Consider the following 262,188-nt stretch of genomic DNA (forward strand, 5'->3'; position numbering starts at 1 on the left):
AAGCAAGCAAACACGTTTTTTAAAAAGTAAAAGGACTTCCCTGGCGGTCCAGTGGTTAAAACCCCTCACTTCCAGTGCAGAGGGCATGGGTTTGATCCCTGATTGGAGAACTAAGACTCCACAAGCCATGCAGCACAGCCAAAAAAAAAAAAAAAAAGGCATACACTTTTCGACTCAGCAAATACACCTCAAAGAATTTACACCACAAATTTCTTTTCCAATTCTGTGACAAAACTGAAAATGAAAGATTGTTCAGTGCAGCAAAATGTGTGATGACTGGAAACACCCTCTATGTCCATTGCAAAAGTCTAAAAGCCACTGTAAAATATATTATGCAACAGTTTTTTTTTAAAATTAGGCTTATCAATCCGTGTCGTTGAATAATATCCAAAAAAAAATGTCAAATGAAAAAGTGCACAGCAGTGGGGTTAGTATCCTCCCATTTGGGCCGAATTACTCGTAAGCGCTCACATTCAAGTGCACAGAGGAGCCCGGTGGGCTGCAGGCCACGGGGTCGCGAAGAGTCGGACACGACTGAGCGACTTCACTTCCACTTTTCACTTTCCTGCTTTGGAGAAGGCAATGGCAACCCACTCCAGTGTTCTTGCCTGGACAATCCCAGGGACGGCAGAGCCTGGTGGGCTGCCGTCTGTGGGGTCGCACAGTCAGACACGACTGAAGCGACTTAGCAGCAGCAGCAGCAGCACAGTATTTCTAGAAGGATACTCAGGAACTGATTCTGAACTATAAATTCCAACTACTAGGGCCTTTCACAATTATAAGACAAACCAATGCCAAAGGTCACAGTGAACCAGATCCTCCTTTCCACACTGTCACCTGTAGACTTGGGGACCACCAAGTTGGCAGCCTTAGGAAGTGTCTGGTGTTCAGGCCCCCTCCAGCCCATGTGCTGCTAGCACCTGAAGCAGAAGTAGTAGGTATCACCTTAGTGTCAGGGACCTCACGTCCATTCTCCATAGCAGAACAAGGGGGCCACATGGCAACAGCAGGGACCAGGGTGTAATGGCTGCAGAAAGAGAGCACCAGTTGGACCAAGGACACTCACTGGCCATACTCACACCCAGAGCAGGATAAGCACTGTCCCTGGGCCTCCTTTCTGTCCAGGCTGGGATCAAAGTCTAAGGGTCCAGGAAAGAAACAGACATCAGATTGGGAGATTGAAAGCAGGAGAACTTTTGTTTACTACTGACTTGATTTTTGGCCTTGAGCAAGATGCTTTCTCTTGGGGGTTGGGGTGGCACCTTTTAAAAATATATTCATGTAAAGATACCATATGGGCTTCCCAGGTGGCACAGTGGTAAAAAAAAATCATCTATCAAACAGGAGACTCAAGAGATGCAGTTTCCATCCCTGGGTGGGGAAGATCCCCCGGAGTAGGAAATGGCAACCCAGTCTAGCATTCATGCCTGGAAAATCCTGTGGACAGAGGAGACTGGTGGGCTCCAGTTCATGGGGTCACAAAGAGTATTGGGCACAAGTGAGCACATGTACATATACACACATACACAAAGATACCATATACACTAATCGATAGATCTCCCTGGCTATCTATCTACAATGAAGGATGGAGTGGGTTCCCTGAATGTTTAGAAGAGATTCACAACTCCTGCTCTCTTTCTGGGCCCAGACAATCCGCCCAACCCTTGGGCCCCCTTCTCTGACACCCCCAGCATCCTATACCAAAGTTCCTGCTCCCTGAGGACTCAGTCTGACTTTCAAAAAAATTAACAGTGTTATTAAAATAAAATTCATGGAGAAGGAAATGGCAATCCACTCCAGTATTCTTGCCCGGAAAAGCCCATGGACAGAGGAGCCTGGGAGGGGAGGGGGGCTGCAGTCTATGGTGTTACATGACTGAGCACGCGCACACATGAGGAGGGTGGAGGGAGATGGGTTGGTAGCAATATACTGGCAAAACTAAAAAAAAATTAATATACCCTACAATTAACCTGTCTGAAGTATATAATTCAGGGGTTTTTAGTATATTCACAGAGTTATGCAATCATCACGATCTAATTTTAGAATATTTTCATACCCCCTAAAAGAAACTCCATAGCTGTCACTTCCTATTGATCCCAAGCCCCCATTCCCTGACAATCCTTTGGCCTCAGCTCTAGGCAATGGATAATTTGCTTTCAGTCTCTCTAGATTTGCCTGTTGTGGACATTTCATGTAAATGTAGTCATACAATATGTGGTCTTTTGTGACCAGTTCTTTTACTTAGCATAACATTCTCAAGGCTCATCCATGTTGTATTGATAGTTTGATCAGATCTTCTTTCCTTTTTATTGTCAAATAATATTCCATTGTATGGATATACTACTCTGTTTATCCATTCATCACCCGAAGGACATTTGGGTTTCCATTTTGGTCTATTATGAGTAACGCTGCTGTGAACATTCATGTACAAGTTTTTGTGTGGACATCTTTTTAAATTCTCTGTGTATATATCTAGGGATAGAATTGCTGGATCATATGGTAACTCTATGTTTAACCATTTGACCGTCAGGCAGTTTTCCAAAGTGACTGCACCATTTTATATTCCCACCAACAAGGCATGAATGTTCCAATTTCTCCACATCTTCATCAACCGTTGTTATTATCTTTTTTATTACAGCCATCCTAGTAGGTGTAAATTCGTGGTTTTGATGTGTATTTCCCTGGTGGAAAATGATGTTGAGGATCTCTTCATGCACTTATGGGGCATCTGTATATCATCTTTGGATAAATGTCTGTTCAAGTCCTTAGCCCACTGTTTTCACTGGATTGACTCTGTTGAGTGGTAAGACTTATGTATTCCAGATACAAGTTCTTTATGATTTGCAAAAATTCCTTTCCATTGGGTGGGTTGTCTTTTTACTTTCTTGATGGTACCCTTTGAAGCACATTTTTAATTTTGAGGATGTCCAAATTGTCTATTCTTTTTCTTATTGCTTGTGCTTTGAGAGGGACTTCCCATGTGGCATTAGTGGTAAAGAACCTGCTTGCCAATGCAGGAGACTTCAGAGACATGGGTTTGATCCCTGGGTCGGGAAGATCCCCAGAGAGCACGGCAACCCACTCCAGTGTTCTTGCCTGGAGAATCCCATGGACAGAGGTTACTGTCCATGGGGTCATAAAGAGTCAGAGACGACTAAAGCCACTTAGTGCCACACACTCAGGCATGTGTTTTGAAAGCCATTATCTAATAACCCATTTTCTAATTCAAGGTCATGAAGATTTATGTCTTTGTTTTCATCTTAGAGTTTTATAAACATTTACAAAGTTTATAACTTAGTTATAAACTTAAAAGTTTAAAATGCATAAAAGTTTTTTTTAAATAAATTTTAAGTTTTTATAGCTAAAAGCTCTTCTGTTCAGATTTTTGATCCACTTTGAGTTAATTTTTGTATATGGTTTGAAGTGAAGGTCCAACTTCATTCTTCTGCATATGGATATCCAACTATCCCAGTTCCATTTGTTGAAAAGACTATTCTTTCTCCATTGAGTTGTCTTGACTTCCTTGTTGAAAGTAAACTGACTATAAATATGAGGGTTTATTTCTAGACTCTCAATTTTATTCCCTGGGTATATATCATTCTTTATGCCAGTATCACACTGTTTTGCTTACTGTAGCTTGGTAGTAAAATTTTAAATCAGGACATGTGAGTCTTCCAACTTGTTTCTCTTTCAAAATTATTTTTGTTTTTCTAGATCCCTTGCATTTCCATATGAATTTTAGGATCAGCTTGTCAACTTTTGCAAAAAAGAAAAGGAAACTGGCTGGGATTCTGATAGGGATTGCACTGCCTCCGTAGATAAATTTGAGGAGTATTGTCATCTTGACAATATCAAATCTTTTGACCCATGAACATTTGGGTGTTTTAAATTTTATTTAGATTTTAATTTCTCTCAACAGTGTTTTATAGTTTAAAAGAGTATAAGTCTTACATTTCTTTTGTTAAATTTATATAGAAGTATTTTTTCCTTTTGTTGCTATTGTAAATGGAATTGTTTTCTTTCTTTTTTGGATTGCTCATTGCTAGTGATGAGAAATACAATAGATTTCTGTACTCTGTTCCTATATTCTGCAACCAAAATATTTTATATTTTGTTCCTATATTTCATGCCACCAAAAAAGAAAAAGAATGAAACAAGTCATGTACTCCAACATGCAATCCTAGGACATGCATTTTTTGTTGTTTAGTCTCTAAGTTGTGTCCCACTCTTTTTCAAGAGTGCTGAGCCGGTTTATTAACTCTAACTTTTTTGTGTATATGAATTCCTAAGGACTTTTTATATACAAAATCATGTCATCTGTAAAATGAGGTTGTTTAGTTCTTCTTTTCCAATCTGGATGCCTTTTATTTATTTCTATTGTGTTTATTTTTACAGTGTTAAACAGACACGATGGGAGCAGACATCCTGGGTCTGTGGAGGGGAAAGCATCCAGTCTATCATCATTTAAGTATGATGTTAGCTGTGACTTTTTCATAGATGCCTTTTGATAATTAGCAAGTTACAGGAATTCCCTCTTATTCCTAGTTTCTTAAGCTTTTTTAAAAATCAAAGTTGTTGGATTTTGTCAAATGTATTTTCTGTGTCTATTGAGATGACCAAAAGGTTTTTGTCCTTTATTCTATTAATAGTCTTTATTATTACTACATTAACTGATTTTCAGATGTTAAACCAACCTTGCATTCTTGCGATAAACCTCACTTGTAGAGTCATTTTTATATATTGCTGGATTTTGTTTGCCAGTAGTTTGTTGAGGACTTTTACATCTATGTTCATAAGAAATAGTGAGCTGAAGTTTTGTTTTCTTGTGATGTCTTTGTCCCCATTATCTGGATAATGCCAGACAGTCTGACTTCTGGCCCTCATTTTTCTTCTGTCCCAACTTCCTTTAATCCCCTGACTCTGCCAGGACTGTTCCAGGTAGTGAATGCATCTTGGGAATGCAAAATCATAGCCCCCGCTGCTAGGGCAATAGGTGACATCACTCCTTATCAGGGATTGCAGTCATCATCCCCTCCCCAGCCAAGTGGCTGGATAAATTAGAATTCCTCACAGGAGAAAACTCTAGCACCAGGACCAAAGCAGGGGTAAGGGAAGGCAGCAGGCTTTGTAGGTGGGGCAGTGATTCTGGATTCAACCACGGAAATTTGGTGACTTGTTCTCAGTTACTTATGCATAACCCACTCTCAGGCCTCCCAAATGATGCTAGTGGTAAAGAACCCGCCTGCTAATGCAGGAGACTGTAAGAGTCTCAGGTTTGATCCCTCGAGGAGAGCATGGCAACCCACTCCAGTATTCTTGCCCAGAGAATCCCAAGGACAGAAGAGCCTGGCAGGCTACAGTTAATAGGGTCTCAAAGAATCAGACACAACTGAAGCAACTTAGCACAGACACAGCCCACTTCAACAAAAATCCCTCTCCCTGGAGCCTGCCTTCCATTCAAGTCCTATCCCAGTTCTGACTAATCTCTTACCTGTTCCTTACACTCAGTAGGCTCCAGCCATGCTGACCTTCTGTTGATTTGTTTCTTCTCCGTCATGGAACCTTTGCACTTGCTCTTTCCTGGGGATGGAACCCATCACCCTAGATTTGCCCATGATGTTTTCTGTTCTTTCACATCTCAGCTCAAATCTTGCTGTTTCTACTGCTGCATAATAAATGACCACAAACTTAACATCTTAAAAACAACATCTATTTCTTATACTATGGTTCTGTAGGTTCAGAAGTCCAGGCTCTGACTGGGCTTCTACTTAGTGTCTCACAAGGCTGAAGTCAAGGTCTTGCCCAATGTGAGCTTTTATCTGGAGGCTCTGGCATAGCATCCACTGCCAGACTCACCTGGGGGTATTAACAGAATTCCGTTCCATTTGGCTGTAGTACTGAGGTCCCTGTTTCTTTGTAGGCTGTCAGCCAGAGGTTTGTTCTCAGTTTCTATAGGCCGTCTATATTCCCTGGCTAGGAGCTCTTCCCTCTTCAGGTCAGCAATGGTGCATTGAGTCCTCCTGCTTCAAATTTCTCTGACTTCTGTCTTCCTCTTCTGTAGATAGCTGGAGAAGCTTCTCAGCTTTTAAGAGCTCATATGATTACATTTGGCCCATATGAATAATTCAGGACAATCTCCCTGTCTCAACTGATTGGTGAACTTAATTACATCTGCAAAGTCCTTTTTGGCACCTAACATTCATAGAGATTAGGGCATGGAATCTTTGGCGGCCATTATTCTCCTTACCACAGTTCACCTTCTAGGCCTCAAAGGTGCACATCTGTCCCACAAGCAAAATGCATTTACTTCCTTCCACGGTCCCTAAAAGTCTCATCCTATGGCAGCATCAAGTCAGAGTAAAAAAAAAAATAAAATAAATCTCATAAATCTCATCAAACCAAAAGTCCCAAATCTCATTATCTAAATTAGATGCAGATGAGACTCTGGGTATAATCCATTCTGGAGCACAATTCCTCCCATCTGTGGACCTATGAATCTAAAAAAAAACAAGTCATGGGAACTCCCACGGCAGTCCAGTGCTTAAGACTCTGTGCTTCCAATGCAGGGGGCTTAGGTTCAATCCCTGATTGGGGAATGAATATCTCACATGTTGTGCCATGCCACCAAAAAAGAAAAAGAATGAAACAAGTCATGTACTCCAACATGCAATCCGGGACACGCATTTTTTGTTGTTTAGTCTCTAAGTTGTGTCCCATTCTTTTTCAACCCCATGCACTGTAGCCTGCCAGGCTCCTGTCCATGAGATTTCCCAGACAAGAGTACTGGAGTGTGCTGCCATTTCCTTCTCCAGGGGATCTTCCTGACCCAGGGATTGAACCTGTGTCTCCTGCACTGGCAGGCAAATTCTTTACCACTGAGCCACCAGAGAAGCCCGGGAATTGCATCAGGTGATAGAAATAGACATTCTGGTTAAAAAAGAGGAGAAATGGAAAGCAAAAAGGAGTGACTGATCTAAAGCAACTTCAAAAACCAGCTGAGCAAATTTCTTTAGCTTTCCAGGCCTAAAAACAATCCTCCATGGTTTTATTCTGCTTTCTGAGCTGTCAGTTCTGCTCTTTGAATTAGTCACCTTCCCTAAGAAGCCATTCCTGACTATCTTTTAGAACAGCCCCTGTAATTTTTTGTCACAACACACTGATTAATTTTTTAATAACACATATCCTGGTTTGGGGATGTCTTGACTGTTTATTTTTACTATTTATTTGTTCATTTTATTTATTTGCCTGAGCCAGGTCTTAGTTGTAGCCCGAGGGACCTTCCTTGCATCATGCGGAATCTTTCTTTGCTGGGGATTAGCTCCAGAGCACATGGGCACAGTAGTTGTGGCTTGCAGGCTTAGTTGCTCTCAAGCACGTAGAATTTTAGTTCCTTGATCAGGGACTGAACTCATGCCCCCTGCCTTGGAATTGCAGACTTAACCACTGGACCACCCAGGAAATCCCACAAAGATGAGTTTTAATGAAACTTTGTGCCTTAAGGGTCTTGTCAGTTGCATCTTTCACTGGTTAAAAATTTGGATCAGGGAATTCCCTGGGACTCTTCACTCACACTGCAGGGAGCACAGGTTCAATCCCTGGTAGGGGAACTAAGATCCTGTATGCTGCACAGCAGAGCCAAAAATGCATTTTTTTTTTTAATCATTTGCCTGGAGTTTCTATATTCTCTTCCATTTCTGCTTAAAAAGTGGCCAATTATTTTCTGAGTCATTTTTCTTATAGAAACTTGTCAGATGCACTCAACAGCAACCAGGGCATGCTACTAATATTCTCTTTCCTCATTTTTTTGCTTAAATCTCTAAACTCAGTTGGACATTATTTGTATTCTTAGTTCTATTTCCAGCTTACAGTTTAAACAAATGCTTCACCATTACATAACACACATCACCATCTTTGCACTTCCAATGCTAGTTTCCTCACCAGCCACTGTCCAGATCCAAAGTTAATGACACACAACTCAGGTTTTTCTTTTTATTGTAGCAACACTTCACTTCTGGGTACTAGTTCTGTAACAGCTGAACTAGACTTATGATAATTTGGTAAAAGCCAACCTCCAAATATCAGTGGCTCCCAGCAGGAGAAGTTTCTCATTTACATTACACCTCATTTTACAGGTGGGCTACAGATCAGCTTCATGTCCTGTTAATTCTGGGTTCCAGGCTGAAGAAGTCTTCATCTGGCAATTGACAGGTTCATGGCAGAGGAAAAAGAGATGGGAAACTGCCAGACTACTCATTGGTGCTTAAAGCTTCTACTTGGAAGTGGTGTCTTAATATCTACTCAGATTCCAAAGCATGTTATATAGCCAAGCCTATTTTAAGTGGGCATGAATGTATAATCCTCCTCACGTGAGGGGCCCAATAGGAAGAACAGCATATATGTGGAACAGCAATATAATCTACTACAGGGCTGTACCAGAAACGTCAATCACTGAGTTCATCCATTCTTCCTTCATACACACTGTGCGGACGCATTTTGTACCTTGTAACATCTCTCATACATCCTGTGTATGCGCTAAGGCACTTCAGTCGTGTTCAACTCTTTGCGACCCTATGAACTGTAGCCCACGAGGTTCCTCTGTCCCTGGGATTCTCCAGGCATACACCTTGGTCAAGGGTAAAATCTTGACTCAAGGTAGACAATTCCCAAGTAGGTCAATGTACCCTGACCTAAACCAATCAGGTCCCTTTTCTTAAGAATCTGAACCATGAAATATTCAGTGGGTGAGGAATAAGTGGAGAAGGCTGCAGCTGAAAGGTTGTGATACAAGATGGATTTGGAAAAGCCACAATTCGCGCAGACCGTGTTCCTTAAAAGTTGGGTTGACAGCACCCGAGCCAGGATTTCAGTGAAAAAATCTTCCCATAGCCCCTCACTCAGGTTGGTTTCCCTCACAGAAGGGGTATACACAAGGGAACTTGTAAAACCTCCAGTGCCTGGGTCCACTTGCCTACTAGGTCTGCTCCAAACCTGCTACTCACCTGTTCAGAAACCTTCCATGGGTCCCCACAGCCCACCGGAAAAATTCAAATTACTGAACCCGCCATCCGAGCCCTTGCTTGGCCGTCTAGCCAACTCTTCTGGGAAGTTCTGGATGGCGTCCTGAGACAAGCAGCCTTTCGGGGGTGGCGCTGTCCAGCACTGCCAAGCAGAAGGCACATGCCCTACGTGGACACCCAGCTGCGTAGACGTGGCAATCTCCGCGTCGGTTTGACAGTCTCTGTCAGATCCCGGTAGGCGCCACGGGTTGCAACTTCAGTTGATTCTGAAGGCAGAAAAGTGAGAGAGTGGATAAAGGCGACCAACAGGACAGGATTCCGCTGAAGAAGCAGGCCGTAGGGGAAGAGATGGAGAGTGGAGAATCATGGAAGCCCAGAGTCCAAATCAGTCTTCTACTGAGGCAGCATCCATCCGGTCTCGCAGTTTCCCCATTGGGTGGACATCTAGAGTGTTTGCACGCTGCTAAAAACGAGGGCTTCTTCCTGCAGGCGTCTAGTTTCTTCTGTACACGGGACACAGGACCTCAAGCAGGACTAACGCGTGGGTACACTCCCGGACTCTCTAGCAGCCGCAAGTTCCGGCTGCTAGGGGCCGGGACCCGGCCACGCCTTCTTGCGTGAGGTCCTGAGCCCCTGCCCTCACGGGTCTCTCCCAGGCCAGCCCCCTTCCGCCTTATTAGGCGTTTGATCACGCCCCTTGCGCTGTGTGATCCAATCGCTTTTCGGTGCGACTGCGGTCTCAGTCTGAGGCCCCGCCTACACCTAATTGCAGTTTAATTCCGGATGCTCACTCCTTCAGGACGCCCTGCGGACCAATCCTGATGCTCTTCAGGAACAACATTTAGGTCCGCTGGCCAATCCGAGCGGTCCGTTTTCCAAGTGTCAGCCCGGCCACCCCCTCAGCCACGCCCCGTACGCTCGGTACCAAGTGTACCCCTCGGACCTGGCGCAGGCCCCGCGCAACCGCTGCTTCCGGGCCACAGGGAGGCGCTGCAGGAGGGCGCCCAGCCTCGGGTGGAGGCGGGGCAGGTCCGATCGCACGCCACTGCGGCCCAATCCCGCCCCCTGGTCCCTCCCCCAGCCCGGTTCCAGGAGCTGGGTCCGAGTCTGCACCAACTTCCACTGGCCCATCCCTTCCTTGGCTCGCGTCGCCCCGGCGCCCACGTGTGTACCCCATACTTGGCGGCCGAAGCAATTGGTGTATACAGCTGGGCAGCCAGGAGCAGCAGCGGCAACCAGTGGGATCGAAGGTGGGATGGAACAAGGCGGCTGGAACCCCGCCCCCAGACCTTGGTCAGGGGTCAGGCCCTCCCCCATTCCTACCAGGCTTCGGAGGCAGGAGCCCTGAAACCAAGTGTCTGGGAACAGGCGCTACATCCAGCTCCAGAAATCAGGCATGGGGCTTGGAACTTTTAGAAATTTCGAGCTGGAGTCTGGAACTCAGGTGAGTCATAGAAACTCGGCTCCTCGGCCTCCTCTACCCGCTTCAGCCACAAGACCCCTGAGAAACAAGGTGTGGGCTGATTCAGAGTGCCTCCCTCTCTAATCTGAACTCTTATATAAAAGGCAATGCCACACCAAGTGGGGAGAAGGAGCAGTGGGCGGGTGACTGGGAGATTGGCATTGACATATATACACTATTGTTTTGGGGTTTTGTTCAGTTGCTCAGTCGGGTCTAACTCTGTATACATACAGCTGATTCACTTTGCTGTACAGTATAACATTGTTAAAGCAACTATAGTCCAATAAAAATTAATTTAAAAAATAAATAAATAGGGACTTCCCTTGGTCCAGTGGTTAAGAATCCGCCTGCCAATGCAGGAAACACGGGTTTGATCCTTGGTCTGGGAAAATCCCACATGCTTCAGGGCAACTAAGCCCTGGGACCCTGGAGCCTGTGCTCCACAAGAGAAGCCCCAGAGAGAAGAAGCCAGTGCACCACAGCTAGAGAGTAGCCCCTGCTCATGGCAACTAGAGAAAGCCTGAGAGCAGCAACAAAGACCCAGCACAGTCAAAAATAAGTAAATTAAATAAATTAATACAAAGACAAGAAAAGGCAATGCTTTTTTCTGAGCACAAGGCCTGGCCTGTTGAACCCTCTGCCTGGCAATCTCTTCACTGATTCTTCCTGTAACTAGCCATTGGACTCCCTGCTTCCCATTGGACTCAAATATGGCCACCTCTGGGACAGGCCCTTCCTTGTCCACTGTATCCAAAGGAACAGACTCAGTTCCTTTTTCAGAGTGCCTCTTCTTCTTGGCCTCAGGAATGCCCATAGATGCCACACACACATCCCTCTGTGTCCCAGCCTAGCCTGGCTCAGCCTCACTGTTTTGGGCTTAGGTCCTCACAATGCTCTTTCCCCAGGGACAGTACTGAGCCACATGTGGGTGTCATCTCTTCCAGGCCCCACCCATTTTCATGGGAGAGTAGAAGGGCGCTGCCAGCCTGGCGTGGTCACCTGAGACAGTCTGATTTGAGTCTGCCTGGGCTGGGTCTGTCCCCCAGGGTGGCGGGGAGGTGAGCAGGCTGGATACCTGAAGGCCCTGGACCAAACTTTTCAAGGACACGCGTGCACAGGGGAATCTCCAAGGTTTGTTTGTTTTTTAATTTCTTACAAAACCACATGTCTCTGCCAAACAGGACACTGCAGGCCTGCCCCCAGGCACTGTGACCCAGGGGGGAGGCACCCATGGATGAGTGGCTGCCAACCCCAGAAGAACTGTCTGCCCCTCTGCACAAGGCACTCACTGTGAGGAAGGGGTCTGGCTGGAGGTTCTGTCCAGCCCACCCCCAGCTGCTGGGAGAGAAGGCAGACCCTGGGTCCCTGGTGCTCTTAGTGTCTGCAAGGGAAGGCGGCAGAAGAGGGTCTGAGAGGAGGAGAAAAGGCTGGGGTCGGGTATGGGGCAGGCCAGGGGGCAGGCCCACGGTATTTCACCAAGAATATGCGGCGCTGTCAAACCAACGTGGAGATGACAATGATGACCACCAGAATGAGGACAGTGATGGACAGACAGATGGCAATAAAGACTTTCTTCTGTGGGAGAGGAAGCGGGGTAGGGGGTGGGTGTCAGGGAAACTCAGGAGTGGAGAGAGGGCCACCCAGGGGGAGGGGTGGCAGGGGAAGGGCGGAGGCTCACCTTGCGCGCCTTCTTCTGGTTCTCCAGGGCCACCTTGACATGTTCCTGCCCACGTTCCACATAGTCTGCTGAGCTCAGAATGTTCTTCTCAATCCGGTTGATCATCTCCCCCTGCTCGGAAGAGGAGGCGGTTCAGGCAGGAAGGAATGACTGGGGGCGGAAGGCCCAGCAGCTCCTCTGCCCACCCCAACCACAGAGGACTCAAGGACACTCCTGGCAGAAAACGGTGCACTAAGGAAGAGGTGGGGACAGGATGCATGTGACAGAAGTCCACACGCCTGGGGATGGCTTCCAGGCTCCCTCCTACCGTATGCTCCCTTCTGTCCTGCACCCTCGCCCCATACAATTTCTACTCGCAGTGCTGGCTGGGAGCGGAGCACCTTGAATGGCTCATATGTTTTCACAGAGGGTGAACTTTTGTCCCCTCGCAAACCTGTCTGAAGTCCCTTGTTCTTTAGGCCTGGCTCCCAGCTGCTGGGAAGCCCTCCCTGTCGCTGCCTCCTCACGGTACCACCAGCCTTCAGATCCTGGACTCCTACAGAGTGAAATCTCTCCCCCAGGACTCCCAGCTGCAAAAGGGCACTGGGGTCAGCTGCTCCCAGATGGACCTGGAAGCTCCCTTTATCATGAGATAAGGGCTAGGGGAAGAATACCACCTCCTACCCCACCCTTGTCTACATTTTAGGAGGCAGGCCCCTCTAGGGGGCAACTGAAGAGTTCTTAGGTGTATAAGAATGGATTCTGTTGCTGGAGGAGGAGCCAGGGTTGGGGCCATATGTGGTGTGGGCTCCAGTTCAAGGGATGGGGTACAAGGTATAAAGCAGTAATTATCTGAGTAGCTACTGAGGAGGATGAAATCTGGGAACACAGCTAAGGATAGAAGTAAGGGCCAGTCTGGAGGGTAACAAAAGCCTTGGTGAAAGAGGCTAAGGGTGGAAGCAGGCTGACAGTCATGACATGCTCTCACATCTGGGGACTGGATCGAACCCAGCCAGCAGCCTCAGGCACCCACCTGCATCTCCACTTCAGTGGCCAAAAAAGTGAAAATCTCATGAAGTTCACGGATACTGCGCTCCAGCTGCTGGATCTCGCTGTGCCGGGCCGAGATCTCATTTAGGGCCTGTCGAGTCACTTGTGTGTCCTTCAGTATCTGCAGAGTGGACAGGAGTGATGGGACAGGTCACAAGGAAATCAGCAGCACGTTTAGAAGTTCCTGTTCAGCTCTGGGGCAGCCCTCGGGCCTAGAACTGGGGCCCAGGCCCTAATAAGGGATGCCAGGCAGGCTAATATGTTCCCTTCTGGGCCTCAGGATTCCCTCCATGAAAAAGGGCCAGGAGGGCTTCCCTGGTGGCTCAGTGGTAAAGAACCCGCCTGCTAATGCATGAGACACCAGTTTGATCCCTGATGGGAGAAGATCCCACCTGCTGCGGAGCAGCTAAGCCCGTGTGCCACAACTACTGAGCCTGTGCTCTAGAGCCCCAGAACCACAATTACTGAGCTCACGGGCTGTAGGGCCTGTGCTCCGCAACAAGAGAAGCCACTGCGAGGAGAAGCCCATGCACCGCAACTGGAGAATAGCCCCCGCTTGCTGCAACTAGAGAAAAGCCTGCACAGCAACGAAGACCCAGCACAGCTAAAAATAAATAAATAAATCATTTTTTTAAAAAGGACTCAGAGAGGATGGGGGGCCCAGCAGAGAGAGGCTGGTGGGGGCCACTCACATTGGACACAAACACCTCGCTCTGCCCGCTGTCCAGCATCTGCTCCAGCTCCTTGTCAGACACCATTCCAGCATTTGCTGTGAAGGAAAAGGCCAGGCTCAGAGCTGGTTGGGTCAGCTGACCCTGTGTGCTGGGCACCACAAAGGGCACCACAACTCACTGATCTTCAGCTGCCTCCGAATCCGCTCCACGTTCTTCTCCCGGTATTCAGACTGCATTAAGTTGCACTTGTTGATGAGCTCCACGAATTGCTGAGACAGGACCCCGTGCTAAGGAGGGAGAAGAGAAGCTGGGGACCCCTGGGAGGATCCCTGCCTGGTCTGGGCCTCAGCAGCCCCTTGTGTACAATGAGCAAAGAGCATGAGCTCAGAGGTGCCTGTGGCCTTGACCTCTTTGAAAGGCTCCCGTGGTCTCTCAAAGTAAAAGCCAAAGCCCTTCCCAGGGCCTACAAGGCCCTATAGGACCCACCCCTTCCCACATACCCTCTCTCATTTTACATCCCCACACTGTCTCCCTCGCTCCTTCCCTCCAACTACAGTGGGCTCCTGACTCCTCCCTGATCAGAACACAGCCCCACGTCAGGCCTCCTCAGTTGCCATTACTTCAGCCCAGAATGCTCAGGCCCCACAGAAGCCTGGAAGTCTTTGTTCCAATGTCACCTTCGGAAGTTTTCTCCAGCTTGTTGGAACCTGCCTTCTCCCGCTGTTCTCAATCCCTCTTCTCTTTTCCCTTAATACTTCTATGTTCTACAATAATTGACTGATTTATTATGGTGACTCTCTCTCCCCACTGGAATGAAATCTCCATGAGGATAGAGAACATTTGTTGACAGCTGTTTCCTAAACAGCTAGAAAAGGTCTGGCATACAGTAGGCCCTCAAAGAATATTAGTGGAATGCTGGCTGAACACCACCCTCCCTGCTTAAACTAAAGGTGTGCCAGGATACCTGGCGGTCAGCTGATTGCCCAGATTTTGCAGGCCCACCTGGGCATTCAGCCTCTCACACAATGACTACCACAAGCCCCTCACCCCTCACCCCCCGGAAATGCCTTCCCTGCTTGTCCATTTTCCTGATGTCTAAAATCTGCTCATTCCTTGGAGTTCCTTTTTTCCAGGACACATCTGCTGTCCTGGGTTCAGCTGCACCCTTTCAAGATGCCCAATTGTAGGGGGGGCAGTTCTTGAGGCACTAACCTACTGTGTTCCCCTCTTTGTTTGGCAAAGTAATAAAGCTACTTTTTCCTTCTCTTCCATTTAAAAAAAAAAAAAAAAAAGCCCCAATTGTTCAATCTTCAATCTGGGGGGTCTTTGCTGAGTTCTGGGCCCACCTACTCTAACTCTGATCTCCAAGAACTCCAAACCATGCCTCTCTGGGCACCCAGAGGATACTGCTCAGACCATTTCAAATCTCCTTATTAAGATAATGATTCTGTGCCCTTCCCCCAACACACACACCAGGGAAGTTCCTCTTCCTGACTTCTTGAATTCTGTCCTTGGGGCAGAGGATGTCCCCATCACATGGGTAGGGAACCACCTAGTCACTTGACTGTACCCTCTTTTTCCCTGGGCAGAGCCATTAACTACCAAGTCCTACCTGAGTAATGTCTTTGTCATCTATGCAAGCTTAACTCCCCATCTTGGCTTCTAGAAAGTATATCTCCTACAGCCAAGCCCAGATCATGTCTGGGGTCTCAGCAACTTCTCACTGAATGGAGGAGAAGAAGGCAAGGTGTTATAATGGATTGGAAGTCAGAAGACCCGGGTTCTTGACCTTGGGGTAAATCCTTTTTTATCTCTGAGCCTCAGTTTCCTCATTTGGAAAATCATCAGGTTGGATTTAATGATCTCTAAGAGCCCTGCCTTCTTACATCTGCCATCTAATGATCTACTGAACACTTGCTGAAATGTCCTACTTCTGGGAATAATGAACCCACCTGGGTTTTTCTCATTCTTGTGTTGACGGAGTTATAATTCTCATCAGCTTCCTCCTTCTGGGGCTCTATGGCTATGGAAAGACACAAAAGTATTGGTAGAGGAAGGGGTTTGACCTCTGGCTTCTGAAATTCATTTGGGGACTGGGACCCAGCCACCCAGCCATACAATAGAGATACAATATCTCCACAGGGCTTTTTTTTTTTTTTTTAAATAAAATTCATCATAAAATGACTACTTCTGAGCCTCTGACAGGCAAAAGTATATTTTTCTTTGCAATAAATACATCAGAGAATTCCCACATGTTTGGAGAAGGTTCCTAACAAAACCCACATCTTCCCGCCCAAAGAATACACACTGGGCAGCAAGAATTGTAGGAGTACAGATGATCCTTGCACAACTGTGTGGGTCCACTTATACCCGAATTTTAAGAAAATAAATGCATACTACAGTACTACACAATCCACGGTTGCATGAATCCACCCTTGCAGAACCTGGGATGTGGAAGGCAGACTATACAGTTATATGTAGATAATGACCTGAAGGTGGGGGTAGCAACGCTAACCTCTGCCTTGGACAAAGATCAAATGGAAATGGTTTCATTATAAATAAGGGAACCTGAGAGGCAGGCATATGCTGTGGAAAGAACTTTGGACTGGAAGCCAGGAGATGGAGATTCTAGACTTTGGCCTGCTGTGTGACCTGGATATATATCACTGGCCTCTCTGGACCACACACTCCCCAGATATACCAGGAGTTTGGCAGGATCAGAGGAAAGTATCTGGCTGAGGTCCTAGGAGCTCACCCTTCAGCTGCCCGCGGATGTCCCTCCCTAGCTGTTTGATCTCGTCGCGCAGGTTCTGCAGGTCCTGCTTCATGCCTAAACAAGAGAAAGCCATGATGCCCAAATAGCAACCTCTACCTCAACAAATCTCCCTGGCCACCACCTGTGTGGAACTACAACCCCCACAAGCCCTCCGGTTGAGCATGCGTTCTGCACCCGGGGTTTCACTCACTCTCCTCGGGAAGGGGCGTGGCCAGGATGGTGACCTGCTGCTTCTCCAACTCTCGGACTTTATTCTCTAGCTTGACGATAGTCTGCCGAATTGTCCGAACCTGGGGACGATGACCGAGAGGGCTGAGGGAGATATGGTGGGGGGGGGGGGGGGTGCTCCAGGCTCCTCTGCTTCTCGGGCCCTCCAGCCCCCTCGTGAATCCTGGCTGAGATTCCAGCCTCTTACCTTCTGGAAGAACTCATCGTCCGGGCTCCCCAGCCGTGCAGTACCCGGGTGTACCACAAGCGCGACTCGCTCCTTGTCTTCATCGTCCGAGCTGTCATCCCCCTGCCAGGGCCGGGGTCACTGGCATCACTTCCTTGCTACTGCTCTCCCTCAGTAGAACTCACGGGCTTCCGGGACTTTCCTTCCTACCCCACAGTCATCCCTCCCGGCCCCGAGGACCAGGAGTCCTGCATTCCGGCAGACGCCATCCCGTCCACCGGCCCCAACCCTGCTGCGCCAAATTCTCACCTGCCTCAGCTCGTGGGTCCTGTCCCGCATGGCGGCCCGAGATCCCTCTCGCCGGCGCCGGAGCCCGGCGGGCCTCAAGATTCTAAGTTTGGAACTCCCGTACCCAACTCACACTCTGACACTCCCCTCCGCCCTCACCCTGCAGACCCCAAACCCTTCCCCAAGAGTCGCTAGAGGCTCTGTCCCTGGCACCATTCACAGTTTCAAAGGGAAGGAGCCGACCTCGGGGACCCCCAAGATTCCACAGGTTGGAATTCCCTTTTCTTCCCCCCCCCCCGCCCTCTCCTGTAGCCTCGGCCCCGCCCCCTCTGGAAAGACTGGAGCATGCGCACCGGATCACGTCTCTTCCCCACCCCAGGGAAAGGCCGAGGTCGGAAGCCGCAGCGCCCCGAACGGAAGCGAAATTGCCAGGACGTGAGAACCCTCCCCCTTTGCCGGAACTATCGCATCTTCCAGCGGAAATCTATTTGCCAAAAGGGGTGGGAATGCGTCATTGGTACGTGATCTGTGAGGCCCGCTCATCTCGTATCACACCATAGTGCAACCCCCCGCGCGCGTCATGTGACCGGCCTGATCTCAGCCTCTCAGACCCAGAACGTGACGCTTCGACTGTCACATGTCTCGGCCTTGTCAGCTTCATCTCTGGAACACCTATCTCCCCACGACGTCCTCGGCACTCCGCGCCCGAGTTACCTCCCTTCAGAACCCCCGCGAGGCGGGGAGGGGGCGCTGACTACCCCCGGAGACAGTGGGTGGTAGGACCCAAGCTGAATCCGGCTTCCTTTCTTTTGGGTCTGCGAGTGTGGGCAGACTGACGACTTAGAATTTGGAGCTGTCAACATCATGAGACCTTGAAATTCAGAAAAGAATAAGATCCAGCGTCAGAGAATTGCAAGGTTTTGTAGGCAGAGCATCTGGGGGTGGGAAGTGACCTCACCCGAGGCGGAACTCTCTTCTCCCGCATACTCCTGGCACAGTTTCTGACAGGTGGGCGGCTGGCTGGCGCCCGGCTTGAACACTGCAGTCCCGCTGCACTCACCACCTTCAAGCAGGGCATTTCAGGGCAGCTCGGGCTAAGAAAACAGTCTGTTACATTGAGCAGCATGTCACTTAGACAACCCCTTCCCCAGACCCCCACCTTGCACTGGGGTCTACCCTCTGGAACCCACAAAAATATTCCATATTATCGTGGCCTGTGAGTTACTAAAGTGAGGGCATGATTGTGGACAGAGGAGCCTGGAGGGTTACAGTCCATGGGGTCACAAAGAGTCGGACACGACTCAGTGACTAACACACACAAACTGTAGCCCACCAGTCTCCTCTGTCCATACAATTTTCCAGGCAAGAATACCAGAGCAGGTTGCCATTTCGTCCTCCAGGGGATCTTCCCAACCCAGGGATCGAACCAGCATCTCTTGTGTCTCCTTCATTGGCAGGCAGATTATTTACCACTGAACCAACTGGAAAACCCAGCACATGTTAGGCCCTCAGTAAATATTTGTTGATAGAGTCTTAGCCTTTTATATAACTGAAGATGAAGCTTATGGGTCCCTAGTTTTCTCTTTTATGCTTCAGGCTGTTGGTAACACTTCCCTAACCCTAACCCTGTAGACATTCATTCATTCAGTGGATATTTATTGTATGGGCCAGACACTGTTGTAGAGCCAGAGACATATCAGGGCAGACAAGAATGCCTTGCCCTTTTGGAACCCACCTTCTATAGAAGGACGCCCCAAAGTCACTCAGTGAGTCTCAGAATAGCTGAGAGGAATATTAGTTTTCCTGGATCCCAGGATGTCAACAGCCCTGGTGTCTCTGCCAGGGATTCCATGCTGCTATTCCTCCAGGGTCTTTCTTCCCCTCTTCATCTCCTGAGCCCCACCGTGCACCAGATCCTTGCCTACTCCTGCCCATCTCTCATGTCTTCACTTGGATCTGACATACCATGTATTTTGCTAATTTGTGTTATCTATTGTCTGTCTCCACCCCTCCTCTCCACCCTACTAGAATGTAAGCTCCAAGAGGACAGGGATTTTCACCTTAATTATTCACTACCATTTCCCCAGCGCCTGCAACACTGCCTGGCACATAGTAGCTGATTAATGAATACTTGTGAAGGAATGAATTTTTTTTTAACCACACCATGCAGCTTGAGCTATCTTAATTCCTCAACCAGGGATGGAACCCAGATCCTTGGCAGTGAAGCACAGAGTCCTGACCACTGGGCTGCCAGAGAATTCCCAATTTCTTTTGTTTTTTTAATTAATGTATTTGACTGCATCGGGTATTAGTTCCAGCACTCGAGATCTTCTCTGTGTCATGGAGGATGTTCTGTTGTGGTGCATGGACTCTAGTTGTAGCGTTTGGGCTCCTCTTCTGGTTCTTTGGAGGGCTCCAGAGTTTGCAGGCTCAGGAGTTGCCCCACGCGGGCTTAGTTGCCCCACAGCATGTGGGTTCTTAAGTCCCCAATCAGGGTTCGAACCTGTGTCCCCTGCATGGCAGGGTGGATTTTTAACCACTCAACCACCATGGAAGTCTGCCCAATTTCTTTTTAATTGACATTTACTTAGCATTTACTGTATGCCAGGCACCAATATTAGTACTTAATAAAAACTTACTCATTTCATCCTTATGTACATTCTGTGAGACTGGTACTGTATTACTGTCCTAATTTTACAGAGAAGGAGGCTAAGACACAGAGGCAGTAAGTAACTTGCCCAAAGTTACACACCAGCAAATATGAGAGCCAGGATTTGGAACAAGAGAGGAAGCTCCAGACTCTATGCTCTTAACCAGTACACTATGATCCAAGAAAAACACCAGCCAGGAGTGGCTCCCTGTGTCCCACCCACCCTTGGGGGACTTGCTGCCACCTATTAATGCTCTACTTTGGATCATCTGGTGGGGAAGTGGGGGCCAACAACAAAATGAGTCTCTTCCCTTCCCGCATCATGAGTCTCTCTTCCACATCTGTTGGGTGGGAACAGACTGCTGGGGAGGTTGTTGGTCCTCCTCTCATTCCCTATGTGCTGTCTTCCCAAGAGCCAAGGGCTTTCCTGGTGGCTCAGACAGTAAAGAATCTGCCTGCAATGCAGGAGACCTGGGTTTGATCCCTGGGTTGGGAATATCCCCTGGAGAAGGATATGGCTACCAGTTCAGTGTTCTTGCTGGGAATATTCCATGGACAGAGGAGCTTGGCAGGCTACAGTCCATGGGGTTGCAAAAAGTTGGACATGACTAAAAGACTAAGCACACATACACACCGAGAACCAAAGATATCCATGCATGGGTCACATAGGGCTTCTGTGCACCCTCAAATGTCTCTGAGGCTGGTTTTGTACCGAAACCCCAAGGGCTACAGAGATGAAGCCCCACCACTCTCTCCTCATGATGTGTCTTGAGCCTGACCTTAATCACGCCCTAGAGCGCCACCTGGGAACCTCTTGCCTCTCATGGCTTTAATCGACATCCATATTTGGCTCCCAAATCCATATCTCTAGCCCCTAATTTTCTCCGAAGCTCTAGACCTCTGAATCCACTTGCCTTCTGGACATCCCCTCCTGGAGTTCCATGAATGTCTTAAACTCACCATGTTCCAAACACCGCACATCGTCTCCGCTGAGAATCTCCTAAATTAACTTCTTGTTCCTCCTGTTTCCTTTCCGTGTGGATGACACCAGGTCACCTGTGCCATAACCTTGGCCTGGAACTTCATTCTGAAGGTGATGCATCACACAGCTGGTTAGGATAACCCCAAGAAAAATGCTAGAAAAAAAAATGGACAAAATTCTTTATAACTCAGAATGAGGAAGGCCTTTCTAACTACAACTCAAAATTTAGAAACTACACTCAATAGTCTATAATTACCTATAAGGAAAGAGAATCTGGAAAAAACAGACATATATATGTATAATTGAATCACTTTGTTGTACAGCTGAAACTAACACAACATTGTAAATCAAACTTCAATTAAAAAACAAAAGTACGTTAGAAAGTGAAAGTTGCTCAATCATGTCCGACTCTTTTTGACCCCATGGACTACACAGTCCATGGAATTCTGCAGGCCAGAATACTGGAGTGGGTAGCCTTTCCCTTCTTCAGGGGATCTTCCCAACCCGGGGGTCGAACCCAGGTCTCCCACATTGCAGGCAGAGTCTTTACCAGCTGAGCCACAATGGATATAAAAAATTCAGAAAATGTAAAATAGAAGATTAATATATTTGTCTACATGAAAAAGTTTTACATGGCAAAAAAATGAAACCACAATCAAAAGACAAATTGGGAAAATAATATTTGCAATTCTTATCACACAAAGGGCTAATCTCCCTACTATTTAAAGAGCTCCATGTAGTGATAAGAAAGACCAACAGTTCAATAAAAAAATAACAGCCAGAGAACATGACAGATCACAAAAAAAGACAATAAAGACTTAAATATGCAGATGTTCATTTTTGCATGTAAGAGAAGTGAAAATTAAGATAACACTGAGATATATTACATTAGCAACATGTTTTTTTTCTTTTTTGGCTGGAATGCCAAAGTTTGTGGGATCCCAGATCCCTAACCAGGAATGGAACCCATGCCCCCTGCAGAGGAAGCACAGAGTCTTAACCACTGGACCGCCAGGGAAGTCTAACAAAATTCATGTTTGGCAACCCAGTCTTTTGGCAAAACTATGGGGAAACAGGGACTTTCACTTGTTGATGGGGCGTGCAAAATGATACAACCTAGACCATATTTTATGTCAAAATTCTGAGTGCATCTACTGTTTCTTTTCTTTAATATTTGTTTATTTGGCTGTGGTGGGTCTTCACTGGGACATGCAAAATCTTTTGTGTCATGTGGGATGTAATTCCCTGACCAAGGATCAAACCTGGGCCCCCTGCATTGGGAGTGCAGAGTGTTAGCCACTGGACCACCAGGGAAGTCCCCATATACTGTTTCTGAATTCTGAATGCATGTATTGTTTCTTCAGATTCTAAGGGCAGCTGGATGGTTTTTCTGCTGGTCTCATCTTAGATTTTTCAAATAGCAACAATCAACTTGTACTTTGGCTGGAGTTAGGTGGCCCATGATGACCTTTCTCACATTTACATGTCTGGGACCTAAGCTCTGATGGTCCAGTTGACCAACACGGCTGAACCACACACTCTCTCTGTGTAGTATTTCAACCTGGGTTTCTTCAGAGTATAGTGGCCTCAGAGTTCCAAGAGGGTGCGAGTAGAAGCTGCAAGGTCTCTTGAGGCCCTGCTCAGAAGTTGCACACTACTGGCACCATATTTTTAAGTTTTAAGTCCATAAGGGCTGCAAAGGGTGAGGAAATGGAATTTTAAGTCACCAGATCTGCATCTGTGTAAAATGACACATACATACATCAATACTATTCATTGGGTATTGTTTGCAATACATCAGAAACTTGTCCATTAGTGGGTATGCAGCCATCAAAAAGAATGAAGGCATTCATTATGTATAAATGTGAAAACGTTTCAAAATATGTTTTTAGTTAAAATGTTAGAATGAATGTATCATGCTACTGTTGTATAAGAGAAAAAGTGTATGTGTGAGTGTGTGTGTGTGTGTGTGTGTGTGTGTGTGTGTGCCCGTAGGTATTTTTCCTGTAACCTCATAAAGAAATCTTGGAATGTTGCATAAACCAAAAAAAGTGGCTCCTATGGGTAGTGAGTACAATTGTTAGAGTAAGAATTTTTACAGTAAAATTTTAATATAATTTAGATTTTTGAACCATGTGAAAGTATCATTTATTTTAAACAATTATATCAAAGAAAGAATGGTAAAGGGGTACCTGTGAGTAATTTTAAGCAAGCTTGGGCTGCTCTAACAAAGTACCATGTACTTGGTGGCTTAAACAATAGATATTTCTCACAGCTGTGGAGGCTGGAAAGTCCACTGTCAAGGTGCCAATAGATTCAGCCCTTGGTAAGGGCTCTCTTCCTGGCTTGTACTCACTGTACTTCACATGGCAGAAACAGAAAGTTCTGCTGTCTCTTCCTTTGCTTATAAGGTCACTAATCCTATCAGAGGCTCCACTCTCATGACCTGATCTAAATCTGCTTACCTCCCAAATGCCTCACCTCCTGCTACCATTACATTAGGAATTAGGGCTTCAACATATGAATTTGGGGAGTGGGGGGACACAGACATCCAGCCCACAATAGAATACCATGATCAAACTTTCATTTTATGGAGATATCCTCTGGTGGCAAGGTGTAAGGCCAGTACACACTACACAAGGTACCCCACGAAAGGGCTAGCAACATGCAGACACCATGTAGTCCATATTTGATTGTTTATTACAACAATTATCTGACAGAAGGATGTAGAGTGTTGTGAGGAAGGGACACCTTTATCTAACTGCACAAGGTGCAGTAAGTGTTGACTTTTGCCCTCCCTGTGTGAAGGTTGATTGGGAGATCAGTTATGAGTCAGGCCCAAAATAGTGATGCCTACACTGAAGCCTGGAGATAGGGATGGAACATGTACTAAAGAGACAGAATCCAGAGGGACTTCCCTGGTGGTCCAGTGGCCAAGACTCCAGGTTCCCAATGCAGCGAAGCTGGGTTTGATTCCTGGTCAGGGAACTAGGTCTCACATGCTGCAACTAGGACCCCAGTGCAGCCAAATACCTAAATAAAAATAAACATTTAAAAAAGAGAGAGACAGAATCCATCAGATTTGAAGGGAAGGTGAGATAGGAGGGTCCTACATCACTCCTGAGCCTCTGGCTCTGGCTGAATGTGGAGGCAAGTCGGAGGGAATAAGAGAAATACCTTAAAATAAACTGCCATTATAAATCATAGCAACAAACTGTTAGGAAATGCAAAAACACCATTTGCAGAAATATATCATGCCTAAAAATGATCTTTTAAAAATATGTTAATGGCCTTGGAATTTCCCTGACGGTCCAGTGGTTTAAAAATTTGCCTTTAACAGAGGAAATGGGTTCGATCCCTGGTCTTGGAGCTCGGAGCCCATATGCCTCGAAGCAAAAACCAAAACATGAAATAGAAGTAATATTGTAACAAATTCAATAAAGACTTTAAAAATGCTCCACATCAAAAAAATCTTTTAAAAAATAATATATTAAGGGCCTTTATGAGAGAAAAATTTTTAACTTTATTTGAAAGACTTTAAAGAAGTCCAAAACTAATGGCTAGATATACCATGTACCAGGATAGGAGGAGACTCAATATTGTAATGCCCAAAATACATCTACAAAGTCAGTACCATGCTCTAGTCTCAACGGCATGACGTTGACTCTGGTTTTGATGGAGAGAAGGGCTAGAAAGAGCCCCCTGGGAGGCATTTACCAGTTGATGAGAAGAATGTTTCAACACTCCACAATTTCTGCCTGGATTGAATCCCTGCTCCTGTCTTGAGTAAGTTACTTAAACTTTTTGCTTCAGTTTCCTTATCTGTAGAAACAATATTAACAGTAACTCCAGATGGTTATCGTGAAGATTAAATGAATTAACACAAATGAAACACTTAAACAGGGACTTTCCTGGTGGTACAGTGGGTAACACTCCACACTTCCAATGCAGGGAGCATGAGTATGATCCTCGGTCAGGGATGCATAGTGCAGCCAAAAGATTTAAAAACAAAACTGCTTAAGCTTAGCTTGACACACCATAAGGACTATGTAAGTGATCAACATTATATTCACTTTCAGATTCAGGATGATTTGAACAGGTAGTGTAAACAGCATGTAGAGGGATGTGGACCAAATTCCAGAGGCCTAATGAGCATAAGGGCTTCCCTGGTGGCTCAGCAGTAAAGAATCCACCTGCAATGCAGGAGGTGCAGGAGATGCAGTTTTGATCCCTGGGTCGGGAAGTTCTCCCAGAATGCAGCATGGCAACCCACTCCAGTATTCTTGCCTGGAGACTCCCATGGACAGAGGAGCCTGCTGGGCTACAGTCCATAGGGTTGCAAAGAGTCAGACACAACTGAAGCGACAGCACACAGGCAATGAGTATAACCTGAGTGCTGGATCTGAAGGGGGAGGAGCAGGGAAGGCCACACACCAGAATAACAGTGCTGTTCCACACCTGCTTGAGTTGAGATCTTTCAAATTTACAAATGGCTTCCATGCTCATTTTCTCAGTAAATCCTCATGCTGTGCCTAAAGGGTGAGGAGTGGAGCCCATTTTACAGATCTGGAAAATAGGGCTTAGAGAAATTAGGTAACCAGCTCCATGTGGACAGGTCGGTGTTTGTTTTGCCCTCCTCTGTGTCTTTAGCCACAGAGCATAGTCCTGGCACGAACAGCAGTGAAAGTGAAAGTCGCTCGGTCGTGTCCAACTCTTTTCGACCCCATGGACAATACAGTCCATGAAATTCTCCAGGCCGGAATACTGGAGTGGGTAGCTCTTCCCTTCTCCAGGGGATCTTCCCAACTCAGGGATTGAATCCAGGTCTCCCACATTGCAGGTGGATTCTTTACTAGCTGCGCCACAAGGAAGCCCAAGAATACTGGAGTGGGTAGCCTATCCTTTCTCCAGCAGGTCTTCCCAATTCAGGAATCAAACTGGGGTCTCCTGCATTGCAGGTGGATTCTTTACCAACCGAGCTATCAGGGAAGCTCTTGGCACAAACAGCAGGGTCTCAATAAATACTGGTTAATGTATGAATAGGTCAAATGGGTATTTCTTCTTCTGTTTCTGAGCAAGCAGGTGCATTATGTCCTATCCCAGGTACCATGGGGAGGCAGAGATTAATCAGATGGAGTCCTTCAATATGAGGTACCCAGAGCCCAATGGGCTGATAAGTCTCTGAGTCTCCCTTGAAGGAGAAGTAACTCTGGGAAGTAACTCAGGCCCATGGCAAAACTAAACCTTTGTTGTATCATACCATTCAGATTTGGGAGATGTTTGTTGTGTAGCATAACCTAGCCTTAACCTTGCTTATCTGATATACCACAGTTCCCCAACTTGACTGAAAATAAGAATTGCCAGAGGTCCGTGCTAAAAACCCAGATCTACTGACTCAGAATTTCCGAGGAAGAGACCTGGTCATCTGTATATGTAACAAGCTGCTCTCCAGCTTCAGGAGTGTCAAGAAAGACTCCTGCAGCTAAACTCGGAAGGAAGAGTAGGAATTAGAACTGGGGATGGGAAAGGGAAGGGTATTCCAAGAGTCAGGAATAACATGAAGAAAGGCATAGAGGTGGGGAGACATGGGTAGTAGTTTGGGACTGGAATCAGGTACATGGGGGATGCTAAGTGGAAAGTAAGGTGAGGAAGTCTGGATTTTATCTCATCAGCAACGGGGAACAGGGGAAGTTTTCAGATCAGGGGGTGACCTGGTGACACTGACGCTCTAGAAAGGCCACTTAGGCAGAGAGGCTGGTGTGTAGTCCAGGCAACCCACTTCCCAGGGGAACTGAGTAGACTTAAGTGATCATGGATATGCTGAGGTCACAATCACTGGCCCGTGACAGAGACTATCCTTGTCATCACATTGTGTGTGCCTGTGTCCATCCATAGAGCCACGGCCGGGTTTGAGTTGTGCATCTTTCATGCATTCACTCCTTTAATCAATATTTAGTTTCTTTTTAAAATTTTTGACTGCATCACACAGCATGTGAGATCTTAGTTCTCCGACCAGGAATCAAACCTGCATTGTAAGTGCAGAGTCTTAACCACTGGACTGCCAAGAAAGTCCCTGGTGGGTTTTTTTCTTCATTTAATGAATATTTATTGAGCACCTACTATGTGCCAGGTACCATAGTGTCATTAGAGAACCAGCAATGGACAAAACAAGCAAAAATCCCTGTCTTGAAGACCTAAATAGGTATTTTTCCAACAAGGATACATAAATAGCCAACAGATAGATGAAAACGTGCTTAATGCTGCTAATCATCAGGGAAAATGCAAATCAAAACATGAGAAATCATCTCACACCACTCAGAATGGTATCATCAAAAAAAAAAAAAAAAAACACAAATGACAGCTGTTGGTGAGGATGTGGAGAAAAGGGAATCCTCTTACACCACTGATAGGAATGTAAATTGTTTCAGCCACTAAGGAAAACATTATGGAGGTTTCTCAAAAAACTAAAAATAGAACTACCTTCAGTTCAGTTCAGTTCAGTCACTCAGTCATGTCCGACTCTTTGCGACCTCGTGAATCGCAGCACCCCAGGCCTCCCTGTCCATCACCAACCCCTGGAGTTCACTCACACCATGTCCATCGAGTCAGTGATGCCATCCAGCCATCTCATCCTCTGTCGTCCCCTTCTCCTCCTGCCCCCAATCCCTCCAGCATCAGAGTCTTTTTCCAATGAGTCAACTCTTCGCATGAGGTGGCCAAAGTACTGGAGTTTCAGCTTTAGCATCATTCCTTCCAAAGAAATCCCAGGGCTGATCTCCTTCAGAATGGACTGGTTGGATCTCCTTGCAGTCCAGGGGATTCTCAAGAGTGTTCTTCAACACCACAGTTCAAAAGCATCAATTCTTTGGCGCTCAGCCTTCTTCACAGTCCAACTCTCACATCCATACATGACCACTGGAAAAACCATAGCCTTGACTAGACGGACTTTTGTTGGCAAAGTAATGTCTCTGCTTTTCAATACGTGATCTAGGTTGGTCGTAACTTTCCTTCCAAGGAGTAAGCATCTTTTAATTTCATGGCTGCAGTCACCATCTGCAGTGATTTTGGAGCCCCCAAAAATAAAGTCTGACAGTGTTTCCACTGTTTCCCCATCTATTTCCCATGAAGTGATGGGACCAGATCCCATGATCTTTGTTTTCTGAATGTTGAGCTTTAAGCCAACTTTTTCACTCTCCACTTTCACTTTCATCAAGAGGCTTTTTAGTTCCTCTTCACTTTCTGCTATAAGGCTGGTGTCATCTGCATATCTGAGGTTATTGATATTTTCCCCAGAAATCTTGATTCCAGCTTGTGCTTCTTCCAGCCCAGAGTTTCTCATGATGTACTTTGCGTATAAGTTAAATAAGATGACCCAGCAATTCCACTCCCTGGAATATAGCTAAAAAAAAAAAAAGAAAAACTAATTCAAAAAGATATATGCTCCCCAATGTTAATAGCAGCATTTTTACAGTTATAGTTATATCACAGTTACAGTTATATAGAAGCAACCTTAGTGCACTTCAACAAATGAACAAATAAAGGTGTGGTGTACACACACACACACACACACACACACACACACACACAGACAATGGAATACTACTCAGCCATAAAAAAGAAAAAATTTGTCATCTGCAACAATATGGATGGACTTGGAGGGTATGAGGCTAAGTAAAATAAGTCAGACAAAGAAAGATAAATACTGTAAGATATCACTTATATGTAGAACCCAGAAAATACCACAAACTAGTGAATATAACAAAAAAGAAACAGAGAACAAACTAGTGGTTAACAGTGGGGAGAGGGTAAGAGAGAAGCAATATAGGGGAAGAGGATTAAAAGATACAAACGCTTATGCATAAAATGACTAAACTATGAGCATATATTATATACCATAGGGAATATAGCCAATGTTTTATAATAATAAAGGAATATAACCTTTAAAAATTGTGAAACACTATAGTTTACACCTATGTTATACTGTATATCAATTATATTTCAATTTTTTAAAATCCTTGCCCATGGAACTTATTCCCATTGTCTTTATGCTGGGATAACGGTATGAGGGAACATGCTATTCATTCTTCTCTCCATTCAGATTTTTAGTGAACCTGTATCTTGTGCCTCACCTCGTATTGACTGCTGGGGAGAAGCAGAGATGAGTCAGGCCCAGGCTAGTCTAAGGTGGAAGCAGACTCGGCCCACACCTCGTGAGGATGTCTGCCTGGATGGCTGGGAGAGGCTGGAACTAGACCTTGAAGGATGAGAAGTCTGACTGTCAATGAAGGGACAAAACAGCAAAGCTGGCCAGGGAAGCCACACAGCCAAAGACTCCAAGGTGTCTGGGGTCCTTGGTGTCATTAAGGCCAGGGGTCCATGCAGCAGGGAAAGAAGAAGTAAGAGAGATGAGATTGTGGGGATGGGGACCAAATGAGAGAGCAGCTATTGAGTGTAATCCGGGAAGCTGTCGGGGTGGGGGGGGCGGGCATTGACTTGGTTGATGCTGGGGATTGATATTATCTCATTTATTAGGGGAGCACTAACATCTGAGGTGGAGAAGGCAATGGCACCCCACTCCAGGACTCTTGCCTAGAAAATCCCATGGATGGAGGAGCCTGGTGGGCTACAGTCCATGGAGTCACTAAGAGTCAGACACGACTGAGTGACTTCACTTTCACTTTTCATTTTCATGCATTGGAGAAGGAAATGGCAATCCACTCCAGTGTTCTTGCCTCAAGAATCCCAGGGACGGGGGAGCCTGGTGGGCTGCTGTCTATGGGATCACACAGAGTTGGACACGACTGAAGCGACTTAGCAGCTGCAGCAGCATCTGAGGATGTGAAGGGAAAGGGTTGCAGGTGGGAAGAGCAGAAAGAAGGGCGTTCTTTTTTTTTGGTCATGTTGCATGGGTTTACACTTCCCTGGTGGCTCAGCTGGTAAAGAATTCACCTGCAATGTGGGAGACCTGGATCCGATTCCTGGGTCGGGAAGATCCCCTGGAGAAGGGAAAGGCTACCCCCTCCAGTATTCTGGCCGGGAGAATTCCATGGACTGCATAGTCCATGGAATCGCAAAGAGTTGGGCACGACTGAATGACTTTCATGTTCACCTTGCATAATTTACGTTATCTTAGTTCCCCAACGAGGGATTGAACCCTGGTCCCTGGCAGTGAAAGTGCTGAGTCCTAACTACTGGACCACCAGGCAAGTCCCCAAGAGGAGGCTGCTCTGATGGTCTGGATAAAAACCAGTGAGTGCCTAGACTGACAAGGGTGGTGGGGATGGACGGAACCCAGGCGACAGCTCTGGATTTGACAGTGGAGGGAGGGGCTGGAATCTTGTGGTTTTACAGGAATGGGCTTTGTCATCAAAAGGTGCAGGCAAGGACTTCCTTGGTGGTCCAGCGGTTTAAACTCTGCACTTCCAAATCAGGGGGTGGGGGTCCAATCCCTGGTTGGAGAGCTAAGATTCCGCATGCGGCACGTAGGCAGAAAATAAAATTTAAAAATAAAAAAGTTGCAGACAAGAGCCCCAGCCCTGCCCTTTGCTGTTATTTAAGCATTTCAAGCCTGCTTCCTGATGTGGACACTTGGGATAATGGCAGTACCTTGGGAGAATTATGGGGGCTCCTCAGTGGAGCACCAGGGACTTGGCAGATGCTTGGAACATGGCAGCATTCTTTGGATGTGGGAGGGAGCCAAGAAGAGCTTTCTATCTGCTTTGAGGGGCTGAATGGACAGAGATGCCCTCTTTGATGGTGAGCACAGGAAGAAGCTCATTGGGAGAAGAGGCTCACAGTCTTGGTGGTCAGGGCCAAAGCCCTGGCCTCACTCACAATAGTTATGGATTCCCACATCTGAGATTGCAGTTTTGGTTTCTGTTCTTGGTGCTCACTCAGTGCTCAAGCACATAGTAGGTGCTGCCCTGAGGACCTGGCATGCAGATATAGAGTGGATATTGTAGTCATGTCAGTGTGGCTGAACCTGGGGAGGTGGGGGGTAAAGAAAGAAGAGACCCTGGGAGGAGGCCCAGGGAATCCTGCTGCGGAGGGGAGGCAGAAGAAGCTGGGGGTCTGGATGGAGGTTGGGAAACAACCTCCAGAGTTTGGAGGGGAAGGCGTGGAAGGCAAGAGGCAGGTGGGAGCCAAGGAAGGCAGGGTGTCAAGCAGAGAGGGGTCCTTGGGGTCATGCATCACTGAAAGATCACGGAGGATAAGGCCTGGTGAGCAATTGATGGATCTGGCATAGAGGAGGTCACTGGGGACCTTTGAAAAAGCTAGTTTGAGACCTTTTGGTGGCCAAGGCCCCATTGCAGGGATAGAGAAGTTGACGTGATGTTAAGCTGTGAAGATGGAGAGAGGAAAGGTGGCCATGAATGAACAGGACTGGGTTCTTGGACCCTTGAGGTTACCAGAAATCCCCTCCCAACAAGGACCAATTTTGTTTTGACAGAGCCACCTAAAGATAGGCCAGGTATCCGGAGGTGGTGAGCTCCCTGTCCCTGGAAGTAGACAAGCAAAGCTCTGAGACCCACGCTGTCAGGGACTCTCACACTTAAGAGTGGGGAAGGTCATGCAAAAAAAGAAAAACAAGCCCCATGTCCTTCTCAGCTAGGCTTGGCTGATTCCTTGCATCACAAAAGCCACCTAGAGGGTCACTTTCGCTATTTCTAGTGTCCAGAAAGCTCCCTGCAGGGACACACACACAGAGGTGGTCCTGCCCAGACTCACAGGGATATTCCCAAACATAAAATATAAAATCTATCTGCATCTTTTGGTGTAAAGGGATCCACAGTACCGCTCCCCAGGCTGTTCCCTTAACTCATTCCCTGACCCCTTCTTTCTGCCATTCTAACCGCCACCCCCACCCTACAGCAGCATCTCTGCGCCTCCAGCCGCATCTCCTGCCTCTCCGCATCTCTCCCTCCTTCTGTGGCTCTGCCCTTCCCCACCCCCCTCTAGGCCTCTCCCATCTCCCTCCCTCCTGGGTCCCCCTCCCCGGACTACAACCCCCAGGCGCCCCCAGCCCCCGGCGCTGCGCATGCCCCCTGCTCCCCGCCCCCTCCTGGTTCCCCCCTCCCTCCCTTCCTCCTTACCTCCCTCCGCCCCCCTCCCCCGCGCTCCAGCTCTCCCGCATCCCTCCATCCGAGCCTGTGCCGCAGCCGCATCGCCACCGCAGCTCCGGCAGAGCCGAGCCCGGCCCAGGCCCCTGACCCTGCCCGGCCCTCAGCCCGCCGCCCCCGACTCCGCCCCCGCCCGCGGGCCCCAGCCAGTGGCCCCGGTGCCCCCCCCCCCCCGGCGCCCCCAGACTCCGGGCCTCCCGAACCGAGGCAGGAGGCAGGGAGCAGAAGCAGAGACAGGAGAACGAGAAGGAGGAGGAGGAGGAGCCGTCGCAGGATGAAGGATCGGACTCAGGAGCTGCGGAGTGTGAGCCTGGGGGTGGGGAGAATGGGGGGGCGGGACCCCAATATTGGGGGACTCCTGGGGGTGGAGTGGGGGAGGTGCTGGGACGTGGAGGCAAATGATGAGGCGGGAGGTTGGTGGCAGGGGCGCCCCAAGATGTGAAGGCACCTGCTGTCTCCAATGAACCTGCATTTTAGGGCCAGTGGCTAGAAGGGGTTGAGGCCATTAAGACACGCTGGGGGCAGGAGAGGTCTCAGGGACCCTGGACACCCCACGTCCCCAGGCGGGCCCTGGGGTCTCATCTGAGGATGGGAGAGAGTGAGTGTGGGGAGAGAACTGGAGGGTGCTGTCATCTGCTGGGCCGATTTGCTGAATGAGAGGATGTGGGCAGTTCCTGGGCCAGGCTGAGCCTAGCGGGACCCAGATTTGGGGGCGGCCGGGGGAAAGGACACAGGTTGGGACTGAGATGCTAACTGAGCAGTGAATGAAATGTGTGTTTGTGTTGCTCTTCGTGGGGAGGGGGCACCTCTCAGAGATGAGGAGGGAAGGGGTGGCCTCAGGAGATGGCCAGAGGCCAGGGCCGGACAGAGAGTGATCCCAGAGGTGGGAGAAGGGGCTGCAGGGGAGACCGGAAGGAGGTTCCGTGCACAGGGCCCTGGAACTGGGTTGTGTGCCATGGACTGTGCCCCACTGGGGGGAACTGGGGCATCCTGAACGGTCAGGGGTGAGCTGGCATGGGCCCCCGGTCTGCAGGCCTGAAGAGGCCTGGCTCCAGGGGTCCGGCCAGGCAGTGAGTTGGATTTGGGTGACAGGGGAGGAGGGTGGCACGGTGTCTGCAGTGAGAGCTGCCCTTTGGAAGAGGCTGGGGAATGGGGGCTTGATAAGAGTGGTTTCTGGGACTGGGAGGAGGGTAGGGGCATTGGAGAAATGACCTGGGGCCCAAGGAGGCAGAGCTGACAGCCTGCGGTGTGCTCAGGGCCCAAGGGTTATGCTAATAAAGTACTAGACCCAACTGATGTAGCCTGATGCACTTGACTAGGAGCCTATTGGCTGTTCCCCCTGGGTTATTATCCCATTTGACAGATGAGGAGATCGAGGTTTGTGATGGGTAGGAATTTGCCCAAGGTCACCAAGCAAGTGGATGGGAAGATCAGACAGGAATCTGGGTTTCCCGTCTGCCAAGTTGACATGTGTCTCTGCTTTTTTAGCCTTTGAAAGAGAAGTCTCAACACTGGGGATAAAAAGCTCTGTCTTCGGAGGGCCCCCTGGGTTTGGGGATGGGGAACCAGGTTACAGGAAGACAAAAGGAAGGAGCTTGGAGGCAAGTGACTGTTGCCTCTAGGAGAAATGGGTTGACAGGTGTGATGGAAGCAGAAACTGGTGGTTGAGAGAGGGAATTTTGAAGGTTGGGTTTTTTTTGTTTGTTTGTTTGTTTGTTTTTCAATTAAACTTTGAGTTATACACTCAGGCATCAGGAAAAGGGGAGTGATAAAAATAACCAACATTCATATGCCAGACACTGTTCTAAGTGTTGTATACATATTAACTCATTTTGATCCTTGTAGCAACCCTAGAAATTGGTGCTAGCATTATCCCATTTTACAGATGAGGAAACTGAGGCCCAAGGAGGTTAGGTAACTTGACCAAAGTCACACAGCTATTTAAAGGCAGGCTGGCTCCAGCACTGATGCTCTTAATCCCCTTCTCTCCCCGTTTTCATCCAAAGCAGGTTGCCATCCATAATCTCATTAGACCCTCACCTGGTAAGGTAGGCAGACTGAGAGACTGCTTCATTTTATGGTGAAAAAGACCCGAGGCCTAGAGTGGTGAAAACTTGCCCAAGGTCACACCACTAGCAAGTGAGGAGTCTGGATTTGAACCCAGCTCTGCTGTTGCCAAGACTGTGCCATGGCTCCCAAACCCAGCGAGATGGAAAGCAGGTGGGGGTGAGGTGACAGCGGAATCATGGTGTGATTAGAGAGGGGGAGGGAAGAGGCAAAGCAGGATACAGTGAAGGCAGCGCTGAGAGTCTTCATCTGAGTGGGTCAGGGACCCCCTGCCCCAAGGGGAGGCATCCAGTTTGCTGGGGCTGCTGGGGGCAGCCGGTGGTGGAGGTGGAACGGGGGTGGAAGGGTGAAGGGGGCTGACTGAATGCTGATGGCTCTGGTTAGTCATGGCTCCAGGAAACTGGAGATTCGGGAGGGCATATGTGGGGTGGGAAAAAGCTTCCAGATGCAAGGAGTGTGGAGGTCTCCCCACCAGAATTGAGAATGAGGAGGCTGGAAGCCTAGAGAAACCAGGCAGGGTGTGGGAGACCTGGGAAAGGGGCCTCTGAGAGGCTTGAGAGGGATCAGAAAGTCAGTGATAAGAGGGGAGGTCAGCCTGGAGGGTCCTTATTGTCTTTTTCCAATAGCACTTTAAGAGGTCCCAAGGGGTTTATCACATAGCACTCAAGGGCACAGGTTTGGGAGTCAGACTGTATGGGTTCAAATCCTAGCTTTGCTACTCCTGTGTGACCTTGGGTAAGTTGCTTAACCTCTCTGGTCCTCACTTCCTTCATGAATGAATTGGGAGTAGCAATGGGACCTGCTTCGGAAGGCTATCCTGAGGATTGAAATTATGCCAGAGGCTCCTAGAAGGAGGCTTGGGCTCAGCATTGCTCCACGAGTGTATGTTATTCCATAGCTGACTTGTTTATTTCTCTTGAGTCTCCCGTCAGCCCCCTGGGATGGGCAAGACATGGCCCCTAATTTATTTTGGAGTACATCAAGGGCCAGAGCAGTAACCTGACTTGCCCAAGGTCATACAGCTGTCAGTGGCAGAGCCAGGGTTGAACTAGGGTTTTCTGTTTCCACATCACCAGGCACCTTTGGTTGGCACTGGGAGGTGCTGGGCTGGAGTGGAGGCTGCAGGAGGGAGTCAGTTGACTGCATGGGTGTCCCAGGGTCCAAGGAGTGGGTCCAGGGATGGGCTGAAAAGGAGAGGAAGAGAGCAAGTGAGGTGGAGAGAAGGGTTACAGAGAGAAGCCACAGGGGATGTGTTGTGGGCAGAGCCTGCGGAGGCAGTTCTGGAGTGGGAAGGCAGAGGTGGGGGTGGTTGGGGAGACTGGGAAATGGGGGAGGGGAGCCTGCAGTGAGGAATTTGAGGGCCCTCAGGGGTGGGATAGGCACAGTAGATGCTTTAGAAGTGCAGACCTGATGCAGCAGAAGTAAAGAGTGGCCCCACAGTCTCCATCAGGGACCAGGAGAACCCTGGGTGATGGGTTGATAGCCTCCAGCAGCACGGGGCTTGTTTCTGCCATTCAGACACACAAGCTCCCCCCGCTTGAGGGCCTTTGCACCTGCTGGTCCTTCTGTGTGAATGCTGTTCCTTCTGCCTGAACACTGTTCCCTCTGCGTTGAATTCAGTGTCCTCCAGGTTGCGGTGCAGTTAACTCCCTGGGCCTTAGCTCGGATGTCAAACCTCCCCCACGGCCATTTCTATCACACCTCCCGCTTTATCTCCTTCCTGCTATGTACTGGAGTCCAGTCTGAAATTGTCTTGCTCCTTTTGCACGGTCTGTCTCCCTCCCCTGGAATGTCAGCTCCCTGGAGGCAGGCCCCCTTCCTGGCTGGTTCTCCACAGCACCCAGGAGAGAAGTGGACACTGATCAGACACATTTGTTAGATAAATGATGACTCTGTGGGGCAGAGGGAGCATGAAGAAGGAATTGGTGGGGAAGGCAGAGGAGAAAGGTAGGGGTGGGAAGACTGGACTAGATGCTGGGATCAAGCAGAGGCCGGGGTCAGGGAGACAGATGGACCGAAGCAGGGGGTGCAGTGGAGAGAGGCTGGTGCCTCTAGATCAAAGGATGCATGTGCCCCTGAGAAGCAGGTGTGAGCACGTGTGCGTTGTGTGTGTGTGGGCATGCATACGTGTTTACCCAAACACATACCCACTCTATGACTTCTTTTATTTTTTTTGGCTGCATCATGTGGCATGCAGGAATCTTAGTTCCCCAACCAGGGATTGAACCCGTGACCCCTGTAGTAGAAGCTCAGAGTCTTAACCACTGGACTGCCAGGGAAGGCCCACTCTATGACTTTTCTATCACCCAGTTCCAGTTTCTTTCCACCTCTGGTTTAGTCACCCTCATGTCTGTCTCTGTGCTGGACTCGCTGGCTCACACTGCCCCACTCCCTCTGTCCACGCATCTGTGTTGTCGCCACGCCACTGACACACCCCTGAGGGCCCCAGGTGTCTCTGGTCAGGAAGGACTGAACCCAGAGGCTTGGATCTGATGTCCCTTGTCTCCAGGACAGTTCCAGAATGTGCCAAGGGCTTCCACACTCTCCCATTTCATCCTCCTGAGCGCTTGAGGAGTTGGCAGGCAGTAAAGAGCAGACCTCCGGGGCTCCAATCCAGGCCCCACCCTGTCGGCTCCCCATCAGCTGTATGATCTTAGGCAAATTACTTAATCTCTCTGTGCTTCATTGGTCAAATGGGAATAAAAAGAGTATCTACTTCATGGAGTGGCTGTAAGGATTAAATTCATTCAGGCAAAGCACTTGTAACTGAGCCCAGCCGCTCGTTATTGACACCTATGTGTCTGATGTATATAATTCTCATCTTTATTTCGCACATGAGGAAACTGAGGCTTCAGTTGTCCCTAAGGTGGATAAGGGCGTGTGTGATCATCTTTTCCGAGGTATTCTTATTTGCCTGGAGCCTGTTTTCTTTTAGGCTGGTTAGCTTCTTTCAGAAATGTAGGCTGTGCTCATGATGAAGTATGCACACCTCAGAGCGAGGAGGGCCCACCCATTTCACAGATAAGCCAGGGCCCAGGGAGGGGCCGCGAATTGCCTCAAGTCACCCAGCAAGTTGAATGGAGGCTAGAACCCCTGGCTTCCTGTCTGGGCTCTTCCTGCAGCTTGGCACCTCTTCCTGGTTTTCTGTCCCAGCCACGGGAGTTCAGCAGTGCTGAGGACACAGCAGAGACAACTCTTTAGGGGCCGGGAAGAAACAGAGGGACAGGAGGGAAAGAGCCTGAGATTAAGTACCAGACAATTCAGGGGCTAAATTCACTTCAGTTCACCTTTGACCTTATTTGCTGTGAAGTCTTAGGCAGGGTCAGGCAACCTCTCTGAGCCTGTTTCCTCATCTGTAACAGGGGAAAGGCAGTGGGTACCAACCAACCCTCCCTGAGCAGTAATTATTTCTGGCAGCATCTGGCATTTTCTTCCTGCCTGGTGGTCTCATTGCCTCCTCCAGCCCACCATTTAGGGAGGACTCAGGCTTCCCCAGTGGCTCAAACGGTAAAGAATCTGCCTGTAGTGCAGGAGACCTGAGTTCGATCCCTGGTAAAGAATCTGCCTGTAGTGCAGGAGACCTGAGTTCGATCCCTGGGGTGGGAAGATCCCCTGGAGAAGGGAATGGCAACCCACTCCAGTATTCTTGCCTGGAGAATTCCATGGACAGAGGAGCCTGACGGGCTACAGTCCATGGGGTCGCAAAGAGTTGGACACGACCGAGTGACTAGCACTTTTACTTTCTTGACTTTATTGCCGTTCAGCAAATGCAGAGAATGAAGCTCAGAGGGAAGAAGGTGTGTGGCCCTCCAGCTGCTGACCTGGGCAAGCGTGTTCGCCTCTCTGTGACTCAGTTTCCCCACCTATAAAAAGGGGGCTACTGTGAGAACGAAATGGATAAATAAAGGCAGGGTGCTTAAAACAGCATTTAGCACATCATCAAATGCTGTGTAAATATTTGCCATAACTGGGCTTCCCTGGTGGTTCAGATGGTAAAGAATATGCCTGAAATGCAGGAGACTTGGGTTCCATCCTTGGGTCGGGAAAAATCCCTGGAGAAGGGAATGGCTCCCCATTCCAGTATTCTTGCCTGGAGAATCCCATGGACAGAGGAGTCTGGCGGGCTACAGTCCATGGGGTTGCGAAGAGTCAGGCACGACTGAGCGACTAACACTTTCATGAGCTTTCGCTGACCAATGGTCAACTGAAGAATTTCAGTGAAGATTAAATGAGATAACAAGAATGCAAGACCAAGGCCAAAGGCGCTCTCAGGTGCTAATATTTTGCTAGGCTTGCAGGACGCAGAGCTTTGCCCAGATTGGGCCTTGTCAGGAGGGGACCTGAGAAGGGAACCCTCTGGTGGTGGAGTGGCCGGTAGGAGGCAGCGTGGCCTTGAGCCACAGAAGAGGGTCTGGGAGGAGGCATGTCTTAGATTATGCCTCTGGTTTCCCAGCCCTTCAGCCTGGGTGCCCTTGAGCAAGTCCATTTCCTCTTCCCCCTCTGCCCTCCTGTTCCCTCATCTGTGAAATGGGGACAGCTTTTTCGAGGGCTGTGGTGGTAAGGATCAGATGAGATTATAGATGGAGAAGTGTCTGGAAACTGGAGAGGAGTTTAGCTCTCAGTTGCCTGTAATTAGTGCACCAACTAAGTCATCCTTGGGGCCTGTACCTTTCCTTCTCTCTCAAGGGCAAGTAAACAGGCAGCCAAGGATGCCCCGGGGCAGAATCAAGGACCTGGCCCTGGGGACCACAGGAGAGAGGGAGAGAGATGAGACTTGAGGGAGTCTAAAGTCAGTGTTGGGCTTCCCTGGTGGGGAACTAAGACGCACAGAAAGTCAGCATGGGAGGGGAAAAAGAACAGGAAAGTTTCCAGACACCTGGGCCAGCGAGAGGCCTCATGACTTGTGGGCAGCCAGGCTGCGGGCCAAGTGCTTGAAGGCAGAGAAGGAACATGCCTTCGTGGGGCAGCTGGCTTTTTGAGGCTAGCACCTCATGGGAGGCCGGTGAGTCCTCAAAGATGAGCCAAGCAGCCCAGAGCCTCTTGGGGCCAAGGTCTGCGGGTGTGGTTCCGGGTCAGCTGGAGGCTTGAAGAGCCAGAAGTCCCCTCAGGGTCCCCAAGCCCCACCGGGTACCACCCCTCCTTCTGGGGGCAGCTGTGGGCCAAGACGAGGAGCCCCCCTTTCCCGGGAGATATTTGGAGATGAAATGGAAGTACTGAGCCCATTCTCTGACATGGCATGGGGAGGATCCCTGGGGACCATCTGAGCCAGGCTTCGGTGGAAAGCTGGGGTGCCTTTGAGAGGGTCTAGCTGGACATCTCCATTGATCTCTTCCTTGTGCTGTCCGGGCTCTCTGATTCCAAGTTAACCGGCTGTCTAGATCGCATCTAACTCCCATCTGGCTCTGTCTAGGTTCGATCTCAGCTGTCTGCGATCTGTCTGCATGAGTCTGGTTGGGTCTGAGCTGTCTGGTTTCTGTTGGGTCCTGTCTGCGGTCTGCTGGGACCCTGTCGAGGTTCTGGGCGAGCTCTTCTCTTTCAATCTCATCTGGCAACATCCCCTGCTAGACACTTTTGGCTCCTGTCTTGATTTCATTCAGGCTCTGGTCGTGAGATTCTGTCTGAGTCTTGGCTCGTTGTTTTTTTTTTTTTTTCTGGAAATCAGGGTGAACTCTGTTTAAATTTCCGTGGAGGCTGATTAGGGCTCCAGATGTAATTAAGTTTAATGGGCTCAGCTTTGGCCCTCAGACTTCTGTCCCGAGCAGGGTCTTGAGTCGGGAGTGTGGAACACTGGGGAGCCCTCCCTGCCCCCCTTTCCTTCTTCCTAGATCTGAGCGAGCATGCGAACCTGAGGCTCAGAGAGGCTGAGAGCACAGCCCCAGGGGGCCCTCCCCAGTGTCCCAGGGGGCGTGGGGGTGGTGAGCTCTGCACGTCTGTGTGTCCACATGTTCAGAAGGCAGCTCTGCTGTGGGCCCGTGTGCGGGTGAGCGTCAGCACGTCAGTGCAGCTCTGTGTGGGTGTCAGGGGGCCTATTTCTGTGTGCCTTTGTATCAGCCCTTCTGTCTATGTCACTGGCCTGTCTGGTGGCCGCGGTGGCGGTGTGGGAGGGCGAATCCCTTTGTGTCTCTGCGCCCTGGGGGTGGAGGGCTGAGCAGCTGCAGGTTGCAACTGGGAAATCCAAGCAAGGGAGAGTAGGTGGGTGTGAAGTTGGAAGAGGCTGGATGAAAGCAAGTGACTGCACGGAGGAAAGTCGGGGAGGGGTGAGAGTGGGTGGGAGGAGGAAGGTCGGGGTGCTCTCTGTGTCTCACATCCAGCCCTCCCCGGGCCTGACTGTGCTTGCTTAACTTGATGCCCGCCGCTGGCAGTAAAGTGACCTTGCACAGGGGACGTGGCCGGTCACGTTGGAGGCTGGAGGGGAAGAGAAGGGAACACAGTGAAGCCTGGCGGAAGTGGCTGGGGGCATGGTGGCGGGGGTCAGCTCCCTGGACTCCACGTCAGACCCCTTCTTGCAGCCCAGAGCCAGTTACTGCCAGGCTGACATTTGGCCAGTTTTTACAATATGGAAATGCTTCCACACTGGTTGGATAAAGCATCTGTCCAGAGCACCACCCGCCTCCAGGGTGACAGCGCTCCCAGGACCACTTCTACCCTGTAGGGTGCCTTTGGCTAATTCCCTCCAAGGTGTCCTTTGGGCTGTCAGCCACCCGGCCTCCGGGACCCTGTGCCAGAGGACACTCAGTATTTGTTATGACTTCTGGGCGCCCTTCATGTGACCCTTCCCAGGACCTCCACTCTGAGCCTAGAGCTCGGAGCAACAGGACTGCTCACAGACCCTGCCTTTTTTTGCCTCCCAGGCGAAAGACAGCGATGATGAGGAAGAAGTGGTCCATGTGGACCGAGACCACTTCATGGATGAGTTCTTTGAACAGGTAACAGAATCTGACCCCCAGCCCACAACTGCCTTCTTCCTGGCCCCCCGCACCCCCATCCCTCTCTCTATTCCTCCATCCCCTTGGCCTTTTACCAACCCCTCTGGGTCTGGCCCATTTCCCTGAACCCTGACTGAGCACTACCCCCGAATCCCTTTGTCTGGCCCGACGACTTGGCTGGGTATAGCCAATTTGCTGCCCCAGGTGGAAGAGATCCGGGGCTGCATTGAGAAGCTGTCAGAGGATGTGGAACAAGTGAAAAAACAGCACAGTGCCATCCTGGCCGCCCCCAACCCGGATGAGAGTGAGTGCTACTGCTGGGTGGTTGGGAGCTGGGGCAGAAGGAGGCTGGGGTCCCACCCAAACGTCTCACCCATCCCTCTCGTCCCCTCGCCTCCCCCTCAGAGACCAAACAGGAGCTGGAGGACCTCACTACAGACATCAAGAAGACGGCCAACAAGGTTCGATCCAAGTTGAAAGGTGAGAAATGCCATCCCCTGACCAAGGAGGGAAACAAGCCTGCCTTCCATTGGACTAAACCATGACAAATGTCCACAAACTTCCAGGAGTCAAATTCCTAAACAGTGAGAAGGCATAAAATCTCCGATTTTCCAATTTGCTCCAGATGCCACAGAGAAAGATACAGACAGGACAGGGAAATGAGAGAGAGGAGGGTTTCTGTCCAAATTGCATCCGAGCTCTCCATCGGCAAGAAGGTCTGCTGAGAAAATATAATCTTCCAGGTGGCTTTCGTTTCACAGAGGCCTCATTTCTCCCGAACAGGTGCCGGACATAGCGCTCAGCACCCAGTAGGTGGGCTCAGCAAATGCTTCTGAATTGGTATCCTTAGCTCAGGACAGATTGGACTGTGTGGCTGACACCAGGGGGCTGGCAAGCTTGCAGGAGGGACTTGCCAAATGCTCATGTATTCACTCTAATTTAAGGACTTGGGTGCTGGTAATAACCACCTTCCCCCAAAGCATTGTGGGTTGGGAACCTCCTTATCTGTTGGTGCCAGGGGAATTCAGCAGCATTACCATGATGTTAATTTGTGTGCTCCTGGTAATTCAGCATCAGAAAACACTTGCCAAGCACTCCTCTGTCTGAGGCATGTTGCTGGGCTCTGGGGGGAAAGGAGTCATGTCAGATGTCTGGCCCTGAGTACAATGACCTTGGTCCAGGGAGATGAGGACAGGGACTCATGCTTTCCCGGATTCAACAGGAGGTCATATGTGAGCCTCTAGTGCTGATCTGTAAGCCCTGTGCACTTAGGAGAGTGTTCTGGAAAGCAGAATGATCCAAACTGGGAGCTCACTGATTGCAAATCCAGAGAGAGGGAGCCCACTTCCATCATTAACTCATTCTGGACAGGTACCCTACCCTCAGCTTCCTCATCAGTACAGTAAGAACTACTGAAGCAATTTCAAAGCTAGGGGGGTGGAGTTTGTTCATTTTTCTTTCTTTTTTTGGGGGGTAGCAAAATCTTTTTTTCCTAAGTGAAATCTCACCCCAAATTCCATTATATACAACACATAAATGTCAGACTGTTCTGGCTGACCTGGGGTTGGGAGTCCCAGAGCCATATGCACCTGGCTTCCCATCACTCCCAGCAACAGCCCCGTCTGAGGTTCCTTCTCAGAAGCAGGGATCCATGGAACACAGTTTAAAAATCTCTGTACTCAGCGATTTCGTTGAGCCTATGGAACTCTGACATTAACATGCTGTATAAGACCTTGACACGGGTTCAGTGTCTGGATTGGGAAGATCCCCTGGAGAAGGCAGTGGCAGCCCACTCCAGTATTCTTGCCTGGAAAATCTCATGGACAGAGGAGCCAGGCAGGCTACAGTCCATAGGGTCGCAAAGAGTTGAACATGACTGAAGCGACCTAGCACACATGAGACCACGAGGAGGGCTATATGGTTTAGGACTTCAGAAACAGCCAAGAAATAAGCTAGGAAAAGTGGCAATGCCTTAGAGAAGCTGACCTTTCAGAGCTCCAGAAAAAGAGTCTTCTCCATCTTTCTCCAGCTGTGTGGTACCATGACGTCTGGCTTTGTCTGTGACCTCAGATGGGTTGTTTTTTCCATATCAATCTCAGTTTCTAGTCTGAAATCTGGACTGCTATCACCGAACTCCCAGGATTGCTGGAAGAAGTCATTGAGACCTTTTTAAAGGATCCTTTCCTCTGGGATTTGACCCCAGCCCCAAGTTGACAATAGGGTCCCAGTCTAGGGCCAGTGATTCCAACATCCTTGGGTGTGTGTTTCTGGACTTTTCCCGTAGCAGCTGGAACAGAGATGTCACGCGTTCACTGGCCCGCCATGGCTGGCAGGGGAGCGTTGGGGCGCTATCCAGCCTCATACCTCCAGCACTGCCAGGAACAGTGAAGCTATGTTCTTAGGAATGGCCTGGAGGCTTTTCCCCTTTTGAGACGGCCTGTGTTTCATTCAGGCTGCATTTCCGGAGCCCAGCCGATTTTACTCACAAGCTCCTTTATAGAAAATCTGAATAAGTGTGGGGAGTGTATGATCTAGAAGCAGCAACCCCAGTTAATCTGTGTGCTTTTCCAGAACATCCTTTAGCAGTGGGGATTCCTGGGACAGTGATCATTTTCTAAGGCAGTGTGTGTGCGTGTGCTCAGTCATGTCCATCTCTTCCATCATATCCAACTCTTTGTGACCCTATGGACTGTAGCCCACCAGGCTCCTCTGTCCATGGAATTCTCCAGGCAAGAATACTGGAGTGGGTTGCCACGCCCTCATCCAGGGGATCTTCCTGACCCAGGGATCGAACCCACATCTCTTATGTCTCCTACACCTATAGGTGGGTTCTTTACCACTACTGCCACCTGGGAAGGAGGAGAGCTATTTTCTCTGTTGGAACATCCATCTGCTTACCCCGGGATTTTCCCAGGAAAGGGCAGCCACTAGAACCTGACCTGCCTGAAACTCCTTGTAGTCCACCAGTAAAGTCCCATGATGGGTTCCTGACCCTTTGCTGAGGTTGCAAAAAGTAGAGAGTACCCTCCACTCCCATTCATACAGAGGATGTCGACTGGGAGGCTGGGCAGGAGTTACAGACTTTCAAAGACCCAGTCTCTCCATCAGAACAAATAGCCCCCCTCTGTTTGGTGACCAACTGATGCTCAGTCTCCCCTCCTACTTGCCTTCCAGGCCCCCTCAAATGTTGGTCCCTTTATCCGCCGGCCTCCTGCCTCACCACCCTGCAGTCTTTACTGCCTGCCCTTGCTTGGGTGTGACATCTGTTCACAGGCCTGCGGCCTGCCTCAGGATGTCTACCCCTTCATATGTCCCAAGCCTCCGCCCCACACGCCCCGGGTCTCCCGCCCGCCCGCCCGCCCGCCACTGCGTCTTCTTTCCCACAGCCATCGAGCAAAGCATTGAACAGGAGGAGGGACTGAATCGTTCCTCTGCGGACCTGCGCATCCGCAAGACCCAGGTAGGAGGCAGCGGCCAGGCACGGTCAGGGTCAGGGCCAGGACCAAAGCAGAAGGGACCTGGCAGGGGAGGAGTCCAGGCTGGAGCCCTGCCTATTGGGGTTGGGCAGCCCAGAGCAGGCACAGGAATGGGGCGTGGCCGAGGAGGAGACTTGGGGGCGGCGGGGGCGGGGCTACGGCGGAGGGCCCTTGCCTGTCCGCTTTGGTCGGTTTGGGTGTAGGATGTAGGTACTGGGGCTAAGGAACTGCGCTCTTGTGAGGGGTTGGGATCGTGGCACGAGCTGAAGAAAGGGCCATAGGCCTACTCAATCCCTCCTGCCCACTCCATCCCTCCACGGTCTCTGCCTGCCTCCTAATTTGTCTGTACCTCCACCCCAGCACTCCACACTCTCCCGGAAGTTCGTGGAAGTAATGACTGAATATAACGCGACCCAGTCCAAGTACCGGGACCGCTGCAAGGACCGGATCCAGCGGCAGCTGGAGATCAGTGCGTGTGACTCCCCTACCCCCAACCCTGCCACCCCCGCCGTCGCGTACTCCTTCCAGGCAGGCCCTTCCCCTCGGTGGGCCATAGGCCAGGTGGGAGGGTGGGCTCCGGGGTCCCATCACCTTAGGCCCCCCAGGCTGGCCCAGTCACTGAACAGAGAGCCCTTTCTCCCCACAGCCGGAAGGACCACAACCAACGAAGAACTGGAAGACATGCTGGAGAGTGGAAAGTTGGCCATCTTCACGGATGATGTGAGCCCCGCGTAGGGGTGGGGTCTGTACTTGCAGAGTATTCATCGTTCCTCCCCAGGCTTAGGCTGAACTCAAGGTCCTAAGTCCACCCTGAAATCGCAAGCGTCGGGAAGTCTGAATCTGGAACTGGGGAATTCCGTGGGGGCTGAGCAGAAAGTCACCCTCATAAAAATGGCAGACGGGAGTGGGCACTGTTGTAGGCGCTGTACCTATTTACATTTACCTACTAAACTCCTTTACTCCTCACCACAAGCCTCCGAGGCAGCTGCATTTCACACATGAGGAAATCTGACCCCAATTTAAACAAAGAGCTTAAATGACTTGCCGAGGTCACACAACTCGAGGCAGAGCAAGGATGCAGTCCAGTCATGACTCTTCAGTACGAGGATACACTTCTCCCTAGTGACACAGGTCATTTCACCAAGTGACTAATTTGCCTACGTTTTGAAGATTAAAAAAAAAAACAAACTAGTTTTAGTTTTGCTGAAGTTTTGCCCTTGCCGTCTTATATGTGAAATAGATGGACTTTCCCCAGCTGTACCCCTCCACCGTAGTTCTTCTTTCTCTTTCTTGACTTTTGCCCTGGCTGACAGGTTCTGGCTCTCTTTCTGCTTCTGGTGGGTGGCAGAATGACTCTGGTTTAGGTTTCTAGACCAGGATTAAAGTCTGTTCACTGATTGTCTAGCAGTTTTCAACAAATTGTTATTTAGAGAATTGACTTTGTTAAATTAGCTTTGAGAAAATCGCTCATGAGCCAGTTAGCCTGGAGCCCTCCCAGACAGTTCTGCCCAGGATGTCTGTCAGTCTGCCTGCGAGTAGAGGGAAAACTGATGAGTGGTTCTCAGAATATAGAGCTGATCCCTGCCAACTGACCCACCATCATTGCGGTGCAAGGCTGTCGGTACCTTGCCTGAAGGCTGAACAGGATGCAAATGGGCCCTAAAATAGTATTCATTTCTAGGGTCAAGGAAGGCTTCCTGGGGCAAGTGGCATTGAGCTGTGTGCCTTAAGAGACAAGGAGCATTTGGACACAGGAAGATGGGCAAACGACATTCCAGACAAAGAGGACAGACTGAATAAAGACAGGGAGAGTGGACCAGTTGCCAAAGAGCCATTGGATGATGTGGGCTCTTATGATTTGGGGAGATAAGGACAGAAAGGAAGATGGGATCTTGATTGCTAAAGTAAAAGGTGTGTAGACTGTGGGTAGTGGGAAGCCCTGGAGGGTTTTAGAGCAGAAGAATGGCTTTCTAAACAGTGAGTGGTTTGGAAAATGAGTGATCTGGCTTTTGTGGGGAGGCGGTATACCCGATTGTGTTACTGTGTCCACCATTGACCAGATGGTGGCCTCCAATCCTGGTGGGGGTCCAGGACCCCCATCTCCCTTCCTGGTGTGAGCTAGAGGCTTTTTGAAAATATATTCATTTATTTGGTTGCGCTGGGTCTTTAGTTGTGGCACACAGGATCTTTCAGTTATGGCCTGTGGGATCTAGTTCCCTGACCAGGGGTCGAACCTGGGACCCCTGCATTGGGAGCACAGAATCTTAGCCACTGGACCACTAGAGAAGTCCCCAAGTTTTACTTTTTGTAATTTAACACATGTCTCTTTAGTACTTTCTGTGTGCCAGGTACTATTCTAATCAATATACACAGTCACTCAATCTTCACATAGCCATGTGAGGCAGGCACTGTTAGTATCTTTCTAGGTGAGGAAACAAACTCCATGAAGTTAAGCAGTTTATCCACAGTTACAGCTAGTAAGCACCAGCCAGATTTGAACCCAGATGCTCTTCTGGGAGTGAAGGGGTTGCAGCTCCCCTCCCACCCCCCAAACTCACCCTTCCCACCCCCATCACCCTAGATCAAAATGGACTCGCAGATGACAAAGCAGGCGCTGAACGAAATCGAGACGAGGCACAATGAGATCATCAAACTGGAAACCAGCATCCGTGAGCTGCATGACATGTTTGTGGACATGGCCATGCTGGTGGAGAGCCAGGTACTGCCTCGGGGAGCCTCGCCCGGGTCCCCTGGGGGTCCCCTCTTCCAGCCCCAGTTCCCACCCCGTCCCATGCATGTCTCCTCCATAGGGCGAAATGATTGACCGCATTGAGTACAATGTGGAACATTCCGTGGACTACGTGGAGCGAGCTGTGTCTGACACCAAGAAAGCTGTGAAATATCAGAGCAAGGCCCGGAGGGTGAGCGGGGGTGGGTGGGCCTGTGAAGCAGGTGGGCTGAAGCCGAGCGGGCGGGGCTGGGCTCGGGCCGGGGCTGAGGTGAGTGATGAAATCCCGCGAGCGGCCTTATCTCCGGTTCTGACCTCTTCCCTTTCTTTCTGTTTTCTCTCCCCTCTTCTTTTCCCTCACACCATCCTCCCCATCCGTCTGTCGGTTTGTCTGTCTCTTTATCTCTCGGTCTCCCTGTCTCCTCCCTCCCCCTCGGCCTTCCTGCCTGCAGAAGAAAATCATGATAATCATTTGCTGTGTGGTGCTGGGGGTGGTCTTGGCGTCATCCATTGGGGGGACGCTGGGCTTGTAGGCCCCCCCACCCTATCCTTCCCAGACCTTTACCCCACCACATCGGGAGCAATACCCCCACCGCCCCTTCACTCCATCCCCTGCTCCAGGCTCACCCTCAACACAGGCAGCCCCCCCTTAACCTTTACCGCCCGTCAGACCCTGGAGTCCCTGGACCTCCCCCGACCATGGACCACCCTCGCCCCCGCACGTAGATAGCAGCAGGCGTGATTACACATGCACACCAACATGCATGCCGCCGGCACATGCTCGAGACGTGTGGACACCCCAGCGTGTGTGCGTGTGTGTACGTGTGTAGCTGCGTGTACAAGCACCCGATCACCCTTCTTGTCCCCCTACCTCAAGTCTGTGTGTTGTCCGAGCTTTCCCCCTTCCTCTGGGTTGTTGTGTGGACTGTGGCCGGGTGTGACACAGCAGCCCACTAAGCCTCACTCTTCTGTCTTCTGTAAACAGGGTTTTGTGTGTGTGTGTGTGTGTGTGTGTGTGTGGTCACAGATCCATGGATACACAGTTTGTGTCCATGGAATTTTGTGTTTGGGTGTTTAAATCCAATGTAACAGCACCGCCTCCCTTGACATGCCCCCTTCCCCTGAGTCTGCTACAAATGGGGCAGGTTGTATGTGTGCAGAGGTTCACACTCATTCCCTGAGGATCCAGGTTGGCCCAAGTACACACAGGTCGTGGCAGACACCCCAGCATGGTGTGGAGCCAGCGCTCCTGGCTTAGTCACCCCCAGGGTTGGCCTGTGTCCTAGGGAGCATGTGTGTGCGTATGGGGTTCAGCCAAGGCAAGCAAGTGGACACATACACGTGTAAATAATCTAGCTTAGCCTGTATATCTGTGTGCATTTCCTCTGGCAAGTGATGTGAGGGACGTGTGTGTGTGTGTGTGTGTGTGTGAATATCTAGGCTGTGTCTAAAGTGTCAGTAGGTGTTCTCTTGAGATAGAACCCTCTACATTTTGCATGGGACACCTGTTTTGGATGGGCACAGAAATCTATATTTCTATGCTATCTAGAGTACGTCTGCAAGTGTGTGTGCGTATTTGTGTGTAGAGGATTTCTACATAGTGTGTTTCTGCCCCCCTGTGTATGATACCCACATCCATTCACCTGTAAGGACCTGTGCCCCGTCCAAGTTTGTTGATCCAAGTTATTTGCTCGCTCCCTCTCTCCCCAGAGCTGCTGGCCACTGTTGGGTGTGGCCACACATGGCTCCATCAACGTTGTGCAATGGCCGCTTCCTGCTCTGCGTGGTCCAAGCCCCTGTGCACACAAGCCCACATGCTTATCTTTCTCTGTCACATAGGCCTGGACGTGTAGAAGCTGGGACACCTCAGTGTTCTCCTACCTGCCACGGGGATGAGGCCACACCCAGGCACACACACATGCACACAGGAGCCCAGTGCATGCTGACGCCAGCACGAAGCCTGTAGAGATTGGCACCGGGACACACGAATGTCTCCTGGAAAGGCTGTTGGTGGGAAATGCTACTGATCAGGGGAATGGCAGGGGCTGCCCCAGGCTCTCAGAATGAGAACATTCTTGAGAATTACCTGAGAACCGAAAAGAGGCCGGCGATGGTCCCTACCGGCCCATCTGATGTGCTGGCCTTTGGGGTTTAGGGAACTGCTTATTTCAGACGTACTGGAGTGGGCTGAGGCATGGGACCCATTCCCTGGACGTGACTCCTGCTGCGGTGTCACCAATAGCTGTTGCCCCACAGGGTGAGTCTCAGAGTTTGTGACAGGCCTGGGTTTGTGATGGTGAGGAAGGCGCCAACTCCTCCCTTGCTGCGTAGACAACACATGCATGGGTGGATTTGTGCATTGGGTGGCAGGTGGGGGAGGGGTACATGGGCAGGGAACAGTGTTCGAAGCCTCCCACTCCATTGGCCCAGGAACATACGTGTGCGCAGGGCGGAGGACTTTGGTGTGTGCACACATGGTTTCCTGGAGGCCCTCTTCATGTGAAGCGTGTGTGCGTGAGAGAGACAATGCAGTTGTGACCTTCTGGAACATAATACCCCACCCACCCCAGCCCCAGCTCAGGTAGCCAACCTCCTCCCTACCTGGCTGGGCCCTGCCTGTGTGTATGGCCCATAGATGCACGGGACCCCTAAGGTGGGCTTTCCCCAGGAGGGGTGCCTGCCTGTCCATTCCCACAGTGCCCTTCATCAGGACAGGAAGTTTGCCCCCGGATCTGACTGTAGCCCCCTTGCTCCCACTCAGGCTTCTTTGGGGACGTCAGAGCAGGCCCCAGCACCCCCCACCCAACCCTTTTTCCTTCCGGCCACCCAGCCAGGATACCCTCTCAGCCCAGGTGTTTCCGGAATTCCCACGGCCTTGGGGCCACGAGGAGAAGGGTGGAGCCATGGCTGGAGAGATGCTGCTGCCTCCTTGAGTGGCATTAGGTCTGTAACTGCCCATTTCTGGGCCTCAGATGGACCAAAGGATCCCTGAGAGTCTGCTTCTCCAAGTCCCACCCACCACGGGATGTGTTTGCTTGTTGGCTGCTGTGTCTGTGTGTGTCCTGGAACTGTTGTCTGGGGGCTGGTGTCTCTTGCATGTTCTCAGACGAGTGTGTGCTGCCCACCTGCCCGCCAAGCCCCTACCACCATCAAGCCCCTGTGTGCCCTGTGGGTGGTCCCGGGCCTGGCCAGGGCTCGCTGCTTCCCCTCCCCCCTTCTCCCTAGCCCTGCCTTTCACGAAGCACACTGCGTGTCCATCCCATGTGCCTGTGGGTTGATGCACGCTCTTGCCACGCCTTGAGCGTGTGTACATGATGTGTTCTATGCATTCACCCTGCCCCACCCCCCAGCCTGCCCCGCAGAGGACAAGATGGGTGGCCCCCGGCTCCCTCCTCCCCCACCCGACCCCCCCTGCCTGCTGTGCAACCGTGTGCGTTGGCGTGTGTTTCTGTGTCGCTGGCGTGTCACGTGATGTAGCCGTGTTTGCTGACATGAGCCCCTGCCCCTTCTGTTTCTCCGTTGGTTTCTAGAGCTCTTTCCCTCTCCTCCCCGGAGGGGACAGGACTCCTGGGGCCTGGCTGGGGGCCCAGAGCCAGGCCATCCTCTCCTGTTAGCCCTCAGAGTCCCATTTCTCTCTATTGGTGACCAAGTTGCAAATGGATAAAATACAGGAAAATTCTGCCCCCCGCCCCCACCCTGCATGTCCTGTCCCCAGAGCCCCCCCACCCCCACCCCGGGCCGGGTCGTGGGACGGGAGAAATAGCAACCAATCCAACAGCGGGATGCTGTGTGCTCACTTCCTTCTGTCCCCACACGGGACGGGCGCCGTGGGGGTGGGAGAGACATAGTGGGAGGTCGGGGGTGGGTGCTGGCCGGGGGGATGGGCACAGGCTCAGAGGAGTTTTAATCCAGGGCTTGGACAGGTATGCATTACTGGGGCAACCTCAGGCAGAGTAGGGGGCAAGAAGGGAAAAATACACAGACTTCCTCAGCCTTTATTGACAAGTATTAAAAGATAGATGTCTAAAGGTAATAAATGTTTAAAATCATGGGACTGTGACCCCCAAGCAGGGACCAAGGTGGTGGGAAGAGTTAAGAGAGCGTCTTCACTCTGAAACCAGGCCTGAGGATCACGAAGGACATCCAAGGGCCAACAATGAAGGCCTGCAGGATTTCCGCCCACTTTCTGCTCGGAAAGCCAGAAATGGGATGGCGTCGTTGAGAACATCAGGGCGGTCAGATCCTCACTAGGCAGCCATGAGGCCTGAGTTGAGGGTGAAGACACAGACATGCCTGCCCCCAAACCCTGCCCTAGAACTTAGGGACATTAAGACACAGGCTCAAGGCTCCTGGGTTCCAAGGTGGAGGGCTCTGGGACCGCCAGTCTAGCATCAGCCCCCTCCTCTGGCTCAGCCTGCCCTCCCCACCAGGGTCTAAGGGCTCTGGGACCTGATGATGCCGTGCCACGCCAGGCTCCGGGCCCAGCTGCTCCGTCACTAGGCTGAGCCCTCCACGGTCTGCACCCAGCGGATGGTGCGGGTCCGGCTCTCCTCCCAGGAGAAGAGGGGCTCATAGCCAAAATGGCGCCGAGCCTTGTCGGTGCTGACGGTGAAGGTGGTGTTAGCCACGGCCAGTGTGTAGGGGTTGAGCAGGGGTGCATAGAGCATCAGCGGTCGCAGCAGCCACTGCAGCAGGGTGTTGAGGGCGGCCAGGAGCACCAGCAGCCAGTAGGGCATCAGTGGGCGGGTGCCCACCAGCCGCAGTCCGCAGGGACCCAGGAACTCCATGTTGAAGTCCTCATAGCTCTTGTAGGGCGAGTTGTCATAGCAGAAGTACACCTGGCCGCCCATGAGGGCAGCTCGGTGTTCAAGCTCCCGGGCCACCAGCACGTGCATCCAGGCCACGTTACCTGTGGCAGTGGGGGTGGGGGTGCCGAGGAGAGAAGGGAGGGGAATATGTCCTTGAGTGCCCTGGTAACCACACAGATGCTGCTGTGTCCTGGGCCAGCACATGAGCAAGCCACCCTCTCTGGTCCGCATAGATAGCGCCCACGTCACTCCATCCCTGCTGAAGGCTGCCTAGCCAGGTGCTCCCCCAGGCCAGCCTGTATGGATACAGTTCCTTCTTCTCTTGGTCCTGGGGAGATGCTCCCCCTTCTTCTCTCCTGAGGAGATGCTACCCCCCAAACTGCGACACTTTCAGCCTATGACTTGGTGTTTATGTCAGCCTTCCCCACTCACAAGGATGCTGTTTCCTCTATGGCCTGTGAAGATGATGCCCACATACCAGAGTCTGCTCTGGCCCATGTATAAACTGTCCTTTTTTAGCTAGAGTATATAACACCCCCCACTCCTGAGAACCGCACGAGTCCTGCCCCTGTTTTTTTTTAGCCTCCCCCACCACCCAGCCCGGGCCTCACCCACGTAGACTCGGCCATGCTCCACAGAGGCTGGAATGGCCCGGAAGAGCCGGCCCCCCAGGCGCAGGCCCTGGTGGTAGAAGTCCCTCATGATCTGGTGGCCTTCGCCGTAGATGCCGGTGGGACGCAGGGCACATGTCACTAGGGGCAACCCCCCCAGGACCTGGGAGCAAAAAAGGCACGCCCTGCTCAGACCAAGGATCTGGTGCTTTGTTTTCCGCCCTGGTCCCTTCGGGTTGGAGAGGGAAGGAAACCAGGGCAGGATGCAAAGGAGCCCATGCTGAGAAAAACAAAAACAAAAACCAAACCAAACAAAAAAAACCCAGGGGTTTCCCTGGAGGTCTAGTGGTTAAAACTCCACCCTTCCACTGCAGGGGGTGAGGGTTCAATTCCCTGGTTGGGGAAATAAGATCCCACATGCCATGCAGTGTGGCCAGAAGGAAAAAAAAAAAAGCCCACAGGCTCTGGTTATGCCTCTGCCAGGCAGCCCCATCTCCCACATCTCATCTTTTCAAGTCTCACCTCCCTTCCATTGGCTTCCAGGACGAGCCGCTCAGCTAGGGCCTTGCTGCAAGGATAGGGATGTCGGTGTACGGCTTCGTAGGGGGTGTTCTCATTGCCCCTAGTAGGGGGAGAGGGAACATTCTTAGTGCTGAGGGGAGGTGGGGCCCTGGAAGGACTGGGGGGACCTCAGCTCACCTGTAGAAGGGCTGGCCTTTGATGTTGGGCCCCACAACTTCCATGCTGCTTGTGTAGATCAGGAAGCGTGTTCCAGTCTGCACACAAGCCTCGATTACATTCTGTGTGCCTGAGGGAGGTAGGGGGCTGTGTGTCCAAACTGAAGCTTCCTCCCCATCTGCCTCTACCCCTCCCCATCCCAACACTGGACAAGGACACATGCCTGCCTTCCCCAGGCCTGGGGAGAACCACAGAGTTCAGTGAGGACCGGCCTGCCACCACAGGGGCAGAAGGGACAGATTGTCACAGGGTGATCAGAGGTCAGGGTCAAAAAGGGAGCAGGGAACAAACAGCCAAGATCAGGCCATGGGCCAGGGAGTACTAAGGACACGGTCAGAACAGGTAGGGAGCAGCTTACCCTGGACGTTGACCTCGTGGATGGTCTCAGGACTGGTTTTCCCAAACACGTCCACCAGCCCAGCTGTGTGGATGACCACGTGGGCTCCGGCCACAGCCGCTGCCACCTCGTGGGCCTGGGTCACATCCCCCTGGATGGCAGTCACCTGCACGGGCCCTGGGAGCGGGTAGGGGCAGGCGGAGGCAATGTCAGAGCTGAGACCATCAGCCAGCTGCTGGGCTTGGCCCACACCCTCAGGAGCCACATTTTCCTAATGACTCATTCATCCTATCCGCTTCCCCCGGAGAGACATAACAGGCATCATCTTTTCCGCCACTCGGAAGGGAGTCCACACCCTCCCCACCCTCTGCTGCCCCTCCCCCATCTCTCCCCCCAGTCACCTGTCTTCAGCTCCTCCAGCCAAGGACCCAGGTGTAGGTCAAAGATGCGCAGCTCACGGAGCCGGGGTTCCCGCTGCAGCAGCATTCGGACCACATGTTCCCCCAGGAAGCCACAGCCACCTGTGACCAGGTATACCAGTTCCTGGGTTTCGGCAGAGTCGGCCATACCTGGCTGGGGAAAGACACCCTGCCTCACCTGGGTGGCCTGCCGACTGCCCCAGCACGGGCTGCCCCTTTCCTCCCAGAAGGGGCCTCTGACTCAGTCAACTGGAGCAATGATCCAGGGGCCGGAGCGTTTTCTGGAGGCTGTGGCTGTGGGTGCAAGTGGCCAGGCTACCTGCCCTCTGACCCTGCCAGCTGCAGTTCCCGAGATAAGGGGGCAGGCTTGGCATGGAGGAAGGGGTCAGGGTTTGAGGGAGAGGGAGAAGTTCAGGGGCCAAAAATGAAGGGTGGTTGGCAGGGAGCTGGGGCAGCGGGTAGAGGAAGGCGGGAAGGGCGGAGCTGGGGGAAGGGACCTACCTGCAGCCAGAGTCCTAAGGCGCCCAACTAGGCACCGAGGCGGTCTTCTGTGACTCCTGGGCCAGCGCCACACGGTCCCCTTCCGCTTGCTCCTCCTCCCTCCTGGCCCATTCCAGGAACAGAGACCAGCCCAGCCTCCACCTCTCCACCCCCCAGCCTTGCCACAGGGCACCCTCTGGTGGCCACTCTGTGCTGTATGGGCTTCTGGTTCCAGCAGAGAGCTTGTGGAATGGGGATGGGGGAACAGAACCTGCTGGGTGGGTGCTGAGTAGGGGTTTTGGCAGCTGCAGAACAGGGCAGGCAGGGTGACCTCACTCCCAGCGCATGACATCAGTGTTTCCCTCTTGGTGGACCTCCCAGGAGACCCGGAGCCCAGCAGCAGCTGTGGTTCTGGGAAGGGAAGGGAGGCCTGACCTTGGCCTGGCTCTGGCTGGCCTTGGCGGGGATTTCTGGATGGTTGGTCCAGCCTATCAGGTGGCCCAAAGTGATGGGGGCTGAGTCTGCAGGTCTGGGCTCTGACCCCAAAGCCCCTCTACCCACATCAAACTGCAGGCCACCTGTTCCCCCACCATCTTCGTTTGTCCCACCCTCTGTCCTCAATCCCCGTCCCACCCTACTCTTTCCCAAAGATACTGACCAAGCACTTTTGTACAATAAAGTTTAATCACAATTATAAAAATGTGGCGTCGGGTTTGCACTATTAACATATGTACAGTCCAGCCCAACAGGAAGGGCCTGCCCCCCACCATCCTGGCCTGGCAAAGCCACAGCTTCCAGACACCAGGTGGGAGGGTGACCCACGGGTCTGGCAGGAACAGATGAGGCAGGGTTCCAGGCACGGAGTCCCCAGGACTGGGGGCGCAGGGCCCCCTCCAGGGGGAGAACATGGCCACTGCCCCCAGAGACCCCTAAACTGGGGAGGGGTGCACGCAGGGCACAGAGGGGGAGTCCCCATTAACACAAAGCATGGGGGCTGGGAGGCCCCCCAAGAACAGGATCTGTACAGGCCGGCACCCCAGGTTTCCACAGGAAACAGCTGCTGGCAGCTACAAAACATTTACAGCTTCTTCTCCGCAAAGAAAAAAAAATTGGGGGGGATGGGAGGGCGGGCAGGGGCAAGAGGGGTCCCACAGAAGGTGCCTCAAGGGACTCAGGCCCCCTCGCTGGGCTCAGGGCCCCCAAGCCCACATTCCAAGAGGGGGCAGGTGGGCCCCACTGAGCCCACTAAGGCTGGGAGCGCTGGGAGCTCAGGGCAGCGAGGGGGAATAAATAGGGGTGAGGGCACCAGTCCTGCCCCACCTCAGTTGAGGGAGCCGCGGCAGCTCTCTGTGCCACACAGGCACGGGATCTTGTTGTCCTCCAGCGGGAACTTGTAGTCGTAGGTGATCTCCTCATCCACGCCGATCGGCTGCTTCGAGTAGATCACGATCTTCTTCTGGGACTCGATGGTGATCACCTTGGCATAGCAGTTGGGCTGCGGGCCGAGGGCAGTGTCAGTGGCGGTCAGCCCCCGCCCCAGCTCCCGCCCTGCGCCCTCCCGCCTCCCCTGCCCGGCCCCTGTCCGCGCACCGTGCAGCAGTGGTTGATGAACCTCGCCAGGTTGCCGCACTTGGTGGCGTCGATGATGGTGTCGTGGTCTACCCGGAACAGGTAGCTGCTGCCAATGCCCTCCTGCACGTAGCGCTTCTCCCGCATGTCGGCCACCATCTAATGGGACAGGGGGTGATGGTCAGGGGGCTGCCCCTCAGCTTCCTGCCAGGCCAGGCTGGACTCCACTGGCCCCTGCGATCAGGGGTCTGGACGGTCCCCCAGCTGCCAGCCCGGGAGCCACGCCAGCCTGTCCTGAATCCACAGATCTCCCTCCAGTACCTGCTACCCCAAAGCGCTGACTTCTGACTTTGCTTTCAGGACTTCCTCTGACGAACACCTCCCAATACCCTTGGCTGCTGTCATGACAGAGGCACCCAGAGGAAGGACCCAAGGAAAGTCTGCACTGGCCACGGGGCAGGAGAAGCAGCCACTGGCTCCTCCTGCCTGGCCCATGGGGGACTCCCCAGACTCTCGGGGGCTGGGACGGTTCCTGAGATGACGGTGGTTACTTCACGGACTGAACCCTACTCATCTCTTCTCCCAGGACCCTCTTTCCACATCAGGACCTATGGCTGCCGCTGTCCACGTCAGGGCCCACATTCTCATGTGAGGAGGAGTAACTCATTTCCCAGTCAACAGCCAGATAAACCCTCTGCACTCTCCCCTTGGGCAAACTCACTCTCTTCCAGGCCTTCGAGAGCCAGTTAAGTGGGGTGACTCCTCCCAAACTCCTATCTCCAGCCAAAATCCACCTCAGTGGAACTGCTGGGCGTCACCCATGAGACATCCCCTGGGCACTGTCCTGACCGGAGGCCTCTGACCACACACCCGCTCCTCCTCTTTGCTGGCAGCCTTTCCTACTCCCAGCTGCTAAAGGCAGTGCCCGGAGAAACCGTCTTGCCTCAGCCCTTGCCCTCCATCTTCAGAACCAACTGGTTGCCTGGTTCTGCCAGCTACCTGAAACCCACTGCCTGTCCAGGCCACCCCTACCTTTGGCCCGGATCTCTGCAACAGCCCCACCCAGTTCTCGCTTCACACGGCAGTCAGATGGAGCTTACTAACCTCCAAATCCTCTCCTGCTTACTGCTTCACGGCAACTTTTCTCACCATCGGTCCAATCTTATTAACACGACTCCTAAGCTCTGTGGCATCTGGCCTCCACTGGCCCCTTGGCCTCACTTTGCTGCCACTGGCCTGAGTTTTCCCAGTGACTTCCTTGTGCTCCTAAGACCATCCTGCCTCCAGGCCTTTGCCTATGCCTCCCACGTGGGGGAGCACCCTGTCCTCTAACTCGGGCCTGGGATGCCTCAGCATCATTCAGCTTCTGGTTTAAAGGTCACTCCTACTGCCCTTGCCCCCCTGAACATCTTCTTTCATATCAACCGAGCATCATTCTTCACTGGAGTTACCTGTTCAGTACCTGTCTTGCCCACTAAACCGTGAGGTCTTTAAGGGAGACATAATATTCATCAGTATTTGTTACTGGATCACTAACATCTAGTTTACTAGCTGCTGTTTAATTGCTCAGTCATGTCTGACTCTTACGTAACCCCAGCCTGCCAGGCTCCTCTGTCCATGAGATTTCCCAGGCAAGAATACTGGAGTGGGTTGCCATTTCCTTCTCCAGGGGATCTTCCCAGTTCAGGGATGGAACCTATGTCTCCTGCACTGCAGGCTGATTCTTTACTGCTAAGCCACTAGGGAAGCTAGTTTACTAGTACCCGTGACTAGTTGTTGAAGGAAGGAAGGGGAACAAAACAGGCCGGTGTCACTGGCTAAGTCTGGGAGCCAGGTGAGAGCATGGGCTTTCACCCAAAGGCTGGGTGGTTCTCGTGTCAGGTCAGGGGCTGGAGCCTCACCTGGCGAATGTTCTGACCCACGTATTCGATGACCATCTCATCAGCGGCAATGGGTTCCATGGCAAACAGTCCCCACTCGTGGATCCGGCTCCGGCCGAATCGGAGCTTCTTCTTCCGGAACTAGAGGGCAGAAGGCAGATTGTGCCACTGGGAATCCCCTTCAACCCAGCCGCTGGCCGCTCCTCAGACCTCCGGGGCAGAAGTATTCTGGCCACTTGCGCCCTGACCACCCCTAGGAGTCTCCATGATGCCACCTTCCCACAGTGCCCCTGCCCTCCTCAGCTCCCACTCCTCCCTCACCTTGAGCTGGTTTAACTTCAGCAGATCGCTGTCCATGATGGCAGAAGTACCAATGGCACTCAGCAGCCGCCGCTGCTCCGACCGGCGCTCCGAAAGCACGCGGTTAGTCCCCTGCGAGGAGTAGGCCGGGGAGGAGGTAAGTGACATGAGAACTCATGGAAAGAAGATGCTGCCACTGGGCACGTGCCCAGGCAGAGACTCACCTGAGTATCCACTCCTTCCAGCTGCCGGGCCGAGACAGGGCACACGTCTAGGTACCGGTCCTTCTCCTTCTTGCTGATGGGGTAGTAGCCTTCGCTGCGGGCTGAGCCTGTCTGGTGCTCCCGGGGCCCATCTTGGGGCCGCCGCTTGCGTTTAGGAGTGCTCAGGTTGGTGAGTGCGGGGTGTCAAGGAAGAGAACCTGGTGCTCCCCAGTCAGATCCCTGGGGCTCTGCTCCCCTCTCTACCCCCCCGCCCAGTCCCAGCCCATGGAAAGGGTGACTGACTGGCTTTAGTTGGAGGTCCTGAGCTTACTCACTGTTAAGATAGGACAGACAGAAATGTCTTAAACTCCACCTTTTCTGCCACCAAAACTTCAGAAGGCAGAAAACACACATGTAACAGAGAGAAATGGTGACTTGGCAGCCAGAGGAGAAATACCCAAGCTGAACGTGGCAGAGAACGGGACAGGGAAGGAGGTAAACCCAGACTCAGAAATGATCGCAGGAGGGCAGTGCCTGGCCAGCGACCCCAGGGAGGCCCCCCGACCTCCACCCCCAGGCCTGTTTCCCTGTCCCGAGGCCAGCCTCTGGGGCTCAGGATATTGGTGTGCTGGACCCAGTGGGTGTCGTTCAGCCAGTCGGCCCCACTAGTCTGCTGCAGAAGCCGCTCGTACGTCAGCCGCAGGTAGCTCATGTCCTCCAAGTCCAGGCCCGAGTTCCAAATGTCATAGAGGATGGTCATCTGCTCAAACTCGCTGCGGGGATCGAAGGTGGGGGGCGGCGGCGGGGGCGGGGGCGGCCGCCGGCGCCGCGTGTGCGAGCGGAGGCTGCGCCGCCGGGTGGCGCCCTCGCCGTCGCTGCTGCTGCTGCTGCTGCTCTCCGATGACTCCGACTCCTCTTCCTCTTCCTCCTCCTCCTCCCCGTCCTCCTGCTGCTGTGGCGGCTGCTTTGGCTCCTCCACCTCGGCCACAACCACCTCCGGGGCCTCGAGGACCTCGTCTGCCGGGGAGCTGAAGAGGGCCGCGGGGGCCAGAACGGGTTCCAAGGGACGAGGGGCAGGCGTGGAGGGTGGCGGCGGGGGCGGCGGCGGCGGCCTGACAGCCAGGGCGTAGTTGTGCTCCAGGAGGATGTGGCTGAGCAGGGGACCCGGGCGCTCGGCCTCGTCCAGTGTCTCCGCGGCCTCCGAGTCGTCGGCAGCGGGCAGGGCGGGCAGACCACGTCGTGCTGGGGTCAGGGCCAGGTCAGCCAGCACAGCCAGGTCCACTTCTGTGGCTGGTTCAGCCTCTTCTTCCTCGGCGGATCGGCCCCGGCCTCCGGTGCGGTTCCGGCCTCCTCGGGACACCTCCTCGGGCCAACTCTTGACCAGAGAGGCGTGGTCGAGGGGCAGGTTGCGAATGGTCCGCTCCACAGCCCGGGGGGCTTTGCGAGAGGCAGGGCCGGAGGACTTGGCCTGTGGCAGGGCGGCGGGGGGAGGCTCTGGGGCCGGTGCCTCCTCCACCGCAGAGAAGGAGACGGTTTTCCGGCGTTTCTTGGGTGGGGGCAGAAGAGGGATGGGAGAGGAGGGGCGATCGTCGGGGCGGGGGGTGGGGGCCGGGGGTCCAGCTGGTGGCTCTGGGGGAGGCTGGGGCGCACTGGGAGGCAGTTCCTCAGTGGAACCTAGGGAGGGAAGCACAAAGAAGGGTGAGGGTCAGCTTCTCGGCCAATGTGATCAGATGCATTTGATGATGGAAATTCGCTGGAGGCAGGCAACCAGCCAGCCTCCTCTGGGAGTCCACACCCCAGCCGCCCTCTCTCCTCATCTTCCACCAGACACACTGGCCTCTCCCACCTGCCGTGTCCTCATTAGGAAGGGTTCCCCTGATGGGATGGAATTTTGCATCTGCTCATTCATACCTTCTGCAAACACTTCCTGAACACTAACTATGGGAAAGCCTTTGATTGTGTGGATCACAACAAACTGTGGAAAATTCTTAAAGAGATGGGAATAGCAGGCCACCTGACTTGCCTCCTGAGAAATCTGTATGCAGGTCAGGAAGCAACAGTTAGAACTGGACATGAAACAACAGACTAGTTCCAAATCGGCAAAGGAGTACGTCAAGGCTATATATTGTCATCCTGCTTATTTATCTTATATGCAGAGTACATCATGAGAAATGCTGGGCTGGAGGAAGCACAAGCTGGAATCAAGACAGCTGGGAGAAATATCAATAACCTCAGATATGCAGATGACACCACCTTCATAGCAGAAAGCGAAGAACTAAAGAGCCTCTTGATGAAAGTAAAAGAGGAGAGTGGAAAAGTTGGCTTAAAACTCAACATTCAGAAAACTAAGATCATGGCATCTTATCCCATCACTTCATGGCAAATAGGTGGGGAAGCAATGGAAACAGTTACAGACTTTATTTTTTGGGCTCCAAAATCACTGCAGATGGTGACTGCAATGGTGACTGCATTAAAAGACGCTTGCTCCTTGGAAGGAAAGTCATGACCAACCAAGATAGCATATTGAAAAGCACAGACATTACTTTGCCAACAAAGGTCCGTCTAGTCAAAGCTATGGTTTTTCCAGTGGTCATGTGTAGATGTGAGAGTTGGACTATCTTAAAGAAAGCTGAGCGCTGAAGAATTGATGCTTTTGAACTGTGGTACTGGAGAAGACTCTTGAAGTCCCTTGGACTGCAGGGGGTCCAACCAGCCCATCCTAAAGAAAATCAGTCCTGAATATTCATTGGAAGGACTGATGCTGAAGCTGAAACGCCAATACTTTGGCCACCTGATGTGAAGAACTGACTCACTGGAAAAGCCCCTGATGCTGGGAAAGATTGAAGGCAGGAGGAGAAGGGGACAACAGAGGATGAGATGGTTGGATGGCATTACCAACTCAATGGACATGAGTTTGAGTAAACTCCAGGAGTTGGTGATGGACAGGGAGGCCTGGTGTGCTGCAGTCCATGGGGTCGCAAAGAGTCAGACACGACTGAGCTACTGAACTGAACTGAACTATGGGAGGGCTTCCCTGGTGGCTCAGATGGTAAAGTATCTGCCTGCAATGTGGGAGACCCGGGTTCAACCCCTGGGTCAGGAGGATCCCTTGGAGAAGGAAATGACAACCCACTCCAGTATTCTTGTCTGGAAAATCCCATGGACGGAAGAGTCTGGTAAGACGTGACTAGCGACTTCACTTTTAACTATGTCAGGTATGAGGCAAACACCTTTGAAGCCCTCCTAGAACTTCTGGTCCAAGGAGACAATCACATGAAACACGGGGCAGCGCAAACTCTGAAGAGCAGGGTGGAGCCTCAACTCAACACTTGGACTCTGGTCTTTTTTTTTTTTTTTAACCAAGACTGGTAGTGACAGAACCTCATCCAACAATCAGACAGACATCAGACAACTTTTTTTGCCAGCTGCATTTTGTAACCAGGATGCAACTGCCCAGATCTGCCCAGAATTAAAGTATCCATTATTTTGACTACAAACAATATTCTTTGTTCTGTGAGGTTAAAATACATACAATGTAAGAAACTGAATCTTGTATTAAAAGGCTTTATAAAATTGTACTGGAGTCTTACCAATGAGAAAGGGGTCAGGAAGTCCTCCCTCAAGAAGCTGAGGTGGTACTTTATTTGGGCTTTTCCTTCAGGTCAATGAAATTACACTTTTTTGGCTTTGGAAACCTTTTCTAAATGTACATATACAAATGCGTATGCCATTCAAAGAGGCACGGTCTTTCAGGCCCCTGGCCCTTTGCTCACATCCTTGGCTACAGCCTAGGATGAAAGGGTGAGGCCATGGACTGGCCTCACAGGGATGGGTCAGGTCTGCAGGACAGCCCCTGGGAGAGGGCTGTGCCTGAACAGCAGCAGCTCAGGGGGTGAGCAAAGGGTGAGCAAAGGCCCTGTCTGTCCCTTTGTTCAGAACACCTCATTCCTTTCGCCCATCCAGAAAGCCTGGACACAGCTTTTGAATCCAGCTCAAGGCCACTACCATTGTGAAGACTTACCCAGTTTCCTCAGGTACTGCTAATGTCTTCTCAGAACCAGAAGGCTGGTGGCTCTCAACTGCCAGCTTCAAATTTGCTGCACCAGATTAATAGCTGGAATTTTGTGCCAAGCACTAACCCAAGCCTTTCACTATAGTAAATACTCCCTTCATTCTCCCAACAACCCAATGATGTGAGTACTATTATTAACCCCATCTTACAAAGTCAAGGCAGACAGAGGCTGATAATCTGCCCAATCACACAGCTAGCAAGTGGCAGCACAAGGCCTGTGCCCCAGGGCAGCCTGGGATGTGAGTTTGGGATCTTATCTCCTGCTCCATGCTGCTCTGTACCTCCTGGCCTGCGACTCCATGGTTCCACATCTGGCTCTACCATCCACAGAGCTCAAGGGCAGCCAGCACCAGGTCTGGCCTAAGCAGGCAGTAATCAACATGCCTCCACTGCCTCAACCAACATCCCCCCAGCCTCCTGTCTCTCGAGGCTCCAGACACCCCTGGGCTGTCAGCCAGGAGCAACCCACGCTCTGAAGCTAGTGAGGCCCTGGGTGCTGCTCTCCAGTCCCCTAGTTCCTACAAGTCCTCTCCTGTCTAATCCTTTCCTGTGCTCCAGGGCAGCCCTCTCCTCTGCCCCAACCTCCCACCCTAGCCTACTGTGCCCCCTGGCAGCCTGGTTTTGGAGAAAACCCAATCCCTCCCCCAACATAGCTTCTTCCAGAGACTTCCCTTGTGCTCCCCATCCTGAAAGAAAGCTGGCCATGCCTTTCATAATTCTGGGAGACAACTTTTGGGGTACCTGCCCACTTGATACAACTCCCAGAAGCCACTGTTTATACTGTATGACCTACCCCACTTCCTGCCCCCAGGCCGTCACTAACTGATGGCTGTGTGACCCAAGCCATCCCAACTAGAAACTTCCCCAGGGATAAGGATTCAAGATAGGAGGCGGTCTGTCTGTGGGGCAGACATATTCTGCTGGAATGGAGAAGCAGAGGACGACCATGTGCAGCAGAGCAGAATGTACCAGATGGGAAGACAAGAAAGTCGAGATTTAAAGGTGTCCAGGCCCCTGTCCTTGGGATCCACCAGACCAGTCCTCTCCAGGCTCCGGCCATCAGACCACACAGGTCTCTATCCAGTCGTGTCCTTGGTAGTTCAGATTCTCCTACCATTCTCTAAAGGCCTTCATCTTCCTCTCCTCTCTCTCCTCTGCCATCTACCTACTAGAGGGCTCTGACAGCCCACCTATTTGCCAGATTCTCATAGTCACTCATCCTCAGTTACCCACCACCAGTCACATACCTGATCTCATCCCTCCACCTCAGACTGTGACTCTGACCTCTATCCTCTGACCACAGTTCTCCAAGTCCTTTCACTTCACCCCATCATACCTGTTCAATTTCCCATCCTCTATCATCCTCCAGCCCATCACCTTCCCCCTAAACTAACTTCACTCTTGGTCGTTTCAGATCACAGGGGCCCTTGCTTTGTCCTCTCCTTTCACGCTACTTTCTGAAGCCTTCCACTACCTCTACCTAACCTGGAATCCACCCAACCCATCTCTCTTCCTTCACCCCAACGTTCCAGGCTCCACCTGTGCCCCCTCACTCTCAGAAATGTCCTGCCTGGGACTTCCCTGGTGGTCCAGTGGCTAAGACTCTGTGCTGCCCAGGCAAGGGGTCTGGATCCGATCCCAGGTCAGGGAACTAGATCCCACATCCTGAAACTGAGTTCACATGCCACAACTAAAGACCCCCAGTGCTGCAATTAAGACCCAGCAGAGCCAAATAAATAAATTACACATATATACACACAGTAAAAAGAAATGTCTTGCCTTCCTACTAAAGAGAGGAAAAGGTGGTCTTCAGGCAAAGACCCCACAACTTCCTGTCTCCCTATTTACGAGAGATCTGCATCTGACCTACAGAGTCCATCCTCCACCTCCCCAGGTGTGCCGCTCCAGCAAGTATTCCTCTCTCTCTTGGTCCCTCCACTTGCTCTCTTTTCCCTTCAATGTATGAACACACTCAAGTCTCACCTACTTTGAAAAACTAACCCTCCATCAACCCTGCACTTTTCTGCCATCTCTCCAATCCCGGCTGGGAAAACTTGATCATCTCACTAAGCCTCACATTCCTCATCTGTAAAATGGGAGGAGCAGGGATGCTATGAGGAGTAAATGAGAAAGTGATATTTGCAATGCACTAGGCCTAGAGCCTGGCACATGGGACCTACTCAAGAAACGTTCACTAACATTAGGTACCATCCCCCTAAACTCTCTTCTTCCACGAGCATAGCTTACCCTTACCAAAAGAATGGTTATCTGTCACTTGCCCTTACTCCTTAACACCCTCTAACTTGAGCCACACTACTGAAATTGATAAGGCAAGGTAAGCTTATCAATTTCATAAGTTGGTGACCTCCTAACTGACAAATCCAACACTCGCTTTTCCTTTTGAGGCCTCCCAGAAATACAGGCCACACTCTCCTTTTGATACCCTGAGCTTTCAAGGTTTCCTTCCCACCTCTCTGGTCATTCCTTTTCAGTCTCCTCTGGCTCCACTCTGCCCACTATCTCTTATAAAACAGTTAGGCTCTGGCCCTTTCTCTCATTCCATACATCCTTCCAAGGCATACACATGTATTCACAACCATACTTACAAATACCTATTGCATTTCCCACCTACTGTTTTCTAGAGCTTCAGATCTATTCTTTTTTAACATTTTATTTTATACTGGAGTATAGTTGATTAACAAGGCTGTGACAGCTTCAGGTGTAGAGCTTCAGCTCTACTGATCCAACTGCCCATTGAATGTTCCTACCCGGAGGTCCCAGAGGCACATGAAACTTAACCCCAATTAAATGCATCAGACTTCTCCCTAGTTCTGGCTTTCCTTGAGTTTCCTTTCCTGGTAAGTACTTTAACCAAGAGGTTCTGGCTCCTAAGTTTCTCTCAAACCCTCCTCCCACTTCCGCTCCCTGCACCCTGTCCTCACTGTAACCACCCCACTCTGGTTCAGGCCCTTCGCTCACCCGCATCCCTTCAAACCTTCTCAGCTGTCCCACTTCCTTCTTCACCTCTTAGAAATCCTCCGACTTCTGCCAAAATGATCCTCGTGACACGCAGATCTGATCACATCCCGCTTTTTCTTCCTACCCTCCCAAAGAGTACTGCGATTAATACCCCTTGACCTGTGACCCCATTGGCTCTTCTGTCACCCAAGGACTTCAAAAGGCTGAAAAGTGTCTTAGGGTTAATCAGTGCCTCGATTCCTCCTCTCACGGGATCTGGACCAGAACAGGGTGCATCAATGCTGAAAGGTCTTCCTGTGCTCACTGCCTGTCTCAGACCACAAATTCCCAACAAGGTTCAAATGAGATTTCTGGAAGGCCACACACATCTCTAAAGCAGAACTTGAAAACTGAGTTAATTCCATCATGCTGCTACAGCTGCTGCTAAGTCGCTTCAGTCGTGTCCGACTCTGTGCGACCCCACAGACAGCAGCCCACCAGGTGCCCCCGTCCCTGGGATTCTCCAGGCAAGAACACTGGAGTGGGTTGCCATTTCCTTCTCCAATGCATGCAAGTGAAAAGTGAAAGTATAGTCGCTCAGTCATATAGACTCTAGCAACCCCATGGACTGCAGCCCACCAGGCTCCTCCGTCCATGGGATTTTCCAGGCAGGAGTACTGGAGTGGGGTGCCATCATGAGAGCAATCCAAATTAACCACCACCACTTGCCTTACTGCAATAGCCTCTTAATCTCCCTGCATACACTCTGGCCCCTCCCAAGTTTTCTCTGCACTGCATCTTTTCAAAACATGGATATAACCACGTCAGTCTTCTGATGGCATTCGAATGCCCTCAACATCAAGCCCACATTCTTAGCAAGGCTTATTCATTTTCCATGATTCAGTCCTTGCTCATCTCTTCAGTTTAGGCCACCCTAGCTCCCCCTTATTCTCACTCCCCAGGTTAGCTTTCCTTATTATCTTCGAGCACACCATTTCCTCTGCCTCAGGGCCTTTGCACACACTCTCCTGCCTGCCTTGGCTTGATTCTAGCCCAGTGGTGCTTCAGCAGGGAAGACTTCCTCACAGATGTGCTCAGGTTCTCAAAGTACCCAGACTTTTCTTTCATGGCCCTTACAGTTTGTAGTCAGAGTTTCTTAAGTATTTTTTTAAGGAGAGACTAAACTGTCTCTTCCTACAGATGGTAAGTTTCATGAGGGTGAAAACAGGGCCTGTTGTGCACACTATCCTATCCCTCACCCCCATTCAATAAATAAGTAGCTACTGCCCGAAGCAACAGTTCACTCAGCAAGACACATTACATGTGTGATATAAAATGACAACTGAATGTACAAATTCACAAAGAAAAGCAAAGACAGAATTAACTTCTCAGTTCACGTTGTTAATAGTTATCATCTATCCAATCTGTCCATTTAAACCCAGGTATATACTACACATTAAGGAAGAGGCTTAAGAAAAAATGAGAAGGAGAAATTTACTAAATTGGGAATTCTCTCCTTAACTTATTTGAGAAGAGACCATTCTGTTTTTAGTAGCCAAACACCTGGTCCATCTCAGAAAACTGTTTCTGGCAGTGTGATCTAAGTGTGTCAGGCCATAAATGTCTCCAAGGGATGAGTGACAGAAGGTGACTCCTGGCCAACTTTGCATGTTTTCCAACGAAGTCACACATATGCATACAATTAATAAATGTCAACCCCACCATTCCCATGAACACAGACATACACATACAAAGACTTCGACAGCAGCTCCCCACCGCCTACCTGCAGGTCCCACAGGAGACTTCTCCTGTTCGGGGAGAGGTGTGACTGGGGAGTCTTCAACCCTTTCTGGCTCAGGCTCCTCTGCAGGTGCTGACAGGGGCGTGGGGACATCTCTGGGGGGCGACAATGCTGCGAGTATGATTGCTGGTTGCTCCTCTTCCTCTTCTTCTTCCGAGGAGGACTCAGATGAGGAGGAGGAGGAGGAGGATGAAGACGAAGAGGATGAAGAAGACGAGGAGCTGGAGGAACTGCTGCTCTCAGAGTCCGACGTGCTATCGTTCTCACCATCTGAGTCAGCATACAGAGAACATTTGGAGGACGAATCGCTTTCCCCGTCCTCGCCTGGAAATCCAGAAGGGGGAGTCAGGCGAGGTGAGAAGACCCCTCACTTAGTCAAGCTATGGGTTCATTCACTGAGTCACTACTAGGGATATGTGAGGCTCCGTGCTAGGTGCTGGGGACTCCTACCCACAAGGAGATGGAGAGGCAGATGATTGGCCTAGAGCGTGATAAATTCCAGTATGAAGGGTTGGGGGGGCGGGGTGGCACAGTACAGGCAATGGGAAGGCCCAGATTCTGCCTGGTGGATCAAATCAGGGAAGGCATCCTTGTGAAGAAAATGCTGACGTCAAGAAGAACAAGGAGGAGTTCGCCCAGCAGACCCGGGGGCTGAGTGGGGACATCATAGGTAAGAGAAGATGGTGCCCTTGGAAGAGACAATGAGGCGCTAAGACTGACGGGAACTGGTGACCATGTGGATGTGAAGAGGTCTGCGCCCCTCACTCTTAGCGGATGACTTTGCCCTCTGCTCTCCTGAGAGGGAAGCTCTCAGACCATTGTTCTTACAATTCTGGCCTCTGAAATGGCACCACTCGGAGGCATCTCTTTACCATCAGCTATAAAAGAGCCCATCTTTCCCCCATTCCCTGAGCCTGTTCCTCCCAACTCCATTAATCTAGTTCATTTTCTTCAAAGCATGTCTCTCCACTGGAAGTGCTGCTATTCGTCCACTTGTTTGTCAAGTGCCCGCCTCCCCTCTGGTTGATCGCCAGCTTCAGAAGAGCAGAAACCACCTCTGCCTTGGTCACTGCTATGTCCTAATACCTAGAACGGTGCCTGGCTCACAACAGGGGCTCAGCATCTATTTCTGAAGAAAGACAGAAACTGAACCATGTACCCAGGCCTCAATAAATGCAAAAGGACAGACACGTGTTCAACTGAGGCACAGAGTTGGCTTCAATGACAGCAGCTGCAGGCAGGGGAAGAAGCTGACAGAGCTTGGTGGCCCGGCTTTAAGGGAAGAGGAGTGCCCAAAGTGGGAAAGGCACGGTGTGGCAGCAGCAGGGGCAGCAGGAAAGGCAGCCCCCTTATCTTGGGAAGAGAAACAGGCCATGCTGGGTTGTCTTCATGGGAGGGCCTGTTTCAGAGGAAAGCAGGAGGGAGTATTCTGGGTGTTGTTTGCAGTGGGCCAAGGGTTCCAAAGAATGAGGCTAAAAGGCAGTTGTTGTGGGGGAAGGCAAAGATGGCCAGCTGATCCAGCGGGCAGGTTACACGGGCAAGGAAAGGGCTGGACGGGTGGCTGAATCTCTCCCTTCCCAGGATTCAACTGCACACCCTGGGTGCTTACCGTCTGATGCTTCTGTCTCCTTCTTTGCAGCATCCATGGCTTCCTCACGCTCTTCATCTTCTTCATCTTCCTCTTCATCCTCCTCATCCTTAGGGAAAGGGACAATTGGGAATTAACAGGAGAAGAACAACTGGTCCTCTAGGAAGCGTGGCCATCAGGGCTCCAGCACAGAGAGACGCTGGCTATGGCGGCAGGAACTCAGAACGCAGGCTCCTCACCTTCTCTGAGGAGGACTCCTGGGATGCTTCCTCCCCTTCGCTGTCCAGAGCAAAGGACTTGCGGTGCTTGCCCTGGGTCTTGCTTCGCTCTTCATCTCGTTTCGGGGGCTTGGTCCCCGGACGGCCTGGCTCTCCAACCTCCTTCTCTCGCTCAGCATCTAGGTCCAGAAGAGGGTTAGGTGGCGCAATTTACCACCAGCAGTAACAGCCCCATCTGGTGAAAGGAGCTCTTCACACACAACCACTGGCCTTTCTCACAGTCCCATAACACAGACCTTGTTTCATGGACAAGAAGCGGAGGCTCAGCAGAGAAACATACAAACTGCAGAGTTCCTTCACACTTTACACAGTTTTAAACACACTGGACCCATTTTATCTTTCATCCTTTTCTGGGCTGGGTGAAAGAGGGAGGTGATTTCTTTGAATATCTGGCCCAAGAAAGTAGTACTAAAGTCAACAGGTCTCCAGGGAAGCAGACCAGATTCAGTAAGGAAGTTTCCCAGCCACAGAAGCCATCAAGCTATACAACTCAGACTTAGACTAGTAAGAAGGGTACAAGCAGGCTTAAGCATTAGATGGTAACTTTGGGTGGATAACCTGTCTAACTTCACATTTCAAAGAGCTACTTTATTGTAACTTTGTTTCAAATCTTCACTTGGATTCTTGCCCTCAAGACACCTTCACCCCTTCACCCCTGCCTCTTGGTTTCCTATCAGAATCTGCAGCCTGCCAGGCTCCTCCGTCCATGGAATTTTTCAGGCAAGAATGCTGGACTGGGTAGCCATTCCCTTCTTCAGGGAATCTTCCTGATCCAGGGATCAAACTCAGGTCTCCCACATTGTAGGCAGAGTCTTTACCGTCTGAGCCACCAGGGAAGGCCATTAGAATCTAAGCAGACTGTTTTCCACTTTTTCCTTCACCTGACCTACTCACCATCTTCATCTTCCTCAGCTGGAGTAGAAGGCCGGGGCCTCTTTTCCTCACTGGCCTCTGAAATTTCCGAAGGCTCTTTTCGCTTTACCTACAAGATGAAAAGAGAAAACCCAAACACTCATGGTTCCCAACCACCCTTATTCTAAGGAAGGGAACCCCGCTTTCAACTCTCTCCCCACCCAACCAGGCAAGATCACAATTCTGGGTACCTTGAAAGAAGGCAGCCGCAGGGCCCCTCGCAGTCCTGATCCAAAGGCGAAGGCTTCGATGCCGGTGGTACCGCCACTCTTGGCCCAGTCTACGAGGGACAGCAGGCCTGGCTCTTTGAGCTTTGTCTTCTCTTTATCCTCCTCCTTGGCTTGCTGTTTAGCTGCATTCTGGAATGGCTGCAGGCAGTAGGGGGACTGAGCCCCAGAACCCAGGCGCCCCCTCCTGCCTCCTGCCTGAAAACTACTCCCAGGCCCCAGGAATACAGAAAGGTATCCACTCACTTCTCCATTTGACACACATCTACGACACACCTCCCTCCACTAGCCCCTGTACAGGCATATTCTCAAAAGTCCGCTCACTCCATCTACCAATCTCACAAAGCTGCTGCTCTCACTCCCACTCTACAAATGGAGACACTGCAGAGTGAAGCCCAGAGAGATTACGGGCTTCGTCTGCCGCGAGGCAGTGGTGGAACCAGGACAAAGCTCTTCCCACTCTTCAGACGCCTCCCTTTTCTACTGTTCTGGGTACCCTCCAACCCCCCTGTGCTCAGCTGTATGGACCACTGAGCACCTAGTCTCTCCACTCACCCTGACCACCTCTCTTTTCTGAGCTGTGTAGCCTGAAGAAGCCAGAGGTCTATTTCCACCAATGGAGCCCTGGTCTCTCCAGTCCCAGGCACTGGGCCTCACCTTGGCCTTCTCTTCCTTGCTCTCCCACCACTGGTCAAAGGCTCCAAAGGCCACGTTCTCCACCATCTTGCGGTTGAGGTCTCGCTGCATGATGCTCTTCATCTCCTGGACCAGGGTGGCCAGTACACGGCCCACAGTGCCTGCCGATGGTAGGGCCTTGCCCTCGGCCAGCTCTGCTTCCTCCCGGGGGGGCAGCCGGGCCTCTTCTCCTGAGACTGAGGAGGGCAGGGGCTCGGCTGCCATGGGCAAAGGCAGGTGGTAGGCCTCCCGGGAGTACGCTCCTCGGCCTTCTTGCCCTTGAGCGTACAGAGCGTATGGTAGGCCATAGGCCGCCTCTTGGTGGGGTGGGAATGGGAGGAAGGCCTCCCCAAAGGCCCCACCGGGGGGACCCGCTGAGGCCGCGGTCAATCCTTTGCCCTGCCGCAGCTGGTGAAGCCGGGTTAACATCTGGGTCTGCATCTGGAAGGACATGGGCATTCCTCCCCACTGAGCCCCAAGTCGATCCATGAGCTCTAAGGAGTTCACAAAGTCATAGATGTGGGGGGGTGGCGGAGGAGGAGGGGGGTACTCGGGAGGCGGCGGCCCGTCGGGTCGCGGGGGGAGGAGGTAGGCAGGCTGGTGGGGAGGATAACCAAGGGGAAGGGAAGCCAGGTAAGGAGGGGGTGGGGGAGGTGGCGGCGGAGGGGGTGGAGGTTGCTGGGGGGGTGTCGGGGCCGGAGGGGGTGAGCCGCCCCTGTCGTCATCAGAGATTTCCATGTCCTCTCCAGAAGAGCATGGAGAAGCCTGTGGGGCGCAAAGGATGGTCACAGGAGGCTACCGCCAGTTCTGTGGACTTTTCCCCAAATCTCTGTTCTCTTGCCCAGTTCCCTTCCTTCTCCCCCTGGGCCCAAGCCTACTCTCCCAGATCCCAGGAACTTTCGTGGGCAGACCCCAAACTCACCTGGTTCTGTCCGTTGGCCTTGGGCGACTCCCGGGTAGCTCCTGGTTCCCCACTCCCTGCAGGTGCCACATCCTCAAAACTCGCCGGGGCTGGAGGGGGTGTGCAGGGCCCGTGACCAGATCCAGAAGGGGCCTCGCTCCCTGTGTCCCGAGCCCCCGGGCCTGTGCTGCTGTTCTCTTCCTCTTCCTCGGTGTCAGAGGCCAGGAAGGAAAACTTGGAACGCTGCTCCTTCAACAACATCTCAATGCGGGAATCCAGGCTGCTGTGCTGAGCGAAGGGCACGCTCTCGTTGGTGGTCTCTGGGGCTGGGGAGCCAGAACGGGCCGGTGAGGCTGGGCGCGGGGAGGTTCGAGCTTCTTCTCTCTCGGGGCTGGGCCCCCCGCCGCCCCCTCCTCCACCAGGTTCTGGAGGCTCTGGGGGTGGAGCTTCGGAGGCAGGAGGCCGGTAGTCCTGGTCAGCAGGCCGGTTGGGCTCGGGGGGCAAGTAGGAGGTGTAGGATGGTGTGAAGCGCTCAGCGGTATTTTCGGCAAAAGAGGCCCCGGGGGGCTCGTCCCGAGTTGCCCGGCGGGGTGGGTAGGAAGCATGGCGTTGGTAGCGATTCCAGCTTTCGTAATACGCTGGGTAGTTTGAGTCGGAACCACGAAAGTGAGAGGAGGAGGAAGAGGACGACGAAGAGGACGAAGACAACGAGGAGGACGAGGAGGCGGCGGCGGTGGCTGCAGTGGTGGCGCAGATGGCGGCAGAGGTGGTCGTGGGGGCCGAAGAGGCGGAGAAATGGCGGCGGGAGAAGGAATCTTGGTAGCTGTTCTCTGACCGCCGGGGCTTGAAGGAGGTTGAAGTGGTGCTGGAGGAAACGTGCAGCGGTTAGCGGAGTGCAGCTCTGTATGACCAAAGCCCACTGCCCCGGCCATCAGTACCCAAAGCCCTTCTACACTGCCCCCAAAGGGAGATCTAATGGCTGTTGGGTTCCTAGCCACAGAGTAAATTCCCCGAGGACAGGGGTGTGTTGGCTGAATCCGCAAGGAACCAATAAGACCAATTATCCCCAACTCCCTCTTTTGAGACTTTGGGTTTCCTCTTCCCAGGCAGCTCCCTGCCTCTGGGGGGTCTCAGAGGGGCTTTCCGCTGCACCTGCTGGAGTAGGCAGAGTCCTGAGAGTAGGGGGTGCTGCCCCGAGACGTGTAGGGGGTTCCTTGGGAGGACTGAGGGGTGAACTGGCCAAAGGAAGACGGGGTGTCTTGTCGGCTGCTGGAGAAGCTTGTGTCTTGGGAGCAGGGGGTGCCGTTGCCAGGAGTGCCCACCACAGCCGAGCCTGCCGGGAAGGCAGCTGTGTCTGATGAGGAGCGGCGGCGGGAGTCGGTCTGGGGGGGACATAGTGCGGCAGGGGGAAACGAGAAGAGGTCAAGCACCATTTGACAACATGACCTTCACCAAACCAAGAACCCCGATCCCCTGCTTTTGGAAACCAGTGAGGCGTCCTTTCTCTGGCTCTTCCTATACTTTAACAGTGAAGTCCAGAACTGCCCAAAGGCTGCCCCTGGCGTGTAAGTACTGCACCCGTGGGGCAAGGGCGTCGCCAACTATGAGCTTCTCACCGTCTCCGTGGCTGTACCAGAGCCTTGGAACTTCTCACTCAGGGCCTTGCCCCCAGTGGGCACCGTCTGAGGGGTGTAGGAGCCGTTGACTATTAGTTCATAGTATTTCATTCGTTGTTGACCTAGAGGGAAGAGAATGGGAACTGAGAGACTCAGATGGAAGAAACAACTCCTTTCAGATTTTGTATTCCCACTTTTTCCTCAGGCCTCAATTTGCTAAGATTTCCTGGAGTCTAGGGGCTTTAAGTTCTGCTACCTAGTCTCTACTTGGTAACTACTACAAACAACATACCAAATGGCCCTTAATAGTTTACAAAAATACTTCTAATGTCTGTTACTATGTTCGACAATCACCAACAGAGAAAAGCATCCGTAACTCTATCGTACAGGCTTAAAGAAAACTGACCTGCAGAGTGGTGAAACCTGAATTCAAACCCAGTCATCTCAAGCTGGACCCCACCATCCTCCTCATCCTATGAACTACAGCACTATGATGGCAGCCTGAAGGTTAAACTCAGCCCACCACTGTGATTTATTTGCCCTACACAATCACTTAAAGTATTGGGAAGGGTGACGGAGAAACCCACTAGTTTGGGACTTCCCCAGTGGTCCAGTGGCTAAGACTATGCACTCCCAAGGGAGAGGGCCCGGGTTTGATCCCTGGTCAGGGAGTTAGATCCCACATGCTGCAACTAGGAGTCTGCATGCCACAACTAAAGAGCCTGCATGCCGCAACTAAGACCCGGGCACAGCCAAATAAACAAATATCTCCAACAAAAACAAAACCCACGAGATTTCACGCAAAAAACTGGATTTTTGGCTTAAAAATCTGCTAGTCTTCATCCCCATGTACAAATTGGCTGCTGCTGCTGCTAAGTCGCTTCAGTCGTGTCTGACTCTGTGCGACCCCATAGACGGCAGCCCACCAGGCTCCTCCGTCCCTGGGATTCTCCAGGCAAGAACACTGGAATGGGGTGCCATTGCCTTCTCCGACAAATTGGCTAGTGTCAGCTAATAGCTAGCATCTTCAGATGCCACTAGACAGTTGCCAGTCCCCACCCCTCCCTACGGCTACTTAGCACAGAAGTCCAGACTGCTTCACTCACCTCAGCTGCTGCTGCTTAGTCCCTCAGGTGTGTCCGACTCTTTGGGACCCTATGAACTGTAGTCCACCACGCTCTTTTGCCCAAGGAATTCCCCAGGCAGAATGCTGGAGTGGGTTACTACTCCCTTCTCCAGGGGACCTTCCCAATCCAGGGATCAAAACCGGATCTCCCACACTACAAGCAGATTCTTTACCATCTAAGCTACCAAGGAAGCCCATCACTCACCTATATATGTCCCTAATTCTTCATCTAAAATTTCAAAACCAAAAAAACTCAAAACCTAGTGTTTTTTAGAACTTGGTGCCAAAACCTGACCTGAGGCTATTTACCATCGTTTTTATTCATCCTACCCAGTGTGACTCTTCAGATTGTTTCTCACAAAATACAGTCATACATTAAACCAGAGGGTGCTGCCCCAACCCTGACAGAGTCAACACGCAGAAGCCGGTATATGTACCATAATCTCTCTGTAAAATTCTGATGTGAGAAACACGTGGCCCAAGAGTTTCAGAGGAGAAATCATGGACCTGACTACTTGCCAGGCCCCTAGAGGCATTTGTGCTTACCATCTCTGTCGGAGCCCAACCCTGGGCAGCAAGCGAGGGAGCCCTCACCTTTGATGTCGAGCTGGGCATGGATGATGTTGCCCATGACGGAGGTAAGGTGGAGGTTTTTGACTGTTTCCTTGGCTCCCCGAGTGCTGGTGAAGAGCACGCGGGCCAGGCCCAGGTGCTTGCGAGTACGGGGGTGGAGAAGGATCTCCACCTCTTCCACCTCGCCATACTTTCGGCACATATCCTTCAGGAAGGTCTCCCGCACATTGTCATTCAGCCTTGCAAATGTCACTTCTTTCAGTGGGATCTGTCCAATATAGAACTCATCCAGCTGTGGAGAGGACAGGAGTTAAGTCTGGAGTCTCACTACTGATCACCACGCCTTGCCCCATTGGGAAACTTTAGCGAGACCCATGAGGCTGAGAGAGAGAGAATGGAGAAATCAAGAGGCAAGGGGATGGGGAAGGGGGTCCCAACAAAGGATAAATCTGTCCTGACCCCTCTCTTCCCTGAATTCTCTGCACAGAATGATGGCAAGAACCAGAAAAAGAAATGTACAAAGTGAGAACATTCATAGAAAGAACCAGTTATATGAAAATAATTCACTAGCTCAGCTTTCACTAAGTGATTCCCAAGGACGGGGCACTAGGAATACAAAGATGGAGAAAAGAGAGAGTTCTATGCAGAAACATAGACAGGCCAAACAGACACACACAATCACAACATGACACAACAAGTGTCAACAAAGGTGTAGACGCGGTGTTTGGGAGCCCAGAGAACGAAACCTTTGCTCAGAAAGGAGGCAGGAAAAAATTCATAAAGGTGCTGTCATTCATACTGGACTTTTCGGATAAACAGGAGTTCACCATAATGACAGAACCTGTAGGGCACACGACTGTAAAATAACTTGGCATTGCCTAGAAACTGCAAAGCGCACAGTATGAGAGAGCACAGGTATGCACTATCGAGGCAGGAGAGGAGGCTGGCCACACTAGTAATCATACATGCCAATGCACAAAAAAATGTGAACTTGCCAACAAAAATAAAATAAGATGACAGCAAAACCAAAGAAACATATGACAGCAATAAATGGAGAAGAGAACAGAGGCAGGGAAACCAGGGAAAGTGAACATAAGACTCTGTATTAAAGGAATAGGCAACAGAAATGGAAAAATTAATGTTAAAAAAAAAAGAGAGAGATGTGTTTAGAAAAAGAGTCAGCATGACTTGGTGACAGATTAAGGACAGAAGAATCACAGGATGACACCAGGTTTCTAGCTTGTGCAGCTGAGTACATGGTGTTGCCATTCATCAGCAAAAGGAAAATGGAAAGAAAAGCAGGACAAAGGGGGTGAAGATAATTGTTTTACATCTCCTGAGCTTGAGATTTCTTTGGGACCTCCAGATGGAGCTGTCCCTCCACCGGGCAAATAAGTCTGGAGTTTCAAGAGATCTGGAAGTCATCAACACTTCAGTAATTGTGAAAGTTGTGGATGGGAAAGACATTGTCCAGGAAAAGTATACAATGTGGAAAAAAAAGGGATGTGGGAACCCCACAAGTGACTTATTAAAAAGGAAGAATAAAGAGTTAACAAAGGAGATTAAGAACCACCAGTTTTCTAGACCCAGTCCTCCAAGGACTGATGAGTATCCCACCTGGACAGAGACATGGGAATCCTCTGAGGAAAAAACACAGAGTGAGAGACAGGAACAGAGGACTCCAGGGATGGAGTCCCTGGCACTGTCACTCCCCTTAACTGAGAAATTGGGGTAACACAAAGGGTACTATTTTGCTATGCACGGTCTAGAAGTACACAGTGATAGGTGTAGCAGCTGGACCTGTCTTCATCCTTCAAAAAGTTTAACACCCTTTTTGAGACACCTAACCTATACCTTTCTAGAAAATAAACACACCTCTTGTCCACAACAACTCAGTCTCATAGCCTCAGAGATTATTAGATCTGTTATTAGACTCTTTCACTAGGAAAACCCCCTTTCCCTATGTTACATTAAGACTAGACTACCAGGATGGAGCTCCCACACCCTCCAAGGGCCACCACACCAGGAGACTAGCAGAAACGTACCTTAAACTTAGGGACTGGGAGGGAAAAGTCTCTGTTTTTGGACCTGACGTGGCAACGGGGGTCTTGCAGGTCCTCCACTGGTATATACTTTGAGTCCTAGGAAAATAATCAGGAACAGAGAGACAGCTCAAGGTGAAACCACAGTGTTGATCTCTAGAGCCCCTCTGGAGACCCATGAGCAAAAAAGCTGGGTTCTGGTTGCCCACTTTAAAGAACGCAGGTTCTAGGTTATGAGCAGAGATAACAGAGGAGATTGGGTTTGAGTTCCCTAGATCTGGGGAAGGCCTGGGACACTCACGTTGACACTAAAGTGGATTCCATCGTATCTGTACACCTTTTGAGAAGGCCTGCGTAGGGCAGGGTCCAAGGCAGGATCCACGATGAGCTTGTAGTTCCGCCACTGGAAGCTCGGGGCCTTCTGCCCATCTCCCCCACCTTCCTGATCCATCTTTGCTCATTTACACTGCGAGGAAAGAGGGATAAGCAAAGGGGTTCACGACTTAGGCCCAACTCCCTTGCTGCCCCTCACTGACTAGCCCCGACTCCAGGTAACTCTCATCACCTCAGTTTCCATACCTCACTCACCATGACCCGAGGCTCCCCCAGATTTTCTCCCAAGTACCTTCTTTCACCATAACACCCCATCCTCTGTCCACCTCCCAACTCTCCCCTCTGGCCCCCAGGCCCATCTCGCGCCCCCTTACCTTCCCGTTCTCCCTAGCGCGCGCCCCACTTGGCCTCGGCGAAAGACCCCTCCCCCGCCCCCTGGCAGGCCCCGCCCCCTCCCGCCTCCTCACCGGCCAGCGGCCCAGGCCAAGCCCGGCTCCCGCTCCCACACACCGCTCCCGTCCCCGCGCCCCAATCCTCTGGCCAAGAAGTGGCACCTCTTCGGGGCGTTGGAAACACCGCGAGACCGAGCCCGAGACCCGGCTTCGGCCCTGAATCCGGGCGGGGGGTGGGGGAAACGCGCGCCGCTGCCCTCTCCTCCCGCCCCGGCGCATTCTGCCCCCCCATCTCCGCGCACGCGCGGCGCGGCCCCACTCACCCGCGAGCGGCGAGCGGCTCCCCCTCCCCCCACCCCGCGCGGCACCTCAGCGGCGCGAGGCGGCGGCGGCGGCGGCGGCGACAGCGCGAGACCCGGCCCCGCAGCGGTGGCGGCGGCGGCGCCCCCCCACCACCACCTCCCCGGCGCGCGCACCAAACACCACCGCCACCTGCGCGAGGCCCAGCGGGCACAGCTTCTACATTCGCACTTTCGCCACGGGCGACTCCGGGAGACCCACGGGGCCGAGGATAGCGGCTTCGCCTCGGCCGGCGGCCTATGAAGCTCAAGAGTTGCGGCCCAGTGAGCCTGGAGTTTGGCCGCATCCCCCGGAGAATGGACTTCACCGCGACTATCCAGCTGCTCTGGCCTGGGACCCTTGACGAATCGGCGGCGTTGAAAGCAGCGACTAATCCCAGAGGAAAAGGGGGCGGGGCGAAGGGGAGGAGGCCAGCCAGAGCTGGGGAGATTTGAGTGGCGCGTTGAACAGGCGCAGATTCGTCAGGCGGGCGGGGCGAATCGGTAGACGGGATGCGCGCTCCTTTGCTCCTCTTTGCTGCCCCTTCCTTAAGCGATCAAAGGTCTGAAAGGCTGCAGATTCGCCACAAGTCTTGGCCTCAGCTGTTGCCTCCCTTCACCAGCCTTGGTGGAGTCAAGAAAATAATGCCTGGTTAGCCAAGCCCTGTTGGCAGAGTCGGCCACTTTTCCTGGATCTTTCTTACTAGCACAACTCACAGGACTGCTCAGTTCCGACCTGGGGGAAATGGTTACGGAGTCCGATGAGAATTTTCAGCCGAGTATGGAGAGGCCCGAGAAATTCGGAGGAGGAGCCGGCCTAGCGAATCTGCGAATTATTTAGTGGGCGGGGCCAAGGCTCCGCGCACAGAGGGCGTGGTCAGCGTGCGGAGCCCGGCGTCGCCGGGGCGCTTCCTGTAGGACCCTCGGAAACCCGGGCGGGGTGGGAGGGGCGCCCAGGAGATGGAAAAATACCACCAGCAACGGTGACTCAGGCTGTTTGGCGCCTCACGTAATGCAAGGAACGTTTTCCTCCCATTATCCTCTTTGGGCAGTTTTTTAACATGCCCATTTGACAGATAGGGGACACTGAGGCCGGCAGAGGGTGCCGCACTTTGCCTGTATTGGCCCGCCATTAGTGATTAAATCTTACTCGGTGTCAAAGTTATGTGATAAGGGTGGGTCTTAAAGGATCTTGAACCTGTCCTGTAAAAAACGATAAATTAGGTCGTACTTGAACTAGGGTGGGCTGGTCGATTTCCCAGGTTATCATGGTCCCTGTGCCCGCCGTTTTCAGTTGTGCAACCCTCTGCCCCGCCTCGCTTACGCAGTCCCGCCGCTCGAGGGCAGCACCAGCCCAGGCTTAAACCTGAGACTTGGGCTGAGGTCGCCCTGATGATTGGCACCCTTTTTCTTAGGCTTGGACGCAGCTTTCTTGGTCTCAGGGTAATGGCACTCCCAGGCACTATCAGAGCTGAAGGGATGCCCTAAGTTCCAGACTTTTTGATGTATGACCTTGGGCAAGTCACTAACTTCATAAAGCTTCAGATTCTTCCTCTGAAAATAGATGTTAATTACTGTTATGCAGTACTATTGTAGGCATTAAAACAGTGCAGGAAAGGCCCCTGAGGCCTGGTTCATGTAAATTCACAATTTTAAGGAGTAGGAAAAGCCATTTGTCCAAAATCTCAACACCAAAAGAACTCTTCTGGGAGAGGCTTAGGACCCTTTACAAATTTAAGGAAAATGAGGCTGAAGAAATAAATTTACAATGGAAACAGGGGTAATGAAATCAGATTCTTTCTCTGGTCCTCGTTGAAAGATACTCCTTTTCTCAAGCGAAAGTTTCCCCTTGTGATAGTAAAGGTGGTCCAAGTTTTCCCTGACTGGCTGTGTGGCTTTCAAGACTTGTCTCTTGAGGTGATTGTTAAAGCAGTTAAATAGGCTAAATAAAATGACCTATGAGAAGTCCCTAGTATGTGTAGTTACTCAAGAAAGAAACTTACTCTAAAAGAAACTTAATGTTGTTCAGTTGCTAAGTCATGTCCAACTCTTTGCAACCCCATGGACTCCAGCATGCCATGCTTCCCTGTCCTTCACTGTCTCCCGGAGTTTGCTCAAATTCATATCCATTGAGTTGGTGATGCTATCTAACCATCTCATCCTCTGCTGCCCCTTCTCTTGCCTTCAGTCTTTCCCAGCATCAGGGTCTTTCCTACTGCCCTTCGCGTCAGGGGCCCAAGAACTGGAGCTTCAGCTTCATCATCAGTCCTTCCAATAAATAAATATTCAGGGTTGATTTCCTTAGGATCGATTGATTTGATCTACTTGCAGTCCAAGGGATTCTCAGGAATCTTCAGCACCACAATTCGAAGGCATCAGTTCTTCAGCACTTAGCCTTCAACTCTTGCATCCATACATGGCAACTGGAAAAACCATAGCTTTGACTATACGGACCTCTGCTGAAAAAGTGATGACTCTACTTGTTAATATGCTGTCTAGGTTTGTCATAGCTTTCCTTCTAAAGAGCAAGTTTCTTTTAATTTCGTGGCTGCAGTCACTGTCTGCAGTGATTCTGGAGCCCAAAGAAAGAAAAATCTATCACTGTTTCCACTTTTCCTCCTTGTGTTTGCCATGAAGTGATGGGGCTGGATGCCATGCTCTTAGTTTTTTGAATGTTGAGTTTTAAAACAGGGTTTTCACTCCCATGCTCAATGGAAGAGATAGAGACCCTGGACTCAGTAACAAGATTGCAAAACCCTTTAGCCTAACTCAGTCTCCACATTCAGAAGCTACTGGGCCCTGTCAGCACTAGAAGGGAGTCAAGCCTGGAACCTTCTCTCCTTCACCTCTACCCTGCCCCCAGGGATACTTGCCTCTACTTGGCTCTTAAGAACAAGTCCCTGTTCCCGAGGAGGCCTCCTCTTCACTCCATTCACAGCCACAGCGACATGTGTAAAACACAATTTATTATACAAAACTAGGTGCATCAAAAATTCAGTGTCAGAAGAGTTCTGTATTCTAAGGGCTATGGAATGGACCTTCTCCCTTATCACCCCAATCCTTGCTAGGGAGTCAGGCTGGGTGCGCGGCCCCCCGGCCCTGGACCAGGAGAGTAGGAATCAGTTATAGAAGCATGAGTGTGTGTCTAGGGCAGTGGGGCAGGCATTTGAACCTCCTCCAAACAGGGAAGCTCTCCCTTGGAAAGGCTGGACCTGTGCCTGGGGGAGAAACACCTAAATCCCTCTCTACCCAAATGCCAAAGCGAGAGCGTGGAAATCAAAATCTGAGGATGGGGGAAAACTTTAAAAAAAAAAAAAAAAGCCAACCATAAAACAGTCTACAAAAGTAAAATAAGGATTGCCTGCCTTCTGGGCCAACTGGATGGGCGTGTATCCTTCTGACGTTCTCATTCTGTATGGGGGCAAGTGGCTAAGAGCACCGAAGGTCTGACCAGGGTCTCCCTGCCTCCCCTCTACCTGCCACAGGAGCTTGGACCAAGGACCTTCCACTTAACTCTCATTCTCTTCCCAGCCCCCTGGGTGTAGAGTAGAGCTTCCAAAACCCATGGGGTAGACTAGACAGAATCCCTGGGAATGTGGGAGCTGCCCCAAGATCCAGCCCGAAGGACCCTGAGGGCAGGAATCTGTTCTCTACCTGAGAGTGGCCACAGGAAGTGGCTCCACGCAGGGCCTCAGAATGGGGTTGGTAGATCCGGGGCCTCTGACTGACCCCTGGGGCAGGCAGTGCTCTCAGCCTTGGGCTAACACCAGCCTCACACAGCCTGAAGCTCCCCTTGCAGGCGATTCAGCTCCTCTAGCTCTTGCTTGTGGCGGTCGGTCTTGTGAGCCACCAAGGAGCGGTAGAAATGCAGGGCAAAGGCCACAAACACTAGCCCTACAGGTACCATGATTGCCGTGGAGGCCATGGCGGCTTGCCAGCCTGGTCCATGGGCCACACCACCGCCACATGCTTGCCGTGGGGGGCAGGGCTCAGGGGGCTCAGCCTGTGATGGGGCTACAGAAGCGGAGGACGGCTTGGAAGCTGGACTAAGGGAGGTGGCCACTGGTGGCAGAGTCTCAGGCAGCTGGGAGGCAGGTCCCACTGGGCCTGATGTGCCTAAGGGGGCCCCGATGGGCACAAACTTGACCCAGCCAACCAGGACAACTTCAGCCAGAAAAAGGAAGGTGCCCAAGGCAGTGGAGAAGCCCCAGGCCAGTTCCACGTAGCGGTGGAGTCGCTGGTGTGGAGACTGGTGGACAGAGTTGAGGTTGTGGATGTTGCTAACGGCTTCAATGTGAGGCAGCAGACAGGTGGAGACCATGAGTGCAAAGAGGTGCACAGCCACCAGCACGGTGGTGCAGGCGCTGAAGGCCACCAGCAGGCCCGGCGGGTATTCGTGTTTGCTCTCCAGCTGCACCTCAACCATGGCCACCTGTGGGGACAAGAGGGGATGGGTTGAGTGTCCGTAACCTCAACAGTAGAGGGCTTTTTTGCCTGTACATCACTGATGTATCCTTAAGACCTAGAACAGTGCTTGGTAGAAAGAAGGCCCCCATGCTTTAAGTGAATAAATGGACAACCTTGGCAAGGCTCTGTCCTCTTCCAGGCTTTGGTTTCCCCTCCTGGGGGGAAACTAGAGGGTTGGCTGGCATGTTTCTGACCATCTTATCTTTTATAATACAGGGGCCCGGGACTTCCCTGATGGTCCAGTGGTTAAGAATCTGCCTTGCAATGCAGGGGACATGGGTTGAATCCCTGGAGGGAGAACTAAGATCCTACATGCCTTGGAGCAACTAAGCCCACGAGCTGCAAATGGAGAGTTTGTGGGCCGCAATATGTCCAATGTGCTGTAACTAACACCCAATGCAGCCAAATAAGTAAGTTTAAGATAATTTTTAAAAAGATGCACATGATTTTCACTTTTACAAAATAGGGGTTAAAAAAAGCACAGATTCTGGAGCAGGGCTGCCTGGGTTCATTTTCAGTTGTACAAACTGTGTAGTCTTGAGCAAGTGGTTTAGTTCTCTCTGTGCCTCCCTTTCCTCATCTGGAAAATAGGAATGGATAACAGCACCTACCTGCCTTATAGGGTTGTTGTGAAAATTTAATGATACATTTAGAGATACATCAAGTGATAAGAATAGTGTGAGGTACATAGTATGCTCAAGTAAATGTTTGCTGTTATTATTAGAGTTAACACTGAAGTCCAAGGCCAGAGTTTGCAAACTGGCACACCACAACCCAAGCCAGCTTGCAAACATGTTCTGCTTGGCTCAGACAGTGCATTTTATTTTTTTTTTTAAGAATTGTTGCCAGCTTCTAAAACTCAAGAGATTTCATGTAAATATCCCTATTTCCAGATCCTCCTGGAAATTTGGAAGATCAGATTACACCAGGCCCACATTCCTGCATGGCAACTATCAGTCAGAGTTGAGTCATGGCTGCTCCCTTTGCACAGGTGATGAGGGTCTCTTGAAAGCCACAGTCCCCACCCAGCCAACTTGACATCCATACCACCTGTGTGGTCTTTGCACATATTAGAGTTGATAATCTTGTTCTAGGGTTGTATAAATTTGGATTCTAGAGCTAAACTGACTAAATTCAAATCCTGCCACATACTTGCTGTGGAACCATAGGCAGGTGTCTTAATATTTCTGATCCTCAGTTTTCTCATTTATAAAATAGTAGTAGTACCTACTTTGGAGGATGATAGGAAGATGATACACATTAAACCCTTGAGCATAGTGCGTGGTACTTAGTGACAGTTCAATACAATTTGTATAATGTTATTCTAACCCAGGTCACCTGAGTTCCAGGATCAGGTTCTTTCCCCATGCCTGGTTCTTTCAGGATCCATTAGATTACTCTGGGCTGGGGCAAGGAGGAAAGTGCAGAGCCGAGAGGGTAGTAGTAGGAAGGCAAGGCTGAGTATTTTGGGAAATTGGGCCGTAGCGGATGTTAGCAGTTTTCTACAGACAGCAATCTGGGCCAGGCCTGGTCTTGGTTTCTCCGGGAGCCTGATTCAACCTTGCTCATCCCTGACAGGACGGGGGCCAGTTTGGCCCCCAGAACCTACTCATCTGGCCTCTTGATCCTGCAGAGAAGGTCCTGGCCCTTAAGTTGTCACCTCAGCAACCTGCAAGTTCAGAGCAGGCGGGATTGTCTCCTTGGGAATACACTGGACCATGGGGGTTGGGGGTGGGGGCAACTCCCTCAGCTGGGTCCCCAGGGCTGCTTTCCTTTCTCTGCAGTCTGTACAGGTGAAGGGGAGCATTCCCTGTCCTGAGATGACCCCACATCTGGCAGGGTGAGCTGGCCTGTGGATCCAGGACCCTCACATAGAAAACCATAGACCTAAGGATGACCCTTAGGGATAGAAATGTTCCTGCCAGTCATGCGAATACAGAGGCTGTGACAAAGAGGGGGCAGGGACCAACTCAAACCACCCAGGGCTATGGCCCCTTTTTATCCCCATCTTGATACCCCCATTTCCATGAGGACCCCTCTCCAGCCCATTTTCTCCTTTTTCCTGTCATGATATCCTGGAAGAACAGTCCAGCGACCCTGGGTCTCAGTTCCTCCTGTATCCTTCAGCTGCTGAGTGCTCTGGCAGAGCCGCCACCCACTTTGGGCCTCGGTTTCCATCAACAGGGAGTCTCAGCCATTCTGATGCGGGTCTTGCTCTGACGTGCCTGGATCCAGGATCTGATGACAAGAATCAGCTCATCTTGCTTGGGGTGGCTCCCTGGCCAGCTACAGAGGGCGCGCCCTTCCATGATCTCACAATTTCCCACTGGCCAGCGATGGGGGTTGGAGACCTGTCCAGGGTCACACAGCTGGACACAGGCAGGAAGGAGCCAGGACCTGTGTCTGCTGATGTCTCCTCACCCTGGGACCTCCCTCAGCCTGCTTCCTGTGAGGCCTCTGCTGGACCGTTAGCTGATTAGCATCTGCCCACACTTGGAGTTTATCATCTCCAGAATCGTGCTTCCTAGACAGCTTTCTCCCCTGAGACTCCCTCACAGGTATCTTCTGAGAGCTTTCCCAGGCCACCACTAAGCACTCTTCATGTCCCCTAGGGCCTGGCCGCCCTCCTCCTGTTGGGTGACTGCTCCATCCAGTTTATTCTCACCCCCTGGATCCTTGAAGTCATCCTTCAGCCCCAACCAGCTCGGATTTGCTGTTGAGCCTGTGGTGGGGACCCAGAAATCACTTCTGCCGTATCCTGTCCCTTCTGGAGCTCTGCACTCTGTCCTTGCATGTGTATCCCCTTGATGTGTGTCCCCAGTGACGCGTTTAGGATTTGCTTATCCTCCTCAGGCCCAGTTTATGCTAGGAGCCACCCCCACACCCATTAAGAGAGAGACTTGCGTAGTCCCTTGGGACCTTGTTTCCACCCCCCCACTTTTCCCTTTGAAAGACCGGTCTTTCCCACTCCTCCACCCTGTCTCCCTTAGGTACCTGTTCATCTTGCCTCCGACCCGTTCCCCGCAAGGGGCTTCACCCCCACCCTGTGCGCCCCTTCCCTCCCCTCACCATGGCGAAGCCCGAGAGCAAGGCAGACGTGCGGCTGGAGGCTTTGAGCTTGGCCCGGCTGAGGTAGAGGCGGCGCCAGCTGAGCGCCCGCAGCGAATGCTGACTGGCCCCCATGAGGTCCAGGTAGCCGCGATGCACGAACTCCCGGTACGTGGCCGAGCCCGCGGGGCTCTCGGCCTCCGGGTTCAGCGGGGCCTGTTCGCCCGGGTCCCCCTCGCCGCCCTTCATCCTGGGGCCGCGGCACCAAGCGGGCTGATCCGTCAAGGCGGAGCCGAATCGCCTCTGGGGCCCCAGCAGGGCGGGCCCAGGTCTGGGGAAGGTCCCATGCCCCGGCGGCACGAGCGGGGATGCGGGCGGCGAGCTCCCAGGAAGACGTGGCCCGGGCGGAGCAGGAAGAGCAGGCGACTGCGGGGAGCCCTAGGGGCTGAAGCCGAGGCCGAAACAGGAACTGGGGCGGAGGCGGAGCTGAGGCGGCCACATGATAGGGTGGAGCCGGGGGACCGTGGACAGAGATCCCAAGGGACCCCGAGACCCCAGTCCACCTAGGATGTCCTCTGGGTGCCTCAACCCCACTGTGATGAACGCCGAGCCCCAGTGACTGGGAGTTCCGGATCCTGGACCACTCCAGGTACACCTGCACACCTCGAACGTCCAGACTCCTAACCCTCACCTGAACAGTAAACTCAGGCGAAGTGACCCCATCTCACCCTAAAGACTGCAGGAGGCCCTGCAGCCTCAATTTCTGGAGGCCCACTTAGACCTTAGGGCCCCCAGACCCATCCAAAGAGCCCCGTCCTCCCAGACCCTCAAAGAATACTCCGGTCATTCCCCCCTAACTCCCACCCCCGGCATTCCCAACGCCGCAGACAACCACACGCAAACTCGGCGGCCCCGGCTGGAAGATTTTGAGTTTTATAGCAAACCATATTGTACAGACCCGGGGCCCAGGGGCCCAGCCCGGCTGGGTCCCCCACTTATCCCTCGCTGGGCTGCCTCCTCCCCCTCCCCCAAGCGGCCCCATCCTCAAGCCTTCTTCGAATCCCCAGGACCCCCTCCCCTCCGGCCTTTGGTCCACCCAGTCCCTCCCCCCCACCCGCGAACCTCCCTGTTACCTGAGGTATGTGGATATTCCCCCCTCCCCAACATGGTCCAGTCTGGTTCCCCAGGGAGACCCGGGCTGAGGGGCGGGACCTGGCCCCTGCCCCTACCCCTGGCTCCCAAAGTCCCGCCCCCGCAGAGGAAGGGGCAGGGGAGGGCCAAGAGTCTTTACTAAGTTCCCATGGCAACAAAGAGGGGCCATTTCCAGCCTTAGCACTGGCTTTGGGAGGTGTCCATTGGCTGCTAATTCCATGGCAACCAGGAGTGGCAGTTCCCTGGGCAAATGGGATACAAGGTTCCATGACGATGAAAGAGTGGGAAGAGCCAAGCTGGAGGAGTCCCATCTTCCCCATCACTAGGCTGGCCCACCACCCCCCACCCCCACCTCAGGGTCAGGAGGGGTAGAGCTGCTCAATACAGTAAAGCGAGAGAGCCTGGGGTGGTCCAGTCCGAACTGGGTGGTCCACCAGTCCAGTCTCAGTCCACGCTGGTCCCGTCCCCTTAAGCTCTGGCTCCCCCAGGCCCGAGGTTCCCCCGGTTCAAGTAACACTTCAGTACAGATGAATGTTCAAGTATAGTGCGGGGAGGCAGGTAGGGGGCGGGGGTACCCCTCACCACTCCCCAGGGCGCGCTGAACAGCGGGCAGGCCTGCGGGCCCCACTCCTCAAGATAGCTGCCATTGTCAGTGACGTTCAAGGAGTCAGGGCTGGGGAGAAGGAACTGAAATCCGGGGAGGGAGGAAGGAGAGGGGTGACCCCGAGGGGCTACTACCGCCCCCCTTGCACCTGCTCTTGCCCCCCGCCCCTCACTCAGCCCTGTTGCTTTCCCCTGGTTCCCCAAATCCCCTCATCTCTGACACCTGGATCCCCAATTGCTCCTCTGGTTTCCCTTTTTGGCCCCCCCACCCTACCCCCCCCAACTCCAAGTATCTGGTCTTTGTTCCCTGAACCCCTGATGGTCTGCTCTCTGCCCGCCCCCCACCCCCCAGCCCATCCTCCACATCCCCCAGCCCCCTGCTCCCAGCATCCTGTGTGCAGATACTCTCCCCATTCGCCCCCCGTCAAACTGCACCTCAACCCCCCTCCCACCAGCCCTTTGGCTCAGCGCCCCCCAGTACCTCTGACCCGCTTCCCCCAGGGGATGGACAATGAAGCAGGTGGAAGGGGGAGGGGATGGGAAGAAGAGACCCCCAGAGATATCAGTGCAGGGGGTAGAGAGTGGGGGAGGCTGGCTCGAGTCCCTGGGCAGGAACCCCAAGTCGTAAAACTCAGGAATCCCAAGTCATGAGGTGGGTGACCTGGCCTCCTGGCAGGGGTGAAATGAAGGCCTGAGGTCCAGGCTCCTGATGAGTCCTGGGGGAGGGTGGGGGGCACCCAACTAGCTGTCCTTGAGAAGCAGCTTCTCTTCTGGGCAGCGGAAGGGGCCAGGGGGCCCGGCGGCTGCCAGCCGGGCACAAGCTTCTGGGGAGAGCTGGCGGCAGGAGCGCAGGTCGAGGCGGCGGAGGCGCGGGCAGCGGCGGAACAGCGGGAGGCAGTGGTCCGTGAGGCGGTGACAACCTGAGGGTGGGGTGACGGCAGCTGAGACCAGAAGGTGAGCAGGGGGTTCACCCGGACCACAGGGCCCAGGAGGCTGGAAGGATGGAGAGATAAGGGACGGCGCTTACCGGCGAGATTGAGGTGTACCAGGGTCTCTCGGAGCGGGGAGGTGGGGGCAGTGAGAAGGTGGACACTGGGATCCCCAACGTGGGCGCAGTGGCTCAGGTCCAGGGCGCTCAGCTGGGGCGCGTGGCGCAGCAGGAGCCGCAAGGAGGCGTCCGTCAGCTCCAGGCCGGCCAGGCGCAGCTCTGCTACCCCCTGTAGCCGCCCTCGGCTCTCCGTTTGCCCTGCAGTGGGCAGAGAAGAGGTCACCACTGTGGGCCACTCGCATCCCCGCACCGGCTATGTCTGCACCCTCCTCCCTCACCACCCCCGACCTGCTCCCACTCTAAGGGAACCTCGACTTGCGTTTTCTGCATAGCTCGTGGCTTGCTCTTCTCCCCCAAACCCACACAAGCCGCCATCATTTCATCTGTCCACTGCTCACACTGCCTCCTAGGGGAGGCCTTCCACGATTATGCCATTTGGAACTATAACCTTCCACGTACTCCAACTCCTTCCCTGCACTTTCTCCTCTTTTTCTCACTGATGTATTTTTCTCTCTCCCACTAGAACAGCAGTCCTCAACCTTTTTTTGCACCAGGGACTGGTTTCATGGAAGACAATTTTTCCACGGACAGGGCTGAGGGAAGGGGGGATGCTTCAGGTGGTAATGCGAGCGATGGGGAGCCATGGGGAGTGATACTGGGGGTTGGGGACCCTTGCACCAGAATGCCACTTCCAGCAAGGCAGGAATTTTTGTCTGTCTTGTTCTTGATCTATGCACAGGACCTGGGACATAGATGCCTGTCAATATATAGTCACTCATCCAACAAATGACATCCCCACCAGGACGGACTCCTGTCCCACCTCCTCACTTATCAAAAGACAGCGATTCTCACAAGGGAGAAAGGGTGGCAGGGTGACAACCGGGAGCTGGGGCTTGACTGGGGTGACAACCGGGAGCTGGGGCTTGACACAGATACACTGCTGATACTATGTATCAAATATGTAAGCAATAGGAACCTACTGTACAGCTCATGGAACCTTCCCTACTCAGTGCTCTCTTGTGGCCTAAATGGGAAGGAAATCCCCAAAAGCGAGGATGCGTATGTGTATACATATAGCTGACTTACTTTGCTGTATAGCAGAAACTAACACAACACTGTAGAGCAACTATACTCCAATAAAAACTAATTTTTAAAAAGAGCAGTTCTCAAATGTATGAGACCACATCCCTCTTCTCCTAAAAACTCTCCAAGGGCACCTCAGAGAAGTCTAATCTACTTGGGAGAACATTCGAGTTCCTACAAGGTCTCACCCCTGTCTCAGCTCCAAATTCCTCTCCCTCCTTCAGAAACACTTGAGCCAAACTCCACAGGGGACCCTGCCCAAGGCCACCTGTGTTCAGTCCCTTGCCTGGCCAGGGTCCCTGGCTTTCCCATCTGAGCTCAGAGACCTCCCCTTTCTCCGTCTCTGGGGTAGAAGAGCTCCCACCCTTCATCTCTGCCCCCAAAGCTTTCCTTTATATTGTGTCTACCATGGTCCTGCATTTCCATTTTTGTAACTATGCTTGAGCACGCACTATAGGCCAGGCAGCGGCTAAGTGGCAGTCTGCCCCTAGCCCAGTGGCTCTCCAATTAGAGGAGAGAGAGAAAGAAAAAACGAGAGACAGACAGACAGACAGAGACTGACTTCTGTATCTCCCTGGGCTGCTGGGTGAAACCAATCGCTGGTCCAGCCCCCAGGGAGTCTAACAGGTTTTCCTGGGACTTCCCTGGAGGTCCAGGTTAAGACTCTGTGCTTCTCCTGCGTGGGGCATAGGTTCAATCTCTGGTTGGGAAACTAAGATCCTGCATGCCACACAGCATGGTCAAAAAAAATCCAGACAAAGGAAAAACCAAGCTCTCCAGCAACGCTGAGCTGCTGGTCCCGAGACCACGCTTTAGGAACCACAGCCTTGGGAGACAAGTTTTCTGATCATCATTCCTGTTTACAGATGAGAACACTCAGGCTTACATCCCCAAGCCAGCTACTCAAGATCACATGACTATGGATGAACAGAGCCAAGACACCAGGCCTTGTGACTCACAAGTCCTAACTCTTAACCACAATGCTATCAGCTTTCCAGGCCCCAGCCTCACCCTGAAATAAATAAACTAGATCATACGACCCCAAGTCAGGGAACTAGCCTGCACGAAGAGTTTTATGGATCTGCAAAGTGCTCACATTGTTCTTAATGACTGATGCTATGTAAGAGGTGTGTCTTAGTCGCTCACTCCTGTCCGACCCCATGGGTTGTAACCTACCAGGCTGCTCTGTCCATAGAATTCTCCAGGCAAGAATACTGGAGTGGGTAGCCATTCCCTTCTCCAGGGGATCGTCCTGACTCAGGGATCAAACTCAGGTCTCCCACAGTGTAGGCAGATTCTTTACCATCTGCGCCACCAGGGATGCTATATAAAAGGGCATTTTTATAAAGAAATTTTGATATGGAGCTTTTCCCTGAAAAATTGTAAGATCTAGCATCACTGGGCTACCCCATTCACCTCACGATGATGCTGAAGCTAGGTGGTAAGGTGTACTCCCCAACATCCTGCACCAAGCTCACCACTTCTGTAACCTGCCAGGGCACCTCTGGGCACCTACTTGGCAAGCTCTGAATTCTCTCCTTTTCTCTTTGAGGAGCTGGGAGCCTGAAGAGGGGATATACCTGCTGATGCCCTCAACCTCAGGCCACAGCTAAAGGCCAACAGAGGGAAGCGGAGGAAAGAGAGGTCTCGTGTGGCTAGGGCAAGGCAAGTGGGCTCAAGAAGGATTTCACTGAGGTGGGCCTTTAGGGATTTATTTGAATGAGAAGGAATGGCGAAGGGAAGGGTAGCCAGGCAGAGAACAGCAGGGGCAAAAGCAAGAAAGTAGGAAAACTTGCAGTGTTGATCCAGGGACGCCACACGAGGACAGGAAGCAAAGGGGATAGAGGTGGGCGTACAGGATTTCCATGGTGCTCCAGCGGTTAAGAATCCGCCTGCCCATACCGGGGACATGGATTCGATCCCTGGTGCAGAAAGATCCCACATGCCAAGGAGCAGCTGAGCCCGTGAGCCACTACTGAGCCCAAGCACCAAAACTACTGAAGCCCATGTGCCCTAGAGCCCCTGCTCTGCAATAAGAGAAGCCACCGCAATGAGAAGCCTGTGCATTGCAACAAAGGATAGCTCCCGCTTGCTGCAACTAGAGAAAACCCGAGTGAAGCCAACAAAGACCTAGTGTGGCCAAGGGGAAAAAAAAAAGTGGGCAGAGTCTCAAGGAGCATGTTAGGCTTGGGGGGGCCTGGATGGCTCACCTTTGCGAGCTCCTGATAAAGGGGCTTAGACTGAAGTCAATTCAAGCAGGAGAAGATGGAGTTGGCCTGCCAGGCAACCGGCACATTCTCACCTCACAGAATGCACTGTTCTCAACGCTCAGTCCAGCTCCAGGAAGAGAGGGCCACGGGTGGGTGCTCAGATTTGGCCTGGCCTATGTGACTTGCAGCTGTCACTCAAGACCTCTGGGGCCTCACCCAGAAATCCTAGTTCCTTCTCTATCCTAGTTCCTTCCCCTTCCAAGACTGCTGTGAGGGCAATGGGGTGGCAAGAAGAGAGCCATGAAAGAGAGTTGCCAAAGCAAGGTGCTGGGCTGAGTTGACAGTCCGTGACCTCATGGAGCTTAAGAACCTTGTAGGAGACAGATTTTAACCAATAATTTCACCACTGTACAGTGATATGCTAGGAGGGGACTGCTCTCTGGAAGAGGGACTCTCATCTCAATGCAGGAAGAGATCTTGGAGGGCTTCTAGGAGGAAATGACATTGATGCTGAGGCCTAAAAAGCGACTGGGTATCAGGCGAGGAGGATAGAGCATTCTAGGCAAAGAGAAGTGAGCAAAGGCCCTGGGGCTGGAGGAAACTTGGCAAGGAGGCTGAGGTGGCTGAAATGTAAGGATAGCATAGCTCAGTGGGAGCCAGACCAGTGGCCTTATCGACCGTGGTAAAATACTGATCTGCATCCAAAGAGCACCAGGGAACAACAAGAATGAGTGGAGAACATGGGGTGACGTGGACAGACCTGATCTTCTGGGTGGGTCCCCTGGCTTCATTATGGAGAACAGACTGGTGGGGACCAGAGAAAATGCTGAGTATCCCAGCTCCTGGCTAGAACTAGACGAAGAGCTCCAGGTGTCAGCACTCCTACCTCACACCTCAGTAGGAACCTCCAAGTGACCAGATTGGTGCTTACCAGACCAGCCCCAGTTCCCAGCATCCCCTGTTTGCCAGCATGGTTCCCACGCCTCACAAAACTGCTTATTCCTTCACACTCTCTGGGAAAACCCTGTCTCTTTAAGGACTCAATTCAAATAGCACCTCCTTAAGAAGGGCTTTTCTCATCACCCTCCTTCCTCACCTCTCCACCCCCGCACCAACCACAGACGTTACCATGTCATGCCCTTCTATTTCTGCATGACTGGGGTTCCACCAGGGTGGGGAATGGGGCTCACTCAGTTTGAGGTCTCCAGGGCCCTACCCAGAGCCAGGCCCAGAGGCTATGAGCCACGAAGCTGACTTTACCTGGTGGCGGGGGCCAGGGCCTGAGCAGGGTGAAGAGGTGGCTGGGGTCTGACTCAGGAAATGTAACCACCACCTCCACACAACCTTGCAAGTCAGCTGGCTCCCTCGTTTCTGCTCTGCTCCCTCAGAAAAGTCCTCATCGTTTCACTTCAGGGCAAGAGGATCTAGGGGCCAATTCTACTGCTCAATCATATCTTTGCTGGGCCCCCACATGAATTTTAAAAAGAATCTGAATTACGTGCCATCATTTAAAAACCAGGATATTTCACAGAAGATCCTTTGGCTCCTCTTGACAAATGGAACTGACCAGCCACCCCAGGCCTGTGTTCTTCCACAGCGGTCCCACTGCTCCCCTGGGAGAAGTCTCCCCCAGTAGTGCCCACCACACCCAGAGATTTCGCTCACAATCCCCTGGCTTCTCCTAGAATTCTGTGTCATCCTCCTGTCCCACACTGAATTTCATCCCCTAATTATCTTCCCCTCTGGGAGTCAGGGGCTACATCTTCCTTATCCCATCCCCTCAGCTCTGATCACAGGGCCCAGCACACAGCAGGAAAGTGAATGAATGAACATGGGCCAAGCAGGACCTGTCTCCTCAATCTCAAGCTCTATCCGTTCTTCAAATCCTTTCAACAGCCAGCAAGAGTCGAAAGAGACTGTGGAGGCCTCATCCCCCAGCCTGTCCAACCCCTCCTACAAAGGAGCCAAAAGAGGCCACACCTGGTTTGGTGTCTGGCGGAGGCAGCAGCAGCTCGCGGAGCTGGGAGTCTTTAACGTCCTCAATCCAGCGGAGGTCCAGGAGCCGCAGGGCAGGCAGTGGGGCTGAGCCCAGGGCAGAGACAGAGAGCCAGGAGCAGCCAGAGAGCACCAGCTCCTGCAGGCCTGGGGGAGGGGGGAGGTCCCCGGAAACAGGTGCTAGGAGGGCTCTGTCCCAGGTCTGTTCCCTTCCCTCACCCCACCCCACCTCACCACCCAGCACTACCTTGCAGTCGGTTCAGAAGCCACATGAGCTGCTTCTTGGAGACACCTGTCCAGCTGAGGTCCAGGGCTCGAGGCTGGCGGCGAACCACACCACTAAGCATGGGCGGGGTCAGTGACTTCCTCCGGCTCAGATCCATTCGAGGCCACAGACGCTTGTCGTAGCACCTGTTGGCCACAAGGGGGAGACAGAGACCTCAATCCTCAGCTCCCAGTCTCAGGGAACCCACAATCCCCACCCTGGTTCACCCCAGTTCTCTCCTGGGCCATACCAAACAGCAGGGGTGGGCGGGAAGCCCCAGGACCCAGGCCAAGAACACTGGGTTTGGGGTTCAACTCGATCACTAATTGGATGTGAGATCTTTGGCAAGCCCATCCCTCTCCCTGGGCCTCAGGCCTTGTTTATAACACAAAAAGTGATAGTCAACAGGTGGGCCTTGCCCACGAGGTGGTTATAAGATCAAATGGGGTCATTACAGTTAGTGGACCTTACAGGGACTTTCCTGGTGGTCCAGTGGTTAAGAATCTGCCTTCCAATGCAGGGAACATGGGTTCGATCCTTGGTCGGGGCACTAAGATCCCACATGCCGTGGGGCAACTAAGCCCATGTACTGCACTAGAGAGCCGGCACGGAGCACCTGGATGAGCTGTGTGCTGCGACTACTGAGGCTGTGTGCTCTAGAGCCTGAGCATCACAACTAAAGAAGGCCTCACCCTGCAGTGAAGACCCAGCCCAACCAAAAGCAGAATCTATAGTGAGTGGGCCTAAAGCTTCCAAAGCATTGTGCCAAAGACACGCACACTCTACACACTGTATTTGATGGAGACCCAAAGAGATCCAGCAGCAGCCCCCATCCTCTGCCTTGGGCTGCTCACCAGTTATGGCGGCTGTGGGTGCTTCTCAACCTCTACTAACTGCCGCCCGTGGTCCACGTTTGCTCGTCCTGATACCAGCTGCCCAGGGCTTGACTTACTAGTCTGTGATTTCTGTGAGCCTCCAGCCAGAATGGAGACTTTACAAGGGCAGCCCTGGCTTCTTCCCCTCAGCGCCCCCAGCGCCCAGCGCCGGGCCAGGTGCGTGGTTTACCTGCGGTACATCTGTTGCATGAATGGATGCTCCCAAGCCGAATGTGAACCACCCAAAGCTCTCACGGAGCACCCCTACCACACACTTCATTTATGGCTTCCCAGTGATTCACTCAGTCAGTGTTTATGGAAGGCCTAGTAGGTCCCAGTCGTTGAAACTACAAAGATGAATGAGGCCTGCATAAAGTGAAACGGGTTGGTCTCCAGCAACTCTGATAGCCTTGATGAGACCAACATGCAGGAAACTGGAGAAGGGCTTCCCAAACTGATGTTACCAGGGAACCCTCCCCATCTCTGCCAAAGTCATCTACTAATACACTGTAGTATTGGGTTGGCCAAAAAGTTCATTCAGGTTGCCCCCCATGTAAGCTGTTATGGAAAATCAAACAAATTTTTTTTGGCCAACCCCATACACTAAAGTTCCTCGAGTGGTCTAAAAAGTTTCTTTAGTACAGTAGTTCAAAGCCATGTCAGAAAGTTCCCACTGGGCGAGATGAACTGTATCAAAGCAGCAGGGGTGGGGAGGGGAACCAGGAAACTGTCTCTTATCTCTCTCCCAGCCCCGCTTCTGGGAGGCTTTCCCTTCAGGAAGCCGTGGGCTGGGGCAGAGATGCCCAAACTCCAGTCATTCAGTATCCACTTATCTGCAGAATGTAAATTTATCTTTAAATCAATTCTTAAAACCAGCATTTGCACTGAAAACCAGTATTGTTTCACATACATATGTTATACTTAGACATAAACACCATAAAAACAGACCAGGATTATTAAATTCCAGTTGGGTGTTGCTATGGCTTTTAGCTGCCATATAAAGACTATTTTTGTTAAACAGGGAGATAAGTATTAGAAAGGTTGTCAAGTGTTACAGAATCTGCTGGCCAATGCAGGAGATGTATGAGACGCAGGTTCAATCCCTGGGTCAGGAAGATGCCCTGGAGGAGGAAATGGCAACCCACTCTAAGATTCTTGCCTGGAAGATTTTATGAACAGAGGAGTCTGGTGGATTACAGTCCATAGGGTCCAAAGAGTGGACACAACTGAGCGTGCACGCATCCGAAAGATATAATAGCATCCAATGGAGGAAATGTCTTTTCAAAACTACTAATAATAGAGAGATCAAGCCAAGTTTTTGTGCCACTTGCAACTCTCAGGCAAACTCCAGAACCCTTGGGTGACATTTTAGGGAAAGCTGGAAACACATACACCAAGGCTTTGATCCAAAAAACTCCACCCTCTGTCCCACCTGCCACCTCCTACCATTTCCCTTCCTCTTCTGGCATTCTAGCCTCTCCCTCTCCTGGTTCCACCCACTCAAACAATAAACACTTGCAAATCTCTCCCATTCTAAACAGGAAAAGAAAAAAAAAAAAAAAAGTACCCACCTTCAATCCAGCTTCTGCCCCTAGGTTCTGTTCCTTATCTCCTTCCACTCAGTGAAATCACATTCCATCCAAAATTTCTCTCTGCTCACTCTGACCCAGTCATGAGTTCCAGCTCAACTGTCACCACCAACTTGAAGCCCTCCTGAATCTTATGTGGCTAGTTGGGAACCCTTCCCCCCAAGGGCACACACAGGCCACCAGCTATCTGTACACTGCACTCCGCAAGAGCCAAGCCAAACCACCTGCTTACCAACAGACACCTGCTATCTGGTGCCAACCCATTTTGGCACATGTTTGTCTTTGATGGAACTGCCAACCAACCCAGATCCCTCAGGGCTCAGCTCTAGTGCTTCCTCTTCCAGGAAGTCTCTCCTGATTTTTCTCGGCTGCAGCTAATTTGTCCCTCTGCCCTTGGATGACCAGAACACTGGGTTTTAAATCTCAGAGTGGCAGCCAACAGTCACTGAGGGCCCCCTACGGATACTAAGTGTCAAGACACTGAACAGTGAGGAAACGGGGGAGGCAGCCGAGTCTTACAGTAACTGGGACAACAAGGGACATGATAAGAGCCAGTGAGAAACTAGGTCGGGGAGGTTCCTGGGGAAACAATGCCAGATCTGAGACTTGAAGGAAGGCAACAGTTGGGGCTTCCCTAGCGGTCCAGTGGTTAGGACTTTGCGCTTCCACTGCAGGGGGCACAGGTTTGAAACCTGGACAGGGAACTAAGATCCTGCATGCTGCACAGCAGGAGTTAATTCTATCGAGGGGAGGAGGAAGAAGATTTGAGTTTAGATAAGGAAGAACCAGTGTTCTGGCCAAGTACACAGAAAAAAAAAAAAAAAAAAAAAGGGAGAGCTCTGAGAATCTTAGGCAGTAGGAACAAAAGGCGATTCATCATCTCACCTTAACAATGAGGATGATGAAACACGAATACCTGAATACCTCATGTTCACCCATGAAAACCCATGTTCACCAAGGGTTTACTACGTTCTACACATTACACATTTAACTTCACAACTGCCCTAGGAGGTGAATACTATAATCACCATCTCCTTTTTAGAGGTCAGGAAAATGAGGTCCAGGGAGGTTAGGAGACTGATTTCAAGGTCCCACTTCGATTACATGGTAGCAGAGCCAGGTGGTAGAGCAAGCTGGTCTGGATCGAGAGCTCCAACATGGAGAAGAGGCAGGCTACAGAGGAGGGCCAGCCCAGGGTAGGGGTGTCTTGGCCAGGAAGGCTGGAATGCCAGGCTGAATGAACATGGGCACAGAGCTCCAAGGCACGGAGTGTGAGCAGCAGGGATCGAAGCCCCAGCTCTGCCGCCTCTGTGCTTGGAGTGACCTTAGGCAAGTCACTTGCTCTCTCTGGGCCTCATTTTCCAAACCATAAAATGGTGTAAAAGCAGCACTGATTTCACAGGTTTGCTGCAAAAATGAAGGGAGAGTACATTAACTCGTTTCATTTTTTTAAAATAGTGATTTAAAATAATTAAACAAAAGATGTTTAAAAAAAGGGGGGGAGACGATGCAGAGGAAGTGTTGAGCGCAGTCACCATTCTTGTCCAAATGTCCAACAGGACCATGGAAGTTTGTTGTGAGGGTAACAGGGGGCCATAGACAGGTTCTTCCTAGACTAGTGTATGCATTTTCAGTCACTAAGTCGTGTCTGATTCTTTGCGACCCTATGAAGCAGGTTCTTCTGTCCATGGAATTTTCCAGGGAAGAATACTGGAGCAGGCTGCCATTTCCTTCTCCTGGGGATCTTCCTGATCTAGGGAATCGAACCCACATCTCCTGCACTAGTAGGCGCAATCTTTACCACTGAGTCACTGGGAAGCCCTCTTCCTAGACTAGAGAATGACACTTAGGTAAGAGGTTGGAAGAAGTCCAAGGCCAAGGCATCCATCACCCAGGGGACGCCGAGCCTGATGACCAAATGCCCTACCCCACTCCCTTTCCCCTTGACTCCAGACACCCCTGACCAACTCAGCCCACCTCCAAAGTTGAGTCCAAAACCTCCCTCTTGCAGAGGCCCTCTGGGGCCACAGAGCTAGACCAGCCAAAACTGCTACCCGTAAGGACCTCACAGCTTCCCAGGCTCCAACCCAAGCCACTTCTTCCGTATCGGCTCTCTGGGCTCCTTGCTGGCACTGAGGTCCTTCCATGCGTCCATCAGTGTTTAGTCCCAAGTCCAGCTGCCTTGACCAGGCAGTGTAGTGCCTTCCTTGCTCATTTCCAGCGAAGTCTCCCCCCTCTTCCCTGGGACTCCGCAACTCCCCCAGGCCTTGCCTCCTGCTACGACCCCACCACCCTCCCGACCTAGGCAGATCACTGTGCCTGCCATTTCCAAGAGAAGATGGAAGCCATCCGACGGGAAAGCCTGCACTTCCTGCTCTCCCACCTACAAATTTCTATCCAGCTCCACCTTCGCTGCCTCTTTTTCACACTTCAACCCGATTTCCTCACTTTCATTCACTAGACAAGTGTTTTTTCAGTACCTCCTGTATGTCGGGTATCCTAGAAACTAGGGACATAGCAGAGAACAAACAGATCAAGTCCACCCTCAATTCCAGGCAACCTGGCTCCAGTGCCCTCCCCCCCCCCCCCCCCCCCCCCAGCACAGCAGAAGACAGCCAGGCCTCTTTGGAGCAAAATCCAATGGACGCTTCTGGTCCTTGATCTCCCGTGACCTCTCGCCAACACCCACCCCTGTTCCCTCCTCAATCTCTCCTTCAGGACACATTCTGCTCCCAATCCCCTCCAAGTCTCTGGCTGTTCTAACTCACAAGTGCTGACACTGATTTCTGGCCTCTTCCTTGAAGCTGCTATCTATAGGTTAAAAACTCCCCAACTTGGATCTTTCTTTTTAGCAACAGACCTGTACCTCCAGGTGCTCTCCTGTTAGTGCCTGATGGGCCCAAAGGCCTTTCAGACCAAACCTAGCAAATGCGAGCACTTGGCTTGACCCAGGAACCTGCTCCCGCTAAGTATTCCCAAGCTTGTGCCATGATCTTGCTGCCCATCCAGGCTCATGGACCAGAAACCCAGCTGCATGTCACCCTACTGCCTCCACGTCCATTTAGTCACCAAATCCAAGTCATCCTGCTTCCTAAGAAGTCTCAACTCCTGTCCCTCCTCTTCATCCCCACAGGCCCTGCCTCTGTGCCCAGGTTGACAGAGCCTCTGGACTAGTCCCACTGTGCCCTCTCAGGCCCTTGGTCAGCCCTACCCTTATTCTGCTCATCCAAAACCACCATTTTGTTGAGCATTTAGCACCCTTTAGCGATGGTGCTAAAATCACCTCATTTCATCCCTACTAGGTACTGATATGAATCCAGAGTACAGATAAGAAAACTGAGGCCCTGATAGGTACAGCAATCCACCCATGGCCACTCATCCAAGAAGTACAGGAGTCACAGGTGAGAAACCCATGGAGACTAGACTCCTAGGCCCAAGCAGAAAACCACCATCCAGTCCAGCTTCTCTGCTTCGTCCACCTGCAGTCACGAGTCTCCCCTTGAGACAGAAATTGGGTCTTCATCAGTTCTGGGTCCCATGTATCCAGCACAGGGCTGGCCCTGACCAAGAGGCCTTGGCAAACGTTTCCCCAATGACTACTAGAGGCGGAGGAGGTGATCCCAGCAACTGCTGTAACTACTTGTTTCTATTATGTGGCAGGTTGACTGAAAACTCATCAAGGGCACAGATCTGAGTTCCCAGAATGTTAAAAGTCTGTGCTTTCAGTAAATATTTGTAGCTGAACCAGTGATAATGATTGCTGTTAAGGCACTAAGAAGTTTCTATTTCCTAGGTACAGTCCTCGATTCTTTGTTGTATCAGCTCACAAAAACACTCATGAAGTAAATGCCTTGGTTCCCGTTTTAACAGATGAAGACACTGATGCACAAACTGATGTACAGAGAAGGAACTAGCCTGACTGCGTACAGCTCAGCAGAGAAAGATTCAACTATGGAGGACTTTTCCTGGGGGTCCAGGTTCAAACCCTGGTCAGAGAACTAGATCCCACATGCCCCAAGTAAGAGCTCACAACTAAAATCTGGCGAAGCAAAACAAACAAACAAACAAACAAAGGCATTAAAAAAAAAAAAAGATTCAACTATGGGTAATTTATCTCCAGAGCCTGTCTTCCCCTCCTCGTAGCTCTGTAGCCTCCACAGACCAGCAAGTATGAACAAGTACACCAGAATCCTAAGGAAAAGGACTGGGGTTTAAGGTCAGCCACTGACTGCACTGTGACTTCGAGTGTCTCTCACGATCTCCCTTCACAGGGCTGTTAGTATGAGGGACACATCAACTAATGTGTGCACACCCCAACAGGATGCCCGGGCCACAGGAAGGGTCTGGGGAAAAAACCTGGATTTACTCACTTAATAAAATGTGTTTTGAGCACCTACATTATCCTTTGGGCTTCCCTGGTAGCTCAGACGGGAAAGAATCTGCCTGCAATCCGAGACACGGGGGTTCAGTCCCTGAGTTGGGAAGATGCCCTGGAGAAGGAAATGGCTGCTGCTGCTGCTAAGTTGCTTCAGTCGTGTCCGACTCTGTGCGACCCCATGGACGGCAGCCCACCAGGCTCCCCCGTCCCTGGGATTCTCCAGGCAAGAACACTGGAGTGGGTTGCCATTTCCTTCTCCAATGCATGAAAGTGAAAAGTGAAAGTGAAGTCACTCAGTCATGTCCGACTCTTATCGACCCCACGGACTGCAGCCCACCAGGCTCCTCCGTCCATGGGATTTTCCAGGCAAGAGTACTGGAGTGGGGTGCCATTGCCTTCTCCAATGCATGAAAGTGAAAAGTGAAAGTGAAGTCACTCACTCATGTCCGACTCTTATCGACCCCACGGACTGCAGCCCACCAGGCTCCTCCGTCCATGGGATTTTCCAGGCAAGAGTACTGGAGTGGGGTGCCATTGCCTTCTCTGTAGGAAATGGCAACCCACTTCAATTTTCTTGCCTGGAGAATTCTATGGACAGGAGCCTGGCAGGCTATAGTTCATGGGGTTGGCAAAGAGTTGGACACGACTGAGCGACTAACACACATTATTATCTTTTGTCCTGTGCTGAGAACATGAAGATAAAACAGATACAGTATTTGCCCCAAATGCTTACATGGGACCGTGAAAACGAATGAAGGCTTGTCAACATGCAGAAAGCCTCTATGTGCTCTTTAGGGGTGTGGGGGTAGTGTTGGAGGAGTTTGGTGGAGAGGTGGGGGTGGGGGTTGTCAGGGACAGGACTGAAGAGTAAGACCAGGGGTTGGAGAGGCTGACCCACATTCCTATAGAAACAAGACTCAGGAAGCAGTGGGGAGATGAGAGGAGGGTAAGTGGAGGGTGCTGGTGGTAGCTCCAGGCCACAAAGAAGTTCCAAGCATTATCAGGAGGCCCAAATATGGCTGCCACTTGGGGAGCAGGGGCCAGTCAGCAAAGGGCTTTCTGCTTTTTGGTTGTAACACATGGCTTGCAGAATCTTAGTTCCCTCCCAGGGATTGAACTCATGCCCTCTGCAGTGGGAAGTGAGGAAGCCCCATAACAGGCTTCCTTAGGTGTGCATGCATGCATGCTAAGTCACTTCAGTCGTGTCCCACTCTCTGCGACCCTACAGACTGTAGCCCGCCAGGCTCCTCCATCCAAGGGATTCTCCAGGCAAGAATACTGGATTGGGTTGCCACGCCCTCTTCCAGGGGATCTTCCCCATCCAGGGATCGAACTTGAGTCTCCTGAGGCTCCTGCACTGGCAGGCAGATTCTTTACTGCTGAGCCACCTAGGAGGCCCCTTCTTATGTGTTAGTAGGATCAATAATAAGACTGTCCTCAGTGTTCTTGCCTGGAGAATCCCAGGGACAGGGGAGCCTGGTGGGCTGCCGTTTATGGGGTCACACAGTCGGACACAACTGAAGCGACTTAGCAGCAGCAGCAGCAGAGAGAGGTGAAAAGCAAGTGAGAGGATGCAGGTACAGCAGTCAGCGCTATACTTGGCACATATTAAACACTTATAAGTAACAATTTTAAGGAGAAAGGTTCTAGAGCCAGAAGGACTAGGTTCAAATTCCTGGTTCTACTGTTTCCCTCCACATGACCTTGACCTCAGCTTCCCCTGAAAATGAGGATAATAGTACCCACCTCACAGAGTTGTTGTGAGGGTTCAGTGAGCAACTAAATCAAAAGCAGCCTGTACACATCAATACAGAAGTACCAACTACAGCACGTACACCCTACAGAACCATCATCAGTACAAGCACCCGGCCCAGAGGCTCAGGGACCTGCTGCAGGTCACCCAGCGAGTGAGGAGCGTGTGGGGCAATGGAACCCAGGCCTGTCCAGGCCACTCACCAGCGGCTCCAAGTCCGGCACACTCGCATGCAAATGCATAGCTCTCGGGGCCCGAGGTGCTGGAAGACACGAAGCCAGGCGGCGCGGGGCAGGGGGTGGTCGGATCCAGCAGCCAAAGGCAGCGTGTCGGGCTCGGGGCTTCGAGGTGGGGGCCGCACCACGTGCCGCTCCAGCTGCGGGGGCCGGGGTGGGGGCGCGGGGCCCAGGGGCCAGCTGAGGAGGGGTCCCCCACTGCCAGGGCGCACAGCCCGCCGCCCCCCGCGGTTCTCCTTCTCGCCCGAGCTGCCCCGGGCTGGCCGTCGCCCATTCCGGGCCTCGCCAGGAGCCTCATCCTCACTCAGCGATGTGCCTGATGAGTCGGAGTCCGAGTCGGAGTCCGAGGAGGACGAGGACGTGTCGGGCACCCGCTCCAGCAGCTGGCACATCCGCTTGAAGCGCTCGAGCTTCTCCCGCTGGGGTGACGGGGAAGGCACCGCCGGGCCCTCAGCAGAGGCCAAAGGCGGCTTTGGTTTCTGCAGGGAGAGATGGAGGCTGTTCTAGGGCCTGGCACCTGCCTTCCCACCCCCGACCCTCGAGGAGTCACTGGGGGGATGAATAGCCGGAGGGACAGTCCTGAGTTCCTGCCCTGTGGGGCCTCAGTCAAGTCATGCTCCTCTGGACTTCTCACTTTCCTTATCTGTCACAGGAAGGTGCTGATGCAAAGAATTCAAAGACTTATGTGTCTCGATAGCTTATGAGTTTCCAAAAGCAGTGAGGTGTGGAGAACAGTTACAGATCTAGTTTTGCATATTGACCTGGCTATCAATTCTCTCTGTGACCTTGGGAAGCCCCTTTCTCATCATCTATAACACAGAAAGCTGGACCAAACAACTGTGAGCGTCTCTGCAATGAGACGAGAGTAACAGTGATCATCCGGGCCTGGGTGGAGCCTCCCACCCTCGCTGACTCATGACATCCTCAGAGCGCTGGGATGCAGTGGCAACTTGGGCCACTCTTTCCAGATATAAGGAAATGTAGGCTCCGAGAGATTATGGAACTTGCCCAAGGTGACAATCTGACAAATGGCAGAGGAAGAATCTGAGCGCAGTCAAGCAGACCCTGGCATCTGATGTGTCAGTGCAAAGTGACAGCTGAATGCCAGCTTTGCTATGTGACCTTGGACAAGTCTTCAAACCTCTCTGGGCCTTACTTCCCTCAAATCTAGTCCCTTTGCAGTTTACAAAGCTCATTTAATGTCATTAAACAGCTTTGTGGCATAGACCGGGTAAAGGAAGTGGTATCATTTCTATTTCACTGACGAGGAAACTGAAGCCCAGAGCAGCTGATAAGTTGCCAAGACCAATCAGCAAGGCAATGGTTGAACAGGGATTTGAATTCAGTTCTTTCCCCTTAAAGGTTTGGAAAGATGAGGCAAATGGGTTAAACGATACCCCAAGGGTTCTTGGCAAGTCCAGGGCTCTTGTGGCCTGGCCCCAACCCACTCTTCCCCTCTACTCGTCCCAGGGGCCCAATTGCCTGCCCATCGTGGCCAAGCGGGGCTGGGGTAGGACAAGGTAGGCAGGAAAGGACAGATCTCTGTCTCCAGGATAGAGGGTGGGGCAAAGGAAAGTGGGAAGGGGAGGGAGGTCCCCGGCACACCTCCCAGTTCTCGGGAGGGAGCCCAGGGTGGCAGGACGAGAAAGCCTGGCTCGGATTCAGAACCCTGGGGGGCAGAAGGCCGGGGCCGCCTGGGTCCGATCCTCGGAGGAGGCAGGCGTCTCCACCCACCTTCTTCAGGTGCCTCTCTCGGCCTCCTTTCACCTACCAGGGCAAGAAGGAGACAGGGGGCAAGGGAGAAACGCCATTAACCCCTGGTTGTCCACAAAACTAAGATCTATGCTCACCTTTTAGGACTACAAATCCCAGAAGCCCCCACCTCAGGGAGATCTCTGAGCATGCTCATCGGGTAACCAGTGTCTTGGCTCACTGAGCATGCTCTCATCTCCTCTTTCTTCCCCCTCAGGCCTTTTCCAGCCCCTCCTTCCTCCTCTGCAGCAGCTTATTTGAGCATGCTCTCTCCCTCCTCCCTAAAACACCCAAAGCTTCCCTGTCCAGCACCAGTAGCTTCTCACCTGTACCTCTCCTCCACACTGAACATGCGCCATCCTCCCACCTGAAATTCCGAACTACATCTCCCAACAACCCCTGGGGGGAACCCATGAAGCTGAATGTCCCAGGTTCTCCCCAAAAGCAACAGGACTACAGCTCCCCAAATCCCTTAGGCTGGATCAAATGAGCATGCTCCCTGGCTCACCTTTTTCCTTGGGGTAGGGGGCTCATTCCCTGCCTCCCTCTCCTTTCTTTTGGGGGGCCCAGGCACGTCCTCTGAGGGGGGCCCAGCAGGTAAGGGACCTTTGCGCCTGGGTGGAGGTGGTGGAAGCGGCGGCTCTTCCGTCAGCTTCCATCCACTCCCCAGGCTGGCGCCCTCCTCGCCGTTGTCAGCCCTGCGGCGGCCTGGTCCCTCACCTGAATCCTGGGGAGATGGAAGCTGGGGGTGAGGTTCTGCACCAACCCCCGATCTCCCGCCTACCCAGAGCCTGGCACCCAGCCAAGCCTCTACCTTGCTGGTCCGGCCTTCCTGGGTGCAGCGAGGGCACTCCCAGCAGTTGGGGATCTCTGCATTGATGACACCCTCAGCCTTCCCCATCTGTAGACAGAGGCAGGGAGTGGATGTCAGGTGTCAAAAAATTCAAGAGGCATCCTACCCCAGCTCCTTACTCCCCGACAGTCTGAGCCCCACCCCGGCCTCCAGGGTCGCCAGGACCATCACCTTCAGGCAGCCAGGGTGGACGATCTCGTTGCAGATTGTACACTCCATGAGGCTCAAACCAAATTTCTCTTCCTCTCCTTCCACTGTGTCCTCCTTCCCAGCCTCCCCACACAAGAGGCATACAGCTGTGTGTGGGAGCACAGGCTGTTGGGGAAAGGGGGTGTCAGGGACCCCAAAAGCAAGCCACAGGGGAAAAACTGTTCTTTCTGGGGACCCCAGCAAGCTGCAACATAAGGTTTAAAACCCATGGGGGCAAGCTGGGTCAAATCCTGAATTTGTTCCTTTTCGGCAGTATGACCTTGAACTGATTTAACCCCCTTATGTCTCAGTTTCTCCATCTGTCAAATGGAGCTAGGAAGTTTTCCTCGCAGAACTGTCATAAAAATGAGATAATGCAGAAAAGGCAGTTGGTAACACAGTTGTCACTGTTGAAAGCTGCATCTGAATCCAGGGCCTGGGTGACCTGACGTAGCTGGCTTTGGGAAAGAAGGGAAGACTATAGGCCAAGGTGACAGTAATACTTAGAGAGAGCTGAAGGGAACACAGCGACAGATTGGAGTGAGTCTGAGTTTCCTCAATGAGCGTATGGGGGTTGCCCTGGACCCCACAATGAACCTGGTTTTGACAAGAACCCTGGGAACACTAAGGGCACTTGACTGATCTTAGGGAAGGGAGAGCAGCTATCAGACAATATGACTTTAGGAAAAAAATCAGGGGTAATACTGAGTCATATCAAGAAGGTTGTGAGGCAGGCTCAGGGAAGAAGCAGGTGGGGAAGAAGAAAAGTGAGGCAAGGGTCAGGGGACAAAGGAAAAACAGGGAGGGGCTGTGAGGCAAAGAGACCAACCAGGAAAGGGTGACTGCAGGGAAAAAGGGAGGTGGTGGCAGAAAGGGAGAGCAGGATGCAGCTGGTCCCAAAGCTACTGGTAAAGGCCCACTTCAGGAGCACTGGGGAGTACTAAGGATGAGGAAGGCCGGCACAACCCCGTGGTTCTTAGATATCTACTATGTGCTGCGCCTGGCAGCAGGTACCTTCTTATCCATGCTGTTTGACCTTTACAACTCAACAAAGGAAACATTTCACGGAGAAGGTACCTTGAGGGTCACAGTGATTTGCTCAAGGTCACACAGTGGGTAAGACTAGCTTCAAATCCGAGACCACTCTCACAGGTGAAAAGGAGGCCAAAGAAGGCAAAGACCCATTCCTGGCTCTGGGGAGGGGGTCCAAGGGAGCCCGAGCTTTCTGCGGGTCTCTGCCTCTGAAAGTTGGGAAAGGCCTGAAGGTAGGGTGTGAGAGGGATTCCTCTGTGGACCCTAACATTGGCCCCAGCTTGAAGCTGAGGACAGAAATGGGCCTGGCGGATATGTGAACCAGCCAGTGAAGCATGAGCGAATCTATGGCAACTTGACATGACCCTCGTTGGAGTCACCCCCAGCCCCCCAGATAGGCGCTGAGGTCAGCTGGGGAAGGGTGCCCCCCTGCAGCGGGGGCAGAACTCACGGCAGTGCACTGCCGCAGCAGGCACGACTGCTTCATGCGCCCGGGCCCCCCGAATTTCTTCATGTCTCGGCAGAAGTGGCAGTCCCCGCACTCAGTTCGCACACAGGCCCGGCAGCGGCGGCAGCGGGTTCGGCGTCGGCGCGCTCCGGCCCCCGGCCCCCGGCTGCTCGACGACATTGGGGGCGTCAGCAACGCCGAGGGCTGTGTGTGGAGGGTGGCAAGGTCAGGGGGGTCCACAGGGACCCTGGCCGGCGAGACTCCTGGCAGCTTTCCCCCGACTCCTAGGCAGCCAGAGCTTGCCTTCCTACCCAGGGAGACAAGGAACAAGGAGGTGCCCCTCCTGCGGGGGGTCAGGGGAACCCCCATCCCTCTAGGCAAGGCCACCCTTTTCCTGAAGCAGCTCACTTGGCTCCTCCGGGAGCCCTGAGAACTAGCTTCCTGACCTCACTCCTACTCTAACACTTCTTCCAGACTCCCGCGCCTGACCCAGGGAGGATGAAGCGACACCGAGAGGGAAAAGGGCCTTTCCACCGACATCCCCACAGCAAAGCTCCCGGGAAAACCAGGGCTCCTTGTCTGTGGAGTCACCTGAGACAGGTCCCAACTCTTCCCCTGTTCTCCAAATGTGCTCCATCCCCGGCTCTCCCCAAGCTGAAACACTCCAAATTCACCTCCCAGATCCCCACAGATTCCTGATTGCCAACTCCAGACTTCTCTCTTTTCTCTCAAAAGCTACTAACACCCAAGTCCTCTCTGCTAAAGCCTAGATTTCCTCCTCACCTTCATGGGAACCTGCTCACCCAATCTAACCCCTAAAGATCCACCAGGCTGCCCAACGTCCCAGCGCTCACAGACCTTCTTTCAGACGCTGCTTCTGAAGCCCTCCGTGGCCCCAAATTTCAACTCTGTTCCCCACAGAGCTCCCTCTGCTCCAACACAGCCTCCTTATGGGTCTCTCAGGTCAACCTGGGCAATCTCCCAGATTCCCTGGGAATCTAGAATCCAGCCTGACATCTCCATAGAACTCAAGATGGGCTCATGTGCACCGCCCCCTGCCTCCCAGCTTCCCAAGCTGCTTTCCATCCCTAATTGTCTGGAATCCCTTGGGCTCCTCTTCCCAGGCAAACCAGATCCTCCAAGATCCCGCACAGATTCAGCAGGCCTGGAGGCTCGCTTCATATCCAGAGTCTTACCCCAGCTTCCTCCTTTCCAGACCCATCCATGGGGGAAAAGGAGCCCTCCAGCGCTCCAGGGGAGGGGCCTTGGAGGGCTGCAATTGCAGGCGGGGATGGGGGTCTGCAAGGGGAAGCAAGGTCTAGGAAGGAAGACCAGTTCCCCAGGGTTGAGAGGTAACAGGAAAGAGGGCTGGAGATGAGGAGTTTGGAGCTAAGAGAGGGTGAGGCTGGGGGCGGGCAAGGTAGAGAGAGGCCGGGCTGAGGATGAATGGGACTGGGAGCTGCCCAGGTCTGGGGGTGAGGAGGAGCCGCATGAACCCACCTCACACGTGTCCCGGGAGCCATCTCTCCCTTCTCGGCAGCTCCCGGCGGGTCGGCGGCCATCGGCGGCGGGGGGGCCGGGCGGCGCGGGGCGCGGAACGCTCAGAACGCCGGGGTCCACGGCCCCCCGAGGGCGCTCGGCCCCTCCCTCCGGCGGAGGCCGGGACGGCGGCGAATGGAGATGGGGGGCGCCGGGGGCAAGGCCCTCCCACGGGCTGCGGCGCGGCCCTTCCAGGGGGAGGTCCTGCTCTGGGGGGCTCAGTCCCTCAGTCCCCCCAGGCCAACGGGGGCTCCTCGGGCGCAGGGTGCACAGCTTCTGCCCGGGCCCCACTCAGTCCGGGGGTCCGAGTCCCAGTTCCCCTCCCCCCACCCCGCCCCGCCTCTCCCCAGCGCCCCCGGCCCTTTAACTGGCCCCTTCCCGATGCCCACTGCCCAGGGGTCCAGGGCCAGGCCTGGGACCCCCCACCGTTTCCGGGGTTCAAGCCCCGCCCACCGCCCGTTCCCGGGGAGGGGGGGGTCCCTGTAACCTGCCCCCCTCCCCTGGGCCCGCCCCTGGTCTGCGGCCCCCTGCGCTACTGCTACGGGGCGAGCAGAGGGGGATGAAGGAAGCTGCTGGGCCCCGCCCCCCCAGCCTGCGCGCGCCCCCGCCCTCTCCCCTTCCCCCCAGCGCGCGACCCTCAGGAGATAGAGATTTAAATAAAATTTGAATAAATCCCCTTGCTCAAGCCGGAGGGTAGAAGGAAAGGATGGAAGGGGACAGGAAAAGGGGGAGGGGGCAATAGGCGTGCCTCAGCCCCCCTGGTCCCCCGGCCCCGCGCTGCTTCGGCCCGGGGCCCTGGCCGCCTCTCTCATCCCTCCTGAGCTCCTTCCTCCTTCCTCCTCTTCCCCCTCCCCTCCCCTCCCCTCCCTCCTCCTTCCCTCCTCCTCCTCTTCTTTACTCCCTCCTTCTCCCAGAGGAACCCCGCCCCCTGCCCCCTCCTTCCCCCACCGCCTCTTTACAGGACTAACATGCGCAGGGCACGACGGAAGAAGTAGTCCTGCGGGCGCTGGTGCTACCGTGGGAACAATAGGATGCTGGGGTCAGCGGGAACTACAAACACGATGGAGGAGGACGTGCCAAACAGGGAGTGGAGGATGCCGGGAGTTATAGTCCGGTTGCCCCAAGGCTCCGGGTTGCAGAGCGTAGAGGAGTGGGAACGATGACTACAAACAAGATGGCCTTCTACCCCGGCCCGACCTCCTTCCCAGGCACTCACACGCCCTCCTGTCCACAACCCTCCGCGTGTGTGGTACCTGACGGGACTCGCAGTCCATCTGCTGCCTTCCCGCTGCCATTTCTACTCTTCAGGAACAATGGAAAGGTGAAAAGGAACGAGGACTACAATCAAGATGGCGGAAGAGGGGCGTACACCTGATTAGTAGTCCACCTTATGAGGTGCGATGGGAATAGTAGTTTCCTAACCTTCTAGAGTTCCTTAATAATGGCAGGACCAGGAGGATAAGGAGACTACCATGAAAATGGCAGGCAACCGAGCCTCTCGCGGTCGCCTCACTCTACCACCTTGGCACCTCACCCGCCTGTAATATCGAAATTCCCCTCCTGTTGGCGCAAAGCTTGACGGGAGTTGCAGTCTTCCTGACTCCCTTATATTATCTTCGACCAGACAATGGAAAGGGAAAGGGGCGGGGTCTACCAGCAAAGATGGCCGCTGGAGGAAAGGGGAGAAGGTGACCTGGGACTTATGGTTCATGCACTAAGGCTACTCATTGTGGAAACAGGGAAAAGGACTACAATAAACATGGCAGGCTAGCACATCCTCTGCGCCAGTGCCTTCTGGGGGACGTAGTCCCTTCCTTAGCTCAACACAGAAAGGACGTGCACTATTGAAATGTGTATCACCACCGACAGTCCACGTTGAGAGCGGACGGAAACGGAGAGACTCTTTCCTTCTCTCCTCGCCACCCGCTTCTGACGACCTCCAGGGAAATGTAGTTTCGTGCCTTGACTCGCTAGTGGAGGGGAAGAATTTCTGTCGCCAGTGGGGATCAATGCGGGTGAGGGAGAAAAGACGTCCGAGAGATCCAGGAATCTATAATGTCCACCTCCTCGTGTGGCGAGGACTTCATCTTTCAGGGGAAGGCTCTTAAAGGAAAGCAACAGTAATCAGTGTTGTGGCGACAAGGGAGGCGTGGTTCTTGCCGAGAGTACTGTCACGCTGTTGTCCCTTGGAAAGCTTCGGCGCCTCACACCTGATGCTTGTTCCCCCAAACCTCAGAGAATCGGTAGCTTCCAAGTCGAGAGAGCTCCAGGGAAAAGGCTCTGGAGTCATACAACATCCCCACCCCTCCTTGGGAAGTCACCAAACCTCGATTTTTCTCATCTGAAAAATGGGGATAACGATACCTACCTCGAAGCAGTGTTATGACAATGTTCACGAAAATGCCCACCTTCAGGGCCTGACACAGGGCACGTGTTGGCAGTTCCTTTCTCGAGGGCCCTTCCAGCCCAGCTGTTTTGGGATCCCAGGTGTCCATCATGCCGGAAGGAGTTAGCTCCTGTGAGAAGAAAACTGTGCCAGGCCGTCTACCCTATCTTGAGCCGCACCCCCTCCTCCCTCCGCCCCTCATCTGGGTCCTTCGGTGTCCACTACCGATTACTGCTGCTAGGGGGCGGCCATTCCCCGTTTGACTGAGGTCCAACAACCTGATCAGATTCCTCAACCTGAAGTTGTGGGCGCTGCCAATTGCCCAACCAGTCTTGGAGGCACCCCCGCCCCCTCGCCGCTCCCCCCTCCCCCTCCCCGCTAGACACCTCAGCTGCCGAGGCAAATGGGCCTTTTTCCTACCACAGTACCTTCTTAGCTGCCTTCTTAATCTTCCTCCTCTGCCTGCAAAACTATTCACTTTCGACCCCTGTGGTTCTAGGGCCCTGCAGAAGACTTGGTGATTGTGGTTTTTCTGGCAAGGAATTGAACGCAGGCTGGCTGGTGAGATGTGAAGTCCTAAATTTGCAGCGACTGGCCTCAGGCTGAACTGAGAGGCTCCTTCTAGCTCGCAGTGTATTTAGGAAATCCTTGACTCCCGGAAGATTGTTTCCTCTTCTGCCTCACTGCTTTAGTTTGGCTTGCATGATTCCCCAGGGATTTTTCTGGAGCCAGTCCCTCTACCGATTAGGCTCTTTGCTTCCACCCTTCCCACCGCTGCACCCAGTTAAACTGTTCATCTTTCAGGTTTGTGTCCCAAAGAAGCCTTCATGTGTGTCATTCCCAGATGAGATTCATTTGACTCTTCCCCTAGATATAAGCTTTATGAAGTCTTGTCTCTTATGTGCTTTCAGCATCTCATTTGATCCTCCTAAGAATCCTGTAACAATCTCATTTTATAGATGAGGAAACTGGGAATGACTGAGTGATAAAGCTAGGATTCAGAGCTTCTCTGGGGGTCTGTCTAGCGGTAAAGAATTCACCTGCTAATGCAAGAGATCCGGGTTTGAACCCTGGTCTGGGAAGATCCCACATAATGCACAAAAAAAAGACCTGAGCGCCACAGCTACCGAGCCCAGGACCTAGAGCCAGTGCTCCCTACCAACACAAGCTACCCCAAGGAGAAGCCTGCACACCCCAACAAAGAGTACCCCGCGCCACAACTGGAGAAAGCCTGAATGCAGCAATAAAAACCCAGCACAGCCAAAAATAAATAATACATAAATGAATGAATGAAGTTTAGAAAGGAATATAGAATTGAAAAATAATTAGTATCATGAAATAATTTTTTATAAAAAAGCTAGGATTCCCAAGGTCTCAGAGCCCACCTTCAGAACTATAGCATCTGCCAGTTGATCATGTCCATCCTCTGTGTGTTAAGTTTGGCAAAGCAACCACACATTTCTTTCACTTGGAATCCAGCAGCACTGAGTCTGCATTCTTTGTTTCCTTGAACAAGAAACAGCTGGTGCAGAACAGTGGGTGCCCCTTTGGGATGAGACAAGTACTCGCTAGATCCACACAGTCCCCATCCAGCTTGCTTCAGTCCTAGCAGAAGCACTACTGGCCCCACTTCATTAACTGAGACCTGAACATAAGCCTACTGAAGGTCAAGGCCATTTCTCACACTCTAGAGAGCACCTCAGGGCCGGACGGTGTGCCTGCACCCCTCGCTGGCTGGATAGAGAGATGGCTGAGTGTGACTGCATACAGAGAAAGAGGAGAACTTTTGCTTTTCACTTTATAACCTACTCTGCAGTTTGACAGTTTTACCATGAGCAGATATTATTTGTATATACTTAAAAGAGGTTTCCCCAGTGGCTCAGTGGTAAAGAATCTGCCTGTAATGCAGGAGACATGGGTTCAACCCCTGGTTGGGGAAGATCTGCTGGAGGAGGGCATGACAACCCACTCCAGTATTCCTGCCTAGAGAATCCAATGGAATGAGGAGCCTGGCAGGCTACAGTCCATATGGCCGCAAAGAGTCGGACACGACTGAAATGACTGAGCAGGCCTACTTAAATATGAGTTGCAAATACTATAACCCATCCACGTTGGCATTAAAATATAAAAACAACAGTCAGACCTTCTCAGCCGTAAGTGAAATCCGGGTTTACAGCACCCGCACGTCTCTTTTCATTTGCACAAAAAATTTCTGTCTTCTGTCCACCTTATTTACACATTTTGTCTGAGAACCATGGGAAAGATGGTCCATGGCCCTTGGTGGTGGTGGTTTCCTATATGAGGGGCTGGGGCTGCAGACCACATTCAGAAAGAGGAGCACCATTCAGTCTCCAGGGGGAAGCTGCTGGAAAAGGATGGAGGGCTCCTGCTGGCTCTCAGAACTATCCACAACCTTGGATTGAGCTCATTGAATTCAGGAGTGGGAGCAGCCCATTGATCTTGAGGTTCCTTTTCAACAGTGGGTACTCTTCCGGAAGATCCAGATCTCTCCTGGATTTGTGTAGAAGGTCATAGCTTCTGTATGAGTCAGAGCAGGTGAAGTTATGCTGCAGTAACAAAAAACACCCAAGTTTGGGTGGCTGACAGCAACTAAGGTCTGTTTCGGGCTCATGCTGTGTGTCTAGGGTTGGTCAGTGCGGAGAGGTCTGCCCATTCTAGTACCCAGGGATTAAGGCCAAGAGTCTCCATCTGGATATGAGCCTCCATAATCACCATCCAATCACTGATGAATAGAGGGAGAAGGACTTGGTGAAACATGGCCTGGCTTCTATAGCTTCTGCCCAGAAGTGACACAGCACAGTTGTGCTCACATTGTATTGACTATTCCAGGCTGCTGCTAAGTCGCTTCAGTCGTGTCCGACCCTGTGCTACCCCATAGACGGCAGCCCACCAGGCTCCCCCATCCCTGGGATTCTCCAGGCAAGAACACTGGAGTGGGTTGCCATTTCCTTCTCCAATAGCCTTCCATAATTTCAAACCGCAGAGACAGGAACTCTTCCTACTTTCTGCCTGGAAGGAAAAGAACTAGAATGCCTGTGAGTGCGTGCTAAGTCACTTCAGTCATGTCCCACTCTGCAACTCTCTGGCCTGTAGCCTGCCGGGCTCCTCTGTCCATGGGATTCTCCAGGCAAGAATGGATAATGGGTTGCCATGTCCTCCTCCAGGGGATCTTCCCTACCCAGGGTTCAAATCCACATCTCTTACATCCCCTATATTGGTAGTCGGATTCTTGACCACTAGCACTCCCTGGCAATGCCTGTAAACAGCCCTAATGACAAACACAGCTTTCTGTGGCTCCTAGTGAAGGGACAGCCGTCACATAGAGGATTATCTGGGCAAGCGCCCACTATAAGACATGCACTGAGGCAGCTCTTTTGTTGGTCACATGGGACACTACACAGAAAGCAGAGAGGAGGTCTCGTGGTCCATTGGTTAAGAATCAGCCTTCCAATGCAGGTGAAGTGGTTGGATTGGGGAACTAAGATCCCACATGCCACAGAGCAACTAATTTGCATTCCAACTACTGAGCCCATGTGCTTTAGCTAGAGAGAAGCCCGTGCATTGCAATGAAAGAGACTGCATGTCACAACTAAGACCCAAAGAGCCAAATAAATAAATTAAAAAAAAAAAAGCAGAGAGGAGATTAATTTACACTGAAATATGGTGGTCAAGTGAACAGAAAATGCCTCTGTAAGAGGTTGACAGTCACCCCTGCAATTAGTAATCACAGAAAACAAGGCTCCACAGGAGTTGCCAGGGTCTGGTTAATGAAAGTTCTGGAGGTAACACATGCAACCGTGGGTGTGGCTTCTAATGGTCACAGAACCCTTCAGTAGAGCTCATTGTCCAGTGTCCCTGGAGGGTCTGATGGCAACACTAGCTGAGTTGCTACTGTCAGTGGGTGTTGCCAGTATACAGGTTTCCTCAGACCTCTCCAAATTTATCACATAGATATGATCACATTTCTTTTTAGAGTTGTGCCCTTCTAATGGGGCTTCCCAGATGGCACTAGTGGTAAAGAACCCACCTGCCAATGCAGGAGATGGAGGGCGCTCATGGTCCATCTCTGGGTGGGGAAAATTCCCTGGAGCAGGGCAGGGCAATCCACTCCAGTATTTTTGCCTGGAGAATCCCATAAACAGAGGATCCTGGTGGCCTGCAGTCCATAGGGTCACAACGAGTCTGCCTCTACGGTAACAACTTAGCATGGACTGAAGCAACTCAGCACACACGCATGCCCCTTCTGATTGGGAGCTGGGATGGATGCTGTGTGTTCCTGCAGCAGGGGCTTTGAATATTGCAAAAGTTGTGGAGCACAGGCTCTAGGGCTCATGGGCTTCAGCAGTTGGGTCACTCAGGCTCAGTAGCCCTTTACCATGTGGGATCTTCCTGGGGCAGGGATTGAACCCATTTCTCCTGCATTGGCAGACAGCTTCTTAACCACTTGACCACCAAGGAAGTTCCCATTTTGACCCTTTTGAATATTGAACCAGACAAATGACTGGACTACCTTTGCAAAGAAACTCCACACAGTTATCAAGAAATGATCTTAAAAATCTTCTGTAAAATTTGGTTGAGGACCACACCGCTACATCACATAAATGGATATTAAGCACATCTTGTGTGTCCAACCCTATGCTAGGCAGCTGTGCTGTGCTGTGTTAAGTTGCTCAGTCATGTCCAAGTCTTTGAGACCCCATGGACTGTAGCCCGCCAGGCTCCTCTGCTGGTGGAGATTCTCCACTCAAGAATACTGGAGTGGGTTGCTGTTTCCTCCTCTGGGGGATCTTCCCAACCTAGGGATCGAACCCAGGTCTCCCGAATCGCAGGCCAGGTCTTGACTGTCTGAGCCACCAGGGAAGCCCCATGCTAGGCAGCTATGATGCAAAATTCCTGACCTAATCCAGAGTGAGCTGGGAGCCTCAGGCTTTTGTCCATTTAGACATGAACATTTGAGATTTAGTCTTCCAAAAATCTAGGCTCTGTAAGACCATGGCCTCCTGCACAATACTGTATTCCAATTACCTGTATTCTTCCAAATTGTTCTAAATATTCTTTCAGAGCTCCATGGAAAACTCTGAATCCTCATGTAATTCTTCCAGCAGCTGCTACTAGGCCTCCTGCCTTCATTCCCTTCCTGGAATGTGCTTACCTTCACCCCACCCCAGGCCCAGAGTGCCTGGGTGCTAAGTTACTTCAGTCGTGTCAGACCCTTTGCAACCCTATGGACTGTAGCCCACCAGGCTCCTCTGTCTATAGGATTTTCTAGGCAAGAATACTGGAGTGGGTTGCCATGCCCTCCTCCAGGGGATCTTCCCCACCCAAGGATGGAATCCACATCTCTTATATCTCCTGCATTGGCAGGCGGGTTCTTTACCACTAGCGCCATCTGGGAAGCCCAGGGCAGCCCCCTAAACTCTTAACTGGTCTTACACAGATATTAGGAAGCCCTGAGGGCTTAGATCTCAGCTGCCTAAAGCTCTCTCTTCCATTAGGATGATCTGAATTCCACTTGATTGGTTAAGCAAGGGTCAGTCCAGCTCTTACATGTATACAGGACTACTGGAAAAACCATAGTTTTGACTATAGGGAATTTAGTCAGCAAAGCGATATCTTTGCTTTTTAATATGCTGTCTAGGTTTGTCATAGTTTTCCTTCCAAGGAACAAGCATCTTTTAATTTCATGGCTGCAGTCACCACCATCCCCAGTGATTTTGGAGCCCAAGAAGATAAAATTTGTCACTGTTCCCACTTTTTCCCTTTCTACAAGTGATGAGACTAGATGCTGTGATCTTAGTGTTTTGAATGTTGAGTTTTAAGCCAGCTTTTTTTTTCCCCTTTCACCCTCATCAAGAGGCTCTTTGCTGCTGCTGCTGGTAAGTCACTTCAGTCGTGCCTGACCCTCAGTGACCCCATGCGACCTTCCAGGCTCCTCCGTCCATGCGATTTTCCAGGCAAGAGTACTGGAGTGGGGTGCCATTGCCTTCTCTGAAGAGTCTCTTTAGTTCCTCTTCCTTTTTCTGCCAGTAGGGTGGTATTATCTGCTTCTCTGAAGTTTGTGATAGTTCTCCTGGCAATATTGATTCCAGTTTGTAGGTCATCCAGCCTGCATTTTGCATGATGTATTTTGCATAAAGTTACATAAACAGAGTAACAGTATATAGCCTTGTTGTGGTCCTTTCCCAATTTTGAACCAGTCGGTTGTTCCTTATCAATAAGGAACAGCCTCATACAGGTTGCTCAGGAAACAGGTAAGTTGGTCTGGTATTCCCATCTCTAAGAATTTTCCATGGTTTGCGGTGATCCACACAGTCAAAGGCATTCCAGTAATCAATGAAGCCAAAGTAGATGTTTTTCTGGAATTCCCTTGCTTTCTCTATGATCCAGCTAATGTTGGCAATTTGATCTCTGGTTCCTCTGCCTTTTCTAAACCCAGCTTATACATCTGGAAGTTCTCAGTTCGTATACCGCTGAAGCCTAGCTTGAAGGATTTTGAGCATAACTTTGCTAGCACATGAAATGAGCGCAATTGTGGTGTAATCTGAAAATTCTTTGGCACTGCCCTTCTTTGGGATGGGAATGAAAACTGACCCTTTCCAGTCCTGAGGCCACTGCTGAGTTTTCCAAATTTTCTGATGTATTGAGTGCAGCATTTTAACAGCATCATCTTTTAGGATGTTAAATAGCTCCAGCTAGAATTCTGTCACCTCTGCTAGCTTTGTTCATAGGCATGCTTCCTAAGGCCCACTTGACTTCAGGCTCCAGGATGTCTGGCTCTAGGTTAGTGACCACACCATCCTGGTTACCCGGGTCATTAAGACCTTTTTTGTAGTTCGCCTGTATATTCTAGCCACCTGGTCTTAATCTCTTCTGCTTCTGTTAGGTCCTTACTGTTTCTGTCCTTTCTCGTGCCCATCTTTGCATGAAATGTTCCCTTGATCTCTCCAGTTTTCTTGAAGAGATCTCTATAGTCTTTCGCATTCTATTGTTTTCTGATTTCTTTGCATTGTTCATTTGAGAAGGCCTTCTTATCTCTCCTTACTGTTCTCTGGAACTCTGCACTCAGTTGGGTATATCTTTCCTTCTCTTCTCCCTTGCTTTTCACCTCTTTTCTTTCCTCAGCTATTTGTAAAGCCTCCTCAGAGAAGCATTTTGCCTTCTTGCATTTCTTTTTCTTTGGGATGGTTTTGGTACTGCCTCTTGTACAATGTTACAAACCTCTGTCCATAGTTCTTCAGGCAGTCTGTCTACCGGATCTAATTCCTTGAATCTATTCATCACCTCCACTGTATAATCACTGAGAGCTCAGTTAGTGAAGAATCTGCCTGAAATACAGGAGACCCCGGTTCGATTCCTGGGTCGGGAAGATCCAGTGGAGAAGGGATAGGCTACCCACTCCAGTATTCTTGGGTTCCCTTGTGGCTCAGCTGGTAAAGAATCCACCTGCAATGCTGGAAACCTGGGTTCGACCCCTGGGATGAGAAGATACCCTGGAGAAGGGAAAGGCTACCTATTCCAGTATTATTCCGTGGACTGTATAGTCTATGGAGTCTCAAAGAGTCGAACACGTTGAGCAACTTTCACTTTCACTGTATAATCATAAGGGATTTGATTTAGGTCACACTTGAATTTCCTAATGGTTTCCCCTACTTTCTTTAATTTAAGCCTGAAGTTTGCAACAAGGAGCCAATCATCTAAGCCACAGTCAGCTCCAGGACTTGTTTTTACTGACTGTATAGAGAGCTTCTCCATTTTTGGCTCGGAAGATTACACTCGTTCTGATTTCAGTGTTGACCATCTGGTAATGTCCATGTGTAGAGTTGTCTCTTGTGTTGTTGGAAGAGAGTGCTTGCTATGACCAGTGTGTTCTCTTGACAAAAGTCTGTTAGCTGTTGCCCTGCTTCATTTTGTACTCCAAAGCCAAACTTGCCTGTTACTCCAGATATCTTTTGACTTCCTATTTTGCATTCCAATACCCCATGATGGAAAGGACATCTTTACATCTGGTTTTGTTTTTTTCTTTCTTTCTTGGTGTCAGTCCTAGAAAATCCTGGGGGTGTTTTAGAACAGTCAACTTCAGCTTCTTCGGCATTAGTGGTTGGGGCATGTTTGGTAAGTCGCTTCAATCGTGTCCAACTCTTTTTGACCCTGTGGACTGCAACCTACTGGACTCCTCTGTCCATGGGATTCTCCAGGCAAGAATACTGGAGTGGGTTGCTGTGCCTTCCTGCAGGGGATCTTCCTGACCCAGGGATCAAATCCACATCTCTTAAGTCTCCTGCATTGGGAGGTTGGTTCATTACCACTAGGGGCTCCTTAGAACCTATGGAATGTCTGAGTGGGAATCAAGAATCTATATTTGTAAGAGTAACCCAGGGGATTCTTTTTTCCACTGAAATCTAGAATAAGACTCAGTGTGGAGATGTGGCCTTACCTCAGTGCAGGGTCCTGTGGGGCTCCTGGACACAAGGTCTTTGTGTCCTCCCTTTTTTTTTTGTTTAAAATATTTATGTATTTGGCTGCACTGGGATGAAGCACGTGGAATCTATTCCCTGACAAGGGATCTAACCCGGGCCCCCTGCTTGTGACCATGTGGTCCCAGCCACTGGACCACAAGGGAAGTCTCCTCCTGCATTTCTTTGATGATAGGAAACAACGTTCATTCAGGCTCCATGGTCTTCCCTGAGTTCTAATGGGCAGATTCAAGCAGTTGTTCATTAGGGAAGGGCAGGGATGCAAAACCAGGGAGAAGCCAAGAAAAGTAAGAGTAGCCTTGGAGTAAGAGCCTGATTCCCCATCAAGGGATGCACACAATATCTTTGAGCTATTTTGCAGATACCAAAACCCCCTCTGGATGGAAGAATTTGATGGTTAATAATGGTATGCTGCCCACAAGCATGTAGACACCTGACCAGTTGGACCTGAAGTTTGAGACCATGGACCCCTACTTACCTCACCACCAACCCATCAGAAGAATATTCACTCTATTTATGTATGGCTAATACAATGTCATAAAAAATAAAATAAAAAATAAGAAGAATGTTATGAGTTGATCATGCCCTCTCTGAACAATTGCTATAAAACTTATAACTATCTTCCCCAAACGGGGGACAGATGTTTTTAAGGGCATGAACCCACTTTGCCTGGCAAAACAATAAAGCACTTTTCTACTTTACCCAAAACTCTGTCTCTGAGATTTTATTCGGCACTGGTGTACAAATTGAGCTTTAAGCTCAAATTGAGCTTTCATCTCTAGTTTTGGGGCATTGTGTAACCTCACCTCTTCGAAACTCCATTTTCTCACCTGTATGAGATGATTCTTATTGTATTTTTTAAATGGTGAATATTTATTTATGGCTGTGAGAGCATAGTTGCTCCTCAGCATGTGAAATCTTCCTAGACTAGGGATGAACCCAAGTCCCCTGCACTGACAGGCAGATTCTTCTCCACTGCACCACCAGGGAAGTCCCCTCCTCTTTATTTTATTTTTTTCTTGCTACACTAAGTTCTTTACATTTTTATATATTAATCCCAGTTGATATATGATTTTCAAACTTTTTCCTTCCTTTCCATAGGCTGTCTTTTCATTTTGTTAATTGGTCCTTCTGCTGTGCAGAAGCTTTTGAGTTTGATGGAGTCCATGATGGAAATTCTGGATCAAGTGACTGGGGATCACCTGAATGCTAAGCATATTCCTGCTGTCCCCCATTACACAGCCCTGGTCCTACTTCCTGTTCTGAACATAGTCTGTTACCCTCTGCCCATCCATATTGTTAGGGGAAGCACACTGACTGAAATCGCCTACCCTAGCCAGACACCATAGTCACCATTTGCGTGAGTTATTTTACAATAGGAAGTCCTAGAAAGGAAAATGGAACTAACAAGCCACCACCACCTGGAAGAGTTCAGGAAAGGTCAGAAAGAGATACCATGTATTCTACCACCTCCCAGAATCCTTCTTACTGGCATCCATCTTGGCTGAGCCATGCGTGCACCACCAGGAAGGATGCTTTGCACTGGCATTTCTCTTTGCCTGGAGAGGTAGGAGTGAAGATTTGCTCAAAAAGGGCTTAACATTGGAGTCAGAGGCTCTGGCTTGAATTCCTGTTTATTTGTTCTGAATGGGCCTCATGATGGAACCTGCTGGATGATGTAGGGTCACGACTGAGCATCCTGGTGGACAGACAGAACAGATCTCTTGGGAGCACTGTTTTCAAAATTTCAGCTCTCTGTGCACCAATGCCAAACAGAAATATGGAGACAGAGTGATGGAGGAGAAAGAAAGCGTGGCTTTATAGCTGTGCCAGGCACAGTAGGTTAGTGACTCCAGAACTGTGCTCCACCCCCTCGCTGGTGAGTAGGGAAAGGGTACACAGTCAGGCAGGAGACTGTGATAAGGATCAAGGCAGTAACAGACTTGTATTTGTTCTCCTGCAGTTTCCACAGGATGGAGACAAGATCAGGGTGTGTGCAGGGTCCTAGAAGGTCTGTCTCCCATCTTAATAAGCCTCTGCCTCACCTGCTGCTTCTGCTTTGATTAACAACTGTTCTGCCCTTTGGGCTTCCCTCATAGCTCAGTTGGTAAAGAATCCGCCTGCAATGCAGGAGACCCTGTTTCAATTCCCGGGTTGGGAAGATGCCCTGGAGAAAGGATAGGATATCCACTCCAGTATTCTTGGGCTTCCCTGGTGGCTCAGCTGGTAAAGAATACTCATGCAATGTGGGAGATCTGGTTTGGATCCCTGGGTTGTGAAGATTCCCTGGAGAAGGGAAAGGCTACCCACTCCAGTATTCTGGCCTGGAGAATTCCATGGACTGTGTATACTTCATGGGGTCAAAAGAGTCGGACACGACTGAGCGACTTTCACTTCTTACTCTGCACATTGGAACTCAGAGAAGGTCGTGGAGGCTGCAGGCCTGCCTACAAGGAAAATTGGACAAAAAAGCCTCTGTGCCCTGGATCCCACAGGGCCCTGCTTGGTATTAGCATTAGTGTGGCTGGTTGGGATTGGGCTCCAAGCCTGAGACAGCGGGACACTGAGGCTTTTGCTATTGGTTGGAGGCATTATGGTGAAGGCAAGGAGCTCAAACCAGTCAAACCTAAAGGATATGAGTCCTGCATATTCATTGGAAGGACTGATGCTGAAGCTGAAACTCCATTACTTTGGCCACCTGATGGTAAGAACTGACTCATTGGAAAAAACCGTGATGCTGAGAAAGATTGAAGGCAGGAGGAGAAGGGGACGATAGAGGATGAGATGGTTGCATGGCATCACCAACTCAATGGACATGAATTTGAGCAAGCTCTGTGATCTGGTGATAGACAGGGAAGCCTGGGGTGCTGCAGTCCATAGGGTCACAAAGAGTCAGACACAACTGAGTGACTGACCTGAACTGGAGGCGTTAAGAACCACTGCAGCAACTCTTGAGGGGCTCCGGAGGGGGTCTCATAGCAGAGGTCGAGGCACTTGGTGGGTGAAGTCAGTGAGACCCTAAGACACCAAGACAATTTTTCTGGTCTTCAGATAAGGAAACAAACTCAGGCTCAGAGAGGTTTAAGTAACTTGCCTAAGCTCGAGATGGACAAAGGGAGGATTTTTACCCAAGTGGGAAAGAAAAGTGAGTGCTAGTCACTCAGTCGTGTCAGACTCTTTGTGATCCCATGGACTGTAGCCCTCCTGGCTCCACTGTCCATGGAGTTCTCCAGGCAAGAATACTGGGACGGGTTGCCATGCTCTCCTGAAGGGGATCTTCCCCACTCAGGGACTGCGGACTCTGAAATTGCTAGGATTTCCCAGGCATCAGCTTCCGGTGAGACTGAAACAGAGATGGAGATATGTGGGCTACAAGGCGGGGCAGGATGAGGCGGTAGAGCTTCTGACATCTGCCAAGATGAATGCCTTAGAAAAACGGAACTGGGCCTGGGATAGGGGTGGATTGCTTCAGTTGTGAAGGGCCCCTGAAGGGTCTAGAGAGAAATGAAGTCCCAAGAGGAGGAGGAGATGGTGGGGTTGGGTCAGGGTGAGCCTGCCCTCTGGGGTGAGGCTCGGCCCAAAGTATGCTGCCCACCTGTGAACAGCACAAGATCGCGAGTCTGGCTCCCTCCTCCCCTCTTGCCCTCCTCTACTTCCTCCTCCTCCTCCACTACCTGGCCTGGCCCCTGCCTCAGTGCACCCACTCAATGGGCCTAGTCTAATCCTCTGACATCACAGCCTGCCCATCACAGGCCCTCCCTGGCAGCCTTGACAGGGCCCAGGCTCAGAGACCCAATTTAGGATCCCTCACCTCAGAACTGATCTCTTCCCTCAACCTCTTCCCTCCTTCAGCTCACAATTCAGATTGGGGACACCCTAGAGTCAGTCCCAAACTGGTGGGGTAGGAGCCTACGATCTGTCGTGGCCTTGCTATGTGACTCCAGGTAAGTAGCTGCCCCTCTTTGGACCTCAGTTTTTTTATCTAAATCTCCTCTACCCTCAGTTAATCACATCCACCTGTTTTGGCTTCCTCTCAGCCCCTTGTAGCTTTAGGAAAATTTTTTTCTTTTTATGAGCTCACATGTTGGTTGTTGGGGGACCACTGGACTGTGTGGCCCTTATTATTCACCCCAGTGCCAACTCAGAAGAGGGGCTCCTCCGACAGCTGCTGACTAAAGGTGTACATGGGTGAATGAACGAACAGATGGAGCTCCTGCCTTATGGTGGGGGCTCTGGATATGACTGTGTGTTCATAAGCGCAGATGCATGTGCACTCCTGTGTTTGACGCTCCCTGGCAGGGTGTGTGGTGTAACACAGTAGTGGGCATGTCCACTAGGGTGTCAGCTCCACAAGGGCAGGGATTTGTGTCTGACATCTTCCCTGCTCTATCCCACTCTATCTGGAGCAGGGACAAGCACATGGCTAGAGTCAATACTTCCTTGACTGTAAAAATGTATGAAAGTGAATACACACATCTGGTGTGGGTCCACGTGCCAACCTGTGCATATAGTACAGTATAGTGTCAGTCCCTCGGTCATGTCTGACTCTGAGATCCCATGGACTGTATGTAAGCCATCAGGCTCCTCTGTCCTTGGAATTTCCAGGCAAGAATACTGGAGTGGGTAGCCATTCTCTTCTCCAGGGGATCTTCCCCACCCAGGGATCGAACCTGAGTCTCCTACATTGCAGGCAGATTCTTTACCGTCTGAGCCACCAGGGAAGTCCAAGACATGTACATGGTGATGCAAAAAGCTCAGCTTCTCTGGCCATGGTGCTGGATCAAACCTCAGGGACAAAGATGGGGCTGAAGTCGAAAAAGAGCTTTATTGCTTTGCCAGGCAAAGGGAGGTACAGCAGGCTTATACTCTCAAAACCATGTCCCCCTGGGGAAGATACTGAGACGTTTTCTAGTAAAAGAGGATGGGATTGGCTCGTGAACATTTTCTTGATGTTTGGTGGTGTCAGGTAGAAATTAACATATTCAACCTCCAGGTCCAACTGTTCAGGGGTCTATATGTTTGAGGGCAGCATACAAAAACTTCTCCCACCTGGAGGGGGTTTCCGTACCTGACAAATGCTTCAAAGATGTTCTTGTATGTATCTCATGTTCAGGAATGAGCACCTTGCATCAAGGCTGCTCTTGATTTTATTTCTCCCTGGTTTTGCAATCCCTCCCGTCCTTAATTAACAGCTAATTAACAGCTGCCCATATCAAGTCCGGGAAGATCATGGAGGCTGAACGAAGGCTACTACCTGCAATATCAAAGAAATGGTTGGTGGGTGGGTGCTTCCCTGGTGGCTCAGTGGTAAAGAATCCACCTGCCAACGTGGGAGACATGGGTTCACTTCTTCATCCGGGAAGATCCCACTCGCCTCAGAACAACTAATCTGTGTGCCATAACTACTGAGCCCTCACTCTAGAGCCCGTGCTCTGAGGAACAAGAGAAGCCGCCAAAATGAGAGGCCTGTGCCCTGCAACAAAGAGTAGCCCCACTCGCTGCAACTAGAGAAAAAGCACATGCAGCCACAAAGATCCAGAATAGACAAAATAAATAAATTTATATTAACAATAAAATATTAAAAACTCTTAAAAAAAAAAAAAGAAATGAAGGACATAAAGGCCTTCACACAAGGAGCCCCACAGGCCCAGCATGGTGTCACAAGCTCCCGGGTCTAAGGGTGTGGGTGATGTTGCTTACACACCACCCCCCTTTCCCTTTTCCAAACTCTTCCAGAGCCAGGGCCCAATGCCTGGGTCCCGATGGGGCAGAGCAGGGGGCCGCCTCCTCGCAGGAAACTGGATCCCAGGATGTGCAGATTGCCAGGGAGCAGGGCGGCCTCCTTGTCTCCCCCACCCCTGGATAATCCCCTTCCTGACTGGCTCCCTTTCTCCCAGGAACCAGATTAAAGTCAGATTTGGGGGGCTGTAGGGGACTAGGGTGTCACCTCAATGCCCTCTTCCCTAGTTGTCCCCTGCCTCAGGCGCCTATGCATCTGCCCCCACAACCCCCAAGCTATGAATTTCCCTCACTCATGGGTGGCCCGAGTATATACTTGGCTCAGGCCCAAGTATAAAGCCACCTGAGGGACAAGAGGACAGGTGTCGCAGAACCACTGAGAGACTGCAGAGAGGAAAGATCCAGGAGAGACCACGGGTTATCATCTGTTGGGTGAGTGAGGGAGACAGGGCGCCAGGGTCCTGAGGCCAGGAGGGAGGGGGTACTGCAAGTGCCCTCTGACCCATCTGACTCAGGTACCTGGCTGCTCTTGCATCTGCTGGGAACCTCAAAAACTTTGCACACAGAAGACTTCATTCATCATTCAAGACATACTTCTGGACTGCCTATTAGGTGTTAGGTAGGAGAATCCCAGGGACAGAGGAGCCTGTTGGGCTGCGGTTCTGGGGTCGCACAGAGTCGGACAGGACTGACTCGACTTAGCAGCAGCAGCAGCAGTACTCTAAGTGGGCTTCCCATGCGGCTCTAGTGATAAAGAACCTGCCTGCAAAGCGGGAAACTTAAGACCTGGGTTTGATCTGTGAATTGGAAAGATCCCCTGGAGGAGGGCATGGCAAGCCACTCCAGTATTCTTGCCTGGAGAATCTCATGAACAGAGGCTCCTGCTGGGCTACAGGCCACGGGGTAGCCAAGAGTTGGACACAACTGAAGTGACTATGCACACACTCACAGAGGTTAAGTATTGGGGTTATTGTTGCTGTTTAGTTGCTAAGTCGTCTCCAACTCTTTTGGGACCCCATGGACTGTAGCCTTCCAGGGCCCTCTGTCCGTGGTATTCCCAGACAAGAATACTGGAGTGGGTTGCCATTTCTTTCTCCAGGTGAAATTCCCTACTCAGGGATCAGACCCAGGTTTCCCGCATTAGCAGGCAGATTCTTTACCACTGACCTCTCAGGGAAACCCAAGCACTGGGGACAAGGCAGTGGAGTAACAGACAAAAAATGAGATTTTTTTCTGCAGACAGACAGTCCATGTGATCATAATTATCATGCCACTGTGACTTTCCAGGTAGCACTAGTGGTAAAGAATCTGCCTGCCAATGTAGAAGACATGAGACATGGGTTCGATCCCTGGGTTGGAAGAATCCCTAGAGAAGGAAATGGCAACCCATTCCAATATTCTTGCCTGGAAACTTCGATGGACAGAGGGGCCTGGCGGGCTATAGTCCATGGGGTCACAAAGAGTCGGACACGACTGAGCACCCATACAGATGTGACAGAATTTGAATACAGTGATCCAAGTTTGTTGAATGAATGAATGAACAGGGCTTCACCTCAGGCCTTCCCTTAAGTTCTGAACTTCTGGGAGTTCAGGAATGTAGATAGGGAAGCTAAGGAAGCCATCCTGGTCTGCCTCGCATCTCCATCACTGCTGGTGGGCTTACTTTTTTTGTTTTCTTTTTTAATTTGGCTACACCAGGCCTTAGTCAGGGCAGGTGGGACCCAGTTGCCTGACCAGGGATTGAACCTGAGCACCCTGCATTGGCAGTGCGGAGTCAGCCCTTGGGCCCCCAGGGACGTCCCCAGAGGGGCTTTTGAGTTGAGCCCTGAAGAATCAGAAGCAGAAGCCCTGGGTGGATTTGGAAGATGGTGCTGGCAAGGCTCAGGAAGGGCAAAGTCTGAGTAGGGGATGCTGCGGAAAAGAGGGGCCAGGCCTCGTAGCCCACAGTGAGGACTTTCATAGTCACTGTGTTAGGTGGGAGCCATGGGAAAGTTTGGACAAAGGAGGAATCTAGCTGGACTTAAAGAGCTTCCAAGTGGCACAGGGAGACAAGGGTGGAGGCAGAGACAGCAGTGGAGAGACATAGCTTCTAGATACATCTTTTACTTTATGGCTGTGCTGGGTCTTCGTTGCTGTGCTCAAGCTTTCTCTAGTTGCAGTGAGTGGGGATACTCTCGAGCTGAGGTGCGTGGACATCTCATTGCAGTGGTTTCTCCTGTTGCAGACTCTAGGCACACAGGCTTCAGTACTTGTCGCTCCCGAACTCTAGGGCACAGGCTCAGTAGTTGTGAAGGGCTTAACGGTTGCTCCATGGTGTGTGGGATCTTCCCAGACCGGGGATCAAGCATGTGTCTCCTGCATTGGCAGGTGGACACTTTACCGCTGACCCAGCAGTGAAATCCACGCTTTAAAATTTTGTATTGAAAATATCAGATAGGAACTGGGCGATGAGCACAAGTCCTAAGTATACAGCCCAGTGAGCTTTCACTGAGTCTAGGTAATTTGTCACGAGTGCTCAGATGCAGAAACACAGACCCAGGGAGTTCCCTGGTGGTCTGGTGCTTAGGATTCTGGGCTTTCACTGCCCAGGTTCAATCCCTGGTCAGGGAGCTGAGATCCTGCAAGCTTCACAGTATGACCAGAATCAAACACAAAAACCCACAGACCTCATGGCCACCTTTTAAGGACAGAGCCACAGGATTTAGTGTGGGTTGAATAGGAAGAAGGAGAGAATAAGGAATCCAAGAGGACCCTGTGACTTTGACCTGAGCACCTGGAAGAATGGACATGCACTTTTCTGAGATGGGGAGGACCAGGGAAGGAGGGGAACAGGGCAGCTAGAGCTGAGCAGTGGATATTTTGATTTGAGATGCTCATTAACCTCTAAGGGAAAACATCAAGTGGGAAGTTGAATACTTGGGTCTGGAGGTCAGGGGAATTTTTTCTTTCTTTTTAATAGTTATTTATATAAAATTGCATTTAGAAAGAAAAAATAAACATTTATCTTCTTTGGCTGTGCTGGTTCTTAGTTGTGGCGGCATGCAAATTCTCAGTTGTGGCCTGTGGGATTAGTTCCCTGACCAGGGATTGAACCCAGGGCCACCTGCTTGGGAGCTCAGAGTCTTTGGTCACTGGACCATTGGAGAAGTCCCAGGGGAATATTCTGGGCTAGAAATAAACTGCCTGCAGGGTGATTCTGCCCTGAGTGGCACACACAAGACCACTGTAAGCCACAAGAACTGTATCCATATGAGGGGCTGTTATGATGAATGAGTGAATCAGCAGGGGAAGTCAGGGACTTGGTGCTGACCTCTGATTTCTTCCTGCCAGCCCCCTTCTGCCTTCTGGCCCTGCTGCTGCCCCGTCTCAGTTTGGGAGTCCCCATGTCCACAGCTGAGTCTGTCAATCAAGCCTATAACCTGGCGCTCGACATGCAGAGGCACACTTCCACCCTGCTGCAGACTTATGTGAGTGACGGGGCATGAGCAGGGGGTGAGGGGAGGTGGCTGTCACCCTCCTGGCCCAGTCCTGGGGAAGGGAGGCAGAACAGGTCCCTTCATGGGTCCTGGGGTACAGGGGCTCTGCCAGCTAGAGACACGCCCACAGGAATGATGTCACTCATGGCTGGGTGACCTTGGGCAGGTCATTCCTTCACTCTCGGTCTTAGATTCCTCATCTGCCAAATGGGATGGTGGTCGTGCCTTGGCTGGCCTCTCAGGACTGTCAGAAGCCCCTAGGGGAAGTGTTTTACAGGCTCTTGAGTCTGTCCAAGACCACCTCTGTCCTTGCTTTTCTGAGCCTATGCCATGCTGGGAGATTCAGCCTCATTATCTTACTGGCTCCTCAGATAGGTCTAAGAGGCAGAATTATGACCCATTTTTACACATAAGAGAACTGAGGGGGCTTTTTTAGATTTTTAAAAACTTTTTAATATTTTTATTATTGTATTTATTTTTGGCTGTGCTGGATCTTTGTTATTTAGTTTCGGCTCACCTCTAGTTTTGGAGAAGGAAATGGCAACCTATTTCAGTACTCTTGCCTGGAAAATCCCATGGACAGAGGAGCCTGTTAGGCTACAGTCCATGGGGTCACTAAGAGTCGGACAGGACTGAGTGACTTCACTCACTTCACACTTTATCACTGGAGAAGGAAATGGCAACCCACTCCAGTGTTCTTGCCTGGAGAATCCCATGGACAGAGGAGCCTGGCGGGCCATGGTCCGTGGGGTCGCAGAGAGTCAGACACGACTGAAATGACTCAGCACTGAGCGCTGCTCTAGTTTTCCCGGGTGGAGGCTCCTCTCTGGTTGTGGTGTGCAGGCTTCTCATTGCGGTGGCGTCCCTTGTTGCTGAGCACAGGCTCTAGGGCTCACAAGGTTTCAGTACTTGGGGCATGTGGGCTCAGTAGTTGCCACTCCTTGGCACAGGCTCAGTAGTTGTGGTGCACCGGCTTAGTTGATCTAGGACATGTGGCATCTTCCTGGATCAGGAACCCGTGTCTCCTGCATTGGGAGGAGGATTCTTATCCACCGAGTCACCAGGGAAGGCCTCTTTCTGATTTTTTGATGTGGGCCATTTTTAAAGTCCTTACTGAGCTTGTTACCATACTGCTTCTGTTTTATCCTTTGATTTTTTGGCTGGAAGGCATGTGAGATCTTACCTCTTCAACCAGGGATTGAACCCGCACCCCCTACATTGCAGGGCAGAGTCTTAGCCACTGGACCATGAGGGAAAGGCCAGGAATCTGAGCTGTAGACGTGAATAATTTACCTGAGGTCACAAAACTGTCTGGAAGTTCAAAGCAGCAGCCTGCTGGCTGGGTCTTACCCACATATGTTTTATTTAGGCCGTGTGATGCTTGTTCAAATTTTGAACCTGAAAACCTGTCAAAAACAGGCACAGGGGTCCTGTTGGCCTCCAGTCACTGTGCTGCAGCCGTACCCCATCTGCTTCTTCTCCAGGTGACGGGATCCACCTGGCCCCTGCAGGCCCTGGAATTTGTGACTCTTCCACTGTACTATATTCTAGGTCCACGTGAAGTTACCGAACCTAGTTTCTTGTTTACTTCTGTAAAACCTAGTTTCTTTCTCTGGGGCTGTGCTGGGTCCTTGTGGCTGTCACAGGCTTTCTGTAATTTCGGGAGCAGGGGCGCCTCTGCTTTGCGGTGCTTGGGCTTCTCATTGCGGTGGCTTCTACTGTCACGAAGCATGGGCTCTAGGAATGAGGGCTCAGGAGTTGTGGTTCCCAGGCTTAGGTGCCCCACGGCATGGGGGATCTTTCTGGAGCAGGGATCAAAGCACGTCCCCTACTTTGGCAGGCAGATTCTTAACCACTGAACCACAAGGGAAGTCTCTGCCTATATTTTCTAGTCTCATATCTGCCACCATCCTGTGGGTAGCTTTGAGGACCCTGAGTTTCCCCATTTGTAAAATGGGGATGTAGGACTAGGTGATCTATCATGTCCAGAATTGATCAGTGTGCACTAAAATTCTGTGGGTCTAGGTTTGTGGAGGTGAGAAATTTAATGGAGAAGGCATTAACTCAATAATATTATAATTTAATCTAATATTAATAATTGCATATTAATGATTATTTACAAGTGAACAAATATTAAGCCCTGAAGAATATGAATAAAAAGGAAATACGGCTTTAACCACATTGTCAATAATATATTTAGCTTGCAAATACGGTAATAAGTAACATCATCATAGTGTTCATGATATTAATACAAAGATGTCATTAGCGAATGATATTAACGCCCTAGTCATATGCCAAGTGCTAAGTGCTTTATGTCTATTACATCTTATCATCTTCACCGTTACAGCGCCATGTGGGAATTACTGAAGCTGTGATTCAAAGTTGCACAAGTTGTATGTGGAGGAGGCTGAGTTGAAGCCTAAGAGAACTGGGGCTCTTGTGCTAGAACATTTCATCAACTCCCCGAGGCAGGGAATGGCGACTCCCCCTAGGAAGAGGCCAGTCTCATGGAAGGCAGATGTGAATTCAGGGGCACCCTAGGGCAGCGTTTGGGTTCCCTCACTCTCATCTGTCTCTGTCTCTCGTGCAGCTCCAGCACCAAGGCAGTCCCTTTAGTGATCCCGACTTCTGAATCTCTGAACTCTCGCTCAGAACTCTGCCTCCAAACCACATGCACTTAGAGATCTGGCATGCCCTGGAAGATGAAGTACGTCTGAGCCTCACCCAGGAGGCCTTCTTTTCCTTCAGCCAGCACTTCTGGCTTGCGATGGTTGACCAGCATGACCTCAGCTATGACAATTTCATTGTGGAGGATCAGCTTTGGGAAGCAAGACTCAAGGCCAAAGGCCTAGTGGGCAACTTGGCTGGTATCATGACTGCCCTGGGCCTGACCACCCCCCCAGCAAACACCCACCTCAGTCCTGTCCCATTAGGGGACACGGCCTTCCACAAGAAGTGTCGAGGGTATGTAATAATCCAGGACTACAGCTTTTGGACAGACTGAGCTGTGACTTTTTTGGGTGAGCTCAAGGCCAAATACTCTCAATAGAGGAGGTGGGACTTCCTCTTAGAGGCTGCAACCCTTTTTCTTTCACATTTGATTCTTTCTTGTTGTTTTTTTTTTTCTCATCAGGGATTCTTTTCTGCCTTGCTTCTTGGCTAGAAAGGAGACACATGTTGTCTAGCAGGGCTTCTGTACCATGTATCTGGGAACATTTGTGGGGACCAGGCCTCTAGTCCTTATGCCTGGGCCTCCCTGCCCAGGTCCTGTGGCCTCCCTTCCAGATCTGGGTGGGACTCCATGGACAGCATCTCATGAATTCCCATTCCAGTGGTACTGGTTGCTCACTTTCTGGGTGGAAAGAAATAACACCTCTTTGAAGAAGAGGCTTCACTTACAGTCCATGGGGTCACAAAGAGTCGGACGTGACTGAGTGACGAACGCTTTTCACTTTCACTTCCCACTCTACAGGGGGAGTACAGTTGGTCCCCTTCCTGTCATTTAGGGGAGGTCCAAGGACTGCCTTCTTGTCTCTATCGACCTCACTTCCTCTATGAAGATACGGACTTTCTGAGCAACGAGGCCTCCCTTTTTTCTGGAGGTCACTTCCTGCTCTAGACCACCTCTCTGACTGTGTCCACTGCTCCAACTTCCCATCTTACAGTGCTTACTCCTATTCAATGGATGTGTGAGTCTTGAAAAGCTAAGGACCCGAGTCACATCTGTTTCTTGCTCAGGACACATCCACTTCGGGATGACAGATGGCATCTCTGGCCTGGGGCTCTCCTGAAGCTCCTATTTATAGTGTGGCTTTTGCAGATGGCTGGGGGGACCAGGCCATACCCCAGGATCTTTTTCGCCTTAAATGTGTTTCCCTATTTTCAACGACTGTATATACTGGTAAATTCAATGTTCTTGTTCAACATTTTATTTACAAAAAACTAATTTATTCTCGTAAATAAAACTCTTCAAAGGGGTGAGGTTTTTTTTTTTTTTTGTCTCCATAACCCTGACTTGAGAAGAAGGGAAGGTGTGGATTAGGGCCGAGGGATGGGAAGGGGTGGAGGGCATCAAAGGGAGAGGGGGCAGGGCCACAAGGGGTGGGATGGGGGACGGGGAGAGCAGCAGGTGGAGTGACCCTGGGCGAAGGTGGCTGAAATTTGTCTGGAGTAGCCCTTCCACCACAGGGCCAACAGGCATGTTCCTGGCCAGGACACGACAGAGAGAAGGACAGAGGCAAACAGAGTGACAGGTGGCCCTTCCTTGAGATGAGGTGGAGATATGCACAGGCTACAGCGGGCCAAGAGGAAACAGGAGACGGGAAGACAAAGAGATGCTCAGAGAGGCAGACGCAAGCGGTGGAGAAACTCGGGGGAAGCAAGGACATGACATATACGGGAGGTCGTAGAGGGAGACAAGAAGGACCCAGAGAGAAAACGAGATGGAGAAGCGTCCAAAGGAAACAGAGAGATGGAAACAGTAGGAGGACAGAGAGACGCTGACAGAGATGGGGAGAGATGGAGATGGCCAGGGAGGGGACTGCAAGCTGGTCCCAAGGCTACTGGGAAAGACCCACTCTTGGGAGCCCTGGGGAGCACTAAGGACGAGGAAGGCCGGCACAACCCCATGGTTCTTGGATACCTACTGTGTGCTGCACCTGGCAACAGGTACCTTCTTATCCATGCTGTTTGACCTTTACAACTCAACAAAGGAAACATTTCACGGAGAAGGTACCTTGAGGGTCACAGTGATTTGCTCAAGGTCACACAGTGGGTAAGACTATCTTCAAATCCGAGACCACTCTCACAGGTGAAAAGGAGGCCAAAGAAGGCAAAGACCCATTCCTGGCTCTGGGGAGGGAGTTCAAGGGGGCCCGAGCTTTCTGTGGGTCTTGGCCTTTGAAAGTTGGGAAAGGCCTGAAGGTAGGGTTAGGGAGGGATTCTTCTGTGGACCCTAACATTGGCCCCAGCTTGAAGCTGAGGACAGAAATGGGCCTGGGGGATATGTGAACCAGCCAGTGAACGCATGAGCGAATCTATCGCAACTTTACATGACCCTCGATGGAGTCACCCCCAGCTCCCAGATAGGTGCTGACGTCAGCTGGGGAAGGGTGCCCCCCTGCAGCGGGGACAGAATTCAAGGCAGTGCACTGCCGAAGGGGGCACTACTGCTTCATGCGCCCGGGCCCCCCGGAATTCACGTCTTGGCAGAAGTGGCAGTCCCCGCACTCAGTTCGCAGAGAGGCTCAGCAGCGGTGACAGCGGGTTCGGGGTCCTCGCGCCCCAGCCCCCTGCTTCTCGATGACATTGGGGGCGTCAGCAACGCCGAGGGCTGTGGGTGGAGGGTGGCAAGGTCAGGGGTGCCCACCGGAACCCTGGCCAGCGAGACTCCTGGCAGCTTTCCCCCGACTCCTAGGCAGCCAGAGCTTGCCTTCCTACCCAGGGAGACAAGGAACAAGGAGGTGCCCCTCCTGCAGGGGGTCAGGGGAACACCCCTCCCTCTAGGCAAGGCCACCCTCTTCCTGAAGCAGCTCACCTGGCTCCTCCGGGAGCCCTGAGAACTAGCTTCCTGACCTCACTCCTACTCTAACACTTCTTCCAGACTCCCGTGCCTGACCCAGGCAGGACCAAGGGACACAGAGAGGGACAAGGGCCTTTCTACCGACATCCCCACAGAGAAGCTCCCGGGAAAACCAGGGCTCCTTGTCTGTGGAACAACTCAGACAGGTCCCAACTCTTCCCCTGTTCTCCTAATGTGCTCCATCCCCAGCTCTCCCCAAGCTGAAACACTCCAAATTCACCTCCCAGATCCCCACAGATTCCTGATTGCCAAGTCCAGACCTCTCCCTTTTCTCTCAGAAGCTACTAACACCCAACTCCTCTCCGCTAAAGCCTAAATTTCCTCCTCACCTTCATGGGAACCTGCTCACCCAATCTAACCCCTAAAGATCCACCGGGCTGCCCAACGTCCCAGCGCTCACAGACCTTCTTTCAGACGCTGCTTCAGAAGCCCTCCGTGGCCCCAAATTTCAACTCTGTTCCCCACGGAGCTCCCTCTGCTCCAACACAGCCTCCTTATGGGTCTCTCAGGTCAACCTGGGCAATCTCTCAGATTCCCTGGGAATCTAGAATCCAGCCTGACATCTCCATAAAACTCAAGATGGGCTCACGTGCACCGCTCCCCGCCTCCCAGCTTCCAAAGCTGCTTTCCATCCCTAATTGTCTGGCTTCTCTTCCCAGGCAAACCAGATCCTCCAAGATCCCACACAGATTCAGCAGGCCGGGAGGCTCTCTTCATATCCAGAGTCTTACCCCACCTTCCCCCTTTCCAGACCATCCATGGGGGTAAAAGGAGCCCTCCAGCGCTCCAGGGGAGGGGCCTAGGAGGGCTGCAACTGCAGGCGGGGATGGGGGTCTGCAAGGGGAAGCAAGGTCTAGGAAGGAAGGCCAGTTCCGAAGGGTTGAGGGCTAACAGGAAAGAGGGCTGGAGATGAGGAGTTTGGAGCAAAGAGAGGGTGAGGCTGGGGGCGGGTAATGTAGAGAGAGGCCGGGCTGAGGATGAATGGGACTGGGAGCTGCCCAGGTCCAGGGCTGAGGAGGAGCTGCATGAACCCACCTCACACGTGTCCCGGGAGCCATCTCTCCCTTCTCGGCAACTCCCGGCGGGTCGGCGGCCATCGGCGGCGGGGGGGCCGGGCGGCGCGGGGCGCGGAACGCTCAGAACGCGGGCCCAAGGCACCCCGAAGGCGCTCGGCCCCTCCCTCCGGCAGAGGCCGGGACGGCGGCGAGTGGAGATGGGGGGCGCCGGGGGCGAGGCCCTCCCACGGGCTGCGGCGCGGCCCTTCCAGGGGGAGGTCCTGCTCTGGGGGGCTCAGTCCCTCAGTCCCCCAGGCCAACGGGGGCTCCTCGGGCGCAGGGTGCACAGCTTTTGCCTGGGCCCCACTCAGTCCGGGTGTCCGAGTCCCAGCTCACCTCCCTTCACCCCGCCCCGCCTCGCCTCTGCCCAGCGCCCCCGGCGCTTTAACTGGCCCCTTCCCGATTCCCAGGGTAGACCTGGGACCCCCGCACTGTTTCAGGGGCTCAAGACCCGCCCACCGCCGGTTCCCGGGGAGGGTCGGGGATTCCTGAAACCTGCTCCCCTCCCCTGAACCAGCCCCTGCGCTACTGCTACGTGGCGAGCAGAAGGGGTGAAGGGAGCTGCTGGGCCTCGCTCCGGCCCCGCACCTAGCCTGCGCGCGCCCCCGTCCTCTCCCCCTCCTCCCAGCGCGCGACCCTCGGGGGATAGAGATTTAAATTAAATTTGAATAAATTCCCTTCCTCAAGCTGGAGGGTGGAAGGAAAGGTTGGAAGGGGACAGGAAAAGGGTGAGGGGAAAATCGGCCTGCCTCAGACCCCCTGGTCCCTGGCCCCGCGATGCTTCGGCCCCGGGCCCTGGCCGCCTCTCCCATCCCTCCTGAGCTCCTCCACTTCTCTTCCCCCTCCCCTCTCCTCCTTACCACTCCCCTCCGCTCCCTGCTCCCCCTCCCCTCCCCTTCCCTCCCGCCTCCTCCCCTCCTCCTCCTCCTCTTTACACTCTCCTTCTCCGAAAGGAACCCCGCCCCCTGCCCTCTCCTTCCCCCACCACCTCCTCTTTCCAGGACTAACTTGCGCAGGGCACGATGGAAGTAGTAGTCCTGCGGGCGCTGGGCTCTGGCATCAAAGGGATGCTGGGGTCCGTGGGAACTACAAACAAGTAGGCGGAGGACGTGAAAAGCCGGGAGTGGCGGATGCCGGGATTTATAGTCCGGTTGCCCTAAGGCTCCTGGTTGCAGAGCGTAGAGGCGTGGGAACGTTGACTACAAACAAGATGGCGGAAGAAGGACGGACACCTGACTAGTAGTCCATCTTCCAAAGTGCGATGGGGTTCTTTGGAAGGAAGGATGCTGAAGCTGAAACTCCAGTACTTTGGCCACCTCATGCGAAGAGTTGACTCACTGGAAAAGACTCTGATGCTGGGAGGGATTAGGGGCAGGAGGAGAAGGGGACGACAGAGGATGGGATGGCTGAATGGCATCACTGACTCGATGGACGTGAGCCTGAGTGAACTCCGGGAGTTGGTGATGGACAGGGAGGCCTGGCGTGCTGCGATTCATGGGGTCGCAGAGTCGGACACGACTGAGCGACTGAACTGAACTAAGCCTTCTAGAGTTCCTTAAGAATGGTAGGATCAAGAGGATAAGGAGACTACCATAAAAATGGCAGGCAACCTAGGTTCTCGCGGTTGCCTCACTATACCACCTTGTCACCTCGCTCGCCTATAATATCGAAATTACCCTCCAGTTGGCGCAAAGCTTGACGGGAGTTGCAGTCTTCCGGCTCCCTTTTATTATCTTGACCAGACAATGGAAGGGGGGAAAGGGGCGGGGTCTACCAGCAAAGATGGCCACTGGAGGAAAGGGGCAACGGTGACCTGGGACTTGTAGTTCATTCGCTAAGGCTACTCCTTGTGGAAACAGGGGAAAGGACTACAATAAAGATGGCAGCCTAGCACATCCTCTGCGCCAGGGCCTGCTGGGCGACGTAGTCCCTTCCTTAGTTCAACAGAGCAAGGACATGGGCTGTTGAAATGTGCATCACCGCCGACAGTCCAAATTGAGAGCAGACAGAAACGGAGAGTCTATTTCCTTCTCTCCTCGCCACCCGCTTCTGACGACCTCCAGGGAAATGTAGTCTCGTGCCTTCACTCGCTAGTGGAGGGGAAGAATTTCTGTCGCCAGTGGGGATCAATGCGGGTGAGGGAGAAAAGACGTCCGAGAGATCCAGGAATCTATAATGTCCGCCTCCCCGTGTGTCAAGGACTTCATCTTTCAGGGGAAGGCTCTTAAAGGAAAGCAACAGTAATTAGTGTGTGGCGACAAGGGAGGCGTGGTTCTTGCCGAAAGTACGTCGCGCTGTTGTCCCTTGGAAAGCTTCGGCGCCTCACACCTGATGCTTGTTCCCCCAAACCTCAGAGAATCGGTAGCTTCCAAGTCGAGAGAGCTCCAGGGAAAAGGCTCTGGAGTCATACAACATCCCCACCCCTCCTTGGGAAGTCACCAAACCTCGATTATTCTCATCTGAAAAATGGGGATAATGATACCTACCTCGAAGCAGAGTGTTAGACAATGTTCACGAAAATGCCCACCTTCAGGGCCTGACACAGGGCACGTGTTGGCAGTTCCTTTCTCGAGGGCCCTTCCAGCCCAGCTGTTTTGGGATCCCAGGTGTCCGTCATGCCCGAAGGAGTTAGCTCCTGTGAGAAGAAAACTATGCCCGGCTGTGTACCCTATCTTGAGCCGCACACCCTCTGCCCGGGCCCCTCATCTGGATCCTTCCGTGTCCACTACCGATTACTGCTGCTAGGGGGCGCCCATTCTTCGTTTGACTAAGGGCCAACAAGCTGCCTAGATTCCTCAATCTGAAGTTGTTGGTGCTGCCAATTGCGCAACCAGTCTTGGAGGCACCCCCGCCCCCTCTCCGGGCCTTCTCCCCCTCCGCGGTAGACACCTCAGCTGCCAAGGCAAACGGGTCTGCTTCCTACCACTGTACCTTCTTAGCTGCCTTCTTAATCTTCCTCCTCTGCCTGCAAAACTATTCACTTTCGACCCCTGTGGTTCGACGGCCCTGCGGAAGATTTGGTGAGTGTGGTTTTTCTGGCAGGGAATTGAACTCAAGCTGGCTGGTGAGATGTGAAGTCCTAAATTTGCAGGGATTGGCCTCAGGCTCCTACTAGCTCACAGTGTTTTTAGGAAATCCTTGACTCCCTGAAGATTGTTTCCTCTTCCGCCTCACTGCTTTAGTTTGGCTACATGATTCCCCAGGGATTTTTCTGGAGCCAGTCCCTCTACCGATTAGGCTCTTTCCTTCCACCCTTCCCACCGCTGCACCCAGTTAACTTCATCTTTCAGGTTGGTGTCGCAAGGAAGCCTTCATGTGTGTCATTCCCAGATGCGATTCATTTGACTCTTCCCCTAGATACAAGCTTTATGAAGAGTCTGTCTCTTACGTGCTTTCAGCATCTCATTTGATCCTCCTAAGAATCCTGTTACAATCTCATTTTATAGATGAGGAAACTGGGAATGACTGAGTGATAAAGCTAGGATTCAGAGCTTCTCTGGGGGTCTGTCTAGCGGTAAAGAATTCGCCTACTAATGCAAGAGACCCGGGTTTGAACCCTGATCTGAGAAGGTCCCACATAATGCAGAGAAACAAAGCCCGAGCGCCACAACTACCGAGCCCAGGACCTAGGGCCTGTGCACCCTACCAAAAGAAACTACGCCAACAAGAAGCCTGCGCATCCCAACAAAGAGTACCCCTCGCCACAAGTGGAGAAAGCCAGCATGCAGCAATAAAGACTCAGCATGGCCAAAAATATATAATATGTCAATAAATGAATAAAGTTTAGAAGGGAATATTAAATTGTAAAGAAAAATAATGAGTTTCATAAAATAATTTTTTTTTTTTAAAAGCTACGATTCCCAAGGTCTCAGAGCCCACCTTCAGAACTATAGCATCTGCCAGTTGATCATGTCCATCCTCTGTGTGTTAAGTTTGGCAGAGCAACCACACATTTCTTTCACTTGGAATCCAGCAACACTGAGTCTGCATTCTTTGTTTCCTTGAACAAGAAACAGCTGGTGCAGAACAGTGGGTGCCCCTTTGGGATGAGACAAGTACTCCCTAGATCCACACAGTCCCCATCCAGCTTGCTTCAGTCCTAGCAGAAGCACTACTGGCCCCACTTCATTAACTGAGACCTGAACATAAGCCTACTGAAGGTCAAGGCCATTTCTCACACTCTAGAGAGCACCTCAGGGCCGGACGGTGTGCCTGCACCCCTCACTGGCTGGATAGAGAGATGGCTGAGTGTGACTGCATACAGAGAAAGAGGAGAACTTTTGCTTTTCACTTTATAACCTACTCTGCAGTTTGACAGTTTTTACCATGAGCAGATATTATTTGTATATACTTAAAAGAGTTTTCCCCAGTGGCTCAGTGGTAAAGAATCTGCCTGTAATGCAGGAGACATGGGTTCAACCCCTGGTTGGGGAAGATCTGCTGGAGGAGGGCATGACAACCCACTCCAGTATTCCTGCCTAGACAGTCCCAAGAACTGAGGAGCCTGGCAGGCTACAGTCCATATGGTCGCAAGGAGTTGGACACGACTAAAACGACTGAGGAGGTCTACTTAAAATATGAGCTTCAAATACTATAATCTTGCCACGTTGACATTAAAATATAAAAACAATAGTCAGACCCTCTCAGCCATAAGTGAACTCTGGGTTTACAGCATCCACAAGTCCCTTTTCTATTGCACAAAAAATTTCTGTCTTCTGTCCACTTTATTTACACATTTTGTCTGAGAACCATCAGAAAGATCGTTCATGGCCCTCGGTGGTGGTGGTTTCCTATATGAGGGGCTGGGGCTGCAGACCACATTCAGAAACAGGAGCACTATTCAGTCTCCAGAGGGGAGCTGCTGGAAAGGGATGGAGGGCTCCTGCTGGCTCTCAGAACTACCCACAACCTTGGATTGACCTCACTGAATTCAGGAGCAGGAGCAGCCCATTGATCTTGAGGTTCCTTTTCAGCAGTGGGTACTCTTCCAGAAGATCCAGATCTTTCCTGCATTTGTGTAGAAGGTCATAGCTTCTGTTTCAGTCAGAGCAGGTGAAGTTATGCTGCAGTAACAAAGAACACCCAAGTTTGGGTGGCTTACAGCAACTAAGGTCTGATTCGGGCTCATGCTGTGTGTCTAGTGTTGGTCAGTGGGGAGAGGTCTGCCCATTCTAGTTACCCAGGCATTAAGGCCAAGGGAAGAAGCTCCATCTGGATATGAGCTTCCATAATCACCATCCAATCACTGATGAATAGAGGGAGAAGGACCTGGTGAAACATGGCCTGGCTTCTATAGCTTCTGCCCAGAAGTGACACAGGACAGTTGTGTTCACATAGTATTGACTACTCCATAGCCTCCCCTAATTTCAAAGTGGGCAGAGTCAGGACCTCTTTCCACATTCTGCCTGGAAGGAAAAGAACTAGAATGCCTGTGAGTGCGTGCTAAGTCACTTCACTCATGTCCGAGTCTTTGCAACCCTATGGCCTGTAGCCCGCCAGACTCCTCTGTCCATGGGATTCTCCAGGCAAAAACAGTGGAATCGGTTGCCATGTCCTCCTCCAGGGGATCTTCCCAATCCAGGGATCAAATCCACATCTCTTACATCATCTGCATTGGTATTCGGATTCTTGACCACTAGCTCTCCCTGGCAATGCCTTTAAACAGCCCTAATAACAGACACAGCTTTCTGTGGCTCCCAGTGAAGGGACAGCCGTCACGTAGAGGATTATCTGGACAAGCGCCCTCTATAAGACATGCACGAAGGCAGCTCTTTTGTTGGTCACGTGGGACACTACACAGAAAGCAGAGAGGAGGGCCTTCCCTGGTGGTCCATTGGTTAAGAATTGGCCTTCCAATGCAGGTGAAGTGGTTGGATTGGGGAACTAAGATCCCACATGCCACAGGGTAACTAAGTTCTTGCTCCAACTTCTCAGCACATTTGCTTTAGCTAGAGAGAAGCCCGTGCATTGCAATGAAAGAGACTGCGTGTCACAACTAAGACCCAAAGCAGCCAAATAAATAAATATTTTTTTATAAAAAGCAGAGAGGACATTAATTTACACTGAAATATGGTGGGCATGGCAACCCACTCCAGTAATTTTGCCTGGAAAATCCCATGGATGGAGGAGCCTGGTAGGCTGCATGCAGTCCATGGGGTCGCGAAGAGTTGGACACGACTGAGCAACTACACTTGTACTTTTCACTTTCACGCATTGGAGAAGGAAATGGCAACCCACTCCAGTGTTCTTGCCTGGAGAATCCAAGGGACAGGGGAGCCTGGTGGGCTGCCGTCTATGGGGTCCCACAGAGTTGGACACGACTGAAGCCACTTAGCAGCAGCATGGTGGTCAAGTGAATAGAAAATGCCCCTTCAAGAGGTTGACAGTCACCCCTGCAATTAGTAATCACTGAAAACAAGGCTTCACAGAAGTTGCCAGGGTCTGGTTAATGAAAGTTCCAGAAGTAACACACCCAACCGTGGGTGTGGCTTCTAATGGTCACAGAATCCTTCAGTAGAGCTCATTGTCCAGTGTCCCTGGAGGGTCTGATGGCAACACTAGCTGAGTTGCTACTGTCAGTGGGTGTTGCCAGTATACACGTTTCCCCAGATCTCTCCAATTTATCACATAGATATGATCACATTTCTTTTTAGAGTTGTGCCCTTCTAATGGGGCTTCCCAGATGGCACTAGTGGTAAAGAACCCACCTGCCAATGCAGGAGAAGGAGGGTGCTCAGGTTCCATCTCTGGGTGTGGAAAATTCCCTGGAGCAGGGCAGGGCAATCCACTCCAGTATTTTTGCCTGGAGAATCCCATAAACAGAGGATCCTGGTGGCCTGCAGTCCATAGGGTCACAGAGTCGGCCTCTATTGTAACAACTTAGCATGGACTGAAGCAACTCCGCACACACGCATGCCCCCTTCTGAGTGGCAGCTGGGATGGATGCTCTAAGTGTGTTCCTGCAGCAGGGGCTTTGAACATTGTAAAAGTTTCTCTCTTTTTTAAAGGCATTTGAAATCATCCATGTGGTGAGTTTCTTTCTGACCGCGCTGGCTCTTTGTTGCTGCATGTGGGTTTTCCCAAGTTGGACCACTCTTCCTTGTGGTGCTCTGGTTTCTCATTGCGGTGGCTTCTCTTGTTGTGGAGCACAGGCTCTAGGGCTCATGGGCTTCAGCGCTTGTGTCACACAGGCTTAGTTGCCCTTCAGCATGTGGGATCTTCCCAGGGCAGGGAGTGAACCCATGTCCCCTGCATCGGTAGACAGGTTCTTAACCACTTGACCACCAAGGAAGTTCCCTTTTTGACCCATTTGAATATACAACCAGACAAAAAAGTGGACAACCTTTGCAAAGAAACTCCAGAGAGTTATAAAGAAGTGATTTTAAAAATCTTCTGTAAAATTTGGTTGAGGACCACACCGCTACATCAAATAAATGGATATTAAGTACCTCTTGTGTGTCCAACTCTATGCTAGGCAGCTGTGCTGTGCTGTGCTTAGTTGCTCAGTCATGTCCAAGTCTTTGAGACCCCATGGACTGTAGCCCTCCAGGCTCCTCTGCCGGTGGGGATTCTCCAGTCAAGAATACTGGAGTGGGTTGCTGTTTCCTCCTCCGGGGGATCTTCCCAACCTAGGGATTGAACTCAGGTCTCCCAAATCCCAGGCCGGGTCTTGACTGTCTGAGCCACCAGGGAAGCCCCATGCTAGGCAGCTATGATGCAAAATTCCTGACCTAATCCAGAGTGAGCTGGGAGCCTCAGGCTTTTGTCCATTTAGACATGAGCATTTGAGATTATTCTTCCAAAAATATAGGATTTTTAAGACCATGGCCTCCTGCACAATACTGTATTCTTCCAATTACCTGTATTCTTCCAAATTGTTCTAAATATTCTTTCAGAGCTCCATGGAGAACTCTGAATCCTAATGTAATTCTTCCAGCAGCTGCTACAAGGCCTCTGGCCTTCATTCCCTTCCTGGAATGTGCTTACCTTCACCCCACCCCAGGCCCAGAGTATATGGGTGCTAAGACACTTCAGTCGTGTCAGACCCTTTGCGACGCTATGGACTGTAGCCCATCAGGCTCCTCTGTCTATAGGATTTTCCAGGCAAGAATACTGGAGTGGGTTGCAATGCCCTCCTCCAGGGGATCTTCCCCACCCAAGGATGGAATCCACATCTCTTATATCTCCTGCATTGGCAGGCGGGTTCTTTACCACTAGCGCCATCTGGGAAGCCCAGGGCAGCCCCCTAAACTCTTAACTGGTCATACAAGGAAATTAGGAAGCCCTGAGGGCTTAGGTCTCAGCTGCCTAAAGCTCTCTCTTCCATTAGGATGATCTGAATTCCACTTGATTGGTTAAGCAAGGGTCAGTCCAGCTCTTACATGTATACAGGACTACTGGAAAAACCATAGTTTTGACTATATGGACTTTAGTCAGCAAAGCGATGTCTTTGCTTTTTAATATGCTGTCTAGGTTTGTCATAGTTTTCCTGACAAGGAACAAACATCTTTTAACTTCATGGCTGCAGTCACCATCTGCAGTGATTTTGGAGCCCAAGAAGATAAAATCTGTCGCTGCTGCCATTTTTAGCTTTCTACTTGCCATCAAGTGATGAGACCATATGCCATGATCTGTTTTGAATGTTGAGTTTTAAGCCAGCTTTTTCACTGTCCTCTTTCACCCTCATCAGGAGGCTCTTTAGTTCCTCTTCATTTTCTGCCAGTAGGGTGGTATTATCTGCTTATCTCAGGTTTGTGGTAATTCTCCTGGCAATATTGATTCCAGCTTGTGGGTCATCCAGCCTGCATTTTGCATAATGTACTCTGCATAAAGTTCCATAAACAGAGTAACAGTATATAGCCTTGCTGTGGTCCTTTCCCAATTTTGAACCAGTCGCTTGTTCCTTATTGAGCCTCATACAGGTTGCTCAGGAAACAGGTAAGTTGGTCTGGTATTCCCATCTCTAAGAATTTTCCATGGTTTGCGGTGATCCACACAGTCAAAGGCTTTCCAGTAATCAATGAAGCCGAAATAGATGTTTTTCTGGAATTCCCTTGCTTTCTCTATGATCCAGCTAATGTTGGCAATTGAATCTCTGGTTCCTCTGCCTTTTCTAAACCCAGCTTATACATCTGGAAGTTCTCAGTTCATATACCGCTGAAGCCTAGCTTGAGGGATTTTGAGCATAACTTTGCTAGCACATGAAATGAGCACAATTGTGGTGTAATCTAAATACTCTGGCACTGCCCTTCATTGGGATGGGAATGAAAACTGACCCTTTCCAGTCCTGGGGCCACTGCTGAGTTTTCCAAATTTGCTGACATATTGAGTACAGCATTTTAACAGCATCATCTTTTAGAATTTTAAATCGCTCCAGCTAGAATTCTGTCGCCTCCGCTAGCTTTGTTCATAGGCATGCTTCCTAAGGCCCACTTGACTTCAGGCTCCAGGATGTCTGGCTCTAGGTTAGTGACCACACCATCCTGGTTACCCAGGTCATTAAGACCTTTTTTGTAGTTCGTCTGTATATTCTAGCCACCTGGTCTTTATCTCTTCTGCTTCTTTAGGTCCTTACTGTTTCTGTCCTTTCTCGTGCCCATCTTTGCATGAAATGTTCCCCTGATCTCTCCAGTTTTCTTGAAGAGATCTCTATAGTCTTTCGCATTCTATTGTTTTCTGATTTCTTTGCATTGTTCATTTGAGAAGGCCTCCTTATCTCTCCTTACTGTTCTCTGGAACTCTGCACTCAGTTGGGTATATCTTTCCTTCTCTTCTCCCTTGCTTTTCACCTCTTTTCTTTCCTCAGCTATTTGTAAAGCCTCCTCAGAGAAGCATTTTGCCTTCTTGCATTTCTTTTTCTTTGGGATGGTTTTGGTCACTGCCTCTTGTATAATGTTAGAAACCTCTGTCCATAGCTCTTCAGGCAGTCTGTCTACCATATCTAATTCCTTGAATCTATTTGTCACCTCCACTGTATAATCACTGATAACTCAGTTGATAAAGAATCTGCCAGCAATGCGGGAGACCTGGGTTGAGAAGATACCCTGGAGAAGGGAAAGGCTACCCACTCCAGTATTAGTCCATGGACTGTATAGTCTATGGGGTCACAAAGAGTCGAACCCGTTGAGAGACTTTCACTTTCACTGTATAATCATAAGGGATTTGATTTAGGCCACATCTGAATGGCCTAGTGGTTTCCCCTAGTTTCTTTAATTTAAGCCTGAATTTTGCAATAAGGAGCCAATGATCTGAGACACAGTCAGCTCCAGGACTTGTTTTTACTGACTGTATAGAGCTTCTCCATTTTTGGCTGAGAAGAATACACTCGATCTGATTTCAGTATTGATGATCTGGTGATGTCCATGTGTAGAGTTGTCTCTTGTGTTGTTGGAAGAGAGTGTTTACTATGACCAGTGTGTTCTCTTGACAAAAGTCTGTTAGCTTTTGCTCTGTTTCATTTTGTACTCCAAAGCCAAACTTGCCTGTTACTCCAAATATCTTCTGACCTCCTATTTTGCATTCCAATACCCCATGATGAAAAGGACATCTTCACATCTGGTTTTGTGGGTTTTTTTCTTTTGCTGTTAGTCCTAGAAAGCCTTGTGGGTGTTTATAGAACAGTCAGCTTCAGCTTCTTCGGCATTAGTGGTTGGCGCATGTTTGGTAAGTCGCTTCAATTGTGTCCAACTATTTTTGACCCTATGGACTGCAACCTACTGGATTCCTCTGTCCATGGGATTCTCCAGGCAAGAATACTGGAGTGGGTTGCTGTGCCTTCCTGAAGGGGATCTTCCTGACCCGGGGATCAAATCCACAGCTCTTAAGTCTCATGCATTGGGAGGCAGGTTCATTTCCACTAATGGCTCCTTAGGACCTATGGAATATCTGAGTGGGAATCAGGAATCTATATTTGTAAGAGTAACCCAGGGGATTCTTTTTTCCACTGAAATCTAGAATGAGACTCAGTGTGCAGATCTGGCCTTACCTCGGTGCAGGGTCCTGTGGGGCTCCTGGACACAAGGTCTTTGTGTCCTCCCCCCTCTTTTTTTAATATATTTATGTATTTGGCTGCACTGGGATGAAGCATGTGGGATTTAGTTCCCTGACCAGGGATCAACCCGGGCACCCTCCACTGGAACCATGGGGTCCCAGCCACTGGACCACGAGGGAAGTCTCCTCCTGCATTTCTTTGATGATAGGAAACTACGTTCATTCAGGCTCCATGGTCTTCCCTGAGTTCTAATGGGCAGATACAAGCAGTTGTTCATTAGGGAAGGGCATGGATGCAAAACCAGGGAGAAGCCAAGAAACTTAAGAGTAGCCTTGAGCCAAGAGCCTGATTCCCCATCAAGGGATGCACAGAATATCTTTGAGCTATTTTGCAGATATGAAAACCCCCTCTGGGTGGGAGAATTTGATGGTTAACAATGGTATGCTACCCACAAGCATGTAGACACCTGACCAGTTGGACCTGAAGTTTGAGACCATGGACCCCTACTTACCTCACCACCAACCCATCAGAAGAATGTTCACAGTACTGATGTATGGCAATAAAAGAAAAGAAGAAGAAGAATGTTATGAGATGATCATGCACTCTCTGAACAACTGCTATAAAATTTTCACTCTCTTCTTGAAAGGGGGGACAGATGGTTTCGACAGTATGAGGCCCCTGTGTTTCCCTTTGCCTGGCAAACCAATAAAGCACTCCTTTTCTTCTTTACCCAAAACTCGGTCTCTGAGATTTTATTCAGCACTGATGTACAAAGAAGGTGAGCTTTCAGCATCACTTCTAGCTTTGGGGCATTGTGTAACATCACCTCTTAGAAACTCAATTTTCTCACCTGTATGAAATGATTCTTATTGTATTTTTGAACGGTGAATATTTATTTTTTATGGCTGTGAGAGCATAGTTGCTCCTCAGCATGTGGAATCTTCCCGGACTAGGGATTGAACCCAAGTCCCCTGCACTGGCAGGTGGATTCTTCTCCACTGCACTATTAGTGAAGTCCCCTCCGTTTTATTTTATTTTTTCTTGTCTTTTTGTTGTTCCTGCTGCTATTAGGTTGACTAAGTTCTTTACATTTTTAGATATTAATCCCCACTGATACGTGATTTTCAAACGTTTTCCTTCCTTTCCGTAGGCTGTCTTTTCATTTTCTTAATTGTTTCTTCTGCTGTACAGAACCTTTTGAATTTGATGTACTCCAAGATGGAAATTCTGGATCAAGTGACTGGGAAAATGTTCTCAGAAGGAGAATAGGGTTATCAGGGTACATCAGTGTTAAAAATCTGAGCAAGAATGACGTCTCAACTGACCACATTTGATCTAGGGAAAGTTCTGGGGCCAAAACTGTATCAACAAGTTAATTTCACCACTGGCCAAATTCTTCCAGCAGGAGAGGTGCTGGGCAGTTCTCCAGAGGAGGGGACATGGGGGATGTGTGTGCTGTTGGCAAAAGAATCTGGGTGGGGCACCAACAATGTCCTACAGTCCACTTTGGCGCTGTTCAGATCTACTTGATTCTCCTATTAAGTTCTCTTCATCCCAATACAACTTCCCCAAGATTCTGCTTAATCATAATTTCTGGGTAAACTTAGGAAAGGAGGATTAGTTCTAGAGACACAGCTGATATCTCTCATCTCTCTCCTCTACACCCACTCATTCTAGCCCAGCCCCTCCCTTCTGCTCCTGGCTTCAGCTAGTGGTTCTGCTGGTCTCTGCACTTTGTCTGGGGGATTGAGCCTGGCCCTCACTCCTGAAGGGTCTGAGTCCCTAGTTAGCATGCTTTCTGAGCCCGTGACAATGGTACTTGCTCACTTACAAATAAAACTTAGCATGGGGGCTGCCCTGGTGGTCTAGTGGTTAAGAATCTGCCTGGCAATGCAGGGGACACCAGTTCGATCTCTCGTCTGGGAAGATCCCACATGCCTCGGAGCACCTAAGTATGAGAGCCACAGCTACTGAGTCCATGTGCAGCCACCACTGAAGCCTGCATGCCGAGAGCCTGTGCTCTGCAACAAGGGAAGCCACCGCGATGAGAAGCCCACAAACCTCAACAGGAAAATAGGCCCTGCTCTCTGAAACTAGAGAAAGCCCCCACACAGCAATGAAGACCTAGCACAGCCAAAATAACAAATAAAAATAAATAAATACAATTAAAACAAAACAAAACACCTCAGCATGGGTAGCAGGAGATATTCCAAGCGATCACCTGAATGCTAAGCATATTTCTGCTGCCCCCCATTACATAGCCCTGGTCCTACTTCCTGTTCTGAACATAGTCTGTTACCCTCTGCCCATCCATATTGTTAGGGGAAGCACGCTGACCAAAATCGCCTACCCTAGCCAGACACCATAGTGACCATTTGCGTGAGCTGTTTTACAACAGAAGTCCTAGAAAGAAAGATGGAACTCACAAGCCATCACCAACCGAAAGAGTTCAGGAAAGGTCAGAAGGAGATGCCATGCATTCTACCACCTCCCAGAATCCTTCTTACTGGCATCCATCTTGGCTGAGCCATGGGTGCTCCACCAGGAAGGATGCTGAATCAGAGTGATTGGCCACAGAAATCTGGAAACGAATCCCATCACCATAAAACCTGAGACTGGGAGCCACGGGACAGATCAGTTCTCCTGGGTTCTCTTTCACTTCTGCTCTCTGCCTGGGCGTCCCTTCCCAACACAGTCTATCGCTTTGTCAGCTCGTGTCTCTCCTTGGACACTCATCCCGAATGCTACACAAGAGCCTTCTCTCGGGTCCTGGAGGGAGTCCCCCTTCCTGCAACAGTATGGCATGTCCTTTTGTTGCCTGCTGGTCTATTGGCAGGAGGAGATGCAAGTGACCATGTGGCAGATGTACCTCTAAATTTAATGGGATTTGGCTGTGTCCCCTGGTAGAAAGATCCCTCCCCAATCTAGGAATTAGACTCTGTAGACTCACAGGACCTAAAGTTAGGAGACTGTGAGCACAGATTCCCCAAGGAGGTCACTGGGGATAATGCAAAGTGGGGGTATTTTTTTTCTTAGGTTGGAGTCTCATGACTTACGGGATCTCAGTTCCCTGACCAGGGATTGAACCTGGGCCACGGTAACGAAAGCGCAGGTTCCGAACTACCAGACCACCAGGAAGTTCCACTTCTCATTTTGAAGTCGACGCCCCAGTTTCCCATTTGTGCTCTTCCCCTTCCTCTGGCGCTCCTCATCAAGCCCAGGGCTGCCCCGGAAGCAGAGGTGACACTTAGCTGGATTCCAGGGGGTGCCAAGCACCAGACCTGGACTGGGTTAGAACCTAGACACAGAGCGGTGCTTCCTCTGTGCCTCCCATTCTCACTGTCGTGTGAACCACGTATTCTGCAAGGGGGACACCAAAGGAACTGTGGGATGACAGGGACCAGCCCAGACATCGGAGCCTGTCCTGAGCCCATGGCCTCTACAATTTATTCTGTGTGATCGTGACAAGTCACTGAACCTCATCTGTAAAAGTGGGAATAATAACCATAAACCTACTTCCCAGGGTCATGAGATACTATCTATGTATCAAGTGACTGGTGACATAATAGAGGCTAAAAAATGGGATTCCTTTCCTTCCTCTGCACCTCATCTGTGAAATGTAGACACCTATCAGTTTCCTGAAGAGAACCCAGGGGACAAGGACTGTGCAAAGTCTCACAGGTGGCAAAGTGTCAGGCCCGGAGGCTAGAGACACTGATAATGGTTAAGAGCTCTGACTTTGGAGCCCAATTCTAATCCTAGCTGTGTGACCCAGAACTATTCACATAACCTTGCTGTGCCTCAATTTTCCTCATCTGTGAAATGGGGAAACAGTGCTAGCCACTCCATGGGGTTTTGTAAAGGATATGTTATTCAATGGAAAGAGCTTAGAACAGGCCATCAGTCAGTGCTCATGTTAGTGATGGGACGTCCCTGCAGTCCAGTAATGAGGACTCCGTGCTTTCACTGCTGAGGACCTGGACTCAATCCCTGGTCAGAGAACGAAGATTCCACAAGCCATGTGGCACAGCTGGAAAAGAAAAAACAGTATTAGAGATGATGAGGAGGAGGACGGTTGAGCCACAAGACTGTGCCTTCCAGAAAGGCAGGATGCTACTGGGACTGGTTCAGCCCATCCCGACTCTGTAGCAGTGCTGCAAAGGCTCCCAGATGCACTGAATGGAGTAGACGGTGCTGCTCCTTCTGATGGTCCCTGCCTTGGGCCCTCATGCCCTCACTGCTCGGTTGGCCCATCACTCTATCAAGACAAGGCACCGACATAGGCATTCCTGGAGATCAGGTGCAGAACACACTCCTTGGCCTGGTTTTGCTGAGTCCCCCAGTTGGAACCAGTATGTTCTTGCCTTCCTTCACCTATTGCTCGTGGAGGTGTCTCCTTTTCTGGTGGCCGGATGCTGGGGCTATGGAGAACACCCGGCCTCCTCTCACGGGGAGAGAAAGATCAAGAGATGGAGAACGATAATGTGTGGTGATCGGTGAGTGGATGAGTGGATGTTGGAAGCTCTGGGAGCCCTGATGGGGCAGAGGAGACAGAGAAAGCTTCCCTGAGAAGTGAAACCCAAGTTGAAGGTTAAGTATGAGAAGGATTGTCAAGTGAGGGAGGAACAGGCTCACTCTCTTTGCAGGCAGAGTCTCAAGAGAGGGCAGTGCTGAGCAGGCATGCGAAGTAGGACACATGGCAGAAGCTAGGGAAAAGCAAGAAGGAAGGTTCACGGCTGCACAGGGACTATGGGACTGAAGGCCTTAGAAGCCAGACTACAGACTTGGGGGTTTGTCCTGAGGGCAGTGGGCAGTCAAGGAAAAGTAAGGGGGTGGTGGGAGGCGGCAAGGTGACCCTTGCTCTTTCCTATCCTATCATATGTCACCAACAACCCATCTCTTTGCTCTGTCTAGCAGCTTATTTGTCCCTGAAACCTGCCAAAGATATTCCCAACCTCAGGGTCTTTGCACTGGCTTTTCTCTTTGCCTGGAGAGGTAGGAGTGAAGATTTGCTCGAATAGTGCTTAACATTGAGTCAGAGGCTCTGGCTTGAATTCCTGTTTATTTGTTCTGAATGGGCCTCTTGATGGAACCTGCTGGATGACATAGGGTCGTGATTGAGCGTCCTGGTGGACAGACAGAACAGATCTCTTGGGAACACTGTTGCCAAAATCTCGGCTCTCTGTGCACCAATGCCAAACAGAAATATGGAGACAGAGTGATGGAGGAGAAAGAAGCACAGCTTTATAGCTGTGCCAGGCACAGTAGGCTAGTGCCTCAAGAACTGTGCCCCACCCCCTCGCTGGTGAGTAGGGAAAGGGTACATAGGCAAGCAGGAGTCTGTGATAAGGATCAAGGCGGTAACAGTCTTGTATTTGTTCTCCTTCCCTTTCCACAGGATGGAGACAAGATCAGGGTGTGTGCCGGCTCCTAGAAGGTCTGTCTCCCATCTTAAGCCTTGGCCTCACCTGCTGCTTCTGCTTTGATTAACAACTGTTCTGCCCTTTGGGCTTCCCTCATAGCTCAGTTGATAAAGAATCCGCCTGCAATGCAGGAGACCCTGTTTCAATTCCCGGGTTGGGAAGATCCCCTGGAGAAAGGATAGTCTATCCATTCCAGTATTCTTGGGCTTCCCTGATAGTTCAGCTGGTAAAGAATCCTCTGCAATGTGGGAGATCTGGTTTCAATCCCTGGGTTGTGAAGATTGCCTGGAGAAGGGAAGGGCTACCCACTCCAGTATTCTGGCCTGGAGAATTCCATGCAGTGTATAGTCCATGGGGTCGAAAAGGGTCAGACTCGCCTGAGGGACTTTCACTTACTTACTCTGCCCTTTGGAACTCAGAGAAGGTCGTGGAGGCTGCAGGCCTGCCTACACGGAATGGTGGACAAAAAGGCCTCTGCACCCTGGATCCCACAGGGCCCTGCTTGGCATTAACATTAGTGTGGCTGGTGGGGATTGGGCTCCAAGCCTGAGATAGTGGGTCACTGAGGCTTTTGCTTTTGGTTGGAGGCATTAGGTTGGAGGTAAGGAGCTCAAACCAGTCAAACCTAAAGGAAATCAGTCCTGAATATTCATTGGAAGGACTGATGCTGAAGCTGAAACTCCAATATTTTGGCCACCTGATGGGAGGAAATGACTCATTGGAAAAGACCCAGATGCTGGGAAAGATTGAAGGCAGGAGAAGGGGACGACAGAAAATGAGATGGTTGGATGGCATCACGAACTCACTGGAGATGAATTTGAGCAAGCTCTGGGAGCTGGTTATGGACAGGGAAGCCTGATGTCCTGCAATCCATGGGGTCACAAAGAGTCGGACATGACTGAGAGGCTGAGCTGAACTGGAGCAATTACATACCATTGCAGCAACTCTTGAGGGGCTTAGAAGGGGGTCTTATAGCAGAGGTCGAGGCACTTGGTAGGTGGAGTCAGTAAGACCCTAAGACGCCAAGACAATTTTTCTGGTCTTCAGATGAGGAAACAAACTCAGGCTCAGAGAGGTTTAAGTAACTTGCCTAAACTGGAGATGGACAAAGGGAGGACTTTTACCCAAGTGGGAAAAAAAAGTGAGTGCTAGTCGCTCAGTCGTGTCAGACTCTTTGCGACCCCATGGACTATAGCCCTCCTGGCTTGACTGTCCACGGAGTTCTCCAGGCAAGAATACTGGGACGGGTTCCCATGCCCTCCTGAAGGGGGTCATCCCTACCCAGGGACTGCTGAGTATTAAATTGCTAGGATTTCCCAGGCATCATCTTCCGGTGAGACTGAAACAGAGATGGAGATATGTGGGCTACAAGGCGGGGCAGGATGAGGCGGCAGAGCTTCTGACATCTGCCAAGACAAATGCCTTGGAAAAATGGAACTGAGCCTGGGATAGGGGTGGATTGCTTCAGTTGTGAAGGGCCCCTGAAGGGTCTAGAGAGAAATGAAGTCCCAAGAGGAGGAGGAGATGGTGGGGTTGGGTCAGGGTGAGCCTGCCCTCTGGGGTGAGGCTCGGCCCAAGGTACGCTGCCCACCTGTGAACAGCACGAGATCGAGAGTCTGGCTCCCTTCTCCCCTCCTGTCCTCCTCTTCTTCTTCCTCCTCCTCCTCCACTACCTGGCCTGGCCCCTGCCTCAGTGCACCCACTCAATGGGCCTAGTCTAATCCTCTGACATCACAGCCTGCCCATCACAGGCCCTCCCTGGCAGCCTTGACAGGGCCCAGGCTCAGAGACCCAATTTAGGATCTCCCACCTCAGAACTGATCTCTTCCCTCAACCTCTTCCCTCCTTCAGCTCACAGTTCAGATTGAGGTCACCCTAGAGTCAGTCCCAAACTGAGGGAGCAGGAGCCTCCAATCTGTCCTGGCCTTGCTGTGTGACTCCAGGTAAGTAGCTGCCCCTCTCTGGGCCTCAGACTCCTTATCTAAATCTCCTCTACCCTCAGTTAATCACATCAACCTGTTCTGGCTTCCTCTCAGCCCCTTGTAGCTTTAGGAAAATTTTTTTTCTTTTTATGAGCTCACATGTTGGTTGTTGGGGGACCACTGGACTCTGTGGCCCTTATTATTCACCCCAGTGCCAACTCAGAAGAGGGGCTCCTCCGACAGCTGCTGACTAAAGGTGTACATGGGTGAATGAACGAACAGATGTAGCTCCTGCCTTATGGTGGGAGCTCTGGATATGACTGTGTGTTCATAAGCTGGGGCGCATGTGCACTCCTGTGTTTGACACTCCCTGGCAGGGTGTGTGGTGTAACACAGTAGTGGGCATGTCCACTAGGGTGTCAGCTCCACAAGGGCACGGATTTGTGTCTGACTTCTTCCCTGCTGTATCCCACTCTATCTGGAACAGGGACAAGCACATGGCTAGAGTCAATACTTCTTTGACTGTAAAAACGTATGAAAGTGAATACACACACCTGGTGTGGGTCCATGTGCCAACCTGTGCATATAGTACAGTATAGTGTTAGTCACTCGGTCATGTCTGACTCTGAGAACCCATGGACTGTCACCCATCAGGCTCCTCTGCCCTTGGAATTTCCAGGCAAGAATACTGGAGTGGGTAGCCATTCTCTTCTCCAGGGGATCTTCCCCACCCAGGGATCGAACCTGAGTCTCCTACATTGCAGGCAGATTCTTTATCATCTGAGCCACCAGGGAAGCCCAAGACATGTACACGGTGATGCCAAAAGCTCAGCTTCTCTGGACACTGGTGCCAGATCAACCTCAGGGACAAAGATGGGGCTGAAGTCAAAAAAGAGAGCTTTATTGCTTTCCCAGGCAAAGGGGGATATAGCAGGCGTATCCTCTCATAACCATGTCTCCCTAGGGAAGATACTGAGACGTTTTCTAGTAAAAGAGGATGGGATCGGCTCTTGAACATTTTCCTGATGTTTGGTGGTGTCAGGTAGAAATGAACATATTCAACCTTCAGGTCCAACTGGTCTGGGGTCCACATGTTTGAGGGCAGCATACCACAGCTTGTCCCACCGGAGGGGGTTTCAGTACCTGAAAAATGCTTCAAAGATCTTCTTCTATGTATCACATGTTCAGGAATGAGCACCTTGCCCCAAGGCTGCTCTTGATTTTATTTCTCCCTGGTTTTGCAACCCCTCCCGTCCTTAATTAACAGCTAATTAACAGCTGCCCATATCAAGTCCAGGAAGATCATGGAGGCTGAACGAAGGCTACTACCTGCAATATCAAAGAAATGGATGGTGGGTGGGTGCTTCCCTGGTGGCTCAGTGGTAAAGAATCCACCTGCCAACGTGGGAGACATGGGTTCACTTCTTCATCTGGGAAGATCCCACTCGCCTCAGAGCAACTAAGTCTGTGTGCCATAACTACTGAGCCCTCACTCTAGAGCCCGTGCTCTGAGGAACAAGAGAAGCCGCCAAAATGAGAGGCCTGTGCCCTGCAACGAAGAGTAGCCCCACTCGCTTCAACTAGAGAAAAAGCACATGCAGCCACAAAGATCCAGCACAGACAAAATAAATAAATAAATTCATATTAAAAATAAATTTTTAAAAACTTTTCAAAAAAAAAAAAAGAAATAAAGGACATAAAGGCCTTCACACAAGGAGCCCCACAGGCCCTGTGCGGGATCACAAGCTCCCGGGTCTAAGGGTGTGGGTGATGTTATTTACAAACCACCCCTCTGTCCCTTTTCCAAACCCCTCCAGAGCCAGGGCCCAATACCTGGGTCCCGATGGGGCAGAGCAGGGGGCTGCCTCCTCGCAGGAAACTGGATCCCAGGATGTGCAGATTGCCAGGGATCAGGGCGGCCTCCTTGTCTCCCCCATCCCCCGATAATCCCCTCCTGACTGGCTCCCTTTCTCCCAGGAACCGGAGTTAAAGTCAGAATTGGGGGCCTGTAGGGGACTAGGGTGTCACCTCAATGCCCCCTTCCCTAGTTGTCTCCTGCCTCAGGGGCTTCTGCACCTGCCCCCACAACCCCCAAGCTATGAATTTCCCTCACTCATGGGTGCCCCGAGGGCTCAGACCCAACTATATAGCCACCTGAGGGACAAGAGGACAGGTGTCACAGAACCACCGAGAGACTGCAGAGAGGAAGGATCCAGGAGAGACCATGGGTTATCATCTGTTGGGTGAGTGAGGGAGACAGGGTGCCAGGGTCCTGAGGCCAGGAGGGAGGGGGTACTGCAAGCGCCCTCTGACCCATCTGACTCAGGTACCTGGCTGCTCTTGCATCTGCTGGGAACCTCAAAAACCTTACACATAGAAGACTACATTCATCACTCAAGACATACTTCTGGACTGCCTACTAGGTGTTAGGTAGGAGAATCCCAGGGACAGAGGAGCCTGTTGGGCTGCCGTCTCTGGGGTCGCACAGAGTCGGACAGGACTGACTCGACTTAGCAGCAGCAGCAGCAGTAGTCTAAGTGGGCTTCCCATGCGGCTCTAGTGATAAAGAACCTGCCTGCAAAGCGGGAACCTTAAGACCTGGGACTGAGCTGTGAGTTGGAAAGATCCCCTGGAGGAGGGCATGGCAAGCCACTCCAGTATTCTTGCCTGGAGAATCTCATGAACAGAGGCTCCTGCTGGGCTACAGGCCACGGGGTAGCCAAGAGTTGGACACAACTGAAGTGACTAAGCACAAACTCACAGGAGTCTAAGTATTGAGGTTATTGTTGCTGTTTAGTTGCTAAGTCGTGTCCAGCTCTTTTGGGACTCCATGGACTGTAGCCCTCCAGGGCCCTCTCTCCATGGTATTCCCAGACAAGAATACTGGAGTGGGCTGCCATTTCCTTCTGCAGGTGAACTTCCCCATTCAGGGATCAGACCCACGTTTCCCACATTGGCAGGCAGATTCTTTATCACTGAGCTCTCAGGGAAACCCAAGCATTGGGGTCACGGCAGTGAAGAAACAAACAATGGGATTTCTTTCTGCAGACAGACAGTCCATGTGATCATAAGAAAATGATCATGCCAGTGTGACTTCCCAGGTAGTGCTAGTGCTAAAGAATCTGCCTGCCAAACAGAAGACATGAGACACGGGTTCCATCCCTGGGTCGGGAAGAACCCCTGGAGAAGGAAATGGCAACCCACTCCAATATTCTTGCCTGGAAACTTCCATGGACAGAGGAGCCTGGCGGGCCATAGTCCATGCGGTCGCAAAGAGTCAGACACGACTGAGCACCCACACAGATGTGACAGAATTTGAATACAGTGATCCAAGTTTGTTGAATGAATGAATGAACAGGGCTTCACCTCAGGCCTTCCCTTAAGTTCTGAACTTCTGGGAGTTCAGGAATGTAGATAGGGAAGCTAAGGAAGCCATCCTGGTCTGCCTCGCATCTCCATCACTGCTGGTGAGCTTACTTTTTTTGTTTTCTTTTTTAATTTGGCTACACCAGGCCTTAGTCGGGACAGGTGGGACCCAGTTCCCTGACCAGGGATTGAACCTGAGCGCCCTGCATTGGCAGTGCGGAGTCTTAGCCCTTGGTCCCCCAGGGACGTCCCCAGAGGGGCTTTTGAGTTGAGCCCTGAAGAATCAGAAGCAGAAGCCCTGGGTGGATTTGGAAGATGGTGCTGGCAGGGCCCAGCAAGAGCAAAGTCTGAGTAGGGGATGCTGCGGAAAAGAGGGGCCAGGCCTTGTAGCCCACAGTGAGGACTTTCATAGTCACTGTGTTAGGTGGGAGCCATGGGAAGGTTTGGACAAAGGAGGGATCTAGCTGGACTTGAAGAGCTTCCACGTGGCACAGGGAGACAAGGGTGGAGGCAGAGACAGCAGCGGGGAGAGAAATAGCTTCTAGATTCATCTTTTACTTCTTTATGGCTGTGCTGGGTCTTCGTTGTTGTGCTCAAGCTTTCTCTAGTTGCAGTGAGTGGGGGATACTGTCGAGCTGAAGTGCGTGGACATCTTATTGCAGTCGTTTCTGCTGTTGCAGGCTCTAGGCACACAGGCTTTAGTACTTGTCGCTCCTGGACTCTAGGGCACAGGCTCAGTAGTTATGAAGGGCTTAACGGTTGCTCCATGGTGTGTGGGATCTTCCCAGACCAGGGATCAAGCATGTGTCTCCTGCATTGGCAGATGAATTCTTTACCGCTGACCCAGCAGAGAAATCCACGCTTTAAAATTTTGTATTGAAACTGTCAGATAGGAACTGGGTGGTGAGCACAAGTCCTAAGTATACAGCCCAGTGAGCTTTCAGAGTCTAGGTACACTTGTCATGAGTGCTCAGATGCAGAAACACAGACCCAGGGAGTTCCCTGGTGGTCTGGTGCTTAGGATTCTGGGCTTTCACTGCCCAGGTTCAATCCCTGGTCAGGGAGCTGAGATCCTGCAAACTTCACAGTATGACCAGAAACAAACACAAAACCCCACAGACCTCATGGCCACCTTTTAAGGACAGAGCCACAGGATTTAGTGTGGGTTGAACACAGGGAGAAGGAGAGAATGAGGAATCCAAGAGGACCCCGTGACTTTGACGTGAGCACGTGGAAGAATGGACATGCACTTTTCTGAGATGGGGAGGACCAGGGAAGGAGGGGAACAGGGCAGCTAGAGCTAAGCAGTGGATATTTTTACTTGAGAGATGCTCATTAACCTTCAAGAGAAAATGTCAAGCAGGAAGTTGAATACTTGGGTCTGGAGGTCAGGGGAATTTTTTCTTTATTTTTAATAGTTATTTATATAAAATTGCATTTAGAAAGAAAAAAATAAAAATTTGTCTTCTTTGGCTGTGCTGGTTCTTAGTTGTGGCGGCATGCAAATTCTCAGTTGTGGCCTGTGGGATTAGTTCCCTGACCAGGGATTGAACCCGGGGCCTCCTGCTTGGGAGCTCAGAGTCTTTAGTCACTGGACCATCAGAGAAGTCCCAGGGGAATATTCTGGGCTAGAAATAAACTGCCTGCAGGGTGATTCTGCCCTGAGTGGCACACACAAGACCGCTGTAAGCCACAAGGGTTGTATCCATATTAGGGGCTGTTATGATGAATGAGTGAATCAGCAGGGGAGGTCAGGGACTTGGTGCTGACCTCTGATTTCTTCCTGCCAGCCCCCTTCTGCCTTCTGGCCCTGCTGCTGCCCCGTCTCAGTTTGGGAGCCCCCACATCCACAGCTGAATCTGTCAATCAAGCCTATAACCTGGCGCTCGACATGCAGAGGCACACTTCCACCCTGCTGCAGACTTATGTGAGTGACGGGGCATGAGCAGGGGGTGAGGGGAGGCGGCTGTCACCCTCCTGGCCCAGCCCTGGGGAAGGGAGGCAGAACAAGGCTGGAAGGAGGTTCCTCCATGGGTCCTGGGGTACAGGGGCTGTGTCAGCTAGAGACAGACCCACAGGAATGATGTCACTCATGGCTGGGTGACCTTGGGCAGGTCATTCCTTCACTCTCGGTCTTAGATTCCTCATCTGCCAAATGGGATGGTGGTCGTGCCTTGACTGACCTCTCAGGAGTGTCAGAAGCCCCTAGGGGAAGTCTTTTTCAGGCTCATGAGTCTGTCCAAGACCACCTCTGCCCTTGCTTTTCTGAGCCTATGCCATGCTGGGAGATTCAGCCTCATTATCTTACTGGCTCCTCAGATAGGTCTAAGAGGCAGAATTATGACCCATTTTTACAGATTAGAGAACTGAAGGGGCTTTTTTAGATTGTTTTTAACTTTTTTATATTTTTATAATTGTATTTCTTTCTTTTTGGCTGTGCTCGATCTTTGTTATTTAGTTTGGGCTCACCTCTAAATTTAGAGAAGGAAATGGCAACCTATTTCAGTACTCTTGCCTGGAAAATCCCATGGACAGAGGAGCCTGTTAGGCTACAGTCCATGGGGTCACAAAGAGTCGGACAGGACTGAGCGACTTCACTCACTTCACACTTCATCACTGAAGAAGGAAATGGCAACCCACTCCAGTATTCTTGCCTGGAGAATCCCATGGATAGAGGAGCCTGGCGGGCCATGGTCCGTGGGGTCACAGAGAGTCAACACGACTGAAATGACTCAGCACGGAGCGCTGCTCTAGTCTTTCCGGGTGGCGGCTCCTCTCTGGTTGTGGTGTGCAGGCTTCTCATTGCGGTGGCTTCCCTTGTTGCCGAGCACAGGCTCTAGGGCTCGCAAGGCTTCAGTACTTGGGGCATGTGGGCTCAGTAGTTGCCACTCCTTGGCACAGGCTCAGTAGTTGTGGTGCACGGGCTTAGTTGATATAGGACCTGTGGCATCTTCCTGGATCAGGAGCCCGAGTCTCCTGCATTGGGAGGAGGATTCTTATCCACTGAGCCACCAGGGAAGGCCTCTTTCTGATTTTTTGATGTGGGCCATTTTTAAAGTCCTTACTGAGTTTGTTACCATACTGCTTCTGTTTTATCCTTTGGGTTTTTTGCCTGGGAGGCATGTGAGATCTTAGCTCTTCAATCAGGGATTGAACCCGCATCCCCTGCATTGCAGGGCAGAGTCTTAACCAGTGGACCATGAGGGAAAGGCCAGGAAACTGAGCTTTAGAGGTGGGAATAATTTACCTGAGGTCACAAAACTGTCTGGAAGTTCAAAGCAGCAGCCTGCTGGCTGGGTCTGATCCACAGATGTTTTGTTTAGGCCGTGCGATGCTTGTTCAAATTTTGAACCTGAAAACCTGTCAAAAACAGGCACAGGGGTCCTGTTGGCCTCCAGTCACTGTGCCGCAGCCGCACCCCATCTGCTTCTTCTCCAGGTGACGGGATCCACCTGGCCCCTGCAGGCCTTGGAATTTGTGACTCTTCCACTGTACTATTTTCTAGGTCCACGTGAAGTTACCGAACCTAGTTACTTGTTTTCTTCTGTAAAACCTAGTTTCTTTCTCTGGGGCTGTGCTGGGTCCTTGTGGCTGTCACAGGCTTTCTGTAATTGTAGTGAGCGGGGGCTCCTCTGCTATGGGGGTGTTTGGTTTTCTCATTGCGGTGGCTTCTACTGTCACGAAGCATGTGCTCCAGGAATGAGGGCTCAGGAGTTGTCGTCCCCAGGCTTAGGTGCCCCACAGCATGGGAGATCTTTCTGGCGCAGGGATCCAACCCACGTCCCCTGCTTTGGCAGGCAGATTCTTAACCACTGAACCACCAGGGAAGTCCCTGACTCTAATTTCTAATCTCATATCTGCAACTATCCTCTGGGTAACTTTGTGGACCCTGAGTTTCCCCATTTGTAAAATGGGGATGTAGGACTAGGTGAACTATCATGTACAGAATTTATCAGTGTGCACTAAAATTCTGTGGGTCTAGGTTTGTGGAGGTGAGAAATTTAATGGAGAAGGCATTAACTCAATAATATTATAATTTAATCCAATATTAATAATTGCATATTAATGATTATTTACAAGTGAACAAATATTAACCCCTGAAGAATGTGAATAAAAAGGAAATACAGCTTTAACCACATTGTCAATAATATATTTAGCTTGCAAATACGGTAATAAGTAACATCATCATAGTGTTCATGATATTAATACAAAGATGTCACTAGTGAATGATATTAACGCCCTAGTCATATGCCAAGTGCTAAGTGCTTTATGTCTATTACATCTTATCATCTTCACCGTTACAGCGCCATGTGGGAATTACTGAAGCTGTGATTCAAAGTTGCACAAGTTGTATGTGGAGGAGGCTGAGCTGAAGCCTAAGAGAACTGGGGCTCTTGTGCTAGAACATTTCATCAACCCCCTGAGGCAGGGAATGGCGACTCCCCCTAGGAAGAGGCCAGTCTCATGGAAGGCAGATGTGAATTCAGGGGCACCCTAGGGCAGCGTTTGGGTCCCCTCACTCTCATCTGTCTCTGTCTCTTGCGCAGCTCGAACACCAAGGCCGTCCCTTTAGTAATCCCGGCTTCTCATCTCCCGAACTCTCGCTCGAAACCCTGCCTTCAACCGACATGCCCTTCGAGATCTGGCATGGCCTGGAAGATGGAGTACGTCTGAGCCTCACCCAGGAGGCCTTCTGGTCCTTCAGCCAGCACTTCCGGATTGCGATGGTTGACCAGCATATCCTCCACCATGGCGATTCCATCGTGGAGGATCAGCTTTGGGAAGCAAGACTCAAGGCCAAAGGCCTAGTGGGCAACTTGGCTGCCATCATGACTTCCCTGGGCCTGCCCACCCCACCACCAAACACCCCTCTCGGTCCTGTCTCCTTAGGGGACACGGCCTTCCACAAGAAGTGTCGAGGGTATGTAATAATCCGGGACTACAGCTTTTGGACAGACCGAGCTGTGACTTTCTTGGGTGAGCTCAAGGCCAAATACTCTCAATAGAGGAGGTGGAACTTCCTGTTCAGGCTGCAACCCTTTCCCTTTCACAGCTGATTCTTTCCTGTTTTGTTTTTCTCACCAGGGATTCTTTTCTGCCTTGCTTCTTGGCTAGAAAGGAGACACATGTTGTCTAGCAGGGCTTGTGTACCACGTATCTGGGAATATTTCCTGGGGACCAGGCCTCTAGTCCTTATGCCTGGGCCTCCCTGCCCAGGTCCTGTGGCCTCCCTTCCAGATCTGGGTGGGACTCCATGGACAGCATCTCATGAATTCCCATTCCAGTGGTACTGGTTGCTCACTTCCTGGGTGGAAAGAAATAACACCCCTTTGAAGAGGCTTCACTTACAGTCCATGGGGTCACAAAGAGTCGGACGTGACTCAGTGACGAACACTTTTCAGTTTCACTTCCCACTCTACAGGGGGAGTACAGTTGGTCCCCTTCCTGTCATTTAGGGGAGGTCCAGGAGAAGGCAATGGCACCCCACTCCAGTACTTTTGCCTGGAAAATCCCATGGACGGAGGAGCCTGGTAGGCTGCAGTCCATGGGGTCGCTAGAATCAGACAGGAGTGAGCGACTTCACTTTCACTTTCAAGCACTGGAGAAGGAAATGGCAACCCACTCCAGTGTTCTTGCCTGGAGAATCCCAGGGACTGGAAGCCTGGTGGGCTGCCGTCTATGGGGTCACCCAGAGTCGGAGACGACTGAAGCGACTTAGCAGCAGGGACTGCCTTCTTGTCTCTATCGACCTCACTTCCTCTATGAAGATACGGACTTTCTGAGCAACGAGGCCTCCCTTTTTTCTGGAGGTCACTTCCTGCTCTAGACCACCTCTCTGACTGTGTCCACTGCTCCAACTTCCCATCTTACAGTGCTTACTCCTAGTCAATGGATGTGTGAGTCTTGAAAAGCTAAGGACCCGAGTCACATCTGTTTCTTGCTCAGGACACATCCACTTCGGGATGACAGATGGCATCCCTGGCCTGGGGCTCTCCTGAAGCTCCTATTTATAGTGTGGCTTTTGCGGATGGCTGGGGGGACCAGGCCATACCCCAAGGATCTTTTTCGCCTTAAATGTGTTTCCCTATTTTCAACGACTGTATATACTGGTAAATTCAATGTTCTTGTTCAACATTTTATTTACAAAAAATTAATTTATTCTCGTAAATAAAACTCTTCAAAGGGGTGAGTTTTTTTGTTTGTTTGTTTGTTTGTTTTGTCTCCATAAACTTAACTTGAGGAGAAGGGAAGGTGTGTATTAGGGCAGAGGGAGGGGAAGGGGTGGAGGGCATCACAGGGAGAGGGGGCAGGGCCACAAGGGTTAGGATGGGGGATGGGGAGAGCAGCAGGTGGAGTGACCCTGGGCGAAGGTGGCTGAAATTTGTCTGGAGTAGCCCTTCCACCACAGGGCCAACAGGCATGTTCCTGGCCAGGACACGACAGAGAGAAGGACAGAGGCAAACAGAGTGACAGGTGGCCCTTCCTTGAGATGAGGTGGAGATATGCACAGGCTACAGCGGGCCAAGAGGAAACAGGAGACGGGAAGACAAAGAGATGCTCAGAGAGGCAGACGCAAGCGGTGGAGAAACTCGGGGGAAGCAAGGACATGACATATACGGGAGGTCGTAGAGGGAGACAAGAAGGACCCAGAGAGAAAACGAGACGGAAAAGCGTCCAAAGGAAACAGAGAGATGGAAACAGTCGGAGGACAGAAAGACGCTGACAGAGATGGGGAGAGATGGAGACGACCAGGGAGGGCGACGCGAGCTGGGCCGCGCGCCCGGCGCTCATGCTGGGCCCCGGGCGCTCAGGCCTTGCCCCCAGCGCCAGCTGGCCCAGGTCGGCCTCGGCGCGGCTCGAGGTAAAGGCCGCACACAGGGAACCCCAGCAGCTTGGTTGGGAAGACGCCCAAGGAGGCAGTGGCGGCAGCGATGGCGGCGGCCGCGGGATCGGGCCGGGGTCCAAGGTTCTCGTCCTCCACCACAGCGCGCAGAGCCCGGACCTGGCGCGCTGCGACCTCCAAGCGCCGCAGCAGGCGTAGCGGGCACAGCGCGTGCGGGTTCAGCTAGGCCGGGAGGCGGCGCACAACGTCCAGCAGAGGCGGTGGGGTCACAAGAGGAGCACAGGATGCAGCTGGTCCCAAGGCTACTGGGAAACGCCCACTCTTGGGAGCCCTAGGGAGTAATAAGGATGAGGAAGGCAGGCACAACCCCATGGTTCTTGGATACCTACTGTGTGCTGCGCCTGGCAGCAGGTACCTTCTTATCCATGCTGTTTGACCTTTACAACTCAACAAAGGAAACATTTCACGGAGGAGGTACCTTGAGGGTCACAGTGATTTGCTCAAGGTCACACAGTGGGTAAGACTAGCTTCAAATCCGAGACCACTCTCACAGGTGAAAAGGAGGCCAAAGAAGGCAAAGACCCATTCCTGGCTCTGGGGAGGGGGTCCAAGGGGGCCCGAGCTTTCTGTGGGTCTCTGCCTCTGAAAGTTGGGAAAGGCCTGAAGATAGGGTGTGAGAGGGATTCTTCTGTAGAACCTAACATTGGCCCCAGCTTGAAGCTGAGGACAGAAATGGGCCTGGCGGATATGTGAACCAGCCAGTGAACGCAAGTGCGAATCTATGGCAACTTTACATGACCCTCAATGGAGTCACCCCCAGCCCCCCAGATAGGTGCTGAGGTCAGCTGGGGAAGGGTGCCCTCCTGCAGCGGGGGCAGAACTCACGGCAGGCATGACTGCTTCACGGGCCTGGGTCCCCCCAGAATCATGTCTCGGCAGAAGTGGCAGTCCCCACACTCAGTTTGCACAGAGGCCTGGGAGCAGCAGAAGCGGGTTCGGCATCGGCGCGCTCCGGCCCCCGGCTCCCGGCTGCTCCACGACACTGGGGGCGTCAGGAATGCCGAGGGCTGTGGGTGGAGGGTGGCAAGGTCAGGGGGCCCACGGGGACCCTGGCCGGCGAGACTCCTGGCAGCTTTCCCCCTACTCCTAGGCAGCCAGAGCTTGCCTTCCTACCCAGGGAGACAAGGAACAAGGAGGTGCCCCTCCTGCGGGGGGTCAGGGGAACCCCCATCCCTCTAGGCAAGGCCACCCTTTTCCTGAAGCAGCTCACTTGGCTCCTCCGGGAGCCCTGAGAACTAGCTTCCTGACCTCACTCCTACTCTAACACTTCTTCCAGACTCCCGCGCCTGACCCAGGGAGGATGAAGCGACACCGAGAGGGACAAGGACCCTTCCACGGACATCCCCACAGCGAAGCTCCCGGGACAACCAGGGTTCCTTGTCTGTGGAGTCACCTGAGACAGGTCCCAACTCTTCCCCTGTTCTCCAAATGTGCTCTAACCCCGGCTTTCCCCAAGCTGAAACACCCCAAATTCACCTCCCAGATCCCCACAGATTCCTGAATGCCAACTCCAGACCTCTCTGTTTTCTCTCAGAAGCTACTAACACCCATCTCCTCTTTCCCAAAAGCCAAGATTTCCTCCTCACCTTCAATGGGAACCTGCTCACCCAATCTAACCCCTAAAGATCCACCAGGCTGCCCAACGTCCCAGCGCTCACAGACCTTCTTTCAGACGCTGCTTCTGAAGCCCTCCGTGGCCCCAAATTTCAACTCTGTTCCCCACGGAGCTCCCTCTGCTCCAACACAGCCTCCTTATGGGTCTCTCAGGTCAACCTGGGCAATCTCCCAGATTCCCTGGGAATCTAGAATCCAGCCTGACATCTCCATAGAACTCAAGATGGGCTATGTGCACCGCCCCCCACCCCCCCCCCCCCCCCCCCCCCCCCCCCCCCCCGCCTCCCAGCTTCCCAAGCTGCTTTCCATCCCTAATTGTCTGGAATCCCTTGGGTTCCTCTTCCCAGGCAAACCAGATCCTCCAAGATCCCACACAGATTCAGCAGGCCGGGAGGCTCTCTTCATATCCAGAGTCTTACCCCAGCTTCCCCCTTTCCAGACCCATCCACGGGGGGAAAGGAGCCCTCCAGCGCTCCAGGGGAGGGCCCTTGGGGGCTGCAACTGCAGGCGGGGACAGCGGTCTGCAAGGGGAAGCCAGGTCTAGGAAGAAAGGCCAGTTCCCCAGGGTTGAGAGCTTACAGGAAAGAGGGCTGGAGACGAGGAGTTTGGAGCAAAGAGAGGGTGAGGCTGGGGGCGGGCAAGGTGGAGAGAGGCCGGGCTGAGGATGAATGGGACTGGGAGCTGCCCAGGTCTGGGGGTGAGGAGGAGCTGCATGAACTCACCTCATACGTGTCCCGGGAGCCAACTCGCCCTTCTCGGCAGCTCCCGGCTGGTCGGCCACCATCGGCGGCGAGGGTAGCCTGACGGCGCTGGGCTCGGAATGCTCAACGCCCGGGTCCACCGCCCACCGAGGGCGCTCGGCCCCTCCTTCCGGCCGAGGCCGGGACGGCGGCGAGTGGCCATGGGGGGCGCCAGGGGCGAGGCCCTCCCACGGGTTGCGGCGCGGCCCTTCCAGGGGGGAGGTCCTGCTCTGGGGGGCTCAGTCCCTCAGTCTCCTCAGGCCAACGGGGGCTCCTCGGGCGCAGGGTGCACAGCTTCTGCCTAGGCCCCACGTAGTCCAGGGGTTCGAGTCCCAGTTCCCCTCACCACGCCCCACCTCGCCTCTCGCCAGCGCCCTCGGCCCTTTAACTGGCCCCTTCCCGAAGCCCACTCCCAAAGGTCCTAGGCCAGTTTAAGAGCCCTTCGGTTCCAGGGGGTTGAAGGAAGCTGCTGGGACCCTGACCCCGCAGCCTTCGCGCGGCCCCGCTCTCTTCTCCTCCCCCCAGCGCGCGACCCTCGGGAGATAGAGATTTAAATAAAATTTGAATAAATCCCCGTCCTCAAGCTGGAGGGTTGGAAGGAAAGGATGGAGGGGACAGGAAACGGGTGAGGGGGCAATCGGCGTGCCTCAGTCCCCCTGGACCCCCGGGCCCGCGCTGCTTCGGCCCGGTGTCCTGGCCGCCTCTCTCATCCCTCCAGAGTTCCTTCCTCTCTTCCCCCTTCCCTCCCCTCCCTCCCTTCTCCCCTCCCCCGCCCCTCCTCTCCTCCTCCTCCTCTTTACTCTCTCCTTCTCCCAGAGGAACCCCGCCCCCTGCCCCCTGCCCGCTCCATCCCCCAACACCTCCACTTTTCAGGACTAACATGCGCAGGGCACGACGGAAGTAGTAGTCCCGCGGGCGCTGGTGCTACCGTGGGATCAATGGGATGGTGCGGTCAGTGGGAACTACAAACAGGATGACGGAGGACGTGCCCAACCGGGAGTGGAGGATGCTGGGAGTTATAGTCTGGCTGCCCCAAGGCTCCCGGTTGCAGAGCGTAGAGGCGTGTGAATGACGACTACAAACAAGATGGCGGAAGAGGGGGTGGACACCTGCCTAGTAGTCTATCTTACGAGGTGCGATGGGAATAGTAGTTTCCTAGCCTTCTAGAGTTCCTTAAGGATGGCAGGACCAAGAGGATAAGGGGACTACCATAAAAATGGCAGGCAACCTAGCTTCTCCCGATCGCCTCACTATACCACCTTGGCACCTCGCCCGCCTGTAATATCGAAATTCCCCTCCTTTTGGCGCAAAGCTTGACGGGAGTTGCAGTCTTCTCGGCTCCCTTCTATTATCTTTGACCAGACAATGGAAGGGGGGAAAGGGCGGGGTCTACCAGCAAAGATGGCCGCTGGACGAAAGAGGAGACGGGTCCTGGGACTTGTAGTTCATGCACTAAGGCTACTGCCTGTGGAAATAGGAAAAGGGACGTCCATAACCATGGCGGCCTAGCACATCCTCTGCGCCGGTGCCTGCTGGGGGACGTGGTCCCCTCAGTTCAACAGAGAAAGGACGTGCGCTACTGAAATGTGCATCACCGCCGACAGGCTAAGTTGAGAGCGGACGGAACCGGCGAGTCTCTTTCCTTCTCTCCTAGCCACCCGCTTCTGACGACCTGCCGGGAAATGTAGTCTCGTGCCTTCACTCGCTAGTGGAGGGGGAAAATTTCTGTCGCCAGTGGGGATCAATGCGGATGAGGGAGAAAAGACGTCCGAGAGATCCAGGAATCTATAATGTCTGCCTCCTCGTATGGCGAGGACTTCATCTTTCAGGGGAAGGCTCTTAAAGGAAAGCAACAGTAATCAGTGTTGTGGCGACAAGGGAGGCGTGGTTCTTGCCGAGAGTACTGTCACGCTGTTGTCCCTTGGAAAGCTTCGGCGCCTCACACCTGATGCTTGTTCCCCCAAACCTCAGAGAATCGGTAGCTTCCAAGTCGAGAGAGCTCCAGGGAAAAGGCTCTGGAGTCATACAACATCCCCACCCCTCCTTGGGAAGTCACCAAACCTCGATTTTTCTCATCTGAAAAATGGGGATAACGATACCTACCTCGAAGCAGAGTGTTATGACAATGTTCACGAAAATGCCCACCTTCAGGGCCTGACACAGGGCACGTGTTGGCAGTTCCTTTCTCGAGGGCCCTTCCAGCCCAGCTGTTTTGGGATCCCAGGTGTCCGTCATGCAGGAAGGAGTTAGCGCGCCTGTGAGAAGAAAACTGTGCCAGGCCGTCTACCCCATCTTGAGCCGCACCCCCTCCTCCCTCCGCCCCTCATCTGGGTCCTTCGGTGTCCACTACCGATTACTGCTGCTAGGGGACGCCCATTCTTCGTTTGACTGAGGTCCGACAACCTGATCAGATTCCTCAACCTGAAGTTGTGGGCGCTGTCAATTCCCAGCCAGTCTTGGAGGCACCCCCGCCCCCTCGCCGAGCTCCCCTCCCTCTCCCCGCTAGACACCTCAGCTGCCAAGGCAAACGGCCCTGCTTCCTACCACTGCACCTTCTTACCTGCCTTCTTCCTCCTCTGCCTGCAAAACTATTCACTTTCGACCCCTGTGGTTCCAGGGCCCTGCGGAAGATTTGGTGAGTGTGGTTTTTCTGGCAGGGAATTGAACGCAGGCTGGCTGGTGAGATGTGAAGTCCTAAATTTGCAGGGACTGGCCTCAGGCTGAACTGAGAGGCTCCTTCTAGCTCACAGTGTATTTAGGAAATCCTTGACTCCCCGAAGATTGTTTCCTCTTCCGCCTCACTGCTTTAGTTTGGCTTGCATGATTCCCCATGTTTTTTTCTGGAGCCAGTCCCTCTAGCGATTAGGTTCTTCCCTTCCACCCTTCTCACCGCTGCACCCAGTTAACTTCATCTTTCAGGTTTGTGTCCCAAAAACCCTTCATGTGTGTCATTCCCAGATGAGATTCATTTGACTCTTTCCCTAGATATAAGCTTTATGAAGAGTGCTTCATAGCTTATATCTTGCGTGCTTTCAGCATCTCATTTGATCCTCCTAAGAATCCTGTTTATGATCTCATTTTATAGATGAGGAAACTGGGAATGACTGAGTGATAAAGCTAGGATTCAGAGCTTCTCTGGGGGTCTGTCTAGCGGTAAAGAATTCGCCTGCTAATGCAAGAGATCTGGGTTTGAACCCTGGTCGGGGAAGATTCCACATAATGCAGAGAAACAAAGCCCAAGCGCCACAACTACCGAGCCCAGGACCTAGGGCCTGTGCACCCTACCAAAAGAAACTACGCCAACAAGAAGCCTGCACATCCCAACAAAGAGTACCCCGTGCCACAAGTGGAGAAAGCCAGCATGCAGCAATAAAGACCCAGCACGGCCAAAAATATATAATACATCAATAAATGAATAAAGTTTAGAAAGGAATATTAAATTATAAAGAAAAATAATGAGTTTCATAAAATATATTTTTTTTAAAGCTAGGATTCCCAAGGCCTCAGAGCCCACCTTCCGAACTATAGCATCTGCCAGTTGATCATGTCCATCCTCTGTGTGTTAAGTTTGGCAGAGCAACCACACATTTCTTTCACTTGGAATCCAGCAACACTGAGTCTGCATTCTTTGTTTCCTTGAACAAGAAACAGCTGGTGCAGAACTGTGGCTTCCTCTTTGGGGTGAGACAAGTACTCGCTAGATCCACACAGTCCCATCCAGCTTGCTTCAGTCCTAGCAGAAGCACTACTGGCCCCACCTTATTAACTGAGACCCGAAAATAAGCCTACTGAAGGTCAAGGCCATTTCTCACACTCTAGAGAGCACCTCAGGACCACACGGTGTGCCTGCACCCCTCGCTGGCTGATAGAGAGATGGCTGAGTGTGACTGCATACAGAGAAAGAGGAGAACTTTTGCTTTTCACTTTATAACCTACTCTGCAGTTTGACAGTTTTACCATGAGCAGATATTATTTGTATATACTTAAAAGAGGTTTCCCCAGTGGCTCAGTGGTAAAGAATCTGCATGTAATGCAGGAGACACGAGTTCAACCCCTGGTTGGGGAAGATCTGCTGGAGGAGGGCATGACAACCCATTCCAGTATTCCTGCCTAGAGAATCCCATGGACTGAGGAGCCTGGCAGCCTCAGGCCATACAGTCGCAAAGAGTCGAAATGACTGAGGAGGTCTACTTAAAATATGAGTTGGAAATACTATGATCCACCCACATTGACAATAAAATATAAAAACAACAGTCAGAACTTCTCTGCCATAAGTGAATCCCGGGTTTACAGCACCCACAAGTCTCTTCATCTGCACAAAAAATTTCTGTCTTCTGTCCACTTTATTTACACATTTTGTCTAAGAACCATCGGAAAGACGGTTTATGGCAGTCACTGGTGGGGTTTCCTATATGAGGGACTAGGGCTGCAGACCACATTCAGAAACAGGAGCACTATTCAGTCTCCAGTGGGGAGCTGATAGAAAGGGATAGAGGGCTCCTGCCGGCTTGCAGAACTATCCACAACCTTGGATTGAGCTCACTGAATTCAGGAGCGGGAGCAGCCCATTGATCTTGAGGTTCCTTTTCAGCAGTGGGTACTCTTCTGGAAGATCCAGATCTCTCCTGGATTTGTGTAGAAGGTCATAGCTTCTGTATGAGTCAGAGCAGGTGAAGTTATGCTGCAGTAACAAAGAACACCCAAGTTTGGGTGGCTTACAGCAACTAAGGTCTGATTCGGGCTCATGCTGTGTGTCTAGTGTTGGTCAGTGGGGAGAGGTCTGCCCATTCTAGGTACCCAGGGATTAAGGCCAAGAGTCTCCATCTGGATATGAGCTCCCATATTCACCACCCAATCTCCGATGAATAGAGGGAGAAGGACCTGGTGAAACATGGCCTGGCTTCTATAGCTTCTGCCCAGAAGTGACACAGGACAGTTGTGTTCACATAGTATTGACTACTCCATAGCCTCCCCTAATTTCAAAGTGGGCAGAGTCAGGACCTCTTTCCACATTCTGCCTTGAAGGAAAAGAACTAGAATGCCTGTGAGTGTGTGCTAAGTCACTTCACTCATGTCCGAGTCTTTGCAACCCTATGGCCTGTAGCCCGCCAGATTCCTCTGTCCATGGGATTCTCCAGGCAAGAACACTGGAATGGGTTGCCATGTCCTCCTCCAGGGGATCTTCCCAATCCAGGGATCAAATCCACATCTCTTACATCCCCTGCATTGGCAGTCAGATTCTTGACCACTAGCACTCCCTGGCAATGGCTGTAAACAGCTGTAATGACAAACACAGCTTTCTGTGGCTCCTAGTGGAAGGGACAGCCGTCATGTAGAGGATTATCTGGGCAAGCGCCCTCCTTAAGACGTGCACTGAGGGAGCTCCTTTGTTGGTCACATGGGCCACTACTCAGAAAGCAGAGAGGAGGGCCTTCGCTGGTGGTCCATTGGTTAAGAATTGGCCTTCCAATGCAGGTGAAGTGGTTGGATTGGGGAACTAAGATCCCACATGCCACAGGGCAACTAATATGCACTCCATCTGAGCCCATGTGCTTTAGCTAGAGAGAAGCCCATGCATTGCAATGAAGGGACTGCGTGTCACAATTAAAACCCAAAGCAGTGAAAAAAATAAATGGTTTTTTAAAAAGCAGAGAGGAGACTGATTTACACTGAAATATGGTGGGCAGGTGAACACAAAATGCCCCTGTAAGAGGTTGACAGTCACCCCTGCAATTAGTAATCACTGAAAACAAGGCTCCACAGAAGTTGCCAGGGTCTGGTTGACAAAAGTTTCAGAAGTAACACACCCAACCGTGGGTGTGGCTTCTAATGGTCACACAATCCTTCAGTAGAGCTCATTGTCCAGTGTCCCTGGAGGGTCTGATGGCAACAGTAGCTGAGTTGCTACTGTCAGTGGGTGTTGCCAGTATACACGTTTCCCCAGACCTCTCCAGATTTATCACATAGATACGATGACGTTTAGAGTTGTGCCCTTCTAATGGGGCTTCCCAGATGGCACTAGTGGTACAGAACCCACCTGCCAATGCAGGAGAAGGAGGGCGCTCAGGTTCCATCTCTGGGTGGGGAAAATTCCCTGGAGCAGGGCAGGGCAATCCACTCCAGTATTTTTGCCTGGAGAACCCCATGGACAGAGGAGCCTGGTGGCCTGCAGTCCATAGGGTCACAGAGTCGGCCTCTACTGTAACAACTTAGCATGGACTGAAGCAACTCCGCACACACGCATGCCCCCTTCTGAGTGGCAGCTGGGATGGATGCTCTAAGTGTGTTCCTGCAGCAGGGGCTTTGAACATTGTAAAAGTTTCTCTCTTTTTTAAAGGCATTTGAAATCATCCGTGTGGTGAGTTTCTTTCTGACCGTGCTGGCTCTTTGTTGCTGCATGTGGGTTTTCCCGAGTTGGACCACTCTTCCTTGTGGTGCTCTGGTTTCTCATTGCGGTGGCTTCTCTTGTTGTGGAGCACAGGCTCTAGGGCTCATGGGCTTCAGCGCTTGTGTCACACAGGCTTAGTTGCCCTTCAGCATGTGGGATCTTCCCGGGGCAGGGAGGGAACCCATATCCCCTGCATCGGCAGACAGGTTCTTAACCACTTGACCACCAAGGAAGTTCCCTTTTTGACCCATTTGAATATAGAATGAGAGAAATGACTGGACTACCTTTGCAAAGAAACCCCACACAGTTATAAAGAAATGATCTTAAAAATCTTCTGTAAAATTTGGTTGAGGACCACACCGCTACATCAAATAAATGGATATTAAGCACCTCTTGTGTGTCCAACCCTATGCTAGGCAGCTGTGCTGTGCTGTGCTTAGTTGCTCAGTTGTGTCCAAGTCTTTGAGACCCCATGACTGTAGCCCTCCAGGCTCCTCTGCCGGTGGGGATCCTCCTGTCAAGAATACTGGAGTGGGTTGCTGTTTCCTCCTCAGGGGGATCTTCCCAACCTAGGGATTGAACTCAGGTCTCCCGAATCCCAGACCAGGTCTTGACTGTCTGAGTCACCAGGGAAGCCCCATGCTAGGCAGCTATGATGCAAAATTCCTGACCTAATCCAGAGTGAGCTGGGAGCCTCAGGCTTTTGTCCATTTAGACATGAGCATTTGAGATTATTCTTCCAAAAATATAGGATTTTTAAGACCATGGCCTCCTGCACAATACTGTATTCTTCCAATTACCTGTATTCTTCCAAATTCTTCCAAATATTCTTCTTCCAGAGCTCCATGGAAAACTCTGAATCCTCATGTAATTCTTCCAGCAGCTGCTACAAGGCCTCCGGCCTTCATTCCCTTCCTGGAATGTGCTTACCTTCACCCCACCCCAGGCCCAGAGTGCCTGGGTACTAAGTCTCTTCAGTCATGTCAGACCCTTTGCGACCCTATGGACTGTAGCTCATCAGGCTCCTCTGTCTATAGGATTTTCTAGGCAAGAATACTGGAGTGGGTTGCCATGCCCTCCTCCAGGGGATCTTCCCCATCCAAGGATGGAATCCACATCTCTTATATCTCCTGCATTGGCAGGCGGGTTCTTTACCACTAGCGCCATCTGGGAAGCCGAGGGCAGCCCCCTAAACTCTTAACTGGTCATATACAGAAATTAGGAAGCCCTGAGGGCTTAGATCTCAGCTGCCTGAAGCTCTCTCTTCCATTAGAATGATCTAAATTCCACTTGATTTGGTTAAGCAAGGGTCAGTCCAGCTAGCTGTTACATGTATACAGGCCTACTGGCAAAACTATAGCTTTAACTATAGGGAATTTAGTCAGCAAAGCGATGTCTTTGCTTTTTAATATGCTGTCTAGATTTGTCATAGTTTTCCTTCCAAGGAACAAGCATCTTTTAATTTCATGGCTGCTGTCACCTTCTGCAGTGATTTTGGAGCCCAAGAAGATAAAGTCTGTCACTGCTCCCACTTTTTCCCTTTCTACTTGCCATCATGTGATGGGACCGGATGTTGCGATCTTAGTGCTTTGAATGTTGAGTTTTAAGCCAGCTTTTTTGCTCTCCTCTTTCACCCTCATCAAGAGGCTCTTTGCTGCTGCTGCTGCTAAGTCACTTCAGTCATGTCTGACCCTCAGGAACCCCATGGACTGCAGCCTTGCAGGCTCCTCCGTCCATGGGATTTTCCAGGCAAGAGTACTGGAGTGGGGTGCCATTGCCTTCTCCAAAGAGGCTCTTTAGTTCCTCTTCATTCTCTGCAAGTAGGGTGGTATTATCTGCTTCTCTGAGGTTTGTGGTAGTTCTCCTGGCAATATTGATTCCAGCTTGTGGGTCATCCACCCTGCATTTTGCATGATGTACTCTGCATAAAGTGACATAAACAGAGTAACAGCATATGGCCTTGCTGTGGTCCTTTCCCAATTTTGAGCCAGTCAGTTGTTCCTTATTGAGCCTCATACAGGTTGCTCAGGAAACAGGTAAGTTGGTCTGGTATTTCCATCTCTAAGAATTTTCCATGGTTTGTTGTGATCCACACAGTCAAAGGCTTTCCAGTAATCAATGAAGCAGAAATAGATGTTTTTTCTGGAATTCCCTTACTTTCTCTATGATCCAGCTAATGTTGGCAATTGAATCTCTGGTTCCTCTGCCTTTTCTAAACCCAGCTTATACATCTGGAAGTTCTCAGTTCATATACCGCTGAAGCCTAGCTTGAAGGATTTTGAGCATAACTTTGCTAGCACATGAAATGAGCGCAATTGTGGTGTAATCTGAAAATTCTTTGGCACTGCCCTTCTTTGGGATGGGAATGAAAACTGACCCTTTCCAGTCCTGGGGCCACTGCTGAGTTTTCCAAATTTGCTGACATATTGAGCACAGCATTTTAACAGCATCATCTTTTAGGATGTTAAATAGCTCCAGCTAGAATTCTGTCACCTCTGCTAGCTTTGTTCATAGGCATGCTTCCTAAGGCCCACTTGACTTCAGGCTCCAGGATGTTTGGCTCTAGGTTAGTGACCACACCATCGTGGTTACCCGGGTCATTAAGACCTTTTTTGTAGTTCGTCTGTATATTCTAGCCACCTGGTCTTTATCTCTTCCGCTTCTATTAGGTCCTTACTGTTTCTGTTCTTTCTCGTGCCCATCTTTGCATGAAATGGTCCCCTGATCTCTCCAGTTTTCTTGAAGATATCTCTATAGTCTTTCCCATTCTATTGTTTTCTGATTTCTTTGCATTGTTCATTTGAGAAGGCCTCCTTATCTCTCCTTACTGTTCTCTGGAACTCTGCACTCAGTTGGGTATATCTTTCCTTCTCTTCTCCCTTGCTTTTCACCTCTTTTATTTCCTCAGCTATTTGTAAAGCCTCCTCAGAGAGCATTTTGCCTTATTGCATTTCTTTTTCTTTGGGATGGTTTTGGTCACGGCCTCTTGTACAATGTTACAAACCTCTGTCCATGGTTCTTCAGGCATTCTCTCTACCGGATTTAATTCCTTGAATCTATTCGTCACCTCCACTGTATAATCACTGATAGCTCAGTTGGTATCGTATTTGCCTACAATGCGGGAGACCTAGGTTTGATCCCTGTGTTGAGAAATCCCTGAAGAAGAGAAACAGTACCCATTCCAGTATTATTCTTTGAACTGTATAGTCTATGGGGTCACAAAGTGTCGAACCCGGTGAGCAACTTTCACTTTCACTGTATAATCATAAGGGATTTGATTCAGGTCACACCTGAATGGCCTAGTGGTTTCCCCTAGTTTCTTTAATTTAAGCCTGAATTTTGCAATAAGGAGCCAATGATCTGAGCCACAGTCAGCCCCCGGACTTCTTTTTACTGACTGTATAAAGTTTCTCCATTTTTGGCTGGTAAGAATACACTCGATCTGATTTCAGTTTTGACCATCTGGTGATGTCCATGTGTAGAGTTGCCTCTTGCGTTGTTGAAAGAGTGTGTGTGCTATGACCAGTGTGTTCTCTCGACAAACGTGTGTTAGCTTTTGCCCTGCTTCATTTTGTACTCCAAGGCCAAACTTGCCTGTTACTCCAGATATCTTTTGACTTCCTATTTTGCATTCCAATACCCCATGATGGAAAGGACATCTTTACATCTGGTTTTGTTTTTTTTTTCTTTCTTGGTGTTAATCCTAGAAAATCCTGTGGGTGTTTATAGAACAGTCAACTTCAGCTTCTTCGGCATTAGTGGTTGGGGCATGTTTGCTAAGTCACTTCAATCCTGTCCAACTCTTTTTGACCCTATGGACTGCAACCTACTGGACTCCTCTGTCCATGGGATTCTCCAGGCAAGAATACTGGAGTGGGTTGCTGTACCTTCCTCCAGGGTATCTTCCCGACCCAGGGATCAAATCCACATCTCTTAAGTCTCCTACATTGGGAGGTGGGTTCATTACCACTAGGGGCTCCTTAGAACCTATGGAATGTGTGAGTGGGAATCAAGAATCTATATTTGTAAGAGTAACCCAGGGGATTCTTTTTTCCACTGAAATCTAGAATGAGACTCCGTGTGGAGATGTGGCCTTACCTCGGTGCAGGGCCCTGTGGGGCTCCTGGACACAAGGTCTTTGTGTCCTCCCTTTTTTTTGTTTAAAATATTTATGTATTTGGCTGCACTGGGATGAAGCATGTGGGATCTATTCCCTGACAAGGGATCAAACCCGGGCCCCCTGCTTGTGACCATGTGGTCCCAGCCACTGGACCACGAGGGAAGTCTCCTCCTGCATTTCTTTGATGATAGGAAACAACATTCATTCAGGCTCCATGGTCTTCCCTGAGTTCTAATGGGCAGATTCAAACAGTTGTTCACTGGGGAAGGGCATGGATGCAAAACCAGGGAGAAGCCAAGAAACTTAAGAGTAGCCTTGAGCCAAGAGCCTGATTCCCCATCAAGGGATGCACACAATATCTTTGAGCTATTTTGCAGGTACCAAACCCCCTCTAGGTGGGATAATTTGATGGTTAACAACGGTAAGCTGCCCACAAGCATGGAGACACCTGACCAGTTGGACCTGATTTGAGACCATGAACCCCTACTTACCTCACCACCAACCCATCAGAAGAATGTTCATACTATTCATGTACGGCTAATACAATATCATAAAAAATAAAAGAAAAAAGAAGAAGAATGTTACAAGTTGATCATGCCCTCTCTGAACAATTGCTATAAAACGTTTCACTATCTTCCCCAAATGGGGGACAGATGTTTTTGAGGGCGTGAAGCCACTGTGTCCCCCTTTGCCTGTCAAAGCAATAAAGTGCTCCTTTTCTACTTTACCCAAAACTCTGTCTCTGAGACTTTATTCAGGACTGGTGTACAGAGAAGTTGAGCTTTCAGCATCATCTCTATCTTTGTGGCATTGTGTAATATCACCTCTTTGAAACTCCATTTTCTCACCTGGATGAGATGATTCTTATTGTATTTTTTAAATGGTGAGTATTGATTTATGGCTGTGAGAGCGTAGTTGCTCCTCAGCATGTGGAATCTTCCTGGACTAGGGATGAGCCCAAGTCCCCTGCACTGGCAGGCGGATTCATATCCATGGCACCACCAGGGAAGTGCCCTCCTCTTTATTTTATTTTTTCTTGCTACACTAAGTTCTTTACATTTTTAGATATTAATCCCCGTTGATATATGATTTTCAAACATTTTCCTCCTTTCCATAGGCTGTCTTTTCATTTTGTTAATTGGTCCTTCTGCTGTGCAGAAGCTTTTGAGTTTGATATAGTCCATGATGGAAATTCTGGATCAAGCGACTGGGGAAATGTTCTCAGAAAAATAGGGTTATCAAGGTATGTCGGTGATAAAAAGCTGAGCAAATATGTGATCTCAACTGACCACATTTGATCTAGAGAAAGTTTGGGGCCAAAATTGTATCACGAAGTTAGTTTCACCACTGGCCAAATTCTTCCAGCAGGAGAGGTACTGGGCAGTTCTCCAGAGGAGGGGGACATGGGAGAAGGGTGTGCTGTTGGCAAAAGAATCTGAGTGGGGCACCAACAATGTCCTGCAGTGCACTTTGGCGCTGTTCAGATCTACTTGTTTCTCCTATTAAGTTCTCTTCATCCCAGTACAACTTCCCCAGGATTCTGCTTGATCATCATTTCTGGGTAAACTTAGGAAAGGAGGATTAGCTCTAGACACAGCTGATATCTCTCAGCTCTCTCCTCTACACCCACTCATTCTAGCCCAGCCCCTCCTTTCTGCTCCTGGCTTCAGCTAGTGGTTCTGCTGGTCTCTGCACTTTGTCTGGGGGATTGAGCCTGGCCCTCACTCCTGAAGGGTCTGAGTCCCTAGTTAGCATGCTTTCTGAGCCCGTGACAATGGTACTTGCTCACTTACAAATAAAACTTAGCATGGGGGCTGCCCTGGTGGTCTAGTGGTTAAGAATCTGCCTGGCAATGCAGGGGACACCAGTTCGATCCCTGGTCCGGAAAGATCCCACATGCCTCGGAGCACCTAAGTCCGAGAGCCACAGCTACTGAGTCCATGTGCAGCCACCACTGAAGCCTGCATGCCGAGAGCCTGTGCTCTGCAACAAGGGAAGCCACCGCGATGAGAAGCCCACAAACCTCAACAGGAAAATAGGCCCTGCTCTCTGAAACTAGAGAAAGCCCCCACACAGCAATGAAGACCTAGCACAGCCAAAATAACAAATAAAAATAAATAAATACAATTAAAAAAAAAAAACACCTCAGCATGGGTAGCTGGAGATATTCCAAGCGATCACCTGAATGCTAAGCATATTCCTGCTGTCCCCCATTACACAGCCCTGGTCCTACTTCCTGTTCTGAACATAGTCTGTTACCCTCTGCCTATCCATATTGTTAGGAGAAGCACACTGATCGAAATCGCCTACCCTAGCCAGACACCATAGTGACCATTTGCGTGAGTTATTTTACAACAGAAGTCCTAGAAAGGAAGATGGAACTAACAAGCCACCACCAACCAGAAGAGTTCAGGAAAGGTCAGAAGGAGATGCCATGCATTCTACCACCTCCCAGAATCCTTCTTACTGGCATCCATCTTGGCTGAGCCATAGGTGCTCCACCAGGAAGGATGCTGAATCAGAGTGATTGGCCACAGAAATCTGGAAACAAACCCCATCACCATAAAACCCGAGACTGGGAGCCACGGGACAGATCAGTTCTCCTGGGTTCTCTTTCACTTCTGCTCTCTGCCTGGGCGTCCCTTCCCAATACAGTCTATCGCTTTGTCAGCTCGTGTGTCTCCTTGGACAACTCATCCCGAATGTTACACAAGAGCCCTCTCTCGGGTCCTGGAGGGAGTCCCCCTTCCTGCAACAGTATGGCATGTCCTTTTGTTGCCTGCTGGTCTATTGGCAGGAGGAGATGCAAGTGACCACGTGGCAGATGTACCTCTAAATTTAATGGGATTTGGCTGTGTCCCCTGGTAGAATGGTCCCTCCCCAATCTAGGATTTAGACTCTATAGACTCACAGGACCTAAAGTTGGGAGACTGTGAGCACAGATTCCCCAAGGAGGTCACTGGGGATAATGCAAAGTGGGGGTATTTTTTTTTTTGGTCGGAGCCTCATGACTTATGGGATCTCAGTTCCCCAACCAGGGATTGAACCTGGGCCACGGTAACGGAAGCCCAGAATCCTAAATACTAGACCACCAGGAAAATTCCACTTCTCATTTTGAAGTCGACACCCTAGTTTCCCATCTGTGCTCTTCCCCTACCTCTGGCCCTCCTCATCAATCCCAGAGTTGCCCTGGAAGCAGAGGTGACACTTAGCTGGATTCCAGGGGATGCCAAGCACCAGACCTGGACTGGGTTAGAACCTAGACGCAGAGCGGTGCTTCCTCTGTGCCTCCCATTCTCACTGTGGTATCCAAACATGTCCTGCGAAGGGGACACCAAAGGAACTGTGGGATGACAGGGACCAGCCCTGAGCCCAAGGCCTCTACAATGTATTCTGTGTGATCGTGACAAGTCACTGAACCTCTTCTGTAAAAGTGGGAATAATAACCATAAACCTACTTCCCAGGGTCATGAGATACTATCTATGTATCAAGTGACTGGTGACATAATAGAGGCTAAAAAATGGGATTCCTTTCCTTCCTCTGCACCTCATCTGTGAAATGTAGTCCCCTGTCAGTTTCCTGAAGAGAACCAGGGGACAAGGACTGTGGAAAGTCTCACAGGTTGCAAAGTGTCAGGCCCGGAGGCTAGAGACACTGATAATGGTAAAGAGCTCTGACTTTGGAGCCCAATTCTAATCCTAGCTGTGTGACCCAGAACTATTCACGGAACCTTGCTGTGCCTCAGTTTTCCTCATCTGTGAAATGGGGAAACAGTGCTAGCCACTCCATGGGGTTTGTAAAGGATATGTTATTCAATGGAAAGAGCTTAGAACAGGCCATCAGTCAGTGCTCAATGTTAGTGACGGGACGTCCCTGCAGTCCAGTAATGAGGACTCCGTGCTTTCACTGCTGAGGACCTGGGCTCAATCCCTGGTCAGAGAACGAAGATTCCACAAGCCATGTGTCACAGCTGGATAAGAAAAAAAAGTATTAGGATGATGATGAAGACGATTGAGCCACAAGACTGTGCCTTCCAGGAAGGCAGGATGCTACTGGGACTGGTTCAGCCCATCCCGACTCTGTAGCAGTGCTGCAAAGGCTCCCAGATGCACTGAATGGAGTAGACGGTGCTGCTCCTTCTGATGGTCCCTGCCTTGGGCCCTCATGCCCTCACTGCTCGGTTGGCCCATCACTCTATCAAGACAAGGCACCGACATAGGCATTCCTGGAGATCAGGTGCAGAACACACTCCTTGGCCTGGTTTTGCTGAGCTCCCCCGTTGGAACCAGTATGTTCCTGCCTTCCTTCACCTATTGCTCGTGGAGGTGTCTCCTTTTCTGGTGGCCAGATGCTGGGACTATGGAGAACACCCGGCCTCCTCTCACGGGGAGAGAGAGACCAAGAGATGGAGAACGATAGTGTGTGGTGATCGGTGAGTGGACGAGGGGATGTTGGAAGCTCTGGGAGCCCTGATGGGGCAGAGGAGACAGAGAAAGCGTCCCTGAGATGTGAAACCCAAGTTGAAGGTTAAGTTTAAGAAGGATTGTCAAGTGAAGGAGGAACAGGCTCACTCTCTCTGCAGGCAGAGTCTCAAGAGAGGGCAGTGCTGAGCAGGCATGCGAAGTAGGACACATGGGTGATGCAGAAGCTAGGGAAAAGCAAGAAGGAAGGTTCAAGGCTACATAGGGACTGGGAGACTGAAGGCCTTAGAAGCCAGACTACAGACTTGGGGGTTTGTCCTGAGGGCAGTGGGCAGTCAAGGAAAGGTAAGGGGGTGGTGGGAGGTGGCAAGGTGACCCTTGCTCTTTCCTATCCTGTCACATGCCACCAACAACCCATCTCTTTGCTCTGTCTAGTGGCTTTGTTTGTCCCTGAAATCTGCCAAGGATATTCCCAACCTCAGGGCCTTTGCACTGGCTTTTCTCTTTGCCTGGAGAGGTAGGAGTGAAGATTTGCTCGAATAGTGCTTAACATTGAGTCAGAGGCTCTGGCTTGAATTCCTGTTTATTTGTTCTGAATGGGGCTCCTGATGGAACCTGCTGGATGACATAGGGTCCTGACTGAGTGTCCTGGTGGACAGACAGAACATATCTCTTGGGAACACTTTGCCAAAATCTCGGCTCTCTGTGCACCAATGCCAAACAGAAATATGGAGACAGAGTGATGGAGGAGAAAGAAGCGCGGCTTTATAGCTGTGCCAGGCACAGTAGGCTAGTGCCTCAAGAACTGTGCCCCACCCCCTCGCTGGTGAGTAGGGAAAGGGTACACAGTCAGGCAAGAGTCTGTGATAAGGATCAATGCGGTAACAGTCCTGTATTTTTCTCCTGCAGTTTCCACAGGATAGGGACAAGATCAGGGTGTGTGCAGGGTCTTGGAAGGTCTGTCTCGAATCTTAATAAGCCTCTGCCTCACCTGCTGCTTCTGCTTTGATTAACAACTGTTCTGCCCTTTGGGCTTCCCTCATAGCTCAGTTGGTCAAGAATCCGCCTGCAGTGCAGGAGACCGTGTTTCAATTCCCGGGTCGGGAAGATCCCCTGGAGAAAGGATAGGATATCCACTCCAGTATTCTTGGGCTTTCCTGGTGGCTCAGCTGGTAAGGAATCCTCCTGCAATGTGGGAGATCTGGTTTGGATTCCTGGGTTGTACAGATTCCCTGGAGAAGGGAAAGGCTACCCTCTCCAGTATTCTGGCCTGGAGAATTCCAGGCACTGTATACTTCATGGGGTCAAAAAGACCTGGACATGACTGAGAGACTTTCACTTACTTACTTCCTCTGCCCTTTGGAACTCAGAGAAGGTCGTGGAGGCCAGAGGCCCACCTACAAGGAATGGTGGACAAAAAACCCTCTGCACCCTGGATCCCACAGGGCCCTGCTTGGCATTAGCATTAGTGTGGCTGGTGGGGATTGGGATCCAAGCCTGAGACAAGGGACACTGAGGCTTTTGCCATTGGTTGGAGGCATTAGGTTGGAGGCAAGGAGCTAAACCAGTCAAACCTAAAGGATATCAGGGTTGAATATTCATTGGAAAGACTGACGCTGAAGCAGAAACTCCAATACTTTGGCCAACTGATGGGAAAAACTGACTATTGGAAAAGACCCAGATGCTGGGAAAGATTGAAGGCAGGAGGAGAAGGGGATGATAGAAGATGAGGTGGTTGGATGGCATCACCAACTCATTGGACATGAATTAGAGCAAGCTCTGGGAGCTGGTGATGGACAGGGAAGCCTGGGGTGCTGCAGTCCATGGGGTCACAAAGAGTCAGACACGACTGAGAGACTGAGCTGAACTGGAGGCATTACGAACCACTGCAGCAACTCTTGAGGGGCTCCGGAGGGGGTCTCATAGCAGAGGTCGAGGCACTTGGTGGGTGAAGTCAGTGAGACCCCAAGACACCAGGACAATTTTTCTGGTCTTCAGATGAGGAAACAAACTCAGGCTCAGAGAGGTTTACGTAACTTGCCTAAGCTCGAGATGGACAAAGGGAAGATTTTTACCCAAGTGGGAAAGAAAAGTGAGTGCTAGTCGCTCAGTCTTGTCAGACACTTTGCGACCCCATGGACTGCAGCACTCTCAGCTGCACTGTCCACAGAGTTCTCCAGGCAAGAATACTGGGACGGGTTGCCATGCCCTCCTGCAGGGGATCTTCCCTACCCAGGAACTGCTGAGTCTTAAATTGCTAGGATTTCCCAGGCATTAGCTTCCGGTGAGACTGAAACAGAGATGGAGATATGTGGGCTACAAGGCGGGGCAGGATGAGGCGGCAGAGCTTCTGACATCTGCCAAGATGAATGCCTTGGAAAAATGGAACGGGGCCTGGGATAGGGGTAGATTGCTTCAGTTGTGAAGGGCCCCTGAAGGGTCCAGAGAGAAAGTGAAGTCCGTAAGAGGAGGAGGAGATGGTGGGGTTGGGTCAGGGTGAGCCTGCCCTCTGGGGTGAGGCTCGGCCCAAGGTACTGCCCACCTGTGAACAGCACAAGATCGCGAGTCTGGCTCCCTCCTCCCCTCCTGCCCTCCTCTTCTTCTTCCTCCTCCTCCTCCACTACCTGGCCTGGCCCACGCCTCAGTGCACCCACTCAATGGGCCTAGTCTAATCCTCTGACATTGCAGCCTGCCCAACACAGGCCCTCCCTGGCAGCCTTGACAGGGCCCAGGCTCAGAGACCCAATTTAGGATGTCCCACGTCAGAACTTATCTCTTCACTCAACCTCTTCCCTCCTTCAGCTCACAGTTCAGATTGGGGACACCCTAGAGTCAGTCCCAAACTGAGGGAGCAGGAGCCTATGCTGTGTCCTGGCTTGCTGTGTGACTCCAGGTAAGTAGCTGCCCCTCTCTGGGCCTCAGACTCCTTATCTAAATCTCCTCTACCCTCAGTTAATCACATCAACCTGTTTTGGCTTCCTCTCAGCCCCTTGTAGCTTTAGGAAAATTTTTTTCTTTTTATGAGCTCACATGTTGTTTGTTGGGGGACCACTGGACTCTGTGGCCCTTATTATTCACCCCAGTGCCAACTCAGAAGAGGGGCTCCTCCGACAGCTGCTGACTAAAGGTGTACATGGGTGAATGAACGAACAGATGGAGCTCCTGCCTTATGGTGGGGGCTCTGGATATGACTGTGTGTTCATAAGCGGGGACGCATGTGCACTCCTGTGTTTGACGCTCCCTGGCAGGATGTGTGGTGTAACACAGTAGTGGGCATGTCCACTAGGGTGTCAGCTCCACAAGGGCACGGATTTGTGTCTGACTTCTTCCCTGCTCTATCCACTCTATCTGGAGCAGGGAAAAGCACATGGCTAGAGTCAATACTTCCTTGACTGTAAAAACGTATGAAAGTGAATACACACACCTGGTGTGGGTCCACGTGCCAACCTGTGCATACAGTAGTATAGTGTTAGTCACTCGGTCATGTCTGACTCTGAGATCCCATGGACTGTCACCCATCAGGCTCCTCTGTCCTTGGAATTTCCAGGCAAGAATACTGGAGTGGGTAGCCATTCTCTTCTCCAGGGGATCTTCCCCACCCAGGGATCGAACCTGGGTCTCCTACATTGCAGGCAGATTCTTTACCATCTGAGCCACCAGGGAAGCGCAAGACATGTACACAGTGATGCCCGACACTTGTGCCGGATCAAACCTCAGGGACAAAGATGGGGCTGAAGTAGAAAAGGAGAGCTTTATTGCTTTGCCAGGCAAAGGGAGATACAGCAGGCTTATGCTCTCAAAACCATGTCCCACCTTGGGAAGATACTGAGAAGTTTCCTAGTAAAAGATGATGGGATTGGCTCGTGAACATTTTCCTGATGCGTTGGTGGTGTCAAGCAGAAATTAACGTATTCAAATTTCAGATCCAGCTGGTCTGGGGTCCACATGTTTGAGGGCAGCATACCACAGCTTGTGCCACCCAGAGAGGGTTTCAGTACCTGCAAAATCATTCAAAGATATTGTTGTATGTATCTCACGTTCAGGAATGAGCACCTTGCCCCAAGGCTGCTCTTGGTTTTATTTCTCCCTGGTTTTACAATCCCTCCCTTCGATAATGAACAGCTGCCCATTGGATTTCAGGGAAGATCAGGGAGGCTGAATGAAGGCTGCTCCCTGCAATATCAAAGAAATGGATGGTGGGTGGGTGCTTCCCTGGTGGCTCAGTGGTAAAGAATCCACCTGCCAACGTGGGAGACATGGGTTCACTTCTTCATCCGGGAAGATCCCACTCGCCTCAGAGCAACTAAGTCTGTGTGCCACAACTACTGAGCCCTCACTCTAGAGCCCGTGCTCTGAGGAACAAGAGAAGCCGCCAAAATGAGAGGCCTGTGCCCTGCAACGAAGAGTAGCCCCACTCGCTGCAACTAGACAAAACGCGCACGCAGCCACAAAGATCCAGAATAGACAAAAATAAATAAATAAATTATATTAAAAATAAATCTTAAAAAGCTCTTCAAAAAAAAAAAAAAGGAAATGAAGGACATAAAGGCCTTGAGACAGGGAGCCCCACAGGCCCTGTGCGGGATCACAAGCTCCCGAGTCTAAGGGTGTGGGTGATGTTGCTTACACACCACACCCCTGTCCCTTTTCCAAACTCCTCCAGAGCCAGGGCCCAATGCCTGGGTCCCGATGGGGCGGAGCAGGGGGCCACCTCCTCGAGGGAAACTGGATCCCAGGACGTGCAGAACGGCAGGGAGCAGGGCGGCCCCTTTGTCTCCGGGATAATCCCCTCCCCGCCTGGTTCCCTTTCTCCCAGCAACCTGAGTTAAAGTCAGATTTGGGGGGCTGTAGGGGACTAGGGTGTCACCTCAATGCCCCCTTCCCTAGTTGTCCCCTGCCTCAGGGGCTTCTGCACCTCCCCCCACAACCCCCAAGGTATGACTTTCCCTCCCTCATGGGTGGCCCTAGGGCTCAGACCCAACTATATAGCCACCTGAGGGGCAAGAGGACAGGTGTCGCAGAACCACCGAGAGACCGCAGAGAGGAAGGATCCAGGAGAGACCATGGGTTATCATCTGTTGGGTGAGTGAGGGAGGCAGGGCGCCAGGGTCCTGAGACCAGGAGGGAGGGGGTACAGCCTCAGCTCTCTGGTCCATCTGACTCAGGTAACTGGCTGCTCTTGCATCTGCTGGGAACCTCCAAAGCCTTACACACTGAAGACTTCATTCATCATTCATTCATTCAGGACATACTTTGGACTGCCTATTAGGTGCTAGGTAGTAGCCTAGGTAGGCTTCCCAGGTGGCGCTAGTGATAAAGAACCTGCCTACAATGCAGGAAACTTAAAAGACCTGGGTTTGATCTGTGAGTTGGAAAGATCCCCTGGAGGAGGGCATGGCAAGCCGCTCCAGTATTCTTGCCTGGAGAATCTCAAGAACAGAGGCTCCTGCTGGGCTATAGGCCACAGGGTAGCCAAGACTTGGACACAACTGAAGTGACTAAGCACACACTCACGGGAGTCTAAGTATTGGGGTTATTGTTGCTGTTTAGTTGCTAAGTCGAGTCCAGCTCTTTTGGGACCCCATGGACTGTAGCCCTCCAGGGCCCTCTCTCTATGGTATTCCCAGACAAGAATACTGGAGTGGGCTGCCATTTCCTTCTCTAGGTGAACTTCCCCATTCAGGGATCAGACCCATGTTTCCTGCATTGGCAGGCGGATTCTTTACCACTGAGCTGTCAGGGAAACCCAAGCACTGGGGACATGGCAGTAAACAAACAGACGAAAAATGGGATTTCTTTCTGCAGACAGACAGTCCATGTGATCATAAGTAAATTATCATGCCAGTGTAACTTCCCAGGTAGTGCTAGTGCTAAAGAATCTGCCTGCCAAAGTAGAAGACATGAGACATGGATTCGATCCCTGGGTCGGGAAGAACCCCTGGAGAAGGAAATGGCAACCCACTCCAATATTCTTGCCTGGAAACTTCCATGGACAGAGGAGCCTAGCGGGCTACAGTCCATGGGGTCGCAAAGAGTCGGACACGACTGAGCACCCATACAGATGTGACAGAATTTGAATACAGTGATCCAAGTTTGTTGACTGAATGAATGAACAGGGCTTCACCTCAGGCCTTCCCTTAAGTTCTGAACTTCTGGGAGTTCAGGAATGTAGACAGGAAAGCTAAGGAAGCCATCGTGGTCTGCCTCTCATCTCCATCACTGCTGGTGACTTTAAGCTTTCTTTGCTTTTTTCTTTTTTTCTTTTTAATTTGGCTACACCAGGCCTTAGTCGGGGCAGGTGGGATCCAGTTCCCTGACCAGGGATTGAAACTGAGCGCCCTGAATTGGCAGTGCAGAGTCTTAGGCCTTGGTCCCCCAGGGACGTCCCCAGAGGGGCTTTTGAGTTGAGCCCTGAAGAATCAGAAGGAGTAGCCCTGGGTGGATTTGGAAGGTAGTCCAAACCCAGTAAGGGCAAAGTCTGAGTAGGGGATGCTGCAGAAAAGAGGGGCCAGGCCTTGTAGCCCACAGTGAGGACTTTCATAGTCACTGTGTTAGGTGGGAGCCATGGGAAGGTTTGGACAAAGGAGGGATCTAGCTGGACTTGAAGAGCTTCCAGGTGGCACAGGGAGACAAGGGTGGAGACAGAGACAGCAGAGGGGAGAGACATAGCTTCTAGATTCATCTTTTACTTCTTTATGGCTGTACTGGGTCTTCATTGCTGTGCTCAAGCTTTCTCTAGTTGCAGTGAGTGGGGGATACTCTTGAGCTGAGGTGCGTGGACTTCTCATTGCAGTGGTTTCTCCTGTTGCAGGCTCTAGACACACACGCTTCAGTATTTGTTGCTCCTGGACTCTAGGGCACAGGCTCAGTAGTTGTGAAGGGCTTAACGGTTGCTCCATGGTGTGTGGGATCTTCCCAGACCAGGGATCAAATATGTGTCTCCTGCGTTGGCAGGTATATTCTTTATCGCTGACCCAGCAGGGAAATTCACATTTTTAAACTTTGTATTGAAAATATCAGATAAGTACAGGGCGATGAGCACAAGTCCTCAGTATACAGCCCAGTGAGCTTTCAGAGTCTAGGTACACTTGTCACGAGTGCTCAGATGCAGAAACAGACACAAGGAGTTCCCTGGTGGTCTGGTGCTTAGGATTCTGGGCTTTCACTGCCCAGGTTCAATCCCTGGTCAGGGAACTGAGATCCTGCAAGCTTCATGGTGTGACCAGAAACAAACACAAAACCCCACAGACCTTGTGGCCACCTTTTAAGGACACAGCCACAGGATTTAGTGTGGGTTGAACATAGGGAGAAGGAGAGAATGAGGAATCCAAGAGGACCCCGTGACTTTGACATGAGCACGTGGAAGAATGGACATGCACTTTTCTGAGATGGGGAGGACCAGGGAACGAGGGGAACAGGGCAGCTAGAGCTGAGCAGTAGATATTTTGGCTTCAGATGCTCATTAACCTTCAAGGGAAAATGTCAAGCGGGAAGTTGAATACTTGGGTCTGGAGGTCAGGGGAATTTTTTCTTTCTTTTTAATAGTTATTTATATAAAATTGCATTTAGAAAGAAAAAAATAAACATTTGTCTTCTTTGGCTGTGCTGGTTCTTAGTTGTGGCGGCATGCAAATTCTCAGTTGTGGCCTGTGGGATTAGTTCCCTGACCAGGGATTGAACCCGGGGCCTCCTGCTTGGGAGCTCACAGTCTTTAGTCACTGGACCATCAGAGAAGTCCCAGGGGAATATTCTGGGCTAGAAATAAACTGCCTGCAGGGTGATTCTGTCCTGAGTGGCACACACAAGACCGCTGTAAGCCACAAGGGCTGTATCCATATGAGGGGCTGTTATGATGAATGAGTGAATCAGCAGGGGAGGTCAGGGACTTGGTGCTGACCTCTGATTTCTTCCTGCCAGCCCCCTTCTGCCTTCTGGCCCTGCTGCTGCCCCGTCTCAGTTCGGGAGCTCCCATGTCCACAGCTGAATCTGTCAATCAAGCCTATAACCTGGCGCTCAACATGCAGATGCACACTTCCACCCTGCTGCAGACTTATGTGAGTGACAGGGCATGAGTAGGGGGTGAGGGGGAGGCGGCTGTCACCCTCCTGGCCCAGCCTTGGGGAAGGGAGGCAGAACAAGGCTGGAAGGAGGTTCCTCCATGGGTCCTGGGGTACAGGGGCTGTGTCAGTTAGAGACAGGCCCACAGGAATGATGTCACTCATGGCTGGGTGGCCTTGGGCAGGTCATTCCTTCACTCTCGGTCTTAGATTCCTCATCTGCCAAATGGGATGGTGGTCGTGCCTTGGCTGACCTCTCAGGAGTGTCAGAAGCCCCTAGGGGAAGTGTTTTACAGGCTCATGAGTCTGTCCAAGACCACCTCTGCCCTTCCTTTTCTGAGCCTATGCCATGCTGGGAGATTTGGCCTCATTATCTTTCTGGCTCCTCAGATAGGTCTAAGAGCAGAATTATGACCCATTTTTACAGATGAGAGAACTGAGGGGGCCTTTTTATAATTTTAAAAACTTTTTTATCTTTTTATTATTGTATTTATTTTTGCTGTGCTGGATTTTTGTTATTTAGTTTCGGCTCACCTCTAGTTTTAGAGAAGGAAATGGCAACCTATTCCAGTGCTCTTGCCTGGAAAATCCCATGGACAGAGGAGCCTGTTAGGCTACAGTCCATGGGGTCGCAAAGAGTTAGACATGACTGAGCGAGTTCACTCACTTCACACTTCATCACTGGAGAAGGAAATGGCAACCCACTCCAGTATTCTTGCCTGGAGAATCCCATGGACAGAGGAGCCTGGCGGGCCATGGTCCGTGGGGTCACAGAGAGTCGTACACGACTGAAATGACTCAGCACTGAGCGCTGCTCTAGTTTTCCTGGGTGGAGGCTCCTCTCTGGTTGTGGTGTGCAGGCTTCTCATTGCGGTGGCTTCCCTTGTTGCCGAGCACAGGCTCTAGGGCTCGCAAGGCTTCAGTACTTGGGGCATGTGGGCTCAGTAGTTGCCACTCCTTGGCACAGGCTTAGTAGTTGTGGTGCACGGGCTTAGTTGATCTAGGACCTGTGGCATCTTCCTGGATCAGGAGCCCGAGTCTCCTGCATTGGGAGGAGGATTCTTATCCACTGAGCCACCAGGGAAGGCCTCTTTCTGATTTTTTGATGTGGGCCATTTTTAAAGTCCTTGCTGAGTTTGTTACCATACTGCTTCTGTTTTATCCTTTGGGTTTTTTGCCTGGGAGGCATGTGAGATCTTAGCTCTTCAATCAGGGATTGAACCCGCATCCCCTGCATTGCAGGGCAGAGTCTTAACCAGTGGACCATGAAGGAAAGGCCAGGAAACTGAGCTCTAAAGGGGAAATAATTTACCTGAGGTCACAAAACTGTCTGGAAGTTCAAAGCAGCAGCCTGCTGGCTGGGTCTGATCCACAGATGTTTTGTTTAGGCCGTGCGATGCTTGTTCAAATTTTGAACCTGAAAAGCTGTCAAAAACAGGCACAGGGGTCCTGTTGGCCTCCAGTCACTGTGCCCCAGCCGCACCCCATCTGCTTCTTCTCCAGGTGACGGGATCCGCCTGGCCCCTGCAGGCCCTGGAATTTGTGACTCTTCCACTGTACTATTTTCTAGGTCCACGTGAAGTTACCGAACCTAGTTTCTTGTTTTCTTCTGTAAAACCTAGTTTCTTTCTCTGGGGTTGTGCTGGGTCCTTGTGGCTGTCACAGGCTTTCTGTAATTGTCGCGAGCGGGGGCTCCTCTGCTTTGCGGCACTTGGGCTTCTCATTGCGGTGGCTTCTATTGTCCGAAGCATGGGCTCTTGGAGTGAAGGCTCAAGAGTTGTCGTCCCCAGGCTTAGGTGCCCCATGGCATGGGGGATCTTTCTGGTACAGGGATCGAACCCACGTCCCCTGCTTTGGCAGGCAGATTCTTAACCACTGAACCACCAGGGAAGTCCCTGCCTCTAATTTCTAGTCTCATATCTGTCAGAATCCTCTGGGTAGCTTTGAGGACCCTGAGTTTCCTCATTTGTAAAATGGGCATGTAGGACTTGGTGATCTTTCAATTACAGAATTTATCAGTGTGCACTAAAATTCTGTGGGTCTAGGTTTGTGGAGATGAGAAATTTAATGGAGAAGGCATTAACTCAATAATATTATAGTTCAATTCAATATTAATAATTGCATATTAATGATTATTTACAAGTGAACAAATATTAACCCCTGAAGAATGTGAATAAAAAGGAAATACAGCTTTAACCACATTGTCAATAATATATTTAGCTTGCAAATACTGTAATAAGTAACATCATCATAGTGTTCATGATATTAATATAAAGATGTCACTAGTGAATGATATTAACGCCCTAGTCATATGCCAAGTGCTAAGTGCTTTATGTCTATTACATCTTATCATCTTCACCGTTACAGCGCCATGTGGGAATTACTGAAGCTGTGATTCAAAGTTGCACAAGTTGTATGTGGAGGAGGCTGAGCTGAAGCCTAAGAGAACTGGGGCTCTTGTGCTAGAACATTTCATCAACCCCCTGAGGCAGGGAATGGCGACTCCCCCTAGGAAGAGGCCAGTCTCATGGAAGGCAGATGTGAATTCAGGGGCACCCTAGGGCAGCGTTTGGGTCCCCTCACTCTCATCTGTCTCTGTCTCTCGTGCAGCTCCAGCACCAAGGCAGTCCCTTTAGTGATCCTGACTTCTCAATCCCCGAACTCTCACTCAGAACCCTGCCTCCAACCAACATGGCCTTCAAGATCTGGCATGGCCTAGAAGATGGAGTACGTCTGAGCCTCACCCAGGAGGCCTTCTGGTCCTTCAGCCAGCACCTGTTGCTTGCGATCGCTGACCAGAGTGACCTGAGCCCTGACAATTCCATGGTGGAGAACCAGCTTTGGGAAGCAAGACTCAAGGCCAAAGGCCTAGCGGGCAACTTGGCTGGCATCATGACTGCCCTGGGCCTGCCCACCCCACCATCAAACACCCCCCTCGGTACTGTCCCCTTAGGGGACACAGCCTTCCAGAAGAAGTGTCGAGGGTATGTAATAATCCGGGACTACAGCTTTTGGACAGACCGAGCTGTGACTTTCTTGGGTGAGCTCAAGGCCAAATACTCTCAATAGAGAAGGTGGAACTTCCTGTTCGGGCTGCAACCCTTTCCCTTTCACAGCTGATTCTTTCCTGTTTTTTGTTTTTTGTTTTTTCTCACCAGGGATTCTTTTCTGCCTTGCTTCTTGGCTAGAAAGGAGACACATGTTGTCTAGCAGGGCTTGTGTACCACGTATCTGGGAATATTTCCTGGGGACCAGGCCTCTAGTCCTTATGCCTGGGCCTCCCTGCCCAGGTCCTGTGGCCTCCCTTCCAGATCTGGGTGGGACTCCATGGACAGCATCTCATGAATTCCCATTCCAGTGGTACTGGTTGCTCACTTTCTGGGTGGAAAGAAATACCTCTTTGAAGAGGCTTCACTTACAGTCCATGGGGTCACAAAGAGTCGGACGTGACTGAGTGACTACCACTTTTCACTTTCACTTCCCACTCTACAGGGGGAGTACAGTTGGTCCCCTTCCTGTCATTTAGAGGAGGTCCAGGGACTGCCTTCTTGTTTCTATCTACCTCACTTCCTGTATGAAGATACGGACTTTCTGAGCAACGAGTCCTCCCTTTTTTCTGGAGTTCATTGCCTCTTCTAGACTACCTCTCTTGACGGTGGCCACTGCCCCAGCTTCTCATCTTAAGGTGCTTCCCTTCCTATTCAATGGATGTCTGACTCTTGAAAAGCTAAGGACCCGAGTCACATCTGTTTCTTGCTCAGGACACATCCACTTCGGGATGACAGATGGCATCCCTGGCCTGGGGCTCTCCTGAAGCTCCTATTTATAGTGTGGCTTTTGCGGATGGCTGGGGGGACCAGGCCATACCCCAAGGATCTTATTCTCCTTAAATGTGTCTCCCCATTTTCAATGACTGTATATACTGGGAAATTCAATGTTCTTTTTATTTTTAAACATTTTATTTACAAAAAACTAATTTATTCTCGTAAATAAAACTCTTCAAAGGGGTGAGGTTTTTTTTTTTTTTTTTTTTTTTTTTGTCTCCATAAACCTGACTTGAGAAGAAGGGAAGGTGTGGATTAGGGCACAGGGAGGGGAAGGGGTGGAGGGCATCAAAGGGAGAGGGGGCAGGGCCACAAGGGGTGGGATGGGGGACGGGGAGAGCAGCAGGTGGAGTGACCCTGGGCGAAGGTGGCTGAAATTTGTCTGGAGTAGCCCTTCAACCACAGAGCCAACAGGCATGTTCCTGGCCAGGACACGACAGAGAGAAGGACAGAGGCAAACAGAGTGACAGGTGGCCCTTCCTTGAGATGAGGTGGAGATATGCACAGGCTACAGCGGGCCAAGAGGAAACAGGAGACGGGAAGACAAAGAGATGCTCAGAGAGGCAGACGCAAGCGGTGGAGAAACTCGGGGGAAGCAAGGACATGACATATACGGGAGGTCGTAGAGGGAGACAAGAAGGACCCAGAGAGAAAACGAGACGGAGAAGCGTCCAAAGGAAACAGAGAGACGGAAACGGTCTGAGGACAGAAAGACGCTGACAAGATGGGGAGAGATGGAGACGACCAGGGAGGGCGCCGCGAGCTGGGCCGCGCGCCCGGCGCTCAGGCCGGGCCCCCGGGCGCCAGCTGGCCCAGGTCGGCCTCAGTGCGGCTCACCCACTCGAGGTAGAGGCCGCACACACGGAACCCCAGCACCTTGGCCGGGAAGACGCCCGCGGAGGCAGTGGAGGCGGCGACTGCGGCGGCCGCGGGTTCGGGCCGGGGCCCGCGGTTCTCGGCCCCCAGCGCGGCCAGCACGGCCTCCACCGCGGCGCCCAGAGCCCGGACCTGGCGCGCCGCGTCCTCCAAACGCCGCAGCAGGCGCAGCGCGCGCGGGTTCAGCTCGCCCTGGAGGCGGCGCACGACGTCCAGCAGCGGCGGAAGCGCGGCCAGCGCCGCGGCGTCCAGCCGCAGGCGCTCGGGCACTGGCAGGCCAGCGTGGCCCGGGGCCGGGTCGCTCAGATCGGCCACCGGCAGCCGCGGGGGCGAGAAGCCGGGCAGCCCGAAGGGGTCTCCCTGGTGCTGCACCTGCGAAGACGAGGCAGTCAGGGCGGCCCCTCGGCTGGGAAGTCAGCCCTCCACCGCTCTCCTGGGGCCTCAGTGTCCCCAGTCTCACAAGTGGCACACTGCCAACAGGACGGCTGTGTTTGAGAGAATACAAAACAACAAAAACCACCGTGGACTTTACACAGGGGCCTCTGTTTTCTCATCTACTCCATAGAGATTTAAACGTATCCACTTCTTAAGGTAGTTGTATGCGCGCTAAGAGGCTTAACGCAGGTCCTGACCCATTGGAAGGGCACAAAAAAATGCTACCTCTTTTATTAATGCTATCTTACAGACCCAGGTTCAAATCCTGTTCACCACCACTCACTAGCTGTGCAGTCGGGTGCAAAACCCTTTCCTTCTCTGAGCCTCAATAGTCTCTTCTATAAGACGAGGGACAGTTCTCTGTCCTTCCTTCCTACCAGGGACCTCTTGAGAATCACAGAAGATAGTGCAGGGGCTGAGGCCGTTCGACTCCCTTCCCCATGTTCCCCCACCTCTCCACCTGCTTAACACACAGCCAGGGACTCCATGAGTAACTATCATGAGAATGAACAAATGAAAAGATAAAGGTGATCTGTAATTTGTAAACATGCTATAACAATACCATTTATCCTTTGCTAACATGTTGCTTCTGGTTCAGGCACTGTGTCTCCTGCTTTAAACACACTATTCCTAATCTTCCCAATAATGGATGTATTGACAATGGTGATGATTTCATAAATGAGGATACTCAGGCTGACCTGTCCCAGGTCATAGATCTAGGAAGGGGCAGAAGCTGGAAGCTGAACCAAGGTTGGTAGGACTACAAACCTAGTTTTATTAGCCTACTATTGCTGTCATAATTATTAAGTTATTATTTCTAATGTTATCATCACTGCCTAAGGTCACCAGTTGGAAGGCTTGTAGTCTATCTGATTCAAAATTACAGGCTCCCTCCACTGCTGCTGCTGCTAAGTCACTTCAGTCGTGTCCGACTCTGTGTGACCCCATAGACGGCAGCACCAGGCTCCCCCGTCCCTGGGGTTCTCCAGGCAAGAACACTGGAGTGGGTTGCCATTTCCTTCTCCAATGCAGGAAAGTGAAAAGTGAAAGTGAAGTCGCTCAGTCATGTCCGACTCTTCGCGACCCCATGGACTGCAGCCTACCAGGCTCCTCCATCCATGGGATTTTCCAGGCAAGAGTACTGGAGTGGGGTGCCATTGCCTTCTCTGTCCCTCCACTACACCAGAGTAATGTCAACCAAAGATGTTGACAAACCCCCCTCCTCTGTAAAAGTGCCCTCTTGGGATGGCATTCCCCTGCTCTAGATTGAAATGGGCCGTCTGCATAACACAGATAGAAGAGTTCATAGTTCCTCTTATTCAACTGCCTCCTTTGACACCTGGGGAGATCCAGGCTTACAGAGGTGATATGACAAGATCACACAGAGCCTAGAACCTAGGTTTCTGACTCCCAGGCGAAACTTCCCTTCACTGTCTCAGGTTGCCTCTGTCTTAAAGCACCAAGGAGGGACCCTCTATGGAGGGGCATTTGAGGCACAGAGAAAGTCCTCCTCCAATTTGCTGGGTGATGACCAATGGCCAGTTACTGACCCCTCTTGGGAGCCCCAATTTCTGCAGTTGTGAAGAGAGGTTGAGAAAATGAATGGTTAAGGACCCCTTAATCTATACTTCCCCATTTCCCAGGCCCCTGATACTCGCACCCCCCAATCCCACTCACATATTCCTGGAGAAGCTGCTCAGCATATTTGGTGAGGAGGCGGGCAAGGCTGTGTGTCTGTTGGATCTTGGCCTCCAAGTGGGGAAGGGGTGAGGCTGAGGAGTCAGCCTGGGGGTCCTCTGGTGGGAAAAGCAGGGGAGGAATGAGAGCACCCCAACCCCTTGCTTCTTGACCTCTTCTTCCAGGCTCGCTCTTCCTGAACCCAGAGGCTCCACTCTGAATTTTCCAATTTTTAAGCCAGGCAGGCTCTGTCCCATTCCAACTGAGGGAGAATAGGGCACCAGACATTTGCCAAACGGTTGTTCCACCTGAAATGCATTCCCTGTCCCCAAACCATTGTTGAAATCCTATTAAAGCCAAATTCACATACAGCTTCGTCAGTGTAGCCTCCATATACACTGCTTTAAATTAACTTCTTCTTTCTACTAAGGGCCATTAGTTCATACTTCCAAGGTGGTTCTTTTACTGGTTCCTTTATCTAGGAGAATCTGCCTCAGCCTGGGAGCCCTTGGAGGACGGGGCTCACATGTCTCTGTACCTCAGTGATTGTTGGTGGAATTCAGCATCATCAAAGCACAGAACTTCAACTTGAAACGAGCCTTTAAGCTCATTTTACAGATTAGGAGACTGACATCCCATTCCTTCCCAGACGGCCCTACAGTGCAAGACCGTGGGCGGGGCACTGTGCCCCATCAGTGAATCAATAACCCGCCTTAACCATCATAAGTTAGAGGTTGGCGCTCCGGGAGGAAGACTACATTTCCCAAGATGCCTAGCGCGCATGCCCAGGGCATACTGGGGAATGTAGTCCTGGCCCGGCAACTTCCGCCCCGCCCCCCGCCAGAGTTTGCCCCGCGGGTCCCTATCCTTAACAGCCTCAACTTTCGTCTCTTGTTGTCACTCACCGACCCCTGTGGCCTAAAGACTTCTTCCCCTAACTTTACCCCTCTCTCTGGCTCCCAGTTCTGATTCTTTTCCGATACTCAGGATCCCGGCGTCCTGGTCCAGCCACGACCCCAGTCCTCCCCCAGGGTGTACTCGAACCGGTGATCTATCTCCTGAGCCCAAGTCTCTGAAGGCACAGCCCCAAGCCTCCTCTAAACTCTGGCCCTTGTCCCTTCCCACAGCTCACCCACAACTCACCCGCTCGTTACCTGACACCGCTGCCCTGTTCTCCCCCGCTCAGGCCGCTCCCTTCCCCGACTTAGGGGTGGCGGTGACCCGGACCCCAGCTTCCAGCCCTTCTGACCCCTGGTCCCCGCGGGCGCTCGGCATCCGACCCTTCAGCCCCTTACCCAGACTTCCCTCCCTCCGGCTCATGCTGGCCCCTGGCTGATCCTGGTTCCCTCCACGCCCCCCTTACGAGGGGGGAAGAAGGGGGGAAAAGGGTAGGGGCGTGGCCCGGGCGTAGCCAATCAGGGCTCAGACCCCAACAATCTACCCCCCCCCACACCTCCCCCTACCCCACCCCCGCTTTCCCAGGCCGGATTCCTTGGCCCTTAGCTCACCTCTCTGCTCACTCGGCCTAGTCGCTAAGGGGACCTGAGGAGGGCAGCAGGTTGTCTGAAGGGTGGATAGGGACCTCAGGCTTGGGGTGCCCGGGCCTTGGAGGCAGCCCTGAGGTCCGATGGGAGGAGAAGTCTCAGGCTCCGATCTGCGGACCGGGCTGCTTTTCGGAGAAAGCTTGTTGGATGGGGGAGGGGAGGGAGAGGGTAGGAGAGGGCGCAGCTGGCAGGACAGGAATGTGCTGGCCCTTCCTCTTGTCTGGGGGAGGGGAGAGCCGGGTGCTTGAGAGGCCAAGGTGGGGGCCCTCAGGCTTAGACCACACCTGCCAGTACATGCACTCCTGGCCTGTTTCAGATGCCTTCTGCCCTTGCTTTCACAGTCACACCTACTAGGGGACCACTCATTGCACCTGACCAGACCCAGTAAGAGAACTTCTGACACACCCGCATCTGCTGAAGGGTTCTCAAACAGAAACAAGCTTAAAAAGACAGGTACAGGGAGTCATACCCAAAGGTCAACCCACTAACCTGATGCAGAAAAATGCTGTAGGGTCTTTATGCATTTACTTATCCCCACACATGGTTCCCAAGAACCCATTCCGTCCGGGGCTCTGGCACCCAGAAATGATGATCCATTCTTGGTCTCTGGGTCCCTAAGGAGATCACAGTCTGATGGGGTGACCATACACAACAGCATGTAGGGTTTGTGAATGAAGAAATTGGGAAGGAGACCTGTGAGTGTGGGAGTATATTGCCATGAGACAATTGCCAGAATAAAGGAAGAAAGGGATGAACTGGCAGAGGGCACAGCAGGTGAGGCCATCATTCTTATTAACAGAGACTGTTATTGGGTATTTACTGTGTGCAAGCCATTGTTCTAAGAGTTATACACATATTAACTCATTCCCATGTTGTAGTTGAGGAAATAGAGATGTGACTTGTCCAAGATCACTGGACAAGCAGAGGTAGAATTTTACCGCAACAGTTTGGCTCCAGAAATGTTGACATAACCACCTTCCTATACCTTAATCCCTTTGAACATAGTCACTGGAAAACACACAGACACAGTAGCCACACCCTTGAAATACACACACATAGCCACACAAATTTAGCATGTCTGCTAATAAACACAGCTTCAAACAAAATTAACCAAGACACACTCCGTTTTAAGAAATTTTTCATTCAAGTAGGGAAAAGTGCACACCATCATAAGCGTACAGCTCAACGAATTTTCCAAGAGTAAACATGCCCTGGGAATCAGCACCAGATTCAGAAACAGAGCATGACCCGTTCCCAGAACCCTCCTCTTAGCCCCTCCCAGTCCCATGGGTGACCGCCCGCCTGATTTCTCACACCATTTATTGATGTTGTCGGTTCTGAACTTCATGTAAATGAAATCATACAATGATGTACTTCTGTATCCTACTCCTTTCATGAGACTTGTCTCCGTTGTTGGGGGTAGCAGGACCTCAGCCTTCTTGCTTGGTCCTCCATGGTGTAAACAGGCTCCAATTCATTTTCCACTCCCCTGTCGATGGGTTGTTTCCAGTCTGAGGCTATTACAGAGATATGAACATTCCAGGACAGGCCCCTTGGTACTCATACCCACGCATTTCTGTTGGCTGTTAACGACCTAGAAGTGGAACTGTTGGATCATAGTTTCGCTGAAAAGTCGCCAGCTTTTCGAAGTAGTATCTCTACCAATTTACACTCCCCCAGAAACAAGAGGGATCTAGTTGCCCTACTTCCTCGCCTCCACTTGGTAGGTTTCATCGTTTTCATTTTAGCCGTTCTGGTGGGTGAAGAATCAGTTATATGCAGTGTCAGGCACGTAATTGGCACTCAGACTGTTGAATGAATGGATGAAGGGGTAGTAGAACAGTTTAGAACCTGATAGTCTGGCGAGGGAGACACACACACACAGCGTCCCAGGGACGTCCCCACGCGCAGCGGTCTCACACGGGACATTGACCCTCTCGCGCCCCCTGGCGCCCACGTGGCTTGAACGCACGGCCGCAGCCCCGCCGCGCGCGTCCAGTCGCCCAGCTGCCCCCAACCTGCCTCTCGGCGGCAGGCAGGGGGCGCTGCGCGTCCGGGTGCCCCGAGGGGGCGGGCCCGGTTGGGGCGGGGCCGGCCGACTTCCAGGCCTGGGCTCTGGCCGCCCGCGCCGCCCGGCCGCTCCGGGGACGGGCCGGGGCGGGGCGCGGCGGCAGGAAGCGGGGCGGGGACTCGCGGAGGCGTTGGGGGAGCGAGGGAGGGCGCGACCAACTCCCGGAGGGACGACGGGCTGAGAGAGCGGCGCCCCGGCCTGGCGCCGAGCCTGAGCCCGCCGGACGGGAGGCGGCCCAGCCGCGGGCTCGGCCTGGGCCCCAGCCCCGCCAGCATGGCCGGCCGGACCGTGCGGGCCGAGACCCGGAGCCGGGCCAAGGATGACATCAAGAAGGTGATGGCGACCATCGAGAAGGTCCGGAGATGGTGAGCGCTGCCCCGGGGCCAGGGACGGGACCCGGTGGGCCACTCCTCCCCCAGATAAGTCTACCCCCGCTTCGCCAGCTGTGGCCCCCAGCTGTTAGGTGTGCCGCCCAGCTGCGCGCCGGAGCTGCGGGGCTCTATCTTCCTTCTGGCTACACCCTGGGGTCTACAAAGCGTGTTCCCCAGTCCTGCCCTCCCGAAGCTGGAGCCCCCGTTTATGCCCCGCCCCCTGAAGCTTTGACACTCCTCCCGCGAGTGTGCCCGGGGATCTTCATTGCTAAGGTCCCCAGCCGGCCTCAGAGTCCGAGCTCTCCATGTGTATACCCCAGGGGTCTGCAGAGCCGCGACCCCAAGTCACACTCTCTCTAGAAGCAACCCCCCCCCCCGCCCCCCGCCGATCTGTGCCCTCGGGTTTGCAGGGTTTCTCCAACTATGTCCTCTTAGCAAAAGTGCCCCTTCCATCAGGGCATCACCCCCATATCTCGGAGTATCCCCAGATGTGTCCCGCCCCCGGGGTGGCCCTCCCCTCAGGCCTCTCTGACCCAATCCCCCACTGTCCCACAGGGAGAAGCGCTGGGTGACTGTGGGCGACACTTCCCTTCGTATCTTCAAGTGGGTGCCAGTGGTGGACCCCCAGGAGGAGGTGAGCAAGTCCCCCCACTCCCCCCACCCCCGTCCCAGGCCCTTCTTCTGTGTAACCTCGGGCAAGCCCCTCCCAACCCTGGCCTCCACCTCCAGTCTCCACTCAGAGCTCAAATGCAGGAGCACAGACAGATGTTAACAATTAATAGCAACTCCTCCTCTTCCCCTCCCCCCCGACCAGACCTCGGTCCCCTGCTGCCCTCACCTCCCCGGTTCAAGAACTAACCCAGCGTGCACAACCTGTCACCTCATGCAGGGCCTTCCGCTTCTCTCTGCCTCAGTTTCTTTATTTGCACAGTGGGGGCTTGGCAAGTGCTAACCAGAAAGCTGCCTCTGACCCTTAGCCCTCTAACCCCCAGGAGCGCCGGAGGGCAGGTGGAGGGGCAGAGAGATCCCGAGGCCGGGAGCGGAGGGGCAGGGGCGCCAGTCCCCGAGGGGGCGGCCCTCTCATCCTGCTGGATCTCAATGGTAGGTAGGAATGCTGGGATGTGGGGGCTGTGGGCATTAAGGGAGGGGACTGGGGCCTCAAGCCCAACCCTTTCGGCTTTTTCCCCCACAGATGAGAACAGTAACCAGAGTTTCCATTCAGAAGGCTCTCTGCAGAAGGGCACGGAGCCCAGCCCTGGGGGCACCCCCCAGCCCAGCCGCCCTGTGTCACCTGCTGGACCACCGGAAGGGGTCCCAGAGGATGCTCAGCCCCCACAGCTGGGCCAGGAGAGAGGTAGGACCAGGCGCCTCGCAGGAGCCCTCTCGTCTGAGCCCTCTCCCCTCCAAAGTGGGAGCCACCAGCTTGCCCCTCTGCCAGCCCTTCCTCCTAAGATGCTTCCCTGAGTTCTGTGGAAAGTCACCGCCCTTCCTCTAGGGACAGTCTCTCCTTCTCTGGCTTCTTAGCTTCTGTGGATAACTTATCACTGTCTGAGATTTTCATGTAGATTTAGCTTTGTACTAGTTAAATAGCTTTCTTTCCCACATCATGTCAGCTTCCTGACTGTTGGGCCCACGTTGACCTTGTTCACTGGTGTTATCCTCAGAACACCATGGAACACATAGTAGGTGCTCAATAAGTATTTGCTGGGCCTTCCCTGGTGGCTCAGTCCATCGGGTCTCAAAGAGTCAGACATGATTGGTGACTGAACAACAGCAGCCCTGTTAGCTCAGCTGGTGAAGACTCCGCTTCCAGTGCAGGAGACCCTGGTTCAATTCCTGGGTCAGGAAGATCCCCTGGAGAAGGAAATGACAACCCACTCCAGTATCCTTGCCAGGATAATCTCCTGGACAGACCGGTGGGCTACAGTCCATGGGATCCCCAAGAGTTGGACACGACTGAACATGCATGCACGGTAAAATAATTGTGATAATCATGAGTGATTAATAATAAGTGGTAATATAACTGCTAATATTTACTGAGCTAAGCACTTTCCATGTTTTATCTCATTTAATCTTCACTACAACCCTATGAGGGTTATGATCTCTATTTATAGACGAGAAACCAAAACTCAGAGAGTTTAAGTAAGTTACCTAAGCACACATAGCCAATGAGCTAGGATCTTGGGCATGAGTCCTCCTCATGTGTCTTCCCCTAGAGTCAGTCCCCTGTCTGGTCAGATTCACTTCCCCCGTGTGTTTGCCTTCCCCTGCCTCCCCAGCTTTGTCATCTCTCCCACCCACACCTGGCTCCAGCCTCCGGGATCTCCCCTCCTCCAGTCGTACCCCCAGTAAGCACAAGTTTGACAAGGTTCTTTTCCTGCAGCAAAGCCTTCAGTGACTCTCTATGCCTTTGACTCCTCAGCCTGGCACTCGGGGCCCTTCATGAACTGTCCCCTGCTGACCTCATTGTTCCCATAGAAGAACACCCTGATTTGGGCCTATGTTCCATGTCTAGATAATACCACACACTTTTGTACCTGTACTAATATAAAAACAATAATTCACATTTATCGAGCACTTACTCTGTGCCAGGCCCTGTGCTAATGGCTTTTCCTGTCTCATTTAATCCTTACAACAGTCTTGTGTGGTAATTACTATGCATGTGGTGTAGTCACTCAGTCGTATCTAACTCTTTGCGACCCTTTAGACTTTAGCCCACCAGACTCCTCTGTCCATGGGGATTCTCCAGGCAAGAATACTGGAATGGGTGGCCATGTCCTCCTCCAGGGGATCTTCCCCACCCAGGAATTGAACCGGCATCTCCTGTGCCTCCTGCTTTACAAGCAGATTCTTTACCCACTAAGCCATCAGGGAGCCCAGTCATTACTAGAATCATCCCCATTTTACAGACAGGAAAACAGGCTTAGAGAAATAAAGTTACTTGCCCAAGGTCAGAATTTTAACCCAAGTAGTCCAACCCCAGGCTTCCCAGATGGCTCACTGGTAAAGAACCCAACTGCCAATGCAGGAGACATAAAGAGACATGGGTTTGATCCCTGAGTCAGGAAGATCCCCTGAATGGGGGCATGGCAGCCCACTCCAGTATTCTTGCCTGGAGAATCCCATGGACAGAGGAACCTGGTAGGCTACAGTCCATAGGGTCGCACTAAGTCAGACACAAGTGAAGTGACTTAGCACCCACGCACACACGCCCGGAATCCAACACCCAGATCTGTGCTTGCCAAGCTTCTGTTGCCTCTACCTGAAATGTACTCCAGCTCCGCATTTGTCTACCTGATCAAATCTACTCACCTGTCAAGATCCCACCTACATGTCCTTCCTGTGTTTTCTTTCTGGGTTGCAGCCAGGGATCTGGCTCCCCACTCAGTGCTCCCACAGCCCACAGGCTTATGTGACTCGTGGGTTTCCCTCCTGGTCTCTGCAGTGGCTCAGGGAACGTCTGTTAATTTCATGTTTCAGATCCTGGGGGCATACCTGCGGGCAGCACGGATGAACCCCCCATGTTGACCAAGGAGGAGCCTGTTCCAGAATTGTTGGAGGCTGAGGTGAGAGTGGCCACCTGGACTCCCAGGTCTTGGAGGGAGTGGGGAGCTGTGGGGTCACTAAAAGCTTGAGGGCTGCACTCTTGAGGTCAAGGTGGGAAATGTAGGCCTTGGATACAGCTAAAGGCTGGGTTCTTGGGACTGAAAAGAAAAGGGTGTTTTAGAAACAAAATCCTACAGGCTGGATGGGGGCTAACTTGAGACCATTAAAAACCTGAAAAGATCGTGGTGCACCTTCAAGTTTTTTTTTTTAATCCTAAGTATGTAACTTAGCTTTAAAAAGTCTCCCACAAACTTCTGACTTTTCCTACAAGGACTACCGTGTAATACGTTTTCCAGAATTATCAACTTCTTTCCCCCAAAACAGTGTTGTTGTTTTCCTGCGCCTTATTATTCTGCTTCCCAGGTGGCGCTAGCGGTAAGGAACCCACCTGCCAATGCAGGAGACATAAGAGATCTGGGTTCGATCCCTGAGTCGGGAAGATCCCCTGGAGGAGGGCATGGCAACCCACTCCAGTATTCCTGCCTGGAGAACCCCATGGACAGAGGAGCCTGGTGGGCTGTAGTCCATAGGGTTGCACAGAGTCGGACACAACTGAAGCGACTTAGCATACACACACTTTGCGTCCTGGGGCCCCAGCCCTTGGCTAGACTCCCGAGTCCGGGAAGGGAGTGGAGTGGAGGCTTTGGAGAAGGCAGGGCTAGGAGCCTGCACTCTTGGGTTGGGGTGGAGCTCACGCCTGTCCACCCTTCCTCTCCAGGCCCCTGAAGCTTACCCCGTCTTTGAGCCCGTGCCATCTGTCCCTGAGGCAGCCCAGGGTGATCCCGAGGACTCGGAGGGCGCCCCCCCACTCAAGCGCATCTACCCAAATGCCCCTGACCCCTGAGAAGCCGGCCTGCCTGTCCTGTCGCCCCGGGGGCCCCTTTGGCTTTTTACAAATAAAGACCCTTTTGTAATTTTGTGTCATGTCGTTTCCCCGTCAGGGCTGGGGAGGGTCTTTGGAGACAGTTTTGTCTCATGCTCCAATTCTCAGAGGGGGTCACTGAGGCTCTAAGAGGATCTACCTATAGCTACACCCTGAGTCAGACATGGAAGGGGGGTTCGAGCCAGGACCCTGCCTCCCCTACCCTCTCTCCACTCTGTCTTGTCCCCCTTACCTTTGACCCTGCCTTTGGCTGTCCTGCTCTTGGGAATCCCCAGGACCCCTTTTCTTCCTGCTCAGCCCTGCCCAGGCCCAGCAATTACCAAAGCTCTGGGCTGCTAGGAGTGTGAGTCCCATTCACACACAGGAACATGGAGGCCCCGAGGGATTTTGGGGCCTGCGATGACCCAACATGTTCCCTGCCCTGAGGAAGCTACAGTCTGGTGCCTCCCTGCCTCTGGTCAGCCATTCCTCCGGTGGACCCCTGCCCACATTCCTAGTGGAATCTTCCTTGTCCTCATCTCAATGGCCACCTCTTCCAGGAAGCCTTCCCTGACTGCAGGCTTAGTTTCTCCCACCGTTTGGGCCCCCACACCACCACCCCGTGTGTTTCTCTCCCTTTGTCTCAGTATTGATCAGGGTGTTGGGGGACAGTAGGTTTGTACATCTGTCTCATCCACTAGGCTGTGGGCCGCTGAGAGCAGAACTTGGTCCCAGCCATGCCTAACAGCACACTGGGCATAGAACAATCATAGTAACTATTTGATGAATGAATGAATGAGCTGAGGCTTTCCAGGAAGGCTTCTCTGAGGAGGTGGCACGTGAGCTGGACTCTGAGCCATGCACCTCAGCATGGTATATCTGAAGTCAGAAGTCCTGGCTCTGTTACTCACTAGCCCTATGGCTCTATGCTGGGCTCCTTTCCCTCTCTGAGCTGTAGTTTGTTCATCTGAGCAATGGGGACAATAGCTAGGCCTCATCTGCTGCAGTGGTTTGTGAGAACCTTCAAATAACGTAAGAAACCTTCACTCTATGTCTGCCAGAGAGTCAGAGTCAGAGTCCTGTTTTTAACAAACGAGGAGACTGAGGTTCAGAGAAGACCACATTGAAACTTTAAAGAACTTTTTAAAAAATTTCAGGGTATTTCCTGATAGCAGCTGAAGTAGTAATACTATTTGAGCCGGGCTGGCCAGGGGAGCCAGGTGTGCAGTGATGTGGTGTATTCATTTTTTGTTGTCGCCTAACAAATTATCACAATTTTAGTAGCTTAAAACAACACAGATTTATTACCTTAGCATTCTGGAGGACAGATTTCCAAAATTACTCTCAGTGGGTTAAAATAAAAGTGTCAGCAGGGGCTCATTCCTTCCAGGGCCTATAGGGGAGAATGTGTGTGCTTGCCTTTTCTGGCTTCTGCAGTCCACCTGCAAGTCTTGTGGCCCCTGCTGCATCTTCAAATCCATTAGCAAGAGTAGCATCCTCCAAACTTCCTTTCTCTCTCTGCTTCCGTTGTCACCTTTTCTTCTCTGACTCTCCTGCCTCCCTCTATTAAAGACTCTGGTCCTACGGGATAATCTAGGATAATCTTACCATCTCAAGATTCCTAATGTAATCACATCAGCAGAATCTTATTTGCCATGTAAAGTAACATCGTCACAGGTTCCAGAGATAGGGCATGGACATCTTTGGAGGGCCATGCATGTGGTAATAATCTCAACCGTTTTGGGGATGTGTGGGTCATCTCATGTATCACCCCATGGGGTAACCAGAGTGCTCTGTAAAGTGCTTTGTATGGATTAGTACAGTATTAAGGCTCAGAATTGGGTTTGAATCTCAGCATTTCCATTCATTCTCTCTATGACCTTGAGCAAGTGATGTAACCTCTCTGTGCCTCAGTTGTTTTATCTGTACAGTGGAGATAATAGTAATATCAGCCTGGTGAGATGATTGTGAGGATTAAATGAAGGGATATATGGAGAAAGAGTTCTCGGCTTGGTCCATAGTAAGTGCTCAATAAATGGCTTTTGTTAGCCCATGTTATAGATGAGAATGTTCAGCAGTAGGGGTAGAGGGCAGAGACTCACTTGCCAGTGAGACTGGGAAAGAAGTTATTTCCAAGTAGCCTTGAAAGGCTAAAGTTTGAGTCTCCCCCATTCCTATCCTTCTCCTGGCCCAAGGCCTCAGGCTCTGGGCATCTGTCCCTTGGCCCAAGCCTGCCTGCACCCTTTCTGTAGTCTACTCTGTAACTACTCTGTAACTTTAAAAGCCACCTCTTCCATAGGCATACCCCTGATCATCCCCTTGCCATGCCCTCCCTGCCCCCTCCCCACATCCACACTCTCTTTTTGGAAATTCTTCACCCTTGGCTCTTGGGCCCTAGCCTCCAGTGCCCCACCATTCTTTTCCTCTATGTCATTCTCTCCTTTTCCTAACCCCTAAAATATCCCTCATGAACATTTCCTGACCTAGCTCTTTTCTTCATAAAGACTCTGCTTGAATTAAGGTTCCCAAGTCTCTGTCTTCAAGTCATGCTCCCACCTCCAGACTCAGGGCCACGTACCTTCAAGGCGTCTCCCCTGGGATGCCCCACAGGTCCTCAGCCTCATCCTCCTCCCAGCTTGTTCCCAGCATGCCTCCCTGGGGTTCCCCAGAAATGGCCCACAGTCCCAGGAGTTGGCTAAGGTGGGAGCACCCAGAAGTCAGAGTCAGCATTCGATGAGGCACTCTGTCTCATGAAGTCTCTGTTCTAAATAATCTTCCCACCTTCTGGCCCTTTGTTTTGAGGGTGCTTCTCAGTGAGTTTCTCTGCTTTGCTTTTGCCCATCACCCATCCATTGTCTACTCAGCTGCTGATTATAGCAACATATATTTATTGTGCGCTTACTGTTTGCCTGGCACTATTCTAGGCTCTGGGGATACAGCATGGACTTAATGGAAAATAAATCTTTGCTTTCATGGACCTTATCTTCAGTAAATTAGATCTTATGTAGAAAATTATAAGTACTTTAGAAAAAATAGAGTAAGGGAGGTGGGGAAAGAGGAGACTACAATTGTGAAATCAGAAATTCAGGGGAGGCCTTATGGAGGAGATATTTGATGAAAAGTTTGAAAGAAGTAAAGGGGAGAGCTTTGTGCTTACCTGGGTGAAGAACATTCCAGAAAGAGGGAATAGCCAGTGCAAAGGCCCTGAGAGGGCACATGGCTGGAAATGAGATCAGTGCCTCTGGAGTGGAGGGATGGAAGGAGAGAGGGGTGGGAAGTGAGGTCGGGTCAGGTAGGGCCACAGAGGCAAGTCAGTCACATAATGTGTCATTCAAACTTATAATAGGATAAAAGGAGATGTATTGAGTTTGCCAATAAGTTTGAGTTTTTCCATAATGTTACAGATTATGAATCTTACCCAAATGAATTTTTTGGCCAACCCAGTATTAACAGTTATACCCAGATAACAGATGCAACCTGGGATAACTAGAGTGTAAGGTCATCCTTCTTGGAGGCCATTGTGAGGACCTGGCTTTCACTGTCGCTGAGATGAAAAACCATTGAAGGGGTGTGAGCAGAGCAATAACATGATCAGATTTAGAGGATTTTTTTCCTCAATATTTTATTATATAGAGTTTTAAAGTTTACAGCAAAATTGGAAGACTTGTACAGGTAAAACTGATAACACCTACCACCTAGGTGCTCTAACATTTTACTATCTTTGCTGTACCACATATCCTTATCCACCCATCCATCCATCTTTCTTATTTTCTTTATACATTTCAAAATAAGCTGCACAAAATGGCATACTTCCCTCTCAACACTTCGGCATATATGTCAATTAAAGTCCAGTGTTGAGTCCAGGTTTTTCTTTTCCTTTGAGGCAAACTATCCATATAGCAAAATGCACAGGTGTTAACTGTGCTTCAGTGTTTCAACAAATATATAATCTGCATAATTAAGCCCTTATCAACGACATCACTGTCTCCCCCTGGAATGTTTCCTGTTGGCTCTTCCTTGTCCCCAACTCCCTAGAGGCAGCACCATTCTAATTTTGTTTTTGATTAGGTTAACCTGTTCTTGAACTTCACATGCATGGAATTTTATAGTAGGCACTCCTTGGTGTCTGTTTTCTTTCATTCAGCATAATGTTTTTGAGAGTCGTCCACACTGTTGCTTGAATCAGTGGTTTGTTCCTTCCTATTGCTGGGTTATAGGCTGTACACTTGGCTTTGACCGGGAGTGCTCTGCCGGTCAAAGACAGCAGATGGTTCCTAGTCCTCTCGCTGTTTCTAGCTCCCTGTACAAGTATGTCAAGGCTGGCACTCAGAACCCTGGATAAGGGCATCACAGAGAGATGGATAGCCTTTTCTCAGGGCCCTTTCTAGAATATCTGGGGGCATCCGTCCCCAGACAGAACTATATCAGAGGTAGAATCTAGGGTGACCAAGCATTCTGGTTTGCCCAGGACTTTCCGCTATGTTAGCCCTTCAAGTGCCATTCCCAGGAATCCCTCAGTCCTTGGCAAGCTGGGATGGTTGGTCACCCTAGCAGGATCCCACCACTGCCCCTTGAGGCCCAGGCCCTTCCTCACTACACACTACACGTCCTTCCTTCTAAGGGCTGATTTTCCTTATACTCCAAACCGTTCTGCTTCTCCCTAGCTCTAAAACTTCACTTGGCTCCCCCGGGCTTTGTCTGGCAACCCAAAGGATATCCTCAGCCTACAGCAGTGGTTGTTGGAACCACCTGGGAACTTTTGATGCCTAGCTTCTAGCCCCAGACATTTTCAGTGGTATAGGGCACAACTTGGGCATCAGCTCCACAGGTGATGCTGATATCCTGCAAAGTTTGGGAACCAGTGGCCTGTGGCTAGGACTTCCCTTGACTTACATGGTACTGAACGTGTTGCCAGCACTTAAAATCAAGTGATTTCATATAAAAATCTGGACTCCCGGCCTCCTTTGACAAAGCAGATGCTCCGAGACTTAGAGTCTGCTAACAAGGATGGTCATCACCCAGGGGAGCAGAGGGCTGGCTGCCCATGGAGGCAGAGCATGTGCTCTTCAGTCCCCGCAGTCCCCATCACCCCTCCATGCCTTGCTCTGCTTGTTCGTGCTCACTTGCATGGCCAGCAGGCCAGTTTGAACTCTCCAGCCTGGTCCTTGCTCACCTCCTCAGCCTCTTCGTTTCTTCTTCCAGGGTGCTTACCTCATTCCTGACCTGCCATGTGGGCCTCGTGGTGCTCTTTCCCACCTACCTTTGCCCATGCAGTTCTCCCATCAAACTCCTTATTGTGGCAGACCAGGCCCTGCTCAATATGGCTCTGCTCTCGCTTGGGCTTCCCTGGTGGCTCAGCTGGTAAAGAATCCACCTGCAATGTGGAAGACCTGGGTTCGATCCCTGGGTTGGGAAGATCCCCTGGAGAAGGAACAGCTACCCACTCCAGTATTCTGGCCTGGAGAACTCCATGGACTCTATAGTCCATGGGGTCCCAAAGAGTTGGACACAACTGAGCGACTTTCACTCACTCACCTCTCTCACCCCTCTGCCTGAGCTCTCTACCATCTGACCCATGAACACACAGAAGCTGACCAAACTAGTTCTCATCTTAGCCCTTGCTCTTCCCTCTGCTAGAGAAACCCTTCGCTTCCTCCTCTTCTCTTTCTTCCTGGCCAATGCCTACCTATCTTTCAGGCCTTGGCTTAGCACTCACCTCCTTCAGGGAGGTTCTCTGATCCTCAGAGTAGGTCAGGTTCTGGGTTAGTCACCATACTTCCTCTTTCACTTGACATCTCACTTCCTGTGCTAAAGTAAGGCCACGTTGTTCATTTCTGTTGCAGGGCCTTCTGTAGTGATTGGTAAGTAGTAGGTGTTTGTTAGTGATCAGTGAATGAAAGACCATCTCCCTTTCTCCATTGGTAAATCCTACTCCTTTTCCTGTTACATTTCTACTATAGCATTCAACTCTGTTCTCTTGGAGACCCATAACTTTACTGAGATCAAATGATCCATTGAGTTTAAGCTCAGGTCCTTCTCACAGTGGGCTCAGAGGGTCCCAAACCCATCCTGTGATTGTTTGCCCAGTTTCAGAATGCATATCTGGAATTGGCATACTTAGCAATGGGTAGACTCTCCAAGTCAGTTGAAGGCAGGGCTGTAACTGGTTGGTGACCCCCAGCTCCCTGCACAGGGCAAGTGCAAGGGCAGAGCACAATAACTTACTCTGTTCTCTTGTATTTGTCTGTTGGCAATGACTTTTCTGCCTGTCCCCTCCTTTGTTGCGCCAGTCAGCTCTGGGATGCAGCTGTGGTGATGTGAAGGGTTCAGGACACAGCATAGGAATGGAGGTATTCTGGATTCAGGTGATTGGTACTGTGTGATCTTGGGCAAGTCATTTCCCTATCTAGACCTTAGTTGTCTCATCTGAAACATGGAGCCAATATTATCTTTTCCGTATACAGTAAGTCCCCTACATGAGAACCTTCAAGTTGCGAACTTTCCACGATGCAAACATGTTCGTATGTCCAGTCACGTAAGTTAGTTCACGTGTCTGGTGTACACTGTCACGCGCATCTTCTACAAGTGGTTGTGCTTTTGTGTATTTTACTGTACAGTACTATACAGAGTACAGTAGAACAGTATCTTTATTCCAAGCCCAGGATACCCAGAAGCAAGTGTACAAGCAGCAGCAGTGTAGCTGCTAAGAAGCACCAAGTGATAACGATGGAAACAAAAGTGAAAATAATTGAGAGTGGAGCGAAGTGAAAAGATTAAAACATGAGTCATTCAACCATCAGCAGGATTCTAAAGAACAAGGACAAGATCATGGAACGTGTGAAGTGAAGTCTGCTGTGCCGATGATGTCAACAATAATGTCGAAGAAGCATGGAAAATTGATGGAGGAGATGGAGAAACTTCTCAGAGTGTGAATGCAGGATCAGCATCAGTGTCTAATCCTCCTCAGCTTAATGCTGATTCAAGAGAAAGCTAAAAAGCCTTTATGAAGGCTTGAAGAAGAAACAGGGCAAAGAATCAGAGGGTGCATCTTTAATGCCAGCTATAGTTCAAGGCTACAGTCAACCTTCACAACGGAAAAGTGGTGAGGCCACGAGTGCAGATATGGTAGCTGCCTGGGAACTTCCTGAAACCCTTGGAGAAATTATTGTACTGTACTGTACTAATGAAGACCTGATGGAATTAAAGGCTCAGAGGAAGGATGAAGAGAGTCAAGAGGAAGAAGAAATAACAGAAGAACTGAAGCGATTCACCATGCTGGAAATGACAAGATGATTTTATTTGAGGAGGCAGTTTTAGTTTTTGAGGCATAGGACCTGAACGTAGAATGGTACATGAATGTTGTTCAGGATGCTATCCAGCACTACTGGGTCATCTAATAATGAGAGAAAAAGAGCTGCTACCCAGTCCATCACTGGATTGTTTTTTTTTTTTCAAGAGGGTAGATAGAACTGAATCCAGCAAGGAACCAGAACCTGTGCCATCAACGTCAGGCATGAGTGAAATTGCAGCTTGCTCTCCGTCTCCTATTGCTGACGATCCTTCAATTCCACCGTCTCTCACATCCTCTCCCCAATCAGTAACTCTTCCTACCTGTTCACTGGATGCCAGCCCCTGGATGCCAGCTGCTGTACTGTACTTTTCAAGGTACTGTACTCTAAGATTAAAAATGTTTTATTTTTTTGTATTTGTTTTTTATGTATTATGGGTGTGAAAAGTATAGAAAAACCTGTTACAGTACAGTACTACTGTAGCTGATTGCATTAGTTGGGTTCCTAGGCTAACTTTGTTGGACTTAGGAACAAACTGGAGTTATGAATGAGCTCTCCTAAGGAACTGGTTGGTATGTAGGGGACTTACTATATATATACCAGGAGCAGAGTGAACCAAGAGCAGATCATGTACCCTGAGAACCTATATAGAAACCAAATTTTTGTAAAGTGAATAATATTTCGAACCTTTAAGTTTTAAAATCACTGGTAGGATTGCAAGCACTCTAGGAAATTTAGGAAATGCAGTGCCAAAGAAAAGAAAGTAAATGTCCGTTGTATCGATAATAACCTCAGCTGAGATTTTACTGTATCTATTTTAAGATATGGTGAGGGAACTGGAGCGAGGCGGTTGGAATCAATGAAGACAGGCTTAAATGGGACACCGGGGGTCTGGTTCAGCTGCCGAGTGACTTCAGTCGCCTTGTCTGTAGAACTGGATCCACAGGCCGTGCTCCCCTCACTGCCTTTGGTGAAGCTTCCTGGAAACAAAGGAAGGCAGCACGCCTTCCAAACGGCCGACAGCCAGGAAAGCGCGCCGCGGCGTCGCAAGGGTTAAGGGCACAGAGCGCAGAGCCCGGCATCCTAGAGAGGCCGCGGGCGGACTTCCGGCGCCGGCGCTCTGGGCGCGGTTTCTCCCTGGGTTGCGGGGAACTAGCGGAGGTGTGTGTGTGTGACTGGTGCTCTGTCGGAGCTGCGGCAGATCAGGGTCACCGAGGCCAAGCCGTGCCGACGCGTCCCCTTCCTCCGAGTTCCTGACCAGCATCTTCTCCTGGGGGCAGCATGTGAGGCACTCTGGGCCTTTAGTCTCCATGGCTGTAATGCCGGCATAAGGATCCCGGGACTAGCCGATCACCGTTGGTTTTTTTCTAATTACTTACCCCCAGGGAAACTACTATATCCCCATTATCCTCAGTCCAGCATATTTCCCCTCCTTACTACAACTTCGGGAGCATGTTCTCATTTTACAAGAAAAGTGAGGTTCAGGGCGATTTTCTCCACAATCATGATGCACGACGGTGGCGGAGTAGGGAGGATATAAACCAAGTTTTTGCGACTTGAATGGCAGATCTGTTTGGGGAAGTATTAACTAATACTGAGTGCTTACAACTAGAATCTCTTCATAAAGGGGCAAAAGCTTACCACAGGGAGATGATGGGGGGTGGTACTCACAGATCTGTCCGAGTTAAGTAATCGTGAGTTATAATAGTGGTCCTGGTTCACGTATCTTTGCATCCTTTACCTCAAGGAGAAAAAATAAATAAAATTTAGCAGCTTTCTCTCTTAAAAAACAAAAGTATACACACACACACACACACATATTTATTTATTTATTTATTTACTTACTTACTTACTTACTTACTTATTTGGCTGCCCCAGGTCTTAATTGTGGCACTTGGGATCTTAGGTTTTTCTTGCCACATGCAGGACCTTTAGTTGTGGCATGTGGGATCTAGTTCCCTGACTAGGGATCAAACCCCAGCCCCCTGCATTGGGAGTGTGGAGTCTTAGCCACTGGACTGCCAGGGAAGTCCCACAGCATATACCATACAATCTGCCCACTTAAAATAGATAAATCAGTGGTTCTTTTAAGTATGTTCAGAGTTGTGCAATTCTCACCACAGTCAGCTTTAGAACATTTTTCATCACCCTCAAACCATACCCATTAGCAATCATCCCATTCTCCTCCAGCCCTAGACTATCGCTATTCTATTCTATGTTCTGTCTATATAGATTTGCCTATTCTGGACATTTCATATACAGCCATATAAGGCCTTTTATGACTGGGATAATCCCCTATCTTAAAGTCCAGGCCTTGAGCTCAGAGCTTTGGCCTATAACCATAGCCAGTGAGAATTAGATACAATCATTTTGACATTGTTGTATTTATTTTTTACCACCTTAGGGTAAGTTCCTGTTTGTGGTAATGTCCTTCTTGAATAAATGTGTTTTCATTTTGAAAGTTATATTTAAATGACAAGATTAAGCAAATAGTAGAAATGGTGTATGAATGTCTGAAGGTTGGGAAGATGGGATGTGAATGAAGTTTGGAAAACACTAGATTGTCTGATTTGAGGCTTTCCAGGATGTAGTTGGAAAACCACCCTATTCTTCCATTTCACTCTCCTAACAATTTCTCAGAAGAAGTGCATCATTTTACTGATGAAGAAACAGGTATAGCAAAGTTAACTATGGTAGCTTGTCCAAGGTCACATAGCTAGTAACAGAACCTAGATTTAACCCAAGGTCTAATTTCCAACAACCACCTTTTAACCAAGTTTGAAAGTAAAACTGGGGGTGAGAAATGGACTAGCAGACTTGAGAGAGGACCCTAGCCACTAGACCAAAACATGTGGGGACCAGGCTGGTTAAGTTGTTTTGGGTACACCTTCAAAGTACGTGTGTACTCAGTCGTGTCTGACTCTTTGGGGCTGCATGGTTGGTAGGCCGTCAGGCTCCTTTATCAATGGGATTTTCCAGGCAAGAATACTGCAATGGGTTGCCATTCTTACTTCAGGGGATCTTCCCAACCCAGGGAGTGAACCCACATCTCTTGTATCTCCTGCATTGGCAGGCAGATTCTTTACCACTGCACCAGCTGGGAAGCCCCTTCAAACAAATAATCAATTATTAAAAAACACACATACACACTGTAATTTATGACTCAAAGCAGAAATTCCATCTGAGGCAATGTTGGGATTTTCTTCCTCTCTCAAGGGCACACAAGAATCCAAGAGGTGTTGCCTGGATAACTAGAGATGTGGTGTGTGTGTTTTGGTGCCAGGGAGAGTCTTAATTCCATGGTGGGAGAAATTCCAGTTAAGGAATTCAAGACGTTATACTAGAGAGGTGTCCCCCTAATTCACATGGTAGCTGCATCTGCAGTTTCTTATAAGTAAAGTCACTTCTGAGAAGATGCCATGACACCCCACTTTCCTCTCAAATCCCCGATAGGCCCAGGAGTTAGCATCTGAACCCAGCTTTCCATAGCAGTGCAGGAGACATGGGTTCAGTCCCTGGTTGTGGGAACTAAGATCTTGCAAACCGTGTGGCACAGCCAATATAATAAAAAATAAAAACTTTTTAAAAAAGAGAAGCTGAACCAAAAAAGTTCAAAAGGAAAAACTAGGGAATTAAATATTCATAGAGGGCTTTGAAAAGCTCTGACACATTCCTGGGTATCCCTAGAAGGCCACAAGCACATGTAGAAAAGACCTGAGAAGACCCCAAACTCACCTCTAGCTGACCTTAATGCTCTGTGCAAGCAAGAAGTGGAAGTTAAAGCAGTGTTGCACACGTACACACAGTCCCTCAAAGGACTAGGAGATTTACTAGTTGGAGGCATTAGTTGTCCAATCATTAGCTGACCACTAAGCAAGTTAATTGAGCACAGACTTTAGTGGCCATGCACAAAGAATACAGTCTTTACAGAATTAACCTAGGAAAGTTCATAAATAGCAGCAAGAACAACAACAAAGCCTGAGGAGGGGGAGAATCTGACTTTTGGAGTGGCCACATTATAATATTTAAGATGTCACTGTTGGGAATTCTCTGACAGTCCAGTGGTTAGGACTCCATGCTTTCACTGCTGACGGCCTGGGTTCAATCTCTGGTTGAAGAGTTAAAATCCCACAAGCCACACAGTGCAGCCAAAAAAAGAGATGTCATTTTCAACAACAACAAAATAATTATGAGACACATACATACATATCAAATAGAAATAGAAGTTCTGGAGCTTAACAATACAAAAATACAACTGAAATGAAAGATTCAGTTAACAGGGCTCTGTAGCAGATTTGAGTTGGCAAAAGAATCAACACAATTGAAGGCACGTCAATTGAGGTTACTCAGTCTGAGGAACAGAAAGAAAAAAAAAAGAATAGTGTCCCCAGAGACCTGTGGGATATCATCAGGTGTACTAATATACACATAATGAGAGTCCTAGAAGGAGAGATGAGGACTGTGTAGAAAGAGTATTTGAAGAAATAATTTTCCCAAATTTGATTTTTTAAAAAATTAATCTACACAGCCACAAAGCTCAAAGTAGGATAAACTGAAAGAGACTCACATCTAAACACATCATTATCAAACTGTCAAAAGACAGAGTACTAAAAGCAGCAAGAGAAAAAGCAAATCATAATATACAAGGAATCTCCCATAAGATTAACAGCTAACTTCCTATCAGAAACTATGGAGGCCAGAAAACAGTGAGATAACATATGCAAAGTGCTGAAAGACTAAAGCTGTCAACCAAGAAATCTATACCCAGCAAAACAATCCTTCAAAAAAAAAAAAAAAAAAAAAAGGTGAAATTAAGACATTCCCAGATCAACAAAAATGGAGAGAATTTGTTCCTAGCAGAGTTACCCTACAAGAAATAGAGAGGCAATCCTTTAGGCTGAAATGGAAGGACTAGACAGTAACTCAAATCCACATGAGAAAATAAAGAATATCAGTAAAAGAAACTATGTAAGTACATGAAAAAGACAGTACAAATACATTTTGTTTATAATTTTATTTTATATGTTTTAAAGACAACTGAAAAATGCAATAATTGTAAAGTGGGGTTTATGGGCTTACAGTAAATTAAGATGTAATCTGTTTGGCAATAATAGCACAAAGTAGGTGTGAGAGAAGGGAGCTATATAGGAGCAACTTTTTACGTACTAGTGAAATTAAGTTGGCATTAACATGAACTAGATTGCTTTAAGTAGACATGTTAATTGTAATCCCCAAGGAAACCACTGAAAAAGTAACTCAAAAGAATAGACTAAAAGAAACAAGGGAAGTAAAATGGAATACTAGAAAATATTTAACACAAAAAGAAAGCAGTAGTAGAAAAACAAGAACAAAAAGTGAAAGGCATATAGATAACAAGTAGCAAAATGACAGATGTAAATCCTATCTATTAGCAATTACATTAAGTGTAAATAAACACTGCAGTCAAAAGATAGAGATTTGGCAGATATTTAAAAATCAATTTAAAAAACCCAAATTGATCCAACTATATGATATCTTTATAATCAATGACATAAATAGGTTGAAACTAAAAAGAAAAAGATATACAAGAGTAACTATAAGAGATGTGGAGTGGCTATGGAATTACTAGACAAAACAGAATCCAAAACAAATCTTGTTACTAGAGACAAAAGATATTTTATGATAATAAAAAGGTTGACCTATCTAGAAGACATAATAATTATAAATACATAGGTGCCTAGAAACAGAACCCCAAAATACCTGAAATTAAAACTGACAAAACTGAGGGAAGAAATAGACAACTCAGTAATAATTGTTGAAGACTTCAATACTTTTGACAATGGATAAAATAGATAGAAGATCAGAAAGGAAACAAATCTAACAGTAGTGGAGTAGGTTTCCTATCTATTTCATTCCTAGGAACTATGATTAAGTACCATTGCCAAAGACCTCTGCTAGCCAAGAAATCAGATTGCCTGGTGGTCCCTGCTGCCCTTTACAACTGATGCATCTACCTTGTCTGGATCCCCTCATGTGTGTATTAGTTGCTCAATCGTGTCTGACTCTTTGCAACCCCATGGACTGTAGCCCAACAGGCTCCTCTATCCATGGAATTCTCCAGGCAAGAATACTGGAGTGGGTAGCCATTCCCTTCTGCAAGGGATCTTTCTGACTCAGGGATTGAACTCAGGTTTTCTGTATTGCCGGCAGATTCTTTATGGTCTGAGCCACCAGGAAAGCCCAGATCCCATCATACCCACTGATATTAGGGAGCCTCTCCTCAACTGGTGATATCCTCTATAAGCATGGAGGTGCTCCCTTCAATGTTTTAGCAAAGAAATTGTCTTCTGGGTCCTCTCACTGAATACAGTTGACAGATTGCACATGATAAATCTAATCTATCACACTAAGCCTTTAGATTCTCTCTTCTATGTGATACCAGGAACACTGTAGCATCTTGACCTCATTAAGTACAGACTACTATTAGGTCCAAAATTCAGTTAGCTAACCAAGTGATTTCTTAGTGCCAACTTCTTAGCACATTAAATCTGGGATCTTTAGTAAATATACCCATAAATGAATGTGGCTCTAGCTAGAGTTATAACTTACCCTCATTGCTCTAACACCCTTAAAACCCATTCTCACGCACTTCTTAGGCTTCTGTCAACATATTCAGTTCAGTTCAGTTCAGTCGCTCAGTCACATCCGACTCTTTGTGACCCCATGAATTGCAGCACACCAGGCCTCCCTGTCCATCACTAACTCCTGGAGTTCACTCAGACTCAGTCCATTGAGTCGGTGATGCCATCCAGCCATCTCATCCTCTGTCGTCCCCTTCTCCCCCTGCCCCCAATCCCTCCCAGCATCAGAGTCTTTTCCAATGAGTCAACTCTTCGCATGAGGTGGCCAAAGTACTGGAGTTTCAGCTTTAGCATCATTCCTTCCAAAGAACACCCAGGGCTGATCTCCTTTAGAATGGACTGGTTGGATCTCCTTGAAGTCCAAGGGACTCTCAAGAGTCTTCTCCAACACCACAGTTCAAAAGCATCAGTTCTTCGGCACTCAGCTTTCTTCACAGTCCGAATCTCACATCCATACATGACCACAGGAAAAACCATAGCCTTGACTAGACGGACCTTTGTTGGCCAAGTAATGTCTCTGCTTTTCAATATGCTATCTAGGTTGGTCATAACTTTCCTTCCAAGCAGTGTCTTTTAATTTCATGGCTGCAGTCACCATCTGCAGTGATTTTGGAGCCCCCAAAAATAAAGTCTGACAGTGTTTCCACTGTTTCCCCATCTATTTCCCATGAAGTAATGGGACCAGATGCCATGATCTTAGTTTTCTGAATGTTGAGCTTTAAGCCCACTTTTTCACTCTCCTCTTTCACTTTCATCAAGAGACTTTTTAGTTCCTCTTCACTTTCTGCCACATATTAGCAATGTATTACAATTCTTCCAATGTATAAGATGTTCCTAACTGGATCATAATGTGTACCTGTTTCCCTGGAATATGTTGAGATTTGACTCTAGTTAAAGGCTTAAAACTCAACATTCAAAAAACAAAGATCATGGCATCTGGTCCCATCAATTCATGACAAACAGATGGGGAAACAATGAGAGACTTTATTTTGGGGGGCTCCAAAATCACTGCAGATGGTGACATGCAGCCATGCAATTAAAAGATGCTTGCTCTTTGGAAGAAAAGCTATGACCAACCTAGACAGCAGAAACATTACTTTGCCAACAAAGGTCCATCTAGTCAAAGCTATGGTTTTTCCAGTAGTCATGTGTGGATGTGAAAGTTGAACTATAAAGAAAGCTGAGCACTGAAGAATTAATGCTTTTGAACTGTAGTGTTGGAGAAGACTCTTACGAGTCCCTTGGACTGCAAGGAGATCAAACCAGTCAATCCTAAAGGAAATCAGTCCTGAATATTCATTGGAAGGACTGATGCTGAAGCTGAAACTCCAATACTTTGGCCACCAGATGCAAAGAACTGACTCCTTGGAAAAGACCCTGATGCTGGGAAAGATTGAAGGCAGGAGAAGGGGATGACAGAGGATGAGATGGTTTAATGGCCTCACCGACTCGATGGACATGAGTTTGAGCAAATTCTGGGAGTTGGTGATGGACGGGTAAGCCTGGTGTGCTGCAGTCCATGAGGTTGCAACAAGTCGGACATGACTGAATGACTGAGCTGAACTGAAAGACTTATAGGCAGCAGGGGAGATGAATTTTGAGTGGAATGAGCGCCTCTTTTCAAGGCATTTGCCCCAGGTAAAGTTATCACAGGGTTTTCAAACAGAGAAAAGTTAGTTTCATTAGACACAGGAGAGCAAGCTACTTCCAATGGCAAAAGAGACTCAGAATGACTTGGGAGTTCAATGTTGTCTCCTTTGTCTGATTCTAACCACATGCGCCCTTCCAAATTTCTGCACCCTATTCTTTCCTGATTGATGGCCTAGATTTCCCATAACAAATTTGTTAAGACAGTGAATTCAGTTGTCATTTTGTCTCTAATCACTCAAGGGCACTGCAAAGAATCCATCCTACCACACAGTCTAGAGTTACTACTGCTGCCGTAGGAGCAGGAGAAGCAGCCAGTTGGACTCCCAAGGCATATGCTTTACTTGTCACCCCGTCACAATCAGCCACAGGTGATAGTTTGATTAACTGTGATGCAACTGCATGGTGTGGTTTATTAGCATCCTATTTCCCATTGACTAGAGCTCAGCACTCAAGGTTGTGACCATATCACTGCAAAATCCCATCTCTGTGGGTCTTTCTCCTAGAACCACTCCCAGAACCAATTATTGTATCAGTCAGGGTCCAACCAGGAGGCAGAAGCCACCATGGGAAAGCTTAACATAAAGAACTATTGATAGGAATAATAGGGAAATGGCTAACGAGGGCTAAAGAGACTTCTAAAGAATACAGAATTAGATATTAAGATCAGCTACTATCCCTAGGACTGATGTAGAGAGCCCAAGACAGATCCCTTTCCCACCAGGCTGAGATCAGACTTCATTTGAAAGGACCAGGCAGACAAACTGCTGACGGCCTTACCTATGTGACTTCCTGGAAATTGGCCCTCTGGGGTGTCGGGTGAAGCTGCTAATCATGGAGCATTGCTAGAACCAAGATTGCAGGAGGTGTTCTCTACAGGAGCCGGGTGCTGGAGAGCTTTATCAGTACAGGGATCAGCACAGTAGAAAGTCATGCCACTGTGGAGTCACATGGTAGAGAATATACACTCAGTGAGAGCCAGGTGCTGGAGAAAGTGGCACTGAGAAAGGAATCAAGCACTGCCAACATTAGAGAAAGTGAGCTTGGTAAGAACACAGTGCTGGAGAAAATCAGACTGCTCCCGTCCTCAAGTGTTGGAAAAAGCATGCTCTGCAGATCAGTGTGAGAGAAAGCTGTGTGAGGGTCAGGACGGGTGGTGTACATAAGGAGTCCAAGTGCTGAGTCCAGTCACTGCAAAGGCAACATGTGGTCTGGGGTCAGTGGTGTCCACATGGAGGTAGAGAGGTAAGGTAATGTGGTTGCAAGTTGGGAGCTGTGAGCTCATCAAAGTACTCCTCACTGTCATCTCTAAGGCAGGGAACCCCTGGATGTGCCCACATACATGTGCCCATGCAAGACTGTGCAACGGAGCAAGAAAAAAGCCTCAACAGTACCAGAACCAGGAAGAGCATCTCCTTCCTCTTTCAATGTCCCTCCAGCGCCCTCTACTGACAAAGCTTAACATCATGTTCACTGCAAGGAGAAACGAGTACATAGTCCAGTCCAGTATCTCAGAGCAAATACTAAAGCGTAAATTTGGAGCTGAGAGGCAGTAACTTGAAAACTGGCATAGTGGCAGAATCCCCACATAGTCTCTCTGAACCACAGACTGGGGACCAATATAGCAAGACAGGCTAAGTGAAAGTCCCACTTGCTACAAAGACAACAAACCAGTAAAAATACCACATCCCTGGGAGAAGTGCAGAAATTCATGCCAAAGAATTGAAAGAAGCAGGGGTAGTGAGACATCACATACCCATTTAACCCGCCAGTCTGGCCTGTTCAGAAGTCAGATGGAGAATAACTGCGGACCAGCATGAACTGAATCGGGTGATGATTCCAATTGCAGCTGCTGTCCCAGCTTTAGTACCTTTCCCCTGATGTTTGGTAATTGACTAGCGACTTGGCTTTTTCTCCATACCAACATGCAAGGTCCACCAGAGCAGTTTCCTCTCTAGCTGGCAACGCCACTGTATATCTTCAGGATGCTCCAGGGATCTGTCAATTCCGATCTGCTGTAATATAGTCTACAAAGATCTCAGTCATCTTAACATCCCACAGACCACCACACCGGTCCACTATATTGAGAACATTATTGGATCTGATGAGCAGCAAGTAACAAGTACCTTAATTGTCCTAATAAGACATATGCAAACTAGAAGGTGGGAGATAAATGCCCTCTAAAGACTCAGGGGATACTTCTCTGGGGGTTCAGTGGTTGAGAATCCACCTGCTAATGCAGGGGACATGAGTTCAATCCCTGGTCCGAGAAAATTTGACATGCTGCAGGCAACTAAGCCCCTGCACCACAGCCACTGAAGCCTGTGCTCTGGAGTCCATGCTCCGCAACCAGAGAAACCACTGCAATGAGGAGCCCTCACACCACAACTAGAGAGCAGCCCCTGCTCATCACAACTAGAGAAAGCCCACGTGTAGTAACGAAGACTGAGCATAGCCAAAAAAAAAAAAAAAGATTCAGGGGACTGTCACTCCAGTGAAGTCTCTGGAGATTCAGTGGCCAGAGTATGTAAAGATATCTCCTCCAAGGTGAAAGACCAGTTGCTCTCATACAACCTACTCCCCCTCATAGAGGAACAGTGCTTGGTAGGCATGTATGGATTTTGGAGGCAATGTAGCTCGTCAGTAAAGCCGCCTGGGAGGTGCCAGTTTTGAGTAGAGAGCAGGGCAAGAGAAGGTTCTATAACACTTTCAAGGTGCCCTGTCGCTGTACCAATGATCCAGCAAAGCCAGTGACATTCCAGCAAGCACCAAGAGCAGAATCAAAGCACAGACTCACAGGATTTTCGATAAGTGTAGGCTCTTTCCTATAGACAACTGTTCTACTTTTCAGAAACAGTCTCTGAGGAGCTCTTTGGTGGTCCAGTGGTTGAGAATCAGCCTTGCTATGAGGGGATGCAGGTTCAATCCCTGGTCAGGGTAACTAAGATCCCACATGCAGCAGAGCTACTGAGCCCACGCACTCTGGAGCCCATGTGCCATAACTCAAGAGTCTGTTGCACAGCACCTGATGCAGCCAAATAAATATCTTAAAAAATCTGTAGTTTAAGGGACTTCCAGGTGGTCCAGTGGCTAAGACTCCAAGCTCCCAATGCAGGGGAACCAGGTTTGATCCCTGGTCAGGGAACTAGATCTAAGACCCATAGCAAATAAAGAAATATTTTTTAAAAATCTATAACTTAAAAAAGAAACAGTCTCTGGCTTGCTCTTGGGACATGGTAGGAACTGAACACGTAGCCAGCAGATATCGGGTGACCAAGCAACCTGAATACTCATCATGAAAGGATGTTGTCTGACCAACCCAACTGTGAGGTTGGGTGTACACAGCAGCAATCTATCATCACCTGAGATAAGAGACCAAGCTTGGAAAGGTCCAGAAGTTACGAGCCATTTACAGGAGCAGGTGGCTTCTTGACCTTCTCTCCCTCCATCACTGGCTGTGCCTTTCTAGGGTGTCCTTTACACCCAGCTGACTGATGAAGAAAAGACTCAAGCCTGTTTACAGGTGACTCTGGCTGATAGGCTGTTATGAGCTGTCGGTGGACAGCCACAGCTCCCCCCACCAGCTGGGTGACCCTGAAGGACACTGGTGAAGAAAAATCCTCACAGTGGACAGAGCTTTGAGCAGTGCCTTCGGCTCTTCACTATGTCTGGTGGGTGAAATGACCAGAAGTATGAACCTGTATTAATTGATGGACGGTTGCTAAGGTTTGGCTGGCTGGTCAGGAACTTGAGAAGAACAGAATTGGAAGATGGGTGACAAGAACTTTGAGTCCTTATGGCCCTTCTATTTTTTGCACCAGGTCTTATTTGCAGCATGTGGGTGCTTTGTTGCAGCATGGGGAATCTAGTTCCCTGACCAGGAATTGAACCTGGGCCCCCTTCGTTGGGAACATGAGTTTTAACCATTGGACCATCAGGGAAGTCCATTATAGCCCTTATTTTAACAATCTTCCTCAATCAGTTGTTCTTCAGTTGGAGCCATTTCATTCAGGGGTCCTGCTTTGTCTTCTCTCCTCTGTGGGAGGAGTCCTTAGTCCTCCTCAATGGGTTGTTAGCTTCTCTTTATCTGTTCATGAGTTTATTTCCTCTGACCACTCGGAATAGCACTTTAGCTTCTCTCAAACAGCTGCTGCTGCTAAGTCGCTTCAGTCGTGTCCGACTCTGTGCGACCCTGTAGACGGCAGCCCACCAGGCTCCCCTGTCCCTGGGATTCTCCAGGCAAGAACACTGGAGTGGGTTACCATTTCCTTCTCCATTGCATGAAAGTGAAAAGTGAAAATGAAGTCACTCAGTCGTGTCTGACTCTTCGGGACCCCATGGACTGCAGCCTACCAGGCTCCTCCATCCATGGGATTTTCCAGGCAAGAGTACTGGAGTGGGGTGCCATTGCCTTCTCCACTCTCAAACAGAGGCAAGGAGTATAAGAGAGCAATGTTCTCCTGAATAGGCCAGGGTATTACTTTGCTTGGGCTGCCGTAACAAAGTACCACAGACTGGTGACTGAAACCACAGAAATTTGTTTTCTCACAGCTTTATTTATTGGTGATGCAGCAAGGCATGTGGGATCTTAGTTCCCCAACCAGGCATCAAACCCATACCCCCTGCAGTGGAAGCAGGGAGTCTTAAAACCACTGGACCACCAAGGAAGTGACTTAATCTCCTCTTCTCTTAAGGATACCAGTCATGTTGGATTAGGGCCCTCCTTCATGACCTTATTTTAACTTCATTACCTCTTAAAAGACCCTATCTCCCAACAGAGTCACATTCTGAAGTAGCAGGTGTTATGATTTCAGCACATGAATTCGAGGGGGGTGCACAATTCAGCCCTTAGGAACCAGTACTGAACACATTTGAAGACACTTATCCTGCTGCTAAGACACAAAGGAGAGGAAACCTCGCTGACGGGGCTCTTCTCCAGTCAGTCTGCCTCTACAGCTCCCTTGCAGGTCCTCAGAGGTGAGCAGACTAGAGAGGCTCTTCCGAGGCTCTATGTCTGGGGGAAAAGAGGGAGCCCCCGTAACGCCCCTCTTCCTGAGTTCTAGGCCATGTTACTAAACCCCAGAATTCATGATTTATCCACCCACCGTCACTGGTAGGACGGGACCATGACAGGCCTCCCCTTGTGAAACCTGGTATATAGAGGAGTAAAGCAGAACTCCCAAGTGGAAAAACATCAAGAAACTGGAATATAGATACATTTCTCTTTCCTAAAGTGAAAGTGGCTCAGTCATGTCTGACTCTTTGCAACCCCATGGACTCAGGCCAGAATACTGGAGGGGGTAGCCTTTCCCTTCTCCAGGAGATCTTCCCAACTCAGGGATCAAACCCAGGTCTCCCACATTGCAGGCAGATTCTTTGCCAGCTGAGCCACAAGGGAAGCTCTTTCCTAAGGAAGGCAGGAAAGAGGGAGTCCTTGAAAGGATTCCCCTCTTTAGTCAGGCTCTTTTTTTTTTTTAAGATTTTTGTTTGTTTGTTTTATGTGGAGCATTTTTAAAGTCTTCATTGAATTTATTACAATACTATTTCTGGTTTATGTTTTGGTTTCTTGGCCTCCAGGCTTGTGGGATCTTAGCTTCCCTACTAGGGACTGAACTGCACCCCCTGCGTTGGAAAGCAAAGTCTTAACCACTAGGCCACCAGGGAGGTCCCTCTGGCCAGGTTCTTTCATGAAACCAAGTGTATTCATTTTCCCTTGCTCCGTAACAAATGAGCCCAAACTTAGAGTTTAAAGTGAGACTCATTTATTATCTCACATTTTTGTTGATCAGAGACTATGGGCTTGGCTGGGTTCTCAGTTTAGGGTTTTATAAAGTGAAAGTGGCTCAGTCGTGTCCAACTCTTTGCGACCCCATGGACTATACAGTCCATGGAATTCTCCAGGCCAGAATACTGGAGTGGATAGCCTTTACCCTTCTCCAGGGGATCTTCCCAACTCAGGGATCGAACCAGGGTCTCCTGCATTGCAGGCGGATTCTTTACCAACTGAACTATCTAGGGAAGCCTAGGGCCTCATAAGGCCCAAGTCAAGTTGCTGACTGAGGTGGGTTCTTACCTAGAAGCTGTAGGGACAAATCCACTTCCATGTGAGTTCCATTTGTTGGCCAAATTCAGTTCCTTACAGTGTAGGATGTCTCCATGCTGGCTGTCGGGGTGGAGGGTGGGTGTCAGCTCTTTCAGAGGCCTCCAAAGGGAATTCCTTGGCGGTCCAGTGGTTAGGACTCCGCGCTTCCATTGTATGGGGCCTAGGTTGGATCCTTGGGCAGGGAATTAAGATCCCACAGGGACAATAAAAAGGCCATTGCATTCCTCATCACACGGGTCCCTTCGTCAGCAAGCCAGCAGGGGCTCCAGTCCTCCTCATGCTTCACATCTCTGATTTCCTCTTCCGCCACCTGCTGGAGAAACCTCTCCTAAACAGCTACCTGATTGGTTGATAATCTCCCTATCTTAACCTCAGCTGACTTGGATCTTTAATTACACCTCCAAAAACCCCTTCACAGCAGTACCCAGATTAGCATTTGATTGAAGAACCAAGGGGCAGGAATTTTAGAGGGTTATCTTTAGAATTCTGCCTACCAGACAGGAATCCCCGTCTTGGCCTTGAGAGAGAGCCGTCCCCCTCTGCCAGAGGCTTCTTAGGTCCTTGTTGTTTAGTCGCTATGTAGTGTCTGACTCTGTGTGACCCCATGGACTGTAGCCCCCCAGGCTCCTCTGTCCAGGGGATTCTCCAGACAAGAATACTGGAGTGGGTTACCATTTCCTTCTCCAGGGGATCTTTGTGACCTAGGGATTCAACCCGAGTCGCCTGCTTGGCAGGCGGATTCTTTACCACTGAGCCACCTGGGAAGCCCTCTTAGATCCTAGCCTGGCACCAAAGATAAAAAAATGTGGGCCATGTGCTCCTCTGGAGAGACCAGTCAGCTCCTCAGCTGGTTCATAAATTCTTAGCAACTTGGTGTGAAAAAGATGCCCTTTCCTTATACAGACCTCTGTTCACCACAATGTGAGTGGCACCCCCCAAGAGTTGTGCAGAGCACATGTACTGCTCTGAGCAGTGGCCCTAATCCCCGTGGGATCAGATACACTGCACTTCCCAACCACTTGCCCACACTAGCTGTTGTCTATAGAGACATTTTTTTCCCAGAACATCTCTTTCTGACATTCTTCATTGATTTTTTTTTTTAATTTTTATTTATTTAATTTTTGGCTGCACTGGGTCTTTGTTGTTGTTTGAGGGGTTTCTCTAGTTGCGGTGCCTGGGCTTCTCATTGCAGTAGTTTCTCTTATTGCAGAACACTGCTCTAGGGCACAGGCTCAGTGGTTGTGGCACACGGGCTTAGTTGCTCTGCAGCAGGTGGGATCTTCCCGGACCAGAGATCAAACCTGTGTCCCCTGCATCTGCAGGCAGAGTTCCAACCACCAGGGAAGTTCCACTGGCTTATTTTTATCTGTTGATGATTTTGGGGAAATACAAAATAAAATGGTCATTAGTTGACCTGAATAGGGTGATGAATTAGTACTCAGAAAAAAAATTTTTTTATCCACTGGTTGGATCTAAACTGTTTGGTCATATCTAAGTAAATAGCCAAGAACTTCCAAGGAACAAACCCTGAAGTCAGCAATATTAAGGCAAAAACAGAAGCCACCGTTACTCAAAGCCCATACATATATGTAGATATAGATTGGATATATAAACACAACATGCACGCACTCATATATACACACTTATATACATATAACCTCATTTAACCTTCACAGGAACCCTATCAATTAGGCATGACATTGTTCTCCCCACCAGACAGGCAAGAAAACTGAGGCCTGGTTACTTGCCCAAGGTTAAGGATGAAAAGAAGCTGAGTCAGAACTCAGATCTATGCCATCTGATTGATGCAAAGCCCATGCTCCTAACCACTTAGTGGAAATTAGCTGAGTGTCTATGCCCTGAATCGAGGCCTTTGCTCTCTGCCTCTTGCATCAAAGCCAGGGTTACCCTCTGGTGAGCCCAGTGGCCCAATCTGGGACAGGGAAGAGGCCAGGCGGAATGTCTTAGTTGTATTCATAGGAAGGGTTTCCCAGGTGGCTCAGTGGTAAAAAAAATTCCTGCTGCTAATGCAGGAGATGTGGGTTCAATTCCTGGGTCAGGAAGATTCCCTGGAGAAGGAAATGGCAACCCATTCCAGTATTCTTGCCTGGAGAATCCCATGGACAGAGGAGCATGGCAGGCTACCGTCCACGGGGTGGCAAAGAGTCAGACACAACTGAAGCAACTTAGCACGCACGCACATATGTATTCATGGGGATGACCTGCAGGGAAAAGGGTGGTAATGAGTAGTTTGTGGCTACAAGAGAGAGATGGCCCGTGGGGCTTGGAAGGCGGAAACACGGTCGGCTTTGTCTTGTTCACCAGGGTATCTCCCACGCCTGACACCTCGCTGGCCCACAGTTAGTGCTTGCTGAATGGCTGAATAGCCACCTGCGACAGCATGCCTGTGATCGCTCCTCGCGGTGTTCTGTCTCTCTGGCGTCTGCTCCTGCTACCAACCTCTTCCCTTTCCAATAAATTAGCATCTGAACTGGATCTGAAAGCGTCCTAGATTGCAGGCCCTGTGGCAAGTGTTTTATGTACATTTTCTCCTTTAAAATGAAGTAAGAACCAGGAAGTTCCCCGGTGGCCTAGTAGTTAGGATTCCAGGCTTTCACTGATGTGGCCCGGGGTTCAATCCCTAGTTGGGGAACAAGCTGCGTGATGAGATTACTTCATATTTCAGGAGGCTTCTGGGCTGGCAGAAATATCCACTACTTTAATGCTCAATTTATTAGACTCCACTAAACAAAATAAAGGAAAAAACAAAGTCATTTTTTATGGGGGATTTAGGCTTTGATTATAAATTTAACCAATTAAAGTATCTTAAGTAATTTAAACTGCAAATACAAATTCAGTAGTCAAAAGATTCTTTTGATTACTTCATATGCTTTAAGGATACACAAATACAATAACAACAGAATTTATTAAACCCATCATCAGGACTTCCCTGGTGGTCCAGTGGTTAGGAATCTGCCAGCCAATGCAGGGGCCATGGGTTTGATCTCTGGTCCAGAAGGATCCCACATGCCACTTGCCTAAAAAATCCACCATCAAATCAGGTTATGAAAGGGATAAGACTATGGATTTAACTTGGTCTTGTCCTTATTCTGACACCTTCTTGAGGTTCCAGTTTTATACCTTTCTAGAGTTTCAGTAATTCTATCAGTTATTATTTTTATACCTTCTTGGAGTTTGGGTAATCCTACTCGATCCAAAAGAAAAAGGCAACTGTCTCAGAATCAGCTAAGGCTGCAAGTTCTAGTCAGACATAGGACCAGGTTACACTGTTCTAAAGAGGCAGACCTGAGCTGACCGTTCATTAGCCCCAGCACCTGTTCACGGTAAAGATTTTCCTGTTTCTTATGGAGCTTCTAGGGCTTCCCTGGTGGCTCAGACGGTAAAGAATCCACCTGCAGTATAGGAGACCCAGGTTCCATCCCTGGGCCAGAGGATCCCCTGGAGAAGGGAATGGCAATCCATTCCAGTATTCTTGCCTGGAAAATCCCATAGACAGAGGAGCCTGGCGGGCTACAGTCCATGGGGTGCTGAAGAGTCAGATATGACTGAGCGATTAAGCATGCAACCATGTACAGGGAGCTTTTAAGTCCCTCCTTTCCTCCATCCCTCTCTCCTTCCCTCCTTTTCTATCTTCCTTCCTCTCTCTTTGTTTTGTATGCTTTTAAAAAAAAACTTTTCATATGGAGATTTTTTTTTTTTCTTTTTGGAGATTTGTGTAGACTCTTACTTCCCTGACCAGGACTCGAACCCAGGCCCTTGGCAGTGAAAATGCAGAGTGCTAACCATTGGACAAACAGGGAATTACCCTTTATAGGTTTATTATATTGATCTTTCCAGTTTAACAAAGGGGTGCCAGGCCCTGCCTTCCTGAAGGCCTGTGGCTCCCAAGATGCTTCCCATACTATTATCCCCACCTGATCACTGAACAAACTGAGGCTTTGTAAAAAGTTATGTAACTTGCCTAAAATCACACTGCAAATAAGTGTAGAGCTGCCCGGTTCTATCCGATTTTAGAAACAGCTCCCATAGGACCCGGCCTCACCCTGTGCCCGCTGTCAGAAATGGGTGGTTTACAGACTGCCCACCAAGTTGCCCGATTTAGGGCTCCTAAGGCAGGGTCTTCCAAGCCTCAGGTGGGCTGCGGAGAAAACACAACAGATTCTTCTTTCCTCCCTGCAGGATTCGGGAGTGAGGGTGACCAGGAGAGCCCTCCACGAGAAAGGCCTGAAAACAGAGCCTCTCAGGAGGCTTCTTCCCAGGAGAGGCCTCCGGACAAACGCCGGGCCCAGTTCTGCGGGGCCGCCGCCGGAGCCCAGAGCTCCCGGGGGAGGAAGCAAGGCCCCGAGGGCACCCCGGACGATCCCCCAAGGGAAGGGGAGGTGAGCCGGCTCCCCAGGCAAGGCGAGGCCCTGAGGCTTCCCTTGGCCGCCCCAAGATCCAGCCACCCACCCTCTCCCCTCAAGGGCGTAGAGAGCTTCCCAGCTCCACGGCCACCGTGGGATCATCAGGGGCGCGCGGCCCCAGCCTGCCCCGAACCTAAGGTCACAGCACCCGTCTGGCTCGCCACCGACTCCCGCACAGAGCAGGATCAACGGCCCCCCAAGTGCGGGAAAGGCTCCGGGCACAATCTGACCCCGTCGAGCGCCTGAGGACGCATCACAGCCGGGCCTCCACCTAGGGAGTGCGGGCGGGACGCCGGGCCTCCACCCGGGGAAGGGCAGCCCGGGACGCGCCCCCTCTGCCCCCGAGGCCGCGCGCGGAGACCCTGCGCCACATGCCCTCCTCACTCCCTCCCTCCGGCCTCCCCGGAGGCCACTCTAGCGGGTGGGTTCATCCACCTGCTGACGACCTGCAGCAAGACCTCCCTGCGGGGCCAGCCTCCCCGCAGGCCCGTGTGGATACGAAGAAACCGACCTGGGCGGACTGGGAGCGCCCAAAGCTTCTGGCACAGCCCCAGCGGACCAGAAAATCCCCACCTGGAGAAGGCCCAGGGCGAGAGAGCCCTTTGAGCGGCTCGCTCGCTGCACTGCTGGGCCTGTCCTAGGAAATGTCGACATCTCCCGTTGATTGAGGGCTTACCCCGTGCCAGGCCTTGCAATTTATGGAAATGATCTCATTCAGTCCTCACCACATCCCTGGGCCATTGGTGTTCTCATTATCAGCATTTTACAGAAGGAGAAACTAAGTCTCAGAGAGGTTAAGGCACCAGCTCAAAGTCACACAGCCAGAATGTGGCCGAACCAGCATTCAGACCCAGGTCTGCCTGCCTGACCCCACAGCCCGACGGAGGGCACTGCTTCTCCTGCTGGCACATGAGTGAGGGCTGCCGGTGCTGCCGGTTTGGCAGGACACCTGCTTGTGAAGCATCCATTTTTCTCCTGGTGATTATATAAAACACTTTTTATACTAAAGTGAGCAGATACTCACCGGAATGCAAGTGAACATTTGCACCAGTGATTGAGACGCAACTTGTGACATCATAGGAATTTTATGCCAAGTCCAATGCTTCAAGCTCAGCCCCTGGCTACCTGAGATGCCCTCTTCTCAGACCTCTGCCTTCGGAGGGATGGTGATCAGGGAAGCTCTGCTCCTGGACCGGCTCCTGGATAGAACCTTCATGGAGGCCAAGGAAGATGGCCTTTCCCCAGTTTTTCATCCCATTGAGTTGCTTAAGGACATTCATCCAGTTTCTCTGGCCTAAAGTTTCCAAATTTCTGACAGGGATCAATCTAGGATTGGGGATTGGAAACCTGGAAATCTTAGGAACTCCTGAAATCATATCATTCTGTGTATTTCCTAACTTTCTTTATCTTTTTTTAATAAATAAGAAATACACTTTTAGTAGCAGTTCCAAAGAATTATAGGCTATAGCAAATATTCAAAACCAGGAAAGTACCAGAGAACATTACTGGGTAGGGTTAGGATAACAAAATGTTTTAAACCTTCAACAAGATCAACTGCACTACACAGAATCACGTGTTGAAATTGCTGATTTAAAGACTCGTGTCTAAAACTTTTTCTCAGCACATCATTCATAGGATTTGTATAGGATATGCTATGCTATGCTATGCTAAGTCACTTCAGTCGTGTCCAACTCTGTGTGACCCCATAGACGGCAGCCACCAGGCTCCCCCGTCCCTGGGATTCTCCAGGCAAGAACACTGGAGTGGGTTGCCATTTCCTTCTCCAATGCATGAAAATGAAAAGTGAAAGCGAAGTTGCTCAGTCGTGTCCGACTCTTAGCAACCCCATGGACTGCAGCCTACCAGGCTCCTCCACCCATGGGATTTTCAGGCAAGAGTACTGGAGTGGGGTGCCATTGCCTTCTCCTGTATAGGATATACAATACATTTAAACACATTAAATATTTAATTTGTGAGAATGTCTCACTGATAACAGCAGATGGGTGCCATGAGTACCTTTTTTGGTTTGTTTGTTTTAGTGACTTGTGGGATCCTAGTTCCCTTGCCAGGGATCGAACCCAGCTCCACGGCAGTGAGTGAGTGGAGTCCTAACTACTGGGCTGCCAGGGAATTCCCACAAATATGTTTCAATATGGCAATAACTACCAAAAAAAAAAAGGCATTAGACTGTGACCCGTTCTCTCCTATGTACTCCCATCCTAAGTTCCAGAAATGTCTACCTTAACCTTGGATTCTGTCAGAGTTTCCTTCTCGTGCTTTCTACTTGACATCAGTGGAGTTCTTCAAACCAGGAATGCCTCGATGTTTATTGTTAAGCATTTGTTCTCACGTGATTGGGAAGGACTCCTGCATCAAAATACTCTTCTAAGCTGAGCGGGACTGGCAAGGCAGATCTGCTGCAGAAATAATTATCTCGTATACGGTAAAGTCCACTCATGGAAGCTTCGCCCTTTCAGGAGCCTTAGGGCCAGAAAAGCCAGTTATGGATTCCAGCTCTGCCAGTTCCTGGCTGTGAGACCCTGGACAAGTCACTTTACCTCTCTGAGCTTTGATCTAATGGATAGAACGATACCTGGGAGATAATGCACTTGCTTTGTGAGGCAGTACTGAAGATGGAGGGTTAACAATGTGGCTTTGAAGTCAGACAGGCTGAGGTTTGAATCCATTATTTACTACCTCTTTGATCCAGGGCAAGGTCTAACCACTCTGAGCCCCATTTTTTCTCTTCTGTAAAATGGCAAAACAAAACAAAACAAAACAAAAAAACTGATGGAGCCCATTTCATAGGATTTTGGTGAGTTTCAATGAGATCATCTACGAAAACACTTCACACAGAGCATGGTATGCTGTGAATGCTTGATACGTGTGGACTGGTGTAGTTATTATCTGCTGTATCTACCTCACAGGGCAGTTGTGAGGATGAAAGGGAGGTTATGGTGTGAAAGCGCTTTCTAAGCTGTGAAATGGTCATCCACTTGCCTTTCCTTCAGAGCTGAGATGACCAGAAGCTACTGGCAGACCTCAGTGGTTTCTCCCAGGAAGGAGCCTGAGAATACCTACCTGTACCCACAGAAGGTAGCTGTGTTGAGGAGGCAGTATCACCATGGTTACCTGAAAAAGATGGTTTAGTTGCAATCAGGTAGGCAAACTCCAGCGTCATCTGATAGGGATTTGGAGGGAAAGCCAGTTTTCAGAAGGAAGAGGATAGTATTAAGCAGAGCCTACCCACCTTAGGTTTGTTTAATAGGGATCAAATCAAGAGATGGGGACATGTAATAGAAAGTGGTGAGGGGGCTATTTGACCATTGTCTGAAGCCCTGTTATTGGCTGAACTTAAGAAACAATCCTATTAGCCAGAATCCTGCTCCTGCTGTGTCTGTACTTTCATTCATTCCTAGACGGTAGACCAAACATGGATCAAAGGGCTCTCCAAAGATGATCTTGGGAAATTCTGAGAGCAGCCCCATAAAGTAAATTCTAGCATGAGTCCTGTTCTGCAGCTGAGGGCCTGGAGTCTGGGAAAGTTAAGTCTGTCGCCCAAAGTCACACAGCCATTGTGGAGTCAGGATTCAGACAGTCCGAACCCCTAGCCTCCGCCAGGCTTCCTCAGCTCACCAGGTGCCAGATGCTGAGCTTGGACATGAAGAAGGAAACACAGATGTATGGGATTCAGTGCCTCAAGGGGCCTCCTCTCACCTTCTGTGACAACTCTCACAATATTATGCCTATTTTTCTGGACGCTGTTTCTTTGCTTCCAGAGATGTTTCCCTCTGCTTAGCCCTTAAGTCCAGGTTCTCTGGGCCCCATCCTTGGACTCTTTTTCTTTTGTACAGAACTGTGAGAGATCTTAAAGTCCATAGCTTCAACTGCTGATCATATCTTTTTTTTTTTTTTTAATTCTTTGGCTGTGCCATGTGGCTTGTGGGATCTTAGTTCCCTGACCAGATCGAACCCGGGCCCTCGGCAGTGAAAGCGCAGAGTCCTAACCACTGGACAACCAGGGAATTCCTCATCTCCTTCTAATCTAGACTGTCCCTCTGAGCACCAGCACAATGTAGCCAACTGCCTCCTTGATATCCTCTCTGATGCTCCAGGCTCCCAACTGAATTCATCCTCTCCCCCTTACCATGTTGCTCCTCCTGAGCTCCCCTTCCTTCTTACCATGGCCTCCTAATTTCAAACACTGTTGTGGGGGTGAAGAACCCCAGAAGCCTTCCCAAACAAAGCCTCTTGAGTCAGTTCTTGGGGCTAGAGACTGTGAGGTGTGTTCTCTGAGAGCTGCCCATGGTTTGGGGGTGAACTTAGAGGGTGGATTGCATCATTTAATCAACTGCTAATGCCCGGCAGTTGGCAGGGTCTAGTAATGGAAGTGGAAGATACATTCATGAATGAAACAGACAGGATCCCCAGCTTCAGGGAACTTTCAGGCCAGTAGAGAAGATGGACCTCACGCAATCCTCCCCAAATACAGACTCTTACAAACTGTGACAATTATCATGAAGAAAATGTTCAGTGTGCTATGAAAGAACTTGGTAATTCTTTCAACTCCAACTGTTTCAACTCCAACAATGGTTGGAGGGTGGGGAGCTCAAAGGCCATTTTGAGAAAGGGACAGTTACTATATTCCTGAGAATTGAGTTGAGGGAACAGAATTCCATTTAGAAATAACAGTAGGGTGCTGCACACAGGCCCAGAGGTGGGCAAGAATTTGGTGCGTTGGGAAAATTGAAAGGCAACTCGTGTCTATGGAGCTGAGTGTGCTGGGACATGTGGCTGACACAAGACTGGCCTGGCTGACTGGGGATGGCGGCAGGTGCCTTGTGGGCCATGCAAGGAGGCTGGATTTCTTGCTTTAACTTTTTATTTGGAAATAATTTTGAAGTTACAGAAAAGTACGAAGAGCATCTGTATGTCCTTTACTCCAAACTTCTGTTAAAATTGCTTATTCTCTATATATAGTATATACATGGGATTTTATTCGGAACTATTTGAGAATCAGTTGCATACATCTTGTTCCTTTACCCTGTTGTTGTTGTTGTTTAGTCACTAAGTCTCGTCCGACTCTTTTGTGACCCCATGGACTGTACCCCACCAGGCTTCTCTGTCCATGGGATTTCCCAGGCAAGAATACTGGAGTGGGTTGCTATTTCCTTCTCCAGGGGATCTTCCCAACTGAGGGATGGAACCCAAGTTTCCTGCATTGCAGGTGGATTCTTTACCTCTGAGCCACCAGGAAAGCCCTCCTTTACTCTTAAATACTTAGTGTTTCCTGCCTCCGTGCAGTAAAGTTGTCCATTTCACTAAATTTCACATTGATGCAATATGGTATCTTATTTACCATCCACTTTGTCGATTGTCTCAATAATGTCCTTGATGTAGTATTTTCCCCTGTAGTCCAGAATCCAGGTTAGAAACGATGTATTGTATTAAATTGTCATTTCTCTTTAGTCTCCTTTAATCTGGAATAGTAGCCTTGGTCTTTTTTTATCTTTAAAAATTCTTTTTTAATTAATTTATTTTTAATTGAAGGATAATTGCTTTACAATATTGTGTGTGTTTCTGCCATACAGCAACATGAAGCAGCCATAGGTATACATATGTCCCCGCCCTCTTGAACCTCCCTCCTACCTCCAAGCCTTGTCTTTTATGACATTGACATGGTGGAAAAATGCAGTCTCCCCCTTTAATAGAATGTTCCTCATTTGAGCGTTGTCTACTGTTTCTTCATGGTCACACATGGGTTAAGAATTCCTGGCTGGAAGACTGCATAAATGTTGTTGTTTCCTTCTCAGTGTGACAACAAGAGGCATACAATGTCTGTCTGCTCCTCCTTAGTGATTTTAATGTTGTCCTATTTCTCCAATCTCTACTTTAAAAAATTTCCCTTGTAACTGATAAGCCGTCAGGGAGATACTTGACTACCATATTGTTGTTTTAGTTGCTAAGTCGTGTCCAACTCTTGTGACCCCATAGACCAGGCTCCTCTGTCCATGGGATTTCCCAGGCAAGAATACTGGAATGGGTTGCCATTCTCCAGGGGATCTTCCTGACCCAGGGATCAGACTCATGTCTCCTTCACTGGCAGGCAGATTCCTTACCACTGAGCCACTTGGGAAGCCTACATGACTACCATGCTGATGTCCTATTTCCTAGATTATTAAATAGATGAGACTGACTATCTCTTTCTGATTCTTACCTGAATCAGATCAATCTTTATCACGATGGTTACAAAATGGTAACGTCAACTCCAGGACTCCTTCCACTTGATAGTCCTCTGCCTACTTATTTAATATTTATTATCAGTAAGGACTTTAAGATTTCTCTTATTTTCCAATAATCTTATAGTTATGAGCCTTACTTATCTTGGTGCTCAGATTGCCCCAGATTTGGCCAGTGGGAGCCCCTTAAAACTAGAAGCCTGGTTGTTATCCCCACTTCACTGGAGAAGCGTGCTTCTGTTTACACAGATGACCACCTTTGAGTGTGTGACTGTGTGTTGTAGGGGCTCAGACGTAGGGAGACCCTGTGGGGAAGCTCCTGTGATCCAGGAGGGAGATATGGCTTAGACTGGGGCGGTGACATACTGGATGGATGAAAAGAATAGATGGATGTTTGAGAAACTTCGGTGGTAGAATCCACAGGACTTAGTGGGGTGGGGGTGGGGTGAATGTGTGAGCCATCAGAGAAAGAGGAGTCAGGAGTGACCGAAGCAGCTGAGTGGATGGTGGAGTTTACTGATGCTGGGAAGACAAGCTGCGTAAGGGGATCAGGTGGGAAGGGTGTTTTAGACAGTCCAGCTTGAGATGTGTTTGACATCTAAGTGAGGATATCAGTAGACAATGGCTTATACTGTTCTGGAGCTGACATGAGCAGTCCAGACCAGAAGAAAATCTGGCACTGCTACAGATGGATGATTTCTGAATCCACAGTCCTGGATGAAATGCTGTGAGAGGAAAACATGGAGGAGAGAGAGGGACCAGACCGGGGAATCCTGAGGGAGTTTGCTGTTTGGGGGCCTGGAGGGATGCACGGCCGAAGATGGCAGTGGACGGCTCCGTGGGGTCAGATCCCATGGAGGCTGGAATGTCAGGCCATATCCTGAAGGTTCCTGAGAAGCATTGAAGGGTTCCAAGAAGGGAATTGAGTGACAGGGAACGATCCGAGTTTTAGAAAGATTGTTCCAAGAGCCAAGTGGGGGTGAGTTGGAGGGTCGTGACGGTAGCTAACACTGTGGTTCTTTCTAAAGTAAATCAGCTTCTCTTTTGCCCCTGGAGCTCACTCAGATGGAGACCTGTGCCTGAAGGCCCTCTCCTTGTCCATCTGGGCACAAACAAGATGATCTAAACATCTGCCCAGCTGCTCTGAGCAACCCCCGGGTAACGTGACGGCAATCTCCCATCTCCTTGCCTCGTTTTGGCTGGAGAGTTTTTCTTGCTGGGGTGTGAGGGTGGGGGTGAACCTTTTGAGCCAGGCGCAGCGTAAAATGTGCAGGGGATGGTCTCCGAGGTTTGTGGGAGTCTGCTTTTAGTATGGTCTCTGTCACCTAGGCAAGCTGCCCATTTAAACCGGTGTGTGTCCCCTCCCCACCCCCGCACATGCAGGGGAAGGTGGGTTGCGCCAGGAAGAACATCTTAGCGCATCCTCTTCTTACCAGGGGTGGTGCTGTGTGGAGGACCTGCAGTTCTACCTAGATGGTGTTGGCTGCCCATTTGGATGGAGACACAGACAGCCAAAGGCGGACATTTCAAGAGACCAGAGGGAGGGGCAGGTGCCCTGGAAGCCCAGAAAAGGCAAGATTGTTTCTGGTTGGAGAAGTCAGGAAAGGTCCGCCTGGGGAAGATGGTGTTTGAATCGGGCCTTGAGGATAGAGGATTATGCAGTGAAAAAGAGGAAATAAGAAAAAAGAAAAATCAAAGTCTCACATCCTCATGTTTTATTGACATTATCAGTACAGTCATTATTGGTTGCCTAAATATCTCAGCAGGCAGATCCTCCTTTGTTAGTCCTCTGACCATGGGAATGATTCATTCTAGGCCTCATGACATAGGCTTGGGGCCTGTGACGGGGCAGCGCGGGGAGCAGAAGCAGTTTGGGACCAAATGCAACTTGGGAATCCGTGCTTGAGCCCCCCTGCTCACGCTTCCATTCAGCCAAGGACCCACCATATCCCAGGCCCTGAGGATATGACCATGAGGAGGACATGCTCCTGTTCCGAAGGTCTCACATCTGCTAGAAAGGGGGTCTCAGGTGGAGAGACTTTATTGTAGGGCACGTGTAGATGCCACCAGAGAGGCACAAAGCTAGGAGCTGCGGTGCTGACACAGACAAGGGGCTAGAAGGGAGCTGAGGCCTTGGGAGTGGACGAGCATGTCAGGTGGAGCGAGAAGGGGGATGTTCAAGGGCACAGGTCAGAGGACCAAGTTCATGTGGAGCACCAAGGCGCTTCCCTGTCCACAGGCCAGAAGGTACATCTCTCCTCCTCTTAGGCTTCTGGGCGTTCTTTTTTTTTCTGTTTTCTATTTTAAATATTTCCCATTTGGGGAGTAGGGGAGTATTTTATACTCTTTTCAGAGATCTCAACTTGCATGCTTAGTTCATTCGTTTTTTTCTCTTTTTTTGACACTAAAAGCATTGAATGCTATTAATTTTGCCTCTGCAGGTAGATTTGACTGTATCCTTTTATTATGATTATCATTATCCCCAAATAGTTTGCTTTTTATCCTTGATTTACTTCTTGTCCTAAGGGTAATTTGAGATGTTATTTATGGTTTTCAGTTTCTGAGTGGTGTGTTTTATATTACTGTTAGTTGTACTGCATTTTGATCTGAGACTGACTTCTAGAATTTCTATTTTTCAAAATTTACCAAAATATTCTCTGTAGTTTAATATTTATTGCAGTTTGTCACTGTCCATGAAACTTGAAATGAAGGTACACTATTTGTTTTCAAGGTCAAAATTTCATATGTTCCTATCTTTTTATGTCCTTATTTATTTTTTGATTATTTGTTCAGAAAACGTGTTAGAATATTTCCAATAAAATTGTTTTTCTTGTTCTTGTATTACTAAATATTTTATTGAATGGATCTTTGTTTTTATTTAACACAGAAGAAATTAAGCCCCTTCACTGTGAAATACACCTTTTATTTTTTATTTAACTTTTTATCGAAGTATAGTTGATTTACTATGTTGTACAACTATACCTTTAAAAAAGTATTTGTTTATTTTTGGCTGTTCTGAGTCTCTGTTGCTGCACTCAGGCTTTCTCTGGTTGCAGTGAGCAGGGACGACTCCCTAGTTGTGGTGTGCTGGCTTCTCATCTTGGCGGCTTCTCTTTTGTGGAACAGAGGCTCTAGGGCTCACGGGCTTCAGTAGTTGCAGTGTATGGGCTTAGTTGCTCCTCTGCATGGGGGATCAGGGATGGAACCCGTGTCCTCCGCCTTGGCAGGCAGATTCTTAACCACGTGATTACTAGGGCAGTCTGAAACCATGGCTTTCAGAGAGTGACATTAAGCGCTCACATTCTGGAATCCAGACAACCTGGATTCACACCCCAACCAACATCTCTCAGCTTAGATTCCAAACCCGCAAAATGGAGCTAATAATGGTATCTTCAAGTTCAGGTTTTTTAAGCAAAAGCTGCCTGTTCTCTTTGGTTGGCCCTTCAGTAAACCTTTAAAGAAAAAAAAAAAAAGGTATTTCCCTTGTTCCTTGTATAGTTGTTGGCTTAAATGAGTTGATGAATAGAAAGTATTTCGAATGCTGCTTAGAAAAAGGTAAGCGCTCAATAAAGCCAGAATTCAGTGTTATAATCATTGTTATGTTGCCTGGCTGACCATTCCTGGCATTGGAGGCCTTTCTTGTAGAGAAAAGGTCTCTAAGAACCTCTTTCTTTTTCTCTGTCCAGTAAAAATTTGGTAAACAGGATGCTTCTTCATGCAGAACTTTAGAAGGCATTGTGGGGAATTCCTTGGTTGCCCAGTGGTTAGGGCTCCTATCCCTTGATGGCCAAATTCCAACCTGAGGGAAGGAAACAGTTGTTCCACAAGACAAGCTCTTTACCAGAGAGTAGATACCCATCCCTCCTTCTGTCTTATGAGCCTCAGTCTTTCCTTGCTGGACTGACTGGTAGCCACCACTCTTTCCCCTGCCCTTCACCATAATCAAGATTTGGTGGAGTAGATTGCCTTGGTGGTTTAGAGCGAAAAGATTTCCCAAGTGATCCTAATATGACCTCATCGTTCATTAGAGAATCACTGGGGTGAGAGGAAGCTTTTTTTCCCCATAGGACATTCTTTAATTATATATATATATATATATATATATTTTATTGAAGTATAGTTGACTTACAATGTTTCAGGTGCACAGCAAGGTGATTTAGTTATACAAATACACATATATTATTTTAAAAATCATTTTCCATCATAAGTTATGAGAGGAAGCTTTTTTGACCCTTGACTGAGTTAAGGAACTCTATTATGTGCTTTGGTCACACCTGTTCCTCTGACTGAAAAACCCCATCTGTAAATACTGATTTTTTCCAAGACCCCAAGTCTGTTCCACCCCAGGCTTTTTCTATGTAAACTGATGGCAAGTCCTCCTTCAGTCATTCAATCCAAAATCCTTAGAGTGATTCTTAATTCCTGTCTTTATCTCATATTCCATTTCTAGTCTTTTGGTAAATCATTTGGGCTCTACCTTCAAAATACATCCAGAATCTGACCACTAGTCACCTCTTGTGCCACCACTAGCCTGGTCCAGACCAAACTGTCATCATCTCCTTCACACGAACATGCATTACTGCAGTTACCTTCTAGCAGATCTCCTTGCTTCCATTCTTGCCCCTTCAATTGGTTACCAATACTGAAGCCAAAATTGTTTTTTTTTTTTTCTGTTTTGTTTTTTGTTTGTTTTTTTTTTTTGCCTCTCGGCTTAAGGGATCTTTTTTCCCAACCAGGTATTGAACATTTGCCCTCAGCAGTGAAGGCTCAGGACCCTAACCATTGGACCACCAGGGAATTCCCCAGAAGGGTTATTTTAAATATAAGCCATGTAATGGCACTCTTCTGCTAGAAACCCTGCAGCGGCTCCCTATTTCATAACAAAAGCCAAGCACACAAGACCCTGTAAGATCTGCACTCCCTTGCCCCTTAATCTCTTCCCCCCACTCTCCTGCCCCCTCTTAACTTGCTCTACTTTCCCCCCACATTGCCTTGTGGTTATCTTTGTTAGAATACAAGCTCCAAGAAGGCAGGAAACTGGTTTGTTCATTTAGACCAGTGTCTGGCACCCAGCAGATGCTCAATAAATGTTTAATTTAAACATTAAATCCTTATATTCCTCCCAATACTACCAAGAAGTATAACTAACAATACGGGGTGACTGTTCTCCAACTACCTTCTCCTACACCTAAGAGAGAAGCTACCTCGAACTGGAAACACCGAATTTTCAGTTATCCAAAGCTCATTCTCTGCTAGCTCAAAAATGTATGTACCTAGCTCACCTTTTCCAAATTGGGCGAGATCCCGGAGCCTCAGCCGTAGGGTCACGCCAGAGATTGTACTTGACTCTTCCAATCAGCCAATCAAAATCGCCGTCCTTTTTCTTCTTTTGGCCCTTAAAGGACTTCGTTTTCCGATTGGTTGTTCCAAGAGGGGCGGGACGAAGCGAATTTGGCCGGTGGGCGCCAAGCTAAGGCGGTTGCCTAGGTCACCACCCCGCATTCCAGCAGTTGAGAGGAAAATGGGCGGGGTGGGGAGCGGACTTCCCGCCTCTACCTACGGTGGCCTGGGATTGGTTCGCAGCTGTCGGGCCACGCCCCCAACCCAACTGGGCTGCACCCCAAGCTGGGGTTACGCGGGGACTTAGAAGACGCCTGCCTGGGAAGGGGACCTCAAAGACCAGGACACCTAATCCTCCCCCGGAGTAATCGCCCGGGCCTGACGCAGGGAGAGGTGCCTCTGTAGGCAGAACCACTACGATCACATTCATTCATGCTACAGTGCAAGCCCGGAGGTCTGGATCCAGATCCAATAAATTTCGAGAAAACTGGCCGGGGCTGCACCTCTTCTAAACTGCTGTTAAAAGAGGGAGTGGACTCTAGGTGATCAAAGAGCCTGCCTCGATTGATAGGCCCTATTCTTCATGGGAGTCCCTGGGCTTCGATTTCCTCTAATGTAAACAAATAGGCATTGGGAAGCTACAGAACTGGGCCCCGCTCTAGCATTATATCCTATTTCTAGGCCTGTTTCCATCTACTGAAGTGAAGGGATTAAACTAGATGTTCTCTAAGGTCCCTTCTAGTGTTCCTTACTAGCTGTGAAACAGCCCAAGTAGCACGTGTAAAGTTCTTCATAAAGACTTGACCTAGTATATAAATTTTAAGCAAGTTACATTGCTATCGTCTCATCCTCCTTACATTCTGTACCTAGAAATTCCAGGAATGGAGGAAAAGTCTGTGATGGCACCTAAAAAGAAAATAGGGACTGTCAACAGATACCGAAAAGGCTGATTGCCTGCCACTCAGGAGATGAGGCTGGAGAAAAGGGTGAAATAATCTTTAACCCCTTCATTTTACAGAAGAGAGAACTTGAAAGTAGCTGAGTCAGGCTGCTAATAGGAGGAACCACGTTTCCTGACTTGACTCCATGATTGGTCTCTTTACATGTTACAGTATTGGCAAAGGGAAGGCATAACTGTGCAAAAACAGGTAAAGAAATTGCTCACAGAAATAAAAGCAGACAATTTGTAGCATTCCTCACTTTCATTTACTTAGATTTTCTCTCTTCCCAACATTTGAGGTGGCTTTAAAAAAAAAGAAGAAATAGAGCAATAAAAAATAAAACAGGGCTTCTCTGGTGGCTCAATGGTAGAGTCCGGTTGCCAATGCAGGAGACACAGGTTCAATCCCTGATCCTGAATGATCCCACATGCCGCAGAGCAACTAAATCCATGTGTCAGCTACTGAGCCTGTGCTGTGGGTCCAGTAACCCAACTGTTGAGCCCACGTGCTACAACTACTGAAGCCCGTGGACCCTAGAGCCTTTGCTCTTCAACAAGAGAAGTCACTATAATGAGAAGCCCTTGCACCAAACAACGAAAAGTAGCCCCCGCTCACTGCAACTAGAGAAAATCCAGTGCAGCAATGAAGATTCAGCACAAAAATAAATAAATTAATTAAAAAAAATAAAACAGATGCAAGTTATTTCTCTCTTCTGCTTTCCTGTCACCTTTGTCTCCCCAAAAGAGCTTCTCAACTTCTAATGTTCCAAACCCACCTTTATAAGACTCTTCAGTGGTCACCCACCCCCCTTCCAATTAAAAAAAAGGCGGAAAAAAAAGCCAACTAAAGCCAAAACCAAGGAGAAGGCAATGGCACCCCACTCCAGTACTCTTGCCTGGAAAATCCCATGGACGGAGGAGCCTGGTAGGCTGCAGTCCATGAGGTCGCTAAGAGTTGGGCATGACTGAGCGACTTCACTTTCGCTTTTCACTTTCATGCACTGGAGAAGGAAATGGCAACCCACTCCAGGGTTCTTTCCTGGAGAATCCCAGGGACAGAGGAGCCTGATGGGCTGTCATCTGTGGGGTCGCACAGAGTCGGACACGACTGAAGCGACTTAGCAGCAGCAAAACCAAAACCAAAGTGGGCCATTTACACAAAATGTCCAGACAATGTAAATCTACAGAGACAGAAAGTACATTAGTGAGTGCCTAGAGTGGAGGGGTCGGGGTGTGAGGGGTTGGGAGTGAAAGGGCAGGGTGGGAGATTTAGTGGGGCCTCAAGAAGTGACTCCTGATAGATATGAAGTTGATTTGAGGAGTGATGAAAATATTCTAAACCTAAGGTGATGGTTGCTCAACTTTGTTTTGGACTAAAAATCACAGAATGGTCCACTTTCAGTAAGTGAAATATACAGTATGTGAATTCTATCTCAATTCAGCTGTCAGAAGAGACATAAACCAAGAAAAAAAACAAAACAAAGCAACATGTGCCTTTGCTTCTTCTCTAGGTTCTGTGTGTTCAACCCTCTCGCTCTGAGGGGATCTGGGCCACTGTCCCAGGCCATCTGCCCTGCAGATGTTTCCTGAATCTCCAAGTGTATCACTTCCAGGGTTGCCCGCCTCCTGCTCCCACCTCCCCTTCATACTCTGCGTGGCTCCCTATCACGGAAGGAAGCAGGCTAGTTCCCCTGACCGCTTGCTCACCCACTGCCTCTACCACCTCATTTCATGGCCACTGTGGAGGGAGTTGGCCAGACAAGGGAAGGACAGACAGGCAGAATAGAGGTGACTCTTGGAGGAGAGTGAAATGAGAAATGATCTACAGCAAAATCAGAAAGAACAAGGGAAGGTTAAGAAGGAAAAGAATCAACTTTGGGACTTCCCTGGTGGTCCACTGGCTAAGACTCCACACTCCCAATGCAGGGGCCCTGGGTTCAATCCCTAGTCAGGGAATTAGATCCCACATGCCACAACTAAGACCCAGCACAGTCAAATAAATTTTTTTTTTTTTTTAAAGAATCAACTTCACCCCTCCTGAAAGTTGTTGTTTCTCCCCTCCTGGAATGCTTGAAGAATTAGCAAATAGCACCCGAGTCCATTTCCTCAATCTAGATTGTCTTCTTTCTGGAGTTTTTGGAGGGAGCAGAAGGCAGGCAGTTTTACACACCTGCTTCCTGTCCGTTTTTTACATAAAAGCTCATCTTCTCAGAGAAATACCCCTGGCCTCTCTCTACAAAACAGCAACATGTTCCGTGATGAGGACACTTCCTAGTTTCCCTTCCCCACTTTGTTATTTTATTTATGTCTTCCTTAGACTTTAACTTCTGTGAGGGCAGGTTTTATTTTAATTAAAAATTTTTCTTTGGTTGCCCTGTGCAGCATGCGGGGTCCTAGTTCCCCGACCAGGAATGGAACCCATGCCCCCTGCAGTGAAGTGTGGAGTCCTAACCACTAGGGATGTGGTTAGGGACCTAGTGGTGGTCCCTAACCGCTAGAGACTCCTAGGGATGTCCCTGGTGTTCTTTCACATCTGTTTAAGTCCCTGGGTTCTTCAATTAAAAACTCAGTTAAAACACACATAAAATCTACCATTTTAACTATACTGAAGTGTAAAGTTCTGTGGTATTAAATAAAGCCTCAGATGTTTGGAAGGAACACAGTGCTAAGCTCAGAAGCCCTGGAATCAGCCCACACGGACTTAGCTCCTGGCTCAGCCTGTTACTGGGTGGCTTCAGGCGAGTTAAACAGGCATTAGAACCTCTGCCATCTCTCTGTAAAGAGGAGATACAGTATTGATGCCATGACCCTAGTGGGGCTGGAAGGCCATGGGTGTGAAGCGAGAGGCAGGGCTTGACTCATGGGGAGCTACAGTACATGTGAACCATTGTTGTTAATTCTAGAGCTTGGAATTCAGAATCAGAATCAGGTTGGGTTTCACTCACAAGGTCACACGGATACAGCTCGGTTAGAGATGTAACTTTAGCTGAATTTCGAGCAAAGCCTCCTGGCCGGGGGTCTGTGACGCGCTCCTGGCTGTCAGGACTGAGTACGCTTCTGCTCTCTCTTCTCTGGGGCTGCCTCTCCATTCTTCCGCAGCACTAGGACATGGGGAGTGGGGGTGCTGCTTCCAGCCTTGGGACTGGGCTGAAATTTGATACTTATTTTTTGTCTGGGGCATCTCCTTATGGCTCTTATTTCCTTAGCCATAACCACGTGTCTGCTGTTTGCCAGGAACAGTAATGGTTGCTAGGGCAGTGAAGATAGATCCCATTTGGACCTCATGCTCAAAGATCTTACAGTTCAACCAAGGGAATAAGACATGTATGACTGGGCCATCTACTAGCTGATAATTACTTATTGGGGCTTCCCTGGTGGCTCAGCAGGTAAAGAATCCACCTGCAATGCAGGCGACACTGGAGACTCAGGTTTGATCCCTGGGTTGGGAAGATCCTCTGGAGGAAGAAGTGGCTGCTACTGCTAAGTCACTTCAGTCGTGTCCAACTATGTGTGACCCCATAGACGGCAGCCCACCAGGCTCCCCTGTCCCTGAGATTCTCCAGGGAAGAACACTAGAGTGGGTTGCCATTTCCTTTTCCAAGGCATGAAAATGAAAATTGAAAGTGAAGTCGCTCAGTCCTGTCCGACTCTCTGTGACCCCATGGACTGCGGCCCACCAGGCTCCTCCGCCTGTGGGATTTTCCAGGCAAGAGTGCTGGAGTGGGGTGCCATTTGGCAACCCACTCCAGTATTCTTGCCTGGAGAATCCCACGGACGGAGGAGCCTGGCGGGCTACAGTCTATGGGGTCACAGAGAGTCGGACATGACTAAACACAAGCACAGTCATTTATTGACCGCCTAGCATGTGTGAGATGTTGATTCAGGAGCAGCCACAGAAGTCTAGAGGGGAGCAGAAACGGCGGTGGCTTAGTCATGCTCATCTAACCCCGTGCCCAGCCTCCAGAAATACTGATGAGATGGATGCAGGTGGTTGGATGTTTGGTTGTTGGGGAAGGTTTCATGGAATAGGACTAGCTGTGGACACTGCTAAACAGAAATCTACTCACTGGAGAAGCTACTGCCAAGATATGGTTCATCTGAGAGGCTGTGAGGCAAAATAGCTGGATATGAGTGTTTCTGTAGGGCAAGTGGAAAATTCAAATGGAATGGAGTCCAAGAAAGAAAAGGAAAAGTGTGAAGGAGGCTGGGCACATACTTCCTGTTGCCTTTATTATTTTTTGGCTGCACCATGTGGCATGTAGGACCATAGTTCCCCCACCAGGGACTGAACCCATGCCCCCTGTATTGGAGCAGGGAGTCTTAACCACCAGACCACCAGGGAAGTAAGTCCCTCTCTGTGTTCTTTGCACACAGGTCCCTCTGGGTTTACTTTCGATTTGAGTCCTTTTGATAGAGACCCGGGCTTCCCTGGTAGCTCAGCTGGTAAAGAATCTGGCTGCAATGCTGGAGACCTGGGTTTGATCCCTGGATTGGAAAGATACCCTGGAGAAGGGAACAGCTATCTACTCCAGTATTCTTGCCTGGAGAATTCCATGGCCAGAGAAGCCTGGCAGACTAGTCCATGGGGGTCGCAAAGAATCAGTGGCTTTAGGTGCTACACAGTGGAAGTGACAAACAGATTCGAGGGATTAGATCTGATAGACAGAAAGCCTGGTGAACTATGGATGTAGGTTCGGAAGTCCGTGACATTGTACATGGGGTGGTGATCAAGACCATCCCCAAGAAAAAGAAATGCAAAAAGCCAAAATGGTTGTCTGAGGAGGCCTTACAAAGAGCTGAGAAAAGAAGAGAAGCTAAAGGCAAAGGAGAAAAGGAAAGATATACCCATTTGAATGCAGAGCTCCAAAGAATAGCAAGGAGAGATAAGCCTCCCTCAGCAATCAATGCAAAGAAATAGAGGAAAACAATAGAATGGGAAAGATGAGAGATCTCTTCAAGAAAATTAGAGATACCAAAAGAACATTTCATGCAAATATGGGCACAAAAAAGGACAGAAATGGTATGGACCTAAGAGAAGCAGAAGATACTAAGAAGAGGTGGCAAGAATACACAGAAGAACTGTGCAAAAAAGATTTTCATGACCCAGATAACCACAATGGTGATCACTCACCTAGAGCCAGACATCCTGGAATGTGAAGTCAAGTGAGCCTTAGGAAGCATCACTATGAACAAAGCTAGTGGAGGTGATGGAATTCCAGTTGAGCGATTTCGAATCCTGAAAGATGATGCCTTGAAAGTGCTGCACTCAATATGCCAGTAAATTTGGAAAACTCAGCAGTGGCCACAGGACTGGAAAAGGTCAGTTTTCATTCCAATCCCGAAGAATGGCAAAGCCAAAAAATGTTCAAACTACCACACAATTGCACTCATTTCACATGCTAGCAAAATAATGCTCAAAATTCTCCAAGCCAGGCTTCAATAGTATGTGAACTGTGAATTTCTAGACATTCAAGCTGGATTTAAAAAGGCAGAGGAACCAGAGATCAAATTGACAACATCCCTTGGATCATAAAAAAAGCAAGACAGTTCCAGAAATATGTCTATTTCTGCTTTATTGACTATGCCAAAGCCTTTGACTGTGTGTATCACAGCAAACTGGAAAATTCTTAAAAGAGATGGGAATACCAGACTACCTTACCTGCCTCCTGAGAAATCTGTATGCAGGTCAAGAAGCATCAGTTAGAACTGGACATGGAACAACAGACTGGTTCTAAATCGGGAAAGGAGTACATCAAGTGTATACTGTCACCCTGCTTATTTAACTTCTATACAGAGTACATCATGTGAGCTGCTGGACTGGATGAAACACAAGCTGGAATCAAGACTGCCGGGAGAAATATCAACAACCTTAGATATGCAGATGACACCAACTTTATGGCAGAAAGTGAAGAACTAAAGAGCCTCTTGATGAAAGTGAAAAAGGAGAGTGAAAAAGTTGGCTTGAAACTCAACATTCAGAAAACCAAGATCATAGTATCCTCCGGTCCCATCACTTCATGGGAAATAGATGGGGAAACAGTGGAAACAGTTTATTTTCTTGGGCTCCAAAATCACTGCAGATGGTGAGTGAAGCCATGAAATTAAAAGACGCTTGCTCCTTGGAATAAAAATTATGACCAACCTAGACAGCATATTAAAAAGCAGAGACATTACTTTGCCAACAAAGGTCCACCTAGTCAAAGCTATGGTTTTTCCAGTAGTCATGTATGGGTGTGAGAGTGGGACTATAAAGAAAGCTGAGTGCCGAATAATTGATGCTTTTGAATTGTGGTGTTGGAGAAGACTCTTGAGAATCCCTTGGACTGCAAGGAAATCCAACCAGTCCATCCTAAAGGAAATCAGTCCTGAATAGTCATTGGAAGGACAGATGCTGAAGCTGAAACTCCAATACTTTGGCCATCTGATGTGAAGAACTAACTCCTTGGAAAAGATCCTGATGCTGGGAAAGATTAAAGGTGGGAGGAGAAGGAGACAACAGAGGATGAGATGGTCGGATGGCCTCAGGGACTCCATAGACATGAGTCTGAGCGAGCTCCGGGAGTTGGTGATGGACAGGGAGGTATGGCATGCTGCAGTCCATGAGGTTGCGGAGTCAGACAGAACTGAGTGACTGAACTGAACTGACAGAGTCCCAGGAGCCAAAAACCTGCATCTCCATTCTAGGAAAAACATCAATGCAAGCACAACAGCTGATCCTCTGGCCGAGACAGAGAGGGCTCAGAGTGGATGGGACTAAACAGGGAGCAGAGCCCACCTAAAAGGGAGCAGGCACCACTGGGTTCAAACCAGATGCTGGAGGCAAGAACCTGGGCCGGCTGTTTCCAGCTCTACTGATGGATCATAAGCTGGAAATCTGTGTGTGCGTGCTTAATGAAGTCTCCCAATGTTAAAGTAAATATCAATTCGAAATTTTGAAAAGAAACTCTGCTACTTAGGGTTCTGCTTAGGGAACCAAGAGAAATCAGGTTAGACATGGGCTGAAGCCAAGTTTCAACTGGCCTTGAATGCCATGCTTACAGAGATCTGATTTGAGTCCATAGACAGCTTTAGTTTAACAGATTAAAAAAAAAAAGAAAGATTAAAAGTTGGTAAGATGAGGGAAGCAGAGTGGTGTGGCAGGAGAAAAGATAACTGGGCTTCCAACTTGACTTAGAATGACACAGCCATCTCGCAAATAGAAAGGACAACGGGGCTGGTTTCAGACCTGCTTGGTTCAGCGAAGGTAGCCGGATGTTAACCCATCGCCCCAGCTGACCGGGTCCTGAGCCCGCGGGCCTGAGAAGAGCGACGCGCGTTCCTGCCTCCGCTCCTGACCCCGAGAGTCTGGGACAAGCCCGTTTATAAACTGACTTTATAAAACAGTCACCTACAAGATGGGGCTGATACCACAGGCTTCTCGGGGCAGCTGTAGAGTTAAGGAGGAGGGGGACGGGCCAGCACTAGGGAGCGGGGAGGAAGGAGCGAGCGCTTTCTTACCCGGGGCTCTGGAAGGTTCGAAGTCTCGGGGAGGGGCCGGCGGGGGACCGGGAGGCTGGCGCTTCCAGGAAAAACGGCCCCCAGCCCCGCGCCTCCCCGTGACAGCCTGCGACCGGGGAGATCAGAAGCCTCCCGGGGCGGCCAAGTTCACCGGCGTCTCCCCCCACACGCCGGGGGGACCTCTGTTCTGGAAGGGCAGGCCTTCCCCAACCCAATTCAGAGTCCCCCCCCTTTCTAGATCCCGGGGGTCAGGGATGCCTTTCGGGGAGCCCTACCCCTCTGCCCGCCCAGGGCTCATCCGCCCCACCGTGGGGCTCCGGGCGAGGCGGGGCAGAGCGCCGCAACCGGTGGCCAGCGCGCCGGATTCCCGATTCCCAAACCCCCGCACCGCCGGAAGCAAAGTTTCCTCCCGCCCCTAACGCGGCCTCTCTAGGAGCCCGGGGTGCAGGCGTCTCAGTGGGAATAACCCCTTCGACCCCGGCAGAAAGCTGCAACTGGAGGAATTAGTTCCCTGGCTCCCTGAGAAGGGCCAAGTTGTCTAGTGTTCACTCTGGAGGACGTTTTGATGATTCTGGTGCCCAGATCAGGGGGAGGAGCAGAGCCCAGCTGCCTGGGTTTCTAAACCAGCTCGGCTGTTATTCCTCTTCTCTGAGCCTTGGCTTTCTTTGCAAACATAACCGAGCTAGCTCAAAGGCTTTCTGTATGGATTCAATGAATTAATATATGCAAGCCCTTAAGTGCGCTTGACACATAATAAGTGCTCAATAAATGCTAGTGTTTGTTTGTTTGCACTGCTACCTTTTGTGGCGGTGGTGGTTTTGGTAGCATGCCTTGTGGAATCTTAGTTCTCCGACCCAGTATTGAACTGGCGCGGAGTTCTAACCTCTGGACCGCCAGCCAATTCCTTACTGCTTCCTTTTTTAAAATGGCTGTTGGTAGAAGGTCAGTTCTGCAACAGGAACATCAGGAACACCATAGAGAGGATAGTAAGGGGCTGCTGTTGATTGTGGACCCTCTTGCTAGATTCCTTGTAGATCTCAGTGGCTGTGAGACACTTTTGTGAAGGGAGTATTCTTCCCATTTTATGGGAAACTGAGTGTATGTAGGTCAGAGTCTGATTTGAACTGAAAGCCCTCAAAGCCCCAGGTCACGTGCCTCTTCTCCTCACACTGCATCTCTGAGTTTGAAAAGTTTTTCTGGAAATTCCAAGCTAAAAGCATGGAAACCATCAAAACTAAAACCATGTGTGTGATGTCACAAACATGAATGTGTAGACAGTCCAGGGCTGAGGAGGCTGTGCAAAAGCACCTAATTTCTCCCCAGGATGGACACCATCCTCACCTGAAGAAAAGGCTCTTGTGACCTTAAAAAGAAGCAAGTTAAAAAAAGAAGGAGCAGCAAGCTGCAGACATCCAAAGAGAGAAAGGCATTGAGTATACATTTTAAGGATAAATTAAAACCATGTTTTTACTTTCAAAAACAATTACCATCCAGCCCAACCTTTCACACACCCTGTGGAAACCTCAGGGGCCAGTCTGATTGGCCATTTCTTCCTGCTCAGGGTCCCTCTGGGCAGTTTTCACTGGGCTCTAGCACTTAGTCTGACTAAAGGTCCTTAGAGAGTGTGGAAGCCTGGAGGAAGTGGGCAGCTGTCCTTTCTTTCCCTAGGGATGCAGCAACTAGACAGACGTGCAGGAGAGCAGCCCAGGAGAGGGTGGGTCGGGAAGCTGTGAGTGAAAAGGGGTGAGGGGCGATGGGAGATGAAGATCCAGAGTTGGCAGGCGCCATCTTTCTTCCCCTCTCTTATCATGTCCTTAGGCACGCTGTTCCCTCTGCCTGGCTGAAGGTTTGAGAGGGCTGGACATCAGCGTCCATCTTGTCATTTCTGTGAGAAAGTGCTGGGCTTTCCCAGGATCACTCTACGAGTCAGTGATTTAGTCAGGACTGTTCAGTCAGAACAGGATATGAATTCTGACTCCATGTACCCCAGGCAGGAAGAGGAATGTGAGGCCACACTGGTTCAAAGGGCACACACACTTTCTCCAGTGAGGAAACCAAACAGGATGCTTGCTAAGTCGCTTCACAAAGTCCAATTCTTTGTGACCCTGTGGACTGCAGCCCACCACACTCCTCTGTCCGTGGAATTCTCCAGGCAAGAATACTGGAGTGGGTTGCCGTTTTCTTCTCCAGGGGATCTTCCCCACCCAGGGATTGAACCCAGGTCTCTTGCATTGTGGGTGGATTCTTTACCACTGAGCCACCAGGGAAGCCCCGTTATATGTTTAGGCCATAATTTATTTAATCAGCTCCCCTATTGGTGGACATGTAGGTTTTTGTCTTTTTGTTTAGTTGTTTTTATTTGGCTTCACTGGGTCTTAGTTGTGGCATTTGGGATCTTTTGTTGTGGCGCTCAGGCTCTCTAGTTGTGGCTCATTGGCTTCATTGCTCTGCCGCATGTGGGATCTTAGTTCCCTGACCGGGGATCGAACCTGAGTGCCCTGCATTGCAAGGTGGATTCTTAACCACTGGATCAGCAGGGAAGTCCTGGACATGTAGATTATACACAGTCTTTTGTTATAGAAACAACACTTCAATGCATAGGATTATGCCTACATTTTTGCTTGCCACATGTGTCACCAAGCCTGTACGATCTAGAAATGGAACTGGTGGGTCAAAGGGTGTGGGTGTTTTGAATTTTGATCAGTTTAGCCAATTTTCCCTTCCTTCTAGGAGGCACTGAGATGGATCTTCTTACTAATCATGTTTGAGATGGCTTCTCCACAAATCATATAATCAAACTATTTATATTTGAAGATTTCTTAGTGTTTCACAGTTGTTTTTATTTGCATTATGAAATTTGTTTTATAACCAACAGCGGCAAGAGAAAATGGAAACGTGACATTGGAGGTGTGAGGTTTTAAGAAAGCATTGTGCTGCTTTGAACTAAGTCACATCTTCTGATCCCACTTGAACAAGGAAAATAATTTGCCAGTGAGCTCTAAGCCACCTGATTCCTTGGAGAAGGAGGTACAAAAGATAGACAAATGAAATAACAGTTTTCAAAAAAGGGAAAAGATGTTAATAATACAAACCAAAGGCCAGCAGTCTTGATGTTTAACTCAGCTGGAATTCTCAATCAGACCATCCAGTGGATGACTTGTGAGTACAATGGCATGGTGTAGGGGAGAGGAAAGACATTGAATCCCATCAGGCTGCAATAATCACAGCTCTTACCTAACCAGGTGACCTTGGGCAGCTACTTCATATATTTCTGAACTTCTAGCTCTTCAGCATAAAATAGGGGCAACCATAGCCACCTGCCAGAACAATGGCAAAAACTAAAATAACTCATGGAAACGTGTGCCAACTCTTGTGAGTTCCCTGGCAGTCCAGTGGTTAGGACTTGGAGCTTGCATTGCTGCCGTGGGTTCAGTCCCTGGTCAGGGAGATAGGATCCTGCAAGCCATGCAGTGTGGCCAAAAAAAAGCATGTTAATATGGAAGGAAAGAGGTCAAACCTGAGCCCTAGACATCTGAGAAAGAGGAAGAAAGCTGGACAGATAAGCTGGAGATTGAGTAGCTGGAAGCCAGAACAACTTGATTGCCCCTGTAAAAGGCAGTCTTTTTCCAAATCTAGTGATCAGATCTCAAGTGTGAAAAATCAGACAAACAAACCTCCAAGGGACTTCCCTTATGGTGCAGTGGTTAAGAATCTGCCTTGCAATGCAGGGGACGAAGTTGCGATCCCTGGCTGGGGAGCTAGGTTCCACATGCCACGGGACAACTAAGTCTATGCACCGCAGCTACTAAAACAAAATCCAGTTTGCAGCAACTAAGACCCACCGCACCCAAATAAATTACTTAAAAAAAAAAAACCCTCCAAAAACTGGTTTTGTTTCAAGCCATCTTCTTATCAGCTAGGTATTTCTTTTTTTTTTTTTTTCTTTTGGCCAAGCTGCATGGCATGCAGGATCCCAATTCCCCCTCCAGGGATTGAACCCGAGCCCCCCTGCAGTGGAAGCGCAGAGTCTTAACCACTGGACTGCCAGGGAAGCCCTGTATGCTAGGTATTTCTTAGGGCCACCTTTTCATTTTTTGTGTATGGCCCCTGGAACTGACAAGGAAGAGATATTACTGTGCATTTATCTACCAACCCCAAAGAGCCAAAAGGCACATGTTGTAGCTAATCCCCATATTGAGATTGTTTATGACTGGGATGTGTAATATGTAACAGTGTCTTTAAAACTGGTTGAATTTACAGTAGCCACGCTGCATATCCTGCCCCACTGGGGCTTTGCTTGCCATCTGTCTCTGTGTTGGACTGGATCCAGAATTAGGGGATGGGTTGAGGATATGACCCTTGGCATCATAAAATGTCATCTTGATGAGAACTCACAGGAGAACTTTCTCCCAAACCTTATATGAATTTTTTAAATTAACTTATTTATTTTGGATGCACTGGGTCTTCATTGCTGAACGCAGGCTTTCTCTCTAGTTGCAGCAAGCAGGGGCTACTCTTTGCTGTGCTGCAAGGGCTTCTCATTGCGGCAGCCTCTCTTGTTGCGGAGCACAAGCTTTAGGTACCTTGGCTTTAGTCGTTGTGGCACACAGGCTCCGTAGCTGCAGCTCGCAGGCTCTATAGCACAGGCTCCATAGTTGTGGCCCATGGACTTAGTTGCCCCGTGGCGTGTGGAATCTTCCTGGAGGAGAAATCAAACCTTTGTCCCCTGCCCTGACAGGTGGATTCCTATCCACTGTGCCACCAGGGAAGTCCTCATATGAATTTTGTAACCAATATTTGCTGGGGCCTCTAGAAAGCTCAGCAAATCTATAACCCACTTTTTAAAAACATTTTTATAGGAGTAGAGTTGATGTACTAAAACCCACTTTGAGCAATTGTACAAACAAAGCTTTATACGTATGTATTGTACACCAAGCCTGGCTTCATGTTATCATTTCTCCACTTATTTTCCCTTTGCCATTTTATTTTTTGTCTTGATCATGATACTACGCTTCCACAGCTACAATTGGTAATGATGGCCAGCATTTTAATGGCTGGGAGGCTTACTAGATGCCAGGCACCTGTTGTAATGCTTCAAGTCCTTTTTTGAAACCAAGCAAGGTACAAATAAAGAAACAGACACAACTGCCAGATTCCCTTATCTCCCTTATGGTTTGTTGTGATCCACACAGTCAAAGGCTTTAGTGTAGTCAATGAAGCAGAAGTAGATGTTTTTCTAGAATTCCCTTGATTTCTCTATGATCCAGCATATGTTGGCAATTTGATCTCTGGTTTTTCTGTCTCTTAGAAACCTAACTTGTATATCTGGAAGTTCTCAGTTCATGTACTGCCAAAGTCTAGCTTGAAGGATTTTGTGTATAACCTTGCTAGCATGTGAAATGAGTGCAACTGTATGGTAGTCTGAACATTCTTTGGCATTGCCCTTCTTTGGAATTGGAATGAAAAGTGACCTTTTCCCAACCTGTGGCCACTGCAGAGTTTTCCAAATTTGCTGACATATTGAGTGCAGCACTTTAATGGTATCATTTTTTAGGATTTTAAAGAGCTCAGCTGGAATTCTGTCACCTTCTTGGACTGCAAGGAGATCAAATCAGTCAATCCTAAAGGAAATCAGTCCTGAATATTCATTGGAAGGACTGTTGCTGAAGCTGAAGCTCTAACACTTTGGCGACTTTATGTGAAGAGCTGATTCATTGGAAAAGACCCTGATGCTGGGAAAGACTGAAGGCAAAAGGAGAAGGGACGGAAGAGGATAAGATTGGTAGATAGCATCATTGACTCAATGGACATGTATCTGAGCAAACTCTGGGAGACAGTGGAGGACAGAGCAGCCTGGGATGCTGCTGTCCATGGGGTCGAAAAGAGTTGGACTCAACTTAGTGACTGAACAATAACAACAACTCTTACGGTACCAACTTCAAAAAGATGTTGTTTTAATATCTGAGGCCATAAATCTTAGAGAAAGGCTACATATCTGACTTCACAGTTCTCCACATGAAGCAGTATTTGGAAATAAACAAACCTACAGAGCAAAACAAGGATCTCTCAGCAGTCCGAAGGCATCAGTTAGGGACTTTCACTTACCTGGTGGTCCAGCGGTTAGGACTCCATAGTTCCACTGCAGAGTTCCTGCATTCAATCTCTGGTCAGGGAAATAAGATCTTGCATGCCATGTAGCATGGCTAAAAAAAAAGAGGGCATCAGTCAAGTGATAATAACCTTACAAAGCTCAACCCCTAAGGTTCCCATAGGAAAGTGGTGCTCACTGCTGCTGCTGCTGCTAAGTCGCTTCAGTCGTGTCCGACTCTGTGCAACCCCATAGACGGCAGCCTACCAGGCTCCCCGTCCCTGGGGTTCTCCAGGCAAGAACACTGGAGTGGGTTGCCATTTCCCTCTCCAATGCATGAAAGTGAAAAGTGAAAGTGAAGTCGCTCAGTCGTGTCTGACCCTCAGTGACCCCATGGACTGCATCCTCCATCCATGGGATTTTCCAGGCAAGAGTACTGGAGTGGGGTGCCATTGCCTTCTCCAGTGGTGATCACTAGGAGCCCACAAAGAACCATAAAACCAGACAACACTCACGTCACTTACCCAGTGAATACAAGAATAGGGATTGACAGAGACACAGTGCTCATTCATTCTGAACCCTGGTCTGAGGTGTCATGCATGGTCTTAGCAATATCTTTCTAGATATGACTCCTCAGACAAGAAAAACAAAAGCAAAAATAAAGCAATAGGACTACATCAAACTAAAGAGTTTCTGCACAACAAAGGAGACCATCAATACAATGAAAAGACAACCTACATGGTTCAGAGATTAAGAATCTGCCTTCCAATGTGGGGGTTGTGGCTTTATCCCTAGTGGGTGGCGCTAGTGGTAAAGAACCCGCCCGCCAGTGCACAAGACTTAAGAGACGTGGGTTCGATCCCTGGGTCGGGAAGATCCTCTGGAGAAGGAAATGGCAACCCACTCCAGTATTCTTGCCTGGAGAATCCCATGGACAGAGGAGTTTGGAGAGCTACGGTCCATAGCATCACAAAGAGTCGGACACAACTAATGTGACTTCACACGCACACGGGGAACTAAGATCCCACGTGTTGCAGAGAAACTAAGCCTGCATGCAGCACTCCAGAGCCTGTGTGCCACAACTAGAGAGCCCGCAGCAGTCAATTTAAACAATGGGCAGAGGGGCTGAACAGATATTTTCCCAAAGAAGCTGTACAGATGGTCAACAGGCACATGAAAAGATGTTCAACATCACTGATTATTAACGGAAAGCAAATCAATGCAACAGTTAGATATCACCTCATGCCTGTTTGTGGCTATTATCAAAAAGGCGAGAAATAATATATTTGGGATTTTGCACTAGAAAAGTAGTATAGCCATACTAAAGAAAATATGTGAAAATCAAATCATACACCTGAAAATCACACAGTATTTTAAGTCAACTGTACTTTAGTTAACAAATTAACTCACTCATTTTTTTACCTGCCCCTAGTTCAACCGTTTTTGCCTATTATTATATTTCCTTCTGTTTTTCTAAGCTTTAAAAACTTAGTTGTCAGTTTTTATTTCTTCATTGCCTTCACAGTCATATAGTTTAAAAATGATTTTATTTATTTCTTTTTCGTTGCTCTGGGTCTTTGTGGCTGTGCGTGGGCTTTCCCTACTTGCAGGCAGTGGGGGCTCTTCTTCCTTGAGATGCGCAGGCTTCTCACCGCGGTGGCTTCTCTTGCTGTGGAGCGCAGGCTCTAGGCACGAGGGCTTCAGTAGTTGCAGCATGCAGGCTCAGGAGTTGTGGCGCACGGGCTTAGTTGCTCTCTGCATGTGGAGTCTTCCCAGACCAGGAACTGAACCTGTGTCCCCTGCATTGGCAGGCAGATTCCTATCCACTGTACCACCAGGGAAGTCGTTCACAGCCATACTTTTAATAGCTGTATGTACAATCCTTCTGTATCAACCACCTATACTATATTGTGCTGAATTATTTTTCCTGTGGTTGAATATTTACATTGCCTCAATTTTGTGCTCTTACATGTAAAACTTCAATGAACATCTCTGAGAATATATGTCACCCAATTTTTGTTGTTGTTGTTTGGCCGCACGACTTTGGGGATTTTTGTTCCCCAACCAGGGCTTGATGGGGAAATAGGCCCTTGCTCTCAAGGCTGCTTATGAGTGCTTCTCCTCAGTCTCCCATCGCCTCCCTTTCCTAAGTAACAACTACTTGAATCTGCCCATTGGAACTGAGGGAAGGTCATGGAGGCTGAATGAAGGCTGTTTGCTGTAATCAAAGTGGGAGACACAGAAAGGCTTGGGGCCCAGGAGACCCACAGGGGCCTGCACGCCTCCAGCATGCATATCTTGGGCGTAGAAGGGTCATCCTTTTCTGGTGGCAGCATCTGGCAGCCTTTCTGCCTGTAGCTAGAAACGTGTCCTCACAGCAAGGTGCCTGGGGTGGTGAGGTGAGTGGCCTCCTCTGGCTTCACCTTCCCAGCCCTTGCCTCCTGCCTTGAGAGCATCCCTATCCACAAAGCAGGGGACGTCTAGTCATGGTCCCACATCCTCCCAGATGACCCAGGACACGGTTTCCAGATTCCTGGCTCTCCTGCCCACCAGGCTGAGGGCTGTGCACTCTAACAAGGAGGACTGAGGCAGACCTGGCTAGAGTTGGTCAGCTCTGAATTCTTGCATCACCTCAGGTAACCCTCCTGTCCCTTGGAAAACAAGGCTCATCCTCTTTCCAAAGAAGAGGTAGCTAAATCTCTAAGAGGCAAAGTGAGTTGCCCAAGACCACACTGGCATTGAAGATGGAGCAGGGTTTGGACCAGGATCCACCTCCAGGGGATCAAAGGGTGGCAACAGTGATAAAGAAACTGCCTGTCAATGCAGGAGACACAAGAGACGCGGGTTCAGCCCCTGAGTCGGGAAGATCCTCTGGAGCAGGAAATGGCAACCCGCTCCAATATCTTTGTCTGGAAAATTCCATGGACAGAGGAGCCTGGCAGGGTGCAGTCCATGGGGTTGCAAAGAGGTGGACATGACTGAACACAGACACACACTTAACCACCTTCAGGACCTTACTGCTCTCAGCGTAACCTGGGCCTCGGGGCACAAGGCCGTGTATTAAGGGACCACATAGGAGCCTGGTGAGCGGTGGCCAAGAAGAACATGGCAGTGGGCTGTCCATGAAAGGCAAGGAGTCAATCCTCATCCTTCCAGAAATTTCCCTAGCAGGAGGGTGTCCTTCATGGCTACTGTGCCAGCTGACTATAGGCAACAGAACAGCACACCCCCGCCTTCAGAATGCCCTCTGCCTCCCTAGAAGTGGGACAGGAATCTGTCTAGAGAATGGCTTGGCCCACCCAGGGTGCCCCGCCCTTCCCAATTCCTCTCTCCAGCTTCTGGAGCTAGTGGAGGAGAGAATGGTGGGCTCGAGAGGTTTACCCTGTGGTTCCAGACACACACACACACACACACACAGCCAACCTGAGTCGTGGTTAAAGAGCCATGATGTTTCTGAAGTCAGCATGCCTGGGTTTGAATCCATCTCATTCCTAGAAAGTTGTGTCCCAGTGACTCACTCTATTCTCAAATAATAATAATAATGGTTTCATGAGTTGTTGTGAAGGTTTGTGGAATTACATGTAAACCCTTGGGACAGTGCCTGGCATCATCAATGGAACCATGTCAGCAGATATCATCATTCTATTTATCATTCTGAACCTGGTGAACCTAGAGCAAGGGGTACAGAATTAATAGCTACTGTTATGTGGGTGCTGGAGTATCAACAATGAAAGATGATTAATATATTGAAACTACCTTTCAGTCTCACAGTTGGGGATGCAATGGAGTGACAAGGACCGTGACAAACTAGAAAGTCAGTGTCATACTAAAGAAGGACCCGACCACCCAGCCAGCTGTCACCATGTGAAAATTTGGGTGATGTTGCCACATCTTTGGATTTTCCAAAATTTGAATTTTTATATGAAATGTACCAATTTGGGGGTAATCATTTAAAAGTGTATTTATTTTTGGCTGCACTGGGTCTTCGTTGCTGTGTGGGCTCCTCTCTAGCTGCAGTGTGTGGGTTTCCCATTACAGTGGCTTCTGCTGTGGTGCAGGCTCGGGTGCAGGCGCTTCAGCAGCTGCAGCACGTGGGTTTAGTAGTTGCGGCCCCCGGGCTCTAGAGCACAGGCTCAATAGTTACAGCACACGAGCTTAGCTGCTCCACAGCGTGTGGGATCTTCCCAGGTCAGGGATCGAATCAGTGTCTCTTGCATTTACAATGTAGATTCTTTACCACTGAGCCACCAGGGAAGTCCTGAAATGTACCAATTTTTTTAAGGTGGCAATTTATTCAGTTAAAAAAAAAGAGAGACCAAAATCTTGTAGGTCAGATTCTCCTCTTTCTGTGAGCCCCTAGGGTACAACTTTCCTGTCCACCACTGCCCCAGGGCCCGGTCAGACTTTTGTAGCCCTGGGAGGGCTGGAGAGAGCCTTGGAGGTCAGATCTGCCCACCAGCCTTTCTGATCCCATGTGGGCGTCCCTCTCACACATCCCTCAGAGAGAGGGGGCGAGAATGGGGATGTCTGTGAATGAAAGTGACTGTGCCCTGGAGGTTCTGCCCACCTCTGCCCCATCTGTCCAGCTTGGGGATTGATCCAGAAACAGATCGAAGAGGCAGGAGGATGACTTCATTCCGTGCACTGGGCACCTACTACCTGCCAGTTACTGTTCTGATGGCAGTGATGACAAGAGGCCAGGCCCCTGCCCGGATGGAGCTGCTCTTAACCCCTGTGCGTGCAGGAGGGGCCGAGAGTGTTGGGGTGAAACATGCTGCGAGAAACATAGGGGAAGGGGGCTCAGGGGGAGCAAAGAAAGACCCTGAGGTGACAGCGAGGTATCAAAGGTGTCGGAAGCCAAGGATAAGATGGAGATATGGCTGCTAGAGAAGGTGGAAGGTGACAGTGCTGATGAGGAACAGAGGCAGGCCCAGCGGGGCCTCTTGTCCTGCTGGCCACACACTCTAACGGCAGACGTAGGCCCAGAGAAGCTGCGTCCACTATAGCAATTTCTGACAGTTTGTTCCTCCTCTGGCTCCAGCTCACTCACGTCTCTGAACAGACAGAACTCACGTTCTCCTGTAATTCCTTTGTGTTT

At 50.4% G+C, this 262,188-nt stretch overlaps 9 protein-coding genes and 5 long non-coding RNA genes across 36 annotated transcripts; 5 read left to right on the forward strand and 9 right to left on the reverse strand.

Moving 5' to 3' along the window:
• Window positions 1-7,975: 7,975 nt before the first annotated feature.
• On the reverse strand, window positions 7,976-17,616 carry STX4 (syntaxin 4). 3 transcript variants are annotated; one of them, XM_006070398.4, is made up of 10 exons: window positions 17,340-17,616; window positions 17,052-17,153; window positions 16,827-16,926; window positions 16,616-16,690; window positions 15,813-15,883; window positions 14,039-14,147; window positions 13,879-13,955; window positions 13,170-13,307; window positions 12,158-12,268; window positions 7,976-9,283 (listed from the first exon to the last, which is right to left on the reverse strand). In XM_006070398.4, the coding sequence occupies exons 1-10, from the start codon at window positions 17,367-17,369 to the stop codon at window positions 9,242-9,244; spliced, it is 855 nt and encodes a 284-aa protein (XP_006070460.1). In that variant the 5' UTR covers window positions 17,370-17,616; the 3' UTR covers window positions 7,976-9,241. The 3 variants fall into 3 exon arrangements, with proteins under 3 accessions (XP_006070460.1, XP_044792231.1, XP_006070459.1); XM_044936296.2 differs by lacking the exon at window positions 7,976-9,283 and adding an exon at window positions 11,605-11,860; XM_006070397.4 differs by lacking the exon at window positions 7,976-9,283 and adding an exon at window positions 11,605-12,054 and having other exon boundaries at window positions 17,340-17,614.
• Window positions 17,617-17,842: 226 nt separating this feature from the next.
• On the reverse strand, window positions 17,843-21,097 carry LOC123331639. The gene is made up of 3 exons (XR_006548385.1): window positions 20,929-21,097; window positions 18,277-18,412; window positions 17,843-18,189 (listed from the first exon to the last, which is right to left on the reverse strand). It is a non-coding gene; the product is annotated as an uncharacterized LOC123331639 (long non-coding RNA).
• Window positions 21,098-32,049: 10,952 nt separating this feature from the next.
• On the forward strand, window positions 32,050-48,622 carry STX1B (syntaxin 1B). Its single transcript, XM_025274771.3, has 10 exons — window positions 32,050-32,374; window positions 40,989-41,063; window positions 41,268-41,367; window positions 41,469-41,543; window positions 44,450-44,523; window positions 44,900-45,008; window positions 45,186-45,259; window positions 47,121-47,258; window positions 47,350-47,460; window positions 47,720-48,622. Exons 1-10 carry the CDS (start codon window positions 32,345-32,347, stop codon window positions 47,798-47,800), a joined length of 867 nt encoding a protein of 288 aa, XP_025130556.1. The 5' UTR covers window positions 32,050-32,344; the 3' UTR covers window positions 47,801-48,622.
• A 2,624-nt stretch (window positions 48,623-51,246) lies between these two features.
• On the reverse strand, window positions 51,247-55,247 carry HSD3B7 (hydroxy-delta-5-steroid dehydrogenase, 3 beta- and steroid delta-isomerase 7). 5 transcript variants are annotated; one of them, XM_044936303.2, is made up of 7 exons: window positions 54,682-55,239; window positions 54,163-54,282; window positions 53,783-53,938; window positions 53,386-53,494; window positions 53,209-53,308; window positions 52,687-52,849; window positions 51,247-52,176 (listed from the first exon to the last, which is right to left on the reverse strand). In XM_044936303.2, exons 1-7 carry the CDS (start codon window positions 55,010-55,012, stop codon window positions 51,764-51,766), a joined length of 1,392 nt encoding a protein of 463 aa, XP_044792238.2. In that variant the 5' UTR covers window positions 55,013-55,239; the 3' UTR covers window positions 51,247-51,763. The 5 variants fall into 5 exon arrangements, with proteins under 5 accessions (XP_044792238.2, XP_006070458.1, XP_044792239.1 ...); XM_006070396.4 differs by having other exon boundaries at window positions 54,163-54,334; window positions 54,682-54,819; XM_044936304.2 differs by lacking the exon at window positions 54,682-55,239 and adding an exon at window positions 54,359-54,634.
• Window positions 55,248-55,325: 78 nt separating this feature from the next.
• On the reverse strand, window positions 55,326-80,488 carry SETD1A (SET domain containing 1A, histone lysine methyltransferase). Of its 6 annotated transcripts, XM_044936298.2 has the most exons (20): window positions 79,162-80,487; window positions 78,599-79,068; window positions 77,683-77,847; window positions 77,385-77,480; window positions 75,361-75,631; window positions 73,641-73,762; window positions 73,177-73,406; window positions 72,046-72,889; window positions 71,106-71,888; window positions 70,413-70,589; window positions 70,204-70,291; window positions 69,271-69,428; window positions 69,053-69,140; window positions 67,426-67,767; window positions 59,234-60,286; window positions 58,634-58,806; window positions 58,431-58,541; window positions 58,131-58,250; window positions 56,251-56,388; window positions 55,326-56,155 (listed from the first exon to the last, which is right to left on the reverse strand). In XM_044936298.2, exons 3-20 carry the CDS (start codon window positions 77,830-77,832, stop codon window positions 55,982-55,984), a joined length of 5,118 nt encoding a protein of 1,705 aa, XP_044792233.1. In that variant the 5' UTR covers window positions 77,833-77,847; window positions 78,599-79,068; window positions 79,162-80,487; the 3' UTR covers window positions 55,326-55,981. The 6 variants fall into 6 exon arrangements, with proteins under 6 accessions (XP_044792233.1, XP_044792236.1, XP_044792232.1 ...); XM_044936301.2 differs by having other exon boundaries at window positions 67,426-67,713; window positions 78,599-80,488; XM_044936297.2 differs by having other exon boundaries at window positions 78,638-80,487.
• A 901-nt stretch (window positions 80,489-81,389) lies between these two features.
• On the reverse strand, window positions 81,390-87,994 carry ORAI3 (ORAI calcium release-activated calcium modulator 3). 2 transcript variants are annotated; one of them, XM_044936307.2, is made up of 2 exons: window positions 87,093-87,994; window positions 81,390-82,876 (listed from the first exon to the last, which is right to left on the reverse strand). In XM_044936307.2, exons 1-2 carry the CDS (start codon window positions 87,429-87,431, stop codon window positions 82,217-82,219), a joined length of 999 nt encoding a protein of 332 aa, XP_044792242.2. In that variant the 5' UTR covers window positions 87,432-87,994; the 3' UTR covers window positions 81,390-82,216. The 2 variants fall into 2 exon arrangements, with proteins under 2 accessions (XP_044792242.2, XP_006070455.2); XM_006070393.4 differs by lacking the exon at window positions 87,093-87,994 and adding an exon at window positions 85,981-86,444.
• A 439-nt stretch (window positions 87,995-88,433) lies between these two features.
• Window positions 88,434-169,741, reverse strand: FBXL19 (F-box and leucine rich repeat protein 19). Of its 5 annotated transcripts, none has more exons than XM_045164325.1 (13): window positions 169,211-169,741; window positions 168,754-168,905; window positions 110,213-111,062; window positions 107,424-107,624; window positions 105,923-106,066; window positions 105,713-105,799; window positions 105,407-105,625; window positions 104,752-104,913; window positions 103,114-103,625; window positions 94,298-94,461; window positions 94,036-94,197; window positions 88,742-88,960; window positions 88,434-88,634 (listed from the first exon to the last, which is right to left on the reverse strand). In XM_045164325.1, the coding sequence occupies exons 3-13, from the start codon at window positions 110,252-110,254 to the stop codon at window positions 88,456-88,458; spliced, it is 2,091 nt and encodes a 696-aa protein (XP_045020260.1). In that variant the 5' UTR covers window positions 110,255-111,062; window positions 168,754-168,905; window positions 169,211-169,741; the 3' UTR covers window positions 88,434-88,455. The 5 variants fall into 5 exon arrangements, with proteins under 5 accessions (XP_045020260.1, XP_044792237.1, XP_025131106.2 ...); XM_044936302.2 differs by lacking the exons at window positions 168,754-168,905; window positions 169,211-169,741 and adding exons at window positions 111,368-111,475; window positions 111,774-112,234; XM_025275321.3 differs by lacking the exon at window positions 169,211-169,741 and having other exon boundaries at window positions 104,881-104,913; window positions 168,754-168,835.
• Window positions 127,107-131,782, forward strand: LOC123331641. Its single transcript, XR_006548390.1, has 3 exons — window positions 127,107-127,232; window positions 128,910-129,046; window positions 131,646-131,782. It is a non-coding gene; the product is annotated as an uncharacterized LOC123331641 (long non-coding RNA).
• Window positions 137,474-162,974, forward strand: LOC123331640 (cardiotrophin-2-like). 2 transcript variants are annotated; one of them, XM_044936308.2, is made up of 4 exons: window positions 137,474-138,711; window positions 153,956-154,047; window positions 159,183-159,319; window positions 161,940-162,974. In XM_044936308.2, the coding sequence occupies exons 3-4, from the start codon at window positions 159,284-159,286 to the stop codon at window positions 162,396-162,398; spliced, it is 495 nt and encodes a 164-aa protein (XP_044792243.1). In that variant the 5' UTR covers window positions 137,474-138,711; window positions 153,956-154,047; window positions 159,183-159,283; the 3' UTR covers window positions 162,399-162,974. The 2 variants fall into 2 exon arrangements, with proteins under 2 accessions (XP_044792243.1, XP_044792244.1); XM_044936309.2 differs by lacking the exon at window positions 153,956-154,047.
• Window positions 169,152-170,628, forward strand: LOC112581850. The gene is made up of 2 exons (XR_003106506.3): window positions 169,152-169,285; window positions 169,736-170,628. It is a non-coding gene; the product is annotated as an uncharacterized LOC112581850 (long non-coding RNA).
• Window positions 170,629-176,892: 6,264 nt separating this feature from the next.
• CTF1 (cardiotrophin 1) lies at window positions 176,893-197,857 on the reverse strand. 6 transcript variants are annotated; one of them, XR_006640559.1, is made up of 4 exons: window positions 197,593-197,856; window positions 196,450-196,568; window positions 185,394-185,578; window positions 176,893-181,129 (listed from the first exon to the last, which is right to left on the reverse strand). XR_006640559.1 is itself a non-coding variant. In XM_025275323.3 (3 exons), exons 2-3 carry the CDS (start codon window positions 196,735-196,737, stop codon window positions 194,245-194,247), a joined length of 753 nt encoding a protein of 250 aa, XP_025131108.2. In that variant the 5' UTR covers window positions 196,738-196,796; window positions 197,604-197,844; the 3' UTR covers window positions 193,078-194,244. The 6 variants fall into 6 exon arrangements, 2 of the variants coding, with proteins under 2 accessions (XP_025131108.2, XP_025131110.1); XR_006640557.1 differs by lacking the exon at window positions 176,893-181,129 and having other exon boundaries at window positions 185,313-185,578; window positions 197,593-197,850; XR_006640558.1 differs by lacking the exon at window positions 176,893-181,129 and having other exon boundaries at window positions 185,313-185,578; window positions 197,604-197,846.
• A 2,260-nt stretch (window positions 197,858-200,117) lies between these two features.
• BCL7C (BAF chromatin remodeling complex subunit BCL7C) lies at window positions 200,118-204,955 on the forward strand. Its single transcript, XM_006070592.4, has 6 exons — window positions 200,118-200,429; window positions 200,991-201,069; window positions 201,428-201,536; window positions 201,628-201,789; window positions 203,916-204,001; window positions 204,760-204,955. The coding sequence occupies exons 1-6, from the start codon at window positions 200,338-200,340 to the stop codon at window positions 204,883-204,885; spliced, it is 654 nt and encodes a 217-aa protein (XP_006070654.2). The 5' UTR covers window positions 200,118-200,337; the 3' UTR covers window positions 204,886-204,955.
• A 7,742-nt stretch (window positions 204,956-212,697) lies between these two features.
• Window positions 212,698-213,933, reverse strand: LOC123465354. Its single transcript, XR_006640584.1, has 2 exons — window positions 213,864-213,933; window positions 212,698-213,172 (listed from the first exon to the last, which is right to left on the reverse strand). It is a non-coding gene; the product is annotated as an uncharacterized LOC123465354 (long non-coding RNA).
• Window positions 213,934-239,164: 25,231 nt separating this feature from the next.
• On the reverse strand, window positions 239,165-244,484 carry LOC112581735. The gene is made up of 2 exons (XR_003106326.3): window positions 242,508-244,484; window positions 239,165-241,024 (listed from the first exon to the last, which is right to left on the reverse strand). It is a non-coding gene; the product is annotated as an uncharacterized LOC112581735 (long non-coding RNA).
• Between the last annotated feature and the right edge of the window lie 17,704 nt (window positions 244,485-262,188).

The sequence above is a fragment of the Bubalus bubalis genome, chromosome 24 (genome assembly GCF_019923935.1).
Source record: "Bubalus bubalis isolate 160015118507 breed Murrah chromosome 24, NDDB_SH_1, whole genome shotgun sequence".
NCBI classification, from domain to species: Eukaryota; Metazoa; Chordata; class Mammalia; order Artiodactyla; family Bovidae; genus Bubalus; species Bubalus bubalis.

Coding starts and splice junctions, on each gene's coding strand:
- STX4 (XM_044936296.2), bottom strand. CDS start 17,369: ATGCGGGACAGGACCCACGAGCTGAGGCAG. Junction 16,691..16,826: donor CACGCCCCTTCCCGAGGAGA/GTGAGTGAAACC, acceptor TCTCTTGTTTAG/GCATGAAGCAGGACCTGCAG. Junction 13,308..13,878: donor GCGAGGTGTTTGTGTCCAAT/GTGAGTGGCCCC, acceptor TCCACTCTGCAG/ATACTGAAGGACACACAAGT.
- STX1B (XM_025274771.3), top strand. CDS start 32,345: ATGAAGGATCGGACTCAGGAGCTGCGGAGT. Junction 41,064..41,267: donor TGGATGAGTTCTTTGAACAG/GTAACAGAATCT, acceptor TTGCTGCCCCAG/GTGGAAGAGATCCGGGGCTG. Junction 45,009..45,185: donor CCAGCGGCAGCTGGAGATCA/GTGCGTGTGACT, acceptor TTCTCCCCACAG/CCGGAAGGACCACAACCAAC.
- HSD3B7 (XM_044936303.2), bottom strand. CDS start 55,012: ATGTCATGCGCTGGGAGTGAGGTCACCCTGCCTGCCCTGTTCTGCAGC. Junction 52,850..53,208: donor TGGAAGCCAATGGAAGGGAG/GTGAGACTTGAA, acceptor TTTTGCTCCCAG/GTCCTGGGGGGGTTGCCCCT. Junction 52,177..52,686: donor GCATGGCCGAGTCTACGTGG/GTGAGGCCCGGG, acceptor CCACTGCCACAG/GTAACGTGGCCTGGATGCAC.
- SETD1A (XM_044936298.2), bottom strand. CDS start 77,832: ATGGATCAGGAAGGTGGGGGAGATGGGCAGAAGGCCCCGAGCTTCCAG. Junction 70,590..71,105: donor GCAAGGAAGAGAAGGCCAAG/GTGAGGCCCAGT, acceptor TACTGCCTGCAG/CCATTCCAGAATGCAGCTAA. Junction 58,807..59,233: donor CCACTGGGTCCAGCACACCA/ATATCCTGAGCC, acceptor GACACCCCGCAC/TCACCAACCTGAGCACTCCT.
- ORAI3 (XM_044936307.2), bottom strand. CDS start 87,431: ATGGGGAAGATGGGACTCCTCCAGCTTGGCTCTTCCCACTCTTTCATC. Junction 82,877..87,092: donor GGAATATCCACATACCTCAG/GTAACAGGGAGG, acceptor TTGTCCCCACAG/GTGGCCATGGTTGAGGTGCA.
- FBXL19 (XM_045164325.1), bottom strand. CDS start 110,254: ATGGCAGCGGGAAGGCAGCAGATGGACTGCGAGTCCCGTCAG. Junction 106,067..107,423: donor TGCTGCGGCAGTGCACTGCC/GTGAGTTCTGCC, acceptor TTTCCCCAACAG/CCTGTGCTCCCACACACAGC. Junction 105,800..105,922: donor TCCACCCTGGCTGCCTGAAG/GTGATGGTCCTG, acceptor CTCTGTCTACAG/ATGGGGAAGGCTGAGGGTGT.
- LOC123331640 (XM_044936308.2), top strand. CDS start 159,284: ATGCAGAGGCACACTTCCACCCTGCTGCAGACTTAT. Junction 159,320..161,939: donor CCACCCTGCTGCAGACTTAT/GTGAGTGACGGG, acceptor TCTCTTGCGCAG/CTCGAACACCAAGGCCGTCC.
- CTF1 (XM_025275323.3), bottom strand. CDS start 196,737: ATGTCTGGTGCCCTATTCTCCCTCAGTTGGAATGGGACAGAGCCTGCC. Junction 194,710..196,449: donor AGCAGCTTCTCCAGGAATAT/GTGAGTGGGATT, acceptor TCGTCTTCGCAG/GTGCAGCACCAGGGAGACCC.
- BCL7C (XM_006070592.4), top strand. CDS start 200,338: ATGGCCGGCCGGACCGTGCGGGCCGAGACCCGGAGCCGGGCCAAGGAT. Junction 201,070..201,427: donor TGGTGGACCCCCAGGAGGAG/GTGAGCAAGTCC, acceptor TCTAACCCCCAG/GAGCGCCGGAGGGCAGGTGG. Junction 204,002..204,759: donor CAGAATTGTTGGAGGCTGAG/GTGAGAGTGGCC, acceptor CTTCCTCTCCAG/GCCCCTGAAGCTTACCCCGT.